General features: G+C 46.4%; 4 protein-coding genes across 6 annotated transcripts; 2 read left to right on the top strand and 2 right to left on the bottom strand.

Annotated features, from left to right (window-relative positions):
• The first annotated feature begins 104,540 nt into the window (after window positions 1-104,540).
• Window positions 104,541-110,086, top strand: PIM1 (Pim-1 proto-oncogene, serine/threonine kinase). The gene is made up of 6 exons (XM_080665042.1): window positions 104,541-105,174; window positions 105,279-105,385; window positions 105,498-105,548; window positions 105,640-106,006; window positions 107,776-107,952; window positions 108,667-110,086. The coding sequence occupies exons 1-6, from the start codon at window positions 105,093-105,095 to the stop codon at window positions 108,822-108,824; spliced, it is 942 nt and encodes a 313-aa protein (XP_080521168.1). The 5' UTR covers window positions 104,541-105,092; the 3' UTR covers window positions 108,825-110,086.
• Window positions 110,087-135,430: 25,344 nt separating this feature from the next.
• Window positions 135,431-200,817, bottom strand: TMEM217B (transmembrane protein 217B). 2 transcript variants are annotated; one of them, XM_080666481.1, is made up of 3 exons: window positions 200,743-200,817; window positions 136,927-136,984; window positions 135,431-136,227 (listed from the first exon to the last, which is right to left on the bottom strand). In XM_080666481.1, the coding sequence occupies exon 3, from the start codon at window positions 136,198-136,200 to the stop codon at window positions 135,649-135,651; it is 552 nt and encodes a 183-aa protein (XP_080522607.1). In that variant the 5' UTR covers window positions 136,201-136,227; window positions 136,927-136,984; window positions 200,743-200,817; the 3' UTR covers window positions 135,431-135,648. The 2 variants fall into 2 exon arrangements, with proteins under 2 accessions (XP_080522607.1, XP_080522608.1); XM_080666482.1 differs by lacking the exon at window positions 200,743-200,817 and having other exon boundaries at window positions 135,458-136,227; window positions 136,927-137,106.
• On the bottom strand, window positions 167,976-168,545 carry TMEM217 (transmembrane protein 217; the record flags this gene model as incomplete). The annotated part of the gene is made up of 1 exon (XM_080666480.1): window positions 167,976-168,545. One exon carries the CDS (start codon window positions 168,543-168,545, stop codon window positions 167,976-167,978), a length of 570 nt encoding a protein of 189 aa, XP_080522606.1.
• Window positions 200,818-200,945: 128 nt separating the features above from the next.
• On the top strand, window positions 200,946-277,522 carry TBC1D22B (TBC1 domain family member 22B). 2 transcript variants are annotated; one of them, XM_080666479.1, is made up of 14 exons: window positions 200,946-201,149; window positions 222,787-222,843; window positions 234,118-234,422; window positions 236,834-237,013; window positions 237,531-237,601; window positions 238,970-239,098; window positions 240,433-240,498; window positions 244,540-244,654; window positions 260,283-260,389; window positions 260,808-260,883; window positions 263,886-264,013; window positions 264,297-264,392; window positions 275,413-275,479; window positions 275,604-277,517. In XM_080666479.1, the coding sequence occupies exons 1-14, from the start codon at window positions 201,094-201,096 to the stop codon at window positions 275,783-275,785; spliced, it is 1,635 nt and encodes a 544-aa protein (XP_080522605.1). In that variant the 5' UTR covers window positions 200,946-201,093; the 3' UTR covers window positions 275,786-277,517. The 2 variants fall into 2 exon arrangements, with proteins under 2 accessions (XP_080522605.1, XP_080522604.1); XM_080666478.1 differs by lacking the exon at window positions 275,413-275,479 and having other exon boundaries at window positions 275,604-277,522.
• The last annotated feature ends 10,091 nt before the right edge of the window (window positions 277,523-287,613 follow it).

Raw genomic sequence — 287,613 nt, 5'->3', positions numbered from 1 at the left:
ATTATTACTGGTTTCTTATAGATACTTATATGCAAAGGAGATAGTACACACACTCACACACACACACACACACACACACACACACACACACACCATGTGTTATGTTATAGTCTATACGTTTCTCCCCCTTTTACACAAAAGATACTTAACTATGCAGTTGTTGTACACCTTGGTTTTTTTTTTTCACATAATACACCTTACAACACTAGAATAATTTAAATAATTAGCAAATTAATATCTTTACCAAAAAGCTGTTCCTTACAAAAAACTTGGTTTATAAAAAAAAATACAAATTTTATTACCAAATAATTCTGTGTTCGGCCTTGCAGATCTCTTAGGCAGCGAGTTCTACTACTATAGCAAAACACACAATTCAATTAGGAAAATGTGATTCATGAAATAGTTTGACAGCCCACCCAATAAAGCATTTGTTGAGATTCCGTCTTATTGGTATTATCTTTTTCTTTGTAGCTCTTTTTAAAATTTATTTTTAGAGAGAGAAAAACATCAATTTGTTGTTCCACTTATTTATGCATTCATTGGTTGCTTCTTGTATGTGCCCTGACCGGGATCGAGCCCACAACCAGGGCATATTGGGACGATGTTCTAATCAACTGAGCCACCCGGCCAGGGCCTTCCTTTTATAGCTCTTATCAATAACAACATCCTGGGTGTATATCCTCAACAACCCATGAGCTCTAAATGACAGGTGTGAGAGACCCCAAAAAAAGTGACTAAAATTTGGAGCATAAACTGTAGAATTTCTCAAAGGCCTAAAATACTGAGCCTATTAGGTTGCGGTAAGTAAAAGGGAAGAGAAATATTTTGTACTTTCGGGCAGATTATGCAGTTTTTCTGGGAAATTGGTCAAGAGAAGGAACTTCCCCAAAAGGATGGCAGGCCCTGCCAGAGGGCAATTAAGAGGGCTGGGCTGGGTCGCGAGTTCCAGGAAGCAGGGGAGCGGCTGGCCAGGAGCAGGACAGCTGGAAGGTAATCCAAATCAAAGTCCTCAGATGCGTCAGCAAGGCCAAAGGGCATACACAGGGCCCCAAACCAGACACAGCCAGTGACTGGCATTCTGGGCCAGGCTGGATGAGAATGGAGTGAGGGACAAGCTGGGAGGCACCAGGCCAAGAGTAAAGCCAAAGTTCATTGGTCTCTGGGTGCATGAGTGGGGTGTGCTGACCCAGCACCTGGACTCCGTACACCATCCTTATGGAGACTGTAACAGCCAGGGCCCCCAACAGAATTACCCCCACCCTTGGTCCTTGGCAGTGGACTCTGCTGTTTCTACTACCACTAGGTGGCATCTATGCCACCTCCCCTGGAGTCTGGGTTGGCTTTGTGACTTGCTTTGACCAATAGGATGTGGTAGGAGGGGTGTTGTCCACCTTCTGAGGCTGGGCTCCCTTTTAGAATGTTTCTAGCATCAAGTAAAGAAGCCCAGCATGGAAGCCCAGAGGAGAGAAAGGCCAGGCTGTCAGCGGACTGCAGCTGCATGAATAAGACAAGCAGAGGACCTGCCCAGCCAACTCACAGAACTGTAAGAAGTAATAGATTGCTTTAAGTCATTGAATTTGGGGATGGTTTGTTATACAGCAACAGATAACTGACATATCCCTCCACCCTATACATTTACAAAGGGTCTTTCATGTTAGGCAACCTCAGAATTAAGAGACCCAAAGTTACAAATGTCTTATGTGTTAATTTATTACATTCTCAGAACCCCTTCACATTTACTAAGTTCATCATCATGACAATACAGTGAGGAAGAGGGAATGTGGCATATCTCCCTTACACAGATGAGAAAACTGAGGCACAGGAAGATATGTGACTGCCCCCAAACTGATCAGCAAGTCAGTAGGGATGCTATTATGGACTGAAATGTGTACCCCAAAATTCATATATTGAAGCCCTACCACCCTGTGTTACTATATTTGGAGACAGGGCCCTTAAATAGCTAATAGTTAAATAAGGTCATAAGAGTAGGCCTTAACCTAAGAAGACATGCACAGATAAAAGGCCAGGTAAGGACACAGCAAGAAGGCAGCTGTCTGCAAGCCAAGGAGAGAGGCCTCAGGAGAAACCACACCTGTTTACACCTGGCTCCAGAACTATGAGAAAACACATTTCTGTTGTTAAAGCCACCCAATGTGTGGTCTTGCCTTATGGCAGCCCTGGCAAACAAATACAGATGCTGATAGTCAAATTTAGGTCTTCTACTCTCTTAGAATGAATTTTCTTAAGACAATGGGATACCATTTCTTGCATAACAAATTGGCAAAGATTTTTGAAAGATAAACTTAGTAGCAGCAAGGATGTGGAGAAATGGACTTGCTCAATCACCACAGGTGGGAGTCTAAATTGGTACAACTTTCTAGAGGGAATTTGGTAATCATATCAAAGGTCTTAACAGTGTGCTGTTAACATCATTTTCCCATAATGGCAAAATACTGTATATGACCGATGGCGGTTGTATTTTCTAAAGATGGAAGCACCAATAGATCCCATTTCCAATGCTCTTCTTGCAACGTGATATTGGCACTCCTCCACTGAGAGGAGGGATCTATTCCTTTGCCTTCAACCTGGACAGACCCCTGTAGTGGCCACAACCAATAGAATACAGTGGAAGCCAAGGCGCATGACTTCCAAGGCTAGCTTCCACCTCGGCCCCTGGACAGCCCACACTGTGGGATCCAGCCTCCTGCTGTGAGGACGCTAAGCAGCTCTGCCAGGTCCGTGTGGAGTGAACCGAGGCTCCAGCCCACGGCCGGCATCACATGCCAAGTCCACGAGTGAGTGATTAGAAACCATCCTCCAGGCCCAGGTGACCACAGGCCCACAGAGGCCCCAAGTGAGAACTGCCCAGCTGACTCCTACTCAAATTTCCGACCAACAGAAACCATAGAGAAAAATAAATTTCTATTGTTCTGTCAACTGCATTTCAGGGCAATTCGTTATACAGCCATATCTAACACACAACCTATATGTCCATCAATAGGGAACTATCCTATCTAATAAAAGAGCAATATGCAAATTAACCATCACTCTGCTACACCCACAAGCCACGCCCACCAGCCAATCAGGAGCGAATATGCAAATAAACCCAACCAAGATGGCTACCACCACAGAGAGCAGGAGGGAGGCTTGGGTTTCCCTGGCGGTGGAGGAAGCCAAGCTTTCCGCCTGCTCTTGCCAGCCTAGGCCTCCACTCAAGGCTACAAAGTTTCAATGATAGAAGATACATAAACCCAAACAGAAATGGCGGCAGCCATGGAGCTGGAAAGAGCAGGAGGCTAGGGTTGCCCCCGGCGATGGAGGAAGCCAAGCTTTCCGCACACCTTGGCCAGCCCAGGCCTCATTTAAGGCTACAAAGTTTCAATTATAGAAGATACATAAATCCCCCAAAAAATGGCTGCCGCCACGGAGCAAGCAGAAGGCTTGGCTCCGCTCCAGGCTACAAAGTTCCAATTGTAGAAGATAAATAAACCCCAGATACCAGGGCCTCCGCTTGGGTAGCCAGGGGGCGTGGCCAGCCTGCAAACCACCACAGGCCCCTCGCCCAGGCCGCCCCACGCCCCAAGGGAACCCCCACCCTGATCCGGGACACCCTTCAACACAAACCAGCTGGCCCCCACCAGTGCACCAGGCCCCTATCCTAGCTAATAAAAGAGTAATATGCAGATTGACCATCACTCCAACACACAAGATGGCTGCCCCCATGTAGTCAAAGATCCTGCCCTCATGTGGACACAAAATGGCTGCCACAAGATGGCCAACAAGGGAGGGCAGTTAGGAGGGACCAGGCCTGCAAGGGAGGGCAGTTGTGGGCAATCAGGCCAGCAGGGGAGGTTAGTTGGGAGGGACCAGGCCTGCAAGGGAGGGCAGTTGTGGGCGATCAGGCCAGCAGGGGAGGGCAGTTAAGGGTGACCAGGCCTGCAGGGGAGGGAAGTTGGGAGGGACCTAGGCCTGCAGGGGAGAGCAGTTAGGGATGACCAGGCCTGCAGGGGAGGGCAGTTTGGGGAAAACAGGCTGGCAGGGGAGCAGTTAGGCATCAATCAGGCTGGCAGGGGAGTGGTTAGGGGGTGATCAGGCTGGCAGGCAGAAGTGGTTAGGGGCAATCAGGAAGGCAGGCAGGCGAGCAGTTGGGAGCCAGCAGTCCTGGATTGTGAGAGGGATCCCAGATTGGAGAGGGTGCAGGCTGGGCTGAGGGACACACACCCCCGTGCATGAATTTCATGCACCGGACCTCTAGTTTAAATATATTATAGTATGTGCATATAATGAAACACTGTGCAGCTGTTTTTAAAAATACTTTTTTAAAATCACACATTTTTATTATTTATTGATTTGAGAAAGGGGGGGGGGGGGGGAGAGAATGCATCCATGCATTCATTGGTTGATTCTTATATGTACCCTGACCAGGGACTGAACCTGCAACCTTGCATATCAGAGACGATTCTCCAACCCACTGAGCTACCTGGCCAGGGTGAAGAAGTTTTTTATGTACTGACATGGAAAGTTTTCCAACTTTTTAAAGTGAAAACTGCAAAGTGCAGAATAGAATATAGAAGATACTAACTACCATTTATGAAAAAAAATTGTGTGTGTACATATAGACATATCTATATACTAGAGGCCCGGTGCATGAAATTTGTGCACGGGTAGGGTCCCTAGGCCTGGCCGGCGATCAGGGCTGATCTGTGGGGTGACCAGCAGGGTGATTGGGGGGCACCCACTGGCACCCACCTTGGCTGGCCTGGCACTGCCTGCTTGCCAGCCCCGCCCCCCCCACTGCTGCCACCGGTTGCCTCCCTCTGCGGGGTGATGGGGGGCGGGCACTGGCATTTGCCTTGGCTGGCCTGGGGCCTGCGGGCTGGGGCAGCTCCTGTGTTGAGCGTCTGCCCCTTAGTGGTCAGTGCGCATCATAGCGACCAGTCTTTCTACCAGTCAGTCGATTTGCATATTAGGCTTTTATTATATAGGACTAGAGGCCCGGTGCATGAAATTCATGCACTGGGGGGGGGGGGGTTGGTCCCTTAGCCCAGCCTGCCCCCTCTCACAGACTGGGAGCCCTCAGGGGATGTCCTCTGTGGGAAGCTACCGGGCTGATCAGGGGAAGGCGCCAGACCCACCACCCGGCTGTTGCTGCCACTGCTGGCCGCTGCAGCCACCAAGGTGTTTTCATCAACATGGACTCTAGTCCCTTCACCACAAAAAAATGACAACTTTCTTTGGGCATTTTCAAGATGTGTCTTTCATAGGATATGACATTTCTTTGTTTTTTTGTTTTTTTTTAATCCTTACTTGAGGATATGTTTCCATTGATTTTTAGAGGGCTTGGAAGAGAGAGGGAAAGACAGAGAGAAACATCAATGTGAGAGGGACACTTCGATTGGTTGCCTCCTGCAAGCCCTGACCTGGGCCCCGGCCAGGGAGGAGCCTGCAACATAGGTACATGCTCTTGATCAGAATCGAACCCAGACCCTCCGGTCGGCAGGCCAAGGCTCTATCCACTGAGCCAAACTGGCTAGGGCAGGCTATGACATTTCTTAGCCTCTCCAGCAGCAGATCTTAGTTTTTTCCTCCAGGACTGAGGTGGAAAACCCTAGATCACCTTCTTGGATTCTTATTATCCAAGTTACCAAGAACATTGTGAGTGGCGGCGACAGGGAGCTTAGCCAATGAGTGGTCAGAAAACATGTTTCCTCTGCAGCTCATGCTCAGAGGCCCCCTGTGTTGTGTTTGCTGTGGTGGGGGCATGCTCTGAGCCACGTGGCGGCCACCTGGAGCACATCCCCAGCCCTGCATTGTGTCCACTTGGCTGGGGGCGTGCTCTGAGCCATGCGGCAATGCCAGCATCCCGCCCTAGCTGCTATGGGCGCCACCATCTCTGTGATGGAGTGATGGTTAATTTGCATATTATCCTTTTCTTAGATTAGATATGTACATATGTATAGTTATAGAGAATGCACACTGGACAGCTCACACTATATATATATATATACATATATGTATTATATATATATATATTATATATGTATATATATAATATATATATGTATATATATAATATATATAATATATAATAATATATATATATTACCAGCATTTTATATATATAAAATGCTGGTAATAGTGACTGCCTAGGTGAAGATCAGATATGGGTAGATGCCTTTCAAATTTTGAACCTTGGGAATATATTATCTACCCAGAAATAAAGTTCAAAACTTTTAAATAGTGCTTCCTCTTCAACTCAGATATTTTACTTGTAGGAATGTATACTTAGTAAATAATCATGACAAAGATTTAGCTATGAGAAGTTATGAAGTGGTATGGTATAATCTTTAAAGTAAAATTTACCATATAAATGTAGACGGACATGGAGATTAAGACACATGGAGAAATACAGAGAGATATAGAGACCAAAATGCTAATTAACAGTGGTTATCTCTATGAGGCCTGGTTATCATTCATTTTGTTTTCTTCTGTTCTGTGTTTTCAACAACAAACACGTTACTTTTGTAAAAACATGAATGTTAAATTTGTCTCTTTTAAAAAATATTCATGGATGATTCTATAAATAGCAGCCCCAGGTGAAGAACTTGAAACTTTGTTGTTAGAGACACAGTTTTTCAAGGACAAAGGTTACCAGACTTTCATCGCTGGGTAGAGAGAGCTGCCCACGCAGCATTTTGGTCACAACGCTGATGCCCTCCCAGCCCGCTGGCCAGGGGGCATGCCCAGAGGCTGCAACCCAAACCTTCCCTGGTCAAAACTGGTAGGTCAGGAGGCTCCCGAACTTCTAGAGGAAATGTAGCTCTAAGGAGTGGTCTTGGACCGGTCTCCAGCCTGATTTCCAGAGCAGACTCGCTGTTTTCCCTTCTACTGTAGGTGAAAATCAACTGTTATGGGCTGAATTGCGTCCCCCAAAAATTCAGAATGTGCTGTATTTGGAGATTTTACCTTAAAGAGGGAATTAAGTAGAATGAAGCCACTAAAGTGGGCCCTAATCCAATATGTCCTTATAAGGAGAGGAGATTAAAACACAGACAGGCAGCCCAGCTGGTGTGGTTCAATGGTTGAGTATCGGCCTATGAACCAGGAGGTCACAGTCTAATTCCTGGTCAGGGCACATGCCAGAGTTGTGGGCTCGATACCCAGTAGAGAGCATGCAGATCAGTGATTCTTTCTCATCACTGATGTTTCTATCTCTCCCTCTCCCTTCCTCTCTGAAATCAATAAAAATATACCAAACAAACAAAAAACACAGACAGGCACAAGGAGGAGAGAAGCCGCAGGAAAAAGCAACCCTGCCAACACCTTCATCTCAGACTTCCAGCCTCCAGGACTGTGAGAAAACACATTTCTGGTGTGTAAGCCACCCAGACCATGACCCTCTTTATGGCAGCCCGAGCAGACTAATACACAAGTTTCCCAGAATACACTTCTACATAAAATTGAGAAGATGCCCATTGTCCACAGCAAAGACTATTCTCTTCTGAGACATGGAGCTGATGATGACTCTGGGCTCCTTAGGTACCCTTTCCCAGGTGCCACCACTGTAGGCTGTGGGCATCATCCCCTGGCCCTGCCCAGAGGTCGGGAAGGAATCCCATTGCCCATCCAGGACTCCACAGCTGATGTGGTCCAGCTTTCAGCCTGGACGGCTTCCTGGCCCTGAGGCCCCTGCCCAGTCTCTCCAGTCCCCTCTCCAGGGACCATCTGGGGCTCGGGCCCTCTTCTCAGAGGTGGCCTTGCCTGCCCCCAGACCACCCCCATCTCTATTCCCAGAGATTCTGGCTGCTAAACTTCACACCACTCTGCCTTCAGACTCGAATATGGTTGCTGGTCTAGAGGGCATCCACTGTGTCAACCCTCAGGACTGCCCTTTGTGGGGCTGAAGGCTGGGACATTCTTACTCTCAGAGACCACACCCCTCAAATACCTTCCAATGAACCCACATACCACATCACATCATTTACATAAGCTATAGGAGTTGAGTTGCAATTGTCTAGTCAACATTTTGTAGACTTGTAATCGCTTCATCTTGACAATAGCATACTTTTTAAATTTGGGCGCTAATAGTGATCCCCACCGTGCTGGCTGACTCCAGGCCCCGCAGCCATGGACCCCGCTGTGGCTCATCCCCAGGGCCCCAAGGAGGCTCAGTGCGCACTGGGTGTGCCTGACCCCAGAAGAGCCCGCCAGCACCCAGAGCCAGTTGTGTAGCGCAGTCCCCTTTCGGTCCGTAGGAGGGGACGGGCGGCACTTTCCCCAGCACAGCTGCCCCTCCTCCCCCTCTAAACTTGCCCCTGGCCAGCTCACACCTTCTCCTGCTTCTAGCAGATTTCCCAATAGGCCAGAGAAGCCAAGGGCTAGGAGGGCCTTCCCCACCATAGAATCCAAGCCTCCTCCCCATTATAGAGATGAGAAAACTGAGGCCCAGAGAAAGGAGAATCTCCTGCATTTCTGTGGAATCTGAATGCAGAACTCTGTCCTGGGCTGAAACTGAGACTTTGAGATTGCTTAGGAGGTGCCCTAGGGCCGAGTGTTTCTACCCTACGCTGAGCATTGGCACCCCAGATGTGCTGCCCCCGGGCCAGTGGTCGCCCCCTCACTGTCTCTGTGCCACCCACTGGGACCCTAAGAAGCTGGAGCTTTGCCTGTACCGAGTGTGCAGGGCCAGACACAAACAGGATGTCCAGCTAAATTTGAATTTCACACAAACAACAATTGTTTTAGTATAAGGATATCCTACATGTTGCTTGTCTGTGATTCAAATGTAACTGTGTGTCCAGCGTGGCCACGCTACGAGTGTCCCCTGTTCCGGGTCTTTTGGGTCCAGCCCCACCCCCACCCCCGCAGCTCTGAGTCACACAGTTGGGGACCTCTAGGCAAATGTTTCCGAACGGAACAGCATCACGGTTTAGGGAAATCCCCCCACTGTCCCCATAACGCATGTGTTGGCAAAGCAGAAACCCTAAAACAATGCCTGTGAGAGGAAAATAGAAGAGGGAGGGGGTTCCTAGCATCCTGAGGTGGCTTCAGCCTGCTTGCTCCTGCCTCCCAGGTGGCGCCGCTGCTCTGAGATCCCGCACTCGGGGACCAGACCTTCCCAACCCACCCACCCACCCCACCCCCTCGCCCCAGGGGCAGATACTCTTCCTTCCAGGTGTTTCTGAGAAAAAGTCTGCCTGGAAGAAGGGGCCCGTGGGCTGTGTGAGCTGGGCAGGTGCTTGACACGGGATAAGGAGTGTGTCCCCTCCGGGCATCCCTGTGGGGGTTACGGGAGGAAACGCCTGGCAGGGAGGGGCGCATGCCCATGCTGTTACAGGTGAGGACTTTTCTTCCCCCCCAGTGAGAAGGCAGGTCCTCAGTCCTCTGGGATCCCAGAGCCTGGCCTCAGGAAGCCCCCCAAAGGGGCCCGGCCACTGGACAGGACTGGGCAGTGAGCCCGTGTCACCTATCATTTGGCCAGCAGGCCCGAGAGGCAGGACTCAGAAGACTTTGGCTTTGTCCCCCGACTCTCCCACCCCGGGCGTCCCGAGGGCGTGTGTCCCGGCGTGGGGAAGGGCCCTGCCTCTTCTGGTGGAAGCTGGCTGGGACCAGGGTCGGGGAGCCCTTGAAGGCCCGGCCCTGCCGGACACCCTGCTTCTTGGAAAGAAACTGAAAGCCGAGGAGAAAGCCCACTTCCCTCCTCGGTAAGAGGAACTCGGAGGTGCCCTGGCAGGAAAGCCTCGGTGGGGCTTCTCGGAAACCGCGGCCGCTGCTCTACGGAGGAAAACCGCAGCCCCGGCTGCTGGAGCCCCATGGGCAGCTGTGGGAGGCCAGCCCCTGCTCTCAGCACCCCCACCTCCTCAGTCTTCACGCCCCCGCTGCCCCGGTGCCCTCCCTTCCCCCAGCCAGGACCGTCCTATGTCAGGGTCTAGACCCCTCCTCTATCCACCGCCCACCACTCACCAAGGGCTCCCACCCTCAGGGCGGTGCTGCCCCTCCAGCAGGCCAGCTGGGGCACCCGGGGCACGGGGAGCTGTGTTTGGAACAGGTCCCATCCCCGGAGCTCCTAGTGGGTTGAGAGAGGGCATTTTCTGGGCACCCAGGGTGCTTAACTGTGACTGCCATGTGCTTCATTCATTCTAGACTGGACCCGGGCTTCTTTCTCTCTGGGAGCGGGGTGCCTCTCCCATCCCGGACACATGGGCAGCGGCCGCAGCTGCACAGGGACCGTCCCAGCAGGTCAGCCCCGGGATGCCTGAGACACAAATGTGTCAGTGGGCGTGGCACTCGGATCTGGCCTTGGCACTCCTCGCTGAAAACCTTCCAGGGCTCCCACTGCTTCCACGGGCTCCGGTCTGTGTGAGACCTTGGATCTGGGTCGCAGCCTCCTCTCCCGCTCCTGTGGGCTTTGCTCTGATGAGCCTCTGCCTCCTTCACTCAGCCACCCCCTGCTCGCGTGATAAGACCCTGTAAAAAGTCTGGCGTGGATCTGGGGGGAGTCTTTCCTGCTCCCAGTCACAGTCCTGAAGGGTTAGGAGCTGCCTCCGTGACCTCACCGGGTGCATCTCTCCCCAGGTGCATCCTCACCAACATCACCTGGTGGTTGCCTAGTCCCTTGACCATTGCTTACCCAAAGGGCAGCAACTGTGGGCTTGGCGTATCTCAATGAACATTTGATGAGTGAACTTAGTTCTATCTACCAAGCTGTGTGGCTGAGAGCCCCGCGTGCCCACAGGCCCACACATCCACGTGTGGATGTGTATCCCCTGTGCGGTGGGAGGAGACACGCGCCAGGCTGTCCTGGTGTTCCTGAGGTGTGTCTGGGTCCCTGCATTTACCCACCAGCATCACTGACAATTTTGGACAGCAGGTGGCGCTGCACTCCTCCTCTGTGTTCATCCATCCTGATGGACCCTGTCATTACCCGAGGGGCCTAAGCAGGCACACAGGGGAACTGGGGCTGCCTGGGTCTCCTGGGGAATCAGTCTGGTCTTCCCATTGAGCATCCAGGGCTCTGACCCCACAGGACCCAAACCCCAGTTCAACCCATGCCCATGCCACTCTGTATGCCAGCACCCAACTGCACCCCACAGGAGAGCCTGAAGTCCAGGCAGCTGCAGAGCACAGAGGTTAAAATAAAAGCATGTGCTCAGAGTTCCAGCTCTGCCTCTGGCTGGCTGTGTGACCTTGGGCAAGTCTCTTAACCTCTCTGAGCTCATTTTTTATGTCTGTTAAATGGGAATCATGGCAATCTGTGAAAAGAAATAACCCGTGTGAAACATGGATCACAGCGGGGCTGCACTATAAGGCAGTGGTTCTCAAACTGTAGCCCTGGAGGGTTCATTAAAATACAGGTGTTGGCATCATCTCCACATTGTCAGACGCAGTAGCTCTTCAGTGCATTTGCATTTCTATTGAGTTCCTGGGTGGTGCTGATGCTGCTGGTCTGGGGATTGCGCTTTGAGAACCACTGGTTATAGGATGCTCATACTCATCAGGGAGACACACAAGGTTAGACACACAACACAAAAGCAGCAGGCTTCCTGTGGTGTGTAATGGGAGGAGAGGACATGGAGGGCAAACTCTGAGGGCTGCAGGGGCGCAAGGAGGGGAAACACAGCCCTGCGGCCTGGGGAGAAAGAGGGGCCTCCGCTCTCTCCCGCCACAACATCAGCCCCGCCCCCTGGGCAGCCGGGTGGGGTGGCGGGAGGAGGTGAGCCCAGCACTGGCGCTGGCAGGGAACCAGGCCTGCCTCGCTCCACGTGGCTGCCGCCTTTCCCTGGAAGGGATGGGTCGCTGCTTTTCCTCTCTGGCTTGGCCTCTGCTGTGCTTCCTCAGTTCTGGGAACTCACATTTCCTTTGTCTTCCTTTTTTTAATGCTGATTTTTAATCAGATTATCGTAAGGGTGATGCACGTTCATCTTAGAGCATTAATACAAGGCAGCAAAGGATAGAGAAGAGAATGAAAATAGCAATCCAAAAGTCTGTCACGCAGCGGTAACCACTGTTTCTTCCCTTATATATGCGTCTCCTGTGCACTGTTGCAGCCACTTGACATTGTCGCATGCGCTGTCCTTTGACATTAAAACTCTCAGGACAGACATGTAAGGGCAGCGCAGCGATCTGAGTGCCTGTCTCGCCGCATCAAGCACGGTCTGTTCCAGGTGACTCCCGGGCAGACTTCCTAGAAAGGGACTCACTGGGTCAAAGGGCATGAAAGGTAAACACTTAGGGAAATATTAACAAAACAAGTGTAATATCCATACATGGAGAACTTCAAAACAATGTTTTTAAAAGATCTGAATAAATGAAGAAACATACCTGAAAGAATGAGAGAGAGGCTGAAAAACCAGGACTACAGGCTTTATTAGAGGAGAAGGACCCTGCCGGGCTGTCTGTCAAGGGGAGAAAGCAACACGTGCAGAGGTGAACATGCCTTTTGAGGGGAGGAATGGGAAGGGATGGCGCTTAGGGTACTCGGCACGTGCTGATTGGTGGTTTCATATAAGGCACATGATTAGGCACTTAGGTACTTAGGAATCAAGAGCTCAGGGTATTTGACAAGTGCTGATTGGTGGTTCAATGTATAGTCCATATAAGGTGCCTGGTTAGGTGCTCAGGAATGTCCAGGCCGCAGGTGCAGGTTACGTCATACTCCATCCACCAGTTGAGGGAAGGGAGGATCTATCATTCCAGGCTTTTGGTAATATTAAAAAAATTGATAGTCCGGGCAAGGTCAGGGGGTGAAGGTCCGCCTTCCATAGCTACTTCCTGCTGAGAGGGGGCGTTCTCAGGGGCGTCTACCCAGGGTCTCAAAGATTCTGGTGACATAGGTGTCTCCAGGTTCTAAAAATTCAAGGCCAGATAGATCTCTCCCACCTTCTGGTTGGTGAACGCCTGCATTCTGTTCTAAAAAAAACTAGTGAAACAGCACATGAGACAGGGGCCAAAGAGCAAAATTAAAAGAATAAATACCAGTGGGCCTAATAGTGGGAGGAGCCATGGGGTAAGTGAGCAAAAAACAGGTAGTGTTTTCCGTGCTGGACGAGGGGTGCAGCAGCATGATTTCCCCAAGAGACTGGTTGGTGAAGTCTCGAGAGCGATCCTGTTGAGTCACTTGGGAGGTAAAGGCTGGTCCTGAGGCTGCCACAGGGTCACTTTTCTGGAGCTGAAATACAACCGAGTCCTAGATGTTATTTTTAGGGGGGAAAAGAGTAGGGGTCTCAGTTGCCCCACTAGTGATATGAAAGGGGAGAGTAGGTTACCCTGGGGGTAAGGTTCTTGTTTTCCCAGTTTTGCCCCTTGCTGGGCATCCACATGTTTCTTGTAGGTCCTGAGACGGGGTTTCAAAATAGGATGAGCAGTGGTTAAGCTCCCTGTGGCAGTTCCAACCCCTGCTGTGATGCCGAGGGTTAGGAGGAGAGGGATTATCTGGACTCTTTTGTGTCAGATATGATGGGTTACGGGGACAGGTAAAGGTTGATTATTGGGGGCTGCATCTACATTGGGTGAGAGATGGATGAGAGTACAGGTTCCTGTTCAGCTGATGGGGAGACATGTATGTGTTTCCCCCACAGAGGAAGAAAAATCCCTGATCACGGAGACAAGCTGAAAGGTGTAAGGAGAAGAGGTGGACTAAAGGGTATGAGATTCCTTTTTCTAGTTCTGCACTCCAAGCTGAGAGGGTAGTCGCCATGGCGCTACCAATAAGGGGTGACAGATGAGTGATTGAGATTGTGTTGCAGTGAAAGTGGGAAGGAATATTAGAATGGACTGTTATCCAAGGGTAAAGAGAATGGGAAGGAAAGGAGCAGTGGAAGATGAGGCTGAAGAAAAGGCAGGGAGAGAGGGAGTAGGCCCCACAGCCTGTTTCCAGGCCTCTAGCTGCTTGAATTTTAAAACTGCCACATTTTTCCTAGAGATAAAGATCTTAGTTTCTGATAAGCCTGTGCAGTCAAGAAAGTTGTTCTTTGGGAAGGGTGGAGTGGGGGAGGGGGCAGGGTGAGAAGGCGCTGAGGTCAGAGCAGTTTTCAGAGCATTAAAGGGGTGAGAATGTTGGTCTTGGGATCTAAAGGCTCAGTGAGGGGGGTCCCTTCGCCATGTCATGTCATAGAGGAGCTTTGCAAGAAGACTAAAGTTATGAACCCGGAGGCGAGAGTACCCGGTGAGCCTGAGAAAGGGGAAAATTTCTTGTTCAGAGGAGGGGACAGTCTTAGAGGAGATAAGGAGATAAAGCATTTACAGTCCCAGGAATGGCTCGGCCTTGTGGGTCGAGAGAGTGAAACTGAGGTAGGTGACTGGTTTGGGACAACTGGGTTTTATGAGGGGATGCATCCCTGGCCGGGCACCGAGGCAGAAGGAGAAAGGAGTGAATGGGGGAATTTAGTAAGATGCAGTGTAGACGTGAGGTGGCTAATGGCTGTGAGACTAATCCGTCAACCCCCATAATAGAGACTGAGGAGTGGACAAGGGTCCCAGCGAATTCGGAGGGCAGAATAAGTGGCCCTAGTGTCAATTAAAAGGAGATCGGCTTACCTGCCACCACAGTCGTTACCTGAGGCTCTGTCCTGGTGATGTAAGTCTGTGGGGCCCTGTCAGGGCCTGGGCAGCTTCTTCAGTGGCCAGTCCCAGGAGGTCTGGGAGCTCCAAACCAGGTCCAGAGGGCGGCCATGCTGGACTGGCTGAGGCCAGACCTGGAGGAGACAGACTACAGTCTGATTTCCAGTGGCCTTCCCTTCCGCACCTTGGGCAGGGCCCAGGCGGGGGTCTCGGGTTTGAGCAGGACTTGGCTCAGTGTCCTTCCTTTCTGCATTTGAAGCCTGGGCCCGGAGGAGGCTTAGCCCCTGACTTACCCGCGGTTGGAGGACTGGCAGTTCGTTTGGGGTTTGAAAGCGGTGGCTAGGAGCTGGAAGGCCTCCTACTGGGCCTCGGCCTTGGCCTGATCTCGCCTTTGATTTTGGATTTGGGTCTCCTTGTCTCTATTATCAAAGACCTTAAAGGTCAGGTTAACGAGGTCTTTTTGTGGGATTTGTGGACCTGTATCTATTTTTTGAAGTTTGTGACATATGTCGGGGAGTAAAGGTGGTCAGGTCAGTGGAAAAAGAAACCTGAGATGCCTCTCAATCTGTGAGGCTGGACATAGAGAATGGGACGTGGACTCAGACTATGCCCTCAGTTCCTGCTGCTTCCCTCAGGGTAGAATGGACGCGGGAATAGAAAAGGCTGTTGTGGAAGGCAGCCTTTGGGTGGCCTGAGAATGAGTGTTAGATGGGAAAGGCTGTTTTGGAGCTCACATTCTCAGGATTTGGGCTCTCAGGGACTGGGGAGAAGGCAGCTGCTGGTTAAGAGGGTCTGAAGAGAAAGAGCCAAGGCGTTTTTCAATTTGAGAAAGATCAGAGAGTGAGAAGGGAATGGCCAGCCACCTGTGAATTTGGTTGCTGGAGGTAACGGGGCCAGAGATTCGGCGGAGAGCACAGGGGAAGGCGGGCGGTTAGGGTTCTCAGAGGTAGAGTGTGGGGTGCGGATTCTGCGGCAGGGTTGTAAGGGGGCGGCGGGAGTGAGACAGGTGGAGAGGAATGATCCGCTGGGTCGAAAGAGTCAGAAGACAGAGAAAGGGGCTGAGGACCGATCTGAGAGGGCAAAGAGGACTTTGTGAGGAGGATCTGATGGGTGGAACATGAGGAGTAAAACGAGGGGCGAGAGCGGGGGTGGGGGGGTTAGGGGGGAAAGCCTGTTCGTAGGGATCTCTGAGGCATCCCTGTCCGGTGGCAAAAATTATCTAGGTCTCAGAGGATATTGGAATTGAAAGTGCCGTTTTCGTGCCACAGAGAGACATTGTCGAGTTTATATTGTGGCCAGCTAGAGCTTCTTTGGTTTGATGTAGCCAGAAAGACCAAGGGTCGAGGGATTGGCGAGGAGACACCTAAGGGTGTGTAGAGGGGGTTTGGACTGAGAGGATCTCATGACCGGAGGGAGGGGCCACCGGGAAGTTGGGGAGGAAAGAAGGAGCGTCCTCCTTTTCCCTCAGCCAACCTGTAGAGAGAGAGAGACGAGAGAAGGTTCCAAGGTCATCTCCCCGAGACCTTTCCCGTGGAGTAGAGCAGTTTCCCGGCCAGGCACCTGGGCTTTCGTAGAACGTAGAACGTGTAGCAGAGTAGATGGGAAACTCTGAGGCCCTTCCAGGTCAAGGCAATGATGTGTGTGTGTGTGTGGGGGGGGGGGGGGGGGTCGGGAAAGTCCCTGAAGCCTACCGGTGAGAAAGCGATGAGATCCCCACGTGTCCTGGTACGGCAGGGTTCGAGAGGTGTCCGGAGCCGGCCAATCAACTCAGAACCATGCCACCGAGCAGAGCCAGAGCAGGAGTCAGAAGCTCGGGGCTAGGTTCGAGGATCGTCCACGCTCCCTGCACCTCTCCCAGACTTCGGCACCAAATGAAAGATGAGACAGAGGGCAGAAAACCAGGACTACAGGCTTTATTAGAGGAGAAGGACCCTGCCGGGCTGTCTGTCAAGGGGAGAACAGCAACATGTGCAGAGGTGAACATGCCTTTTGAGGGGAGGAATGGGAAGGGATGGCGCTTAGGGTACTCGGCACGCGCTGATTGGTGGTTTCATATAAGGCACATGGTTAGGCACTTAGGTACATAAGAATCAAGAGCTCAGGGTATTTGACAAGTGCTGATTGGTGGTTCAATGTATAGTCCATATAAAGTGCCTGGTTAGGTGCTCAGGAATGTCCAGGCCGCAGGTGCAGGTTATGTCATACTCTGTCCACCAGTTGGGGGAAGGAGGATCTATCAATACCATGTACTAATTTGGAAAACTCAATATTCTTAAGATGGCAATTCTACTCACATTGATCTATAGATTCAAATGCAATCCTTGTCAAAATTCAAGCAGGGTTGTTTTAAAATTAGCAAATTAATAGTATGGTGTCAGATGGGTGTTAGACTTACCGGGGTGATCACTTCATAGGTTATATAATGTTTATTTACTATGTTGTGTATCTGAGACTAACACAATGTTGTATATCAACTGTAATTGAAAATAAATTTAATTGTGTGTGTTTTTAAAAAGAAATTAGCAAATTAATCATAAAATGCACTGTATATAAAAATGGAAAAGACCCAAAATAGCCAATATAAGTTTTGGGGAAAAATTGAAGGATCCACATTACTTTATTTCAAAATTTACATATACATAACAGTAATGAAGAAAGTGTGATATTGGTATAAGGACAGACATATTGATCAATGGAACAGAATAAAGACTACAGAAATATATATTTTTTAATAAAAGGACTCAGTGCATATGGACAGACTGCTTTCCAAAAAGGTTGTTCAGTTGAAGGTCCCGCCAAGGGTGGCAGGGTCATGGCAGCTGTAGGACCCATCACAACACTTGAGATGGACCAAGGAGGCTCAGGCAGCTGCAGGGAGCGACGGGGGGTCCAGCACCCTCCAACCACCTGTCCTCCTGGTAGTCAGGCCCCTGCCATGCTCCACGTGAAGGATGTGAAACTCAGGCCAGATGTGCTCTGGGCAAGGCTGCCCTCCTGTTCTTGGAGCCAGGGTTGTCTTGACCCCTCACTGTCCCTCATACCTCATGCCCAGTCTGTCCGCAAATGCTGTTAGGCTACCTTCCAAATATCTCAAATGTGACCACTCCCCCACCGCCATCTCTGCCTGGGTGACTCAGCAGCCCCTCATTGTCTGCCCCCAGCCTTTCCCCCATGAGAGTCTGTCCTCCACAGTAGCCGGAAAAATCTTATTAGAACACAGGTCAAATCAGGTAGTCCCCAGCTCAAAGCCCTCCAATGGCTCCCATCTCACTCAGAGTAAAAGCAAAGACTTAGTATGTATGACTTACAAGGCTGTTAGGATATGGGCCTCCCCTATTACCTCCCCGACCTCACTTTCTACCACTCCCTGCCTTACCTAATCGGCTCTCTGGGGCTCCTCAGAGCATCAAGCACATGCCTGCCTCAATGCCTTTGCACTTGCTGTCCTCTCTGCCTGGCATATTTCCTCAGACACCCACAGCCTCGTCTATTCAAATGTCATCTCAAAAACAACCCCAAGCAAATAGGACCCTTTTTTTTAATTTTTTTTTACTTTTGCAATGATGTATCTCAGTCACTGTCTCAACTGCCCACCTCCCTCAGCCCTCAGGCCTTGAAATCCAGGTGGCATGTAACTTTGCCTCAGGTCTGTAGCCCCAGGTCCAAGCTCAGCGCCTGAAACAGAGCAGACACTCCAGACGAGGTTTGTGGACTGAATGAATGAACAATGATGAGATTAAATAGGACCTATTTTTGAAGGGTACTCCTGACCACTCTGTCTAAGATAGCACCCTGGCCACTCTTCATTCCCTTACCCTGAGTCACATATGTGATCACTGTCTGCTTTCCCACTGGAAGAAAGCCTCCATGAGAGCCATACTCTGCCTACTGTGTTCATTGCTGTATCCGCAGCACCTGGCGCACAGTAGGTGCTCAGTGAACCTGTTGAATGGATAATTGAACGAAAGGTGTCACCATTTGGGAATGTATGGTTTCTCCTCTAGACTGTACCTGTCGCCAGCTTGTGGGCAGCACCCAGCACATAGCCAGTACCCGTCTAGTGTATGAATACGTGACGGGGTGGGCGGGTGGGTGGGAGGAACTTGAGGCAGGGCACAAGAGACCGCTGGTCCCGAGACTGGAGTTCAAGATGAGCCCTGGGCCATTCTCAGTCATCGAGGCCTGGGGCAAGTCACTTCACCTCTTTGAACCTTGGTTTTTGTCATCCATAAAATGGGCATGATGATACCTGTGCCGCCTGCATTACAGGGCTGTTGTGAGGATTAAATGACAGATATAGGTCAGCAAAGCACAGAGGCAGCCCTGCTCAAGCTGCAGCTTCACTCTGAGGCTCCTACCCCACTCGCTCCTCTGAGCACCTCCAGACTGTACGAGTATGAGGCCAGGCCTCTTCATCTCTGCATCCACCCGCCGGGCACAGTGCCTAGAAGCTGGGCAGTGCCCCTTGGACCTCTGATGACTGATCAACATATATTTGTTGACAGCTATAGCCAGTTACCCTGACACGAATAAACCAGGGTGGGAAGCTCAGAGCCTGACTGAGGGCTGGGGTGAGGCAACCCAGCTGGGGCTCTGAGTTCTGGGGCAGAGGACCTGCTGGGGCCACCTGAGAGGCAGGGAAGGAGGAATGAGGGACCAACCTGCTCACCCTGGGATGGGACCTGGCAGCCTCCTCCCCAACATCTGCCACATTGACCACATCTCTGGGCTGCAGGGTGGAGGCCTGGCTACCCACCTGCATTCCTCGCTGGGTCTGCCCATGACCTCATCCCAGCCGGCAGCTGCCCACGGGGAGAGGCTTTGCCCCACTCTGCAGATGAGGACGTGGAGGCTGGAGGAAATGATGCCCTGTCCCAGGGCGCTCTGAGGGGCCCGAGGCCCCGGTGGGGAGGTGGAATGTGTTCATGGAGGCCACTTCATGCTGTCCAGTCGGGCTTAAACACCCCATTGATCCTCTCCCCTCCCTTCATAAACTCTGGTCGGCTGGCCAGCTGACTCCCTAGGGCTGCACAGAGGTGCTCTGGGTTTGCCAGGCTCGGCTGCCTTTCCTCCGCAGGCTCAGTGACCCAGCAGGGCTAGCTGACAGACAGGCCCTGCTGGGCGGGGCGTGGGATGAAGTGAGCGAAACTCCTTTTAGGAAGGAACTCTTGTCAGAGCCAAGGCTGAGAAACCAGCATCTTGCCAACACCTGGGGTGGGGAGCCCAGGTGAGGCGACTCAGCTCTCAGGAATGGGTGGGGCCTTGAGGGGAGGCTTGCACTTCCTCCAGCCCCAGCCCAGGGTCCTGTTCAATCCTTATTGAGGAGTTTCCTGGCGACAGGCAGTGACCTGTCGGCCGCCCGTGTGGGAAGCAACTTGGCGTGGCCCTCACCATCTCATTAGCGGTGATTCACCCCGGACTCACCTGGCAGTCAGGGACCTGTCCCACTCCCCGCCAGAACCAGCTCTGCCGGCACCCGGAGGGCAGGGGCCTCTGCTCTCCAGCTCTCCATCCTCCCTGGCACCCAGGGCAGAGCCTGCCTGGCACACAGAACTCAGAGTTCACTCATACATATTTGTTCGTTCATAGTTATTGAGCACCTACGGTATGTCAGGCACTGTGCTAGATGCTAGCAGGAGTCCTCAAACTTTTTAAACAGGGGGCCAGGTCACTGTTCCTCAGACCGTTGGAGGGCCGGACTATAGTTTTAAAAAAAAAAACTATGAACAAATTCCTATGCGCACTGCGGGCCCGGGACGAGTTGGCTGCTAAGCAGGACAGGCAGCAGCACCCGGCGGGCCGGATAAATGTCCTCGGCAGGCCGCATGTGGCCCGCGGGCCGTAGTTTGAGGACCCCTGTGCTAGGGACACAAGGTGAGCCAGGCAAACCCAAATCCCTGACCTCCTGGAATGCATGCACATCCTCACAGGGAAAGACAGACAGTAAACAAATAAGGGAATCATACAAGCTCTTGAAGAGAAAAATAGAGCAAGAAAGCGTGAGATAAAGGTTGCAATTTTTGATAGGGTTTGTGTGGCCCTCTCGGAGGTGATATTTGAGCAAAGTCTGAGGAAGATGAAGATGAAGATGAAGATGAAGAAGGGAGCTGTACAGAGAAGGGAGGGCAAAGGCGTACCAGGAGCAGCAAGTGCAAAGGCCCTGGTGTAGGAATGCTGTAGGTGTAGGGTGTAGGGTGTTTCAGGACCAGCGGGGAGGCCCGCAGAGCAGCAGAGCGACAAAGGGGAGAGCAGTGGGTGATGGGAAGATAGGGCAGAAGAGGTGGGGGGTCTAGAGTCTGGGCAGGCTCTTAAAGGCCTTTGTAAGAACTTTGGCTTTTACTCAGCTGAATTTTGTCAAAATGCACCCAAATCCCCCTGTTGAACCCGAGACCAGTTCCCCAGACTTCTGCCTGGCTCGGAACTCAGAGAGATAAGTCAAGGGTCAGGGGTGTTTTCCCTGGGAAGGGTCTGGAAGGATGAATTTGCTGAGCGCAGGACTGCCACCTGTGGAGGATACATGAAGAGGAAGGTGCCTGTTTGGGAAACAAGTACCCACCCTCCCGGGATGAGTGGAGAGAGGAAAAGCAGGAGCAGAGGCTGAAAAAGGAAGGTGAGCCCAGTAAGAGAGAGTCTTGCCCAGCTCTCTCCCATCCCCAAGCCTGTCTTTCCAGACTCGTCTGGGACACATTCCTCCTGACACTCTGCTCCAGCCTCGCTCAACTCTGGGCCTTTGCACATGCTCTCCCCTCTGCCGGGGAGTCTCTGCCTGTAACCTCGCACTCATCCTCACCAAGTGGCCTCTGAGTCTGCAGAGCAGGTGCTCCTGCCACGGGCCCGGCACGCCCCACTGGAGCATTTCCCCACTGGATCATGCATGCCCCACTGAGGGGTCTCCTCCTCCATGAGACTATGGCTGTGGACCACGTTGGGCTTTGCTCACCTCACGTCCTCAGAACCTGACATGGAGCAGGTGCTGATGCAGGCGAGTGAGGGAACAAATGCTCGCTAGGACTGGGACGCCTCAGAGGGTTTGGAACAGAGTAACAAGATCAGACTCACATTTGGGGAAGGTGACTGTCACTCAGTGTATGTTGGGGTGGGGAAGGTTGGAGGAGGGTAACTGATAAGAGGCTACTGCAATAGTCCAGGCAGGGGCAAGAGAGAAGTGAGGGAGGGCAGATCCAGGTGCCAGCTGCTGGGAGTGAGAGGAGGAGCAAGAGCGAAACATCAACAGGACATCAGCACTGGGCCTGGGCGTGGTGAGGAAGCAGGAGTGGAGGGTGAGGTCCAACTTTCCCTCTTTTATTTTGTGTCCTTCCTTCTGTTCTGACCCTGGATAGATATCACTTACTTAGACAAGATCGCGCAGTGCTTACAAGCATAAGCATTTGGAGCCTGACTCTGGGTTCAAATCCCATCTCCGCCACACTTGCTGTGTGACATCAGGACAGTTTACTCAGCCTCTGTTCCTCAGTTTACCCACCTGTAAGGCAAGGATGACAAGTGAGAATTAATTACTGCATTTTATGATTCAAAGATTCCCATTTTAACAGTTCTGCAATCCGGGTGAATCTTAAAATCAATGGCATGGCACGCATTCTTCAGTGGCACATAAATCACAGTGAATCTGAAGACCGGGGGAGCCTTAGATTTGATGAGACACAAAATACGTGGAGAAAGCAGTACCTGGCACATCATGAGGGCTGAATAAATGTTAGCTACTGCAATGCTGTCATAATTTGCTCTCTGGAGCACATAGGTAACCAATGCCCCATCAGAATAAAGAGATAACTATACTTTGGAGCTAAAACAGAAAAGGAGCTAACTCATAAATAGACATAAAGGTGAAAACATTTTAGTAATTTCCCACCCAAAACACCCAAAGCCAAATGCTTCCTCTGAAAGGAAGCATTCGGAATTCTACCGAAGTCCCAGGGAAAACTTTAGGAATTCCTCCTTCCCGGTGGGGGCCAGGGCTCCTGGCTCCCTGGCCAGCAGGGGGAACCAGGGCATGTCCCCATGACTCAGGGCGTTCCCTGCGTCCTTGCAAATTTCCCTGAGTCACCGTTACTCACTGCCCACAATCAGGGCTCTGCTGCCTTCTGACCAGGAGACCGATGCCCTGGGATCAAGGGCCGTCCTCAAACAAAAGTGCCATTATAGCAAGTTCAGCGCCCTGTGGGCGTCCCTGCTCAGCAGAGGAGGGTGACCCTCACCGCGTCTTATTTTTGGCCTCCTTCCTGGGTTGCGTTCCTGCCTACTGATCTGGCAAATCCTGGGCCACTCGCCTTGTTTTCTCTCCTCACTTAAATACATGTCTGGGAAAAGCCACCACCCCCACAGACCCTGCTGTGTGTGGAAATGGTGACAGGCTTGGAGGAGGAGAAGCTGGTGGCTGGTTCGCCGAGCCTCCCTCTGGACGAGGGCGGGAGAGCGGGCCCAGGCAGGCGCTCTGAGGTGCAGCTGCTGGGGGCAGCGGCACCCCCAGGGCCAGTCCTGTGTCCTTTGGGCTCAGCCAGGGCGCCCACCCAGCCCTTCTCCTCTCCCGGTCCGACTGCATTGCCCTGTTCGGCTCCCACATGTCTCTGGGGACAGGAGCAGGTTCCCTCCTGGATTGGAGGCTGTGAGCCTGGGCGCATAGGCATCTGACCGCACACAGGCAGCGGGCACGTGCTGGACTGACTGTGGGGAGGTGGGGGTGAAAGTAGCCCCCGCCAGTGGGCCTGCTCCCTTGAGCTCTCAGCTGGATAGGAGGCGGGAAAAGTGTGTCCCGGGGCACTCTTTTCTCTCTCTCTCTCTCTCTCTCTCCAGGGAAACTGAGGGCCTGAGGGTCAGCAGTGGGTCTCTCGGAGGCCTTTGGGGCAAGACAACTGCCCTCTCTCCTGGGCCCAGACATCAGGCCAGTGTTCTTCCAGAGCCACAGCCCAGCCCGCGGCCCTCAGCCTCCTGGCAGAGTCACTCCAGACCAGGCCACTCGCGAGCTGCCTGGAGCCTCTCCTTGGGTTGGGCTGGCGTAGACACCAGGATGGGCTCAAAGCTTCAGGACGCCGCCTCCCACCCCCATCTGCTCTGGGAAGATGGCACTGACAGAAGGCAGGCTCCTCTCAAGCCCAAGAGCCACAGGAGTCCAGAAAATAGGGGTGACAGCAAGGGGGGCTGGGAACAGCACCCACTAGCCATTAGCTCCGCCACGCCTTCATTTTATGTAAAGCACTTTGCAAATGCAGCTCCAAGCCTCCTAGCTCTGTGCTCCCCAACCTTCCCCACCTCGATATTGAAGTTCCTTGTCCATTACAGATGACTTCCTGTAATGGAAGTCAATTGGTCTAATTCACCCTTGATCTCCTGCCCCCGGCACAGTTCTGGCACATAGTAGGCATGTTATGAACATTTGTTGCATTAAAGCACTGTGTGAGACCTCACCATGCCTGTGTCAGCCTGGGGAGACAGGCATTATCATCCCCATTTTAAATATGAGCAGATTGCCCAGCTGGCATGGCTCAGTGGTTGAGCATCAACCTATGAACCAAGAGGTCACAGTTTGATGCCCCAGTTGTGGGCTTGATCCCCAGTGTGTGGCATATAGGCGGCAGCCGATCAATGATTCTCTCTCATCACTGACGTTTCTCTCTCTCTCTCTCTCTCTCTCTCTCTCTCGCTCTCTCTCTCTCTCTCTCTCTCTCTCTCTCCCCACACACTCCTTCCTCTCTGAAATCAATAAAAATATTTTAAATAAATAAATATATATATATATATATATATATATATATATATATGAGCAGACTGAAGCCCAGGGAGGTTAGCAGCCTTTTCTGAGGTTCCACAGTTAACAAGTAGCAGATCTGGGATCTGGGTTTTTCAGCAAGGTCTGTCAAACCCGAGAGCCTTCACTCTTGACCACTGTGTCATACTGCGTGCCCGCAAGGGGTGCTTAGTGAACAACAGCTGTTTGATAAACAGTACTGATTCACGACAATTCATTGAGGTTGTGTTTTTGTTCCCATTTTACAGATAAGGAAACTGAGGTTTGGAGAGTTTCCATAGCTTGCTCAAGACCACACAGTGGTGGAGCCTGGTTGGGTTTTAATCTGATTCTTCTGACTTTACAAGCTGTGATGTAACCACAATACCCACTGTCTCTTTTTGAGAAACACTGTGAGCGCTGGTCAACTGCACCTCTAACAGCCTACTGGTGTTCTCTTTCTGTGGAGCCTCCTGTCTGGAATTTTCTCTTGCCCATCTCTTTTCTCCTGGGCAGCACCCGAGCTTTCAACCCAGCCTCGCAAGTGCAGGGACCTCCTGTGTCTGTGCAGCGCCCCGGGCAGGCCACCTCTTTGCAGGGCCGTCAATCACGTCTTGAGGCCTTGCCCCAAAGTCCATTCAACAGAGCCCAACAACCTGGCTTTAAGCTCCTCAACAAAGACTTCACCAAAGGTAACCTTGGGAGAGATGTCAGGAGTAAGATAACAGCGGTGAGAGGCCACCGAGAAGGGTGACAGGGGATCTGCCACCCTGGCGGGTGCCTTGTTTCCTTGGTGGCAGCTTTTCAGCCAAAGCAAATATAGTGGCAGACGTGGCCTGCCTCAGCAGCGCCCGTGTGCCCTTCTCCAGCCATGGGCCCTGGGGGGGGGGGGGGGCAGCTCTCAACTGGTCGAAAGCACTGGCATCTTGCCCAACTTTGCTTGGCTCTCAAGATCGCAGAGAACACAGTCCTTTGACCAATGCTGGGTCAATCCCGCAATCAGACTCATTAGAAGCATTGCTGGCGTGGTGAGAAGAAATTTCAATAGTGTTGCAAAAAGAGACCTGTTTACCTCATCCCATGAGGATGGCTATTCTTTTTTTTTTTTTAATATATATTTTCATTGATTTCAGAGAGGGAGGGAGAGATAGAAACATCAATGATGAGAGAGAATCATTAATCGGCTGCCTCTTGCGTACCCCCTACTGGAGATCGAGCCTGCAACCCAGGTATGTGCCCTTGACCGAATAGAACCTGGGACCTTTCAGTCTGCAGGCTGAAGCTCTATCCACTGAGCCAAACCAGCTAGGGTGGATGGCTACTCTTAAAAAAAAGGAATATAATAAGTATTGACAAGGATGTAAAGAAATTGGAACTATTGTGTGCCATTGGTGGGATTGTAAAGTGATACAACTGGAGAACAATATGGAAGGTCCTAAAAAAAAAATAGAACTCCCATATGATCCAGCATACATTCCATTTCTAGGTACACATCCAAAATAATTAAAGCAAGGTCTCAAAGAGATATTTGCACATTCATGTTCATTGCAGCATTACCTCCAATTCCACCAAGACGGGGAAGCCATCTAAATGTCCATTGAAGATGAATAAACAAAATGTGATCTATCCATGCAATGGGATATTACTCAGTCTTAAAAAGGAATGGAGTTCTGACACATGCTCCTGGACGAGCCTGGAGAGCACTAGCTGAGGGAAATAAGCCAGATGCAAAAGGACAAACACTGCATGATTCCACTTATGGGAGGAAACTGAAGTGGTCAAGTCATAGAAACAGAAAGTAGAATGGCGGTGACTGAGAACCTGGGGGAGGGGAAACGGGAAATTGTTATTAATGGGTATTGAGTTTCATTTTTGCAAGATAAAGAACGTTCTGGAGATTGACTGCACAGCAATGTGAATATACTTACCACTGCTGAGCTGCACACACTTAAAAATGGTTAAGAGGGTAAATTTGTATTTTACCATAATTAAAAAATAACTTTTCAAAAAAGGGGTGGGGGGCTTGTTGATATCCTCATTGTAGAGGTGTTTATGATATTGCCCAAGGCAGTCACTGTATGCATTGCTTTCCTTCATTTTCACCACGATGTCATGTGCCAGGCATCCCTGTTTCTTTTCCACAGCCCCGGGGAAAAGGAAGCTCAGTGAGAGAACCTACTGAGGGGAAGAGCTCCCATTGGTACTCAGGTTTGTCCACCTGCAACCCCCGCCCCGCCCCACCGGCTGAGTGTCTCCTGAATGAAGCCCCCATCACTCACAGAAAGAAGATGAACGTTTAATGCGAGTGCTCCATTTCTCCAGTTGAGCATAGGTTCCTTGGTGACGACCATAAGCATCTTCTATTTCTTGACTTGCTAGGTGAATTGAGCTGAGCACTGAGCAGGCGTAGTGAGTGGGTAACAAGCACTTGAGAACTCAAAGCACCAGGAAGGGTTTTCACAGAAAATACCATTTAAGCAGGTGCAGCTCACAGAGTGTTTCCACATACATTAACCTATTTGCTCCTGACGGAGCCCTGGATGAAAGGCCTCATTATCATCTCCATTCTACAAAGGAAGGGGCTGGGATGACACTTTCAGGAGGTGTGATTGACAGGTGTCTCAGCCCCTCCCTCCCCGAAGTCTGTGGTGTTCTGGCAGGCGGCCTCAAAAAGTTAGGGCCGGGCACCCTCTGGCTCAGGGCTCTCTGTGTACCTCGTGCGGTGCTCACCTGCTGACTGAGAGGGCGAGCCTTGGTCTGTCTCCAAGGTCAAGTACTAGTAAACTCCTGACAGCCGCGTGAAGGCTGGAGACACTCCCCTGAGATTGCAGTTGCAGCCCTGAATACTCAGCCAAGTGAGTGAAATGCCTGGGCAGTCCCAGCCCCAGAAGAGGGCTGGTCAGAGGCGTCAGGCTGGAGTCCAGGTAAGCCGGGAGGCCTGGCAGCTGGCAGAGGGCAGGGAGGCACAGATGGGGTCAAGCTCAGAGAGACAGCTAAGACCCTGACTTTGAAATGAGCCGGCTGCCCAGGTCTGCTGCCCAGGGCTCAGAGATTTGCCCCAAGGGGCCAAAGCAGCAGAGTGGAGGACCAAGGCTGCTTGCTCTCAGCCTATTTCCCATCCCTACCAGCGTGGGCAGCTCCGAGCCCAAGGATCGTGGCCCCAGAGTGAGGGTGGTTGGCGGCCTGCAAGTGGGGACAGCAGGATGGCCACCCAGGGGACAACCACATGTTTGGTCCTTTCATTATGACATTTCCCCCCTGATTACAAAGGTATCTTGTGTTCACAATAAAAAAAAAATTGAAGACTACCAAAACCCACACACCAGCGATGCTCTCTTCAACTGGATAAGAGACAAAGTTAAAAGGCAAATGCCCTCGTCTCCCCTCCCCAACACACCCAGAAGTGTCTACGGTGACAGTCTGATAGTGTTTGTTAAGGCTCCTCTCTCTCCTTCTCTTCCCTGTGGAGGGAAAGTGCAGTGATTTTTCCCGTAAGGGAAACAAAAACTCGTCACTGTTGTCACTGACAACATAAATGTCCATAATTCCATTTGAATATGTTGGTGACAAGGTCATCTGTCTGGGAAGTGTCCTGGCTCTGTCCACTCTGGCTCCTCTACCTCCCCCACCTCCAGCACCTTTACAGCCTCCCCACGAGGAAGACCAGGGGCCGCTGTCCACTGTCTGTCTGCCACACCGCCCGATTAGGTGGCTGGACTCCACATTCCACCAGTAGAACGTCAGACCTTTAATGGAAAACTTCATTTTCCCGGAAAACACAACTCTCCCTCCTGGGAACTGTGAATCCTTCAAGTGTGTGGAAGAGAAAGGAGTTGGAAATTTCTGAGGACAGGATTTGGTTGGTTGTTTGTTTTTTAATGATATTTATGGGTGTGTTTTTTTCTGATTATGAAAATAACACATTTGTTGTAGAAAATGTAGAAAAAGAGCTTAAATAAGAACACAAAATTTGCTCATAAGATATCACTCAGAGATAACCTCTCCTAACATTTTTACATGAACATCTCCTAGTCTGTTTCCTATGTAAATGATATATGTGTAGATGAATGCACACAAGCATATCCACATACACACACAGATAATACCAAATTGGCATTTTTCTTTACTATTATACCATGTCACTAAATATTCTTTGGTCACATAACTCTTAATGCATACGTGCATACTATCATAGAAATAGAGCAAATATAGGTAACTGACATGTTACCCACAGCTGACATGTAGCTGGTTCTCTCCTATGGCCAATGCTGCAGTGACCAACTTGTGCAGAAATGCTGCATGCAGTCTCAGGGGTTTTTAAAAGATTTTAAAATTAAATTTTAGAGAGAGAGGAAGGGAGAGGGAGAGAGAAACATAAATGTGATAGTGGAACATTGGTCGGCTGCCTCCTGCATGCCTCCTACTGGGGATCTTACCTGCAACCCAAGCATGTGCCCTGACCAGGAATCAAACCAGCAACCTTTCAGCGCTGGGACCACGCCCCACCCAGGCACACGGGCCAGGGCGCATGCAGGTTTGAATCACGGGGTTGGGGAGCACACACAGAGATGCCAGAGCCTGGAGGCAGGGGTCATTGAGAAGAGGGTGTCTCCACTAGTGAAACCTGCAGAACATGGGGACTGGGGACACCACAACCTTCCCAGATTGCACAACGTGGCCTGTGGCTGGCCCCACCGAGTGGCACATGAGACGTGACAGGCAGGTGCTGTTTGCTGGCCAGATGACTGCTCTAGTGTTGTCCTCCCTCTATAAAAATAGCTCACATTCTGCAATAGACTGCACTGCTCTCTCCCAGGGCGAGCCTCACCCACAGCCCCTGGAGGCACAACTGGCACTGCTGGGCATGGGAGCCCACACCCTGGCAGCAACTGCCCAGAGCCAAGGGTTGGCCTGACACTTACCAGTTAGATATGCAGAAGGGGCCTGGAGGAGGGATGGCCCAGCCCTGGAACTCTGCCCTGTGGGGGCCTTCGTGTTGAACAGTGGATCGTGCAGCCAGCTCTCTCTCCCTGGGGTGCGTGAGGAGCAGAGGACCGCTCATGGGCAGCGGGCGAGGGTTGCATGAGGAGACGACAGCGGGCAGGAGCTAGGAGGCAGCAGAAGACATGAGGCAGAGTCACAGCGGGTTGGTTTGAGGGTCCAGGCCTCCAGCAGGAGGGTCCAGCATGCGGGGGCTGCTCCCTGTCTGATGAGGCCCTGCCAGGCTCCCCACCTCCCCTCTACAGCCTCACAGTGAAGCCTCGTCGCTGGACGTGACCCAGCGGGCCGGTGTTCCCCGAGGCCTGCAGCGCCTCACTGCACAGTGTGGACCGCACTTGACAGTCACACAGTGCTCTCCCAGGCGCTCTCACATGCAGCCCCGGGGCGGAGAGCGGCTCATTCCCAGTGTACAGAGGAGACACTGATGTTTAGAGAGGATATGAGTGCGCTGGCAGGTCAGGTCAATGGGCAGAAACTCAGAGCCAAGTTTGCTGACCCCACACGCAAGCTGTTCTCACCACCCCCGGGGGCCTCCCTCCCTCTGTGCTGCAGCACGGGTCACTAGCCCGCCCTGTCTGAAGGGGAGGTAGGCCCCCTGTGTTGCAACCCGTCTACTCCATTTGATGTTATAACGCATGAGGATGGGGCTTGCAGGGTTTCTTGTCCATCGTGCCCAGCAGGTGTGAGCAGACAGTAGGTGCTCAGTAAATACTGATGGTTCCAAATGCAGTTTTTCAAAATTCAGAGGCCCAGGTCCCACGGAAGAGGACAGAATAGGGCTCCAGGCAACTCTGAAAACTTCCTCTGGGAGGCCGGTCACATTCCAGTTTGTAAATCAGATATAAAGGGTGCCGATTCAGCTGCTTCCACTCTTAAAAACCCAGCCATGAACCAGGAAATAAGCAAAAACATGCAAATGAGCAACCCAACTGAATCTCATGCCTGCCATGTGCAAGAGCTAAAGCCTGTTTGTCAAAGACAGGCCTCGCTCTGCACCTAGAAACCCTGCTTCGCACAGAATGCTAACGAGGCTGGTCATTGGTTTCTCAGCCCGAAGGGTGTTGGAAGAGGCATGGGAACAGCTGTGAGAAGCTGCAAGCTGAAGGCCTGAGGATGAACATTTTAGAATACAGTAAGTCCTCAACGTCGGCAAGCAGTTTTGTGACTGTGGATGAAACAACATCTAACAAAACCAGTTTTACCACGGGCCAATTGATAGACACAAGAGTTAAGTTCCTACGGCATCTCATTATAACAAAACGGCATTGAATGAGAAATGACGTGCTATGGTTACACACATCAGTAATCATAACAGCAGCCTGACTTATCAAGGAAAGGCTAAATTATGTACACCAGGAAGATGTACAATCCACTTTGGAAAGAGCTTCTGAAGAAAACGGTCTGGTTGTTTAAGAGGAAAGCTCTGCTACCCTGAAAACTCCCCAGGCACTAAAAGGAGCCCAGTGCCCACCGATCCCCCCGCCCCGCCCCTCCTGCTCCTCCCCGCCCCGTAGTGCTCTGCTCTTGCCTGAGGATGTTGTGTAGTAGTTAACAGCATGAACTCCTGGACCCAGGCTCATCCATTTCAAATCCTGGCTCTGTCTCTTCTGAGCTGTGTGACCTTGGGCAAGTTACTTAACCTCTCTGTACATGTTTCTTCATCTGTCAAATGAGGATAATAGTCGCACCCACCCCCGGATGAGGTACATAGAACGCTCTTGTACATGAGAGTGGTGATAGAAGGGATTGGGTCTTATTCAGCTCTGTCTCCAGCTGTCCCCTAGTCCCTTACTCCTAAAAGTGGGGTCCAACAGCAACTGGGAGATTGTCAGGAAAGCAGAGTATCACCCCAGGGCTTTTAACGCCAAACCAGCATCTAAAGAGTTTGTGTGCGCATTAGAGTGTGAGAAGCCATCCATGAGTACTGCCGGCATTGTGCACACAGGTCCCAGGGCGTCAGGACAGAGGACCTGTGTGGGGTGGGGGCAGCTCCCCAGGAAGGGAGAGGAACTTGGTACAGAGGAGAGATGAAGTGCGGGAGGCTGGGCACTCAGAGGACTTGGTTTGGGCACTTTCCCAGTCTCATTTGTGACTGGAGGGGCTAATGCCCACCTTCCAGGGTTGTGACCAGGGTGAGCGATAGGACCTAAAGCGCCCACACAGGGCGAGCCACAGGCCGTCATCCCTGCGGGCTCCCAGCCCTCCAGCCCTTGCCCGTAGCCCTGGGTCAGACGCACGGTTTCAGGCGCACGTGGGTTCAGAGCTTTCTGTTCCATCAGAACAGCCAAAGGCTGCACGTGCTGACGGAACAGAACACCCGGCAGGGGCCAGGCAACCCCCTAATTAAACGCAGCAAAGTTTCTGTGGCGAAACACATGAGCAGCATGAGACATAATAAAGACTTGAAATAACCTTACGTCAGGGCAGTCGAGATTTGTGGCCAAATCAGTTTATATCAAGCTTATTTTTAAAAGTCTGGTTTTCAGAGCATTTGGAGTTCAGAATTACAGACAAGGGAATGTGAACCCGGATGACAGAGGAGGAGTGGCTGCCCTGTGGGGACAGTGCCAGCTGGGAGGGGTGCCGGGAGAGCTGAGTGGCTGTTTGTCTGCAGGGGCATGTCCACACGGGGCTGGAGAGGGCAGAAAGCGAGCCATCAGAGGCCTTGAAGACCGAGGGACCCTGACACACAGACAGCAGGAAGTTGCCAAGGTTACGGCCTGAGCAGGAGTGTGACCTAATCAAAGACAGAGTGACAGCGGGGTCAGGCTTGCAAACAGGAAGAGGGAATCCTGGAGTTACTCTTGGCCCCACTCCAATTCCCAGCCTGAAGGGAGAGTGGACTCGCCCCACTCCCAGCCACCACCCTCCGCCCCCACCAAAAACACACAGGAAAAGGCCTTATTCTATCGGATTGTCAGTGACAGCCACAGTCTTATCAATGACAGGCACATGGAAAATTATCCTAACATAAACAAAAATAAACATGATAGTTTTCCTGTCTAGCGGGGGCCATGAACATGTCTGTAGCTCTTACAGCAGCCTATAGGGTATGAGTTATTGTTCCATTTTATAGAGGAGGACACTGAGGTCTCCTAAGAAAGTCCAGGGTCACGTGGTTGAGTCATCTAATGCTGGTGTCAGAGTACCTTCCATTAAATCACACACTTGGCAAGAGCTCACTCAGGGACAACCGAGGCCGAGGTGAGAAAGGGCCAAGTGGAGGGCTGAGACCCGAGAGAGGTGCCTGCAGACACCCCTGGTTCAGACTTGGGCTCTGCCCTCAACCTTTCTTTTTTTAATATGTTTTTATTGATTTCAGAGAGGAAGGGAGAGGGAGAGAGAGATAGAAACATCAATGAGAGAGAATCATGGATCGGCTGCCTCCTGCCTGCCCCCCACTGGGGACTGAGCCCACAACCCTGGCATGTGCCCTTGACTGGAATCGAACCTGGGAACTCTCAGTCCGCAGGCCGACGTTCTATCCACTGAGCAAAACCGGCTAGGTCATGCCCTCAACCTTTCTGAGTCATTATGTTTTGGATGTATTGCTTATTAACCCCAGAGAGTTGGGATTTGTCCTCTATCCATTCTAACAATTTTTATCTGTTCACAAGAGCATTTAGTCCATTTATATTTAATGTAATTATGAGTATATTTGGGGTAAATTCTTTCTGTTCTATGTTCCTTTTTCTCTCCTATTTTCCTCCTTCTTTTGGGTTTATTATTATTATTACTAGAGGCCTGATGCACAAAATTCATGCAAGGGCCTTGGTCCCTGCTGCCACCTCAGCCCCGCCTGCTGTAGCTTTGTCTGGAAGGACATCCGGTCTAATTAGCATATTACACTTTTATTATTATAGATTATTGTTGCTTTATTATGTTTTTACCATTTCATTTTTCTCTTAGTTCTGAGGTTATTCATCTTTCTCCATTTGGACATGCCCTCAATATTTTGAGAGTTAAATATATATATATATAGAGAGAGAGTGTTTTGTACCACTAGTCCAATAGCTTGAGATGATCTTATAAAAACAAGAGCTTTGGAGTTAGCCTGGGTGGGAACCCTGGCTCTAGTGCTTCCTAGCTGTGTGCTCCTTCCTAACTACTTTCCCTGAGTCTCAGTTTCCCAGTCTGTAAAGTGTGGGTGATGGGATGCCAAGTGCCCTGGCCAGGGCTTGGCACAGAAAAGGGGCTCAATGAAGCTTTGTTCCCCTCGCCTCTCTGCCTTTGCCTCTCTGCTTCCCAGAAGAATCGGCCTGGATGGAGGCTGCTCAAGAGCCCAGCTGCACAGCTGTGCTTGACCGTGTGAACCTTCCCAGAAGGAATCCCTCTGGAATGAGATGTTCCCAGGGAACGGCAAGTCGGTAGGATCTTTGTGGACAGTGCGCCCTCAGTCTGGGAAGTGGGAGGCTGTTGGGAAGTAATGCTAAAATGGGTGAGGGGAATGGTTTGCATTGATCAGTGTCCCAGAGGAGCCCAGGGCAGGGGGAGGGTTCCCCACAGTGTGTGTGTCCTAGCCCTGCAAGGGAAGGGGGCCTGCCCAGAGAGCAACAGCCCCCATTCCTGGGAGGCAGGTGTGTCCTTTGGAGAGCAGAGCAGTGACTCACCAGGCTGCCACCGCTCATTATATACATCCCGAGACACCTAACTCCCTCGGCCCTGATTCTATATTAGCACATGCGGCACCCATAATTCCATAATTAATTGGGTTTCCTAGGCACCTTGACACTGGGAGAGGGTGTCCCAACCTGTGGACACAAATATTACCAACTACATGGCAGGGCTTCCCTGCCCCCACTGTGAATCCTAAAATAAGTTCTCTTTCTCTTACCTATTTATTTGTTTACAAATCAGAATTAGGTGAATTTTGAGAAGTGAGGGCTAGGCAATGTCCCCTATTGGAAAATTCTAAATTGTCCTAGGTGGAGCCAGTAACTCAAACCAACTTCCATCTCCTTTTCCTAACCCCTGTGGGAAACAGCCCAGAGAGGAGAGAAAAGCACCCAGACTTCAGAATGAGACAAGGTGGCTGGGTAGGAACGCAGGGCTCAGGCCTCTCTCTTGCTCCAACTCTCAGAGTCTTGGTTTCCTCACCTGTGAACAGAGGTGTAGTACCTGCTGTGAGGACCCGCAAACGCAGGAATGCAAGACAGCAGGGCAGGGGCAGGGGCTGGTGTAGTGGGAGCCCAGCACATGGCGGGCTAAGAAGGATGGGTCCCTCCATTTGTTTTCTCTCCCCAGACCAATACCTTTCTCTGCTTCCTTCCATTACCCCTGGCAGTAAATGGGTGCAAGTCTTGATAATGTGATTAGAAATTAATTTTACCAACGGCAACTCTAGGCTTTACTGACAACATTAGACAACATTTATTGAACACCTACTATGTGCCAAGCACTATTTGTCATGTGTGACCTCTTTTAATCCTTCAAATCTGAACTGTCCAATAGTGTAGCCACTAGCCATATGCTGCTATTGAGCATTTGAAAGTGGCCAGTGCCACTGAGGACCTGAATTTTTAATTTAATTTAATATAAAAATTTAAAACTTAAACTCAATTCCATTATTAGAAAACTTTTAAATATGTTTAAAACATCTTGGGTATATGAATCTATTGTTTCAACTGTAAGTTTTGTGGAAGTCTAACTTCAGATCAAGAATTTCTAATGGGGGGAAATTTTTCCAATGATTAAAAAATAATGTCCAATAAAAATTTAGTGTTCAAATTGAGATGTGCTATCAGTAAAATCCACACTGATTTCAAAGACTTAGTATAAAAAAGTAAATTCCTTGGCCATGTGGCTCAGTTGGTTGGAGTGTCATTTATACACCAAAAGGTTTTCCATTCCCGACCGAGTATGGAGGCAGCTGATCAATGTTTCTCTCTCTCTCTCTCTCTCTCTCTCTCTCTCTCTCTCTCTCTCTCTCTCTCTGCCCTCCCCTTACTTGCTCTTTAAAATCAATGGAAAGATATCCTTGAGTGAGGGTTAAAACATTTTTTAAAATTTTTTTAGAAAGCAAAAATCTCATTCTTGTGTGTTTTATATTGTTTAATACTGACATGACAATTTTTTTGAAATATTGAGTTAAATAAAATATATTATTCAAATTAATTTTATTTGTTTATTTTTTCCTTTTTTAATGTAGCTAGTAGAAAAATTGTAATTAGATATGTTTTGGAAAAACTGGCGAAATGTAAATAAAGTTCATAGTTGATAGTATTGTGCCAATGTTAACCTTTTAGTTTTGGCAAATGGACCTGTTTATACAAGATGTTAGCCTCAGGAGAAGCCAGGGGAAGCGATTACTGGGACACTACGTACAATTTTGCAACTTTTCTATAAATCTACAATGATTCCAACATGAAAAATGTAAAAACACCTGCATTAATTTATAATCACATTATGTTTCTATTGGGGAAATATATAATCCTATCCTATATCATAAAAGCCTAATATGCAAATTGACCGAATAGCAGAACAACCAGTTGCTATGTCGCACACTGACCACCAGGGGGCAGACGTTCAACACAGGAGCTGCTCCCAAACTGCAGGCCCCAGGCCATCCAAGGCGGGTGCCAGTGGTGGGGGGGGCCCTGATTGCTCTGCCGGTCGCCCCACAGATCAGCCCTGATTGCCAGCCAGGCGTAAGCACCCTACCACTGAGCCTCTAGTTGTGCATTTCTATCAGAGAGCTTAAAACAGTTCTCTAAGGGATAGTACCCTCCTCTAGTAGATGAGGAAACTGGTGCTCAGAGGAGCTATGCAGCAGGATTTTGGACCATCTGTTGGGTTCCAAGCCCTAGAGCTTCCTGCCCTCCTCCTTGGCTTCTACTTTTACAACTGACCCCACTAGGTCTTTCTGAGAATTCTTCCAAGGGCACTTGTGTGGGTGTGGACCCACAGGTGAGCCACTCGCTTGGGGGTGGGGCTGGTGTGTGTGGGGGGGGACTGGGAGGTGGAGAGCAGAAGCAGGCAACCTGGGGGCTCCTGTGATAACCAGGACCATCCCAGTGACAGCCTGGCAAGGTCTAAGGCCCAGGGCAAAGGGGGGAGGAGGGCCGAGCTGATAGCTGCGCTTTCTCTTGGCTGGCTGTTTTCTTTTATGTCTGTCTTCAGAAAGGATCTCAGGAGCATCTGCTGATGCCTCAGGAAAGAATGGGCAGGGCTGCTAAAGCCATAGAGGAACCTGCCCCAAAGGGGACGAATAGAATGGCACCACGGGGGTGGTGGTGGGGGCCCATGGGTTTAAGGACAAGGCCTTGGGGACGCTCTGTTTCTAACCCGCCTGGTTGCCCCTCTCTTGTTATTCCAAACAGGAGTGTTCTCCATCCTGATGCGGAAGACCCTGCCTCCTGCCCTGCGCCCAAGGCCGCCCACCATAGCCTACCACTCCCTTCCTGCCCATTTCTTCCCTGCGGCCGCTCCGCTCCCGGGATGCTTTCTGCTCCCCATCGCCGTGCCCCAGGACCAGCGCCAGGCCTCCCTGAGGGCGAGAGCGCCGCGCCCTGAGTCCAGAACCCCTGCCTCCCTGCAGGCCTGAACCCCTCATCCTGGGAGGCCTCTGGGCCTCTGGCTCCCCTGCCGCGAGGATACTACCCTGCTGGGCTCCCCGCCAGCCTGCCGGCAGTGCCGTCTGCGCCACCCGCCCTCCACCTCCCCACTGCCAGACGCCTGGGAGCAGCGCAGCCGGCGCTGTCCTGACGTGCCCCTTCCCCTCCGCTGCCCTGAGCGCTCCGCCTCGCGGCGACCAGATGTGCCGGCTTTGGTGCAGGCGGCCCCTAACGAGCTCCAGATGTGCGACAGGCCTGGGCTGACAGCGGCGGCTACCAAAGGAGAGGGAGGCCGCGGGAGGGTGCAGCTGGCCGCGGGGCGCGGGAGGAATGCGCTGGGAAGGGTTCCCACTGGAATGAGCTCGGGACGGACGGCTCTGCCTAAATAAGGGCCTGCCTCTCCGCGCCCGCGGCCGGCGCCTCTAGGTGCGGCGCTGAGGCCCGGCCTTCTGCGTCCCTCTCTCGGCAATGTTTTATTTGACTCATTAGAAAAGTTATGCACAGTGACGAAAGGCAGTTTAGAAAACTCAAGTGAGTGAAAACAAAGAAATGAAATAAAAATCACCTCTGTTCCCACCACCACAACCGCAATGGAAGTTCAGAGATTCATCCTGCTAGGACTTTTCAAACACAAACATATAGGAAGGTGTGTTCGTTTCAATTGTGCTGCAGAGTCCTGGCCGGGTAGCTCAGTTGGTTAGAGTGTCGTCCTGATAAGTCAAGGTTGTGGGTTCGATCCCAGGTCAGGGCACATGCAAGAATCAACCAATGAATGCATAAATAAATGGAGCAACAAATTGATGTTTCTCTCTCTCTCTCTCTCAATCTATAAATTTTTAAAAATATTTATTAAATTGTGCAGCAGACTCTCAGAACTTGCGATTTTAACTCAGCTCCTTCCATGTATGTCTGCCAGGCTGTGATCCCCCACACTGGTCCCCCGAGTGCCAGGGCCATTTTGCTATTAACAGGGGCGTCCTTCCCCACCTGTTGTGATGCCCTGGCCTACGCCAGCTTAATGGGCTTCTTTCCGGGAGGACGTCTCAGAGTCTTTAATTTTGTAATACACATCTGAATCATCAGGAGGGGACTGGTGTTTCCTAAACAGATTTCACTGTGAAATTCCTGGAGGGATCCTCTTGAGAGTAAGGTCTGTGGAACACCGGGTGGGAAAGGCTGTTCGACCACATTCTTCATACGGCTGCATGGAAACCATTCGTTTGCACCATAGTTTATTTCACCATCCCTCGATGGGTGGGCTTTGTGGCTGCTTTCTACATATTACTATTTCAATGACCATCCTAATACTTCCCCTCTGTTGTACCATTACCCATGTGAAAGACCATTTTTAAATATGTTTTATTGATTTTAGAGAGAAAGGAAGGGAGAGGGAGAGAGAGAAACACCCATGTGATGTGAGAGAGAAACATTGATCAGTTGTCTCCTGTGCTCACCCAGACCAAGGATCGAATCTGCAACCTGAGCGGGAATCAAACCCAGGACCCTTCAGCGCATGGGATGACGCCCCAAATAAATGAGCCCCACCGGCCAGGGCAATGAAAGACCGTGTTTAACTCCCAGGTTCTGGGGGCCCGATGGCTCTTGCCCCCACTCCTTATCCAACCTCTTTATGGGAGGTGAAGGGTTTACCTCATTACCACAAAAGGGAGCGCTAGAGAGCAGGAGGGGTGGGGTCTGCAAGCCTTTAATAAGCATTTCTTGAGCCGCTGGTACTCATTGGGGCTGGGGGTTGCAGTGAACAATAACTTTCCTTGGACTCCTGTAAGTAACACTGTAATGAACATCTATGAACAACGATTATTTTCCTAAGAACTGTTGCACGCAGGGTGTAAAACCACATTTGAGGTACAGATAACACCTTACTGGGTCACCCCAGAGACCATACAGTCCCATAGCACCCCAGGGTGCCCAACAGGTAGAATGAGTCTGTACAATCGCTATCGTGCTGCTGCTCAAGGCGCTGGGTGAAGCTCCGTTTGGGAACACAACAAGCTGTCATGCACAGTCCAGCCCTTTGCCGCTTACGTCTTCTGCCATGTTATTTCCTCTGTCCTCAAAGCACCCTGTGAGGTAGGGAATCATAGGCTTCATAGGTCCATTCCACAGATGAGGAAACTGAGACAGGGAAGAAGACTTGTCCAGGTCACTCCACTGAGCGGTGGAGAGGAACTGGACCCCAGTGACACCAGTCCATGCCTCTGATCAACTCATCACTTTGCTAGCTGACCACCTTCCTTCCTTTATGGACATGGGACATAGGACCCCAGGCATGTGATGGGAGGTGGGGGAAAGAGCCCCGAAGGTCTGGAGCCTGAGGCTGCACGGAGGCCACTCCTGGTGTGTGTGTGTGTGTGTGTGTGTGTGTGTGTGTGTGTGTGTGTGAGTGTTCTTTGGTGGGAGGAGGAAGAGGAAGATGAAAGGGAGCTCACTGGTGGCAGGGGGTGGAGCAATGTGGGGAGCCTCAGGTGGGGAGCAGGTCTTATTCATTTTGGTACCACCAGTGCCAGGCACAAAGGAGTTGCTTCACACCGGCTCCTAAACTGAAGACATATACCCCTCCCCGCCCCCGAGAGAATTGCTCCTGGGCTCAGCCCCATGTGGAGGGTCTGTGTGTATTGTCTTCTTGGCTCCCCTCATGCTCAACCTGATCCTAACTCTCCTGCCCCTCCTCCCGCCTACACCTGTGTGCTTGCCCCTTCCTCCCCCTGACCCCTCCCAGTCACTGAGGTCTGCTAGCAGAATCCCTTAGGCACCCAGGGCACAGCGAGGGGCTCTGCCTGAGCACAGCTTTGATCTTCAAGGGCACCTCCTAACCAGGCCCTTAGCCTTATTGGTGTAGCAGATTCTTCCGAAAATCTAAGCAAAAATAGGGACCCCAGAAAAATGCCCAAGCACACATGTACACAGCAAAGATGCATCTTCAGGGTCAGGAGTCCGCGGTGGCCTTCCAATAGCCCGGCAAGAGAGCCCCGCTCCGGGCGGCCCGGCTCAGCACCGCTCCGGCCGGCTCCGGTGCCGGCAGCTGCGCTCTGTCTGTGCCTTTCCCTCAGCGCTGGGACCTCAGGCTACCCACACCCAGGAGTCTGCCTCCCACAGAGCCCATGGCTGGTGGGGAGCTAACAGGCCCACTCTTCCTTATTCTCAGCTACAAAATCCCCAAACCTCTGGAAACTGCAGGATAAAAGCGTTTTCCTGGCCAGGCATTGGGCTGCAAAGCCTGACCCGATGTGAACTCATTTGACAGCAACACTGACCTCCACTGAGGCGATGCTATTTGCAGCCTCTCTTTACAACCACAGCACGTGAATATTCATAGACTCTGCTCAGAACTGTTTATGTTTACCAGGTGCTGCCCAGGCCCTGGGGGGCGGGGTAGGAGCAGTTTACAAGATTCCTTCCGTGCGAGTGAACACATCAGGGCACCTTTGGAAACTAGAAGCCTTCTGAATGCTGAAACCAGTTAGCGCAAGGATTGAGGGGGTGTATTTATACAATTTCTCCTTAAAAAGCTCACGGGCTTTCAAGTGAAAGGCGTCAGACCCAGCATGTACACGGTATGGTCCCATTTATGCGAAGTTTAAGGAAAGGCGACACTAATTGACAGCTGTAGAAATCAGGGAGGGAAACTGGCCAGGAGAGAGCGTGAGGGAACGCTCTGGGCAGAGGTTACATAGGTACTTACATATGCAAACACTCGCCAAGCTGCACACGGAGATTAGTGCACTGCCCTGTAAGTCTGTTACATCTCAGAGTAAAAATAAAATGTATAGATGATCACAAATTAAGTAATAAGAAGCCACTCCTCTTGACCCCCACCTCATCCTGTGATGTCCTTGAACTTCCTAACAAAGGTTAAATTAAAGTCATCTTAATATGTGTTGGGCTTGTCTTTAATCCCATGAAAGGAGTTTAACATAAAAGTCAAACTGAGTGAACATTTTTAAGACTCTGATTTGCCCTCCAAAAGAACCATCCCTAAAGCGCATCATTGCTTGGAAAGCACTTGGCCCGGCTCCCTTGGGCCACAACCTTTCGGCTCACATCACCCACCAGGAAGGATGCTGCCTGGCCCCGCTGCCTTCCGCCTCCCGCCCGGCTGCTCAGAGCATACCAGCGGGCGTGAGCACAGATCCAGGGCTGGCGTCCTTCCGTGGTGATGCAAGTCAGAACTTGCACCAGCCAACAACATCCTTTCATTGCATCTGATTAGCTGGAATTTGGAATTTGTACCTCAAAACGGAAGGGCACAGGGGACTCCTTGATTGAACAGGTCAGATAACCATTTATTGCTAAGAGAAACAGAGAGCCTTTCCCGTAACTCTCATTGCTCAACATCTGCCTGTCCACAGCCTTGGCCTTTGACAATCACTCCCACAGCATCCACTTCCCCTCCCACTTCCTATCTGGGCTCTGGAGCTCAACCCACTGGGCCTTGCTTCTCTGCTACTCCACTCGTGACCGGTTCAGCCCACACACCCAACCTTCACATGTCCGGCTAGAAGGCACTGTCCTCGGCTGCCTCAGGTCCTTTTAGGAACAAGCCAGGTATAAACAAACCCGACCTACTCGGGCCTTTCCCTCCTCTTTCTAGAGCAATACAAGTGTCTGTGCTGATGGAATGTTGTCCAATGTGGTAGCCACTATTACATGTGGTGATTGAACACCTGATCTGTGGCTAAATGTGACTTAGGAACTAAATTTTTAATTAAAGAAAAAAGTTAACTTAAATTTGCATATTGAGTCCTAGCCAGTTTGGCTCAGTGAATAGGGCATCGGCCTGTGGACTGAAGGGTCCCGAGTTTGATTCCGGTCAAGCACACGTATCTGTATCTTGGTTGCAGGGCCCCCCCCCCCCCCCGCTCCACCCCCTCTCCACGGCCTGAGCCTTGGTCGGGGAGCGTGCAAGAGGCAACCAGTCGAAGTGTTTCTCTCACATCGATATTTCTCTCTGTCTTTTCCTCTCTCTTCCACTCTCTAAAAGTCAATGGAAAAAATATCCTCAGGTGAGGAATTTAAAAAAAATTGCATATTGTATGTGGCTGGTGCCCACCATATGGGACAGTGCAGATCTAGAGGGAGGGAGGGCTGGGGATCTGAAACTCCTGTAGCCTAGCCCAGTGGCCTGGGATCTCAGGAGAGTGTTTTGTCTGCTCTTTGAAGATACTCAGGCTGAGTCTCTCCAGTTTCCAGGCCTGTCGTCTTCCAGAATAACAACTAGGAGCATTTGTTCGGCCCTACAGTGCATAAGGCATTTTGCAATTGCGACCCAGATATGTTGTATTGGGTCACCTCAAGGCCTGTGACAGCATTCAAAAGAAGGTCAGGGTTCCAGCGCAGTTTAGAAAATAACACAGGTCTTTTCTAAAAACCTTCTGAGGACGCATAAGAGGGGAACTATGTCGACACAACAGAGGGACTTCTTATCTGCCCAAGTCCCACTGCTCAGCCCAGCGGCTCTGCCTCTCTCATCTCTTCATCCTCACTCCACACACACACTCAGGAGTGGTTCTGCTGGCCTCCCCCCTCTTTCACCTTTCTTATTTAAAGAAACAGGGCCCACTCGCCCTGACCGGTTTGGCTCAGTGGATAGAGCGTCAGCCTGCGGACTGAAGGGTCCCAGGTTCGATTCTGGTCGGGGGCGTGTACCTTGGTTGCGGGCACATCCCCAGTGGGGGGTGTGCAGGAGGCAGCTGATCGATGTTTCTCTCTCATCGATGTTTCTAACTCTCTATCCCTCTCCCTTCCTCTCTGTAAAAAATCAATAAAATATATTAAAAAAAAAGAAACAGGGCCCACTCTGGGCTTTGCCTGCCTACCTCACCTGAAGAGCATCCCAACAGGCCAGCCTTCCTCTTCAGCATGGAGATTCAGAAAAGCTAAGTAACGTATCCACCTGAGCTTCTAGTCATACCACACTGCCATCTCCTACTCCGTTACCCCAAGAACATGAACATTGAAGGGGCAATGACCTTGACAGAGATGGCAAATACCTATCAGATACTTTTTTCTTTTATCCCTGTTACACAGTGTCACATCATCCCCAGTTTACAGATGAGAAAACTGAGGCACAGCACAGTCAAGGGCACACTGACAGTGAATGGAGAAATCATGATACCAGCCCGGAGTTGTGAGAGTCCTAGGACAATGCGGGGTCTTTCCAATCTTTTCCTCAGGACTCACCCATCCAGTGGGCTGTGCCACAGTGCCCACAGGTATCCACTCCAACCACAAGCCCAGAACTAATGGCTGACAAGCAAACCCGTCCACACTGACTTACTATGCTATAGCAATGGAGTCCCTGGGTTATCGCACCCTCAGGAAACTGTTCATTGTAACCAGGAGACAAAGGCTTGATCCCAAGGAGTGACTCAGTGAGAGTCTCAAATCCCACCTCCCAGCCTGACTTCAGGCTCTCCAGGGCACGCCCTCCTCTCCAGTCCCACCAGGCCGCCTGCCCTCCAGCTCACCCTGACTCAGCTGTCCACTGCCCAGGCCAGGCTTCCCCACCACTGAACAACAGCCTGCTGCTCCACGTACGTTAATTGTGGTACAAAAAAAACCACCACAAAATGTGCCATTTTAATCACTTCAGTTCTGTGGGATCGAGTACAGTCACATTGTCGTGCAGCCATCACCACCATTCGTCCCCTTGACTGTTCTACATACCAAATGCAAACGGAAGCATAGACTGTTTGTCTTGCCATGTCTGGCTTATGTCACTGAGCATACTGTGTTCAAGGTTCATCCATGTTGTAGTATGTGTCAGAACATCATTCCTTTTTAAGGCTGAATAATATTCCATCCCATGCACATACCACATTTTCTTTACCCATTCACCCATCAGTAGGTGCTTGGGCTGCTCCCACCTCTTGGCTATTATGAATAATGTTGCTATGAACATGGGTGCAAGAATATCTGTTTGACTCTCTGCTTTCAATTCTTTCGAGTATATACCCAGAAGTGGGATTATGGGGCCATTTGATAAGTTTATGTCTGACTTTTTAAAACCATTCTATTTTTCACAGCTGCTGCTCTATTTCCTCGCATCCCACGCTCCTCTGACAGCTTCTACATTAACTAGCCTATCGGCCATCACACTTAAAAATGTAGGGCTGGCCCTAGCTGGTTTGGCTCAGTGGATAGAGCATCAGCCTGTGGACTGAAGGGTCCCGGGTTCGATTCCGGTCAAGGGCGCATGCCCGGGTTATGGGCTCAATCCCCGGTGGGGGACATGCAGGAGGCAGCCGATCGATGATTCACTCTCATCATTGCTGTTTCTATCTCTTCCCCTCTCCCTTTCTCTCTGAAATCAATAAAAAATATTTTTTTAAAAATAAATAAATTAATTAAAAATGTAGGGTTGCCCTAGCCGGTTTTGCTCAGTTGGCCCATGGATTGAAGGGTTGAGGGTTCAATTTTGGTCAGGGGCACATGCCTGGGTTGCAGGCTTCATCCCCAGCCCCAGTTGGGGTGCCTGCAGGAGATGACTGATTGATGTGTCTCTCTCACATCGATGTTTCTCTCTCTCTGTCTCTCCCCCTCCCTTCCACTTTCTCTAAAAAAATAAATGGAAGAAATATCCTTGGTGAGGATTAAGAAAACAAAACAAAAAAAAAAATGTAAGGCTAACCTCATTGCTTCCACCCAAGGAGTGCAGATCAATCCGGAGGAAACGTAATGGTCGTGGCGCTGGTTTGACCTGGCCCGTTTCAATGTTTATAATAGAAATTCCAGTACAGGCGTATAGGTCTGCTAATCAAATATAGAGATGTTAAGAGAGGTCTGGCATACACAGACAAATATTTCAAAATATTGTGCCAGGCAGGAGTGGTGAAGATATGAAATTGGCTTTTTTTCATTGAATACCTTGATGGACTGAGTGCTGTGCCAAGTTCATTTCCTTTATGTATCATTTAATTGTCACACCTCTGTGAGGTCAGTTGGCCCACTTTACAGATAGGGAAATGGAGACTCAGAAAAGCTAAGTAAAGTATCCACCTGAGCGTCTAGTCATACCACACCATGCCATCTCCTACTCCATTACCCCAAGAACATGAACACGGAAGGGGCAATGACCTTCGTAAAATTCACATTAAAGTTGGAGGAGACCTGGTTTGCCAGCGCTCATGACATCAAGATCTTAGAAGTTTCATTGAACTTTAAGGACAGCGATGTAGCTCCTTTAAAAGCTCACGAAACTTTGGGTTCCAGCAATAGGAGCACAGTGACCAAGAAGCCAGCTGTCCTACTGTGCACAACCGTGACACCAAGAGGATGTGGCCAGCTCCAGATACCAGGTTTGATAAAATAACCTTTTAAGGTATCACTGACATAAAGTGTGCACATGTTTAAAGTATACAATTTGGTAAGTTTTGACATACATATAAACCTGTGACGCTGTCACCAGAAACAGGTGACCATAACCATCACCCACAGTTTCTTGGCGCCCTTTGTAATCTTTCCTCCTGCTCCTACTCTGTATCCCCAAGCGACCACCACCGTGTTTTCTGACTCTGTGAGTTAGTTTGCATTTTTAAGAATTGTATGCAAATGAAATCATCCAGCACAGACTCTTGCTCTTTTTCAGCTGGCTTCTTTTACTCGCTGTAATTGTTTTGAAACTCGTCAATGTTGTTAGTACATCAGTAGGTTTTGTTTGGGTTTTTGTTTGGTTCCGCTGAGTAGTATTCTATTGTAGTATTCATGTTTATAATAGAAATTATAACATGCCACGGTTTGTTTAGCCATTCACTGTGATGGACATTGGATTGTTTTCAGATCTTATGACAAATAAAGCTTCTATGAACATGGTCTTTAAACGGACATATGCTTTCGTTTACCTTGGGTAAATGTCTTGGAGTTGAATGGCTAGGTCATACGAAAGATGGATGTCTAAGGTTTAAGAAACGCTCAGCTCCTTCCCAGGGCGCCTTTACCAATTTTACATTCCCGCCAGCAGTTGGAGAGTCCAGTCGTTTTACACCCTTGCCGGGATTTGGTATGGTCAGTGCTTTTAATACTGGCCATTCTAATAAGTGTGCAGGGGCCAGACGTCACCTTTAAAAGGGTCATATTACAAACCAAAAAGTGTATGGAAGAGAATGCTAGGAGAGGACGTGGAACCTGGACTCACGGGATGGTTTGGGGAAAGATGGTGATTTTAAATATCTGGAAGGGGGGTGAATGTCTGCATTGAATTAGAAGATATACTAGAGCCGAAGGGACAAGCCGCTGGGAAGCAGACGTTGCTTTATCCCAGGGCCTCCCGACGCGGCCTCTTGAAGGCAGGGCTGCGTTTGAGGAACTATCTGACATCGGAAGTGCTCGGGCAGCAGAGGACTCCCCTCTCAGGGATGGGCCATTCCATTCCCCTCCCGTGGGCGCAGCACCCGCCATGCACCACGATGGGACAGGGGCAAGAGGATACAGTGTCAGCATGCCTTTGCCTAAAGCGTAGCATGCGATTAGGGCTCTGCTGAAGGTACAGCCAGGGTGATGGGGGGCGAGAGAGGTGCCGCTTTCCGGAGGAGGCAGCGGGCCTGGCCTCAGGGTACAGCGGGAGCTGTGAGGCAATTCCTACACAGGATGGGGCTTTGGACTAGATGACCTTCCAGTTTCTAAGGCTCTAAGATTCAGCTGCATTTTACAAAACCAAGCAAACCCTGCAGGGCCAGCAGCAGAGGCCTGGCAATATGAAGGAGGGCTCATTCTTAGAGTGGAATAATATTCAGCTGAGGTACAATTAATAGCTTCACATATTGATATAGAAGATTTCCAAGACACAGTAAGTGAAAAAGCGAGGTCTAGACACTGTATGGTGGGCCACCACTTGAGTTTTTCAAGAGGTCTGTGCAAGCACACACACGCACACGAACACTTCTATTTGCATATCTCCCATCTCAGCCTAGGAACTTGGGCTGCCTCTGAGGGGAAGTGGCTGGGAGGCAGGTGATGGGAAAGAAGCTGTCTGACACACCCTTCTGAACCCTTAGAATTTTAACTATGTACGTGAATTGCCTATTAAAAATGAAATGAAAATAAAACGAAAAACATCCCAGGCACCTGCCTATTTCCACATATTTCCTGGAGTGTGCCTTCCTCAGCCTTGTCCGGCGTCCACCTCCCTCCTGGGAGCCGGGCTTGTGGGTAAGTCTTCCTTTCAGGGAACCCCCGCCACCGCCCCCCCCCCCCCCCCCCCCCGTCCCCGCCGGAGCTTCTGTTTCCTGCCGGCCTCCGACCCCAAGCACCCAGCGCAGCATCGAGATGAGACCAGTGTTTCCCAAACATTTGTGTCACTGTGATTAGCTTGGTCTCTTGTAAAAACCCAGATTCTGACTCAGTAGCCGAGGGTGGGTCTTGAGAGTCTGCATTTCTAACCAGCGCCCAGCTGAGGCCAGTGCTGCTGGCCCGCGCACTCTGAGGACAGAGCTGTGAGCTGCTCAGGCTCCTGGGTGCAGCATCAGCGGGTCTGAGCAGCTGCCCTGCTCCAGAGGAGAGGGCATGTGGTGTGGAGATCCTGACACAGAGGAGGCACGCCCATCCCCGTCTGGTCTGAGCCTCCCAGCACCACAACAGTGTGGGGACCACTGACCACTGTGCTGGTTTTCATTCGCATGAACCGCTGTTCTGTGGGAGCACAGAGTGGCCGCCCCCCTCCCCGCCATCCCCAGCAGCCTATATGTGTGGCAGGGGCGTGGAGAGGAGGTGCACTGGGTAACAGCACTGAGCACTGTCCAGACAGTCTGCCTAGACTTCACCAGAGAAGTACGTTTCTTTTCTTTATTTAAAAATATTTTTAATTGATTTCAGAGAGGAAAAGGGAGAGGGATAGAAACATCAGTGATGAGAGAGAATCATTGATCGGCCACCTCCTGCACGCCCCCTACTAGGGGTCGAGTCTGCAACCGGGGCATGTGCCCTGACCAGGAATCGAACCGTGACCTCCTGATTCAACCACTGAGCCATACCAACGGGGTAAGAGAAGTGCCTTTCTTACCTCTGAGGGGCTAACGGTGGCTGAGGGCCACTCCCTTGCAAGCCCTCCCTGAAAATTCAGAAACCAAACCAAGCCTCCCACAGAAAATGAAGCCAGACAGCGCTGGGCACAGCCCTCCTCCCTGGGTGAAGACACCTTGGACCTGGTGTGGCCGGATACCTGCTCTGGCAGGAAGCTGATGGCCCTGCAGTGAGCGGGGTCTCCTCACTCACCAGGACGAGAACTGACCTGCCCACCTGGAAGTCAAGCTACTGAACACCCCACCACACCCCTGCCCCAGGGGACAAGGTTGTTTTCCAGATCACACACGTGGGTCTCCCAGACCCTGCTCCTGGCCACAGGCAAGAGAATTGAGTGTAATGTGAGCTCTGGAGGGAAACCAATAGGCACATCTCCTCAGAGCTGACACCAGCCCTGCCTGGAGCAGCCCTCAACCCAGTGACCACTGGTGGAATGCCAGGCAAGGCACCCCCTCCCGCACATCTCCCCAACCCACCTGGGACCGTGCCTGAAATTGCACCACACATATTCATTCTTATGGGATGAGAAAAGGAATCCCTCCAAATGCCCCACCCACAGGAGCGGTACCACATTAAGCTGCTGTCAGTCATCAACACCTTCAGGTGAATTAGGTGATCAGTTCTGGAATGCTACACCTAGCCCAACACCTCTTTTCACAAGTGAGGGAAACCGGAGCCCAGAGCAGAGGGGACTGACTCACCATCAGGCAGCAAAGTGGTGGCCAAGTCAAAAGCAGGAAGAGGTGTAAGGGCAGGAATGTGCACAGGTGCATGTGGTGAGGAGGAAAGCCCCAGAGACTCAGAGGAGCAGGGCATCCTCACGCTGGCACTGGGTAGGCTGGCTCAGAGCGGTACCAGCTCTCCCCCCAGAGCGGGTGGGAGACAGCCCAAAGCACCTGCCCACCCTGCTCCACCCTTCAGCAGCTAAGGCCTTTGGAGTTTCTGGTTTTATATTAAAGTTCATTCAAATGCGACATTTTACTCCAGAATATATTCTGGTTTGTTTTTGTTTTTATTTTTTGAGAGTGAGAATGGAAGAGACAGAGAGAAAGAGAGAGAGACATATATCGATTGGTTGCCTACCGCATGTGCACTTGACTGGAATCAAACCTGGGACCCTTTTGTCTGTAGCCAATGCTCTATCTACTGAGCCAAACCGGCTTGGGCTCTGGTTCCTTTTCACATAAAAATAATAGTGAGATTTAGTCAGATACCATTTCCCACTTATCAGATATGCTGAGATCAAAGTGTGTGTTTCTGGGGAGGGGACTTGGATGGCTGGGACGGGGGTGAGGAGACTTCTCACTGTAGGCCTCTTTGTATCTTTTTAAATTTGGAGTCCTCTGTAAATATTGCCTTGTCAAAAAAGTTAATAAAATTTCAACTTAAAATGTGGGTGGGTCGAGGTATGGGGAAACATCCTCTTGTGCTGATTGGAGAGAATGCAAACAGACACAGCTACATGCTGGAAAACTGTAATATTTATCTAAATGTTAAATATGCACACCTTTAGCCTAACAATGTCTGGTCCACACGGGGGATGGGGGGAAATAATACCCAACAATAGTCACAGCTATATTATTTGTGCTGACCCTGAGAGGTAGACCCGAGCATCTAACCACCGTCTTTTTTTTTTTAATGTTTATATTGACTTTAGAGAGAGAGGAAGGGAGAGGGAGACAGACAGAAACACCAGTCGGTTGCTTCCCATATACACCCTGAATGGGGATTGAATCCAAACCTGGGTATGTGCCCTGACTGGGAATTGAACCAGCAACTTTTTGGTGCATGGGACAATGCTCAACCAACTGAGCCACACCGGCCAGGGCTAACCACCATCTTTAAAGTCCCTACTGACTCTGAACAAAGACCAGGACCTACATTTCCTACTTTCCAGTCTGGTGATCCTCTCACACCACCTTGAAGAATCCTCAATGGATAGTAGTGCGATATTAGCAACAGCTGATGCTGATGGAACGCTGGATGTGCCTGGTTCTGTTCTGTAGACCAACCCCCTTCAGTTCTCACATCCGCCGAATGAACTAGCTACTATTCTTTTTTTTTCTTAATTGTACACCTGAAACCCATCCAATCCCACCAACCAATGTCACCCCAATTAAAAAAAGGACAAAGGAACCCTAGCCGGTTTGGCTCAGTGGATAGAGTGTTGGCCTTCGAGCTGAAGGGTCCTGGGTTCAGTTCCGGTCAAGGGCATATGCCTGGGTTGCAGGCTCGATCCCCAGTAGGGGATGTGCAGGAAGCAGCTGATCATGATTCTCTCTCATCATTGATGTTTCTATCTCTCTCCCCCTCTCCCTTCCTCACTGAAATCAATTTTTAAAATACATATTTAAAAATAAATAAAAAGGCAAAGGACAGAAGCAAGGCTAGATGCAGCCACTTTGACAATTTAGACTTTATCCTGAAATGACAGTGAGTCATTAAAGGACTTTCAGAAAGAGTGATTAGACTAGCTACTATTCTCATCAGCCATGAGTGACAGGGCGGGACATAGAGTACATTAGTGCTGACCTTGCCCAAGGTCACACTCACTACCCTAGCAAGTGGCAGAGAAGATCTGAACCAGGGGCCATACAATAGCACGTGTATATGTATTAGCTACCATTTTTTAAGCAACATCTATGTGCTAAGCCACTGCGGGCTTTTAAGGAGGTCATCTCCATAGTGCCGCTGTGTTGAGTGCAGGAGGCGGTAGGGGTGGGAGGTGTCACCAAGGGAACTGAAGAAGTAAACAGAAGACACATCCCTGCCCTTAAGAAGCTGACAATATGTGTAAGAAGATGACAACAATCCTGACGTTTGTGCAACACTACAGTTTTCAAAGCCCTTTCATTATCTCATTTAATCTTCCTGACCGTCCTGCCAAAGAATTGTCATGATCTCTGCTCCAGGATGAGGAAACCAACGCTCTCTAGGTCGCACGGGGCTGCCTCGAGATCATCCAACCAGCCCCGGGAGGGCTGGAACCTGACCTCAGGTCTCATGACTCCCTGTCTGCTAAAGGGGAGTGACATGTGGCTTGACAGCCTGGCTCCCTGGCTTCCAACCTGCTCCAGCATGAGGACTCCTTTTTCCCTGTGGAAACTGTTGCAATCCTGCAGATTAGAGGAGTTATTTTGGGCTTTGGTCCACTGGGGAAACTCATAGTGGAACAACAACCCGGCCTCAGCGCAGTTGCAAAAGAGACAGTTTTGCCCCAGACATTACCTACACAGTTGGCAGACGATATTGGGAGTACAAATAGACATGGAGACTTTTTTAAAATTGATTTGAGAGAGAGGAAGGGAGAGAGAGAAACACCCACAGCTGCTTCCCATACGTGGCCCAGCCAGGGATCGAACCCGAAACCTGTGTATGTGCCCTTACGGAGAACTGAACCGCCACCTTCTGGTGTGTGGGACGACGCTCCAACCAACTGAGCCACACCGGCCAGGGCCAAAGCGATTCTTACAATAACCCTGAAGCCCAGGGGCAGGTCACAGCGTGCTGGGACCATACTGCCGGGGCAGTTCAGAGAACACACCTCCAAAGGCCATCTTCTCGACAAGGGCACAGGGGGAAGGAGCACCCACATTCGAATGATGGGAGCAAAGGAGCTTGGCCAAGGGACACAGGTTTGTGGGGAGGCCCAAGGGTATGCGGGTGTATGTGTATTTGGGAGAGAAAGGTTGATTTTAGGTGCCCAATAGCCATTTAAGCAATTGGGGTAAGAAGCAGCCAGAAGTGGAGAAAGTGGTCCAGAGGGGAGACAATGCAAGTTTAAACCCCTTCCGACACCACTGGAGTCAGACCTGCTTTGTGATTCAGAGTTTGTACATTTGAGCAAAGCAGCACAGTGCCTGCACCACCTGTTCTGGAATGCCCCCAGCAGAACTCGGGCAGTATCCTAGACCCATGCACATTAGTATTTCTGCAATGAAGTATATTGATCATCACAATAGGTGGGGCTATGGAAAGACTGCAAATGACCTTGCATTTGTTCAGGACAAGTTTTCTTGCCAAAAGTGTTGAGTTTTCAGAGTTTTTAGGCTTTTGGAGTTGTGGATGAGAAGCTGAGACTTAGACTAGGAGCCATGTGAGGCCAGCTCTCTATGCCGGGCACAATCTAAACTGATCTCCATGCATTACCGCATTTAATCTATGTCAGCACTAGGCGGTTATTGCCCTCCATTAACAGTTAAGACAACTAAGCCTCAGAGATATTGAGTGACTTGTCCAAGGTCACTCAGCTGGCCAGCGGCAGGGCTGGGACCGAATCCCAGGTGCCCAGGACTCCAAAGCCCCGCCCCTGGGGAGCAGCCCATTCCGCCAGCCTCACAATTTTGTTGAGGTCACTGCTCTTCAGCACTGAAATTACCCTGCGAGAAACAAAGAGAGCAGCTGAAGTCCAAGGCTGGGGTAGTGGGTTCTCACCAGTTACTGAGTGTACCCGGCCTTCCCCGCCCTGCCCTGCCGCACCATACCATTCCCTGTGCACCCACGTCGAGCTGACAGAGCAGGCAGCCACTCGGTGCCTGGCCCGCGGAGAAGGCCTCCATGCCTGGTGCCCACTCACTCACCTTCCCGGATCCGCCAAGGCAGTATGGGGCAGCGGTTAGGCTCACTGCGGTCAGAGCCCGGGGGCTGGGTGCACACCCCAGCTCCGGAGTGACCCTATGCGACAGGAAAGCTCTCAGGGCCTTGCTTCCTCACTTGTAGAATGGGAGTCATAATTGAACGCCTTGCCGTGTTGCTGTTGAGAGGATTCAGTGAATGAGCATGCTAAGAACTGAGACCAGAACCATGGTAAAATAAGCACTTGATGTTATTCCTGTGAAAAAGCCTTTCTCCCCCAGCCAGGCATTGTCTTCTCTCCCCTGCACACTTGGCTATCGGAGCTTTTCTATTGTTTTTTCCTACTTATTTGCCTATATAGCTATTTTTCAATATTAAACTGTGACACCCGGCATTGAGTGCCGAGTGAATAAATGCAGGAAGAAGTGAAGGAAGGAATGGGGGCTCTGCCTTCAAAACCTAAATTTTTACTATGGAGAAAGTCATCAAGGTAAAAAGAAACATATGATCATCATCTTCTATAATAAAATCCTACTTCCCAGAAAGCTGTGGGGAACGGGGTTTGCAAAATGCATGAAGGTAGCCTTCCCAGCCCCTGGGGAGCGGACGGTCTCTGCAGGCGATGGCACGTGCCACACGAAGCAGAACTGCAGAGCAAGGCTGCGGCACTGGCCGGCCAAGGGGACAGTCAGTGCCGCTGGAAGGCAGGGCTGGGAGGGGGCAGAACAATATGGGATGAGTCACAGACGTGTGTGTCATCCTTGCTCAAGGTAAACAGGATTGTTGGGTAAGGACAGGAACAATGTCACAACGCAGGATGAGCCAAGCGCATGCTTTCTGAGTGGTGGGCACAGCCGTGGGTGTGGGGCTCAGGGGAGGGAGCAAAAGAGAAGGAAGGCTTCTTGCTGGTGGCCAGGCAGGCGTGGTGAGACTGTGGCTCTGAGTCCAGGGCCAGGTCCCCTCACTCATACTGAGAACCCTCAGTGCTCAGAGGTGGCCTCTATCTTCCCTGTTCTGATTGCCCACTGGGCTGTGAGCTCTTCTAGGTCTGGGTGTCCATACTTTATAATTTACAAGTAACTTGCTTTCACTATAATAATAATAAAAAAGACAAATTAGAAGGAGGAGGAGGGCCGAAACCGGTTTGGCTCAGTGGATAGAGCGTTGGCCTGCGGACTGAAAGGTCCCAGGTTTGATTCCGGTCAAGGGCATGTACCTTGGTTGCGGGCATGTCCCCAGTAGGGCGTGTGCAGGAGGCAGCTGATCGGTGTTTCTCTCTCATCGATGTTTCTGACTCTCTATCCCTCTCCCTTCCTCTCTTTAAAAAATCAATAAAATATATTTAAAAAAAAAAAAAGGAGGAGGAGGGGAGAAGAAAATGCAAAGAGGAGAAAAATAACCCATAATCCCATCTCCCCAAAAATATTACTCAATATTATAGTGCCTACCCACCCACCCACCCTTCATCCACCCTTCTACCCACCCACTCACCCATCCTTTATGTACCCACCCACCTTTCAACTTATCTGTCCATCCATCCATCCATCCATCCATCCATCCATCTGTATCAGAGTTCTTAGTTGCAAACAACAGAATCCACTCTGACAGAAAAGGAACTTATTTTAAAAATATTAAGAGGGGGGTAAAAAAGACAAAAGAAAAAATAAAAATATTAAGAGGCTCACAGAATCCCGAAGGGAAGATAGGTACAGAGGCTCAGTATTCAGGGATGACACCCAGACCACAAGCTACTTTGCCAGACAAGCCACCGTGGCAGCTATCTATCAGCAATTTGCTTCACCCACCCCCTTCAACAATGGTGGATTTGGATCCCAGAATATCCCTCTCATTGCCTTAAAGGCCAGATGCCTGTCTCCAGCCCCCTTCCCCAGAATTCCTTAGTTGCTCTCTTCTAAATCAAAACCTCAAGTGGGTGCATCTGACTGGTGGAACCTAGGTCATATGCTTAGACCGTAGTTGCAAGGGAGTCTGAAAAAGAAACCAAATTTCTGGCCTTTACTTTGGAGAAGTGGAATTTAGGATGTGGGGAAAACATACAAAATCAAAGGTGACCCTAAGGCTGGCAAGTGTCCCCTACACTATGCATGGTGTTTCTCCATACCAATTAAATCATCCTCTGAATCTCCAGTGCCTGGCACACAGTGGGCCTCCATTCATACAGAAGGAAAGGGAGGAAGAGAAGAAGGAAGGGATTACACACTCACATGCTGCCTTACTAAGCCAGGCTGGATGAAGACTTTACATGTGAGTCTGTAAGACTCGCAAGGACTCTGTGGATTGTGAAGGAAGGGGACTCCCCTGCCCAGCACGGAGCACAAAGCTGGCCTCCCACCCCCATCAGGGACACGTGCTCACATCACACCCCTTCCCAGGTGTGATGCATCGGACCACATGGAGCTGGTCCTGAGAACTCACTCATTCTTGCAGTAGCTCACCTGGATGTCACTTGCTGTCCCTGCATCTCCTCCCCTCTCACCCCAGAGTTCTGTGGGGTTTAGTAGTTTCTGAACAGTTGCTGCTAAGGCAACACTCGAGGCCTCCCAGGATGATAAGGATCACTGGCTCTAAACCCTGGATGTTAAATCTGTCCTGTTATTCATGGTCAAGGTGTGCCATCACAAGATTATGAACTGCCTTATAGAAGTAGTTTAATTGGCAAGAGGCAAGATATGGACACTTAAATGACAAGGAGTTAGCTCTCTTGCTGCCAAATGAGGTAGAAAAATGCCCCTGCTCCCAGGGTTTGGGGATGGCAAGTCAGTGTAGGCTGGGCGAGACGAGGGATGCTGCTGAGAAGAGGGGATTGTTGAGGGATGAAGTATGGTGCTGGCTTGGGGGCTGCAGCAAACCTGCATTCTTCCCTAGCCCTTCTAAAGTAGGTCAGATCCCGTATCTTAAGTTCCTATCACATAATCATGTACCCTTCCTTACCATGGCTGAATTTCATTTGGGTAATTATCTGATCAATGTCTGCCTCCTCCACGCCACCGTGAGCCTGCCCCATTGTGCCCTAGGAAGGCACTGGGTGGAGTGGAGGCTGGTGAGGACCAGGTCAGGGCGAGGCTGCTGGGAGGGTGAGGCGGAGACTCAGCACAAAGAGTCTGCAGCCCCCTCCCCCCTCCCCCCCACACATATACCCCTTTCCCCCAGGGAGGAGCAGCTGATGTGTTTCTGGAGTGTTCCAATCCAATTAGCAGCCTCCCGACACTCCCTTCCCTGAGGTGGTGGTGGCTGGATGGGGAGGGGGTGCTGAGAGGTCTGAACACCCTGACCCAGCTCCTCCTGGCAGCCCGGCTGACTTCCCGCATCAAAGAGGCTGCTATGACAGCGCCCCGTTTCTAGGCGACTGTTCTGGGGAATGGTCTGTTTTGGCAACCAGAGGGCCCCAGGGTAAGGGGGGCTGCAGGCTGCCCATCATTTGCATAGCACCCCCCTCCCCCAGCTGCCCGGTGCTCTGGCCTTGGGAGGGCAGCCTGGCCCCAGGCTCCAGCCCCAACCCCAGGCCCCCACTGTGAGTCCCACCTCCCTAGGAGGAGAAGGCTGCTCTGAGCGAGAGCATTTCCAGAAAGGCCGGTGCCCTAGGGAGTGGGGAAATGATGCTCGGGGACAAAACAGAAGTGGGGGAGGGGCGATGAAATAGAATCTTTTCCAAACCAGAGGAAAGTCACACAGCTCGGTAGCATCAAATGCATTCTGGTTGATTTAGGTGACCCCTCAGCTAAGCCCTAGGAGGTACTCAGAAAACGTCTTTGGATCATTGAATTACAAGTATTTTTTTGAATTCGGAAATGAGTAGAGCTGGAAAAAATACTTATAACCTAGAAAAATTAAGCAGCAATATTCTTAGGAAATATTTTCCAAATACTTGCAGGAGGGACTTGGTGACATAGTATTATCTGATTATCAGAAGAAACCAAAAGAGAAAATAGATGGATAACTCCTGGAGGCCCCTCTGTCCTGCACACACCAACCCCACCCCACCCCAACCACACCTGCCAGCTTCAGTCCATGATGCCAACTGAGATACCAGGCTCAGAACATGACATTAACTGCCCAAGGACACATGCCCGGGGCTGGAACCCGAGAAGGGGGTTGGGCAGGGGCAGGTCACCCAGCTGAGCGATCACATTCCCTGGCAGCTGTCCAAGGGGCAGCTCCGGCTGCACCTGTTTGTGGGGCGATTTGCTTTTATCAGTATTGACACAGCAGAGGGCCAGGGACTAGCACAGTAATAAATAAGCGAGAGAGAAGGGGCGGGGGTGGGGGGGGAATTGGGGGTGAGGCCGGAGCCACCAAGGCGAGACAAAAATGCTGAGGTCTTTTTTTGCTTGTTGTATGTCAGCGCATTCAATCCAGTTTCCCCACCCCTGAAATCTCTGAGGATCTCGGAGCAGGCTTGGCATGGGAGCGCTGGGTCTTAAAGAGATAGAATTGCAGAGTCGGAAGCACCTTCAGATCCTTTTGTGCCAGACTTCCCTACCCAGTGATCTCAGTGCTGCTTGGTATCTCCACCTGCCACTTTCGGTTTGTCAGGAATCTCAGCAGGAAGGGAGTTCCTTCCTCTCTCTGCCAAGTTTCAGCATCAGCGAGGCAGTATAATTAAAGTGCACGTTTAGAGTCAAACCTAGGATCAAATCCTGGCTCTGTCTAGCTGTGTGATTTTGGATATGTTAATGAACCATTCTGAGCCCTCCAGAAATGGAGAAAATAATGTTATTCATTTTTGCCAGGATGGAAGAGATGGTGTATGTGCGCACTTGGTTGCTATTACCTATCATCATCCCATCCCGTGGGTCTCTTCTGAGGCTTTAGAGAAAATGCCACAAACAAACCAAAACCTGGAGCACCTCATTTGTTCTGGAAGTGGGAGGGGAGAAGCAAGAGCCCACGCACTCTGTCCCCTGCTCTGGGCCACACGGGGCCTTGGTTCCTCGGCCTTGCCTCCAGTCCCGTGGGCCTGTAAGCAGACTCACCTGTGCTCTAGTCCGGTGCGGTGTGGAAGCCACCTGACCAAGCCCAGAGATAAACTGCTCTTGTAAAAACGGCTTGCAGTGAGTCACTGCCATGTTCCGGGCAGTGCAGCAGCTAAAAAGGCAGGCTGCACTGCCGGACTCTCACCCCAGCCTCGACATCTACTAGTCCTGCGCCTGCGACAGGTTACTTAACCTCTGCGAGCCTCGCTTTCCTTACGTGTAAAATGCCCCAATCGTGCCCCATACGCTTGTTGTGAGGATCTAATGCATGAGAGGCGTGTTGTGAGTGCCTGACAGAGGAAGTGCTCCATCAGCTTAGTACTGTGGTCACTGCTGTTAAATGAATGAGGCCCGGGACTGTGTCATATTCATTCCTGTATCTCCAGATCCTCAAACAAAGCCTTTGATAGAGTACAGTTGTGTTTGATGAATGAATGAATGGCAAGGCCCCTGCCCTCAGAGTTAGGTCTACCCAGGAAATACAAGACATAAGCTGCCTGTGCACTCACATGTAGGAGTCAGCAGAGGGTTAAAAGCCATTCTGCCAGTCCCCAAGCCCCAGAGGCACACAGTCCCTTTGATCCCTGTTTCATCTATCCAGGATGCTTTCAAGAGAGGAAAACAGGAAGTATCCCTGATAGCCCAGCTTGCTCTGCTTTTCTTTCTTTTTTTTAATGATGGGGGTGGAAAGGGGAATGGTCCTTTGGGTCACATTTTGCCAGGAAATCAGTCTCCCTCCTTTCAAATGCCGGGGCTTCCAAAGGGACAGATAAATAGCTTCTTGCTCAAGGCAGGAGAAAGATGTGGTCCGGAAATGGCGAGGCTGACAGGTTGGGTCCCTTAGTGGACAGCAATACAGTTACTAGACTGCAGGTATTTGCAGAGCCGGCCCCTTTGCATTCACTCACTTGCTCACTCACTTGCTCACTCACTCACTATTGACTACCTGCTTGCCCTTGGGCTGGACCCGGGGTTATGACGCAGTGTCTAGTGTCCAGGATCTGAACAGTCCAAAGACAAAGGACAGCGCTCAGAGAAGATGGGCCGAACACAGGAAAGTGAGAACACTCTAAAGGAGAGAAACAGTAGTAGTTATGAGAAAGCAGTTGTAGGAGAAAAAAAACGGAAGAGAACAAAAGAAAACACCTGGAGAAGCATTAAGGGCAGGAGGAAGAAAAGAGTTTCTGAGAATGTGCAGCCAGCACAGCAAAGGCCTCCTAGGGCAGTGGTCGACAAACCACAGCTCGCGAGCCACATGCGGCTCTTTGGCCCCTTGAGTGTACCTCAATCAGATTGAGGACGTTTTTAGCAAAGGCCAGCTTAGGAGTACCCTAATTAAGTTAATAACAATGTACCTACCTATATAGTTTAAGTTTAAAAAATTTGGCTCTCAAAAGAAATTTCAATCGTTGTACTGTTGATATTTGGCTCTGTTGACTAATGAGTTTGCCGACCACTGTCCTAGGGGATAACTGGGCACAGAGCACATGCAGAAGGTCATGCCCTCCAGGGACGCACAGGATGGCAGGAGTGGGCTGAAGCAGGAAGCAGAACAGCTTAGGACTCCAGATCTGACTCTGCCCCAGCCAGGCCCGAAGAGAGCGTTTGCTAACCCCCAGGTGCTAAACTGACATTTGTTTAATTTTATTGTTTCATAAGGCCAGTTACATATTTGCCCATGATGGACATGAGAGAAGGTTCTAGGAAAGTGGAAATACTCTCTATCCTGATAGATGTATAGTCTGCATGGGCAATTCCATTTATCAATATCACACAGTTAAGATTTCTGCATGTGAATGCTTGTAAATTTCACTTAAAAGGAACTCCACAACTTACCATCCAGTGGGAGGGGTGGAGGTAGGGATGAAACAAGATGAGATGTGGGGGTTCATTATATTGTTTTGCTGAGTTTGAATTTGTTTGAAATTTTTCGTAATAAAAAAAGTTTTTAGAAACTGCCCATCACATGTCACTGTTGTCCTCCAGCAAGTCCCTTTGGGGTTATGAGGAAGGCAGCTGAGACACTATCTAATCACCCTTCCTGTCATAGATGAGGAAACAGAGGTGCGCTTGACTTGTCCGAGGTGTTCTCCGATATCAGCGACAGAGCTGACACTGGCATCTCAGGCAGGAGTGGCGCCCTTTCGACCTTTCCACTCTCACCCACTTGTGGGGGCTCTGCTGGAATTCGCCCCTTCCCCGGGGCTGCCCTCCAGGCCCGGGCCGGTTCTGAGTGCAGGCAGGCTGTGTGGGCTGGAGGGGCTCCAGGCTGCAGACCACTTGGCTCAACACTGTTTTCATTCTGAAAGGTGTGGGGACACGCAAAGGAACCTGTTCTTCCACCTCTGAGTTGCGGCTGGGCTAATGACCAAATTAACAGGAGACAGATTAACAGGAGGAAATGTCCAAAATTTATTATGGATGCCCATGTCGGGGTGCCACAGATATGACACCCAAAGACACATGGGGCAGTTGAGGCTGATATGCCATTTGGGGCAAAGGGTTCTGAGAATTCAACAGAAAGCAGGTAACTCACTGAAAGAGCAAAGGTGGTAAACAAATTCTTGCTTATCCCCCTCACCCTGCCCCCTCCAACAATGAGAGACAGAGGGAGTCTAATAGACCTGCCTGGATTTCCCCCTCCCCACATCTGCCAGACTTGCTTCTTATATGCTGAGGTGAATATGCTAAGGCCCAGAAGCAGTTCTTCTCCCTGAATTCCTTTAGGCAGGAAAGTGGGGGAGGTCAAAGGTTCTTTCTGAGTCTTTTGTTTCTTAATAACAAGCTTAAATCAACGATCCCAACAGGCATATTTTGGAGGAGCAAAACTTTGGTCCCCCTTCAAGGGTAATCCTGAGTTTGCAGAGATTCCATCAGGTCCCCTGGCTGCCACTTCCAAAGGCAGAACAGGAAACCCACACAATGCAAGATTTCCAGTAACCAAGAGCTATGGGGACTTGGGTACTATCAGTTTGCTCATTTTATTTTTTTATTTTTATTTATTATTGATTTCATAGAGAGGAAGGGGGGTCGAGAGGAGAGAGAGAAACATCAATCAGCTGCCTCCTGCACGAACACCGACCAGGGATTGAACCCGAAACTCAGGTATGTGCCTTGACTGGGAATTGAACCCGCCTCCTTTTGGTGCACAGGATACCACAACCTACCGAGCCACACCGGCCAGGGCTAGTTTGCTCATTTTACAAATGGGGGAAAGAGGCACAGAGACCCTTAAACAACCTGCCGAAGGTCACGCAGCTGGTGAGATCGGAGCTGGGACTCAAAGCCCAGCTGTCCTGGGAGGGATGGCCACACCTTCATCCTAGGGCTGAGGGGCATCCGACTCACCGTCAGGAGACCTGGACTCAACTTGCAGCTCATCTGCTGCTGAGCCATGTGACCGGGTTGAGTCATGTCACCTCTTGGAGCCTCAGTCTCTCCAGCTGCACAACGGTGATAATAAACCCTGCTCTACCTACCGCACGGGGAAGAGGGGGGAGGCCATGAACGCGCTGATATTGAAGGGCTTTAAAACATCTGCGAGAGCAACACAAACACAGGGGCCATGACTACTTCTTGGGCAGAGATGCTGACCTGGCTAACATGGTACCCCCAGCACCCCGAGTGGTAGAAGTCAGAGCCAGGGCCTGTGCGTCTCTCAGGTATTGTTTTGGTGGAAAGGGGAAAGAGGCGTCACAGGCTGCACCCACTTAAGTTGTCCCCCAAAGAAACACCTTAGAGCATTGGCTTCGCATGCTGTCCTCGGCCAGAGTTCAGCGGGGCCCTTCTCCTGTTTGTCGTGAAACAAACAGGCTTTCAGCGATTGGACAGGAGTTAACCAGCGATCAGACAGAGATAAGTGGACCAAGCTCAACAAGCAAGTGCACCTGGGAGCATCTGTACCCAAGGGCAATTTATAATTTGGTTCCGAATCCACAGCCAGGGTGCTGTCTTTGCAGTGACCGGAGTCTTCTAATACTGTTCCCGCCTCTGTCCAGAAACGAGGGAACAAGCTGAAGACAGCAGTGCGAATAACTCAAAATGTGTGAAGAGCTCGTTCATGTTGTAAGACCATAACAATTTGAGAGCAGGACCTCTTTCTGTTTATCTGTTCATATGCCCCCCACCCCCATGCCCTTTACCTGCATATCTGTAACTCGGAGCACAAAAGCCTGGAGAATGCTTGTGAAATGAATGGAATTAGGGGAAAGAATGCTGTGGTTTTGCAAGTTTCCTAGAGGACAAGGTGAAGCCATGTGCGGCTCTTCCCTGGGGCCAGCAGGTTGTGCCTCTCTGTTAGGCGTCCCCTCCTGGAGCCGCAATGCCCACTCCTGGCGCTGCAGTCAACTCTATCTAAGCTGAGTGGGAGCCTATTTCCAAACCCACCCTGGGAAACAAGGCTTGACAAAATATTTGAAACCAGAAATCCACATTCCAAAGGGATCTGTGCTCTTCTGCTTGCGCTTGCATTTATAATAACCCCCTTTTGCATTTTGGCAGGTCTTTCTCAGCCCACTTTGCAGGTTTGCAGCTTCCCTTACAGTGATTAGGCTGACGCCTCAGTACATCTAGGGAGCTCCCTTGAACTCATCAGCAGACCTGCAAATGAACTCACCTGGTGGCTTGCTGGTCCTCTTCTGAAGCTTGCCCATGTCTCCATTTCCCTCTCTAACATCCTTCCTGGAGTCCACTAGGCTACCTATTCACTACCCAGAGCACAGGTGTGGGGAGCGGCAGAGTATGGTCAGGACTCTGCCCCAGGGCACAGCCCGAAGGCGCTGGGCAAGGCAGGGGAGCCCTGGTTCTAATTCCAATTCTGCATCTGATCCATGGCGTGTCCTGGGGTGGCTCACTACTCCCTGGGTCTCAGCTGTAAAACGGGGGGGGGGAGGGGGGCCTGGTGGGAAGCCCAGACTCAAAGTCCAATGACCTCATGCAGTTCAAGCACCCGTCAGTCATGGTATGTGAGAATGGGAATCTGCTTTCCCGCCTCCCCTCCTGCAGTTGGGGATAAACTGTCGGTGCTCCTATCTAAGGCAAACACCTTCATGGCCACTGCATCCCCTCCCTTCCTCCCCCAGCGATGCTCCCGCCTCTCTCCCGCATCATCAGTTTGCCCCCTTTTGCTGAATCATTCACATCAGCATGTAAATGTATATAAATATGCTGTAATTTCACCCATCTTTTTAAAAGGTCTCTCTTGACCCTGTTTCCTCTCCAGCTTCTCTCTCAAACCCATTTCAGTGGCTCCAGAGCCCCACACAGACTGCTCTTTGTTAAGGTCACCAGTTCCCTTCATCTTACTTGACTGACGAGCAAGAATCAGCTGACCTGCCCTGGCTGGTTTGGCTCAGTGGATGGAGCGTCAGCCTGCAGACTGAAAGGTCCCAGGTTCAATTCCGGTCAAGGGCATGTACCTTGGTTGCGAGCACATCCCCAGTGGAGGGTGTGCAGGAGGCAGCTGATCGATGTTTCTCTCTCATCGATGTTTCTAGCTCTCTATCCCTCTCCCTTCCTCTCTGTAAAAAAATCAATAAAATATATTTAAAAAAGAATCAGCTGACCATCCCCTCTTCCTTGAAACACCTTTCTTTTCTTGGCTTCCACGACACTGCGTACTCTGTTATTCTTCAGGGTCTTCTTTGGTAGGTTCTCAACTCCTTCACCTATACATGTAGGAGGGGTCCAGGGCCAGTCCTCGGGTCTGTTCCCAATCTTTCATGAAGCCTTTGGTGATCTCATTCAGTCTCCTGGAGTTAAATGTCACCTGTCTTAGCCTAGGTTCCCCTAGAAGCAGAACTTTAACAAAAGGTGTGCATGCAGATCGTTTATACGGGATGAAATTCTAGAGAGCAGAAATGAGGGACAGGGCAAGAAAAACAGAGAGGGAAACCAATTTGAGGACACATTAATGAGCGGACCACCACAATGGGAAATGGATGTTTCACAGAACTTTCCAGGGAGATTCAGAGCTGTCTATCAAAGGAAGAATAGGGATCATAATTACCCATCAGCTTCCCTTCGCCATAGTTAAAGGTGACCCTATGAGTATTAACCCCCATATAATTCTGGACTGTACATTGGGCAGTGCTGAGTGAGGTCTCACCCTTGACCTACAGCCACCTTGGGCCGGAAGCAAGAAGTTCACGGAGCAGGCAGAAGTGAGCCACTTGCAGCTTGTACCAATTGCGGATCTAGCCAACATCAGCTGCATTGCATCAGCTGGAGAAAGAAGTGGGGCCACGGGGATTGAAAGCAGTGCTCTCGACTTGAGTCTACTCTAGAGTGTCTATCAGCTATACCTTGATGGCTCTGACACTTTCCTCTCCAGACTGGACCTTCCCCTTTAACTCTAGGCTCACACACCCACCTGATTACTTCCTATTTCCACTTGATTTTCTCCTCAAAACCTGCTGTTCCCATCTTAGTTAATAGCAACTCCATCTTTCCAGATGTTCCTTCCTTCCAAGCCAAAAATCTTGAATCTGCTCCATGTAAAACCCCTCAGCAAATTAGGCTGGCTTTACCTTCAAAATGTATCTAAAATCTGATCACCTCTAACATCTTCTACTCCTTACTACCAGCACACATCTTGATTACCTGCTAAATGGTCTTCCTGCTCACTCCCTCATTCTCTAAGTCTTTTCTCCACCAGCAGCTATTGAGCCTTTTATAACATAAGTCAGATAATGTCACTCCTTGGGGTTTCCTTTCCCCCTTCCCTGCTTTGTATTTCTCCTTAGCACTTATTACCATCTAACCTCATAATACTTTATCTTTTTACTTCATCTATTGTCTCTTTTTTAAAAAACATATTTTAAAATTTATTTTAGAGAGAGAAGGAGAGAGAGAAAAAGACCGATGTGATCAATCCATTGCCTCCTGCATGCACCCCAACCAGGGACTGAACCCAAAACCGGGGTATGTGCCCTGGAATCGAACCTGCCACCTTTTGGTATATGAGACAACGCTCCAACCACCTGAGCCACACTGGTCAAGGCTATTGTCTCTTTCTACTAGAATGAGGGCAAGGATTTTTGTCTATTTCATCCCCGTACTAATTATACTGCGAGGCCTTCTTGATATGCCTCGACCAATGTTCTGATGACTGGTCTCCATTCTCAGCAACATTAATTGTTAGTTGTTATTATGGATGTTGGCCGTCTAGCCAGTCTGAATGGTAAGTTTGTAGCCAGGCTCAAATATACTCCATGAAAAATCATTAAAGAACAATTCGAAGGCCATGGATCACATGATAGAAAGGAAGCAAGCAACAATGGAGGGGATTCAAGGTGAGGGAAAGTCTTTGGGGTGTATTGAGAGAAGGGCAACATTGAGATCCTTGAAGGCAAAAGTGAGTATTTCAGGTGTAGGAGCATCAAGAGTGAGGAGAGAGTTACTAATCCCTAATGTATGCCATTATCTGCTGCTCATTTCAGTGGAGTGGAATGGCAAGAGTGGGATGACTTGGGGTTTGATCTGGGGGGCTGAGTTCCACTCAGCCTAAGACAGGCAAGTTACTTAACACCTCTGACCCTTGATTTCCTCATCTCCAGCATGAGGACGATGACATACATCTACCATAAGGAGTTGTAAGGATTGCATGAAATAATGTGACAAATTGCTTAGTAAAGCGACACGGACAAGCAATAAGTAGTACTAGGGTTATTCCTATGACTCTTTGGCCAGATCATAGGAATGTGCAGCAACAAGTGCCTGAGCCTATCAGGAGAGAGTTATGAATGGCCAGAGGGCTGTACCGAGGAATGGTAAAATGCAGTGGCCAGATAGTGGTGGGCACTGAATGCCAAGCTGAAGTGTCAGCACTGAAAGACCAAGTTACAGGAGGACCTTGACCAGGGAACACAGAACACTCAGTGTTCTGTGATGGTCAAAGAGAACCCAAAGACCATCAGACCAGCGGAAAGGAACAGCCTGCCATTACCCAGCCCCTCTTCAGGTCCCTGCACATATTCCAATCATTGCTCTTTCCTTGTTCCATTGCAGTGACATGTCTCAAGTCCCTGTATCCCCTGGAAGATCCTTGAGGGCGGGACCAGGACACAGTCATCCCATCAGAGCTTAGCACAAGGCCTGGCACATAGTAGGGCTCCATGAGTGTTTGTTTTAATCTTAATGATCTAGTAATAACCTAGAGTGTCTGCTATGGCAATAATTCAAGTGTGTGATGGTGAAAGCCTGGGTGGGGATAGCAGGGTCAAATCATAGAAAACCTGCCCTGCCCGCTTAGGCTGTGGTTGAGCGTCATTCCATGCATCAAAAGGTCACCAGTTCGATTCCCAGTCAGTGCACATGCCCGGGTTGCGGGTTCAATCCCTAGTAGGACTGTGCAGGAGGCAGCCGATCAATATTTCTCTCTCTCAGATCAATTTAAAATTTTAAAAAAATCATAGAAAACCTGGAGGGAAAGGCAGCAATGATTCTTTTTACGTAGAAAACAAGAAGACGTGCAACTCAGGCTAAGAGGGAGAATCTGAGTCCCAAGTCTGCTCCCAGATCTGTGTCCTTGGGTAATTTTTAACCATTTGGTGGGAAAAGTGTTGTGCATATCAGGAATGGGGGCAGATAGTACACGAGGTCACAGATGGGAACGCATGCTGAGCACTGTAAAGCTTCGAACCCAAGCTCCACCCCGCAGTAGGAGATTGAGCATGGACATACCATTTGCCCTCTCTGAGGCTCAGTTTAATCTGGAAAATGAAGATGATAATGTCTGCTCTACCTTCCAGGGTTGTTGAAGGAATCTGTGGGGGCTAAAAAATATATTAATACTTTTCCTTCTGTCCTCTAAGTTCTTCAACAGATTAACAGGAGAAAAATCAAAGTTTAATACAGGTGCATGGGGAATTCACATAGGCATAAAAATTCCCAAGCCAGTGAGGCAGCATTGGGTAGAGAAGACATTTTGGACGAAGAAGAAAGGGTATTAGATTTCAGAAGTAAGAATGGGTGATTTACAGGTAATTGAGGAAGAGTAGAATACACATGGCAGGAAAATCCTTGCTAGGCCACTCAAACAAGGGACACAGAGGGTCTCTAACTGACAGGCCCTGCCTAAAGTCCTCCTGTCTGCCACACTTAATTCTAATTAGGCTAAGGCAGCATCCTAAGATGGCCTTTTTGGAGCAGGTTTCTCTGTCTGAATCTTTTGGGCAGGAAAGGGTGAGGGTCAAGGGTTCTGAGTCTTTTGTTTCTTAATAAACAGCTTAAAATCAATATTCCAAAAGCAGCTTCAGATCAAATAGAGTGTGAATATTCGAATGCTTTGCCAACTGCGGAGTGTTTTGAACATGAAAGCAGTGTTACTAACATGACTGTGATTATTTTCCCCATTCTATTCAATTCTTTATTTAAAATTATGAAGGGACTGGCTTTGAAGGCTCAAACTCACTCCCTTCACAAACATTTATATAGGATTTTTTTTCTTCCTCTGTTAAAAGGAGAAACAATGATCTCAGTGGCTAGGTAAAAGTGAAGGGTGAGTGGGGGGCACACACACCAGTATGCAACATTATAGGTATACCTTAGAGATGTTAAAATACATACACATTTGGGGAAAAAGATCGATGGGAAAGCCACCCAAAGGCAGTTATTGTCTTACTGCCTGAAGGTGCTGGGAGTAGGTTGGGGGTTTTGATGAGAAGCAGAGCTGCTGCCTTTCAATGATTGAGAAGGTGGCTATGTTGCTTTCCTAACAAAACACAATCAATGCAGCAGGCTGAGGAAGTACACAGGGGAGGAGTCGGAGAGCACGAAGCTCCCCTCCCCTTACTCCAAGGCAGCCCCCTGAGGCGCCTTCTGGTATCCTTCCAATGGCTTCATTGTACGAAAGGGGAAATGACTTGTTCAAAGTCATAAAGCAGGTTAGTGGCAAGCTGGAAGGAAATGTGGACGCACGCACGCACGCAGGTTTCCAAACTGCCCTGACCTCTCCATTCATTCCATACCACCCTGCCTCCTTTCCCCCTCTACTCACCCCTTCGCTTTTCCTCTTCTGCTGCAAAAGCTAGAGCTACCCTGGTCTGAAGCCTCTAAACAGCCTCGCACCCTTCCTCTCCCTGTCTGAGTGATAAATCCTGCAGGACAGCTCATTCCATTCAAGCCCTTCACACTCTCCTTTGAGTTGGCTGGGTGGTCGCTTCGTCAAAGCAGAGGCTGCTGGCCCTTCCTTCCACTTAGCATTCCCCCAGGAGTCCAGGACTTCCCGGGAGCCAGGCATTCACCTCCAAAACAATATCAAGACATGACACGGCCCTCCCAACCCCCTTCCAGGGCCAGACCACAAAATAAAGCCGCGTGGGCCTTGCACCCCTGGACAGAGTCCTTTGTCTGGATTGGAAACAGCCTGAAAAGATGAAAGGGCCTCCCGCGCTGACCTCTTCACCTCTTGTTATCTTGTGCCCACTCCCCTCAGCCTCTCCGAGGCAGGCAGCAGCTTTTTCCCATGGTCACTGGGGTTAACAAGCCTTAGCAGCTCTCGGAAGAAGGAATGTGAGGAATGCACCTGCCTAAGGGGCGATTATTTTCCTCAAGGACAGGCCAAAATGGATAATGAGGTCAAACACAACCGCCATCCCTTTCTCAAAGGACTCTAAAGAGAGGCTATTAGATATAGTTCATTAGTTGTGGGGGAGGGGGAGAGGAGAGAGCTACTTTTTAGACTGCTGTCTGAAGAGAGATGAAGGTATTCTGCCAATTTGAGATTTTCCTCCAAGTCAGCAGGGGGCTAAGTTTAGACTCGGATTCAAGTTTTTACATATCCGGGTTTCATTAAGGTATGGGCAACAGGTGACATCCTGCACGCAAGGCAAAGATTAGCAAGAGAATGTAAGGTAATGATACAAGTGGAGTCCACAGTCAAAAACCTAATAACAGGACATTGAATTTGGAAAACGGTAAAAAACAGAGTTTACATGTAAAATATATTCATCATGTGTCAGTGTCTTTATAAAATGTACCCTTTTCGTTATCATCATCACCCTAATTCAGGGACGTTCTCCCCACCCCTCACCCCCAAACTTTATCATAACTTGCAAACTGGAATCTCTGCTTCCAAACCTTCTCCCTTCCAATTCCTCCTACAGCCAGCACAGGCTCATCTTAAACTGAACGCACCCATGCCCTGTTCAAAACTGGCACAGCTCGAAGAGACGGAAGGTGAAAAGGTGCGTGCTAGCATAGTGCCCAGGCTGAGTCGACACTCCTTTCCTATCACTTTTTCTTAAAATTTTGTAAAATTGGTTTTTAGAGAGAGGAAGAGAGAGAGAGAGAAACAGCGACGTGAGAAACTTGGATTGGTTGCCTCCCACACAGGACTTGACCAGGAATGGAACCCACCACCTTTTGGTGCATGGAGTGAAGCTACAACTGATCCACCTGGCCAGGGCCCCTCCCTTTTTCTACATATCACCATAAAATGAAGTTCAGACTCTCTACATGGCATTTGAGGCTCTCCAAAATCTGAACCTAAATAACTTCCAATCTGTAACATCCCCATTGCACCCCCCGCCACACACACACATATTTAAAACACCACCTTCCAGTAATAACCCCAATTTGGCTAACTTGGTCTCAAGGCAAATGCTTTTGGCAGGAGCCGTGCACAATAAACTCTTCTGAGTATGTTTCGTTTCTTCTTTGAGTTTAATTTTCTCATGAAAAAGGAACTTTAAAAAGGAACTCCAGGCTGGCTCAGGTTATGCAGAATTACTTGCTGACCTCCCAGAGCGCCCAGGGGACGGGAGGGGGCCTAGATGTGCACACACAGACGCAGCTGAGAAAGCACACCCTTAAAAAAATCTACAGAGAAAAGGGAAACCAATGGGGACGTAGCGTGCAGTGATTTGAGAGCTTAAGTGCTTCCTAACCTGGGCCAGTATCTTAACATCTTTCTAAGCCTCAGTTTCCCCACCTGTACAATGGTGTTGAGAATACCCACCTCTTCAGGTTGCTGTGTTAAAAAATATGTGTAAAAAAAAAAATGAGCCCTAGCCGGTTTGACTCAGTGGATAGAGCATCGGCCTGCAGACTGAAGGGTCCTGGGTTCAATTCCAGTGAAGGGCATGTCCCTGGGTAGCAGGCTTGATCCCCAGCCCTGGTTGGAGTGCCTGTGGGAGGCAACCAATTGATGTGTCACTCTCACATCGATGTTTCTCTCTCTGTCTCTCCCCCTCCCTTCCACTCTCTAAGTATCAATGGGGCGGGGTGGGGGGGAATAAATAGTAAATACCAATGGAAAAAATATCCTTAGGTGAGGATTAACAAAAAACAAAAGGAGATGTGAGGAAACACTTAGCAGACTGCCTGACACATAGTAAGTTCTATAAATGTTAGCTTTGATGATGACGATGATCTAGAGTCCTGCAAAAGTTCTTTGCCGGCTCTCTGTTGCACAAGCTAGACTCCAATTCCCTGAGCAGCGGTGCTCACTGAGGCCTTTGTACCTTTGTGCCAGCTCCTCTCTGGGTTTGAAATGTTACTCTTCTCTCCTCTTATCTCAAGACTCCGCTCAAAGGACACCTTCCCAACCAGCCCCCCCAGGCCCCAGCCCAGCAGAATTAATTCCTCATTCCATTAAGGAACCATAGTTCTGGGATAGCATTTTTCATATCGTATATTAATGGCTTGCTTATGTGTTGGTCTCTGGAGTTAGAATAACTTTCTTGAATATTCATTTTGGAATCCCCAGCATCCAACACAGTCCCAAATCTGACCCGAAAGGAATGGCTGGCCCCTGAGGGTATCTGTATGGCCTCACATCAAGTCCCACCCACCTGACCCCCCAGCCCTCAGACCCCTATCCACACTTGTTTGAGAAGAATCACCGCTCCCGGTGGATTCCTGCAATCTAACAGGGTAGGAAAAAACGATAACTGATTATTTTGACTTTTTATCCAGTAGCCATTAAAAACACAAATAACCCTGGTTCTTCTGCTGAGCCCCAATTCCGAGTGTTCATTGTAAGAGAAGGAGTCAAATTCAAGGGTACCGTCTGTGGTCTAAGAATGGGACAAAGATATTGGGTCCTCACAGAAATAAAGCCAATGACCACAGTCTCGGCGATCGCGCCTTACATGGCCATCCCCGGGATTACGCAGACGTTGGAGGACTGGGAGCACGTTACATCCAGGGCCCCGGCAGAGCTCCAGGCTGCCAGAGACTTAAGGCAGGGTAACTTGAGAGAGGTAATGTAAGGAATGAAGCCTGGTCTCCAGTCAGATTTGGGTCACTAGGAACTCACCACTCATTAGCTACAGATGACAAATTTGTCAGCCTCGGAGCCTTGTTCCTTCATCTACACTCTGGGGATGATACCCTAAGCCAGAGCATGAAGTCAGGAAGATTAAATATGACAATGTAAAGTATTGTGGACCAAAAAGAGGGGGTTCTACGGAAAGTCACCTTACAGGGTGATGTGATCGTGAATTCCTAACTGGGCAGGTCATGGTGGGTAGTCATGCCCCGGGCCTATAACTTCCTTAGTGAAAGGTTTTAAACTAGCCCTGTGCATCTAGGTTTTCCTCACCTCTATGTAATCTTTACATCTCCTTAATTTCAAATGCATAAGAGAAACTGCAAAACTGCTATTCTCCACAGCATGTGAGATCGTGCTCCCCCGGTATACGCTGTCAATTTGGCTCAAATAAACTCTTATAAAAATTCTTCTGAGGACCTGAATAGGCATTTCTCCAAAGAAGACATACAAATGGCCAAGAGACATGAAAAAATGCTCAAAGTCACTAATCATCAGGGAAGTGCAAATTAAAATCACAATGAAATATCACCTCATACCTGTCAGAATGGCCACCATTAATAAATCAACAAACAAGTGCTGGCGAGGATGTGGAGAAAAGTGAACCCTCGTGCACTGCTGGTGGGAATGCAGACCTGTGCAGCCACTGTGGAAAACAGTATGGAGTTTCCTCAAAAAATTAAAAATGGAATTTCCGTTTGACCCAGCGATCCCACTTCTGGGAATATATCGTAAAAAACAATCAGAAAGAATATATGCACTCCTATGTTCATAGCAGTGTTATTTACAATAGCTAAGATTTGGAAACAGCCCAAGTGTCCATCAGTAGGTGAGTGGATAAAAAAACTGTGGGACATCTACACAATGGAATACTATGCAGCTGTAAAAGAGGGATCTCTTACCTTTTGGGACAACATGGATGGACCTGGAAAATATTATGCCAAGTGAAGTAAGCCAATCTGAGAAAGACAAACATCACATGATCTCACTTATTTGTGGAATCGAATGAATTGACCAACAAAATAAGACCCGAAGCATGGAGGCAGGAACAGACTGACATACCTCAATGTGGGGGTGGGGGGACGAGAAGAGATAAACCAAAGAACTTATATACTTATATGCATAGCCCATGAACACAGGCAATAGGGTAGTGAAGACCTGGGGGGTTGGGTAGGGGCTGGGAAGAGGGGAGTAAAGGGGGGAATGGGAGATATCTGTAATACTAGCAACAGTACAAAATATATTTTAAAAATTCTTTACAGATTTGGGCATTTCTTATGTGGACAGTATACAGTGCCCTGCACATAATGATTCCTCAACAAAGGTAGTGGGGCCCGGCCGGTGTGGCTCCATGGTTGAGCATCAACCTATGAACCAGGAAGTCCCAGGTTTGATTCCCGGTCAGGGCACATGCTCGGGTTGCAGGCTCAATCCCCAGTAGGGGGCGTGCAGGAGGCAACCAATCCATGATTCTCTCTCATCATGGATGTTTCTCTCTCTCCCTCTCCCTTCCTCTCTGAAATCAATAAAAAATTTTTAAAAAAAAAAGGTAGTGGGAAGTGGCCCTGGCCGGTGTGGCTCAGTTGGTTGAGCATTGCCCCATGCACCAAAAGGTCACTGGTTCGATTCCTGGTCAGGGCTTATGCCCAGGTTGCTGGCCCAGGTTCGGGGCATGGAGAAGGCAGCCAATTGATGTTTCTTTCTCTCGCTTTCTCTCTCTCCCTTCCTCTCTTTCCAAGATCAATAAAAGCATTTTAAAAAAAAAAAAAAGGTATGGGAAGCTACAGATATATAAGCAGGATTAATAGTAAATGAACAGAAATTTGGGGACATGTGTCCGTGGGTTGGGAAGGGAGGATGGCTGCTCTAAGATGAATGTTGGCTTCCAAAGACAAGGTCAGGGGGACTGAAGTGAAGCTGTGGGGACCCAGGGCGATGAAGTCATCTTTCCAAAGTCTGGGAGTCATCTGTTCATCTGAGGACCCAGCTTTGCAGCCTTAAGTCCTGCCTTGTGCAGGGCCCAGCTCCACTAGGTCCACTAGGATCCCCCAGATTGCCCAGGACAGTCACTCAATTACAGCTTTAAATTTAAGATCTGGAAATCTTGGATAGCATTAAATCCCACTGTGTCATTGTATCAGTGACAGCACTGAGGCCTGGAGTGAAACTGGCCCGGGGTCATCGTCCTAGTCCTGCCTCTGCCACTAAAACACTGTGTGGCCTTGGGCAAGTCACCTCCCCTCTCTGAACCTGCAGTTTCCTACCTGTAGAATGAAGGGCTTGCAGTATTTAGAGATCTAAGTTCCCTTCAACTCTGACCTTTGCCCTATTAAAAATAATGACTCCTTCTACCACTCAGGTTTTGGGTAACTTTCGAGCTCGTTTAATTTTAACCGAGTGCAAGCTTTCACCAGGGATGAGGGCAGGCAGAGCAGGGGCAGGCAGAAGCCGTGGCTGGTGGCGCCTGCCCGGTGTACCACTGTGATCATCGCTGCAGGGCTCCTGAGAGCTGGCAGCGCTGCGGGGATAAGTGAGGCCAGCGATCGCACCTTACATGGCCATCCCGGGATTACGCAGACGCTGGAGGACTTGGAGCAAGTGCCCGTCACCTGCTGCCGCCACAAGTGTGCTTGGGCTTGGGCAGCCTGATCTTGTGACTGAGGAATTTTTAAATGGAAGCTCTGAACTCACAAAGATGAAAATGTCTCTCTGATGTCACACAGTTGCTGCCAATTCATCAGTTCCAGCTAAAGGTCAGAGAGGGGGAAGCCACCGCTCCAGGGTCCTGCTGCCCCCTCCGCTGGGGCTTCCCTTCCAGCAGGCTGCGCGACAGCCCTGGAGCCGGAGGAGCCGGGGTGGAGCCAGGCCGAGGCTGAGAGATTTCCAGGGCTTGCACCGCACCCAGGCTCCTGACACCGCGAGCTGCCTCTGCCGTCTCAGCACATGAACGGGTCCATCCTCCCGGCCCCTCCCGACTCGGCTCTTCCGTGGACAGCCAGGGCCTCCCTGAAACCTGGATATAAGGGTCCTTCCCTAGCATCACTTCAGGGATAAAACGAAATTGAATAGATTTCCTTTTGGTGTTTTAATAATGAAATGCAATGGTCAGAGAGCAAAGGCTAGAAGTGCACTGCCGAGAGTGAGCCTGCTTTCTAGTCGTGTGTGCTGCACAGTATTGACCTCCGGAGCCTGCCTCCTGCCCCGGAAGGTGAGGATGGCGAGAGTGCTTACCTCACTGTGTTTTCCTGAGGGTTCAGTGGGAAGCACAGAGAGCCCGGCATGTCCGATCCCCAGCCCTGGTCAGGGCCCAAGGGGGAGGCAACCAACCGATGTGTCTCTCTCTCTCTTTCTCTCTCTCTCTCTGTCTCTCCCCCTCCCTTCCACTCTGTCTAAAAATCAGTAGAAAAATATCCTTGGATGAGGATTAACAACAACAACAAAAAATAACAAAAAAACAACTTATAAATCTACATTGACAGTTGTTATTTTTCTGAGAATAATTTTTAAAATATATACTACAAGGAAAAGTTTGAAAAATTACTTCAGGTATCTCCCTAATAAATGAATGATTAATACATTCCTTAATGAAATCCCACCCCAGCTAATTTTGATAGCTGAGAAATAACTTTAAGAAACATTGTTAACTATGAGTTTATCTTTTCATAAATTGCTCCAATTCAGTTTGGAACCATCCCTCACAACTATCACTGGACAAATTATTTAATCCTCGAGTCTCAGTTCCTCACCCGTGCAAAGGAAGTAGACACTTGTACCTGACAGGGTCGCTGTGAGGATTCAGTGAGAAGAAATAGGAATTCATTAACGCAGCACCTAGCACTGGAAAAATAAATGCTGGCTGCCAGGACAGTCCTCTCCTCAGTCAATTGTGGCCTGGAGGGAAGGCCGATGCATTCACTATAAAGCCCCTACTCCAGGCAGACAGAGTCCTCGGTCCTCTGCACCTCATAGTCAGCGTCAAAGAGGAGACATAAGGAAGGATGTGTGTGGTCAACACGGACACAGAAAGAACATTTTAAAAATTAGTTTTAGAGTTTTTTCCTTCTTGGGGACTGTTTTCAATTCTGGCCCACGTTTCTAGGGAGGAGAGAGAGAGAAAAGAAAGTTACATGGGCAAGAGAGAAAGGACTAATTGTGGTGACTGCAAGGAGACATACAGTAGATGAACGTGAAGTGACGTCAAGGAGGAGGAGGAGGAAGCTGAAATTCCTGAGGAACGAGAGAGCAGGGAGCCTCTCCAAACTTGGAAAGGACCACAGACTAGTCCTCTACCTGCCCCATGCTGCCTGTGGGCCTCCCTCTTGGGCACCCTCGGTGCCCCCCAAACACCCATTCATGCAGCTGGTGATTGAATGCCACCCCTCCCACCAGTCTGCTCTCAGCCTTGCCTCTTCTTCCTCCCTGGCCCCCTCTCTGCACTTCTGCACAGGGGAGTTCTACAGAAGCTGGGAGAAGGCGAAAGGTGAGGCTTTTCTTCTGAGCTCCTCTCCTTCCCTCCTCTCCCCCAAACAGGTGAGCCCTGGTGTGAAACACCTCATCCCCTGGGTTCACCCTCCTCGGCCTCTCCTCCTGCCCTCAAGACAGAGGTATACGAGGATCCTTGTTTTATCTTTCCAGGGGGCGTTAATATTTTAATGACAAGATCTAGAGATTCCACATAAATATATCATATTCTGTGAACATTTGTTTCTTTCTTTGTTTTTTTAATCCTCACCCGAGGATATTTTCCCATTGATTTTTAGACAGAATGTAGGGAGGGGGAGAGATTGAGAAACATCGATGTGAGAGAGACACATTGATTGGTTGCCTCCCCCACGCACCCCTAGCAGGGCCAGAATCAAGCTGGCAACCAAGGTACATGCCCTTGACCGGAATCCAACCCTGGTCATGGGCCGACACTCCAACCCCTGAGCAAACCGGCCAGGGCATGTGAACATTTCTTGAGCAAACCAGCCAGGGCACGTGAACATTTCTTGAGTCTTGCCTACTTGCCAGGCACTGCGCTAGGCCCTTCTCCTTTGTCCTGTGGGCTGAGAGCAGGCACAGCTTCCAAGATGCTTCAGGTGGTGGTCTTGGGGAATCACAGTGCCTGCCTCTCCAATACCCCCTGCCCTCACATCCAGGCAACAAACAACCAGGCGGAGGGAGATTTTTCTTCTGTCTCCCAAGCATGCTTCTCCCTTTCCGTTCCCACCTCTGCCCTTGCTTGACACTTGTGCCTTCATCCCAAAATCCCGTGCCTCCAACCTCAGCTTCCTCCAACCCATCCTGCACAACCGCCTCATCTTAAAGCGCTCTTCCTCACATCATTGCCCCCAGCTGCAGACCCTTCATTGGTTCCCGCCATATTTCATTTGAGGTCTTCCATACCCTGCCTTCACTCTCCAGAAAGGGATAGATTCATAGAGCCTGCTTTACCCGTGGAGTTTCAAAGAGGGAAGGAGGGGGCCCAGGGTACCCATGTAACCAGAGGGCTGTGTACACAGAACGCTCTGGTGCAATGTGGCTGGGGCAAAAATGTGAATTGTAGTCAATGAGGGCAGCCAATTCCTATCTGGGAAATCAGGGCAGTCTGAGGGTGAGGCCAAGTTGTAAACAGAATGAGTAATGAGGTCAGAAGCTGGTGGGGACCAGAATCATGTCTAGATGCAGTTCAAGAAAACGGAAATGGTACAGGACTGAGGCTGTGAATTGAATTACAAGAAGGTATTGGAGACCTGCTCTGCAGCTCCACATGGGGCTGGGGGAGGAAGGCGCAGCCTGTGAAAGCTTCCTTTCTTCTGGCTTTGCTCTGCTTTTCACGTCTGTGAATGTTGTCTTCCCTGCTGCCCGCAGTTTCACAGCCTCCACATGGCCAGCTCTGCTGAGTGGCTGGTCCAAGGGTGCAAGGTGGTGGACATGGAAATATCCCCCCAATAGGGAGGCAAGACAAAGTCATGGTCATAGATTGGCAATGAGTTCACAGCTCCAGGTCTCAGAGTCCTCACCTGTAAAGGGAGGATAATAACCACCCTATTTCATGAAAGCGTTATGTAATAACACTACGATGAGGAGTCGCCACGCAAATATTTGTAAAATGCTTAGAACAGTGCTTGGCACCTAGTAAATGCTGTATAAGTGTTACTTAAATAAAAATAAGATGCCCAGCTGGTAAATAGGGCCAGTACTCAGGGTCGGCTCTAATTTTAACGTTTGCATCCTCAGAACCTCCACCACGGAGGTCAACAGCAGGTTACGGTGGACTAAGCTAACTATAGGACTTCAAAAAATGTTCATTTCAACTAAGAATAGAAGAACATGCTGCTGGCTTATTTGACTTGGGCACACAGGAAGTATCACTGGAGCTACTACCCTCACCTGCACTTAGGCCACCACGGAGACTCCAGAAGCACCAGTTCAAATAATAGCACCTCTCCCAAGTTTATGCAACTTTTCCCAAAAACCTCACACTTAGAAAATAACCGAGGGCGTCCAGAAAGAACAGCATAGGCTGGGGAAGTTCACTTGAGCCTGGCAAGGTTCAGGGCTACAGCTTTCCTTGGAAAGGTAGCTGAGAGCAAATAATTCAAAGAGGAGGAAATATTACAGTTTTTCTTTTTTTTTCTTCTCAAACTGCTGGGGGGAGGGTATTTGGAAAGGAGAGAAATGAGAGGGAGAATATGAGTGTATGGTTTGTAAAATGATAAAAAAAAAAAAAAAAGGTGGACACGGTGTATTTCAGCTCAGTAGCAATTCAAAGATATCATGCAAAAGTCTGTTGGCTCCAGCAATATACCACCCAGAAATCTTCTTTAGCTGCCCCTCTCACCAGGCGACAATATGCACTCAGGTGTTTGAAAACGGTGACCCTGGTAGGTAAAAGTGCCTCTCCCAACTTAGGATTTTTTGCAGAATCCTAAAACAGCTTTTTGAAACGGGAGAAAAAGGATTAATGAAGCTTGGTATGGTTTGTAACACGTGTATTTTACTGTATTCTAATTTTCCGAAATAAAAATATTCCTTTTCTCTAAACATGCTTTCCCATCCCCTCTCTGTTCGAGAGAAGGATTTTGTTTGTGGTTCAGCTTTTACCCCCACCTTTTTTATTCTTCCCTAAAAAAGGGTGTCCCTGGCCTTGGGACCGCTCACCCCTCCTCACACAAGTAGTGAGGGGTTGTGCGGTGGGTGTCCTCTTCCTCTTCACAGCCAACAAAGAAGGACACTTGCTGGGGAGGATTTTTTAAATAAATGCATCTCCTGGGAGGAGAGGTCCTGAGCGAGCAGGGTCGGCGACAATGTGTGGCGTGGAGCACGTGGCTTCCCCAGAACAGAAAGAGCCCGCCAGGACCCGGGACGCCCGGCACAAAGAGACACAAAGCAGCATTCGGCTCCCGCCGCGGGGTCCCGGGATCCCTCGCCCACAGCGCGCTTCTCCCGCCTTTCCAATTACCTTCCCATTCCTCTCATTCCCCTCCGCGGCCGCACTTGAGGCTGCGCATACCACGGAGGGCAGACGCCAATAAAACCCATACATGGACTCTCTCGGGTCACAGCACCGGGTACCGACGCCGACTGCACAGCGCCCGCGCTCACCTCCCTTCCCGCCACCAAATCTCTGCTGGTAAACACCAGTCACTTAGGAACCCTCCATCAGCAGCCTTTGGGCTGTTATTCATCACCGGCTAACCTTAAACCAACTTCATCTTCTCCGGCCTCCGCCCCCACCCCCTAGAGGAAATTCCACAGCCCTGACGCGATGGGAAACGTGATCTGCCCGCCCCAGCACTCTTTCTCTCTCGCTCCAGCCCGTCCCCAAACTGGGTTTCCCTGGCCCCCGGCGGAGGCCTGCCCCCGCCCCCTCCCACTCCCTCCCCACCCCCCACTCTTGCCCTCTCCACTACACCCGCTGTAACCCGATAGGCTGGAAGTGCAGCCTTTCATCTTCCATTTCCCACATCCTGAAAATCCCGGGGAAAGAGCCCACCCAGATCAAGGAATTCCAAGTATGTGCGTCCCCCTCCCCCTTTAGCTCCATTCACAAAGCAGATTACTAAGGGCCCGGGTTCCTGGGAGGCCCCACTCCCCACGCTCCCGCCTCGGAGCTCATTCCTTCTCCTTGCTCCTCACCCGCACAAAAGCCGACGTCCACAGCCCAGAACCAACAATGAACGTTTCCCTGGGCTCTGACCCCAAGGAATGCTTTCAAACGTCACTCTGGTTGGAACTGCGTCGGGCAGAAGATCCTGCCCAGCGTTCATCTGGGCCCTCCTTGGCGTTTCTGGATGAGAGGCCTGGGGGAATGTGTGGCGGGCTCAGGGGGAGAGATAGAAAGGTAACATGTGATGTTTCAAAGGCCAGATCGCCGGCCCTTCCCCCCAGAGACATTCTTCTCCAACAAATGTTTTGAGGCCAGAGGAAAAGACGCTAAATATTGGAGGGTACAGGCAGAAAATGTGGGTGCAGTTCAAAATGTATGTGCGCTGTCTGTGGAGAGAGGTTCTGGTAACAAACTAACTCTGTTGGTAAATTTCTTGAGTTGAAATATCCTATTATAGTTTTCACTACCTGGACATTCGTGATTATGAAATATACCCAGGTCAGTTCTTCAGTCGCCCTGTCCTGAATTCTGTCAGTGCCCGGAATCCAAAGCAGGGACAGCTTCTCTGACCCCCAAGCTCAAAGGTTAGGGAACCACCAAGCAACCCTATCCATCCTCCTGGAGGGTGTGAAAGCTGTTGAATCTGTACCACCTCTGGGATAACCAGTCCCTGAGTTTTCTAGTCACTGTGTGAAACTGGATTTCCTGTATCAAGGAGTGCTCCCTGGTCCTGATAGGAGGGAGTATATGTAATAGATTATTAACCCATATTGTTTTTGCAACTCAGGATAGTTAGCTAACTTGCTTAACTAGCATTGGGCCCAAATATGCTAAAGTCTGGGCACATGTTAGTGCCCTGGGTCAACAAGTCTCATGGGATTAATCCCAAGAGAATGTAAAAGGCCTGAGCTGGAGGACGCAGTTATGGAGATAAGAAATGACAGTCTGGCAAACTAGCCTCAGATCATCCCCATAGTGCTGAGGAGAAACCTGTGCTGCAGCTCAGCTCCGGACTGAGCCACGTGTGCAGTCCTCACGGACGTGCAGCCTGCTCCCCATATCCACCTGGTAACAGGTCCTCCACGGGCTCAGCATCCTTAGAAGCACCCCACAGAGTGTTGCGCGTAATGCCTGCAACTTGGAGCAAATATTATTCTTCCTGGGCCTCAGATGCCTCAGATGTCTTATCTGTAAAATACCAACGACTGCTGTTCAAAGTGTGATCTGAAGACTGGCGGGAGGCTTCACCTGGGAGCTCGCTGGAAATGCAGACTTTCAGGCCCCACCCAGCCTGCTGTGTCGGAACAGGATCCCAGGTGACCCCGTGAACATTCCAACTTGAGATCTCCGGCCAGACCCAGGTCTCTGAGGTCCTCGTTGCAGTTCTGAAATAGGCTGATCTCATTAAGTGGTTCCAAGGAAGTTTTTCTTCTCTGAAAAATCGTTTTCCTTCTTTCTTCCACCTTCAGTCTGGGCACATCCTGTCTCCCTTGCCAAGGGATTCAAGTTTCAATAGCCATTGGATTTGCATGAGGACTTTGTTTAAAATACAGATTCTGGCCCTAGCCAGTTTGGATCAGTGGCTAGAGCATTGGCCTGCAGATGGAAGGGTCCCGGGTTCGACTCCAGTCAAAGGCACGGGCCCTGATCAGGGTGCGTACAGGAGACAACCAATCGATGTGTTTCTCTCACATGGCTGTTTCTCTCTGTCTTTCCCTCTCTCTACCACTCTCTCTAAAAATCAGTGGAAAAATATCCTTAGGTGAGGATTAACAAAAAATACATCAATAAGATACAGATTCTGGAACCCAATAAAAAAATGCACTGGGCAGGCTGGGGGTGGGGCCAGGACATCTTCATTTCAGCCAGCGGCCTCCCACCCTGCTTCAGATTATGGCCTCCAGATTGCATTTTCTTTCCTTTAACTTTTTATTATGGAAAATTTCAAACCTATAAAAAATAAACAAAATAGTAATAATGAGCAATCATGTTTCCATACCCAGCTTCATCAAATCAAGGCCCATTTTGTTTCACTTAGATTATATTTTTATAAAACCTTCACATCTAGACCCTTCCAACCTTCCTGGTTCCCTCCATCTAACAGCGTCTAATCCTTTAAGCCTCAGCTTGTTCTTGAGGGCAAGAGTTGTGTCCTGTTGTCTTGGAATCCCCACTGTGCCTGGCACTATTGGATGCAATGGTACATGTAAAAGAACTTTACTTAGGTCCTGGCCAGGTGGCTCAATTGGTTAGAGCATCGTCCCATACACCAAAAGGTTTCGGGGTTCAATTCCTGGACAGGGCACATACCTAGGTTTAGGGTTCTGTCCCTGGTTAAGGCACTTCCTCACATCCATATTTGTTTTTGTTTTTTTCTCTCTCTCTCCCTTTCTCTCTCGGGTGAGGATTTAAAAAAAAAAGAACTTCAGTAGTAAAACATAAATTATCATCTCCTTGCATGGTTTGAACTGGAGGTAAACAAGATGATCTGATCTCTCATGTTTTCCATTCTTTGCCTGTGACACCTTTTTCAGTTAAAGAAATTAAGGCATCAAATGCATCTCACCGAGTGAAAGAATTGGGGAAAAGTTTCCAAAAGGCCAAGTTGACTAGTACATTCCTTTCCTTCTGGTCTTAACATTGACAACAGGTTTGTGTCTGTGGGTGTGTGGAGAGAGAAGGTAGGGAAGTACCTCGGGGGGAGGATATCATCCCAGGGCCTTTGTGTTAGTCTAACCTAGTAATCTCTTAAAGCTCCCGTGGTATTCAGAATGTCCTGTCCGCGGCCAGGTCTTCCCACACTTGTGAGAGGAATTCAGGTTTACTCAGCGGGCACGGCGCTGCTATCCCAAAGGCACAGTCCTGCCTTTTCACCCTTTTGCTAATTATAAAGGAGAATTTGGATGAGTGTGCTAAATAACAGGAGGGAGGGCGAGGAAGGCAGGACCAAACTGGGGAAAGAGCTCAGCGGTTCCAAAACTCAGCACCACCATCAGGGGAGAAAGCGGTCATTAGGCCTGCTTATCATGCAAGGCAGCCCGGGTGAAACTGGCCTGGAGCCGGGAGACGAGGCTGGAGGAGAGTGTGCGGCGCTGGAGACGGGCTTTGATGTCTGCAGGGAAGGTTGGGTTTCATTCAGCCATCCAACCAACCAAAAAAAATGTTGCAGGAGCAATATGAAACCCTCTAAAATGCAGCAGACGGCAGGCTGCAGGGAGCGAGTGGCGGGGTCCGAGGTCTCCTGGTGAGCGTGAGCGTGTGTGCTGGTGCTTGTAGACTGATATGCCCCTTTTCTCAGACTCGCCGCTCCAACCTCTGGCATCTGTCAGAAGGCAGGAAAAGAGAGAGGAGCCTACGCTCACTGTAACTCACTGCCATTGGCTTAGCAGATGCTTGTGATGAGGGAGAAAGTGTCCAAGTCCAGGCAGCTCTTTACCAGCCGTGGGGAGAAAGCAAAGGAAATGGAGGTAAATTTCTTTGTCCCTGCGAGGCCGGAACTGACCACATGCAGACGCGGTGTCTGAGGCTGCCAGCTACCACAGCTTTATACCAGCCCATGTAGGAAGAAGAAAGTGAGCCAAGAAAGTAGGTTAATCTCTCAGAAACACAAAACAGGGAGCAAGGAGCATTTTCACACCTTCCCCTCTTTAATTGCTTCAAGCACAGAGCTGTGAAGCACAAGGAATTCCTGGCCTCTCTCAACCTCTTCGGGGTATCCCAGCTCTAATACATTGATTTCTTATCTGAGCTCATTGCTCAGGGAGGTGCACCCCCAAAACCTAGCCACAACTTTCATTTCCATGCAAGGGACTTTCAGTGCCAGTTGGTTTGGGGAGACAACCAACTTTTTATTTATTTTATTTTATTTTTTCGATGATCAACTTGTTACTAAATCACTAACAGGAAAACAATACTCAGGTTTGTAGTAAGATGTCATCATGTTGTTATTTTACTTATTCACAGGGTGCTCACCACAGGAAGTAGGATGTGTAATCTCGATTTTGCAATAAGAAAGTCCATGAAATTAAAAAAATCTCACATGGGAGACTAAATGCCATTTCTATTCCTTAGGGATTGCCCAAATAAGACCCAGTCACCACTGTGTATACCACCCAGACTCAGGGTCCAACGTTTCTCTTTAAAAGGGATGAAGTAATCTGTTAATCAAATTATCTTGAAGGAAATAAGAGAGCATTTATTACATATCCAACACATCACTTCTTGGGTTTATCTCAGCCTTCTCTTCTGCATTTGCAATGAACCATCCACTGAATCAGCCACTGTTTGCTGTGATTTCTCCTGTGCCGCTGTTTACTCTTAACACCTGCATAAAATCATAATGGCATCTATTTACCATAAAGCCAAGAGCCCGCGGAAGAACAACAGGTACAAATCTCCTATTGTATCTGTCACTATTGATATTGCTTCTATACTTCACAAATTGTGTGATTGAAGAATGAAACTTTGATATAATATCTGTCCTTTTCCCCCCAATGTCACTTGATTTAGGAGAAACTGTACTTAATCACTTCTAAAAAATTCCCAGAAGTTACTCTTGTAGGGTGCAGCATGAATTTAGGATAAATAAATTGCACAACATTGAAAGTACCCTTTTAGCTGTCTTATTTTGTATAATATTTGAAAATGAATTGTGGAATTTTGTTTTTATTCAATATAAAAAAGGGGGGGAAGAGTCTTAACAGCTGTGTGTGTTTTTTAATAATAAGAAAATAGCACTCCCCAGAATTTCCAGTAAAACCCGTAAGACTTAGGCAGTTCATCCCTAAAATATGTGTGGGATGCTGGGAGCTCCCTGGCTTTTCCAGACAACCCTACTCCCACCCCCACCCCCCAAAAACACTCCCCATAAAAACACAAAAGCAGATGGGCTGCATCTGAACGAATCAAACTCCCCGGGGGCCAGAGCTCTCTGCTCTAAATGCTAATAGAGTGAGTAATCAGAAACCTACATTTGGTAAATTATTTATCTTATCTCTGGAACTCAGCAAAGCATCGAAGATAGCAACTTCTGTAGAAAGATGTTGGTCAAGAACTCCAGCTGGAATTTGTACTTTTACTAGAAAAGGGAAAAGTTCAGAGACCAGTGTGGCTCATGAAAGCAATCATTTAAAAAAAAATGACCAAAGGCAAAGCCAAGGAAAACTGACTCCCCAGTTCTGTGGAACAGGTCTGGATCGTGTTTGTCTAATGGGCCTTATGTTCCAGCCATATTAGGGTAATGGCAAAGCAAACCAATATAATAGGGATCCCTGAAGAGTTGGGAGGAGGCTCCCTCCGGCACTCCCCATCTCTGCCGTTCCCTTGCAAAGGGCCGCCAGCCAAAGCCAAAGTAACCAGAAGCAGTGGTTCATCAGTATCACCCCGAGGGCTTGTTAAAAATCGAATGGCTGGGCCTCATCCCCAGCATCTCTGACTATAGGCTTTCAGGGGTGGGGCCTAATAATTTGTATCTCTTCATTTCAAACAAGTTCTCAGGTGCTGCTATTGCTACTTCAGGGACCACACTTTGAGAACCACTGGCCTGGACCATGGGGTCTTTCTATAATTTGGTTTGGTTTCTGTAGAATCTAAGTCCCCTCCCTCAGGTTGAAGTATGGAAATTTGCAGGTTTAAGGGCTTTGACTGAGTTTTGGACAGGGAATTTAGGCCTAGAAATGAATCTTAACACTTTCATCAGTTTTAAAAAAAGTATTAACCATCCACGGGTTAATGTTATAGCACATTCACATGCTTTGTGTCCCCCATAGTCCCATGCACTGTTGAGTACAATAGAAAAAACAAACAAAAAGGTAAAGTTTTCATTTAAATATTTTGTACAAATCACATTTATAAACACATTAAACTTTTTGTTTTGCCTCTACAACTTCATTAGTGCATCCACATTGTGAACTCAACTTTGATGGATTGAATTGTGAAGTAAGAGGGACCCAAATGATTTCTTTCCTTTTGTTTCTGTGGGGGCTAAAAAAATAATAATACCATTTCTCCCACCTGGGCTAATAATCAAATTAACAGGAGAACATCAAATTTTAATACGTGGGGATGGGGAATTCACATAAGCATGAAAATTCCAAAGACGGGCAAAAACGGGTATGTATGTCCTTTTGGGCAAAGGAGAAAAGGTGGGAACAGGGTCTGAGAGTTTAGATGTGGAAATGGGCTATTTGAAGGTAACTGAGGAAAGGCAGAAAACACATGGTAGGGACAGTTTTGCTAGTCAACCCAGAAAACAATGGACACAGAGGGAATTTAGTCCACAGGCTCCTGCTTGGAGTCTTCCAGTCTAAAGCTGAGGTGACTGTGTTGTTGCCCTTCCTGAAACAGGCTTTTCCATCTGAATCTCTTAGGCAGGAAAAGGGGGAATGTCAAAGGTTCTTTCTGAGCCTTTTGTTTCCTTTCCTTTTTTTAAAATATATTTTTATTGATTCCAGAGAGGAAGGGAGAAGGAAAAAGAGACAGGAACATCAATGAAGAGAGAGAATCATTGATTGGCTGCTTCCTGCATGCCCCCCAATGGGGATCAAGCCCGCAACCCGGGCATGTGCCCTGACTGGGAATCAAACCCGGGACCCTTCAGTCCGCAGGCTGATGCTCTGTCCACTGAGTCAAACCAGCTAGGGCTGAGTCTTTTGTTTCTTAATCACCAGCTTAAAATCAATATCCCAAAAGGCAGCTTTAGGGTTGCAAAACTTTGATCCTCTTCCCGTCTTTCCTTCAAACCACAAATATATTTAGAGTGTACCACAGGGTATTGAATCTAAGGGGAGATGAGACCAAATAATAACAACCACATGAGTTAGAGAAACTCCAGCAGGTGTGGTGGCCAGGGGATACTTTTACAGAAGGTGGCACTTGACTTGGGTCTGTGGTTTCCTGTCACCTTCAGATAAAATTCATAGTCGTCAGCCTAGCACACACACAGGTCTTTGTGATCACCTATGGTCACCTGTTCAATTGGATTTCTCTGCACTCCTTTTCACCCCAGGGCCATACTCATCACAAAATAAAAGGCTATGGTTATGTGAATTTCAGATGTGGTTCCATTGACAGTCCTCTACCAAGCTATCCTGCTCCCTTTCTCAAATAAGGGCAGAGTAAAGATCTCTCTGGAGGGGGTTGGTGGGGGTGTGGCTGGGAAATGACTGCCCTGTGATCTTTTGAACTTCATTCAGGAGCAGTCAGTTGTGTACATAACGAGTTTAACTGTCCTTTTTGTGTGTGCTTTTGTGACAGCACGGATCCAAGGGAAAAAGAACCATTTTTCTTTAATGTCACAGTGATGTGATCTTTCCCTCAATTTTTTGCTTACAAGATTTTAGGGCCTTACTACCATATGATGGGTTTTTCTGTCCATGCAAATTCAACCTCTGGTGTTTACACACTCCTGTTCCTCCTTGCTAAAATTTGAATTTCCCCATCCTGTCCTCTCTGGTTGATTCCTCTCTTCCTATTTATGTTCAAGACCCACATCAGGTGTTATCTCCTCGCCTAAACCTTCCTTGACCTGGAGGTCAGGTTTAGAGGGTTTCGTAGCTTGCTTTGCATTCTTAGTCCTGATTCTAATCACGGTAGAGTAAGTGTTTAACTGTGCGAGAGGTGCCTATTAAACGTTTGTGAAGAAAGGAGCCAAAATGGAGAGGCAATGTATAAGCAAAGAGAGATGGGAAATTGCAAGTCTCACCCTGCCCTTGCCCTCTCCTCACACTCATAGAGAAAGAAAGACATGCACGTGTGAGCAGAAGACCTCAGAATAGCTGGGTCTTAGTTTCCTTATCTGTAACACTGGGATGATGACAGTACCTGCCTCATAGAGTGGTGGTGGAGGAGGGAGTGTTGTTATAAGGCACTTATACTTGTCTTGGCACACAGAAAGGGCTCAGTAATGTTAGCCATTATTTGCTATATTAGACTGTTTCCATGCTTTTATGCAGGAGTCACGCCACTTACTAAGGCGATGTTTCCCAGGTACCTGAGTAAGTAATTGGGATCAAACCTATTGCCCAAATTTAGACCCAAGATATCCGAAAGACATAGGTGGCCCTTTGGGCTTTTGTGTGTTGCTGGCGAGTCTAACAGTTGAACAGCTGAGCAGTGCTAAGATCTCCTGGGACCCAGACTAGTGCAACAGTGCGGGGAGGGGAGTGCATAATCTTTGTCTCCAAACCAAGACGGCCTCATGGAGAGAAATGGCTTTGTTTTGAGTTCTCCAGAGGGCACGATTAAGACCAAATGAAGGGAAGTTACAGAGAAATAGATTTTAATTTATCATTTAAAAGCTTCCAGACAAGTATAGCTGAATGGAACAGGCTGCCTCATTAGGCAGTAGACTCCTTTTTAGTAGTGGTAACCAGGGTCTGGATAATTAAAATGGATATTCTAGGACCCTCAGCTTTGATTCTTGATTCTGGCCCTGTTCAGGTGGCTCAGTTGGTTGAGTGTTGTCCCATGCACCAAAAGGCTGCTGATTCAATTCCCAGTCAGGGCACATGCCCAGCTTGCGGGCTCAATCCCTGGTAGGGAGCATACAGGAGGCATGATCAATGTTCCTCTCTCATATTGATTTTTCTCTTTCTCCCTCTCCCTTCCTCTCTCTCTGAAAAAAAAAGAAAAAGAAAAAAAATCTCTTGATTCTGAAATAGGAAATGCTGTCAGTTTCTGTTACAGCCATGGACTTGGGAATTCAAAGACTTGGCTTCAGATCCCAGAATTGCCTTTGATTGTGGGATACTCATTAACCTATCTTTGCCTCAGTTTCCTCATCTGAAATAGGAATAACAACCCCTATTTCCCTCAGTATCAGAGGATTAGATCTTTTAAAATACGTAAATACTTTAGCACAGTTTATATACTTAACACCCAATAAAGGACAACTTTTTAAAAAAATCCTCACTGAAGGTATGTTTTGTTTTGTTTTGTTTTTTATTAATTTTGGAGAGAGAAAAGGAGGGAGAGAGGAATCAAACACTTTGATGTGAGAGAGAAGCATCAATCAGTTTTTCCTGCCCCCACCCTGACCAGGGATCAAACCCACACCCTAGGTATGTGCCTTGACCAGGAATTGAACCTGCAACCTTTCGGTGTACGGACGACACTCCAGCCAACTGAGCCACACTGGCCAGGGCAAGGGCAGCTATTTTATCGTGTTCAATGCTCTCTCATATTTGCTCATATAAATTCATATCGACGTCTGGGATCTTTTTATCTGTAAAACTCAACTCCCTTCCACCAGTCCTTTCTCAGTGTTTGCATGTCCCAGCTCACTCATTTTGGTTAATCTGGGCACTAGTCACTCATCCAAACCCAGAGATCAAGTGAGAATATTTTACCTCGAAGCCCAGGGAGTATGTGCCTTCTGGGTGGGTTCCAGAGTAAATGCCCTTTTCCTCTAAGTGACATAAATAGTCCTGTCACTGCTTCCAAGCTCTGTTAAGAAGAGGAACAGACCTGTTTCCTCTGGTGTCCCCTGAGCGCTGATAACTGGATGCCAAGGAGTTGGCCTGATCATGTGGGGTAGGCAGCTGTCTACATGGTGTAATCTGAGGGGTTTGAGGAAATCCCCCTGCTTAAAATATCTTCTTCCAATGTCCAGCACAGATGCCTGAAATTACTATTCTTCACAGTAAGATGCTGCTGAAATGCAGTTGTTATCCAGAAGTGGACTCACATTCAGCCATTAGCATTTGTTAGCACCTCGGTTTAAATGATCAGATAAGTTGATTGAGTAGAGTCCCAAACATAAGCAGGCACAAAGAAGTTTCAACAAGAGGAGCTGATTCTAGAGGGTTAGGAGTGGGGGGCACTGGGCCACTCTGGTGGGGTCTGTGTGGATGGTCAGGACAGTTTGGGGCAGCAGGGAGAGCTCAGTCACAGGTAGGAGGGGGGCAGGTTGGAGAGGCTCTGAACACTGTTCCAGGATTTCTCTATTTTGAATGCTACTATAATTGAAGATATTTTTAAAATAACACTTAACGAAGTGAAATTTCCAGGTTAAATTTAAAGTTTTGATCGCATGATGCCAAAATGCTATACTTGGGTTGAAATCCAATCCAGTCTTTGTGTAATTTGTATAATCATCCTTGCATTAGGCCATTCATTCATTCTTTTATTATTATTATTATTATTTCAGAGAGGAAGGAAGAGGGAGAGAGAGATAGAAACATCAATAATGAAAGAGAATCAATGATTGGTTGCCTCCTGCACGCCCCCCACTGGGGATCGAGCCTGCAACCCAGGCATTTGCCCTCACCAGGAATCAAACTGTGACCTGGTTCACAGGTCCGTGCTCATCCACTGAGCCACGCCGGCTGGGCTTGCCATTCATGCTTTCATTCAATCAAAAGTTGTTGAACTTAGAGAAGTGCCAGGTGCTATATTAAGCTCTGGGGACACAGGCTAAATCAATAATCTCTGCCTTCATACAGGCTAACTGTTCACCAATCTGAGATCATTTAACTCTTCTTGGGTGTTGCATCTTGTAGAGTAGAGTCAGTCTACATTCCTGACATTCGGATTCTTTTGAAAAAGTCATTATCCTATCTAATAAAAGAGTAATATGCAAAATAACCGTCACTCCGCTACAAAAATGGCGGCACCCATAGCCACAAGATGGTGGCGCCCAGTCCTCTTAGCCCCTCCGGAGTCCCCCAGTCCGCCCAGCAGCGGCAGTCCGGGGTGTCGGCTGGGAGGCACCAGCGCCCAGCACAATCCCCGGCCACAGCCTGGGCTGGGGTCTCAGGCCGGCAGGGGTGCTCCCCCTGTGGTGTGATCCCTGGCCATGGCAGCAGCCTGGGCTGGGGTCTCAGGCTGGCCGGGGTGCTCCCCCTGCGGCACGATCCCTGGCCAGCAGCAGCAGTCCAGGGTGTCCGGCTGCAAGGCGCCCGCCCCCGACGCAGCGATCCCCGTCCAGCGGTGGCAGCCCGGGTGTCCAGCTGGGAGGCGCCAGCGCCCGGTGCGATCCCCGGCCATAGCCTGGGCTGGGGTCTCAGCCTGGCCTGGGCGTGCACCCCCTCCAATGCCATCCCTGGCCAGGCTGAGACGGCAGCCTGGGCTGGGGTCTCAGCCTGGCCGGTCTGAGGAGGCAGCCTGGGCTGGGGTCTCAGCCTGGCCGGCACGCACCCCCAATGGCGCCATTCCTGGCCAGGCTCATATGGCAGCCTGGGCTGGGGTCTCAGCTTGGCTGGGCTGAGGCAGCAGCCTAGGCTGAGGTCTCAGCCTGGTCAGGGCGCCATCCCCGGCCAGGCGTGGCAGCCTGGGGTCTCAACCACTGAGTCACACCAGCCAGGCAGATATGGAGGAATCTTAAATGTTTCTTTTTAAAAAATATATATTTTATTGATTTTTTACAGAGAGGAAGGGAAAGGGATAGAGAGCTAGAAACATCTATGAGAGAGAAACATCGATCAGCTGCCTCCTGCACACTCCCCACTGGGTATGTGCCCCCAACCAAGGTACATGCCCTTGACCGGAATCGAACCTGGGACCCTTGAGTCTGCAGGCCGATGCTCCATCCACTGAGCCAAACCAGTTAGGGCTGTCCAATATGCTAAAGAAAAAACCCTATCTAATAAAGAGGGAATATGCAGGGGAGGGCATTTGGGGGTGACCGGGTTGTCAGGGGAGGGCAGTTGGGGATGATCAGGCTGGCAGGGGAGCAGTTAGGCATTGATCAGGCTGGCAGGGGAGTGGTTAGGGCAGCTGTGGGCAAACTACGGCCCGCAGGCCGGATCCGGCCCATTCGGCTGTTCTATCCAGCCCGCGGAGCCGAAAGAGCAGAGGGTTCTCTTGCTCTCCCCTCTGCTCCTTTACTTTGAATTTATATTAGTTCACACAAACACTCCATCCATGCTTTTGTTCTGGCCTTGCGGTCCAGTTTAAGAACCCATTGTGGCCCTCGAGTCAAAAAGTTTGCCCACCCCTGGGTTAGGGGGTGATCAGGCTGGTAGGCAGAAGTGGTTAGGGACAATCAGGCAGGCAGTTGGGAGCCAGCAGTCCTAGATTGTGAAAGGGATGTCCGACTGCCTGGATTAGGCCTAAACAGGCAGTCAGACATCTCCCGAGGGGTCCCAGATTGGAGAGGGTGCAGGTTGGGCTGAGGGACACCCGCCCCCCCTCAGTGCACGAATTTCATGCACCGGGCCTCTAGTAGTAGTATATTTGTTGAACTGTTACAAAATTTAGTAAAATTTTGCAGTAATTCTATCTTCCAGAGAAGGCCAATCTGAATGATTTGGTTAATTATCATTTTAAGGCACCAGATACTGAGTGCCTCTGGTATACTTGCCAATTATTGAGTTATGTCTCAGAGAGAGCTATTATTAGCCCCAAATTACCAACAAGGAAACTGAGTCTTTTGAGGTTAAGATTACATAACTTCTAAGTGCCTGAGTCAGGATTCAAAACCAACTCTGTCTGACTCCAAACTCTGTGCTCCTATTGAACATGAAAGAGTAATTTCTTATAAACATTTTAATGGTTAACATCTATAGATGCTTGTAGAGTCATCTAAAAATAGCATTATCTTGTCATAGGCTTGGATGGGAGCTCCTGGATTTCAAAGCCAGTATTTCTGTAAAATGTCGAACAAAGCAAATTAGCTTACTAGGGCTGTCATAACAAAGTACCACAGTCTGGTGGCTTAAGCAATGGAATTCATTTTCTCACAGTTCTGGGGACTAGAAGTTTGAGATCAAGATATTGACAGAGTTGGTTTCTTCAGAAGCCGCTCCTCTTGGCTTGTACTAGTAGATGGCCACCTTTTCTCAATCTTCACTTGGTCTTCCTTCTGGGCCTATGTCCTTTCTCCTTTTCTTACAAGGACCAGTCAGATTGGAGTAGGGCCCACCCATATTACCTCATCTTACTTTACATAAAATAATAAATGTGTACTATTTCCAAGTACACATTCTGAGGTATGTGGGGGGTTAGGACCGAAACACGTGTGGGGTAGGGAGACACTATTCAGCCTCTAACATGAAGCGAACCTCACGGTGCTGATCATTACCTGAAGAGAGTGGATAATGGATGCTTTGCTTTACCATGGTCACTTCGATAGTTGTTTCAGAAATATCGATAAACATCCACTGTTCAAGGCTTGGTGCTGAGCTAAAGAAAAACTATGGCAGACACGGTCCCTGTCTTCAAGAGCTCACACTCTGGAGGCCATTTATTTTATTTTTTATATTTTCCAAACTATAAGAGAAAGTTTCTTTTAAAAGTCACAGAGGTAGGAAAAGTGAGTTGTAGAAGAAATGGCCTCAGGAAACAAGTTACAGAGGCTAAAGGAAGGCTCTGGAAGCCCTAGCGGGTTTGGCTCAGTGGATAGAGCATTTGATTCCGGTCAAGGACACATGTCTGGCTTGTGGGCTTGATCCCCAGTGAGGGGTGTGCAGGAGGCAGCCGATCAGTGCTTCTCTCTCATCATTGATGTTTTTATCTCTCCTTTCCTCTCTGAAATCAATAAAAAGGCTCTTGGAGCTTAGAGGAAAGAGAGAGGCAAGGAAAACGTGCCTGAGGGAAGGAGAAAGGCGATGTGTGCTCCATAGAGAGAACTGCTGGAGGGCCATTTAGAGAGACCAGAGGTTCGCAAGCTCAGAAGCACATCCATGTCACCTGAAGGGCTTGTTTAAACACGTAGCACTGGGCCCCATCCCCAGAATTTCTGATTCAGGGGGTCTGGAGTGGGCCCAAGAATTTGCATTTTAACAAGTTTCCAGGTGCTGCCAGTCTGGAGACCACACACTTTCAGAACTACTGAGCTGCACCTACCAAGATCACATGTGACATGTATGATTGAGGTGACAGGTGGTCCGAGAGCACAGAGGAGGGGGCTGTTTTCTGTTTTTCATGTTAAAGCAGCTGAAGAGACAACCGGGAAAGTCCCTTTGTACCTGAAATTCCCCCCAAAATTTTAGCATTTAGACCTTGATTTTGTAAACATATTATGATAAGAAACAATGTATTGCCTGTACCATTAACTTGCTACTTGGCAAATACTCCCTTTATTACTAATTATCTATACTAATAAAAGAGTAACATGCTAATTAGACCGGGAGACCTTCTGGAGACCTTCCGGACATCCTTCCGGACAAAGCCAGGGGCTTGGTCGGCCGGCAAACCACCCCCAAACAGCCCTCAGCCCCTTGCCCAGGCCAGCCACGCCCCCCAGACCACCCCAGGCCCCTCCCCAGGCTGGCTCCACCTCCCAAGGGGACCCCCACCCTGATCTGGGACCCCCTTAAGGGAAGACCAGCCCGTCCCCACCCGTACACCAGGCCTTTATCTATATTAATAAAAGGGTAATGTGCTAATTAGACTGGGAGACCTTCTGGATGTCCTTCTGGACAAAGCCATGGTGGCAGGTGGAGGCAGAGGCGGTTAGGGGTGATCAGGCAAGGAGGGGAGGGCAGTTGGGGGTGATCAGGCCGGCAGGGGAGGGGGCAGTTGGGGGCGAGCAGGCTGTTGGGGGGGCAGTTGGGGGCGAGAAGGCTGGCAGGCAGAGTGGTTAGGAGCCAGTGGTCCTGGATTGCAAGAGGGATGTCCGACTGCTGGTTTAGGCCTGATCCCATCGGGCCTTAACTGGCAGTCAGACATCCCCCAAGGGGTCCCAGATTGGAGAGGGTGCAGTCCGGGCTGAGGGACCCTTCCCCACCCCCCACCCCCCCCCCCCCGTCCCGTGCACAAAATTCATGCACCAGGTCACAAGTATCTATATAAGAGAGCCTGGGGTACAATAAATTCTGGGTTCTATCCTTGATCTGAAAATGCTATGGGAACTTTGTCAAATCTCTTCCTGGCCTGAGATTTGGTTTTGGTCATCTATAAAACTAGAGATTAGATGAAAAGATCTTTAAGTTTCCTCTCAGCTCACTCTTTATGGTCCTATATGTCTTGTCTTACCAGGATAAAAGATCCTTAAGCAGAAACTAGAACCATGTCTTTTGATTCTATGGGTCTCCAGAGTTCCTAACACAGAACCGTAAACATAGTAGCTGTTCAGCAAATGTTTATTGATTAATTGACTGAATTAGTCAAAGCAATGTAAGGCACAAGGGATTCTTGGCTCAGCGCTATAGCTTCCGCTCACCCTAAGGCTAATCCTTCCCCACCTGTGTAGCTGCCAGAAGCTCTCATTTTCAGCAGCCTTCCTCTTTGTCACCTCTCACTCACATCGTTAACTTTTTTATTTTATTAATTTTAGAGAGCGAGAGGGGAAGACAGAGAGAGAAACATCAACTTGTTCCACTTATTTATGTATTCATTGGTTGCTTCTTGTAGGTGCCCTGACCAGGGATCGAACCCAAAACCTTGGCATATCGGGATGGCACTCTAACCAACTGACCTACCTGGCCAGGTCACACCATTAACTTTTAATATTGTTCCAATCCCCATTCATTTCTCTTGGGCACAATGCTGAAGGAAATTATCCACAAACTCTATTGTCTTTCCATTCATTACCTTATTTCCTGATTTTATTTAATCTGGCTCGTGGCCCTCTGCGCTCTAAGTGTGACCTCTCACACACAAAGAAATACTCCATACATTGTCTGGCTCTTAATCAGGGTCTGTTTCATAAATTAGGGCTCTTGCCTCTCTCACCTGTGGACCTTGGGCAAGTTAGTTACCTTCCTGGGTAGAATAATAATTAAGAGGATTAAAGACAAAATGTATGTGCTACATGAATATCTACCATATATAATATGTGCTGCCATATTATATGGCACATAATAGTGCTTTGTACATAGTAAACATTCAAATAATATTAGCTATATGTACATATATTTTAAATATGGAACACTTTACAAATTTGTGTGTCACCCTTGTGCAGGGACTATGCTAATCTTCTCTGTATTGCTCCAATTTTAGTATATGTGCTGCCGAAGTGAGCACAGATATTTCTATAAAGTAGACTGTACCTACTTCTCTAAGCCTTTGGCTTAGGAACCTGGCAATCTTAATTTATAAAAGTGCTTTTCTGAGGAAGGCAAAATTTCGCTCTGAAATCTGTATTTTTAGTAGAGCAAACAGCCGCCTGCTTTTTTCATCATAATGGCAGGGGCAAAGATTAATGCAGGAGACAGTCACAGGATCTTTTTCTTTTCTTTCTTTTTTTTTTTTTTAAATATATTTTATTGATATTTTACAGAGAGGAAGGGAGAGGGATAGAAAGTCAGAAACATCGATGAGAGAGAAACATCGATCAGCTGCCTCCTGCACACCCCCCACTGGGGATGAAGTCACAGGATCTTTGATGTCTTCTTTCTTGGGTTAAATTAAATTCAGTTTTTTAAAAAAATTATCTCTTTGCCAGGCTAGCATGGGTCAGGGGTTGAGCACCGACCTATGAACCAGGAGGTCGTGGTTCGATTCCTGGTCAGGGCACATGCCCGAGTTGCAGGCTTGATCCCCAGTGTGGGGCGTGCAAAAGGCAGCCAATCAATGATTCTCTCTCATCATTGATGTTTCTATCTCTCTCTCCCTCTCCTTCCCTCTCTGAAATCAATAAAATACATTAAAATAATTTATCTGTTTAGTACTTCCCAAAGGAAGCAATATAGTCTTTCAAATTTTACTATAGAGTCTCTGCACTTGTGAAGAGCTTAGGGTCTCATTCATGGCAAACACTCAATTAATGTTTGCTGCTCTTAAAGTTGATGCCATGATGGCACTGAACACTTAGATAACAAAAGAATATTATTGTGTCAGATTACTAGCACATATACTGTAGTTGCCATGAGTTTAAAAACTGTTGTCTGGAGTGATCAGGGAAAGCTGCAAGAAGTCCAAATGGCCTTGAGTTGGTGTGAAAGGATAGACTGAACTTGGGGATATGCATGTAATTTGGGCTCAAATATGTAATCTATGTTGTCTTTACAGCCCTGAACAAGAAGACTGGCTATTTGCCAACATAACTTACATTCATAAGAGCTAACTCTGATGACTGCCAATGATACATTTGATTCTCATCTAGTGAGTGGGTATATCCTTAATGAAGTGGCATCACTGAACACAGGAGCAAGCTTAACCTACCCAGGGAAAAGTCACACTTTCTATAAAGAGGGTAACCCAGCTCTTAGTTTTCCAGAGTGAGCAAGATTGTACGTAGAAATTCTAAGAATCTTTGACAAAGTTATACATGAAAGGCCATAAAAAGTGGTTCCGTATTTGTGTATGGTTGTTTTAGTTCTGGCCGTGGTGAGCTGTCAATGTTTGTTTTAGCAGCAGCAGCACCCAACCTAAAAAGAGAACTAAAACACAGTTGGAAAGAGGAAGTATATGTTGAAAATATAACATTTTCCAAATTACTGAGTGGATTTCATCCAATCATGTTAAAGCATGTCCTTGTCACTTAGATCTTTAAAAAAAATATATATATATACATATGTATATACATATACATATACATATACATATACATATACATATACATATACATATACATATACATATATATATTAATTGATTTTAGAGAGAGGGAGAGAGAGGGGGGGAAACATCGATGTGAGAGAGAAACATCAATCAGTTGCCTCCCATACACACCCCAACTAAGGATCAAGCCCGCAAGCTGGGTATGTGCCCTAAAAGGAGATCCAACTGGTGACCTTTGGGTGCACGAGATGACGCTCAACCAGCTGAGCCACTCAGCTAGGACTGTCTTTTGGATCTTGAACACTTTATGTGTTAAGCTACTACTGTATTTCCAAACCATAAGCTTTAGAGATGACTTAAATAGAGAACCTGCCTAGTTTCTTCTTCAATGAAGACAAATAAAATCTATCATCTTTTTCATCTCTTTTCTTCACCTTTTGCATTATGACATCAGGAGGTCCTATTGATTTCTCTTTCTGGCTTTCTGTTTTTGATTTAAAGAAACATTCCCCCCCCCCCTTGTTTTATTGAGATGATTGACATATAACATAGATTAAGTTTAAGGTTTATATCATAATGATTTGACTTACATGTATTGTGAAATGATTACCATAATAAGTTTAATTAACATAGATCAACTCATATAGATACAAAAAAAAAATGTTTTGTAATGAGACCTCTTAGGATCTACATTCTTAACAACCTTCAAATATACCACACAGCAGTGTTAACTATAGTCATCATGTTGTACATTACATCCCCAGTACTTACTTATCTTATAATTGGAAGTTTGCACTTCTTGACTACTTTTATCCAATTCCCCCTCCCCCTGCCTCTGGTAATCACAATTCTGATCTCTTTTCCTGAGTTTGTTTTGTGGTTTTTTTAGATTCCACATATAAGTGAGATCATACAGTATTTGTCTTTCTCTGATCTATTTCACTTAGCATAATGCTCTCAAGGTCCATCCATGTTGCTGCAAATGGTAAGAGTTCCTTCTGTTTTATGGCTGCATAATATTCCAATTTTTTATACATACCACAATTCTTTATCCATACATTCATCAATGGACATTTAGGTTGTTTCCATGTCTTGGTGTAGCTAAAGAAACTTTTATTCATTCATTTCCCATGTATTGGGGAATACAAAGAACATAATACAAAGCATCCTTTGCCTGAATTCCTGACGTTACTTACCCCACTCCCTCTCTCCTTTTACCTACTCATCTCTGACCCATCCTTTAAGATCCATGTTAAGTTCTACATCCTCCCTGGAGCCTTTCATGACCTCTTCAGGCTCCTCTGAACCCTGTCCCTGTGGATGACACCCTCAGTTAGAACCTAATCATAGAGTACCTTGTTAAACCCCTTAAACTCATCTTGTGTTCCTTGGAAAAGCAGAATGGCATGGTGGGTAGGAGACAGCTCTGTCACTTAGCCATGTAGCCTTAGGCAAATTACTTGTTTATTTATCTGTAAACCAGCAGAGATAGTAAAACTGCCCATGTCATAGGATTTTTTTTTAAAAATATATTTTATTGATTTTTTACAGAGAGGAAGGGAGAGAGATAGAGAGTTAGAAACATCGATGAGAGAGAAACATCGATCAGCTGCCTCCTGCACACACCCCACTGGGTATGTGCCCGCAACCAAGGTACATGCCCTTGACCGGAATCGAACCTGGGACCCTTCAGTCCGCAGGCCGACGCTCTATCCACTGAGCCAGACCGGTTTCGGCCCATGTCATAGGATTTAGATGAGGATCCATAAAAAAGTGCTTAGAAAAATGCCTTGCACATTTTTATTTATTTATTTATTTTTAATAAATCTTTATTGTTCAGATTATTACAGGTGTTCCTCTTTCCCCCACCCCCCATAGCTCCCCTCCACCTGATTCCCCACCCCACCTCATGCCCTTACCCCCTGCCACTGTCTTCATCCATAGGTGTAAGATTTTTGTCCAATCTCTTCCCGCACCCCTCACACCCCCTTCCCCCTGAGAATTGTCAGTCAACTCCCTTTCTATGTCCCTGATTCTATTATATTCACCAGTCCATTCTGTTCTTCAGATTTTTTATTCACTTGATTTTTAGATTCACTTGTTGGTAGGTATGTATTGATATCATTTTGTTGTTCATAATTTTTATCTTTACCTTTTTCTTCTTCTTCTTCTTAAAGAATACCCTTCAGCATTTCATGTAATCCTGGTTTGGTGGTGATGAACTCCTTTAGCTTTTTCTTGTCTGTGAAGCTCTTTATCTGACCTTAAACTCTGAATGATAGCTTTGCTGGGTAGAGTAATCTTGGTTGTAGGTTCTTGCTGTTCATGCCTCGCACATTTTTGATGCTCAATGTTGGCTACTATCAGTGTCTCTTTTGCCAATCCATTTTTAACACTTAGCCTGTATGTTCAATGACAGGATGGTTTCTGCCCTCACTACATTTATAATTTAGTTGTAGAGACTAAACAAATGCAGAAAAGAAAGGATGTGTGCTATTAAATGACAAATAAGATACACAATAAACAAATGTTTTCATTAGTATCTTTTAGTGTCTAGAAAGATGTTCCACAAAATCTTTTTGAGCAATTTCCCCCCCCCCCCTTTTACCTAGATGCATTCTGTGGCTTTTCAAATATACATTAGCAATTGTATTTTATGTTTTAAAAGATGGCAGACAACCCCCTCACCAACTCCCAGACATATGACATCCTTTCTATTCTCTCTCTCAGGGCTTTTGTTCACATGCCTGGTTTGTTTTCTTTTTGTTTGTTTTCTTTATCTGTAGCATAGATTTTCCTAGTCTCCCAATCTTCTACTAAGGTATTTTATAACAGTCTCCAGACTTCCTGTAGCCCTTTTACATTTTAAGCTACTCCTTTTTGTTTCTTATCTATCCACTAATACTCAGGAACTATAAAATCTTTGTGTACAGTGCCTTCAATAAATATTAATTCAAATAGTACTGAATGTGTAAAATTATTATTTTTAAATGAATTGGTAATAAATTTGATTATACTTTACTGGATAATATACTTTCTTCTCCAACCTTGCTGTGGAAACTGAAAGTTGACTAAAAGAGATTTATAAACTTGAAACAAATGTCACATGCTATCCAGGACAAGAATCAGTTCTGGCTTGACTATATGGACTCCCTGGCCATTCTAAAGCTGACACTCTGGACTTCCTAGGTGTTCACCAGTGCAGAATTATTACAATTTAAAATGGAGGCTTTAGTCTTTTTAAAGTTGGACTGTTTCATGTATTACTGTTTGTAGTGGATTTTCTTTTTTTATTTTTATTTTTTATTTTATTAAGGTATTATATGTGTACATATCTTACCATTGCCCCCCCCCACCCCACTCCCATACATGCCCTCACCCCCCAATGTTTTGCATCCGTTGGTTACTCTTATATGCATGCATATAAGTCCTTCAGTTGATCTCTTATCTCCCCCACCTCTCCCTAACCTTCCCGCAGTAATTTGACAGTCTGTTTGATGCTTTATGTAGTGGATTTTCACATATATTTCATACATATGAAATTTAAACTCTTCTTAATAATCTTAAACTCTTGAGGCAATATTTTAAGGTATAGAAGTATATTGCAGTTGGATTGTTCAAAATTTCCCCTTTTGATTTCACCAGAGAGAGTAAAATAAAAAATAATAAATTTTTCAAAATTAAACTTCAAACTTGAAAAATGCAGTAATTGTATTTTTAAGGAGAAATAAGAGATACAGACCCAAATGATTTTCTCCTCATTGCAAATAGCTTATAGAGAAAGTTATACAGCAGATCCTCCAATAAGGAAACTTTCAACGTTGTTTTGTTATAAAGTTGATGAGTTGCCCTAGAAACTTAACTCTTTTAGCCTATGGTAAAATTGGTTTTGCTGCAGTTCCAGGACAATTGAGGACTTAAAGTACAGACCCCCTTGCCGAAACCGGTTTGGCTCGGTAGATAGAGCGTCCGGAATCGAAGGGTCCTGGGTTCGATTCCGGTCAAGGGCACGTACCTTGGTTGCGGGCACATCCCCAGTGGGAGGTGTGCAAGAGGCAGCTGATCGATGTTTCTCTCTCATCGATGTTTCTAACTCTCTATCCCTCTCCCTTCCTCTCTGTAAAAAATCAATAAAATATATTTTTTAAAAAATAAATAAAGTACAGACCCCTACTTATAAAAATGCATCAACTTGCCCTAGCCAGTTGGGCTTAAGATCACATACCTTGGTTGCAGACTCCTTCCCCGCCCGGGCCCTGGTCGAATCTCGTGCAGGAGGCAACCAATTGATATTTCTCTCTGTCTTTCCCTCTCTCTTCCACTCTACCTAAAAATCAATGGAAAAATATCCTCAGGTAACGATTAAAAAAAAAAAAAAAGCATCAACTAGACTCAGAGGTACTTTAAAAAATAGTATACAGGCATCCCTTTCAAACTCAATTCTTCTAAACTGTGATTACAGAAATTGCTGAAGTCATTCCTTTGACAATGGCTTGATTAAATCCATAGCAGGTAGAAGGATTCATTTGGGTATTGTTCAAATTAACATTCTCCCTTTTCCAGAGAATTGTTAGCATTATTATGGCCTTTATCTTCCTAAAAGCTCTTGTCCTTTAATAATTAGCATGCTTTTTCTGATTCCTTGTTAGATTCTTTGAGACAAGCACAAGTAGTGCTTGCTTTTTATTATTTAAACTACATTTTGATGAATCAAAACATCAAGTTCCCTACACTTGAGAAAAGTAACTTTTAACATGAAACATACTTGAATGTTTAATAATTACATTTAAAAGCAGTTTTAAGTAAATAAAAGCTCTTGCCAAGTGTGGTCCATGTTTTGTAACTTCCAGCTTTGAAGTATCACCATATAAAGCAAACATATTAAATGTTCATCACTTTAGCTCTAATTAAATATTTAAGCCTATAAAGATCTAGAGAAAGTGAAAAAAAGGTTAAACTTGATTTAATGTATACAACTATTTTGAATCATATTCTCCCCCAAGATGATTAAATCAAACTATCCTGAATTTCCCCTTTGGAATCTTCAAAGGGCAAGACCATTCTAAAATTCTTTTTCATCATCATTGCCATAATCACCTAAGCATTATTGCCATATAGCTAATATTTATAAGTTTACTCTGTGCTAAGCTATGCACACAATTCTGCTTTATATGCAGAATTTTATCTGCTTCTTACCACAGCCCTATGAGGTAGGTGCTATTATTATCTCCATTCAGAGACTGAAGCTTTAGGAAGGTTAAGTAACCTGACGAATATCACATAACTAGTTTAGGTGCCAGATCACAGATTTAAAAGCAGGCTAACTTAGTTTAAAGCCCTTGCTTTTCACCTTAATTTTGCCTAAGCCCAATTAATTAACTTAAATTTGGTATAAATAGACTTTAATCATGATCTTTTTTGGGGGGGACCCATTTTGGTCTTCCCCTTCATCATCAAATGTTAGATAAAGTATACTTTCAAGGAATAGGAAGATAAGATACAAATAATTGAAAACTTAATTAACACTGAGATTAAAAACAACAACAACCCAAATAGATTATTGTGACTGAGTGGACAGTGGATGAATGCTTGGAGTTTATTTAGCAATCTGGGTGGAACCACAATTGTTTCCTGATGGCTATAAAGGCTTTAATAAAAGTGAAGAGGAGAGGACATTCTGAGAACAGGTTGGCTGCTTCTGTAAAGGCAGGAATTCTGGATAGTGCTAGGTGAGTGTGAGCATGTGAGATCATAGTAGGGCTTGAGAAAAGGAAGGGAGGGTAGAGGGGATGGATGTGTGTGTGTGGGGGGCCAAGTACATTTACACTTGATGCTTTAGTACCATGGGCAGTTTTAGACCCTGATAGGAGGAAGTCTTTAAATCCTCAGGAGTTGAATTTGGGTCATTTCATCTCTTCCTCCTTTGGTGTCACCCTACTTATGTTTCATTTTTCTAAATGTAAAAAGGGAATGACTCTTGTTCCCTTGGGTTTTCTCCTAGTCATCAAAAAGGAACGGGCTATCCCTGCCCGGGTAGCTCAGTTGATTGGAGCATCTTCCTTCCCAATAATGCCAAAGTTCGGGTTTGATCCCTGGTCAGGGCACATTCAAGAATCAACCAATGGGCAGGCTCCTGTGGCTCTGTTGTTGAGCATCCACCCATGAACCAAGAGGTTGCTGGTTCGATTTCCAGTCAGGGCATATGCCTGGTTGAAGGCTTGATCCCCAGTAGTGGGTGTGCAGAGGCAGCCAATCTATGATGTTTCTCTCTCATCAATGTTTTGATCTCTCCCTTCCTCGCTCTCTAAAAATCAATCAAAACATTAAAAAAAAAAAAATCAGCCCTAGCCGGTTTGGCTCAGTGGATAGAGCATCGGCCTAGGGGCTAAACTTGTAGCAGTTGCCATCAGTGGCCCATGAGTTCCAAAAGGTTGGTGACCACTGGTTTAAGGAAACCTTGTCCCAGGTTCGATTCCAGTCAAGGGCACATGCCTGGGTTGCAGGCTTGATCCCCAGTGGGGGGCGGGGTGTGTGTGCAGGAGGCAGCTGATCAATAATTATCTCATCATTGATGTTTCTCTCCCTCTCTGAAATCAATAAAAATATATATTAAAAATAAAAAAATCAACCAATGAATGCATACGTGGAACAACAAATCGATGTTTCTCTCTCCCTCTCTCTCTAAAGCCAATCAATAAATAAAAACTTTAAAGAATGTATGAGTTAGCCCGACCAGTGTGGCTCAGTGGTTGAGCTGTGACCTATGAGCCAGAAGGTCAAGGTTTGATTCCTGGTCAGGTCACATGTCAGGTGGCAGCTCAATCCCCAGTGTGGGGCGTGTAGGAAGCAGCCAATCTATTTTATTTCATCATTGATGTTTCTGTCTCTCTCCCTCTCCCTTCCTTTCTGAAATCAATAAAAATATATTTAAAAAATGAGTTAAGCCACAGTACACAAAGGAAAATATATACTATTTTATAACAAATTCAAAAACGTTGTAAAGTATCTGGGCATCTTTATAAAATAAGCACTGTAGAAAACTTTTAATTGAACATTTAAACTCATTAATGACTTGCAGGTGTACAGATCCTCAAATATCCTTTTTTTCTTTTAAGTGGCAGAATCTTGAAAAAAATTAAAATAGGATAGAGTTAGCTTTTACGCCATTGACAATTCAATTTATGCATTACATAGAATTTTATTGTACTAATTTCAACGTCATTATCAACTCTACGTGAAGTTTAAAAGAACAAAGGAGGAAAGTCGAATTGGTCAGTTTTCCGTGTTATTTCCTCGGGAGAGAGGGGGTTTCCTTGGAGACACGCCTGGGCAGCCAGCAATTGCAGGTATGCCCGACTGGTAATCACAGGCTGACGGAAAGGTGACTACAACGTGGAAACGGATGAAATCGGGCGCAGCTCCCACGCGCGCTTCAGACGAGGCGTTTCCCTCCCCCGCCCTCACACGCGGGCCGGGCGGCGGCGGCGGCACCGTGCTAGCACTGGCGTCGTGATTTCCTCTGCGGGGGCTCACACATCACTTCGGAGGACGATTCCTTTCTGCTCTTTTAAAATAAAAATCGTGTGTGGGGGGGGGGCAGGGTGACGTTTCGCACGGGCTGACAGTCGCGATCTGAACCCCTGCGCCCAATACGCGGAGTTCTCCCCCTTTTATTCCAGGCCTGGGCCCCCTCCACTCCCTCCGCGAAAACGCCGTGACTCACATCTTTCAGATGCTTCCCCCCAACGCGCCCCAACACACCACCCCGCGAGGACCCGGCCCGAGCCCACAGCGTGTCGTCACCCCGCCCAGGCCGACTAGGAGGTCTCGGGTCTGAGTCACACGGAAAGACCACCCTCGTTGGCATCCCCACACACGTTGTGCCTCACACCCGACGCCGGCCGCCGGGCCTCCCCGGCCGCCGGGCCTGCTCGCCCGACGCACCAACGCCCGGCGTTTCTGCGCAACTTGTTATGCTCCAGCTCGAGCCCTTGACCCAAAAACCTCCGGGGAAGAGCTGCAGAGCCGGCCTCGCGCGGCCTTTGAAGGCTTTGTTATTGTTTGGGTTTGAATCGATACGCCCCTCCCCATCCTTCCTCCCGGCGGCTCTACACCCAGCTCCCGCCTCCCGCACGCCCCGCGCCCCTCCCCCTCCATTTTGGCGCCTTTTCCTTCCCGCCACGTCGTGGCGGCGTAGAGACCATTCTGACCGCGAGAGCAGGGCGGGGCGGGGGCGGGGCGCTCCGTGTTATGCAGATCAGTCGGCCTCTGGTTGGCTGGGGATGCGCCGGCGTGGGCGGGGCCTGGGCGCGGCGCTCGAGCGCGCGGGGCGGGGACCAAGGGAGTCGCCCTGGCCCGCGGCTTCCTTACCCCCTCTCCTTCCTCGGTCGGCTCGGCAGCCGGATCCCCGCCTAGGCCCCCGGGAGAGGCCCCGCCCCCTCCCCGCCCGCCCGCGCCCCCCGCAGGCGCGCTCCGCCCCTTTACTCCTGGCGGCGTTGCGAGCCCGGCGTCTGCTACAGCGGCCGCGGCGGCGAAGGCCCGAGAGGACTTGGCGGCAGCGACGGCGGCGGCGGGACGAGCAGCAGCAGCAGCAGCAGCAGCAGCTACCAGCCCCCGGTGCCGCGGCCCTGCCACACGAGTCCCACGAGCCGACAACCCCGTCGCCCTCGGCACTGCCTGACCCCGCCGTTGGGTCCACCAGCCGACAGCCCCGGCAGAGCCCCCAGTTGTCCTCCGACTCGCCCTCGGCCTTCCGCGCCAGCCGCAGCCTCGCCGCATCGCCACCCGCAGCCTTAGCCCAGCCATAGGCGCAGCCCGGTCCCCAGCTCCTGCGGCAGCGGCTCCAGGCAGTCCCTGCGCCGACACCCTGGAGGGTGGGATGCTCTTGTCCAAAATCAACTCGCTTGCCCACCTGCGCGCCGCGCCCTGCAACGACCTGCACGCCACCAAGCTGGCGCCCGGTAAGCGCCCCCCTCACCCGGGATGGGGAGGAGGCTGGACCCTCCGTGTGGGAACTGGGGGCTTGCGGGCCGGCACTGAGTCCCCTGCTCTCCCCCTTTGCTAGGCAAGGAGAAGGAGCCCCTGGAGTCGCAGTACCAGGTGGGCCCGCTACTGGGCAGCGGCGGCTTTGGTTCCGTCTACTCAGGCGTCCGTGTGGCCGACAACTTGCCGGTGAGTGGGCGCCACGCCGTGGGGAGGGCGCGCGGTGCGGGGAGGGGGCACAGGGCTGTGTGTTGGCCCCAGCGAGGGGATCTAATGTCGGCTCTCCTGGGGTGATTTCCAGGTGGCCATCAAGCACGTGGAGAAGGACCGGATTTCCGACTGGGGAGAGTTGGTGAGTGCCCAGGAGGGAGCGACCCCCAGGATGGGTGGGGTGAGGGGCGCCCTCCGCCTCGCGCGCTAACGCAGCCTCCTGGTGCCCGCAGCCCAATGGAACCCGAGTGCCCATGGAAGTGGTGCTGCTGAAGAAGGTGAGCTCGGGCTTCTCGGGCGTCATTCGGCTCCTGGACTGGTTCGAGAGGCCCGACAGTTTCGTTCTGATCCTGGAGAGGCCCGAGCCGGTGCAGGACCTCTTCGACTTCATCACGGAAAGGGGGGCCCTGCAGGAGGAGCTGGCCCGCAGCTTCTTCTGGCAGGTGCTGGAGGCCGTGCGGCACTGCCACAACTGCGGGGTGCTCCACCGCGACATCAAGGACGAGAACATCCTCATCGACCTCAATCGCGGCGAGCTGAAGCTCATCGACTTCGGGTCGGGGGCGCTGCTCAAGGACACCGTTTACACGGACTTTGACGGTGAGCCAGGCTGGGGCGGGAGCTGCCGGGAGGGAACTGCCCAGGTGACTCGGCCTGGCCTGGAGGCCTCGGCCAGCTTCCCTCTCTGGCCCTTTGTAAAGGTCATCGGGCAGCCTGGCTCCATGATAGCAGGGGTGGGGCGAAGAGAGCTTCCCAGCGTAGTAAAGCCGGGGATTTCTAGCCAGCGGAACCTGTACTGTTTCTGGCACGATTTTATTTTTTTAAGTAGAATTCAGTGGGTTCCAAGCTTTTCGGATGAATAAGAGGTTGTGGGCAACCGGCCGTAGCCCAGATTTCTGAAGTCTGACCCAGTTTGCCCGCCAGTAATAGGATGGGAAATGGAAGAGGGAGGAGAGAGAGGGAGAGATGAAAATTGATGCCGGTTTTTGTAGTTTTTGCTTTGTTTTATAAGAGTTTAGCTTTCGGTAAGGTAATTTTTAGACTGCATTTTCCCCTCCCCTTTGATCTAGGGACAGATAAGGAATAGAAACAGAAATAGTTTCACTAAATAATTCATTTTGTTGATTTTCTTTCCGGTGTTGTTCAGTGAGGGAGTCGGGAATGAATGTTGTGAAATAAGATCTCTTGCTAGTTTGAAAATTAGTTGGGTGTCTCGGAAGAGGAGGAAAACCTATCCTAGGGAAGGGCTTGGAGCAGGTTCTTTCAAAAAAGGTGGACCGGAGAGCCGGCGATCAAAGCCGAGTAGGGTGGGTCACCGGAGCCGCTCAGCGTAACCAACGACAGCCTTCAAAACTTGTGACTGGGGCTTGTGGTTTGTGTTTATTTGCCCTTGGAGGACGCTGGGCTGGGCTGCATTTTTTTGTATTTAACAGTTAATGGCTGGTCGGATCCTCCCATGTTTTTTCTTTTTTTTCTTTCGAGTCTTTGCTGCCCCCTGGTGAGCACCAAAAGAATGGCCCCTACTTTTTTTTTTTTTTACAACCCAAAGTTTGTAAACAGGAATCACGTGGTCTGAAACCAGCTCTGCAGATCTGTCTACCTTTCAAGTGAGGGGAGGAAAGGGTGTGGGTGTCTGCCCCTGCACTCAGAGGCGGGAGGAAGGCCTCCCAAAGGGCACCCTGACTTAGGATATTGTGCAAGTGCCCTCACCCACATCATATCTGAGATGGGAATCTCATCCTGGCTCCTGGGCAACCTTTAGTGCAGTCTAAGGTTTGTCTGTGGGATACCTCCCCTGATTATGCAGACATTCATCCCTTTATCCCCTTGTGGGTGGTCCTGCCACATACAAGCCTCAGGCCCTGGGTCTTCTGCCAGACCCCTTGGTTTCTTGGAGCAGCTTGTGAAGACTTTCAGTTTATGGTCTAGGCCAGTGGTCGGCAAACTCATTAGTCAACAGAGCCAAATATCAACAGTACAACAATAGAAATTTCTTTTGAGAGCCAAATTTTTTAAACTTAAACTTCTTCTAACACCACTTCTTCAAAATAGACTCGCCCAGGCCGTGGTATTTTGTGGAAGAGCCACACTCAAGGGGCCAAAGAGCCGCATGTGGCTCGCGAGCCGCAGTTTGCCGACCACGGGTCTAGGCTGGTAGAGAGGTGGGTAATGCTTTGGGTTGGAGAGATGCCATAAACTGCTTATCCATAAACTCCTTTAAGCTTAGGGAGGTAAATTGAGTTCACCAGCTCCTGAGGGAAGGGCGGGGGTGCCTTTTGTTTTAAAGAGTTACTCAGCATAGCACTCAGTTACTTTGTGTTTTATTTTTGCTAAAAGCGTGTTTTCCTTCCTATTCCCCTGGCTCACAGGGACCCGAGTGTATAGTCCTCCAGAGTGGATCCGCTACCATCGCTACCACGGCAGGTCGGCAGCGGTCTGGTCCCTGGGGATCCTGCTGTATGATATGGTCTGTGGAGATATTCCTTTTGAGCACGATGAGGAGATCATCAGGGGCCAAGTTTTCTTCAGGCAGAGGGTCTCTTCAGGTAACTTTTGGGAAACCGCTTGTTGAAGAGAAACAAGAACAGAGTCTTTGAATTCTGGGGAGCTTCACTCCAGGAGGTGGCCAGCCTCTGACTTCGAGTCCTAGGCCAGCAGTTCACCCTTGAGAGCTGACCCCCAGGAAGCCAAGGGCTTGCAGTTGAGCATTCTTTGGGAGGTCAGAGGAAGGGCAGGTGTGAGACTAGTAAGAAAAGACATCTAGTTTCACTGAAAGGTTGTTTAAAGTACCAACAGAATCATCCTGGTCCCTCAATGCCTGGCTGGTTTGCCAGGGAGGAAAACGTTGAGTGCTTGGTGAGCCTTCTCCCTTAAATTAAGGCAGGCTCTAAACATTGTGGTCCCAGTTACCTCACCGTGGGTGGTATTCATATTTGTAAGTTGGTAGGTGAATTGAATCACCTCCTGCTCACTGATGTCTCATCAAAATCCCTAGTCCTCCTCCTTGTATTTCTGATGAGTGGGTGTCGTGGGAAAGGCTCTAGCTATTGAAATTTGAAACCACAGATTTAAGAGGGGCGCTGTTTTTTTTTTAGCTGAAAGCAGTCAGTTGGATCCAGATGTTAATATATTCTCACTAAAGAATATGAGTTCTAGAAAGTATGTGGTCTCTGTTGGACCTCAGACTTGTGGGTCCTTGGGAAGGCCCTTGCATCACAAAAACAAATTGAGTCATTCATAACCTTTCTTGTTTCCTGCAGAGTGTCAGCATCTCATTAGATGGTGCTTAGCCCTGAAACCATCAGATCGGCCATCCTTTGAAGAAATCCAGAATCATCCGTGGATGCAAGATGTGCTCCTGCCCCAGGAAACTGCTGAGATCCATCTCCACAGCCTGTTGCCAGGGCCCAGCAAATAGCTTTTCCAGCAGGTCCTCCCCTCCTGGCAGATGCTCCAGGGAGGGGAATCTTTTGTACCAGTGACACTTCTCACCAAGCAGCACAGTGCTTGATACAGGAACAACATTTACAACTCATTCCAGACCCCAGGCCCCTGGAGGAGGCCTCGGACAGGGGAAAAGAGATTCCTCTGGGTGTCCTAGGCCTCAATTCCTCGTAGATGCTCTCTCCTTCTCATAGGTGTGCAACCAGCATTGCTGGACTCTGCAAAATCCCGGGGGTAGGGGTGGGGGAGGGGGTGTGGGTCAGAACCCTGTCATGGAACTGTTCCCTTCACTGAATGCCATGATGGTCAGGTTAGGGGAAAACGGGTTGGGGTGGGATAGGACTAGCACCATTTTTTAAGTCCCTGTCACCTCTTCCTTGACTCTTCTGAGTGCCTTCTGTGGGGACTCCGGCTGTGCTGGGAGAAATACTTGAACTTGCCTCTTTTACCTGCTGCTTCTCAAAAAATCTGCCTGGGTTTGGTTTTCCCTGTTTTTCTCTCCCATCCCCTTCTCCCCATCCTTCATATGAAAGGTGCCATGGAAGAGGCTACAGGGCCAAACGCTGAGCCACCTGCCCTTTTTCTGGTCTTCCTTTTTGGTTTTTACTTAACTGTTTCAAAGCCAAGACCTCACACACACAAAATGCACAAACAATGCAAATCAACAGAAAAACTGTAAATGTGTGTACAGCTGGCATGATAGTGTACAAAAGGATTGTAGTTGATCTAATTTAAAAAAATTTTTTGCCTTTAAGTTATTTTACCTGTTGTTTCCTTTTCTTTTTTTTTTTTGAAAGATGCGCATTCTAACCTGGAGGTCAACGTTATGTATTTATTTATTTATTTATTTGGTTCCCTTCAGCTCCAAGCTTCCACAGCTGCTGCCATAGTTTTCTTTTCCTCCTCTGACTTGGGGACCTTTTGGGGGAGGGCTGCGACACTTGCTCTGTTCTTAGGGTGATGGGGCTCAGGCAGGACTGCTGCAGGCCCCTCTCACCTGCTTACCTAGTGGGTGGGTGCTGTGGGTGACGGGAGGGGAGTTGCTGATTGTGTATATAGGGTAGATGCCTGAAAACCAGTTCTGGACAGCGTGCCTTCCGGATCCTCTGGGGCTGTGTTTGAAGCAGCGCGTAGCCTGCTGGTTTTATCTGAGTGAAATACTGTACAGGGGAATAAAAGATACCTTATTTTTTTTTTTTTATACCTGGCATTTTTTGAATAAAAACCTTTTATCTTAACTTGTGGCTTCTAAGTGTTATCTATGCAGACATGCTAATGTGCCTTTATTAACCACTTGGTAAGTGTCAAAATTTAACCTAGGAGGGAAAAAGGAACTTCAGCCTAAATCAGGTTCCTTCAACAGGACTTCTGGGGATAACCGCTTTTCTGAAACAATGTATGGCCAAAGGCGGGGGAGGCAGTCTTATGTGGACACGATTTGGCTTGAGGGGCCCCATGTAAAGTCCCAGTCTCTGTTCTTAATGCAAATTCTAGAGTTTCTCTTAATACAGCAAGGGGCGGGGGGGGGGGGGGGGGGGGGGCTATCTCCCAGTTGCACTAGTCACATTTCATGAAATAGCTGCTTGTGACTAGGGGCCCAGGAAATAGGACATTTCCATCATCGCAGAAGGTTCTAGTGAGCAGGGCTGAACTGTCAAACAGCCCTACTGTCCCCTACTAGTAAAACAGCATGAACCCTTGCTACATATTACAGTGATTGGAAAAACTAATTACTCTTAGTTTACTGACTCAAGTTTCCTTCATATGCAGTGTGGGGTTTGGTCATGAATAATGGTGGATGAGGGGAAATGTGCTTTTTGACAAGCAGGATTTTCCCCTCCAATGTGCTTGACAACAGGTTTATAAACAATAGGTGAGATGTTCTTCAATTTTCTTCCATTATCCCTGGTTGAGATAATTGGTGTTTGCAGTATGTTGTTTCTTTGCAGGAATCTTTAAGCCCCTTATTCATTTATATATACATTTTATTTTTTTTTTAATCCTTACCCAAGGATATGCTTATTGATTTTATACAGAGTGGGAGAGAAATATCAATTGGCTGCCCTCCCCTACCCCCATACATGTCCAGACCTGGGACAAATGCGAAACCAGGTATGTGCCCTGACCAGGAATCAAATCCCGTGACCTTTTGCTGTACACCTTTTGGCTTACGGGATGATGCTCCAACCAGCCGAGCCACCCGGCCAGGGCCCTTGTTCATTTCTTGAGTTTCGTTTAAACTGGATGGTAGATAAGACCATCTAGTGCAGGCAGGCCTGCTGAAAGCACACTCAATTTGCATAAGTATTAGTAAAGGTGGGCTTCTTGCTTATGAGCATCGGCAGCAGTTCTAATATTCTCCCGTGTGGGTCATCTTGTCCTCTCCCCTTGATGCATACACACATCCTTTGGACACTGGCCAGGATGCTGTCTTATCAAGATGCTTGAGCGTCCAGGCTGTAATACCCATCACTTCTCATTGACTACCCTTCAGCTTGGATTAGATCCCAAACCCTAGCTCTACCCCTGTGGCTGCAGGAGAGGAAGGAAGGATTTCTTGGTTCTGAAAGCTGATTTTCCAGGTTCCCCTTTTCCTCCCTCCCCACAACTCACAACCTCTTGGAGCATGAGGGTTGCATTCCTCATCCTTTCCAGTAAAGTTGACATGTGAACAATTAAAAATTGCTTCAAACTTGTAACGAAATCTAGTAAAGCCCCACCCTTGTTCCCCTTGAGTTTCTGGCAGTTCCCCATCCTCTACTGAGACTACTAAGGGTCTCTGAAGAAATACATACCATGCTTCTATTGGGTACAAAATACTAAGGGTTGTATAGGAAGGGTGACAGATCATATGTAGTCTCCTTTTTCAAGTCTAGTGTGGAACAGAAGTCAGATAACTAATAGGACTGTGTGGCCACAAGGATATAGAGGGAGCAATCTTTAGGAGCATCACCTTGGGAATCCTCCTCGGCCTTTGAAGCCTACCACTACTTACCTGGATGCCTTGGGCAAGGCATGCCCTCTGAGGCTAATCTCTTAAGTAGAGCTACTCCTAGATTGGAAGATTCTTTTTATTTATTTTTTTAAAATATATTTTATTGATTTTTTACAGAGAGGAAGGGAAAGGGATAGAGAGTTGGAAATATCGATGAGAGAGAAACATCGATCAGCTGCCTCCTGCACACCTCCTACTGGGGATGTGCCTGCAACCAAGGTACATGCCCTTGACTGGAATCGAACCTGGGACCCTTCAGTCCACAGGCCGACGCTGTATCCACTGAGCCAAACCGGTTAGGGTGGAAGATTCTTTTTAAATAATGGGAAGATTGAGTTAAATATGAGAGTACTTATGCAAACAAATACTAGTTCCTGCTTATGGATGCAGATATATATGCAGTAAAAGTACTAAGAAGTACAGGGCAATAAAGTCCCAAAGTCAGGATAGTGGTTATTACTTCTGGGGAGGAGATAGGGAGGTTGGGATTTTGAGAGGGATATCTGTACAGGGCCTTTCGACTGTTTGGGCAAGGCTTCATTTCATAAGCCAGATGGTAAAGACTAAGGTGTTTGCATTATTCTTTTTATTTTTATTGAGTTTATTGGGGTGACATTGGTTAATAAAATTATATAGATTTCAAGTGTACAATTCTATAATACATCATCTGTATATTGTACTGTGTGTTCTCCATCTAAAGTCAAGTCTCCTTCCATCACTATTTATTCCTCCTTTACCCTCTTCTACCATTCTTTATTATTATTATTATTACTATTATTATTATTGATTTTTAGAGAGAGAGGAAGGGAGGAAAGGAGAGGGAGAGAGAAACATTGATATGAGAGAGAACCATCAATCGGCTGTCTCCTGCACACCCCCTACTAAGGACTGAACCATCAACCCCTCCATGTGCCCTGACGGGAAATTGGCTGCCCTCCCTACCCCATACATGCCTGGACCTGGGACAAATACGAAACCCTGACTGGCAACATTTTGATGCACAGGATTATGCCCAACCGACTGAGCCACAGTGGCCAGGGTCACTCTGCATTATTCTGTATAGATTTTTTAATCTTAAATATTTCATGATAAAATTTTATTTTATTATATTTATTGATTTTTAGAGATGGTAAGAGAAAGAGAGAGAAAAACATTGACTTGTTCCACTCATTTATGCATTCATTAGTTGATTCTTATAAGTGCCCTGACTGGGGATCGAACCAGCAACCTTGGCATATCCAGGACAATGCTCCAATCAAGCTATCTGTCCAGAGCTTTATGATAAAATGTAAAAAGTAATGAACAAATTAGTGCTTATCACATAGGACAGTGGTCGGCAAACTGCGGCTCGCGAGCCACATGCGGCTCTTTGGCCCCTTGAGTGTGGCTCTTCCACAAAATACCACGGCCTGGGCGAGTTTATTTTGAAGAAGTGGCTTTAGAAGAAGTTTAAGTTTAAAAAATTTGGCTCTCAAAAGAAATTCCAATCGTTTTACTGTTGATATTTGGCTCTGTTGACTAATGAGTTTGCAGACCACTGACATAGGAGATAGTGCCTCCTTGGCTGAGGTGATCTGGGAAGGCTTCATCGAGGAGGCAACATTTCAACTGGACTAGAAGGATGAGCCTCGGTTTGTTCACCTGTAAATTGAACATGCAGATAGTGCAGAGAAATCCGGGAGGGCTAATGTTTTCCCCCATTCTATCAGGGATCAGCACAGTACAGCCTACTGACCAAGTCTGGCAGACCACCTGGTTTTGTATGGCCTGCACACTAAGACTGGGTTTTACATTTTGAAATGGAAGAAAAAGTTCAAATGAAATTTTTTTTTGTTAATCCTCACCTGAGGATATTTTTTCCATTGATTTTTAGAGAAAGGAGGGGAGGGGTGGGGGAGAGAGCCAGAGCGAGAGTGAGAGCGAGAGCGAGAGCGAGAGCGAGAGAGAGAGAGAGAGAGAGAGAGAGAGGGAGGAAAGAGAGAGAGAGAGAGAAAGGGAGATAAACATCGATGTGAGAGATATTGATTGGTTGCCTCCTACATGTGCCCCAACCAGGGTGGGGATGGAACCTGCAACCCAGGCACATGCCCTTGACCGGGAATAGAACCCATGACCCTTCTGTGTGAAGGCCGACACTCCAACCACTGAGCAACACCGCCCAGGGCAGAATATTATTTTGTAACACATAAAGATTATATAAAATTAAACTGTCAATGTGCATAAATAAAGCTCATCCAATTGTGAATTGTTTGTGGCTGCTTTAGTGCTGTAGAGGCAAAGTTGAGTAGTTGTGACCTTATAACTGGCAAAGCCAAAATATTTGCCATGTGGCCCTTTATAAACTTGCTAACTCCTGCACTAGACCACAGTCTCTCTGATTCATTTGCATCCTTTTTTTAACACTTAGCCATAACAGCTAACACCAGCTTTGCACATATTAATTTAATCTTACAACAAATCTCCATGAGGTAAATGCTATCATTTATCCCCATTTTACAGATGAGGAAGACTGAGGTGCAGAGCAGTTAATTCTCATGTCAAAAGTCACATACCTAAGAAGTGGCCAGGTCAGAATTTGGACCCAGGCAATTCATGCTCATTATCACTCTGATAATCTGCCTCTTAATAAATATTTGTGAAGGTTCCTTCAGGGCCCAGAATCTGGAGGTCACGGCAGGTCTTCCCCAAACTCCAGAGAGCCAGGTAAGCAGTTCTGTTCTGCGCCGATATTCACTATTGGCTCTTGTGGGCTACCCTTCACTTGGGCCTGGGCAGGGAGGAAGAGTTGGAGGCGGCAAAGGGAGGAGAGAGGGGACCAGGGGGAGGGGAAGGGGAGGGGCAAGCGCACATTTCTTGTAAATGTTGCTCAGCTCCTTCAACTGCTCTGCTGGTTCTTGGAAACCCTTACCACAAAGAGCCTATCGAGAACAGTGTTGTAGCAGATATTGCCTCATCCCCCAGTTCACTTCCTGCCCAGCCTTGTGCTAGTAACCCCGATTGCAAAGAGCAAGGTTACAGTGACCCCCAGCATCGCTGTGGGAGGAAGTGCAAAAATAAGCAGAACGGGTCAAGCTGAGAGGACAGACTTTATTTTTACTTATTGTAACAGGACATATGATACCCAGAATTGGACTAATCATAATCCTTGGTTCCTAATATATTCTCACCCCTGGTCCAAGCATGGCCTGCTGTTATCATTATATTATGTTGGGTAGTGAGCCTACCACTCAGCTTAAGAAGCAGACATTGACAGTGATATCCATCCACCTTTACGATCCTCTCTTACTTCATCCCTTGCCTCGATCCAATATAACCTACTGTCCTAAATATTGTTTAGCATTCATATATATATATATATATATATATATATATATATATATATATTATTGATTTCAGAGAGGAAGGGAGAGGGAGAGAGAGATAGAAACATCAATGATGAGAGAGAATCATTGATGGACTTGTCTCCTGCATGTCCCCTACTAGGGATTGAGCCCACAACCTGGGCATGTGCCCTTGACCAGAATAGAATCTGGGACCCTTCAGTCCACAGGCCGATGCTCTATCCACTGAGCAAAACCGGCTAGGGTTACTCTTAGATTTCTTAAAAAAGTTTTTACTTTATAGGCATGTGCTCCTAAATTATATAGTGTTTAATTAGTTGTATTAGTTGTTCTCGAACTTTATAAAAAGGAGTATCATGCATGAATGTAGTGATCTGGAACTTGCTCTTTCCACTCAGCATTATGTTGTGAAAATTCATGCACTTTGTAGCACTTGGTCCATTTTCACTAGAATATTCCGTGGTATGGACAGGCATTTGGGCTGTGGCCAGTCTTGAGGGGCCCCCTGGGTTAAGCTGCTTAGGAGGTCAGCATGTCCAGCAAGGTGTAGCTCTTGCCCAGTATCCCAGGGTGAGAGCCAGTGACCATGTAGCCATTCCAGATTTCTCTCAGAGCACCTACTATGCATAGGAGGCACCATGCCAAATACACAGAATTCCTTTTCCACGTGTGAGTAGACAGAACCAGGCTTTTCTCATCTGCACCCTTTAGGGTTCAATGTGGCGACAGCAAACAGGCAAGTGTCACAGCAAAGCAAAGATCCGACTGCATGGGCGCCCCGTGAGATGCATGGCTCAGCCGTGACTGTTGTGTGTGAGGTGTGTGTCTGATATGGTGTAGGGTGATGATATGGTGTGATGATGTGTGATGGTGTGTGATGGTGTGTGATGGTATGTGATGGTGTGCGTGTGTGCGCACATGTTGTATCTTTGGTGTGTGTGGTGAAGCAGGTTGGTGTATATGCACTTATGTGTGTGTTGGTGTGCACACATAGTACAGGGGGTGTGGGTGTCGTCTACGTGTATGATGTGTATGTGCTGGTATGGATACACACTCATTCTCGGGGCTACTACCTGCTTACCCCACCTGACTAAAGGCTCCTATGTCTTCACTTTGTGGCTTGGCTGCCTCCTTTTCCTACCTTTGCCCTGATTCCTCTACCCCACTCCCTCCTCTCAACTCTCACATCTTATCTTCTTTCTGATCTCCAACTCAGATCCCTCCTGGGATAACCGCCCACCCAATTCCCTTCGTTCCCTTCACAGTTCCTCCTTGGGGGAGGGGGGTGGGTGTTGCCCATGCCAATTGACCTTTGAGACCTCATCCTCAATTTGACCTTACAAGCAAGCTTCATAAAACTGTTGGCCCCGCCCACCTTGAAACACCTCCCCTGGCTTCATGACCCTAGGTTTGTCTTCAACTTCTCTGCCTCTAGCAGGAAACAGATGGCACTCTCAGACTGGGTGAGTGACGAGAGTGTGAAAAAGAACTCCTTCCAAGGGTGTGGGGCAGGTGTTGGGAAACCACGAGGGGCCACCACCTGAGGGGCCGAGCAGGGAGCAGCAGCTGGAACGCAGGTGTGGGGAAGCCTGCCTGATGAGATCTGTGACCTTCATCCCAGAGGCAGTCAGCCTGTGGTAACCCCAGGGAGCGAGCCAGAGAAATAAATACCCTGGCCTCCCCCACCCCCTGATCTCCTCCCACGGCCTCCCAACTGGCATGAGGCTATCCCCCAGGTGATGATATGGTGTGATTGTGTGTGTGTGTGGGGGGGGGGGGGGGGCACAGACCAGACCCAAGTGGAAGTGACTGCAGAGGACAGGGAAGCCCAGCACAGTGGCCGCAGGTGCCCTCTCCCAGCTCCACCGCACATCTTCTGCATGGTGGTTCCTGGAACTCCAGCACAGACCTCTCTCCTGAGCTCCAGGCCTGGTGACCAGTAGCCTAGGTCCCCCTGCTCAGGGTCTCCCAGGAACTGAATTTCACTGGTGCCTGCAGGGCAATGTGAGGCCTCCAACCCGAGTTCCCACCCGCCACTGCTCACCTCTCAGTTCCACTCATGAAGTTCCCAAGAGACACAGATGCCCAAAAATTTTCCAAGTGCAAGTAGTATTTTTAAAAACCACAAATGCTTTTTAGTAAAAGTAATGGTATAAAGTGAAATAAGTGATGTGATATAATACTACCACAACAGAGAGAAATACTCTTAGGAGATTATATATATCCTATATTCCTATATAATAAAAGGCTAATATGCAAATTGACTGAATGGCGGAACGACTGGTCACTATGACGCTCACTGACCACCAGGGGGCAGATGCTCAACGCAGGAGCTGCCCCCTGGTGGTCAGTGCACTCCCACAGGGGGAGCTCCACTCAGCCAGAAGCCGGGCTACAGCTGGCAAGTCCGGTGGTGGTGGTGGGAGCCTCTCCTGCCTCCATGGCAGTTGGACATCCCCCAAGGGCTCCCGGACTACAAGAGGGCGCAGGCCAGGCTGAGGGACCCCCGCCCCCTGCCGAGTGCATGAATTTTGTGCACTAGGCCTCTAGTATATATATAATATTTTTATACATGTATATTTTCTTTATGTAATTTTACAGAGCAGAGCTCACATGTTTGTAACCTGTTTCCCCCCACATTTAGCAATGTGCTATTGAAGTGTTTCCATTTCAAGAACTATAGATTTTATATGGCCATAATACAGATGTACATTATTCATTTGTGTAATTTCCAATTTTCTACCATCATATATGAACTACTAGAGGCCCAGCGCACAAAATTCATGCATGGGTAGGGTCCCTAGGCCTGGCCTGCGATCAGGGCGATCTTCCCCAGCTGCTGGCAGCCAGGCCCGTCCCCCACTGCCAACACGGGTTGCCCTCTGTGTGTGGGGCAGCCAGCGGGGCAATCGGGACCCTGCTCGTTCGCACCCACCTTGACCTGGTACTGCCTGTGTCTGCCGCCACCCACCCTGGTTCCCCATTCCCCATTGGGCGATTGGAGCCTGCCGGCCGGGGACAGGGACCAAGAGTTTGGCCATTCCTTCCCACTCACCGGCACCGCCCCCCACTGCCTGTCTCCCTCTGTGTGTGGGGCAACACACAGTTCCCCATTCCCCATTGGGCGATAAGAGTCTGTGGGCCAAGGGGAGGGACCGAGAGGTTGGCTGGCAGGCCCTGTTTGGGTGATTGGGGCCTGCATGCTGGGGGCAGCTCCTACATTGAGAATCTGCCCCCTGGTGGTCAGTGTGCATCATAGTGACCAGTCCTTCTGCCGTCCAGTCTATTTGCATATTATGCTTTTATATATATAGACTAGAGGCCCGGTGCACGAAATTCATGCACAGGGCGGGAGGGGGGTGTCCCTCAGCCCAGCCTGCACCCTCTCCAATCTAGGACCCCTCGAGGGATGTCCGACTGCCCGTTCAGGCCCAATCCCAGTAGGATTGGGCCTGAACGGGCAGTCGGACATCCCTCTCACAATCCAGGACTGCTGGCTCCCAACTGCTCACCTGCCTGCCTTCCTGATTGCCCCTAACCGTTTCTGCCTGCTAGCCTGATCACCCCCTAACCACTCCCCTGCCAGCCCAATTGCCCCTAACTGCCCTCCCCTGCCAGCCTGGTCACCCCTAACTGCCCTCCCCTGCCAGCCTGGTCCCCCCCAACTGCCCTCCCCTACAGGCCTGGTCCCCCCAACTGCCCTCCCCTGCCAACCTGGTCACCCCTAACGGCCCTCCCCTGCCAGCCTCATTGCCCCTAACTGCTCTCCCCTGCTGGTCTGGTCCCCCCCTCCCCCCAACTGCCCTCCCCTGCAGGCCTGGTCACCCCTAACTGCCCTCCCCTGCCAGCCTCATTGCCCCTAACTGCTCTCCCCTGCTGGTCTGGTGTCCCCCCTGCCCCACAACTGCCCTCCCCTGCAGGCCTGGTCCCCCCCAACTGTCCTCCTCTGCTGGCCTGGTCACCCCCAACTGTCCTCCCCTGCAGGCCCGGTCGCCCCCAACTGCCCTCCCCTGCAGGCCTGGTCCCCCTCAACTGCTCTCCCCTGCAGGCCTGGGTCCCCCCCACTGCCCTTCCCTGCAGGACTGGTCGCCCCCAACTTTCCTCCTCTGCCGGCCTGGTCACCCCTAACTGCCCTCCCCTGCAGGCTTGATTGCCCCCAACTGCCCTTCCTTGTAGGCCTGGTCCCTCCCAACTGCCCTCCCCTGCTGGCCATCTTGTGGCAGCCATCTTATGTCCACATGGGGGCAGCCATCTGTGTGTTGGAGTGACAGTCAATTTGCATAGTCCTCTTTTATTAGATAGGATTCTGTTACCAGATAGGGCTTTGAGCAGAGATTAATTGTTGCCAATATCCATTCTCCTTTTCTTCCTTAGTAATAGAACCTCTCATTTTTCGCTGATCATATGACTTTCCTTAAGAACAAAGACTAAATTCCCTTGCAGCTAGCTGTGGACACAAGACAAAGTTATGCCCAATGAAATGTAAGTAAAAGTGTTGCTGGAGCAGATTCCAGGAAAACTCCTTAGCACACCGGTAGGCGCCCTTGACCCTGAGAGGAAAGGTGGAGCTCTAGGGGGAGAGGGCCATCGGGTGGTAAGGAAACAGGAGCTGACAAACGTGAAAAGCTCCCCAGGCCACTCCATTGCTCTCGCCTTGTTTTGTGACAAGCTTTTAATATTTCACTAGGGAAACGTTTCCCCTCTTTAACTTAGTGATTTTTGGATTTTTTTCATTCTGACCCAAGGATTTGTTCTCTTATTGATTTTTAAAATTTGATTTTAGAGAGGAGGAGAGAGAGGGAGCGAGGGAGAGAGAGAGAGAGAGAGAGAGAGAGAGAGAGAGAGAGAGAGAGAGAGAAACATTGATGTGAGACAGAAACATCAGTTGGTTGCCTCTCATACTTACCCCAACTGGGGATCAACCCACAACCTGGGTGTGTGCCCTGACTGGGAATCAAACCTGCCACCTTTCAGTGTATGGGAGGATGCTCCAACCAACTGAGCGGCACAGGCCAGGGTTTTTATTGAATTTTTTAGAGAGAGAGGAAGGGAGAGAGAGGGAGAGAACCATCGATGTGAGAGAAAAAATTGATTAGTTGCCTCCCGGGGATTGAACCTGAAACCTAGGTATATCCCCTGACTGGGAATTGAACCCAAGACCTTTTGGTGCACAGGATGATGCTCCAACCAACTGAGCCACCTGGCCAGGGCTGTGTACTACCTATAAGGGTGCTTTCATTGTATCTTGATCCCTGTGTCCTGCATGACACATCTCTCTAATTTTATAATACAAGTCAGTTAAAAAGAGAGATTTGCCCGGCCAGTGTGGCTCAGGAGGCCAGGGCACATGCCCGGGTTGTGGGCTCAATCTCCAGTGTGGGGCATGCAGGAGGCAGCCAATTGATGATTTTCTCTCATCATTGATGTTTCTGTCTCTCTCTCCCTCTCTCTTTCTCTCTGAAATCAATAAAAAATACACTTTTTAAAAAGTGAGATTTGATATTAAGGCAATTCTCATTTACTTACATCAATTCATGGGAGAATTTATATGGTGATATGAATAATGTAAAATGAAAAAACTGGCCCTGGCCGGTGTGGCTCAGTTGATTGCAGCGTCATCCTGTACACCAAGCATGTCGAACTCGAAGGCTAACACAGTCCAAATAAACAAGATTAAGTTTATGTGGCCGCAAAAAAACAAAAGCTTTAATTTTCATAGAAACGTGGGTTTATTTCGATAGAGACATGCTGAATACAAAGGGCTGAAATAAATGAGTAATTGTTAACATAAAATAATAGAACATTTTAAATTAATATTTTTTCTTAAACATTAACTTACCAGACACTGAATAACTACAGAAATTAACAAGCATGACACAAATAAACCTATTTTTCTTGTTCTCCAAAAGCAAGGTATTTCCTGTTGCGCACACCAAACAAGTCAGTCCAAGACTAATGACGTGGCAATCGGCTGCTAAAATATTCGCTGCTAGTATTAGTGGAGAGAAATGGTGCGCCTGCGCGTAAGGCGCGTAAGGGAAATGAATGTAACACGATTATAGTAATCAGCCATTAGCGAATGTTGTAGTTCGTTATTAATAATTATGTATAATAGGATATTGTAAAAATTAAGTTACAAAATTTTTATTAAAACATTTCTTACATGCCATTATATTGGCTGGGCTGCAAAAATATTCGTTGTGGGCCACATGCAGCCCGCAGGCCACGAGTTTGACATGCTTGCCATACACCAAAAGGTCATGGGTTCGATTCAGTAAAGGCACATACCTAGGTTTCAGGTCAATCTCTGGTTGGACTGGGTATGGGAAGCGGCTGGTCAATGTATCTCTCTCACATCAATGTTTCTCTCTCTCTTTATCTCTCTCTCTCTCTCTCTCCCTTCCTTCCTCTAAAATCAGTTAAAAATAAAATAAACAATAAAATGAAAAAGAACTTAAAATGTATATTTGACTCTGAAATGAGTTCCTTAATCCAACATATTTTCATTGGTAGAGAAAGGAAGGGAATGGACTTTTTTTAGACTAACTTCGTTGAGAGATAATTTGCATTCACTAACTAACACCCATGTTAAGTGCATGATCTGATGTGTTTTGACAATTGTACACACCTGTGTAACCACTAGCACTATCAAGATATGGATTTCCAGCTCCTCCGAAGGTTCCGCCCCCACTGGCCCCATGCAACCACTGATCCACTTTCTGTCACTCCTGATTACTTGTACCTGTTCTAGAATTTCACGGAAATAGTGTCAGACAGTGTGTGCTCATTTGTGGGAATGAGCATTTATTGGGTGCCTACCATGTGACAGACATTTTACCAGGGTATAACCATTTTTCGCTTAAAAATGAGAAAACCAGACTCAGAAACTCAATAATTTACCAAAGTCACACGGCTAGTGAGTGGCAGAGAAGAATTCTGACTAAGTTATCTCCAAGTTTCGGGTCTTTCTTTACACACCACACTGTCACTGCCCTTGGCTTTGTGCAAGCCCTAAAAGATGAATATTTGAGGTGTGAGGTCAAGGTTTATAATCTCATGAAAAGGGGAGATTAAGGCATGTGGAACACCTAGAGAACAGACGAGAGGATACATAATAAAATGTTAAGGGTAACCAACCACCAATAATAATAAGTTGCCTGCTTTGTACTAACAAATAGCGACTGGAGGCCTAAGAGACTGTTGGCTGAAGGTGTCACGCGGGTTGTTAGTGGGCAGGGTTTCTATCTACCACCCTCGGCATTTCCTTCAGACAAAATCATGAAGCTGGGCTGGGAGCATCTGATGTGGAGGGGGCCGGATCTCAGGTCTTCTTCCTTCCTGTCCAGTCAAACCTCTGTGGGAACCTGAAGTTTAGAAAGTCGTTCCTTAATAAGGGAAACGCAGACTCAGTCCCCAACTCCCAGAACAGTAGCACCAGGAGGACAGCGGGGATGCCTCAAGGAGTTTAAGAACAAGTACAATGAAGAAGAGACAATTCTCCAGCCTCTAAGCCTTAGAGTCTAAGGGGTCATATTTCAAAAGTTTGTTTATCATGTGTTTGAAATTCAACACCTCTTCCCAGAGAACCTCGTTGCCAGTGGAGGTTGGGCTCTCAGATCCACACGCAAAGGCTGGGGTAACACGGAGTGGCTGAAATACTATGCAGCCGCGTGAGACCTCAGCCAAGGCAGTGGGCTGTGGCTCACAGACAACCTGAGTTGTTGTCTAGATCTCCCTCCTACCTGCCACAGGGTTCGGCTCTGCCACATCCTGGCTCCAAGCTGAAGTTAGTTTTCTGCTCGTCCCTCGCTTGGTCCTAGCTCCAACTCTCTACCTCAACATGAATCTGATCGCTCTCCCGGGACAAGTCTTCAAGAGTTGATGGGTATTCATTTTACTATTTTTTTTCAACTTTTCTATATGTTTGAAAATTTTCATTTTTATTTATTAATCTGAGAGAGAGAGAGAGAGAGAGAGAGATATTTGTTGTCCCACTTTTTTATTAATTCATTGATTGCTTCTTGTATGTGCCCTGACCAGGGACTGAACCCCCAACCTTGGCATATTGGGACAACACTCTAACCAACTGAACTACCTGGCCAGGACTTATGTTTGAAATTTTTTATAATAAAAAGTTTCAGGACATTTGTGGAAAAAAAAAATTCAAATGTCTGACACCTCAGCCTTTCTCTCTGAAACTGACAAGGATGAGTATAGTAATCAGGAAAAATGATTGTCCTCCTTGAAAATAATGTGACTACAAAGTGCCCAGTGAGTCTGACACCTGTCAGAGCAAGAACATAGCAGACGTGCCAGCGGCTTCTTCTCCACTGAGTGACGGGTAGGAGCCTAAGACAAAACCTGTTCTCTAGGATACTGTAAGTCCCATCTGAGACTATCTCAAAGAAATAATAGGGTGGGCCATGCACATGCAAAGTGCTACTACATATAGTCAATGCTCGTTACAGTAATTTCTATAAAGTTGCTGTGAGCACTGAATTAGTGAATACCGAGTCACTGCTATGGGGGAGAGACAGGGTCCGGTCTGTGCAAGCCTCTGGTCACAAACCGTTTATGTGTGTTTCTCTTTAAACACATCTTATGTCATATACACTGAGTGGCCAGATTATTATGATCTCTGAATGCATAATAATCTGGCCACTCCGTGTATATATATAAGATGTGTTTAAAGAAAAAAAATATATATATATATACACACACACACATATATACATATACATACATATATATATATATATATATATATATATATATATATATATATATGTTAGAGGTCTGGTGCATGAATTCGTGCATGGGTGGGGTCCGGCCAGCCTGGCCAGGGGGAGGGGACATGGGCAGTTGGCCGGCCTGCCTGCTGGTCGAACTCCTGGTCGAGGGGCAATTTGCATATTAGCCTTTTATTATATAGGATATACACTGAGTGGCCAGATTATTATGCATTCAGAGATCATAATAATCTGGCCACTCAGTGTATATGCAGTAAGTCTTCACTTAATGTGGTTGATAGATTCTGTGATTTTAAGTGAAATGATATAAAGAAACCAATTTTACCACAGGCTGATGGATATAAACAAGGATTAAGTTCCTATGGCCTCTCACTTACAGTATAAGGAAATATACTGTACAAAACTAGGAGGTTATTGTATTGTTGACCTACTCATATGGAACTCCTGGCCAATAGCCTTACACCTCGGGCCCCAGGGAAGCTGACCTATCAGGTGTGTTGTCTCTGAAGGGCATGTCACTGCCTCCCTGGCTAGGAGCACTAGGCAGCACTTCAGCGCTTCATTTGGGGGCAGTTTTATGTATTTATTTATTTAGTTAGTTATTTTATTTTTCATTTTTTTATTTTTATTGATTTCAGAGAGGAAGGGAAAGGGAGAGAGAGAGAGAGAGAAACATCAATGATGAGAGAGAATCATTGATCGGCTGCTTCCTGCACACCCCCCACCGGGGATCGAGTCTGAACCAGGGGCATGTGCCCTGATCAGGAATCGAACTGTGACCTCCTGGTTCACAGGTTGACGCTCAACCACTGAGCCATGCTGACTGGGCTGGGAGCAGTTTTAAACAGCAACGTCACCAACAAAAAGCACAAACATGGAAAAAACGACACAGAAAGGACACTTGTTTAGTGTATGAAAGCTGCAACCAGAAGGCAGCGGAAGCGTCGCTCCGTCCCACCATGTTCCACCTGCACATGGGCAAGTTGTGCGCTTCAGGTGACTCACACTTTTGGTGCTTTGCCCATGTCTGCAATGACCAGGAAAGCACTGTGAGTATTGACTTTGGGGTCACAAATAAACTTCAGTGAGAAGGCAAATTCACAAATACAGAGTTCATAAACAATGAAGATAATTGTCCGTAGTGATTGAGGTTTTTTTTTTTGTTTGTTTGTTTGATGGTTTTTGTAATGTTTCTCTCATATACTTTTATTTCTTTGGAGAATCCTGAGCTAGGCGAGGCAGATGATCTTATCCCCCACTTTATAGATGTAGAGGGTGACAAGACTGCCAGTGGGCTTTGTTCCAGTCACCACAAAGTGTGATTATCCAGGCCCTGGTGGTGTGGCTCAGTTGGTTGAGTGTCGTCTGGTGCACCGAAGTCACTGGTTCTACTCCAGGTTGCAGGCTCAATCCCTAGCCGGGGTGCGTGGGTGGGCAGCCCATGGATGTTTCTCACGTCGATGTTTCTCTCTCAAAAAAAAAAATTTTTTTAAAAAAGATAGTGTGATTATTCAAGCCTACCCAGCTGCTACTCAATGTATTTTTTTTAAAGAGTGGGCTCTATCTCGTTTTCCCCCCTTTTAATCCTCACCCAAGGACACGCGCTTAATGACATTAGAGACAGAGGAAGAGGGAAATGTGAGAGAGAAACATAGATCAGCTGCCTCCTGCACACGCCAAGACGGGGGATCAAACCCACAACCTGACGGAGAATTGAACTGGTGACTTTTTGGTGCACAGGACGATGCTCCACCAACTGAGCCACACCGGCCAGGACCCTGGTACTCAATTTTGAAATCTTCATGTTTCTAGTCATCTAGACAGTTAAGGAAGTAACTTTTTATGCAATTATTTATTTATATCAGAATGGACTCAAGGATATTAATTTTATTCTATGGGTTATAAAATCCAGTACTATTGTTGCCTATGCCGTTTCAGCTTTGGCCATTGGGAGCGCCTTCAGGTTGGTTCCTGTGTCTTTAAGGAGCTCCCATCTTTTCCTGAGTATCTTCCTACTTGCTGCCATGGCAAGATGGGCCAGACTCATCCTGTCTTTCCCCTCCAGCCAGGATTCAACCACTTCTCCAAAGCACCGGGGCCTTTGATTGAGGGATGGTGCTTAAAAAGCAAACCAGGCCCCGGGTGTGCTCATTGCTCCGGGAAGTCACTGCCTCCGCAGCCTCTCAGGCCGGAGCTTGGACATACGTGTCTGCGGACCCAGGCATGAGCACAGCTCTATGCTTACTTCAGTGTCCTTCGTGATATCAGGTAAGGAGCTTTTTATGAAGGTCGCTCTTATGTCTTTACAGCCTAGTATGTAGTAGGTTACAAAGTATATTTGCTGAATTTAATTGAACTAATTAAAAATGTAGGGAACAATGTGGTGCTGAAAAGTGTTGGGGCAGTGGTCGGCAAACTCATTAGTCAACAGAGTGGCAAACCGCGGCTCACGAGCCTCAGTTTGCCGACCACTGTGTTGGGGGATTGAAAGAGAGAACAAGATAAATGAATCTTTGTCAACTGGTGGCACTGAACAGCCTGGGCTTGGGCTCAGAGATCAAGGACCAGCTCTGGCCACTGAGCCTCAGGACCTTGAATCAGTTACCTAACCTCTATGAGTCTGTTTCCCATCCATAAGAAGACTCATTGGGCTAAGACTAAGTGATCCTTACATTCCTTTCGGCTTGGGAGTACAAATCTCATACTATCACTCACTTGCTTTAAATATCTTTGAAGGGCAGGCAGTTTCTATATTTTTTTTTAACCACAATCTACAGTAATAAATATAATTTACAGAATAAACTGGTATGGTTGTGTGTATAAACATATATATGAACACATACACATATATACATATACACATACATTGTGTGTAGTAGGGATAGGTCTGAGATAATGTAATAAAAATGTAAGTGTGTCTTAAATAAAACAGAAATTAACTTCTCTTTCACATAACTTGCCTTCTCTTTTGGAGTCTGAGCGAGTGCTTTTCAAAGCTCGAACACCATCGATAACAGCTTCCCTGTCCGAGCCCAAGGTGACTGCTCCAACTCCTGCCATCATGTCTGTATCCAGCCAGGGGAAGGGGGAGGGGAAGACACAAAGGAGAGCATGCCATTCCTCTCAGGAGCACACCCAGCAGTGGCACACACCACGTCTGCTCAGACTCCGTTGGCCAGAGCTCAGCCACGTAGCCACACCCGCCTGCAGAGAGGCAGGAGAACGTAGTCTCCAGCTGAGCAGCCAGGTGCCAGCACTTGGGGGCCTCACTATTAAAGTGAACGGAGGAGAATGGGTTGATGGAAAACTTGCAGCATCTGCCACAATATATAAAACTGAAACATTTGCACAAAATTGTACTTACTCTTTACACAAAAGCATTGGCTTTCTCTCTTTTAGTCTATTCCATTCAATTTCTTGTTCATTTTTTAAGTATTGGTCTTGACCTACTAAACTGACTTCATCATACTCGGATGGATGACAAACCTCCTGTTGAAAACACTTTCCCTGAGCAAAGGGCAAACTCGTCCTCCGCACAGCCGGGTGGAGTCAGCCTCCTGGTGGCTGTTGCCCCTGCACTGCAGGACCCCTCTGAGCTCCCCCTTCCTGGACACACCATGGCGTTGCCCCCCGCAACTTGCTGTTCTCTCCGCCTGGAATGCCTTCTGCACAACACCCTCCCCGCCCCCATACCCAAACTATTGGTCTGGCAAATCATTTTCATTGTTCAAAGCCCAACTTGTGTGTTCCCTCATCTAATAGGCCTTCCCTTTGTCTAAGTCACCTGTAGAGTTGATCCACTCCTTATTACCTCAGGCCCCAATTAATGTTCTTAGCGATCAGCTTCCCCACCTACTCTGTGAGCCCCTCAGGGGCAGGACAGCAGGTCTCACTCATCTTAGATCACCAGGCCCTTTGTCAAGGCCCAGCACAAAGTCCAGGTCCAATGCTCATTTTCTGAGTTGACCATATAGACAACTTCTTTCGGAGGAGGGGAAGCTGACCCGATCCCCTTAGCCGGAGTCACTTCTACCTCTGCTTTACTCTCCTAATGCTTTCCTTGTGCCTCACACACTGCCTGGTTGTGATTAACCGATTAGCTGAGGGGCCCTGGAGCCAGGCTGCCTGGGTTCAAATACCGGCACTGCCACTTCATGTATGACTAGAAAAGTGATTCAACTTTCCCTGGCCTCACCTTCCTCATCTGTAAAGTAGGGAAAACAATACACTTTATTTCATAGAGAATTAGTTCATTCATTTGGAGCAATACCTAGTAAACACTCCATCAGCATTAGTTATTAGGGTCTATCTATATATCTCCACTAGACTGTTAGCACTGGAGGGAAGTTTTACATCTCCCTCAGTGCGTTTTGTACAGGCCTTGCTCATTGTAGTGCTCCATATGTGTTGACTTAATTGGCAAGTCACTCTAGTATCGTTTCCATATCTGGCTAGCCTGTGGGAATTGTAATAAAGAGCAGGTCAATGAACGCCTAGCCAAGTGTAACCAGACGCAGGGAAAGACAGCCAGAAGGAACCACACCTGCCATATCGACTCAAATTCTCTGAGTAATTCACCAGCATGGCAGACAAAGAAACATGTAGACTTGCTTATCAAGGCTGTCAACACATCCTTCATCACGTTAGAACTACCTGAGGTAGCAAGGGGAGATGTTTGTTGTTGTTGTTTTTAAATATTTTTATTGATTTCAGAGAGGAAGGGAGAGATAGAAACATCAATGATGAGAGAGAATCATTGACCGGTTGCCTCCTGCACGCCCCCTCTTGGGGATCGAGCCCACAACCTGGGCATGTGCCCTAGACTGGAATCGAACCCAGGACCCTTCAGTCCACAGGCTGACGCTCAATCCACTGAGCCAAACCAGCTAGGGTGGGAGGGGAGATGTTTTGTTATGAATAGGAAGTTGACTCAGCCCTGGGAAAGAGAGGTAGGATTAGATGGCTGCCTCTCTGTTTAACGGTGGGGTCTCCAAAACATGAGAGCTGGGTGTCCCAAACCCCATATCTTTGAAGACCAGCTACAGGAAACCAGAGGCCACCCCTGGTATTTGAGGCAGAACAGGACTGAATCTAAGGGATTGGTGCGGGTCTCTAAGAATGACTCCTGCATAATGCCATTGACCTTGCCTGCCAGGAGAGCTGCTGCCACTGCCCCCTCAGGAAGCTGGGGACCAGGGGCTCACCTTTGGAATTGTTGATTCCCAGAAAACACCACACAGCCACCCAGGGATTGGGAAACCATGACCTTGTTGGCCAGCTGCAGCCAGTGCAGGAAGATGGCCTCTGCCTCACTTCTGCTGTCCCAGATTCACACCTACACCCAGCCTCTCAGGACCACAGCTGGCACATTTGGTTTTAGCTTTCCACTCTGACACAGAGGTAGATACATAGGGGGGTTGTAAGAGATGCTAGACCCACCCCATGCCCTCACTCACCCCGTGCTCCAGTCACTGGCTTTCTGACTGCTCTTTGAACACAACAAACTTGTTCCCACTGCTTGGAATGCCCTTCCCTCAGATCTCCCCGTTCTGTTAAGCATCACCTCCCCGGAGAGATATTCCTCATCTCAAGGCCTCCTAGAGGCCTGGGTCTTGGGCCTGCTCCTGAAACAGTCCATCACAAGAAGCCGGAATGATTAGGAGTGGCTAAGTCTCACTATCTGAGCTAAAACTATATTGTACCACCTTGTTTCCTTTTCTTTTTGCACCTCTCAGTAGCTGAAGTTATGATATATACTTAGATGTTCACCTGCTTATTACTTGTCTGCCCTGTGTAGAATATAAGTTTCATGAGAGCAGGAACTATATCTGTTTTCTTCACCCCTGTAGCTCCAACATCTAGAACAGGGCCTGATGTATAGCATGTGCTCAGTAAACATTTGTTGAACGAACCAGTGAGAAATAGAGATAACACCACACTTGGGACTTACTTCTGTTACTTCATTTATTATATAACATTGCAATTACTCCCTCACAAACCCCCTTCTTGATTCAAGGCCAAGACCACATCCTTTTTTTAATTTTTAATTTTTTAAATATATTTTTATTGATTTCAGAAAGAAAGGGAGAGAGAGAGATAGAAACCTCAATGATGAGAGAGAATCATTGATTGGCTGCCTTCTACATGGCCCCTACTGGGGATCGAGCCCGCAACCCAGGCACATGCCCTGACCAGGAATCGAACCGTGACCTCCTGGTTCATAGGTCAATGCTCAACCACTGACCCCCTCCAGCCAGACCACATCCTGGTTTTTATTTTTGCCTCACTTATTAGCATACTAACCAGCAAATAGTTGACAAGCCATGCATTTTGATAAATAAATATAGGAAAGAAGGCATGAATGCACATGTTTAGGAAGCGTAGGCGTGTTTCAGGATGTCAGAGGAGGGAAAGGAAGATGATTATTGTATAAACATAATCACATGCTAAATAAAATCATCTCAATACGGCCAGAAAACACGAGATCCTTGGATTGGAGGTGGGCCGGTGGGTGGGCTGAGGTCAGGGTGCTGGCAGAGGCTCAGCCTGGCAGAGGAAGATGCAGGAGCTGAGAAACTTTCAGAAGGAGCTGCCAAGTGTCTGTCTGCAGAATTGATAGGATCTCTAGTTGACTGGGCACTTTTTTTCCCCTCTAATTGATTTCAGAGTGGAAGGGAATGAGAGAGAGAGAGATAGAAACATCAATGATGAGAGAGAATCATCGATCAGCTGCCTCCTGCAAACTCCCCATTGGGAACCAAGCCCACAACCTGGGCATGTGCCCTTGACCAGAATCAAACCCAGGACCTTTTGATCTGCAGGCCGATGCTCTAGCCACTGAGCCAAACCAGCTAGGGCGCCTGGGCACTTCTTACAAGTACTTCCTCCCAATCCCTCTGAAAGGCATCCTCTATCCCCCTAATTCTCTGTCTGAAAAGGAAGAGGGCCTCAAGTCCCATTCTCCAGTTCATTCATAAAATACATCTTGTCAGTGTCACGCTGCTGGGGCGAGAGAAGCACCAAACATCCCCTTTTATAAGACGCACTCCTGTGTTGCCCCTCAGGGAATCTATTTCGGAAAGGAAAAGGCAGCCTTGGTAGGAAGCAAAAGGAGATTTGGAAAAAAAAAATGTTGACCTTTTTATATCTTTAATGTATAAGTTATTTCTGATAATCATCAAATAATTGTTTAACTCAGCCTTTTACATGTACACAAACATGCAAGCACACACATACACAAAAACACACAAACACAATGTACACAAAAAGAAATATCAATATACACAAACACAGATAAACACCCACAGTCAAGTGCACACACACTCACACATCAAGCCCTTGTTTAAGAAACAAAATGAATAGTCAGATGGCATTTGCAAAGCCTCTTTCCCAGGGAAGACAATCATAACCTACTTATGGAAAAGACATTTAAGCATTTCAACAAGTTTCTGTTTACTGGCAGCTGGTGAGGAGACAGAAGAGGCAAGGGGAAGGAAGCCGAGGAGGTTTCACAAGCAGCTGCCACGTGAAGGCTGTCTGGCCGATCGGGAGTCGGCCTGTTGCCGCCACCGCAGCCTGGCCCAGCCACAGGCTCTCTGGCAACCTCTTTTTGGGTGGGCAAATCGGGAAAAAAGAGCAAGGCCTCAGCCCATATGTACAGACCAATCGTCAGACCAGACCAAAGCAAGAAAAAAAGAGGGCTTCAGAGGCTGGAATAGTAGCAATCGACGGATGGGGGAGTTCTGGGGAAGGAAGCAGGAAAAATGAAATAAAACAGACAAACATTTGTTTTGAAACCAATGGGAGAGGTCCACACAGAATGAAGTGTCCTCCGCGGGACATGCTGCCAGGAGGCCCGGAGTTCCGGGTGGTAGCAGTGAGGTGCATCCTGACAAAGCCGTGGGAAAAGGGGACCCTCTTCTCTCTGGGAAAGTTCGTGCCTGCTTGCTTTCTCTTGACAGCATTGTCCCCTGAACTGAACCCCTTCCTTCACCCTGAGGTGGAAATGACAGCTGAGAGCTTGCAGCATGGCTATCCCAGGGGAATGGGCACCTTCTCAAGCTCCCACCTTTCCATCCTCCCTCCCTTATCAGGGCTAAATCCCATTCTCTCCTAGGACCCATCCTTCAGTGTCCTCCTCCAGGAGACTTCCCTGACTCCACCTCCAAGAGTGGAGACTTGTTCTGCGGCCCCAGCACCCAGCACGCTGGGTAAAAACGGCCTGAGTGACCCAGCGCCTCAGTAGGCTGGGCACCCTGGGAATGTGGCTGTGTCTTGCTCTCCACGGTATTCCACACTTCCTAGCTCAGGGCCTGCAAACCTAGCGAGGCGAGGGAGGCTGAGAGCTGGGGCTCCACAGCGCTGTGGCTGCCCTCAGAGATGCCCTTCCCAGCGTACCTGCGCTCTCCTAAAGGCTTGTTTTAGGCTTGGGTAGGTGGGGCTGGGAGGTGAGGTGTTCTGAGTGTCAGCAGCTGATGCCAGGGAGAAGGACTGGGAAGGAATGGAATGTAGGGACAAGAAAGCTGAAATCAGGCCCCCGGGGTGTTTCCCCCCCACCCCCCCCGGGAGGCTCCAGAAATGAGGGAGAGGAGAAGGGAGCAGGAAGGGAAGGCTAAAGAGCAGCAGGAATTTGCCTCCCACTGTAACCACTATTTGTTCAATTCTGCTAAGGGTCTGTGTTCATTCATTCCACAAATATTTGTGAGCACCTGCTATGTGCTGGGTGTTGTTCCAGGTGCTGGGGAAGCAGCAATGAAGAAATATGGTGCTCCCTGGCCGGGAGCTCAGTTGGTTAGAGCGTTGTCCCCATACACCAAGGTTGTGGGTTCCATCCCTGGCCAGGGCACATACAAGAAGCAACCAGTGAATGCATCAATACGTGGAACAACAAAGCGATGTTTGTCTCTCCCTTCCCCTCTCTCTCTAAAATCAATATATAAAAACTAAAAAGAGAAATATGGTGCTTATATTTCTGGGGGTAATGGGGAATAAGCCAGGTGATAGTCCCTGTTATGAAAAAGTAAAGCAGGGTAAGTGGCCTAGAGAAGAATGAGGTGGCAAGGGCTGCATAGGTTGGTGGGAAGGCCTCTCTGATGACTTTTGAGCAGGCCTCTGAAAGTGGCAACAGAGGAAGCCAGTGGTCACCCAGAGTAAGTACATGCCAGGCTAAATGAACAGCATGTGCAAAGGCCCTGAGGCTGGAGTGTGCTGGGTGTGTAAGAGGAACTGCAAGGAGGTCAGTGTGGCTGGAGCAGAGGGAGAGAGGACAGAATAGCTAGAAAGTAGATTGGAGGGATGACAGGGAACTGGATCACTTAGCACGCCATGGTAAATACTCAGGGCTATTACTCCGAGTGCGGTGGAGAGCCCTGGCAGGACATGGTAACACAGTAGAGGAGACATGATCTGACTGAGGGTTTTCAGCAGGGTCCCTGCGGCTGTTGGTGGAGAACTGTTGTAGAGAGAACAAGGGTGGCCTGGGGAGACCAGCTAGCACACTGCTGCTGCAGTAGCCTCGGTGGAAGATGGTGATGGCCTGGGCTTGGGTGGTGGCAGCGGAGGTAGTGGGAGGTGGTGGATCTGAATCTTCAGTGAAGATGAAGCTGGTAGGTTTTTTGGGGTCCAGCCACATTCCAGGGGAGGTGATGAGTGTGCAGGGATCGTTGGAAATCGTGTTAGAGGTGCCGCTTCAGCAAGGAAACAATTGGATCAAGTGCACAGTTCAGGGGAGAGGTCCAGGCTGCAGATGCCACCTGGGGCTTCTCACAGTGGGCCTGGGCAAGAGCTGGAAGTGACGGAGACAGAGGAGAGAAGGGGACCAGGGACTGAACTTGGAGCACTACCATGTTTGGAGGTCAGGGAGATGAGGAGGAGCCCGCGAAGGGGAGGGAGCACGAAGGCAGCCCTGGTCTCCATAGGTCAAGAGAGGAAAGTGTTTGCAAAACAGGGAAGGATCCGCGGACAACAGCCACCGAGAGGTCCCGCAAGAGAAGGCCGAGAACTGAACCTGGGATTGGGCAGGTGGAGGTCACCTTACAAGAGCAGTGTGAGTGGAGGGAAGGGGTTCTAGACAGAATGGGAGGCCAGGAAGTGGAGGCAGATGCAAACAACTTTGGAGAAGTGTTGGTGTGAAGGGGCACCTGCCTTGTTTCTGAGTCTTCAGTTTTTCTGCATCAGGCAACTCGTAGTTCTGCTCTCCCTCTGCCTCGTCTCTACACAGGTCTCCTGTTTCCCAATCTCCCACCACCTCCCCGGCTGGGACCAGCAAGTTACAATCAGTCAAGGCACAGCTTGTGAAACTAGTGTGGAACCCATACTATTAGTCTTCAGTCCTCAGCTTGAGGCTCCCTAAATCCCAAATCAGCCATCCCCTGGCTGGAGGATCTGGCCACCCCACAAACAGCACCAAGCAAAAGCTTACTGCTGACTGCCATCTGGTGGTCATTTGGGGAACTGGCCTGACTCCAACTCTCACAGGCGATGGGAGGAATTGAGTGAAGTGTTAGAACAGCACCCAGCACTCAGTGAAAGTGGGCTACTATCCTTTGGCTCATGGTTCAGGGGCGTGTGGTTAAATCAGTGTCCCTTGACTCCACTCCCAATATTTTTTGAAGGAAAAGGAAATATCCTAAAGGGAGGTAGCCCCTTTTAAATCTTGGTAAAAGTAAGAATGCTTAAGGGAACCAAGTAGGACATTCGTGTATGAAGTCAGAGGATCTAGATTCAAATCTTGATTTTGCTTCTATGTAACCTTGATCACATCATTTAAGCGTCTTGGTTCTCAGTTTCATCAACCATAACCTGGAAACATTAGGGTTAAAACTACACAAGGTGGTGAATGTAAGGAGAGCTCTCAGTAAAGGATGCTTTTTGTTAGTTAACAGAAGTGACACCCCAGCTTCCAATGCTTTAAAATAACAGTTCTCAACTAGGGGGCATCTGGCAGTGAGGTATTTTTGGTTGTCACAAAGGTGGGGGGATCTAGTGGCATCTCATGGGCAGAACATCCTACAATGCATAGGACAGCCCTTTAGGAGACAGAATGTCAGTGGTGCTTAACGTGAGGAATTCTGGAGCTTTCTGAAAAGGGGGCTTCCTGCTATGCTGTGAGCCACCATGAGGAACTGTTTTCTGAAAAGTTGGAGGGAAGCGGATGCTGGCGCTGGAAAGGGGTTTTTCCATGGCTACAGGAAGGAGCAACGCGAAGCTCCGTGTTACTATGCTCTCCAAGGCGGTAGCTGCGAGCCAGCAAATGTGGCCACTGAAATCGAAATGAAACAAAATGTTCAAAATCCTAGGCTGTAACGCCACAATCCAAGTGCTCAGCAGCCACATGCAGCTAGCCGACAGCACGGAGGCGGAACATTTCTATCGGCGCGGCAAGTTCCGGCGGACAGCGCTGCTCTCAGAGGACTCGGCGGAACCAGGCCTCGGTGGGCAATCCACAGAGAGACACTGGAAAGCGAGGACACGCAGAGAGGAGCGGACCATGAGAGGCGGCGGCATGCACTAAGCAGGCACAAAGGCAGGATGTAATTTAATGCTAAAACAAGTAGCAAACACATGCACAGTCATTGGTCTGTACCACCCTCCCTCCCCCAAGAATCAATCTTAAATGCGTAAAACTCAAGAACCCGAAAAAGACAAACAGGATGCAGGCAGGGACGGGGACTCCGTTGTTGGGGAGCACTGGCCCTCTCTCCCTGGCACCGTTCAGTTTAACTTGCGGTACATCATTCCCGGCGCGACGTGTGACCACGAGTCGAGTGTAGTGATGGAGGAGAGCCTGCGGCGGCTTATCTTGCTGAAAGTCTTGGGGTCCCTATAAAGGATGTAGGTATGCTTGATAATAAAGGGCAGGCAGAAGAAGTGCAGGAGCATGCGGGAGATTTGGAAGACCAAGTGCACGTAACCCAGCTCCTTGAACTGCTCTTTGATGATTCCGTTGAGGAGAAGGACCATGGAGAAGCTGGTGAGCTCATAGGAGACGATCCATAAGGCATAGCACAGCAGCCCCTGGTAGAAGTTCAGGTGGATGGAGTAGAGGAGGAAGGCGCTGACTAAGATGGTGATGGTGGAGAGGCTGATGCTGATGTTCTTTTTGTTGGTCAAGACCCAAGTGGCTATCACAGACCCGTTCGTGTAGACGCTAAACCTGTCCTCGTAGCCAATGAACGTGAGCTCGTTCAAGTCAAAGATGAGGAACTGAATGGTGCTGAGGATGGAGAAGATGCCCACCAAAAGAGAGAACGTCTTGTCATTCATTTTGTACTTGTTTTACCAGAGCCTCTCCTGCAGGGAAAAGAAATCATGGAGATACGTGACAATATGGCAGAGCCAGCCCTAAATAAGCTCCCTGAACCGCTGGGGAAATGTGGTGCTCAGGGTAGTGATGGGATGTAGCCGGGCCATGGCGGGAGGGGCCGGGGTGTGGTCCTTGCTCTGACCTACCAGCTGTAGGTGACCATCAGCGGGAAAGCGGGCATCGCTGGCCTGGCATACTCCCCAGGGAGCTCCCAGCCCTGCTCGCCAGCTCCTGTATCTGCCATAATGATCAAGTCCCTTCTGGCTCCTCTCTGGGATATTTGCTTCTCTGAGGTCAGAGACGCATGGCTCCTTGAGGGCCCAAAATCATTCTCGACCCTCCCCCAGATGCCTCCCTCTCCTACCGGCCCTCGGAATGGAATTCCCTTGCTGTGCTCTCTGCATCTGACCTAGATTTGTTCCAAGGCAGGGTTGAGCCAGCAGTGAGTGGAATGGGGGAAGGTTTAAGGGTCTGGCTTACTATTTTCTCAGCCCAGGGTCATAGAGGTGAAGGCCCAGCAGGAAGACCTCCAGCTGCAACCTAGGCTGAACCTGAACTCTAGAGGCCGCTCCAGCCTTTGGGAGAGGCCCAGAGCCCCAGCAGACCAGCTGAGGGCACATTGATTAGGGAGGACCCAAAGCTGGGGTAGGCTGGCCCAGTGCAACGTCCCTCCCAGCCCAGATCACCTTCAGAGAATTCCAGAGCAAAGCTCCCTCCTCTTCACTCCCAACTGGTGAGCCGCCACTGTGAGGGGAGAGGGAAGGGGAACGGTTACACGTGAGGGGGCTGCGTGCAGTCCCTGGGCTGAGCGTGTCTGATGGTTTGGCCTCTTTCTGAGGCGACCGGAACGGGCCTCCTGCTCAGTCCTGTCGAGCAAAGACAGGCCACCATAAACTTCCCTCCAGCCTTCTCACTCACTCCATCAATTTCAAATTTTCTTTTTTTGGTTAGCAGCAATTTTTTTAGTGTGCTGAAATATACATAACAAATTTTACCATCTCACCCTTTCTGTGTGTGCAATTCAATGGCATTCAGTACATTCACACTGTTGTGCAACCATTGCCACCACCCTTTCATGTTTCCCAAGAAAAACTTGGTCCTCATCAAACATGGACTCCCACTGCCGCTCCCTCCACCCATTAACCATCTTTTCATTTTCTGTTTCCATGAATTTACTATGCCAAGTACCTCATAGTGGACTCACACGGTCTTTGTCCTTTTGTATTTGGCTTATTTCACTTTGCATAATATTTTCAAGGTTCATCCCAAATATGCTCACACTGTGTCCCCATTATCCTTCTACCCTGTGTGACTCCAAAGTGTAGTCCAGGATGCACGAACCGCTTGCTGCACCGCAGGCCCTGAAGGGTCCCCGTGGGGTGGGAGAGACCATGTGCCCCCCAGCCCATAGCTGCACTGATTCTTCCCTGTCCCCAACAGCCAAACCGCACCCCATCCCTGCCCACAGAGCAGCTTCCAGAGCAGCCACTACCCTCGGGGTGCTCTCCTGCACCAGCCCAGATAGGGCCCCAAACCACACAGGCACATTACTGTGGTTTAAGCCTGGGTTGCAGATTTCAAGGCAATGTCTTTATCAACCCCATTGTTTTCTCATCCCTGCTGCTCTAGCCTTGGTTTTGACCCTGTTGCCTCCCTCCTGAGTCACCACTTTAATAACCACCTCACTTCTCTTCTGTCCTGTTGGGCTCCTCTACATCCACTCAACATTCACTCATCAAGCATCTGCTCTGTGCCAGGCTCTGTGCTTGGTACTGGAGATACACAGGTGAACATTCTAGCGAGGAAGCTAGACAGAGAAATAAAATGTTAAAAAGCAAACTTACAATGCAACCTGGGAAATGCTGTGGAGGAGGCGGCCCATGTCCTGAGATGTAACAAGATCTAATTCCGAGTGAGAGCCAGGAAGGCTTTTCTGGAGGAGGCAACCAGTGAGCTTAAAGAATGTGGGTAAGAACTGGGCAGAAAGGCAGGAACGGCACCCCAGCAAAGTGGACTACATCCAGGTAGGCCCAGAAACAGGAAAAAGCCATTTTGGAAACAGCAAGTTTGGTGTGGCTTGAGCAGAGGGGTAGGCTGCTTGCATGGACAGAGGACAGAGAAAGGAAGGGGTCTTTCCTGCCACCTGCTCTGTGGAGGTTTCTCTGGAAGGCACTGGGGAGACCTGGAAGGGTCTTGAGAGTGTGTGTATATGAGAGATAGGATCTGATTTGCACTTTAGAAAAGTATTTCTTGCTAAGACCATGGGTCAGAAAAGGGGCAAGAGTGGAGGCAGGCAGAACAGTTGAGAAGCAAGTTAATAGAGGGATGTTGTGGGGAGTGACTTTGCATTTGGGAACCGGAGCTGTGGGAAAGGGAGTCTGGAATGAACACCTGGGTGGAGGGTGGCCCCTTCACTGAGGTAGGGAGCCGGGTGGCAGGAGCACTTAGGATGCAGGTGGGGGAGAGGAGGAGGAGGACAGCTTTGGAAATGCTAGGTCTGAGCTCCTCAGGGACATCTAAATAGGCACGTCTACTATGAAGTCACCTCTGCCAACTCAGACAGAATCTGAGCATTTGGTGGATATAGGACTCTTGGTTAACAATGTGGTTGTTTCATTTTGTCAATCCTCACTGGAGGATATTTGTTTCCATTGATTTTTAGGAAGGAAGAGATGAGATAGAGATAGAGATAGAGATAGAGATAGAGATAGAGATAGAGATAGAGATAGAGATAGAGATAGAGATAGAGATAGAGATAGAGATAGAGATAGAGATAGAGATAGATAGAGATAGAGATAGATATAGAGATAGAGATAGAGATAGATTGGTTGCTTCCCATAGGTGCCCTGACCAGGGCTGGAGATCAAACCTGCAATCCAGGTACATGCCCTTGACAGGGAATCAAACTTGTGACTGTTTGGTGCACGGGCTGATACTCTAACTATTGAGCAACACCAGCCAGGGCAATAATGAGTTTTTGAAAGAACTTTATTTTTTTAAAATATATTTTTTGAATTTTATTTACTGATTTTAGAGAGAGAGAGAGACAGGGGAGGGGGGAGAGAGGGGGGGAAGAGAGAGAGAGAGAGAGAAAGAGAGAGAGAGAGAGAGAGAGAGAGAGAGAGACATCAATTTGTTGTTCCACGTATTTGTGCATTCATTGGTTGATTCTTGTATGTGCTCTGACTGGGTATCAAAGCTACAACCTTGGCTATCAGAATGGCGTTCAGCATTCTAGCCAAATGAGCCACCCGACCAGAGCTGAAACACTTTAAATAGGTTATCCTGCCATCTGGCTTCCATTGTTTTTGCTGAGAAATCAGTTGTTAATCTTATTGGGATTCCCTCATAAGTGATGAGTCCTTTTTCTCTTGCTGCTTTCAACATTCATTTTTCTTCCACTTTGACCTGAGCGCCTTTACTATGCAGGGTTGTTTGTGGAGCCTTTGCATTTATCCCAGTGGAGTTTGTTGAGCTTACTGGGTGTAGGTTAAAGTTTTTCAATAAATTTGGGAAGTTTTAAGCCATTATTTCTTCAAATATTTTTTTCTGTTCCTTTCTTTCTTCTCCTTCCAATACTAACATTATACATATTTTGGTTGGTTTGCTTAATAATGTCCCACATTTCTCTGAGGCTCTGCTTATTTTGCTTCATCTTTATTCTCTGTTCTTTAGATTGCATAATCTCTGTCATCTACCTTCAAGTTTACTAATTCTTTCTTCTGCCAGTTTAAATATACTGTTGAGCTTCTCTAGTACATTCTGCATTTCAGTTATTCTACTTTTCAACTAAAGAATTTCCACTTGGTTCTTTTTATAGAACTTGTACCCCTTGATATTCTCTACTTGATGTGGCATTGCCATTACGTTTTTTCTTGACTTTTTAAAAAATCATAGTTTCCTTTAATTCCTTACTTTTATATTTTTTAAAATATTTTTTAATTGATTTCAGAGAGAAAGAGAGAGATAGAAACATCAATGATGAGAGAGGATCATTAATTGGCTGCCTCCTGCATGCCCCTCACTGGGGGCTGAGCCCACAACCCAGACATGTGCCCTGACCGGGAATCGAACTGTAACCTCCTGGTTTCATAAGTTGACACTCAACCAATGGCTGGGCTCCTTTAGTTCTTTAAACATATTTGTAATGGCTATTTTATTTTATTATTATTATTTTTTAATCCTCACCTGAGGATATTTTTCCATTGCTTTCCAGAGAGAGTGGAAGGGAAGAGAGAGAGAGAAAAAAAAAATCAATGTGAGAGAGACATATCGATTGGTTGTGTCCCAACTGGGGTTAGGGAACCTGCAACCGAGATACATGCCCTTAACCAAGAATCCAATCCACCACCCTTTGTCCATGGGCTGACATTCTAAGCAGTGAGCCAAACTGTTCAGGGCTGTAATGGCTATTTTATTTTTAATTTTTTACATTTTAGTTATGCAATTATTTTTAAATCTTTATTGTTGAGAATATTACAGATGTCCCCCTTCTCCGCCCACCCCTCCCGCCCCCCGGCCCAGTTCCTGCTCCACTCCAAGCATTCACCACCTTATTGTCTGTGTCCATAGGTAATGCATATAAGTTCTTTGGTTAATCTTCCCCCCTCCCCCCGCCCCTCCCGCTTCCCTCTGAGATTTGTCAGTCTGTTCCATGTTTCCATGCCTCTGGTTCTATTTTATTCATCAGTTTATTTTGTTTATTAGATTGCTTATTTGTTTAAGTTTTAGATTCAATTGTTAATAGATATGTATTTATTGCCATTTTATTGTTCTTTTTTTTATTTCTTCCTCCTCCTCCTCCTCCTCCTCCTCCTCTTCTTCTTCTTCTCCCTAACTGATTTTAAGATTCTCTCTTTGTCTTTAGCCCTTGGCATTTTAATTATGATGTGTCTGGTGTGGGCCTCTTTGGGTTCCTCTTGTTTGGGACTCTTTGTGCTTCCTGGGCTTTTAAGTCTATTTCTTTCATTAGGTAACAGAAGTTTTCTGTCATTATTTCTTCCAATAGATTTTCAATATTTTGCCCTCTCTCTTATCCTTCTGGCATCACCATCATGCAAATGTTGGTACATTTGAAGTTGTCCCAGAGGCTCCATACACTATCTTCATATTTTTGGATTCTTTTTCCTTTTTGCTCTTCTGATTGGGTATTTTTTGCTTCCTCATATTCCAAATTGTTGATTGGATTCTCGGAACCCTCTACTCTACTGTTGAGTCCCTGTAAATTATTCTTTATTTCAGTTAGTGCATACTTAATCTCTGATTGGTCCTTTTTCTTATCTTTGAAATTCTCACTAAGATCCTTGAAAGTCTCACTAAGTCCCTTGATGCTCTCATTAAGATCCTTGATCAACCTTATAACCATTGTTTTGAACTCTGTATCTAGTAGTTTGCTCACTTCTATTTCAGTTCTTTTTTTTTTTTGAGATCTCTTCTGTTCTTTCATTTGTGACATGTTTCTTTGTCTCTGCATTTTGGTTGCTTCCCTGTGTTTATGTCTATGTGTTAGGTAGAGTTGCTATGTCTCCTGGAATTGGTAGAGTGGCCTTGAGCAGTAGGTGTCCTGTGGGGCCCTATGGGGTCTCCCCAGTCACCTGGGCTGGGCCCTGTAGGTGTGCCCTTGTGTGGGCTGTGTGCACAGTCTTGTTGTAGTTGTAGTGTCACTGGGAAGAATATACCTCTAGGCCAGGGGTGGGCAAACTTTTTGACTCGAGGGCCACAATGGGTTCTTAAACTGGACCGGAGGGCCGGAACAAAAGCATGGATGGAGTGTTTGTGTGAACTAATATAAATTCAAAGTAAAGGAGCGGAGGGGAGAGCAAGAGAACCCTCCGCTCTTTCGGCTCCGCGGGCCAGATAGAACAGCTGAACGGGCCGGATCCGGCCCGCGGGCCATAGTTTGCCCACAGCTGCTCTAGGGCAATTGACTGTTAGGACCAGCTGCAACTACAGTGGAAGAGCTGCTGTGCAGGAGACACCCTATGGAGCATGACTTGCTTCAGTGGAGCTTTAGTGCTTACTGAGTTTGCCCCTTGGGTGTGTTGCTTATAGATATGTAGATTGTAATCTGGTATGGTCTAAAGCTGCCACCAGGTGCACTGGCTCTGGGGCCTCCTGGGGGGTGCAAAGTCAGCCACTTCCTGGGGCCACCCAGAAGGAGCTACAGAATGATCTGCAGGTAGTTGCTACTGTGTTGGGCTTGGAAGTTCCCTGGGCAAGGCCAAGCTATCTTGGGCCTCTTTTTTATAGATATGGGGCATGCTGACACCAGCTGCTGCTTGTTTGAGAGATTTTATGAAAGTCTGAAACCTGAGCTAGGATAGGACATTCATATGGAAAAGCTGTTGCAAACAGCTTGGGTGGTGCTGCAAATTGGATTGAATGGGGTCTCAGGGAATCACCAGGGTGGAATAAACAGTGTGAGCCAGGCTGATGGAAGCTCAGATATGGCTGCCAGTCAGCTCTGCAACAGGGAAGGTCTCAGCATAGAAATAATGAACCTGTGAGCATCCCTGTCTGGGAGAAAGCCAGCCCCGAGTTCTTGCTCCAGTGCCAGATAATCCAGTCTTCCCCCCTCCCCCTCGCCCCATATATACCTGGATCCCCCTGAGCCATTGCCCCAGTGCTGGAGCTCAGAGGAAGCGAGTCCGTGTAAGTTCCTGAAGGGGCTCTTTAAGCGGGACACCTGGGATTCCAGCAGTCTTCATATCACTCAGCCACATCCCACTGGTTTTTAAAGCCCGAAGTTATGGGGACTTCTATTCCGAGTTCTGGAACCCTGGGCTGGGAGTCTGGTGTGGGGCTGGGACTCCTTGCTCCTCACAGGAGGCCTCCACAACCAAGATATCCCTCCTGCTTAAAAGTGCCACACGTGGGTGTTGGACCAGCCCATTCTGCACCTTCGCCCCTCCTCCCGGTCTCAATGCATTTTCTTCTTTACTTCTCTCATTGAGGACTTCTATTCAGCTAGCTTTCAGGGGGTTCTGAATGATGGTTGTTCTGTATTTTAGTTGTAATTTTGATGTGGTTGTGGGAAACGGCGAGTACTGGTGTTTACCTACGCTGCCATCTTGGTTCTCCTCCTGTAATGGCTACTTTAAGACTTTTTCTGTCAAAGCTGCTATCTTGTCACTCCCACAGGCAGTTTCTGTGACCTGCTTTTTTCCTGGTGTATGGGTCATACTTACTTTGCTGTTTCTTTGCATGTCTTGTAATATTTTATTGTTGTTGGGAACTGGGCATTTTAGAGAATATACTGTAGCAGCTCTGGGTACTGAGACATCCCAACCATCCACCAGGTTTATTATTGCTATTTGCTTATTTACTTTTTTAGTAAATGGCTGTATTCTTTTAGTAAATTAAACCTCTCCATGCCTGGCTGGTGTGGCTCAGTGGTTGAGCATTGACCTATGAATCAGAAGGTAATGGTTCGATTCCCGGTCAGGGCACATTCTTGGGTTGTGGGCTTGGTTCCCAGTAGGGGGCATGCAAGAAGCAGCTGATCAATGATTCTCATCATTGATGTTTCTATCTCTCTCCCTCTCCCTTCCTCTCTGAAATCAATAAAAATATATTTAAATCTCTCCCCTCTCCGACCTCACACCACAGGGTATGAAATCTCTGATATTGCTTCTCAGGAAGGTGCAGTTTGGGTATGCCCACACCCTAGACAGCCGTGGGCAAACTACGGCCCGCGGGCCGGATCCGGCTGTTCTATCCGGTTCTCTTGCTCTCCCCTCCGCTCCTTTACTTTGAATTTATATTAGTTCACACAAACACTCCATCCATGCTTTTGTTCCGGCCCTCTGGTCCAGTTTAAGAACCCATTGTGGCCCTGGAGTCAAAAAGTTTGCCCACCCCTGCCCTAGGATGACAGTGGTTTTGGGCAGAACCTCAGCTGTTAAGGCCTATAATTGTTGGCTGATTGCTCTATTGTTTTTAATAATGTCCTTGGGCACACATTGCTCCACAAACTAATCCAATAAATTTTGAGCTCCTTTGAAGGAATAGTTTCAAAATTCAGTGTTTGGTCCTGGTCAGATGGCTTAGTTGGTTGGAGCGTCCCCCCATACACCAGAAGGTTGTGAGTTTGATTCCTGGTCAGGAAATCAAACCTAGGTTGCTGGTTCAATCCCCATTGGGGCGCATGTGGGAGGCAACTGATCAATTATTCTCTCCCTCTCCCTTCCTTTCTCTCTAAAATCAATAATAATTATATATATATATCCTCCTCCGGTGAGGACTATAAGAAAATAAAGTCAGTGTTTGATATTTGTTCTGCTCCCAGGAGATCTTCTACCAGTGGTTTTCTTTCCCGTACTCTCCTAAAAATGAGCTGGCCTACAGTTTAGCCTGTATTTTCATTGGATTACAAATCTCCTCCCAATTGCCTTCTGTCACAACCTTCACTATTTTTTTAGAGTGCCCTTAGGCTTGATCTTCTCCATGCTCTGTTGTAAATGAAGCCAGTTCCTTTGGGAAGAGAAATCCAACTATCTGTTTTATGGCCTACTTCTCCCATGCCCCAGCCAAATCTCTGGGCCAGGGCTCCGGAACTGTGGGTAGGGACAATTGTCTGCTTCTGCCTTAGTGACACTCCTGCTTTAGAATGTGAATGCTCGTGAGGGAGAAAAGACAGTGGCTAGGGTCTTCTTGGATTGCCTCCCCTGACATTGGAACCACCACCTTACAAACTGGGACAAGGGCTATTAGGGCCCCAGTACTCCTAGCAGTGCCACATCCAACATAGTGCCTTTCTCCCTCGAGTGGGGGCTAGACAACAAGGGGAGCCCCACCTTTTAGCTTCAGCAACAGGCGCGTGAAGCTAGAGTCAGAAATGCCAGTGTCCTGCTCCTCCTGGGAAGAAAACCCTGACTGGGGATCAGGAAAGAGAGCCTGTGTTCTTGGCTGCACCAGTTGGGAGTAGAGTTTCTGCCGGTTGAGCAGGAAGAAGGAAGGGAGAAAGTGGTCTTGGTTCAAATGCCAAAGAATCTCACTTTTCTTACCAAATCTTCATTGATTTTCTTGAATAGATGTTTCTTCAGTTACTGTGTGATCTTGGGACCATTTCCAGAGGATTTGTGTGTGCATGTTTTGATAATTTTCACCAGTTTCACTGGGAAGCAGATCCAGGGAGCTCCTCAGGCTGTCATACCATGCGGGAAGCCACCCCTTGCCAATACTGTTAGTGCACCAAAAGGAACTCGGAAGGCCAGTGAACCTTGGGCATTAGCAGGGCTGACACTAAACACCAAGTGTTGAGATAGTGGTGGCTCAAGGCAATTCCCTAAACTGATAATCCTTTTACTGTTTACCAAACTTTAACTTTGATATGCCTGTATGCATTGCTAAAGGGCAAATGTGTATTCAAGTAAATAAAAGCAGACCAGCCAGAGGTCAGTGTGCTCTTCACGAAAGAGATACCCCCTGGCCCCCAATGCCTTCTAAATTCCTATTTCTTGTATAGCATTTTCATTTGTGCATCAGCCCCTCCTTCAGATCCTGAACCCCACCATGCAGGTTGCAACAATACCAGAAGTTGATTTCCCCACAATGTTTGTTGACATACACTTGGCTTTTTAAAAATGCATATATATCCATTTGAATGCAACTTAAAACATAAATATGGAGGAAGGACAAAATGAGGGAAAATGGAAGAGAAGTTTTATCATTTATCTGGGTACGACTATTAGTATCTCATTTCTTTCATTAAAAAGAAAGCAATGCCTCCTACAATTTTGTCAATTATACCTCAATACAGCCATTTAAAAAAATAGCAGCCTAGTGAACCCTAGTAGCTATGATGTTTTGATATGTCATGAATACTTTGTAGAATATTGTCTTGTCTCTTAGTCACATATTAAGTCAGACTCATCTTTCAGGACATATCAAGCCTCATCTCCATATTAAAGTCATTTGTGACTACTGCAATCCTGACTTCTGCAGACTTCCTCTCACGATCCCTTTATAGTGTCTTTTATTCACCTTAGCTCTCAAAAACAGAATATCATAATTCTCCCCTCTTTGAGAAGGAAATATCTGAAGTTAAGAAAACAAATCCCCCTGTAAAAAGAAAATCAGGGTTGATTAAGGAAATACTGTGAATCAACATCTTGTACTTTTTATTTATCTTGTGCTTTTTATTGATTTACTGCACTGCAGTAAAGGTTGTCTACTCCAGAATATTTATAATACCTTCTGAGATACAAAGCCCCTAACTTCCCTAATTGGGCTAAAATCAAGCATCCTCATTCATATTTCAATGTGCTGTACTTTCTTTTTTTTTTTTTTGAGTTTTCAGTCACCTGAAGGCTTCTAACATATATGGTCCAAAAAAAATAAAAAGACCTGCCAAAAGTATACTGAACTGTGTTTATCTCATTTAGGATGTAATCCCCAAACCCTGGTTTGCATGATATCAGTATTTGTGAAACATATTTTAAGTAATTTCAGGAAGGTATAAAACATGGCTAGTGTAGAACATAGTTATAGTCTATAAAGTGTTCCTGCTGTCAATCACTTATACCTTAAGATATAAATTAATTTATTATAAACTTGTTAGTTTATATTTTTCCTTTTTTCTGTTCCCACCTTGAACTGGGTTCTTTGTTTTGCTACCAATAAAAATTCAATATACACTTCTTTTTTAAAAATATTTTTAATTGATTTTTTACAGAGAGGAAGGGAGAGAGATAGTTAGAAACATCGAAGTGAAAGAAACATCGATCAGCTGCCTCCTGCACACTCCCTACTAGGGATGTGCCTGCAACCAAGGTACATGCCCTTGACCAGAATCGAACCTGGGACCCGTCAGTCCACAGGCTGACGCTCTATCCACTGACCCAAACCAGTCAGGGCTAATATACACTTCCGAGTCCATCCAAGATGGAGTCACAGGAACCAGATTTACTTTCCTACCTGAGAAAAAATAAAATGCACAAAATATTTGAAAATTACTAGAAACCAGTCAATGATGGACTGGTACAGAAAACAAAGGAAGTGAAATCTATGATTACTCCAGATTACTGCCTTCTAAGAATTTTCAGGCTGCAGTGCAGGGAGGAGGAATCCAGGAAGAGTCCTGAGTTCAAAAGAGGAGCTGAGAGTCAGGGGAGACCAAAGGTTCTAGAGTTCACAGGGCAGAGCATCATAGAGGAGAGAGATGCACAGAGAACTCTGGTGATCTGCAAAGGGACCCCTGTGAGTATTAACTAACACATATTAAAAGTAAGACCTAGAGGGAATGGAGGGTGGGTGGGTGGGAAGGGATCAACCAAGAACTTGTATGCATATGTGCATAATCCTCGGACACAGACAATAGGGTGGTGGAGGCCTGGGGCAGGAGTGGGGAGCGGGCTATAAGCTGTCCATGGGAGAAAAAAGGGGACATATGTAATACTTTCAACAATAAAGACTTTTTTTTAAAAAAAAAAAAGCAAGATCTGAAAAGATAAAGCTGTCTCTGGCTAACTTAACTGTATCCCAGAATAAAGCTCAAGAATATATATAGGAATTCAAAAACATCCAGTGCACAAGCAGGCAGAAATATCAATGTCTAGCATCCAATAAAAAAAAAAAAAAACAGCAGACATGCCAAGAAGCAAAAACTATGACTCATAAAGAGGAGTAAAATCAATTAAAAGCAATCCAGAATTGACACAGATGTTAGAATTAACAAAGATACTAAAATAGTAATGACCATATGTTCAAAAAATTAAGTAGACATGGACAATATAAAAAAATTCGAGGATTATATACCATGACCAAGTGGGATTTATTCTTGGAATGCAAAGATGATTCAGTATATGGAAATCAATTAATATAATACACAACATTAACAGATGAAGGGGGAAAAGCATGAGCATTACAGTTGATGCAGAAAAAGCATTTGATCAAATTGAACACCATTTTATGATAAAAACACTCAACAAACTAGGAATAGAAAAAAACTACCTCAATATAATGAAGGACATTATATCACAGTTAACATCATACTCAATGGAGAAATACTTTTTTTCCCCCTAAGCTTTTCACCCTAAGATCAGGAACAAGACAAGGATGCCCTCTTTTCCCACATCTATTTAATACAGTACTGGAAGTCCTAGCCAGAGCCATTAGGCAAGAAAAAGAAACAAAAGATCAAAATTGGAAAGGATGAAGTAAAATGATCTCTGTTCACAGATGACACAATCTTATATGCAGAAAACCCTAAAAATTCCATCCAAAAAATGTTAGATCTAATACGTGAATTCAGTAAAGTTTGCAGGATTCAAAATCAACACACAGAATTCAGTTGTATTTCTATACACTAACAATGAACAATCCCAAAAGGAAATTAACAAGTCTTTACAATAGCATCAAAAAGAATACCAGGTAGCATTTGAGATCAGTTTGTTGTCAGTTTGGTTCAAAGAAAAAACTCCTTTTTAAAAAATATACTGTCTTTTTATTGATTTCAGAGAGAAAGGGAGAGGGAGAGAAAGATAGAAACAATAATGAGAATCACTGATCAGCTGCCTCCAGCAAGCCTCCTACTGGGAATCAAGCCCCACCAGGAATTGAACCGTGAACTCCTGGTTCATAGGTCGATGCTCAACCAGTGAACCACACTGGCCAGGCTCAAATAAACTCTTATAAAAGTTCTCTACCGTCTGCAACAACATGGATGGATCTAGTGGGTATTGTGTGCTGAATGAAATAAGTCAAACAGAGAAAGACAAATGCCATATGATTTCACTTATATGTAGAATCTAAAAAAAACCATAATAAACAAACAAGTAGAATAAAGCAATTCTCTATAGGTTTGGATGTTTCATACATTGGCATTTACTTGGTACAGTCAGAAGGAGTTTGAAGAAGCCTACCCAGGACCATCCTGTGGATCCCCTGGTGTAAGGTACACACAAGGGCCCACTGTGTCCCACCAGCCCCCCACTTCATAACAGGTAAACTTGGGTGAGGTCCTCTGGTAATTCTGGCCCTCCTTGCTTTAAGTAGCAGGCCATGACTTTTTTGAGCTATTCTTAGAAAATCCTGAGGTGGATCAGTGTTGAGAAAACCCAGGGGTGACTCGGGGGAACAGGTTGCTGTTTAATTTGGGCTTTTTAATTGGATTGCTTACTGAGAGACGAAATACAATCTTTGCTGATTAAATGAGACTGAAAGAAAAAGGACACTTGCTTCCCCAACTGGATAGTCAATGGGGTGCTGATATTTGTTCAAATCCCCAAATTCAGAGTGGTAAAGATGGGTGCCAAGAGTAAAACAGTGTGGTAGTGCAGCTGATCCCAGAGAAGCTGGTGGGAGCCATAGGGAGAAGGGCAGGACACCCTGCAATGGGTTCACCTCAAGAGAGCAGCTGTGCCTTGGAAGGTGTCGTGGTTCTAGTGGCGTCCAGTAAGCTCTCACTAGCCCTTGCTTGGGTGTTCTTAGGTGACTAAGAATCTTTGTGGGGTTGCCTGAGGGAAAATTCCTCCAGGGAGTGCAGCAGTTCTAAATGGATAGCCACCGAATTTGTTTTGTCTGGAGACATGCACGTGAGGAGTGGTTTTCCCTAGATACTAGTATGTGTTCAGACTCCACAGATCTCAGAATTAACATGGGAAATTGTGCTTCTCAGGCCAACAAGGCCCGCCACAGTCAACCTTCCATTTATAGCTAAGATGACCGAGATGAGGATTGAAAAAAATTTTGATTGATTGATTGGAGAGAGAGGGGAAGGATGGGAAAAAGAGGGGGGAGAGAGAGAGAGAGGTTGATTTGCTATTCTACTTATTTATGCATTCATTGGTTGCTTCTTATATGTGCCCTGACCAGGGATCAAACCTACAACCTTGGCATATAGGGACAACACTCTAACCAATTGAGCTACCTGGCCAGGGCAATGAGGATCTTTTGATACTTCTAAACTTTTGTGTGCACAAGTAGAAGAAGCCAGCTGTAAAATTAGGCAGATTTCATGAAAAACATATTTGTCTTTTGAAGATTCAAAAAGAGGATTTAGATAGATGGATCAACCTATAATGTCATTTAGGTGTCAACTCAATTCTTTTTTTAAAAATGTATTTTTATTGATTTTTAGAGAGAGGAAGGGAGAAGGATAGAGAGATAGAAACATCAATGATAAGAGAGGAAATCATCAATCAGCTGCCTCCTGCGCGGCCCCCACTGGGGATAGAGCCTGCCACCGGGACATGTGCCTGATCGGGAATCAAACCATGACCTCCTGGTTTATAGGTCAATGTTTAACCACTGAGCAATACTGGCTGGACTACTTCTTAGTTTTCATTAGACGTTGTGGGGTTGTTTTTGTTTGTTTGTTTTAATATATTTTTATTGATTTCAGAGAGGAAGGAAAAGGGAGAGAGAGAGAGAAAAAGAGCGAGAGAGAGAAAGAGAACAACAACAACACACATCAATGATGAGAGAGAATCACTGATGAGCTGCCTCCTGCACGCCCCCACCAGGGATTGAGCCCACAATCTGGGCATGTGCCCCTGACCAGAATTGAACCCAGGACCCTTCAGCCCACAGGCTGACACTCTATCCACTGAGCCAAACCAGCTAGGGCTAGACATTGTGGTTTTAAGCCTTAAGACTCAGATTACATGTAGAAAAACTTCTAGTGTACACTGAATGGGTAAACAATGGTCGTAAATTAAAATAGGGCTGTGGGAAACCTAAGGTGGCCGCTTGGTTCTTCTTTTGGTTTTTCCTTTTTCTTTTGTTTATGCATCACAGTGCATTTAAGTTGGACTTAGGTGAAGGAACTTATGAGCTGACAATATTGAAAGAAGACATCTTATACCGTTGCCAAGGTTTAATGGAATCACTTCAAGACAATGCCAAGTTGGTAACCATTTTCTTTAACAGAGAGCTCCCAGAAGACAAAGACTTTAAAGATCATTCACTGCCACCTGGAGATTATGTTTATTGGAAAGAACATAAATAAAAGATATTCTCCACCCTCATTGGAAGGACCTTCTTGGATGCCTAACAGTGAGTGGACATCTACCCTTGTCTATAGAGATCAAAAACTTAAGGATGAAACACCAGAGGTAGACAGCTATCCTAAGCCATCAACAAGGTCCACATACCTATGCACTCATATTGAACTCAGAATCCATTTTGTTTGTCTTTACCTTTCTGCTAATGATATTAGTCATAATAATAGTTATACTTGTTCTTTGAACTTTTCTATGTGGTCCAACTGTTTATGATTTCTAAACGTTTCTAAGATAACTGTTAATGCTCTTTTCATGGTTTATGTAAATGTAATACTAAATGCCAAATACAGAAAATTGAGACAGAAGGCAAACACTCAAATCATGATAATTCACAGGATAGAAATAATCAAGAGTATTTTTTCACAATGAAGATCCTAAGACCTGACTGCCTTCCATTTACCTGCCCTTCCCTTTTTGAGGAAAAAAATCCGGCCTCAACTCCGATCCCATGGTTACAGTATTGTCCCATCCCTAGTGGTCAAGAAGACAATGTTGATATTGAGACTTCCTAGGAATGAGCCTTCCTAGCACTGTGAGACAACACTATCTGACCAAAAGGTTAGTCATCAATGCATCCTTCAGATTGGTATATGGCAAGGGAGAACTGTGGAACTGTGTACATAAAAAGAGATTCTATAAAAAGTAACCTCACAGTGTAATTTGATTATAAATTCCTAACTGGGCAGGTCATGGGTGGTAGTCCCGCCCCAGGCATATAACTTTTTAGTAAAACGTTTATCTTTGCTCTAAGCAAGCCCTGTCCATTGTTTTGCTACTAGGTTAACAAACCTTTGAAACAAGCACCCACAAGAGAGTACATAATCTTGTTAAATACACTGTAATCCAATCCCCACCTTGCTTTCTCTCACCCCCATGTAACGTTCTTTTTTTAATCCTCACCTGAATGTTTTATTGATTTTTAAAGAAAGGAAGAAAGGTGGAGGGGGGGAGAGAGAGAGAGAGAGAGAAAGGAAGGAAGGAAGGAAGGAAGGAAGGAAGGAAGGAAGGAAGGAAGGAAGGAAGGAAGGAAGGAAGAAAAGAAGGAAGGAAGGAAGGAAGGAAGGAAGGAAGGAAGGAAGGAAGGAAGGAAGGAAGGAAGGAAGGAAAAGAGAGAGAAACATCAGTTGGCTGCCTCCCTTACTCGTCCCGACTGGGGATTGAACCAGAAAACTAGGCATGTGCCCTGACTGAGAATCAAACCCTCAACCTTTTGGTGTACGGGATGATACTCAACCAAATGAACCACACGGCCAGGGCTCCATGTAATCTTCTTTATGATACCTTCTTAATTTCATATACATACAAGAGCTGTAAAACTGTTATTCTTGGGAATATTTGAGACCTTACTCCTCAGCATATGTTATCAGCTTGGCTCAAATAAACTCATAAAATTTTATTTATTTATTTTTTATGTTTCTGTTAATCCTCACCTGAGGATATTTTTCCATTGACTTTTAGAGAGAGTGGAAGGGAGGGGGAGAGATAGAGAGAGAAACATTGATGTGATAGAGACACATTGATTGGTTGCCACCCCCATGTTCCCCGACCAGGGCCAGGGATGGAGCCTGCAACTGAGTTACATGCCCTTGACTGGAATCAAACCTGGGACCCATCAGTCCATGGGCTGAGGCTCTATCCACTGAGCCAAACCAGCTAGGGCCATAAAATTTTTTTAAAAAAGAATAAAATACTTAGGAATAAACTTAACCCAAGGAGTTGAAAGACTTGTATACGGGAAAATAGACAATATCGTTGAAAGCAATTTTAAGAGACACAAATAAATCTGTACATGGACTGGAAGACATATTGTTAAGATGGCAATACTACCTAAAGTGACCTTTAAAATCAATGTAATCCCTATAAAAACCCAATCGCATTTTTTTTAAGAAATAGAAAAATTAATCCTAAAATTTACATAGGATCTCAAGAGACCTCAAATAACCAAAACAATCTCAAAAAAGGATGAACAAAGTTGAAAGCCTCAGATTTCTTGGTTTCAAAAGTATAACAAAACTATAGTAATCAAACAGTATGAATGTCTGGCATAAAGACAGGCTTATAGAAGAACCATGGAATAGAACAGAGAGCTCAATATAAATTCTTGCATATATGGTATTATGGACAGATATAAATTTTTGCATATGTGGTATTATGGACAAAACTGTATCCCAAAAATGCATATGTTGATGTCTTAATCCCCAATGTGACTATTTGAAGATAGGGCCTGCAGAGAGGCCATAAAATTTAAATGAGGTTATAAGGATGAGAGTCTAATCCAATGGAATTTATGTCCTTATAAGAAGAGGAAGAGACACCAGAAAGCTCTTTCTCTCTCCACATGCACACAGAAGAAGAGCCATGTGAGGACACAGAGAAGGTGGCCATTTGCAAGCTGGACGAGAGCTCTCAACAGAAACGGAATTTTTCTGGCACCTTGATCCTGGTTCCAGCCTTCAGAACTGTGAGAAAATAAATGTCTCTTAACCACCCAGCCTGGTATTTTGTTATGGTAACTTGCGTAGACTAAGACATATGATCAAACAATTTTCAACAGGGGTGATAAGACCATTCAATGGGGGAAAAGGACAGACAGTCTTTTCAACAAACAGTGCCAGGAAAACTGGATATCCACATGCAAAAGAATGAAGTTAGACACTTACTTTACACCACATACAAAAATAAACTCAAAATGAGTCAAAGACCTATAGTAAGAGTTAAAACTACAAAACTCTTAGAAGAAAAAATAGAGGAAAAGCTTCATGGCATTGAGTTTAGAAATGATATTCTTGGATATGACACCCAAAACAACAACAACAAATATGTAAATTGGACTACATCAAAATTAAAAATTTCTGTGCATCAAAGAGCACAATCAATAGAGTGAAAAGGCAACCCATAGAACATGAGAAAATATTTGCAAATCAAATATATGATAAGGGTTAATATTCAGAATATATGAAGAACTCCTACAATGCAGCAACAACAAAGCAACCTGATTTTAAAATGGGCAAAGGACTTGAATAGACATTTCTCCAAAGAAGATATACAAATGACCAATAAACACATAAAAAGATGCTCAACATCACTAAGCATTAGTGAAATCAAATAAAAAACACAATCAGATACCACCTCATACCTATTAGGATGACTACTATAAAAAATAATAATAAATGCTAGGGAGGATGTGGAGAAATTGGAAATTTTGAGAATGTAAAATAGTACTGCTGTAGTTGAAAACAGTATGACAGTTCCTCAAAAACTTAAAAAGAGATTTATCATATGATTCAGCAGTTCCACTTTTGGCTATATACCCAAAAGAATTGAAAGCAGGTTCTCCAAGAGACATTTGTACAACCACATTAATAGCCAAAAGGTGAAAGCAACCCAAGTGTTCATCAACAGATAAATAGATAAACAAAATGGGTTATATACATATAATGGAATATTACTTAGCCTTAAAAAGGAAAGAGACTCTGAGCCATGCTACAACATGGATGAACCTTTAGGACATTATGCTAAGTGAGAGAAACCAGTAAAAAAGACAAATGCAGTTTGCTTCCACATAAATGAGGCTCCTAGAGTAGTCAATTCATAGACACAGAAAGTAGAACGCTGGTTGCCAAGGGCCAGGGAGAGAAGAATATGGGGAGCTGCTGTTTAATGGGTATAGAGCAGTGGTCCCCAACGTGGGGCACATGCCCCACAGGGGGGCAATTTGATTTTTATGGGGGGCAATTCGAGAATAAGTTATTAACAGTGAATTTTTTGCATTTCTTATGGTTCTTAGGGCCTCATATATAACATATAAATATATATTGTGACATATTTATGCATTTCAGTTCTCTATTATATGTTTTGAAACTTTATTTGCTATTTTTTCATATCACTTCATATTATTATTTTTTAAACAATTTCTTGGTGATTTCTTCCTCAGTACTTCAACTGTCCTTGTGTTCTTTTATTTTTCTCTTTCATGGATGCCATTTTCTTTGGAAGCTTGTTTAGACCAAGTTAATGGCCTTTTAGGCTTCCTCCATGTGAATAGGACTTCACTTTTTGAATAATTATATGTCAAAGAGGGGGCATCAGGATCTTAGAGAAGCTTAGGTGGGGCATGGCCAAAAAATATTTGGGAACCGCTGGTATAGAGTTTCAGTTTCAGTTTTGTCAGATGAAAAGAGTTCTGGAGAGCTACTGTATAACACTACTGAACTCCACACTTAAAAATGGTTATGATGGTAAGTTTTGTTATGTTATGTATACTTTACCACAATTAAAAAGTTTAAAACATTATAATTTTATAAATTAAAATGAAATAATCTTTTCATACATAGGAAATCCAAAAGAATTCATCATTAGTAGACGCACACTATAAGAAATGTTAAAGGAAGTCCTTCAGGCAAAAGAAAAATGATATCAGTTAGAAATCTGCATTTATACAAAGGACTGTACAGCATGGAAATGGTAAAATATGGGCAAATATTTGATATTTTTCTTGTCATTTAAAGCTCTTTAAAAGATAATTTAAGCATAAACAGTAATGTAGGTTAAGGTTTATAACCTATAAAAGCAAAATATGATAACAATAGCACAAATAGGTGAGGAATATTAGAAGTTTTCTATTGTAAGGTTCTTATACTATATACTAGAGGCCCAGTGCATGAAATTCGTGCACGGGGGAGAGGGGTGTCCCTCTCAAAATCCAGGACTGCTGGCTCCCAACTGTTCGCCTGCCCGCCTTCCTGATTGCCCCTAACTGCTTCTGCCTGCCAGCCTGATCACCCCTAACCACTCCCCTGCCAGCCTGATTGATGCCTAACTGTTCCCCTGCCAGCCTGTTTTCCCCTAACTGCCCTCCCCTGCAGGCCTGGTCACCCTTAACTGCCCTCCCCTGCAGGCCTGGTCCCTCCCAACTGCTCTCCCTGAAGGCCTGGGTCCCTCCCAACTGCCTCTCCCTGCAGGCCTGGTCGCCCCCAACTTCCCTCTTCTTCCGGCTTGGTCACCCCTAACTGCCCTCCCCTGCAGGCTTGATTGCCCCCAACTGCCCTCCCTGCAGGCCTGGTCCCTCCCAACTGCCCTGCCCTGCTAGCCTGATCGCCCACAACTGCCCTCCCTTGCAGGCCTGGTCCCTCCCAATAGCCCTCCCTTGCTGGCCATCTTGTGGTGGCCATCTTGTGTCCACATGGGGGCAGGATCTTTGACCACATGGGGGCAGCCGTCTTGTGTGTTGGAGTGATGGTCAATCTGCATATTACTCTTTTATTAAATAGGATAGAGGACTGGTGCACGGGTGGAGGCCAGCTGGTTTGTCCTGAAGGGTGTCCCAGATCAGGGTGGGGGTTCCCTTGGGGCGTGAGGCGGCCTGGGCGAGGGACCTGTGGTGGTTTGCAGGCTGGCCACGCCCCCTGGCGACCCAAGCGGAGGCCCTGGTATCTGGGGTTTATTTATCTTCTACAATTGAAACTTTGTAGCCTGGAGCGGAGCCAAGCCTTCTGCTTGCTCCATGGCGGCAGCCATTTCTATTGGGATTTATGTATCTTCTATAATTGAAACTTTGTAGTCTTAAGCGAGGCCTGGGCCAGCCAGGGTGTGTGGAAAGCTTGGCTTCCTCCATTGCCGGGGGCAACCCTAGCCTCCTGCTCTTTCCAGCTCTGTGGCTGCCGCCATTTCTGTTTGGGTTTATGTATCTTCTATCATTGAAACTTTGTAGCCTTGAGTGGAGGCCTAGGCCGGCAAGGGCAGGCGGAAAGCTTGGCTTCCTCCATTGCCGGGGAAACCCAAGCCTCCCTCCTGCTCTCTGTGGCCATAGCCATCTTGGTTGGGTTTATTTGCATATTCGCTCCTGATTGGCTGGTGGGCGTGGCTGGTGGGCGTGGCTGGTGGGTGTAGCGGAGTGATGGTTAATTTGCATATTACTCTTTTATTATATAGGATGAAGTGGCATATCATCATCTGAAGGTAGACTCTGATAAGTTAAAGATGCATACTATCAACTCTAAAACAATCACTAAGAATTATCCTAATATATAAAAATTTAGGGTCTGTAACATCCAAAACGACCAAAGGCTCGACTGACTGAAAGTCAGTTCTGGGTTGCCATGGTGACTCAGCACTGACTGCCTGCTGCTGTGGGCACTGCGACCCAGCACTGACTGCTGAGGGGGCTGCAGATCAGGCCCGGAGAGACGCCTGGACAGAGAAGCAAGGTCTGATCCGTAGCCTCTGTGGCAGCTGTTGATCAGCCCTTGCCTCTCTCTTTCTCTTGGGGCCTGGCCAGCAGCCACACCTGTCTTTCTCTCACGTCTCCACTGGGGCTGCTGATCAGCCCTGCATCTCTAATCAGGCCCATTGATAGGCCCAAAGACATTACTGGCATAGAAACCAACCAATCAGAACCAAATCTGGGTGAAGTGCGAGGAGCCAATGGCTGCCTAGGAGGCAGAGCTTTTGACACTGACTGAAATAGAAACTGACCAATCAGAACCAAATCTGGGTAAAGTGTGAGGAGCCAATGGCTGCCTAGGAGGCGGAGTTTTTGACACTGACTGGCATAGAAACCAACCAATCAGAACCTAATCTGGGTGAACTGCAAAGGCAGAATCTAAGGTGGGGGCTGAGGAGGGGTTTTAAGGGCAACAGCTGTTTGGTGTAAGGTGTAAGAAAGTGGTTCAATTTTTTAATGACTGGTTTGGCAGTATAGTGCATATGGCTAGCTATCAATCCAGATATAGGGATTATATATTTTTGTCTGCCAAAAGCATCTCCTTCTGCTGAAAAAGGCTCCCTCCACCCCCATTTAAGCAATCCTATCCTATATAATCTATCTATGCTACTAAAAGGGTAACATGCTAAGTAGACCAGGTTGACTGGCCATCTTCCAGATGTCCGACTTCCTTCTGGACAAAGCCATGGTGGTGGGGGCCAAGGCAGAGGCCATTAGGGATGATCAGGCCAGCAGGGGAGGGAAGTTGGGGGCAAGATCAGGCCAGCAGGAGAGGGAAGTTGGGGGCAAGATCAGGCCGGCAGGGGAGGGCAGTTGGTGGTGACCAGGCTGGCAGGGGAGGGCCATTAGGGGCAATCAGGTCAGCAGGGGAGAGCAGTTAGGGGCAATCAGGCCAGCAGGGGAGCAGTTAGGGGTGATCAGGCAGGCAGGCAGAAGTGGTTAGGGGCAATCAGGCAGGCAGGCAGAGGCAATTAGGGACAATCAGCCAGGCAGGCAGGTGAGCGGTTAGGAGCCAGTGGTCCCAGATTGTGAGAGGGATGTTCCTGATTGGAGAGGGTGCAGGCTGGGCTAAGGGAACCCCTTCCATGCATGAATTTCATGCACTGAGCCTCTAGTATATAGTAAGGTCACAAAGGAGGTAAAATGAAACCATAAGAAATATTAAATTAATCCAAAAGAAAGCAGAAAAAGAGAGGGGGGAAAAACAAAGAAGAGATGGAACAAATAGAAAACAAATAACAAAAGGACCACTAGCCCTAGTCGGTTTGGTTCAGTGGATAGAGCATCAACCTGGGAAGTGTAGGGTCTAGGGTTCAATTCTGGTTAAGGGCACATGCCTGGGTTTCAGGCTCAATCCCCAGTAGGGAGCATGCAGGAGGCAGCCAATCTATGATTCTCATCATTGATGTTTCTATCTCTCCCTTTCTCTTCCTCTTTTAAATCAATAAAAATATATCCTATATAATAAAAGCCTAATATGCTAAGTGTCTGGTCGTCAACCAATCAAAGCGTAATATGCTAATGATATGCTGAGACCACTCAACTAACTGCTCACTATGACATGCACTGACCACCAGGGGGCAGACGCTCCGACTGGTAGGTTAGCTTGCTGCTGGGGTCTGGCTGATCGGGACTGAGCAAGATGGACCAGACATCCCTGGAGCCCTCCCACGGTCCCTCCTCAGCTGGCCAACCTCCTGCATCTCTCCCTGGTTCTGATTGTGCACCGGTGGGGTCCCTAGGCCTGGCCTGTGCCCTCTCACAATCTGGGACCCCTCAGGGGATGTTGGAGATCTGGTTTTGGCCCAATCCTGCAGGCCAGGCTGAGGGACCCCACTGGTGCACGAATTCGTCCACTGGGCCTCTAGTATATATATAAAGGACCACTAAATGTAAATTATCAAAATACTCCAATTAAGAGATTGTTAGGTTGAATAAAAAAAGCAAGCCCCAACTTTATACTGCCTATAATAAACATACTTTAAATATCAAAATATAAATTGGCTAAAGATAAAAAGATGGGAAAACATATATCATGTCAAAACAAATCAAAAGAATTATGGAGTGGCTGCATTGATATAAGACAAAGAAAATTTCAGAGCAAAGAATAATCCCAGAAGGTCATTTCATCAGAAATGGGTTAATTCATCAGAAAGATGTAACAATCTGAAACATTTATGCACCCATTATAAAGTTTCAAAATACATGAAGCAAAAAGGGATATAATTACAGAGAGATCAGAAAAATCTACAATTATAGTCAGAGATTTCAATGCCTCTCTTTCAGTGGTTAATAGAATAAGTAGACAGAAAACTAGAAAAGATATTAGATTTGAAGGATCTATCAATTAACTTAATCTAGTTGACATTTATAGAACACTGCACCCAACAATAGTGGAATAAATATTCTTTCTAGAATGCATGTGGAAGATTTATCAAGATAGAACATATTCTGAACCATAAAACTATTTTTTAAAATATATTTTTTATTGATTTCAGAGAGAAAGGGAGAGGGAGAGAGAGAAACATCAATGATGAAGGAGAATCATTGATCGGCTGCCTCCTGCACGCCCCCTACTGGGGATCAAGCCCACAACCTGGGCATGTTCCCTTGACCAGAATTGAACTCGGGTCCCTTCAGTCCGCAGGGCTCCAGTCTACCCACTGAGCCAAACCAGCTAGGGCCATAAAACTATTTTTAATAAATTTTAAATGATTTAAATCATGGAAAGTCTGATCATACTAAAATTAAGTTAGAAACTAATAACAGAAAGATTTCAGGAAAATCTTCAATATTGGAACAAAGTAGCACATTCACAAACGACTCATAGATCAAAGAAAAATTCAAAGGGAAATTAGAAAGTACTTTTAATTGCCTAAGAAATTAAAAAACAATATATCAAAATGTGTGTGATGGCATTAAAACAGAACTTAGAGGAAATTTTATAGCACTAAATACCCATATATTAGAAATAAGAGGTGATTGCTGTGGGGAGGGGGGTGAGTGGAGGTCTAAGAGGGTATAGGGGGAATAAATGGTGATGGGAAAAAATAAAATTATAAAAAAGATCTTAAATTAATGACCTTAGCTTCTACCATAAGAAAGTATAATAAGAAGAGCAAATTTAACTCAAAGTAAGTAGAAGAAAATAATAAAGATCAGAGCAGAAATCAATGGAGACATAAGATAGAAAAAGAAAAGATAAAATCAATGAGACAAAAATATTGGTTTCATTAAAGCATCATAAATCTCTAGTCAGGCTGATCAGAAAAAAAAGAGAGAAACACAAATGAATATCAGGAATGAGAGCAGTGATTTCACTACACATTCTATAGATATTAAAAATATAAGAGAATAGAGGAGATCCAAGATGGCGGCATAGGTAAACACCTAAACTGCTGCCTCGCACAACAATTTCAAAACTACAACTAAAAGACAAAACGTCTATCACCCAGAACCACGGTAAAGCTGGCTGAGTGGAAGTTCTACAACTAGAAGGAAAGAGAAAACAGCATTGAGGGGTGCACAAGCACTGAAAAGCTGAGGTATGGAGACACGCGAATCGGGCTGGCGACGGGCGACTGGGAGCGCTGCTGTTTTCAACCCGAAGGGAGATAAGCTCCCGATTACTCTGAACTCCAGTTTCTGGGGAGACGCGGGGGAACCAAACTTCTACGGGGAGAAGCTGGACTGTCTGCCGTGGGGTCGGAAAGTGAGGGAGGCTTGCTTGCAGGGCTGCGTACAGGAACAATTATTTATTGTGCTGGGGTGCAGGACGCGGGGACACGTTCGGAGACGCAGAGCCGGCTTACTGGCAGCCATCGCTGTTTGCCATGCCCTAGCCTAGTCACGCCCTGAGACCCCGCCCTGCACAATCTACGAACCCACACAAGCTCCAAGCAGCGGCTTTAGCTTATGAATGGCCTGCCCTATCGCAGCTTAACCTAGCAAACTTGCAGCCAGGGTCAGACAGCTCCAAAACCTCCAAACCCCAAGCAAAGAAGAGAAAACTGTAGTTCTTGCTGTAGCTCCTGCTGGGTGGCCTCAGACAGTAGCTGACCTGCACCCCATTGGAGATCCAGAAGCCAGTGTACCTAGTGGTCAGTGTGAGACACCAGATTTCAACTCCTCACATCCATAAGTGACACATTCAAGAGGCAGACTCAGTGAGCACCAAAGCCCCACTGAAACAAGTCCTGCACCATAAGCATGTCTCCAGCGCAGCAGTTCTTCCATTATAGACACAACGGGTCCTCACAGCCAATTGGCCTGGAGGTCAATTCCTCCCAGTGTACCAACAGCAATCAAGGCTTAACTACACCAAGACTTTGCACTCAGCCCACAAAGGGGTGTACCAAAGGCGTCCACCTCAGGTGATTGGGGAGGCTGAGCTACTGGCCCCTATAGAGGTCACCTACCACACAAAGCCACTCCATCAACACAAGGAAGCAACAAAATGCAGAGACGAAGAAACATGTCACGAATGAGAGAAATGGAGGAAAGCAAACTACTGGATGACATAGAGTTCAGAACCACATTTATAAGGTTACTCAAGAATCTTCTAAAAACCGCCGAGAAACTTGATGAGACCTCCGAGGAGCTTAGTGAGACCTTCAAGGACCTTAATGAGAATGCCAAAAAAATGGAAAAGGACCAGTCAGAAATTAAGCATACACTGTCTGAAATAAAGAATATACAGAAACTCAACTGTAGATCAACGTACCCCAAGAATCAAACCAAAGATCTGAAATATGAGGAAACAAAAAACACCCAACCAGAAAAACAAAAAGAAAAAATCCAAAAATATGAAGATAGTGTAAGGAGCCTCTGGGACAACTTTAAGTGTACCAACATCCGAATTTTTGGGGTGCCAGAAGAAGAGAAAGAGCAAAATATTGAAAACCTATTAGAAGAAATAATGACAGAAAACTTTCCTTACCTGGTGAAAGAAATAGACTTACAAGTTCAGGAAGCACACAGAACCCCATACAAGAGGGATCCAAAGAGGACCACACAAAGACACATCATAATTAAAATGCCAAGGGCAAAAGACAGAGAGAGAATCTTGAAAGCAGCAAGAGAAAAACGGTTAGTTACCTACAAGGGAGCACCCATACGACTGTCAGCTGATTTCTCGGCAGAAACTATGCAGGCCAGAAGGGAGTGGCAAGCAATATTCAAAGTGATGAACAGCAAGAACCTACAACCAAGATTACTCTACCCAGCAAAGCTATCATTCAGAGTTGAAGGTCAGATAAAGAGCTTCACAGATAAGAAAAAGCTAAAGGAGTTCATCACCACCAAACCAGGATTACATGAAATGCTGAAGGGTGCTCTTTAAGAAGAGGAAGAAGAAGAAAAAGGTAAAGATAAAAATTATGAACAACAAAATGACATCAAATACATACCTACCAACAAGTGAATCTAAAAATCAAGTGAATAAAAAATCTGAAGAACAGAATGGACTGGTGAATATAATAGAATCAGGGACATAGAAAGGGAGTGGACTGACAATTCTCAGCGGGGAGGGGGTGTGAGGGGTGCGGGAAGAGACTGGACAAAAAGCTTACACCTATGGATGAAGACAGTGGCGGGGGGTAAGGGCATGGGGTGGAGTGGGGAATCAGGTGGAGGGGAGCTATGGGGGAAAAAAAGAGGAACACCTGTAATAATCTGAACAATAAAGATTTATTTAAAAAAATAAAAATAATAATAATAAAATATATAAGAGAATATTATGAACAGCTTAATGGCAATAAACTCAACAACTTAGATAAAATGTATGACACAAACTATTAAAGCTTACCAAGAAGAAATAGTTAATTTCAATAATCCCATATCTTTATAAATTTTTAATTTGTAGCCCTGGCTGGTGTGTACAGTGGTTAGAGCACTCACCTATGCACCAAAGGGTCCCGGGTTTGATCCCCGGCCCCAGTCGGGGGTGCGTTTGGGAGCTAACCTGTCAATGTCTCTCTCTCACATTGATGTTTGTCTGTTTCCCTTCCTCCCTCCCTTCTACTCTCTAAAATTCAATGGAAAAAATATCCTCAGGTGACAATTAACAAAACAAAAAAAGAATTTGTAGTTAAAAACTTCCCACAAAGAAATTCCAGGTCCAGATGGGCTTCAGTGCTGAAAATCCTACCAAACATTTATGGAAGAAATAAATACCAATTATACATAAACTTTTACAAAAATTAAAAAGGAAGAAATACTCCTTTCTATGAAGTAAGCATTACTGTGATACCAAAAACGAATGAAGACATTACAAGGAAAGAAAACTACTATGAACATAAATGCAACATTTTTAGCCCTAGCCGGTTTGGCTCAGTGGATAGGGCGTCGGCCTGGGGACTGAAAGGTCCTGGGTTCGATTCCGGTCAAGGGCACATGCTCGGGTGCGGGCTCAATCCCCAGTAGGGGGTGTGCAAGAGGCAGCCATCAATGATTCTCTCACATCATTGATGTTTCTATCTCTCTCCCTCCCTCTCCCTTCCTCTCTAAAATCAATAAAAAATATATTTTAAAAAGGATAATCTTTTAAGAATTAGTGTTGGAACAACTAAATATCCAGGAGCAAAAAAAACCCAATCTCTGATCTACATCTCTCACTATATATAAAAAAACTTAAAAGGGATTATATATCTAAGTTTAAAACTTAAAGCTATGACTTCTAAAGGAAACATAGGAGAAAACCTTCTTGACCTTGGGTTAGGCAAAGATTTCCTAAATATGATAACCAAAGGTGTGACTCATAAAAGAACAAATTGATAAATTGGACTTCATTGAAATTAAAACTCTCACCGAAACCGGTTTGGCTCAGTGGATAAAGCGTCAGCCTGCGGACTGAAAGGTCCCAGGTTCGATTCCGGTCAAGGGCATGTACCTTGGTTGCGGGCACGTCCCCAGTAGGGGGTGTGCAGGAGGCAGCTGATAGATGTTTACTCTCTCATCGATGTTTCTAATTCTCTATCCCTCTCCCTTCCTCTCTGTAAAAAAATCAATAAAATATATTTAAAAAAAAAAAAGAAATTAAAACTCTCTGTTCTTCAAAAGTTACCGTTACATGAATAAAGAGACAAGGCACAACATGAAAAAAAATTTACAAATCATATATCTGGTAAAGGACTTGTATTCAGAAAATATAAAAAACTCCCCAGTGGGGTATGGGCTAAAGGGAGGGAAAATGGAGGACATGTGAAACACTATCAATAATAAAAAATATACTGTATATATTTTAAAACCACTCCCCAAACTTAAGAAAAACAACCTAATTTTTTAAAAATGGGCATAAGAAAAAATAAAAATAAAAAATGGGCAAAAAATTTGAATGCTTTACTAAAAAAGATATAAGAATGCTAAATAAGTACATGAAAAGATGCTCAACATAATTTATCATTAGAGAAATGCAAGTTAAAGCCACAATGAAATACCACCATAATATTAGAATGGCTAAAATAAAAACTTATTGTGCAAGGATGTGGAGGAACTGGAATTCTCATATACTGCCATCTGTGTGTGTGTGTGTATATATATATATATATATATATATATATATATATATATATATATATATATATATATATAAGCCTAAGCAACTGTTATGACAAAACGACTGGTCGCTATGATGCGCATTGACCACCAGAGGGCAGACGCTCAACGCAGGAGCTTCCCCCAGCCAGCAGGCCCTGATCACTGATGAGGTTTGCCGGCCAACATCCCAGTCCCTCCCCCAGCTGGCAGGCACAGATCACCCAATTGGGGCTGGGCCCCGGGGCTGGGATGGGAAACCAGGGGTGGGTGGTGGCAGACATGGCCCCTTTCCCAGGGGGACCGAGAGTCGGCTCCCTCCTCAGGGCTGGTGGCCAACCTCACGGGTCCCTCCCCGGGTCCTCTCCTTTTGCCAGAAGGCCCCGATTGGCCCACCTCCTGCCCGCTGCAGTGGTGGTTGGCCCCTCCCCCTGGCTGGGCCCCAGGCTGGGACAGGGAACTGGGGGTCAGTGGTGGCGGACGTGGGTGGTGAGGGAAGGAGGAAGTGGGGAGGCAGGGAGGTGAGTCACCTGATTGGCCCTGATCACCAGCTAGGCCTAGGGACCCCACCTGTGCACGAATTTCGTGCACCGGGCCTCTAGTTGGGAATATAAAAATGATACAGCTGCTCTACAAAAAAATTCCAGTTTTGAGAGAAATGAAATCATAAGTCCATACAAAGGCTTGCGCACAAATGTTTATAGTGTTTTTATTCACAACTGCCCCAAACTTCAAACCAATAGATGTCCTTCGATGGGCAAATGGGTACACAGTGATACATCCATGCCATGGCATCTTACTCAGCAATAAAGAATGAACTATTAATACACGTGATATAGATGAATCTTAAAGGCATTAGGCTGAGTGAAGGAAGCCAGATTAAAAAAAAAAAGAGCCATACTCTATGAATCTGCTTATGTAAAATTCTAGAAAATGCAAACTAATGTATAGCAAATCAGTGCCTTGTGGTGGGAATGGGGAGTAAAGATGGGGGAGGCAGGGATTATGAGGAAACTTCTGGAGGTGATACGTATGTTCATGAACTCAATTGTGGCAACAGTTTCACTGGGATATACTTATGTCAATTATATACTTTAAACATTGTGTTATTATATGTCAACCAGAGTCCCAGTACACGATATTCATGCATGGTAGGGTCCCTAGCGGCTGTGCCGGCAGCTGGCTGAGACATCCCTTACCCTGGCTGCCTGCTGCCACTGCCATCTGGGGCCTCCCTTCCCCCGGCTGCCTGCAGCTGCTGGTCGGGACCTCCCTTCCTGAGGTTGGCCAGCTGGCCCTGCCCCCTGGTCGAACACCTGGTTGAACTCCCAGTCAAATTCCCGGTTGAGGGGATGATTTGCATATTAGGCTTTTATTATACAGGACTATAGACCCAGTGCATGAAAATTCATGCACTGGAGGGGGTCCATCAGCCCAGCCTGCCCCCTCTCACAGTCCAGGAGCCCTAAGAGGATGTACTACTACAGCTTAGAACCACTCCCGGTGGGAGTGGGCCTAAGCCACAATCTGGCCTCCCTCTGCGGGAGGCAACCTGGCTGATCAGGGGAAGGCGCCTCTCCCATCACCCCACCACTGCTGCCGCTGCCGGCCACCGCGGCTACCTGCCCTCAACCCTTGCAGCTGCCATGGCTTTGTCCAGAAGGACTTCTGGAAGGACATTTGGGTGTCCGGTTTAATTAGCATATTACGCTTTTATTATTATGGATTAGCGGCCCAGTGCACGAAATTCATGCACTTGGTGGCAGGGGGTGGGGGGGTCCCTCAGCCCAGCCTGCAACCTCTTGCAGTCTGGGAGCCCTCAGGGGATGTCTGACTGATGGCTTAGGCTTGCTCCGTCGGGGACATCCTTAGCGCTGCCATGGAGGCGAGAAGGCTCCTACCACCGCTGCTGCGCTCACCAGCTGTGAGCCCTGCTTCTGGCTAAGCAGCGCTCCCTCTGTAGGAGTGCACTGACCACCAGGGGGCTTCTCCTGCGTTGAGCGTCTGCCCCCTGGTGGTCAGTGTGCATCATAGCAACCAGTCATTCCACTGTTCGGTTGATTTGCATATTAGCCTTTTATTATATAGGATTATGCTTCAAGAAAGCTATTAAGTAAAACAAACACAACATAATGTCTAATGTTTGAAGTAGAAGTTTGCTCAATTTTTTTTCTATCCTGGCTTAAGCTGCTTCTGACAGTTTTTGAACCTAAATACAAAGTGAAGTTTGTTCATCCATGATAATGTGTAATCTTGTACTGTCTTATACTGTTGACTAATTCCTTCATAAACAGTAATTTAGTTTCTCTCACTAACCTGAAAAATCCTCAAAGTTAGGCCTCATATCTTATTTTGCATCCTCCTACAGTATCCAGACACAGTGGGAGACACAGAAAAGTTTAACAAATACCTTTTAATTAATTGTCTTTTGTGTTATTTGACAAATTTGGAAAAAAGGGGACTCAGAAAAGGAAAAGCGATTTTCTATTTTTATTCTTTTACTTATCTGGATGACATAGGGAGAAAAACCATGGCACAAAGCCACCCCAAGACAACAACAGTATCCTTTGTGCTTCAACAATCTAAGGTATAAATACAGATTTGCCTGTCCCAGAGTTAAATTAGAGAGCTATGGGTTGAAGGTTGATGAACGGTTTGCCAGAATGCAATTCAACTTTGTTTCATTCCCTTGCCCTCTTCATATTGCCCAATAAGATGGTAATGACCAGAAATAGAAGGAGCCACTCAAGGAGTGCTTGATAAATAACAATGACCTTTAACTAAACATCCTCAATGAACAGGATGTTCCAGGTGTGATCCTAATCATATTTCTCTGCACATTCCCCAGAAAGAGTGGCAGTAGGGTCTCTACTTTCTGAATAGACGGAAAAGGAAGAGATGAAAAGAGAACTACCTTGAGAATCTGGGAGACCCGCCTCTCAAGAGAGAAAAGGGCCAAGGTTATCCATTCATTCTAATGGCGGATATGGCTGATTATCTTTGATTTCCGCCGTGGGAAGTCTCGGTTGCTTGTAGAAATCCGCCTGCTGTAGGAAATGATAGTGCCCTGGCTATTACTTTTGTAGATTATCTGGGCATAAGTCATGACAAAGAAAATCCAGAAACAGTGCATGAGTATACGGGACACCAAGCCAAACCAGCGCATGACTCTAACCTCTACAATGCCCGTGTTATTGGTGGTGAGGATTTGTATTACAATGTTCACGGCTTCATAGAAAAAGATCCAGATGATGTAGATCACCATGCCCTTGTACTTCTGGGCATATACTGAGTATATGAGCAAGCAGCTGATGATGATGGTAATGCAAGACAAGAAGATAATGATATTGAAACCCCAACAGGCAACGAAGTGACTTATTAGGGTATGTATCCTCTTGTCCCCTGGGTTAATCTCAGTGCAATTGCTGCTCCTTATGTACTTCTGTTCGAAGATGAGGTACATGTTGGTGGCTATGATGGTAAAGACCCCTGATAACACGGTGCCCATTTTGGCGGTCATCCCACACCAGTGTTTCGGTTTCATGTTGAGATTTCCTGTGAAGACAAACAATATAAGGAAGAATTCTGGTTCCTGCCAATGTGGCAAATTATCAGAGTTTCTGCCTCCTTTCCCAAAGGAAAAACAACAAAGAGAAGTATGGAAACCAGGAAGTAACAACTCTGGGAATATAGGAGATGGTTTAAAATTGATTGGAGTATGAAAGGGGAAGAGGGAGGATGCAGTCTGGCGGCAATGAGCAGGTAAATTAGAGAAGTGCTTCTCAACCTTAGAATCACCAAAAGTACCCAGGACCAGGTGCTACCCCAGACCAATTAGAACATTCTCTGGTGAGACCCAAATACCAGCATTTTCCAAAACCTCCTAGTGATTTTCATATGTAGCCAGCATTGGAAAACACAGAGCCAAAAAAGATAGCTTTGCCTTGGGCAAACATTGTTGTTCCCTGATGGGGAAAATTGGCTACACTTGTATCCCCTCAGGAGAAAAATCAGAATAGCACAGTATCCTTGCTGGGGTGAGACATTGATGAAAACAGGTCGCTTTGAGCAATTACTCCTCCACTACATAGCAAAACTTAAGGAATACAGTGTAAGGTGTACTTTAAGGGAAATTCAGAGCCTTAGGATAGAATAGCCCTAGAAAAGAAAGAGCAATAATTAGCTAAGTGTCTAACTCAAGAAGTTAGGGAGAAAACCAACAATAAGAACAACAAAAAACAGGATGAAGAAAATAAATAGAACAGAAATCAATGAAAAATTAGAGGGATTTCTGATTGTGTTAGAGAGTGGGGATTTTTGAGCATGCTTACTACTCCCATTCCAGAGAGGCCGTGGACTATGCCCCAGATAGAGTTGTCAGTGCTGACATCAGGCCAGGCCTTAAGATATGGTCTCATGGCCCCTCCCCAGCATGTAGGCCTTCTTTCATAGAACACTGTCAGCTTTCTGAAGAACAGGATGACCCTGTGAATAACATGGTCGTCAATGGCATGATCCTGACGTTGCTTAGGAAAAACTGTTTTGTCTTGGGTTACTTGCTCTGCAAAAACAGGATGTGGTTAATGTGCTTAAAAGTGGTCCTGCACAAAGGGTCGGGGCTGCTCTCTAGACTCCCTGTGTGGAGAATGGCAGAGCAATAGCCAGCCGGCTAATAAAGGCTCCCTAAATTTTAATTTGGTCTGGACTCCAGTGATCGTTCACTCACGTCTGCTCCACAACATTTGGAGGCCCCAGCGAGATAACCAGCCTTTGATTGGTCCTGTGAGTGGAGCCCACCGGGGTCCCCGGACTTTCCAACCCAGGGGGAGATCTCTGAGAGATGTTCCTCAGCCCCGGGACTGGTAGAGGTCGGAGACCCCACTTGCTAAATTTCCTGATTCACTCTGATTGGAGCCACCTGGATCTGATTCTTACCAGTAAGAAACTTATTTCTGATTCTGTGGGCGCCCATCTAGGGTCTCTGGAAGGCTGGATGCAGAGCTATTTCTGAGACCAGATCCCGGCACACAACGGTGCCCAGCGATCCTCGGTTGTCATTGTCTTTGTTATTCTGTGTTATTGTGGTCTAATTGTCTCTATCATTAGAATGGGTCAGTCTGTTTCATGTTCTGTCTGTACTCCCCTGCAATGTTTTTTGAAAATTTTTCAGGAATTCAAGCGGTGAGCGGATGACTACGGAGCCTACGTTAACGCTTTTGATTTACAGAAATTTTGTGAGCGGGAAGGAGCAAGCGAGGGGGCAGAGGCGTGGGACGGGAACGGGGAAGTGCTGGCGCAGGAGCGCCGCCATGTAAGTCAAAAACTCAGACTATCTGGTGTATAAATGTAAGTGTGAGAGTCTGTGTGAAGTGAAAGCTACTTTGTACTGTCTGGCTGTACACATGAGAGTATTTGTTATCTCTTTCTGTTGTTTAATTTGTTTAAAGACAGTGCACCTCCCTGCTTTAGAGGGAAGACAATAGAGAACTTTTAATTGCTTTTCCTTAATTTATAATTTGCTGTGTTAGTTTAAAATTTTGGAATTCTAGGGTTAATTTAAAGGTTGCCAATCCAGAGAAGTTTAAACAAAGGCTTGTTGGGTTAAGATTAGTCATAATTAACTGCTTTGTAGGCTGCCTTTTTCAGCCCTGCTAGCAAACAGAGAATCATGTGGTCCCAAGAACTGCGACCTGCCTGCCCTTCCTGATAGATTTAGAGTGGGTCTCTCTCTGGGTGAGGAAAAGAGCCGAAAACTGCTCCAGAGAAGGTGTGAGAAAGGGTAGAGGCGGTAGAATTCACTCTCAGTCTGCTGAGATAGAGAAGCCCTAGGCTGGGAGACAGGGGGGTGGCTGGAGATATCAGAAGTGGTGAAAGTTGAGATCTTTTGGGGCCTTGGAGTAAAGAAGGAAAATCTGGGAGGGAGAGCAGCTGTTCCTTAAGTGTAAAAAGCCTGGTTATACAGGATCTCAGACCACTTGCCTAATTTCCCCTGCTAAGGACAGAGTAAATGGTTAATGCAGAAAAGGGGGGGCATCGGCAGAGAGAGCAGGGAGAGACAACCCACTTTGCTGGCGTCCTTGGTTTCTTACTTATCTGAACTATGCTGGCAAAACACAGTGGATCTTCCTCTGCCCTGTTTTCTTCTTTTTAACCCTTCCAATACACATAAAGAAAATCTCATTGTCCGAGCCTGGCAGGGTAGGGTTACTGGGTACTTCTTGGGCGGTGGTGGAATATTCAGCAAAGGAACTTTAAGATATACTCAAGTTCTTACAGGCTTTACAGTCCACCCAGAAAGCAGTCCAGAAGCATGTCTGATCCGGTCCATCCTTCCACCCTGGTGACTCTGTTTGGGTAAAGAAATTTGCCACACAAGGACTGACTCCTACCTGGAAAGGACCACCTCCATGGCAGTCAAGGTCAACGGGACCCCGATGTGGCTTCATCACAACTGGCTTAAGACAGCCCAGGCAAAATAGAGAGTCCAGGACTCTTGGGACCCTCTAAAGATTAGTCCTGGCCCTCATTCCAGGCCCTTATCTTATAAATAGGCCCACTGACTTTATTCAGCAGAGAATTAATTCTATCAAGCTTATAGTCCTCATGGGTCAATATAACTCCCTCACCAACAATGACCCAAAAGAGTCAATGATTTGACTCATGTACATAAAACCAGTGGGGAATGTTAGAGTGGGGATTTTTGAGCATGCTTACTACCATTCCAGAGAGGCTGTGGACTATGCCCCAGATAGAGTTGTCAGTGCTGACATCAGGCCAGGCCTTGAGATACGGTCTCATGGCCCCTTCCCAGCACGTAGGCCTTCTTTCATAGAACACTGTCAGTTTTCTGAAGAACAGGATGACCCTGTAAATAACATGGTCGTCAATGGCATGATCCTGACATTGCCTAGGAAAAACTGTTTTGTCTTGGGTTACTTGTTCTGCAAAAACAGGATGTGGTAAATGTGCTTAAAAGTGGTCCTGCACAAAGGGCCGGGGCTGCTCTCTGGATTCCCTGCATGGAGAAAGACAGAGCAATAGCCGGCCAGCTAATAAAGGCTCCCTAAATTTTAATTTGGTCTGGACTCCAGCGGTCGTTCACTCGTGTCCGCTCCACAACAATTCGTTAGGTCAGTGGTCGGCAAACTCATTAGTCAACAGAGAGGCAAACCGCGGCTCGCGAGCCACAAGCCGCGGTTTGCCAGCCACTGGGTTACGTTATTGGGGCCAATTTACTGCTAAAAAACAACTAAAAATATTGAATAAAATAGATTTAAAATAGTCTGAGAAGCACAGAAATGCTGTCAGGGCAGGAGGTAAGAGGTCAGAGGCCAAGGTCTATAGGAGTTTAAGAGCTGGGCCTGGCCGGTATGGCTCAATGGTTGATCATTGACCTATGAACCAGGAGGTTACAATTCGATTCCTGGTCAGGGTACATGCCCAGATTGTGGGCTCGATCCCCAGTATGGGGCGTGCAGGAAGCAACCAATCAATGATGCTCTCTCATCATTGATTTTCTATCTCTCTCTCTCCCTTTCTCTCTGAAACCAATAAAAATATAAACAACAACAACAACAACAGAACTGGGATAGGTAAACAAGCATGAAAGTTAATTTTGCTCTGAGGATATTTGCCAATCTGGCAAAAGTTGAATTTCATTTATGAGAAAGCTTTGTGGAGTAAGAAGAAATGAAATCAAAGCTCAGGGTCCACACCAAGAAGGGGAGTCTATTAGAAGACCTTCCCTTTTTATTTTATTTTATTTATTTATTTTTTAAATATATTTTATTGATTTTTTACAGAGAGGAAGGGAGAGGGATAGAGAGTTAGAAACATCGATGAGAGAGAAACATCGATCAGCTGCCTCCTGCACACCCCCTACTGGGGACATGCCCGCAACCAATGTACATGCCCTTGACCGGAATCGAACCTGGGACCTTTCAGTCCGCAGGCTGATGCTCTATCCACTGAGCCAAACCGGTTTCGGCAAGACCTTCCCTTTTTAGTCAAAGGGCTATGACTAAAGATGAATCAGAAGTAAACTTGCTTCCACAACTTTCTCTCAAGAGATTTTATGGAAAGTTAACTTAGTATACTTAGTACATGGGGGAAAACTCTTCTCAATGCATTGTTACCATAGCTAGTCTTTTGGCAGATCTGTAGCCCAAATTACATTAAAAAAAACCACACACATTTTTAAGTCATAAATTTAAAGTAGTCCTGAACTACGGTAAGAAGTATCTCTAAGAACCCGGCAGAAGCAAACTCAAATCCTTTGTGTTGGTCCTCAAAGAAACTCCATCAGTCATTTTTCAGAGACAATGACTAATATACAGTAAAAAATAACCAAGCACCCAAGGAACAAGGTGCTGTGAGAACCAGAAGAAATAACAAACAGTAGAAACAGAACTGCAAGAATACCAGATTATGAAACAACTGGCCCGATGCATGAAATTCGTGCAAGAGCAGGCCTTCCTTCCTCCAGCTGCCGACACCGGCTTCCCTCTGGCACCCAGGACCTGGGCTTCCCTCACAGCCCCAGCTTCGTCTAGAAGGTTGTCCGGAAGGACATCTGGTCTAATTAGCATATTACACTTTTATTATTATAGATTATGATTACTACATTTTTTGCATTATTTAAATTTTTATTTTATTTTTAAGTGTGGTAAAATACACATAATTTTACCATCTTAACTATTTTTTATTTAAAAATATGTTTTTAGCCAAAACCGGTTTGGCTCAGTGGAAGAGCGTCAGCCTGCAGACTGAAAGGTCCCAGGTTCGATTCCGGTCAAGGGCATGTAACTTGGTTGCGGGCACATCCCCAGTAGGAGGTGTGCAAGAGGCAGCTGATCGATGTTTCTCTCTCATTGATGTTTCTGACTATCTATCACTCTTCCTTCCTCTCTGTAAAAAAATCAATAAAATATATTTAAAAAAAAATATGTTTTTATTGATTTTAAAGAAAGAGAAAGGGAGAGGGAAACATTGATGAGAGGAAAATATCAACATTAACTGGCTGCCTCATGCATGCCCCCTGCTGGGGATTGAGCCTGAAACCCAGGGATGTGCCCTGATCAGGAATCGAACCGGTTACCTCTTGATGCATAGGTCAACAACCACTAAGCCACACTGGCCAGGCTACCATATTTTAAGTGTACAGTTTAATAATGTTAATTATATTGATACTAGAGGCCCGGGGCACAAAATTCATGCACTGGGCAGGGGGATCCCTCAGCCTGGCCTGCGCCCTCTCTCAGTCCAGGAGCCCTCAGGGGATGTCTGACTGATGGCTTAGGCCCACGCCCCGTGGGGGGAGTGGGCCTAAGCCATCAGTCAGACATCCTTAGCACTGCCGCGTAGGCAGGAGAGGCTCCCACCACAGCCACTGTGCTCGCCAGCCATGAGCCTGGCTCAGGGCTTCTGGCTGAGCAGCACTCCCCCCTGTGGGAGCACACTGACCAACAGGGGGCAGCTCCTGCATTGAGCGTCTGCTCCCTAATGGTCAGTGCACGTCGTAGCGACTGGTCAACTGGTCTTCTGTCTGCCCCCTGGTGGTCAGTGCACATCATAGTGAGCAGTTGAGTGGCCTTAGCATATCATTAGCATATTACTCCTTGATTGGTTGAACGACTGACTGGATGACTGGACACTTAGCATATTAGGCTTTTATTATATAGAATTGTTGTGCAGCCAATCTCTGGAACTTTTTTTTCTTGCAAAACTGAAATTCTATATTCATTAAACAACAATTCCCTATTTTCCTTTCTCCAAGCAACCTTCTGGCAACCACCAGTCTACTTTCTGATTCTATTAATTTTTCTACTCTGATATACAGAGTAGTAAAATGGAATAAAACAGTATTTGTCTTTTTGTCACTGGCTTATTTCACTTAGTATAATGTCCTCAGGTTCATTTATATTGTAGCATGTGTTAGAATTTCTTTTCTTATTACATTTAAACAAATAAAAGACAATATTGAAAATATATATAGGAACAGGAAACCATAGAAAATAACCTAGCATATTTAAAAGAGAACCAAATAGAATTTCTAGAGATAGAAAACTCAATATCTGAAGTTAAAAATCCAGTGGGCAAAGTATTTGGTAGATTGGACACAGATAAAGTGATATTTACTTAATCAAAGGATAAGTCAGGAGAAATCCAGAATGTAGCACAGAGAAACAAAAAGATGGAAACTATTGATGAGAACTTTAGAGACATAAAGGATATAAGATGTTCTGACCATTGGCCCTGGCTGTTTAGCTCAATTGGTTAGAGCAGTGGTCGGCAAACTGCGGCTCGCGAGCCACATGTGGTTTGCCGCTCTGTTGACTAATGACTTTGCTGACTACTGGGATAGGGGCTTAATCACAAGGAACAACAACAGTCTGTAATTATTGGAATCGAGAGTCTAGGTCAGTGGTCGGCAAACTCATTAGTCAACAGAGCGGCAAACCGCGGCTCACGAGCCGCAGTTTGCTGACCACTGGGTTAGAGTGTTGTCCTGATATGTCAAGTTTGCAGGTTCGATCCCCTGTCAGGGCACATAACAAGAAACAACCAATGAATGCATAAATAAGTGGAACAACAAAGCAATATTTTGCTCTCCCTCTTTCTCTAAAATCAATAAATAAATTTAAACACACACAGGTCAGAGAAAGGGTGGGGGAGAGAGAGAGAAAGAAAGAGGGAGAGAAGGAAGGAGGTAGGAAAGAGAATAGGGTAGCATATTTAAAAAGAGCTGAGGATCTGCACAACTGAAGAAAACTACCAATCCACAGATTCAAGAATCCTAACTGATTGCTAATAGGATAAATAAAAGGAAATCTACACCTATAGTACTCATTCTGTTGAAACAGACAGCAGACTTCCTTTTTCTATTCCTTAAAAAAAATCTCATAAAAATTTTGATTCCCATTGGTTTGTCTTCAGCAAAGACCATTAATTGTTTCCCAACATCCATTTCCCTCTTCTTACTTTTTCTTATAGCTAGGCACATGACCACTGGGCTAATGACTGCATTTCCCAGGCTCTCTTGCAGCTGTATGTAGCCATGTAATCAAAGAGATGTGAGTGGAAGTAATGTGTGCCACTTTATAGTGCTATTCATAAAAGGATTAGGAGTGCTCTCACCGTCTCCTTTTCCTCCTTCCTGATTCTTGGCCATTTTCAGAACTGATCTTTGACCCAGATTCTGGAAGCCCTTGTTGAATATAGTAAACACCCGATAAGCCGTGGATCACTGTTACATGGTAGAGAAATAAACTCCTATCATAACTAAGCCACTGTCTTGTGGGGTTTCTCTGTTACAATAACTTAGCCTGCACCATAATATGTCTAAACTTCACTTTATTGAAGCTAAATCCAATGAGGACTAGCGATCCATTGGGATCTAGCAACTCGCTTGACTTTTCCCTTTTGAAGAAACCAGAAGGTTCTCCCTGTCTGTATGTCTATCTCACTAAGTTTATGGTTCTACTCACTATCCTATATAAAAGCCTAATATGCAAATTGTCTGACCGGGACTGACCAGGAGTTCAACCGCTCGCTATGATGTGCGCTGACCACCAGGGGGCGGCACTGAACATGGCAGGCATCAGTGATGCGGCACTGGCAGCAGGTGGCAGTGGAGGCACTGCCAGCCCCGATGGGCCCCAACAAGAGCGGGACAGCAGCGGGATGGTGGAGCAAGTGAGCGGGTGGCGCTAGGCCAAGGAGGATGCAAGCGGGAGCCCGATTGCCCAGCCGATCGCCCCGCAGACAGAGACCAGTGGCAGCAGCAGGGAGTGGGGCTGCCACCTGGCTCCCAGACACTGAGGGAGCCGGGCGGGGCGGGGGGAAGGAGGGCGGGCCCCCATTGACCACCCTGCGGGAGAGATGGTGGAGCAGGTGAGGGGGTGGCACCAGGCCAAGGCAGGGTGCCAGGTGGTTCTGTGGGGCTGCAAGGCTGGGGGCGCAAGCTGGGGCCCGATTCCCACAGGCCACCCCGAGGGACTCCACCTGTGCACAAATTCGTGCACCAGGCCTCTAATTTCCTTTTAAGAGTCTCAGGGTCACTATTGTCTTTACAATTAAATTGATAATAAATCATGTATTGTCTTAAATAGCTATTTAAATATTTTATACTTATAATAATCATCCTAATGGCTACCAATGGGGACATTAGAGTTAGAGAAGTTAATTAATTTGACTAAAACTGTAATCTGGTCAGTAGCAAAATCAGGATTTTAACTCACATCTGTTGGATCCAAACCCAATCTCAACATTCAACCCACTTGTGTCTTATCTGCCCCAGAGATCTGTGAGTTCAGTAAGCCCAGATCCTCCATCCATCCCAAAGTTTCTAACAAAGGGCCTTAATTAGAGCAGGCTCTTGATAAATATTGGTAATTCTTCCCCTGCCATCTCTTATCTGACTTACCTGTTATCAGTAACTCTGAGGACCTTAATGTTCTTCTTTCCTTTTTCTCCTTCTCTCCCATAGCTTCTCTCTTTTCTTCCCTTCCCTAGGTAACGTCACTCTTTCCCATGATTCAGTTGCCATCTCTACTGATGACTCCAAAATGCAGACCAGTTTTCTATTTAGAGGTCCAAACATGCATATTCAACAATTTTGCCTCCATTTGGGACCTCTGGACTGCTCAAACTCAACATGTCCCGAACTGAGCTTACAATTTCTCCCATCCCCACTTCAACCTGCTGCTATTCCAGTGTTTCTTATTTCAGTAAATGATATCAGTATTCATCTACCCATTTCCCCATGTACCTTCCTCTCTCTCATCCCCTACATCCAAAACACTCATTAGTTTCATCTATTCTTCTCCCATATGAATCAGTCATTGTTTTTTCCCATCTTCACTGCCACTGCCATCATTCAATTACCATTATGTCTCTTCTGGGTTACTGCAACTAACACTTCTTGTAAATTATAGTCTTCATACATCCATGAATGATAATATAGCCATGTTGGGAGTTTGGGAAAGCAGAGGGTATGTGTACAGAAGATAAGAAGGGTATGTGTCTAGAGCAGCCTTGGGCAAACTACGGCCCGCGGGCTGGATCTGGCTGTTCTATCCGGTTCTCTTGCTCTCCCCTCCGCTCCTTTACTTTGAATTTATATTAGTTCACACAAACACTCCATCCATGCTTTTGTTCCGGCCCTCTGGTCCAGTTTAAGAACCCATTGTGGCCCTCGAGTCAAAAAGTTTGCCCACCCCTGGTCTAGAGGATAAGAAGTTCTCATCCATCATGATGGGAAGTCAGTCAGTAGATAATGTCTAAAAATGATTAATTAAGAAATATAAAAAGTATATAATGTAGAGATAAAAAGGTAACTCAGAAGGGTAATAGAAGAACTGAAAATGGTTGCCTGTGGAAAGTATGACTAGGGGTAGAGAGAAGGAGCCAAGGGCTACTGTTTTTATCATAAGCCTTTACATATTATTATTATACATACACACAGTTTTAACAAAAATAAATTTATGAAAGTATATTATTTCATGAGTTCCTAATAAATGCAGATCATTGAATTAATCCCATTGGCTGCCTTTGCGCTGGTATAGCTTTTAAAAAAAAATAAATCTTTATTGTTCAGATTATTACAGTTGTTCCTCTTTTTTCCCCCTATAGCTCCCCTCCACCCAGTTCCCACCCCACCCTCTGCCTTTACCCCCCCCCCACCCCACTGTCCTCATCCATAGGTGTAAGATTTTTGTCCAGTCTCTTCCCACAACCCCACTCCCCCTTCCACCCGAGAATTATCAGTCCACTCCCTTTCTATGCCCCTGATTCTATAATATTCACCAGTTTATTCTGTTCATCAGATTTTATATTCGCTTGATTTTTAGATTCAATTGTTGATAGATATGTATTTGTTGTTCATAATTTTTTATCTTTACCTTTTTCTTCTTCCTCTTCTTAAAGAATACCCTTCAGCATTTCATATCATACTGGTTTGGTGGTGATGAACTCCTTTAGCTTTTTCTTATCTGTGAAGCACTTTATCTGACCTTCAATTCCAAATGATAGCTTTGCTGCGTAGAGTAATCTTGATTGTAGGTTCTTGCTATTCATCACTTTTAATATTTCTTGCCACTCCTGTCTGGCCTGCATAGTTTCTGTTGAGAAATCAGCAGACAATCGTATGGGTACTCCCTTGTAGGTAACTAATTGTTTTTCTCTTGCTGCTTTTAATACTCTCTCTTTGTCTTTTGCTCTTGGCATTTTAATTATGATGTGTCTTGGTGTGGTCCTCTTTGGATTCCTTTTGTTTGGGGTTCTGTGGGCTTCCTGGACTTGTAAGTCTATTTCTTTCACCAGGTAGGGGGAGTTTTCTGTCATTATTTCTTCAAATAGGTTTTCAGTATCTTGCTCTCTCTCTCTTCTTCTGGCACCCTCATAATTCTGATGTTGGTACGCTTGAAGTTGTCCCAGAGGCTCCTTACACTATCTTCATATTTTTGAATTCTTTTTTCTTTTTGCTTTTCTGGTTGAGTGTTTTTTGCTTCTTTGTATTTCAAATCTTTGACTTGATTCTTGCGATCCTCTAGTCTGCTGTTGGATCTCTGTATATTATTCTTTATTTCAGTCAGTGTATGCTTGATTTCTAGTTGGTCCTTTTTCAAATCGCGAGGGTTTCACTAAATTTATTGGTTGTTTCTAGAAAATTCTTGAAAAACCTTATAACCGTGGTTTTGAACTCTATATCCAGTAGTTTGCTTTCCTCCATTTCTGTCATTTGTGACCTGTTTCTTTATCTCTGCATTTTGGTTGCTTCCCTGTGTTGATAGAGTGGCTTTGTGTGCTAAGTGTCCTACAGGGCCCAGTGGCTCCGACTTCCCAATTACCTGAGGTGGACACTCTTGGTGCAACCCTTTGTGGGCTGTGTGTGCATTCTTGTTGTAGTTAAGCCTTGATTGTTGTTGGTATCACTGGGAGGAATTGCCCTCCGGCCAATTGGCTGTGAGGATCAGCTGTGTCTACGATGGGAGAACTTCTGTGCTAGAGACACCCTTATGGGGCAAGACTTGCTTCAGTGGGGCTTTGGTGCTCACTGAGTCTGCCCCTTGATTGTGTCCCTTATTGATCTGAGGAGTTGTAATCTGGATGGTCCCACTCTGACCACTGGGAGATCCAAGGAGGTGCAAAGTTAGCCTCTGCCTAAGGCCACCCAGCAGGAGCTACGGAGAGATATGTAGATTCCTCTTCTTTGTTTGGGGTTTGGAAGTTCCCAGATGAGGTCCAGCTGTGAAGCAATGCAAGCTGCTGTGGGGCCTTGGGCCTTCTTTTGGCGGCTCTGGGGCTCTCTGACCCAGCTGCAGTTTGTTAGGTAATTTTAGATTGCAAAGGGTCAGGCTATTCATATGCAAAAGCCTCTGTGTGCAGCTTTCGTGAGGCGGGGTCTCAGGGAATCTACAGGGCGTAGCAAACAGCTATGCTGATCCTCAGCCCTGCCCTAAGAGGCCCCTGGGTCTCAGTGTCCCTTGGTAGTCGCTGCAAGCACCTCTGAGAGAAAGCCAACCTTGAATTCCGCCTGATGCCAGACAGTCCAGTTTCTCCTCATGTGAGTCTGGGTCCCCAGAGTCTCTCCCGGAACTGGAGTTCAGAGCAGTTAGGAGCTTGTGTTTCCCTCCCAATTGAAAAAGACAGCCACGTACTCAGTTGCCAGCCATTTCTGCGTGCGCGCACCTCCGTACCTCTGCACTTTACTTCCACACCTCCTCTGAGTCTCAGTGTGCTTTTTTCTTTCCTTCCAGTTGTAAAATTTCCACTCAGCCAGCCTTCCTGTGGTTCTGGATGATGTCCGTTTTGTCTTTTAGTTGTAGTTTTGAAGTGGTTGTGCGAGGCAGCAACTTAAGGTGTTTACCTATGCCGCCATCTTGGTTTTCAAGTCTGGTGTAGCTTTCTTTTACACAATATCTCCTTAGCCTCAGAAATGGTTAAAGCTGGCAACCTGGAAAGATAGCTGGATAACTTTGCCCTGTGTTAAACCAAGAGCTAAGAGTGTTATCATAACTAGTAGTTGGTGATAGTGTAGTCTTTTTTATTTGTGAAATTTCCTAAAAATGATACATTATTTCAAACATTTCATAACTAGAAGTGATTCTGATTCCATCTTTGAATATTTACATTTTGGCTTCTTCACAGCCTACTGACTGACTTTCCCAGAGTGAATGTCCCCAAAGGAGTGAGTCAGTGGAAGCTATATGGCCTTTCCTTAACTTAGCCTGAGAAGTCCCACTGCATCGCTTCTATTGCATTTGATTCTTCAGTCACCAAGGGCAGCCCATATTCAAGGGAAAGACAATTAGATTCTACCTTTTGTAGGAGGAGTGTTAAAGAATTTGCTGAGGTGCCTAGGATTCTGGTTATCCCAGTGGTCATGACCCATGTTCCCACATTTGCCAAGTTGCCCAGGAAAGCAAAAGTGATCTGTTAACCTAAAAATAAAAAGTCTTTCAAAGTGAGAGGCAACAAGCATCTACTGAGATCAATAAGAATAGCTACTTGGGACACACTAATTCAGGCAGAAGCCTCCATTTTAACATTCCAAAGATTTGAGGTGTAAGAAGTGCATAGCAGCTCCAGCTCCATTTTATTTTATTTTATTTTATTTTATTTTTAAATATATTTTATTGATTTTTTTACAGAGAGGAAGGAAGAGTGATAGAGAGTCAGAAACATCAATGAGAGAGAAACATCGATCAGCTGCCTCTTGCACACCTCCCACTGGGGATGTGCCCGCAACCAAGTCACATGCCCTTGACCGGAATCGAACCTGGGACCCTTCAGTCCACAGGCCGACGCTCTATTCACTGAGCCAAACCGGTTTTGGCTCCAGCTCCATTTTAAAGTGGCTCATTAATGAACTGGCATTCCCCACCTCCCCTCCAATATTCCCCTTGGCTAAAACCACCGGTGCTCTATGTGCCCTAAATCCATCATTGATTATTTGATGGTCAGCTCTCTGGTATTCAAGTGTAAATAACTTTCAATGCTAGGTAAATCATTTGCAAAGCATGATTACAAGTCAGAAGAGGCAGAATCTCATGCAGCCATTAGCAAATGTGGATGTGACAGAGTTGGAACAGTTAATAACCAGAAAAGGAAAAATCCTAAGTATGTAATAGGTACCTCAATAAAGAATGGTTTGAGGATGAATAAACTGCTATGTTTATTCCCACAATGGGATTTTAAATGGTTGTTAAAATAACTGTAGCAACACACAACAATATGGATGAATCTTAGCAATGTACTAATAAGTGAAAAAAGTACCAAGAGAAGATAACACAGTTAAAAACAACCTTAGATACATATTAAACACACATACATACTTTTTAGGACTAAATATAGATGTAATAAAACTATAAAATCTATATATATATAAGCCCAGGGATCAAATGGCGGAACAACCAGAATGACCGGTCGACCAGTTGCTGTGATGTGCACTGACCACTGAGGGCAGACGCTCAATGCAGGAGCTGCCCCCTGGTGGTCAGTGGGCTCCCACAATGGGAGCACCACTCAGCTGACCGGGATGAGCAGTGCTCCCACAGTGGGCTGATCCCTGCAGACCACATCTCCCACCAGTACACAAATCCATGCAATGGGCCTCTAGTTGTTTTATAAGAAAACTAAATAAGGAAAGTAAAGAAATGATGAAGTTGGAATTCTGGGTGATGATCACCTTGGGCCAGGGGAGGAAGTGAGATAGGTTGGGCAGACAGTCTGAACCGAATTACTGACAATATCTTCATTTTATTTTGGGTAAAGAATTTAAGAGTAACTATTACATTATTAAAAATAACTGATACTGGAGAGAAACCAAGATGGCGGCATAGGTAAACACCTAAACTGCTGCCTCGCACAACAATATCAAAACTACAACTAAAAGACAAAACAGACACCATCCAGAACCACAGGAAAGCTGGCTGAGTGGAAATTCTACAACTAGAAGAAAAGAGGAAAGCACATTGAGACTCAGAGGAGCTGCAAAAGGCTGAGGTACGGAGACTCGCACACGGAGAAGATGGGTGGCTGTGTGCACGGGCGGCTGAGTGCGCGGCTGGCTTTCTAAAGTGGGAGGGAGATGTAAACTCCTGACTACGCTGAACTCCAGTTCTGGGCAAGTTTCTGGGAACCCCGACTCTTTAAGGGAGAAACTGAACTGTCTGGCAGTGGGCGGAACTTGAGGGCGGCTTTCTCTCAGAGGTGCCTGTAGCGATTACCGAGGGACACTGAGACCCAGGGGCCTCATAGGGCAGGGCTGACGGGAAACCAAGGCTGTCTGCTCCAACCTGAAACTCCGCCCCTTCTAAGCTGAGCACAGAGGCTTTTGCAATTTTGCAAGTCTTGTCTCATAAGAGTGTCTCCAGCACAGAAGTTCTCCCAGCGTAGAAACAGCTGATCCTCACAGCCAATTGGCCTGGAGGTCAATTCCCTCCAGTGATACTAACAACAATCAAGACTTAACTACAACAAGGCTGTGCACACAAGCCCACAAAGGGGTGCACCAAGAGTATCCACCTCAGGTAACTGGGGAGGCTGAGCCACTATGCCCTAGAGGACACCTAGCACACAAAGCTACTCTACCAACTCAGGGAAGCAGCGAAAATGTGGAGACAAAGAAACAGATCACAAATGAAAGCAATGGAGGAAAACAAACGATTGAATATAGAGTTTCAAAACCAGTTATAAGGTTTTTCAAGAATTTCCTAGAAAAAGCCGATAAATTTAGCGAGACCCTTGAGGATATTGAAAAGGACCAACTAGAAATTAAACATACACTGACTGAAATAAAAAATATTATACAGAGACCTAACAGCAGACTAGAGGAATGCAAGAATCAAGTCAAAGATTTGAAATACAAAGAAGCAAAAAACACTCAACCAGAAAAGCAAAAGGAAAAAAGAATCCAAAAATTTGAAGATAGTCTAAGGAGCCTCTGGGACAACCTCAAGCGTACCAACATCCAAATTATGAGGGTGCCAGAAGAAGAGAGAGAGCAAGATACTGAAAACCTATTTGAAGAAATAATGACCAAAAACTTCCCCCACCTGGTGAAAGAAATAGACTTACAAGTCCAGGAAGCACACAGAACCCTAAACAAGAGGAATCCAAAGAGGACCACACCAAGACACATCATAATTAAAATGCCAAGAGCAAAAGATAAAGAGAGAATATTAAAAGCAGCAAGAGAAAAACAGTTAATTACCTACAAGGGAGCATCCATATGACTTGTGAGCTGATTTCTCAACAGAAACTATGCAGGTCAGATGGGAGTGGCAAGAAATATCCAAAGTGATGAACAGCAAAACCTACAACCAAGATTACCCAGCAAAGCTATCATTCAGAATTGAAGGTCAGATAAAGAGCTTCACAGATAAGAAAAAGCTAAAGGAGTTCATCACCACCAAACCAGTATTATATGAAATGCTGAAAGGTATTCTTTAAGAAGAGGAAGAAGAAGAAAAAGGTAAAGATAAAAATTATGAACAAATACATATCTATCAACAAGTGAATCTAAAAATCAAGTGAATAAAAAATCTGATGAACAGAATAAACTGGTGAATATAACAGAATCAGGGGCATAGAAAGGGAGTGGACTGTCAATTCTCAGGGGGAAAGGAGTATGGGAGATGCGGGAAGAGACTGGACAAAAAGCGTACACCTATGGATGAGGACAGTGGTGGGGAGGTAAGGGCAGAGGGTGGGGTGGGAACCGGGTGGAGGGGAGCTATAGGGGGAAAAAAGAGGAACAATTGTAATAATCTGAACAATAAAGATTTATTAAATTAAAAATAAAAATAACTGATATTGCCCTCACTGGTGTGGCTTAGTTGGTTGAGCATCATCCTGTGCACCAAAAGGTCATGTCTGTCAGCACCCCCATGATGGCCACAGGAGAGGGGCTGGTCCTGTTCCTGACACTAGGTTCTATATCTGGATTCTGAGGCACCCCTGAGAGCCAGAGAGCCCCAGGAAAAACAGAGGTTGGATCTCCTTCTAACCTGGCAGTATCAGGCCAATTTAATTAGTTGTGTTTTTTTTTTTTTTTTTTTAATGAAAATGGTTACAAGCTTGAGTTCTTAGAGACATAACTTCTACATTTTCTTATAAAACATCCATCCACTTAAAAGAAAGCTACTAGGATAATTCATGATGTCTACTCACACCCTTTTCCTTGACATGTTTATTAAAAAAAAAAAAAAAAAAAAAAAGTAAGATCTGACTCAGTCCTCTTCCTTAAGGAGTTAGAGAGAAATTCTATCCCTTGCTGGAGTCACATAGAACTCCCAAGTTCAGCAAATCTTGGAATCCTAGGGAAGGGTTTAAACTTCGCGTTGGTATTATCACTGTGAGAAGCTTCACGTCCAAGCCTCAGTTGTCCTACAGCTTAGCCCCAAAGGCAATGGGGGCTCAGTTAACCCATGCATCTAACCCATTACACATCCTGTCCCTCCAGGGTCTGGGAGGGAGTCATAGACAGGTCCCAATGTGGGCAGAACCAGACACCTCTCCATTCCCTCAAGGGCATGAAAATCCCACTTGCTGTAGGAGTTGGGATCCATTTCCTTCTCCCTCAACGTTTCAAGTCAGCACCCCCCACTCACCCACATAATCTAGACCTCTGTCTTTAAGAGCCTAGATTGTCCAAAACTCAAAATGGATAAATGACTTAAATGTAATCGGAAAGCCATAAAGGGGAAGAGATGGGCAATCCTTTTAAATCTACAAAGAGAAAATGCCTGTCATGCTTTGGTAGTGAATCAACAAGCAGGGAAACCAGCCCCAATTCTGAATGAGGTCATCGTGACAGTAAATTGCATTGCTGCATACAAAGTCCTCATGATCAGACTCCGATCTAGCTTTCCTGGGGTGTCTCTCAGCATTGCTTTTCATGTCTACAATGTTCTCACTTGCTCAAACTTTTTTTCTCCCCTTCTCCAGCTGGCTCACCCCTACTCATCCCTCAATGTCATTTGAATCCTCAAAAAGGTGTCAGGGCTCTAGGTTGGCATCTGTAATTCTCTTGGCCTCACACCAGTATTCCAAGTGGGAGTGTGCCAGGAAGCTTTCCTCCATGTTTGTCTCTTTCACAGGAAGGAAACCATTTTTCCAGAACCCCCAGCAGTCTTCCCCTCAGGACCCATTGGTTAGAACTGGGCCATGTGGCTACCCAGAGCTGCAGGGGAGGCTGGGGAAGCAAGTTCCCAGCAAAGCAGAATAGGATTCCCATATGATTTAGACCAGCGGTTCTCAACCTGTAGTTCGCGACCCCTTTGGGGGTCGAACGACCCTTTCACAGGGGTCGCCTAAGACATCCTGCATATCAGATATTTACATTACGATTCATAACAGTAGTAAAATTACAGTTATGAAGCAGCAATGAAAATAATTTTATGGTTGGGGGTCACCACAACATGAGGAACTGTATTAAGGGGTCGCGGCATTAGGAAGGTTGAGAACCACTGGTTTAGACAAATCAAGATTTATGCCCATATTGGGAACACTGTTGTCTCACCTCTCTAAAAAATGAGTCCCCTTAAGAAGGAAGGAGGGAGGAAATGGCTACTGAAGTCTACCGTAGAGATCTTGTTCCATTAACTGTCCCTTCTGCTTCATTAACATGGCAGGAACTCCTATTATCTGTTTGCCCCTTCTTCCACAGATGCACAACTGTGAGATATACATGTGGTTGGCCATATGTTTGCCTTTCCCAGATTCCCTTGAAGCTGAGTGTGGCCATATGACCAATTTTTAAGGACGAGTTGAAAGGGGAAGAAATAAATATAACCACCAAGGATTATGTAGAAAGTCATACCTTCCCTTGCCCTCATCCCGATGGCTAAAATGTGGATGTGGTGGTGCCGGGAACCAATTCCAGCATGTAATAATTACAAGAGTTCCATCAAAAGGTTGATGGGACTTGGGGGGCTCAACAAGGGTGAGCCACATATGTAGTTTACCTGTTGGAACGGCTAAATGGCACTGCCCCCAAACCTGATTATTATTTTCTGCTGCCAGACAGCTCAGGGCATTTTATTGCCTCCTGTTGGCCAAACACCTGAACAGCTGTAGGCTATTCACCAAGCTGACAATGCTTCTGAACCCTACCCTTTGATACCTTAACCTTTGAAGTATATTATCTCCACCTTGCCTTAGGACAAATTGTGTTAATAAAAGCAGGGTCCTGAGTCAAGGGAGTAGTCTTCAATTCCTTTAGCTGAAGATCCTCTGACCCCCAATGCCTTTCAAAATCATCTTTAGTCCTTGGACTCCTTGAATCTACGCATCAGCCCCTTTCTCCAGATTGCAGAACCCTTTGTAAGGCTGGGACAAAATCCCCGGCATGGTGGGGGGCCATGTTGGACCAACTGGGTGAGGACGCGATGGGGCATAGAGACAAGGAGCCTAGGCCCCTGAAAATTTCACAGAGCAGAGCTGCTACTCCAGCTTCAGCTTCTACATGAGAAAAACTGTAAACTTCTATTATGTTTAAAATACTGTTATTTTACAGCCACACTTATATCCTAACAAAAAGTACTCCCTCCAATGCTCTGACTATATGCCTGCTAAAGTCACTCCCACCTCAAACAATCTCTCCCTTGACGCTATTTTCTTCCAATTTCCAGTCCATCTTTCTCTGTTCGAGCAAGCAACAGATACCAACTCCTGGCTGATTTAAGCAGAAAAGGCTTGTGGAAAGGGCTAGAGACATATTAGTTATTTATTGCCACAATAATGCCACATAAACAACCACAAAAAACCTCAGTGGCATCTAACATGAACAGTATTTAGTTCACAAGTCTGGGGGTTCAGCTTATGTGGGGCTGTGTCGAGCTGGGCCGATCTCAGCTGGACTTACTCAAGTGTCTGGGGTCAACTCCTGGTTGGCTAGAGAGCTCTGTTGATTTTGGCTGAGCTCATCCATATATCTGAAGCTCATCTGGCTGTTGGCTGACTAGGATGGCCTCTGCTGGGATAACTCTGCCACATGACTCTCATCATTCAACAGGCTAGCCAAGACATGTTCTAAAGGCAATGGCAGAGGATAGCAGTGAGAGTGCTACAGATTAAATGTGTGTTTCCCCAAAATTCAGATGTTGAAAACTTAATACCGAAGGTGATGGTATTAGAAGGTAGGGCCTTTGGGAAGTGATTAGGTCATGAGGGTGGAGCCCACCTGAGTGAAATTAGTGTCTTTATGAAAGAGGTCCCAGAGAAATCTCCTGCTCCCTCCACTATGTGAGAATACAGTGAGAAGTCAGCAGTCTGCAACATGGAAGAGAGCCTTTATCTTATTTTTTTAAATATATTTTTATTGATTTCAGAGAGCAAGGGAGAGGGAGAGATAGAAACATCAATGATGAGAGAAAATCATTGATAAGCTGCCCCCTGCACGCCCCCTACTGGGGATTGAGCCTGAAACCTGGGCATGTGCCCTTGACCAGAATTGAACCCAGGATCTTTCAGTCCGCAGGCTGGTGCTCTATCCACTGAGCCAAACCAGCTAGGGCTGGAAGAGAGCCTTAATGAGAACCCTACCATACTGGCATCCTGATCTTGGACTTCCAGCCTCCAGAACTATGAGAAATAAATTTCTGTGGTTTATAAGCCACTCAGTCAGTGGTATTTTGCTGTAACAGCCCAAAGGGACTAAGACAAAGAGCAAGTCCAATCACACAGGTGCTTTTCATACCTTTGCTTGTGTAAATAAATGGATATTTGCTAACATCCATTGACCAAAACAAGTCACAAGGGTGAATTCAGAGTCAATATGGGAAGGTCTGACAAGATAACGGATGTAGGGAGAGGTGAAGAATTGAGGCCATTAATGCACTCAATCTACCACACTACATTCAGAGGTTTTGCTTATCGGATAGTAGCCAACATCACACCACAGAGCTGGGCCACTGAAGACATTGTTACTGCCACTGATGAGCATTTGATGCCATGGTTACAGAGAGACCTTTTAGTACCAGACCCTGGGTGTTGCTGCCACGACTGACACTGTCCACCAAAAGAATGGATTTTTTTTCTGCTTCTGCTGCTTTGTATTACAAGCTCCTCCTGATTCAAAGTCTAGGTTGGGCAGATTTTATTAGCAGAGCCTATGACACATGCACATAACTTAGTTCACAAGGGAGGGTGGGAAAGTGGGAAAGGAGCTGGTATATTTAGCTAGAATACTGGGAGGTGGGCTCTGCTCCCCACAAGGTTTCATACAGTGGAAAATTGTCCACACATGAGAATGGGACTTATGTCATGAGCTGCTAAAAAAAAAAAAAAAAAAAACAAAAAACAAAAAACAAAAACAAAAACAAAACAAAACAGAACAAGGAGGAAGAGGAAGAGGGGAAGAGGGAGAGGAATCTGCTACTCTCATTCTCTTCACAGCTAAGCTTCTTAATACTCCTAGCTCATTTTTCTCCTCTATTTCACTTCCGTAATAATTAATGCCACACTAATAATGTAGAATTCAGTGGTTTACAGCCACAAGCATCTGTTTTTCTTGCTTGTGCTTCAGGATGGCTGGGCTTGTTTCTAGGCTTCTATTGGGCATTTGTCTGCTCCCCTCTTCTCTTGTCCTCCTTGGACCAGCAGAGCCCGCCCAGGGTATGTTCTTCTCATGGTGAACAATAGGAGTACAAGAGATGAGTGGAACATCACTTTTGCTCACATTCCATTGTCCAGAATTCTAACAGGGAAATATAATCCATCCACCTTCATGTACTGCAAGGTCAAGTGGCGAGAAGGAGTGAAAATGTGAGAAGAATAATCCAGTCTACCACAACTCTTCATCGGCTTCTGACTTCACTGAGCCATTTGGGTCAACAATAACCCAATTGCCAAATCAAACAGACAGTTTTCTGTTTGGCGTGTCCGTTAAAGCTGAAATTCTGTTATATAGTAAAGTAGGTGTTAAAAGTTTAACAAATTAGTTTACCTGTTTTTACTTATGTAGACACATTTGTGTAATTCAAATTTTGTATGAAAAGTTTAATTTCACAGAAAAGTTTTCCATAGTATTTACTGTAATTTTGAATTTTTGCTGATTAGGTCTAGTAAATGGATGCATTCACCAGTCACTGAGAGTAAACAAATGCACACAGCTGGGTGGCTTAGCACATGTGGCAACATCGGGGGCACATGTTAAAACTGCTGCAGAAAGTCACTCCACCAGAAAACAGAGCCAATTACTGTGTGATTCGGTGTCATCACGTGCTAATCATTCACTGAACACTGTTTACAAGCAGTGACTCCTCAATTTAAATATGTATACTATAGTTGTAGATATGTAATATTTATGTATGTTGGTGAAATTACTACACGGCTTTTTCCAACATATGGCCTATTCACTAAAGTTTGTTAAAAATAACAGTGAAAGAATAACAAAAATACCATTAATTTAATTATAAGCAAATCTTGTTAAAAGCATTTAAAAATTAACAGGGTATTAATTTTCACATATGAAATATGGATCAGAAATTTTGTCCATTAAATCCAAAGTTTGTTAAATTAAGGTCTGCAAAATCAAGGGTGTGTACCTGGAATATAAAGATCCTCAATAAAAGCTGGCTGGATGGAAGCATTCATTTCTACTGATAGTCTATCAATGACCTGGTGAAGTGCTTTACTGAACTGAGGCCAACCTTAAGTGAAATCATAACAGTTTTCATAGCCCTTTATCATTGCCAGGTGTTCCCCTTCTTTCATTTACCCAGTACCCTCCACTTCTCTCTCCCTATCCTAATATCAAAATCTGCTCCTAGAGACTTCTTTTATATCAAAGGAGCACAAAACCAAGAGATGGGAAACCTGGGTTCCTGGTCATCTTTATTATTGACTAGCCTGATGGTCCTTGGGCAATTTCTTCCTCTCTGAGCTTTAGACTCCTCATTTGTAAAACCACTTTGAATGTCCTTGCCAATTATTAAGGGGCTCTGTAAGAATCTCTCTAGAAGGATGACACACAAGGAATCGCAACAGAGAAGGAAAAATGGGTGGCTATGGGCCAGGGATGGAGGGAGACCAACTCTCCTAGAACTGCTACAACAAATTGCCACAAATTTGGTGGCATAAAACAACAGCAATTTGATCTCTCACAGTTCCGGAAGCAGGAATACCAAAATGAAAGTGTTGGCAGGGTCACACTCCCTCTGAAGGCTTTCGAGGAGAATCTTTCCTTGCCTCTTCTGGGTCCTGGTGGCTTCAGGCATTCCTTGGCTTGTGGCTTCATCACTCTCTGTCCTCATGGTCACATTGCCTCCTCCTTTTCTGTCTGTGTCTGCTCTCTTATAAGGACACTTATCATTGGATTTATGGTCCACTGAGTAAACCAGGATGATCTCTTCTCAAAATTCTTAACTTAATTATATCCACAAAACCCTTTTTCCAAATAAGGCAATATTCACATGTTTCAGGGATTTCAATGTGGACATATCTTATTTTGGGTGATCACCATTCAACCTACTATATACTTATTTGTACATTTTGAATTAGTATCATGTACAGTTATGCAAGAAAGGAAGGAAAGTAGGAAGGAAAAAAGAAAGACTTATAAGTGACTGACCAGGTACTAAAGGTTCTACTTTCCTGCCTCATGTTCAACCCAATTTTGTTCTTAAAGAACCTGGCTTTGAAACAACTCCCCACCTCCTGCCCCAATTTTTATTTACTGTTGAAACCATGTTCTAGGAAATGAAAATGGAACTCTCATCCCAAGCAGGTGGAATAAGGAAGTAATACAACCATTTTGAAAAACTACTGGGTTCTATTTTGCAAAGTTTAATATATGTATACATTCCAGACCAGCAAGTCCACTCCTAACAACACATCAATATCCTAGAGCCATGGTCGGCAAACTGCGGCTCGTGAGCCACATGTGGCTCTTTGGCCCCTTGAGTGTGGTTCTTCCACAAAATACCACGGCCTGGGCAAATCTATTTTGAAGAAGTGGCGTTAGAAAAAGTTTAAGTTTAAAAAATTTGGCTCTCAAAAGAAATTTCAATCGTTGTACTGTTGATATTTGGCTCTGTTGACTAATGAGTTTGCTGACCACTGTCCTAGAGAAACCTTTCTACTTGTCCACTTAACCAGGAGACATGGATACAAATGTTCATAGCAGCAGAGTCCATAGTAGCACAAAACATGAAACAACTAAATGCCAATCAATAATAACATGGATAAACTGTGCTATTTAGAAAATGGAGTATTATACAGCAGTGAAATGACTGAACTATAGCTACACTCAATGACATGGGTAAATCTCAACACCATAATGTTGGTTAAAAGAAACAAGCAACAGAAGAATAGATACAATATAATATCATTAATATAAACAATATATTATTTATGGTTACAAACATAGCTGAAAAAACATAAAGAAAAACAAGAGGATGAGGACATCCAAGATATTGGCAAAGTAGGTGGAAGATACACTCACCTCCTCCCAGGACAAAACTGCAATTACAACTAAATTATAGAACAACCATTCTGAATAACCAACTGAAGATTAACTCAGGAGAAGTCTTATAACCAAGGATTTACAGAAGAAGCCACACTGGTAAGAAGGGCAAAAAGGGCTGGCCCTGCTCCCACAGGCAGTGGCTGAGGTTCCAAAGTGACTGTATAGCCTGAGAAGCTGCAGGGGGTTCCCCCTGAGAAGTATGGGAGTCTCAGGGGAGGCTCCCCAGCCCAGAGCACTGGAGTTAAGAAGCACCCACATAACATCTGGCTGTGAAAATCAGCAAGGATTCTGTCAGGGAGAGACAGAGGTTTGCTAGAGAAATAGGCACCTTTTTAAGGAGCCAACACACAAAATTTAGTTCAAAGCCTCTGGCAGATTGATTAGGGTTAAAACTTGGGGGATTGAGCCTGCAACTGAGGCATGTGCCCTTGACCGGAATCAAACCCAGGGTCCTTCAGTCTGCAGGCTGATGCTCTATCCACTGAAACAAACCAACCAGGGCATCTAGGTGCCTTAAAGCAGTGGTTTTTAAACTTTCCAACAAAACCTCTTATTAAGAAATATACTTTAATTACAACCAAGTACACACAGAAACACATACACACAAATGTATGTCTATATAAAGTTGAAACAAAAATTTTACAAAACTATTCCTATCCACATGCATGCAACAACACTCTGATCTTTTCTATTCCTGTCTACTCTAATTCATTGAAGGTACCAGCCTTTAAATTTCAGACAATTCTCCAATAGTTGACAAATTGTATTTTGAAAAAGGCTGCATTAGAGAAGATTTTGTGCATGGTAATTGGAAAAGAATGTTAACTGGGCACTGTTTGAAATAAAAATAACTGGGCACAACAATTGAAGAATATTCACATACTGGAAAACTATATTGCATTTAAGTAAACTACAGCGTCATGCATCAACAGAATGCTGAGTGAAGAAAGCCAGTTGCTGAAGCATATGTACAGTGTGATGCTATTTTAAAGTTTCAAAACATGAAAAACATGTTGTTTATGGATATGCACATATGTCGTGAAAGTCTACAACATGCATGAGAATGCTAAGCACACAACTCAGGATTGTGGCTTCCACTGAAGAGAGGAGGGGAAGGGGATCAAGGAGAGGCAAAAGGGGACTTTAATTGTACCATAAGATTTTTTTTTTGCTTCTTAACCTTGTTTTATATGTTATTTATTCTTTATTCGTTAGGGGTTGGCAAACTGCCACCTATGAGCCAAATCTGTTTTTGTATGGCCTGTTAGCTAAGAATGGTTTTTACATTTTAAAAAAATTTATTGATTTTAAAGAGAGAGGAAGGGCGGGGTCGGGGGAGGGAGAGAGAGAGAGAGAGAGAGAGAGAGAGATTGACTGATTTGTTGTTCCACTTATTTATGCATTCACTAGAGGCCTGGTGCATGAATTTGTGCATGGGTGGGGTCTGGCTGGCCCACTGCAATCAGGACCTATCGGGCCGGGCCAGCTGTGGGGAGGGGATGCAGGAGGTTGGCCGGCCAGCCCTGCCCCCAATCAGGGTGGGGGGGCAATCAAGGGTGGGGTAGGATGGGGGGAGGGGCCATGGGCATTGGCCGGCCAGTCCTGCCCCCAATCAGGGTGGGGGCCATCAAGGGTGAGGTAGGATGGGGGGAAGGGCCATGGGCATTGGCCAGTCAGCCCTGCCCCCTGGCTGAACTCCCAGTCGAGGGGACAATTTGCATATTAGCCATTTATTATATAGGACTAATGGCCCGGTGCACGAAATTCATGCTCAGGGGGGCGGGTGTCCCTCAGCCCGGCCTGCACCCTCTCCAATCTGGGACCCCTCAAAGGATGTCCTACTGCCGGTTTACAGGGATTGGGCCGAAACCGGCAGTCGGACATCCCTCTCACAATCCGGGACTGCTGGCTCCTAACTGCTCACCTGCCTGCCTGCCTGCCTGATTGCCCCTAACCACTCTGCCTGCCAGCCTGCTTGCCCCCAACTGACCCTGCCACTGGCCTGCTCGCCCCCAAATGCCCCCCCACCAGCCTGATCACCCCCAACTGCCCCCTGTGCCAGCGTGCTCACCCCAAATGCCCCCCTGCTGGCCTGCTCACCCCAAACTCCCCCCCCACTGTCCTGATAACCCCCAACTGTCCCCCACCCCCACTGGCCTGATTACCCCCAATGGCCCCCCCTCACTGGCCTGATCACCCACAACTGCCCTCCCCTCTTGGCCTCTAACTGCCTCTACCTCAGCCTTGCCACCATGGCTTTGTCCAAAAGAATGTCCGGAAGGTCTCCTGGAAGGTCTCCCAGACTAATTAGCATATTACCCTTTTATTAGTATAGATAGAGGCCTGGTGCACAGGTGGGGGCCAGCTGGTTTGTCCTGAAGGGTGTCCTGGATCAGGGTGGGGGTTCCCTTGGGGCATGGGACAGTCTGGCAAGGGGCCTGTGGTGGTTTGCAGGCCGGCCACAACCCCATGGGGTGAGGGTCCCTGCTGGGGGGGCATGGCCAGCCTGGGTGAGGGGCTGAGGGCTGTTTTCAGGCTGGCCACACCCCCTTCAGGGTGGGGGTCTCCACTGGGGTGCCTGGCCAGCCTGGGTGAGGGGCCGATGGCTGTTTGCAGGCTGGCCAAGCCCCCCCAGAGGGGACCCTTACCTAATGGGGGTGTGGCCAGCCTGGGTAAGGGGCTGAGGGCTGTTTTCAGGCTGGCCACACCTCCCGGTGACCCAGGCTCCCAGCCCCTCCTTCAGTGGCGGCCAGGGCGGGCGGGAAGCTTGGCTTCCTCCGTCACCCGGGGCAACTCAAGCCTCCTGCTCGCTCCAGGTCCATGGCCACCTCCATCTTTGTTGGGTTAATTTGCATACTCAATCCTGATTGGCTGGTGGGCATAGCGGAGTGACAGTCAATTTGCGTGTTTCTCTTTTATTAGTATAGATTGGTTGCTTCTTGTATGTGCCCTGACCAGGGATCAAAACCCACAACTTTGGCATACTGGGAGAACCCTCTAACCAACTGAGTTACCTGACCAGGGCTACATTTTTATTTTTTATTGTTGAAAAAATTAAAAGAAGATTTCATGAGATGTGAAAATTACATAAAATTTTCATGCCCACCAATAAAGTTTTATTGGAACACAGCCACACTAGTTTATTTTCATATTGCTATGGTTGCTTTCATGCTTCAACAGCAGAGTTGAGTAGTTGTATCAGAGATTGTAGAGCCTGCAAAGCTGATAATATTTACTGTCTGACCCTCTAGTTTACCAGTCCCTGGTTTATTGTGTAACATATAGTTCATAATAATTTAAGAAGTAGTAGCATTAAAGAAAAATTCCAGAAAAGATGTATAATTCTACCATCTAACAAAATTTGCTTTTTTTAAATGTTTTCTTCTAGTGTTTGACAAAACCCATATATTTTTATTGAAATCAGGCAAAGACATTGTGCATTCTGCACCCCTCCATGCATCATCTCATAAACATTTTTGATGTGCTATGTAGCATTCAAATTTACATATTTTAATGGCATAGCATGGTTCAAGATTACAAACTACACAGCATAATTTGTAAAACTACTGCCTCATGTTTAAACTTTTATATTCCTTTCAGTTTCCTCCTGTTTATTATTGGTTACAAGGCAAGGAACATCTTTATACACAGAGCTTCACCCCGTCTCCTTTTGATTTATTTTCTTAGAATAAATTCATAAGAAAGAAAATTAAAAATATATACATATATATTTTTATTGATCTCAGAGAGGAAAGAGAGGGAGAGAGAGAGATAGAAACATCAATGATGAGAGAGAACCACTGATTGGCTGCCTCCTGCATATCCCCTACTGGGGATTGAGCCCGCAACCCAGGCATGTGTCCCTGACCGGAACTGAACCCATGATCCTTCAGTCCACAGACCGATACTCTAGCCCCTGAGCCAAACTGGCTAGGGCAAGAAAAAAAATTATTAATCTTCCCTCCATCCACCCTCACCCCCAAGTCTAACCACTCTCTACTTCCTCTCTTTACTCCAATAACTTCTTGCTTCTTCAGTCTTTTTTTTTTTTCTTATCTCTTTGCCTTCTATCATATAAGCGATCTCTCTCATTTGGCTCTTCCTAGTGTTTGCTTAGCTATCAAAAAAGCTCCCTTCTCTTAGATCCCAGCTTGACTCATCCCTTGGGCTGTCCAACATTCTGCAGTGCTTTGTGAGAGCTGCGTCTTGCTCTACTGTCTTAATCCTTCCTCTCATCACAAGGTCCACTCCAATCCTTTGCTGAGGTTAGAGTCTGCCAGTAGCTAAGTAATAGTTGGTAACAAGTCCAAAGGCTTTTTTCTCGATTCTATCTTCCCCATGGAGCTCAAGCTCTGAAATTTTCTCTCTACTGTTCTTCAGGCCTTTCTTTCTTTTCCTGAAGGCCTTAGAACTTATCTCTTCTCTAAGAATTGGAATATACCCACTTCTTTTGAGTTCAATTTAACCCATACATAGCTCATCCCTTTTACTCTGCTTTGCCCTAACCTAAGTTGTTTTACTCTCCTTTGAGTGAATATGAAATTAAGGAAGGAAAAGTAAAAATTTGCAGGCAGGACCACATTGAGAGTCTGCGATTTAAAGTTTCAAAATAATGACACCCTTGAGATAAATTCAAGGATTACAGGCCACACTGTTCTAGTAACAAAAGATCTACAAAGTGAGGTCCACAGAGCAGCAGCGTCATTGTCACCTGGGAGCTTGTTAGAAATGCAAAATTTTAGGCTCCACCCAAAACTTACTGAATCAGAATCTAGGCTTTTAACATGATCTCCAGGTGACTGACATATATATTAAAGTCTGAGAATCACTTGTCTAGTGGTCCAGAAAATACCTGCCACTAGAGCCTCCATCAAAAATGTTCCAAGCACCACCCGGGAAACTCAAACGGATGAAGTTTACCTCTAGTGGGGCAGAGTTTGGTGTGAGGGTGATCTGGTTGCCACACCTAACACCCTTTGATGAATAGGGTTGACTCCATTGATCTCCTGGCTAGGTGGTGGCTTCTTTCCCTCATCATTCCAGGTACAGGTTCATTCTTCTAAAGCAGTGGTTCTCAACCTTCCTAATGCCGCGACCCTTTAATACAGTTCCTCATGTTGTGGTGACCCCCAACCATAAAATTATTTTTGTTGCTACTTCATAACTGTAATTTTGCTACTGTTAATGAATCTTAGGCTCTACAGCAGCTGTTCTCAACCTGTGGGTCGAGACCCACAGGTTGAGAACCACTAGCAGGGTCACCTAAGACCATTGGAAAACACAGATATTTACATTACAATTCATAACAGTAGCAAAATTACAGTTATGAAGTAGCAACAAAAATAATTTTATGGTTGGGGGTCACCACAACATGAGGAACTGTATTAAAGGGTTGCGGCATTAGGAAGGTTGAGAACCACTGCTCTAAAGCTACAAAGGAGTTTGAAGAGGACAATCTTTCCCAAAAGAGGAAGACTATTCTTCAACCAAGAGTATAGGCAAGCTTATAGAATCTTTGGTCAAGTGGACACATCCTACTGGAGGGTTAGAAAACATTTTCTGTAATCCTTTCCAACAAAAAAACGGGCATGAACAACATAAAACCAAAAGATAACAATAATTTATACTCTCCATTATCTCACTCAATAAATATTAAGCACCTACCATATGCCAAGCACTATTCTAGGTACTAGGGTTATAGCAGAGAACAAAACAGACACAATCCCTGCCTTAGTGAGTTTACATTCTAGGGGATGGAGATGGACAACACACAAGTACGTAATATAGCAGGCGGTGACAGTGCTTTAAGGAAAAATAGGGTGGTGGAGCCCGCTATTTAAGATGGGTGGTCACAGAGGGCCTCCACAAGGTGAAGATATTTGGGAATATACCTGCATGAAATGAAATCACCCAGATACTTAGGAGAAGAGGAGGACATGGCTAATGCAAAGGCCTTGAGGTAGGAACACGCTTGGAGTGTTTGAGGAACAGCAAAAAGACCAATAAGTGCGGTTGGAGCAGACAGATTAAACAAGGAAGAGAGTGGAACCAAATCACATAGTGTCTTTAAGGAGCTTGGATTTTTTTTTTTAATATATTTTATTGATTTTTTTTTTTTTTTTTTTTTTACGGAGAGGAAGGGAGAGGGATAGAGAGTTAGAAACATTGATGAGAGAGAAACATCGGTCAGCTGCCTCCTGCACACTCCCTACTGGGTATGTGCCTGCAACCAAGGTACATGCCCTTGACCGGAATCAAACCTGGGACCCTTGAGTCCGCAGGCCAACGCTCTATCCACTGAGCCAAACCGGTTAGGGCAGGAGCTTGGATTTTATGCTAAGTGTGATTTTATGTCATTTCAAGGTATTGCGCCTAGAGGAGTGATGTGCTCTGAGAATTTAAAAGGCTCTCTCTGGCTGCTGTGTGGGGAATAGACTAAGGGGGCAGGAGTGGAAGCAGGGAGTCCTATAGGAGGCTGCTGTCAGGTTGTTGGTTGGTTTAGATTTGGGTGGTCATAGTGGTGGTGAGAGAAGTCACAACAATCTCAACTTCCCTGATAAAGTCTATTTACTAAGTTATTGCTAGATGACTTGAGTGATTTTTTAAAATCTTGGATGGGAAACTGGCTTAGATGTCGAAAACAGAGAAGAGGAATAATAGGGCTTCTTTGGGTTGAACACTGTTAACAGTATCCCCAGGGAATCTGCGTTATTTAATATATCATAAAACATTAAGAAAAGGGAATACTGTGAGACATTTTTTGGTACACAAATTATACTCTGCTTTCCACATGTGAAATAGCAAATCAATGGGGAGCTCTGCTGGAACATTTGTAAAGCTGTGTGAGGAGGCTAGGAAGTGACAGGTGACTTGCCACACGGACAAGTGTGAGACAGCTCACATGGTGGGAGACAGTTCTGATGACACCTCTAAGCTAATGAACTCTGAACTGCCAGTTACAACTGAGGAAAGGAATCTAGAAGTCTCTATAGATTATTCCGTCAAGATATCATCAGATCTTGTAAAGTCCAAAATGCCAGTAATAAAGACAAAACATCTGCTTCAACAAAACCTCAGAAAACCCTTCTTGGAGTTCAGTGTGTGGTGCTGGTCACTGTATTGCAAGAAAAAGAACAGCTAAAGAAAGACAGATAAATGATGAAACGATAAGATTGAAAGGATAAGAGTTTTTAAAAAAGGATTAAATGCCCATAAAAGGTAACTATCTGAGATGAGATAAAAGTCTATAAAAACATGTAAGGTCCAGGAAAAGTAAAAAAAGCCCTTTTCATACAATCCCATGATGGTGAAATTAGGGGGCAAAAGAAGCTGGAAAAGGGGGGTAATGCCTATGTAGAAAGAGGTTATTGGAGGGCATGTAAAAGAAGGTCCTTTTTAGACAGGGGGTCCTTAGGTGTCCTCCAATATAGAAAGGACACGTGGTAGCTGTCAGCAGCGTGGAGGACAAGCCCCCTCCGCAGTCCTTTGTTGGAACAGAAACTACGCTGGACTGGTGTGTGCTTCCTGCCCACCCCCTAAACCCTGGAATATAACCACAGCAACTGGAAAAGAGCAAAAAACACAGTCACGACATTCAAAGGATTCAAAATGCTTATATTAAATCTCATTCTGAGTCAAAACTGGACTTAAATTCAAGAGTGAAAGATTTATAATAGGTTAATAAGAGAAATTAAGTCTGTTAGGGGACATAGCCTTAATCTTTGTGATTCATGACATGGAGATATACGATGTCCTCACAAGAAACATTACTTGGTAGTCTGAATCGGATGAATAAAATAAGAACATTTCCTGAATACTGTTTGTCAGCATCTGGTTCTCATAGTCAGAAAGCGACAGTTACTGGTTGAAACAGGCAGTAGATCATTCGAATTTCACTCACAGCACAAGGCCTTCAATAGCGTTCAATTAACAGAGAGACTTGCGATCCAACCGTTACTCACGTGAACCGTTACCAACCTCGGCCTATCGATCCTATGGGTCTTCCGTCACAGATTTAAAACAAACAAACAAACATACAAACAAGCAAAACCCCAGCCAACCAACCAACCAACCAACCAAACAAACAAAAAATCCCGGGTACAAAGGAAAAGGAAAAGCGGAGGCTAATAACCAGAGGTGTCGTTAAGTTTTAGGTCAAGACTTATGTATATAATACATGTGCTCTCTTTTTCCAAACATATTAGATGCAAGGATCTCATTCCCCTCAAAAGAAAACAGTACCCCATCCTCCCCATAGGTCCTTTACCTGCTTCTTTCCCTCTCTAGGGGTGAGGAACTTTCAGCCCCGCCTCCTTGCTGTCCAAGCACCGCCTTCCCGTCCACCTGTGTGCCCAGCCCTTGACGTCACTGTTCGGCTTCAGCGGCCTACAGGATTCTGGCTCCTGATTGGTTCGTCCAACCACGGCCGGGCAGCCCGCCAATGGCAGCGGCGCTGGATGGGGGGATGCCCACATCCAAAATGGCGCTCCCAGGAGCTGGGAGCCGTTGACCGGCGGCGGGGAAGCGGCCTGGGTTGGCCCTCCGATTGCGGGATCCTGGGGGCATCTCGCCGGGTACCCCCCTGGCCCGCCTAGAAGGCCTTCCCTGGGCCCGAGCAATGGCTGCCGAGAATAGCAAGCAGTTTTGGAAGAGGAGCGCCAAGCTGCCGGGGAGGTGAGCCCAGGACGCTGAGTGGAAGAGGGGATCGGACAAACCCTTCCAGATCCCAAGCCCTAAATCCCGCGGGCCTGGAGCGCCACCGACCCCGGGAGGCTATTTTGGCAACCTGGGCTGGGTGAGCTGGAACTGCTTGGCGGTGGCAGGGCAGCTGTCAGGCAGAAGAGCAGGCAGTGGACTTTGCGGGTGGCTGGGAGTGGGAGCAGACCGGATCTGGGGGCGGAGGGATCGGGAGGGGCTGCCCTCAGCCTGGAGGTGGCTGAGTCCGGACGTGAAGGACTGTGGAGTTGGGTGAGTAGCCAGTGCCCGTCCTGGGTTAGGAGGGCCATCCCCAGAGCTGCTTCTTACTTTAAACACAACTCCCTCTTGGGGGTCTCCACACGTACAGGTGGTTGTTTACAGGAGGATGGCCCCTTCCCTACTCCTCCAATTCAGCACGTACGAGTATTTTTCCTGGACTCCCACAAGGTTCTGCTGGGAGCTTGGGACCGGCGGGAGGTGTGGGGGAGGTAGAGAAGTGAGGAAAATTCTCAAGCTTGACCTTATTTCATCTTGAGTTGGCCCTTTCCCATTAGGAAGTATTGCAGGGTGACCCAACAATCGAGGTTATTTCTTTGGCATTTTCTAAGGATTTGTTCAACCCCATGTGACTCCTTACCCCCATGCATTGTGATGTTCTTTTTGTGCAAAAATTTTTTTCATGCACTAAGTTTTCTCATTCTTCAGTTGTTTAGCTACTTCCTCCCCACCCCACTTTTGGTGTATGTTGAAATGCTTAGCAATTGTACATCCATCAATCTGCTGTTGGTTTACAGTTTCAATTTGCTTTGGGCAGAGTCCTGAGAAGTATAAGGACAAAGTGTATGTTTCAATTGTGAATTCAAGATTTCTGCCAGCTACAGTCTACTTGATGATGAAATTCATGTTGTGCCCCACATGCTACCTTTCCTAATTGATTCTGGGATAATCCTTTGAACTGTGGCTTTTTTTTTTTTTTTTTTTTTTTTTTTAATACTGCAAAAGAGTAAAGAAGGTCAGTGGTGTCTATATAACAGTCTTATTTTATTTAGGATCCTATTAGACATATAGAGAATAGAGTGGGAATCAGCTTTTAGTAATAAAATATTAAAATAATACAAAGGAATGCAGAGATAGCTTCAACTTAAAGTGCTGTGGAATTACAGTGTTAATATTAATGCTAAAGACTTTCATGTTTTTAGATAAACACTACTTCCTGCCAACTGATTCCTTTTCCTTCCTGATCTAGTGAGCTCTCCAACCTCACTAACTGTTGTTCTCTGGGGTTTTCCATAGTGAGTTATTAAATTTTGACATCCTAAGGCTATAAGCAGAATCAATGGGGAAACTGTTAAATGTGGGACATGGCATGGTATTTTGTGCCTATTGACTGCTAGTTGTTATTAACAGTCTTTTGTTTTCTATATTTCCTCTTTTGGACTACAGGAATAGTCACCTTTTTCAAAGCACTACTTGTGTAAGATAGAAAGGGGGGTGTCTCTTTAGTTTCTACAAGTTTCTGGCTTTTTCATTTTGAAGAGGAATGTAGAGAGGGACAGGAGAAACCATTTGAGTTCAGAAAGACTTGGGGTACTATTTGGACTCTTACCTGTACAATGAGGGACAGATGATTTGCTCAATCTCTCTAGGCCTCAGTTTCCTTGTCTATGAAAAGAGGATAACAATACTTTCCTCAGGGTTACTGTGAGGACCAAATTAAACACCCTGTTTGTAAAGAGCCAGGGACAGTGTTTATTTAGCACATTATAGTTGCTCAGTAAATACTGGTTTTCACTATTACTGTTATTGTCAGAGCCAATAAAACATTTAAAAGAATGTTTCCCAGATCCTTACCCCAGCACAAGGTATTTATATTCATTGTTTATCTTAAGGCATTAAAGTGTTGCCACAATTCATAATAGTTTTTAGTACTTGCTTGTTGAAGGGGAATTTTATTTAGTTGTGTGCTTTTAGCAAGGAAGCCCCTTGAGCCCCTGGTTGTGGGAGAAAACTACTTTGAGACAGTAAGTGCTTTGATTTAAGGAAAATATGAGGGCATTTTCTCAAGCATAGAATTTTTGCATTTGTACTCTTTCGGTCTGAGTGAAGAAAAACTTTCTCCTTGGTGGTAAAATGACATAGGTCGAGGTCCATTAATACCTAGAAGTGAAACTAGTTTACCCCTCTCTGCAAATTGAAAGGTAAAACTTCAGTGATGGCAGGTTACTTTCAGTTTCTTTGATTAAGATCTGGCAACGTTCACGATAACAAATAGGAATTTTATTTAGTAAAACAGCCTAAGTTCACAATGAATTAAGCATCCTTTTCAAAACAGATTTACTGAGATACAATTCACATACCATAAAAATTCTTGGATGGTTTTGTAAAACCATCATCACTAACTTCAGAACATTTTTACCACCCAAAAAGAAACCCCATATCTATTAGTAGTCACTCTCCATACGCCTTCCCACACCCCAAACCCCCAAACCCCTGCCCCTGGCAACCACTAATCTTTCTGTTTGATTTATCTATTTCATTTAAATGGAATAATATAATATGAGACCTTTCTTGATTTATTAAGCATGTTTATTAAGCATGTTTTCAAGGCTCATCCTTTTTATGGCTAAATAATATTCCATTGTATGGATATATCTCATTTTGTTTATCCATTCATCAGTTAATGGACATTTGGGTTGTTTCCACTTTTTGGCTATTATGAATAATGCTGTGAAATTCATGAGCAGGTTTTTGTGTGGATGTATGTTTCTCTTTTAACACATTGCGGACCAGTAGTTTTATTGCTAGCTTTACCCAGTGGCCAAATAAGTTTCTACTGAATGAGTACAAAACGTTTTACATAAATGTTAAAGGCACGCTTTAAAATTAAATACCCATTGCATTTTGAAGTTATTTATTACATGTTCTTACAAGCTAATATCTTTTTAAAGTATGATTGGCCACAAGCCTTAGAATAGAAAACACGAGAATTCTCGTGATCCGTCCACAATGTATTAAGTATATGTAGGCGTGGAATTGCTGTGTCTTATGGTAACTTGATAGAATTAATCTTCTCTTTATTATATTTTATTTAAAAATATATATGTATAGTTTCAGAAAGGAAGGGAGTGGGAGAGAGAGAGAGAAACATCAATGATGAGAGAGAATCATTGATCAGCTGCTTCCTGCACTGCACACCCCCTACTGGGGATCAAGCTTGCAACCCGGTCATGTGCCCTTGACCGGAATTGAACTCGGGACCCTTCAGTCCGCAGGCCAGCGTTCTATCCACTGAGCAAAACCAGCTAGGCCTTGTTTTATTTTTTTATTTTTTTAATTCTCATCCGAGAATATGCCTTTATTGATATGCCTTTATATGCCCTGACCAGGTATTGAACCTGCAACCTGGGTATGTGCCTTAACCCGGAAACAATCCCGTAACCTTTTGGTGCCGGGGACAAAGCTCCAACTAACTGAGTTAACTGAATCACCTGGCCAGGGCAAATTAAACACCTTTTTAAGTTCTCTGAGTTATTCATAAGAGCCCAGTGTACTTTTTTTTTTTTAATTCTTGATAGTTTTACAGATGTCTCCCATTTTCCCCTCCTTTATCCCCCTCCTCCCAACCCCTTACCCTCCCCCCTCCCAGGTCTTTACCACCATATTGTCGTGTCCTTGGAGCCCAGTGTACTAAATATATCAAGTAGTCCTGGGAAGATAGGAGGCAGCATTCACTATGTGGAAGCTTGCAGCTAGTAGATAAATAAATCCTGGAGATCTAACGCACAGCATAGTGATTATAGTCAACAAAACTTTGAAGTTGCTAAGAGACTAGATCTTATTGTTCTCAGCACAAAAAAGAAATGATAATTATGTGACATGGTAGAGGTGTTAGCTAACATTTTAGTGGTAATCAATTACAATATATAAATGTAGCAAGCCAATGCATTGTACATCTTAAACTCCCACAATGTTTATGTCAAAAAAGAAAAAGAAAGAAAGAACTTACTGCCCAAGTTCAAATCCAAGCTCTGCTACTTTCTACTTGTGCGACTTTGGGTAAGTTACTTAATCTCTGTGCCTAGTCTGCTCATCTGTAAAATGGGGATAGAGTATTTAACCCATAAGGCTATTATGAGGGTTAAATGAGGTAATGCATAGAAAGAGGTACTCAATAATACTAGCTGTTATGAAAATAACTAGAGGCTCAGTGCACGAAATTCATGCATGGGGTGGGGGGTGTCACTCAGCCCAGCCTGTGCCCTCTCACAATCCAGGACCCCTTGGGTAGGGTCCCTAGGCCTGGCCAGCAATCAGGGCCTATTGGGGCTTTCCTTCCCCCGGCTGCCGGCAACTGGCCCTGCCCCTGCCGCTGCCACTGCTTGCCATCTGTGTGGTGCTGCCCTGCCCACCCCCCCACCACCGGTTGCCTCCCTCTGCAGGCGACAGGTATGTGGTGTGATTGCTTGGCTGGCCTGGGCCTCCCTCTGTGGGGCGATTGCTGGCTGGCCTGCACACTGCCACAGCGTTGCTGGCCAGTGGCCTGGGCCTCCCTCTGTGGGGCAATTGATTGCGGGGCTCTGCAATTGATTGCCCAGCAGCGGGAGGCCCCACCCACCTGGCCAGGGCTCTGTGATTGATTGCCATGCAGAGGGTGGCCTGGGCCTCCCACTTTGGGGTGATCACGGAGCCCCCACCCCCATCCCCTGATCGATCGCCTCACCGGCCGGTAGCCTGGACCTCCCTCTGTGGGGCGATTATGGAGCGATGGCAGGGCCCCCTGACAATCACATTGCACCTGCCTTGGCTGGCCTGGCGCCATTGTGTGTCATAGTGTGGTCATCCAGAAGGTTGTCCAGATGGTTGTTCTGCTGTTCAGTCATTCGGTCGACTTACATATTACACTTTTATTATTATATACTAGAGGCCAGGTGCATGAAATTTGTGCATGGGAGGGGGGTCCCCTCAGCCCAGCCTGCACCCTCTCCAATCTGGGACATCCCTCTCACAATCCTGGACTGCTGGCTCCTAATCGCTCACCTGCCTGCCTGCCTGGTCGCCCCTAACTGCCCTCCTCCTGCCGGACTAATCGCCCCTCACTGCCTCTGCATGCTGGCCTGATTGCCCCTAACTGCACCCTGCTGCCAGCCAGGTCGCCCCCCTGCCAGCTTGGTCGCCCCCAACTGCACCCCCCCACCATCCTGGTCGCTCCTAACTGCCCCCCCCCCCCGCCGGCCTGGTCGCCTCTTACTGGCCCCACCCCCTGCCTGCTTGGTCACCCCCAACTGTCCCCCTCTGCCAGCCTGGTTGCTCCTAACTGCCCCCCCACTGGTCTGGTCGCTCCCAACTGTCCCCCTGCCAGCCTGGTCACCCCATGCAGCCTGCTGTTCAGTTGTTTGGTCGTCCCTCACTAACCCCCCCTGTTGGCCTGGTCGCCCCATGCAGCCTACTATTCAGTCATTTGGTCGTCCCTCACTAACCCCCTGCCAGCCTGGTTGCCCCATGTAGCCTGCTTGTTCAGTCGTTTAGTCGTCACTCACTAACCCCCCTGCCAGCCTGGTCGTAGGCAGCCATCTTGTGAGGGCATGAGGGTTAATTTGCATATTACCTCTTTATTATATAGGCTAGGATAGTTGTAATCACAGTATGTCCTGTTTTTATTTATTTTCCCCCTTGCTCTAGTTTCTGAAACTAGAATTGAAAAACTATGATCAGTAGTGTATCTGGAGCCCCCAATGAATCTCAGGTGGAAAAAGAAACCCAACCTATTTTTAATTAGGTAGAGGGTTTATAGAGGCACCAAGAAGCCTAATGTGGGACAGTTGTGGTGTCAGGTGTTCTTTAGCCATGAGGAGTATACTTTTGAGCAGAGATTCTCAAACCCTAGTGAGTCCCCAGGAGAGCTTGTTAAAACATAGATTGCCAAGCCCCACTTCCAGAGTTTCAGATTCAGAGGTTGTAAGGGAGGACCTGAAAAGTTGAGTTTCCCAAGTGGGACTGCTGCTGCTGATCTGGGAGCTGCACTTTAAGAACCCCTGAGAAAAGAGTCCTGAATTGAGTGAAAGAAACCTGCGTTCTGAGAGAGAAACCAAGATGGCGGCATAGATGAACACCTAAACTGCTGCCTCGCACAACAATTTCAAAACTACAGCTAAAAGACAGAACGGACATCATCCAGAACCACAGGAAAGCTGGCTGAGTAGAAATTCTACAACTAGAAGGAAAGAGAAAAGCACACTGAGACTCAGAGGAGCAGCAAAAGACTGAGGTACGGAGACACGTGCGTGGAGAAGATGGACGGTTCAGTGCCTGGCTAGCTTTCTCTAGCGGGAGAGAGACGAAAGCTCCCAACTGCACTGAACCCCAGTTCCAGGCAAGACCCTGGGGTCCCAGACTCATACAGGGGGAGTCTGGACTGTTGGGAAAAGAGAAGAGTGCACGGAAACTCAGGGGAGCCACAAAAGGCAGTGGTCTAGAGGCGCGCACGTAAGTGTGCACAGAGAGGACTGACTACTGAGTGTGCCACTGGCTTTCTCTAGCGGGAGGAAGGCGGAAGCTCCCGACTGCGCTGAACTCCAGTTCTGACTGCACTGAACCCCAGTTTCGGGCGAGACCCTGGGGACCCAGACTCATACGGGGGGAGTCTGGAAAAGAGAGGAGTGCACGGAAACTCAGGGGAGCCACGAAAGGCAGAGGTCCGGAGGTGCGCGTGCAAGTGCACGCAGAGAGGACTGACTGCTGAGTGTGCCACTGGCTTTCTCCAGCGGGAGGAAGATGGAAGCTCCCGACTGTGCTGAACTCCAGTTCCGGGTGAGAATCTGGGAATCCAGATTCATTGGGGAAGAAACTGGACTGTCTGGAAGCAGGCAAAACTAAAGGACAGCTTTCTCTCAGAGGTGCTTGCAGCGATTACCGAGGGACACTGAGACCCAGGGGCCTCATAGGGCAGGGCTGACAGGAAGCCAAGGCTGTCTGCTCAGCCCTGAGACTCTGCCCCATCCAAGTTGAGCACAGAGGCTTTTGCAATTTTGCAAGTCTTGTCTCATAAGGCTGTCTCCAGCACAGAAGTTCTCCCAGCATAGACACAGCTGATCCTCACAGCCAATTGGCCTAGAGGTCAATCCTCCCAGTGATACCAACAACAATCAAGACTTAACTACAACAAGGCTGTACACACAGCCCACAAAGAGGTGCACCAAGAGTGTCCACCTCAGGTAACTGGGGAGGCTGAGCCACTGGGCCATATAGGACACCTAGCACACAAAGCTACTCTGCCAACTCAGGGAAGCAGCGAAAATGCGGAGACAAAGAAACAGATCACAAACGAAAGAAATTGAGGAAAACAAATGACTGGATATAGAGTTCAAAACCACGGTTATAAGGTTTTTCAAGAATTTCCTAGAAAAGGCCGATAAATTTAGCGAGACCCTCGAGGATATGAAAAAGGACCAACTAGAAATTAAACATACACTGACTGAAATAAAAAATATTATACAGAGACCTAACAGCAGACTAGAGGAATGCAAGAATCAAGTCAAAGATTTGAAATACAAAGAAGCAAAAAACACCCAACCGGAAAAGCAAAAAGAAAAAAGAATTCAAAAATATGAAGATAGTGTAAGGAGCCTCTGGGACAACTTCAAGCGTACCAACATCAGAATTATGGGGGTGCCAGAAGAAGAGAGAGAGCAAGATACTGAAAACCTATTTGAAGAAATAATGACTGAAAACTTCCCCCACCTGGTGAAAAAAATAGACTTACAAGTCCAGGAAGCGCAGAGAACCCCAAACAAAAGGAATCCAAAGAAGACCACATCAAGACACATCATAATTAAAATGCCAAGAGCAAAAGACAAAGAATCTTAAAGCAGCAAGAGAAAAACAGTTAATTACCTACAAGGGAGCATCCATACGACTTGTGAGCTGATTTCTCAACAGAAACTATGCAGGGAGTGAAGGCAAGAAATATTCAAAGTGATGAACAGCAAGAACCTACAACCAAGATTACTCTACCCAGCAAAGCTATCATTCAGAATTGAAGGTCAGATAAAGAGCTTCACAGATAAGGAAAAGCTAAAGGAGTTCATCACCACCAAACCAGTATTATATGAAATGCTGAAAGGTACTCTTTAAGAAGAGGAAGGAGAAGAAAAAGGTAAAGATAAAAATTATGAACAACAAATACATATCTATCAACAAGTGAATCTAAAAATCAGATGGACAGAATAAACTGGTGAATATAATAGAATCAGGGGCATAGAAAGGGAGTGGACTGACAATTCTCAGGGGGAAAGGGGTGTGGGGGGTGCGGGAAGAGTCTGGACAAAGGTCGTATACCTGTGGATGAGGACAGTGGCGGGGAGGTAAGGGCAGAGGGTGGGGTGGGAACCGGGTGGAGGGGAGCTATGGGGGGAAAAAAGAGGAACAATTGTAATAATCTGAACAATAAAGATTTATTAAATTAAAAAAAAAAGAAAGAAACCTGAGTTCTAGTGCTGAAAGCTTTCGCCATATGGATCTTGAACAATTAACACATCTCACACTTAACATGTCCAAACAGAACTCAATTTCCACATGTGCCCACAAAGCTATTCTCCCCCCGCTCCTCCCCACAAAGCTATTCTTTCCATCTCACTTAATGGTCCCAACATTCACCAAGTTCCTCAGACCAAAAATCCTAATGTCTTTATTCCTCTCTTTCCCTTCCTGCCACATCCAACTAATCGGCAAATCCTGTTGGCTCTTCAGATATATTTCGAATCTGAGTAGTTCTCACCACTTCTACCCCTACTATCATGGATCAATCTGAGTCCTCTCTTGTCTGAACTACTACTGTAGCTTCCTAATTGGTTTTCCTGATTCTCTTATGGCTCTCTACACACCTCTCTTTTATAGTTAGAATAAAATCCAAATTCTCTGAGTCTTCCAGGAACTTCATGGTTGGAAAAATAGGCCAAGTTATGGACTTTGATCTTTATCCCAAGAGCAGTGGGATGCCATTAGATGGTTGATGGTGGCTGAGACATGATCAGATTGCATTTATAAAAATACTAGAGGCCCGTTGCACAAAGAGATTCATGCAATAGACCTTCCTTCCCTTGGCTTCCAGCACAGGTTTTCCTCCGGCACCTGGGACCCAGATCTTCGCTCTGGCCAAAGTCTGCCATCTTCGTCTTCGCTGTAGATTTTGGCCGGTTCGTTTTTGCTGCTTCGCTGCAGACTCTGGCTGGAGTCTGCCGTCTTCGTCTTTGCTGCAGACTCTGGCCAGAGTCTGCCATCTTCGTCTTCACTCAGACTCCAGAGTCATCAGTCTTGTCTTTGCTGCAGCACTGTGCTCCTATAGATCCCTTTGCCCCCTGCCCTCCCTCTCATAGCAGGCGTCCTGCCCCACCTGGCCACTCACGCCTGGAGCAGCTGGGCAGCTGCCATCTTTGGCCTTCTAATTTGCATACTCACTCTGATTGGCTGTGGGCGTAGCGGAGGTACGGTCAATTTACATGTTTGTCTATTATTAGGTAAGATCATTCTGGGTGCCTTGAGAAAAATGGCTTGGACCAGTGTTTTCAACAGTTAGGGGTGGGGACACACGGTTGCTGTTTTGGGTAGGTTAATTCTGTGTTGTATTGAAATATAGGATGCTTAGCATCTCTGGCCCTTGTCCACTAAATGTCAGGAAGGCCCACCAGTTATTAGGACAATTACCCTTCTCACATGCACTTACACATTTCCAAACACTTGATTCCCTCCACCCCCCTGACTCTTCCACCCACTACTGCACCTCTGCTGGGAATCAGAGTGAATATATTTAGGGGGCTACTGCCGTTAGTAAAGGGAGAGGCTTAGACTAGGCAGTGGTCAGCAAACTGCGGCTCACGAGCCACATGCGGCTCGCGAACCGCGATTTGCCGCTCTGTTGACTAATGAGTTTGCCGACCACTGGGATAGGGGCTTAATCACAAGGAACAACAACAGCCTGTAATTATTGGAATCGAGAGTCTAGGTCAGTGGTCGGCAAACTCATTAGTCAACAGAGCAGCAAACCGCGGCTCGCAAGCCCCATGTGGCTCGTGAGCCACAGTTTGCCGACCACTGGACTAGGGCAATGGTGAGTAGAGGTCAAGATTGAAAATACCTAATGTAGCCTTGGTAAATCGCTGGATTTGGGGAGTGAGGGAGAAGGAGGGACTAAGGAGGTGTCACTTCCAGGTTTCTGGCTTAGGTAATCTGTAAGACTTGGCTTAGAGAAAAAGCCAAATTTTAGGGCAAATTTAAATTTAAAACTCCATGCTTGATTTTCTACTTTATGAAATGAGAGGTTTGGATTAAGTGAGCTCTAAGGCCCTTACCAGTTCTGAAGTTGAGTGGTAAGTTTTAACTTACCATTTCCAACTCATGTCACTCCACTAACACCCAGCAAGATTCCTAGGTAAGAGTGGGTGAAATGGGGGGTGCTTTACTGTCTGGTGGGGGGGGGGGTGTGCCGGTGGTGGGCTTTTGTTTTTGAAAGTAGTGAGTGAACACTTTCAGCGCTGCTGAACATCTGAGTGTCATGAAATTTTAGAATTGACTCGGAAGACCACAGCCGGTGAGGAAACTGAGGCCAGAGAGGGGTGGTGGCTTGCCACAAATCACACTGCAGATTTATTGACACCTGGTTCATGCTCTCTCTACTACTGTTTCCCCTTCCCCCGCCCTCAATCTCTGCTAAGATTAAGACACCCTCTGTCAAAGCACCTCAACCAATCCAAGGGTGTGGACTTCCAGTGAAAAGATGCGGATGAGACTTGGAAGAGGAGCGACGAGTGTGAGCCAGAGCCTGGCTCATTTCCCATATCCAATCTTTCTGGGAAGGGCTTTTCCCTCTCTTTAAGCAAAATTGTTTGTTGTGGAGCATTGTCCCATACACCAAAAGGTGGCAAGTTCAATTCTTGGTCAGGGCACATACCTAGGTTTCGGGTTTGATCCCTGGTTGGGGTGTGCCCTCTCTAGCGCCCCCTTCCTCTCTGTTGGTTTTTAATCAATTAAAAAACTACAACATATCCTTAGGTGAGGATTTTTAAAAATGTGTTTGGCCCTGGCCAGTGTTTCTCAGTGAATAGAGCACCAAAGGGTTGCAGGTTCAATTCCTGGTCAAGGGCATGTACCTGGATTACAGGTTCAGTCCCAGACCTCACATCAATGTCTGTGTCTTTCCCTCTCCCTCGCCCCCCACACCGCCCTCCCTCCTTTTCACTCTCCCTAAAAAAAAAAGGAAAAAAAAAGTGTTTGTTAAAGTCAAAGAACTCTTCTTAGCATTAAATGAAGTTGAGAAAAGTGTCTAGTCACTTGAATTATGTAGATGCCTTCTCTATCATTTGGTCATTTTTTCATAATATTAATGAATCTGATAGTACCTCGGTGTAATGGTCCAAGCCTGTTTGGGCAGGTACATTACAACCTGTCCTTAGCCTGGATATGTTTTACTAATAAAGTAAGTGAAGATACTAAATTATCACTGAAACTGTAGATCCCCCTTTCTGGAAGACTTGGATCAAGTGGGTGTGTGAACCTGAATTAGGTGCCAACACTTGGTTTCAAATTGGATAGTTATATTCCCGTATTTGCTTTAGCTCATTTGTTAGTGCTAAGCAAACACCTGTTGATTTTTCCTACCAAGGTTTTTGCACTGTTCCAACTACGTAAACCAGGTAGGCCAGTACATTCTGTGGTGTTGGTTTTATTAAAGGGATTGATGGAGTTTTGACAGAGATTTTTGCTCTTTTGTCTCCGTTGCAGCATACCCTGTGGCATTCTTTGCTCTGCCTAGCCAATGAGGTTTCTCTGAGATGTGGTGTGTTTGCCTCTAGTTTTTAGGTCTAGCTTAAAACAGAGGTCTGGGTTTTGTCGAGTTCCAATCTTCACTCATTAAGTTTTGTTAAGTGCCTGCTGGTGTGTTGCCCTCTGCCCAGTGGTGAGGAGGGAGTACAGACAAAGACATGCACCACGACTGCTCTTTAGAAGCTGAAAATCGGCTTGGCACCCTTCCCCTGTGAGGATGCTGTATATTAGTGACTTTCCGGTTTTTCCACTGTGTTACTTTTGCGAAAAACTTAAAAGTGGGAAAAGTGGGGCTGGGTTAAAACACATTGCTGAGTGAGAAAAGCAAGCTATAGAACAATACATACAGTGTGCAATCTTCTCTGTGAAGTTTTAAAGCATAAGAAGTGTTGTATGTTGTTTATGGACACATGAATATATGTCAGAGTATAACAACAGATGGGAAGGATTTCATACCCACTTTAAGATAGTGGTTATCTCATGGGGAGAGAGGGAAACGGGACTGGGGACTGCCATTGGGACTTAAGTAGTATCTCTCTAATGCTTTAATTTCTTGAAAGAAAGAAAGAAAGAAAGAAAGAAAGAAAGAAAGAAAGAAAGAAAGAAAGAAAGAAAGAAGGAAGGAAGGAAGGAAGGAAGGAAGGAAGGAAGGAAGGAAGGAAGGAAGGAAGGAAGGAAAGAGGAAGGAAGGAAGGAAGGAAGGAAGGAAGGAAGGAAGGAAGGAGGAAGGAAGGAAGGAAGGAAGGAAGGAGAAAGGAAGGAAGGAAGGAAGGAAGGAAGGAAGGAAGGAAGGAAGGAAGGAAGGAAGGAAGAAATGTGGCTCTGGCTGGTGTTGCTCAGTTGGTTGAGCATTGTCCCATGCACTGAGAAGTGTAGGTTTGATTCCTGTCAGGGCACATGCCTATGTTGCAGGCTCGATTCCTAGTAGGGGGCGTGCAGGAGGCAGCTAGTTGATGTTTCTCTCTCTCCCTCTCCCTTCTTATCTCTCTAAAATCAATAAAAACATATTTTTAAAATTTTTTTTTTATTGATTTATAGAGAGAGACAAAGGAAGAGGGAAAGAGAGAAACATGAGAAAAATATCACATCATCTCACTTATATGTGATGAGAGTGAAACATCCATCAGCCACCTCCTGCACACCCCTTACTGGGGATCGAGCCCACAACCCAGCCATGTGCCTTGACTGGGAGTCAAACCAGAACAATGCACAGGCCAACACCCAACCAACTGAGCCACATCGACCAGTGCTAAAAACATATTTTAAAAAAATAATAAAAATAAATAAATAAATGTGTATTTCTTCTCCTGAAAGATGAGATGAACACTAAAAAGAAATGTGGCAAATGTTAACCTTTGTTAAATCAGAGTAATAGGTTCATAGATGTGTGTTATAGTTTTCTCTGTATTTTTATTTGTGTTTGAAAGTGTGAATTATATGGTTTTTATACTTTTTTGGAGCATTTTTTTTTTAAGTTTGTGTCAGGGAGGTCAGACAGCTAGCTATGAAATTAAGTAATATTTAAAGTAGGATTTATGATTGAGAGTCAAAATAAGTCATATATACAGTGTGCTGCCATTTATATAGTTTTTTCTTTTTAAAATATATTTTTACTGATTTCAGAGAGGAAGGGAGAAGGAGAGATAGAAACATCAATGATGAACTATCAACAATTATGTATATATATACTAGTGGCCTGGTGCATGAAATTCATGCACAGGGTGTGTCCCTCAGCCCGGCCTACACCCTCCAATCTGGGACCCCTTGAGGGATATCCAACTGCCGGTTTAGGCCCGATCCACAGGGATCGGGCCTAAACCGGCGGTCAGACATCCCTCTCGCAATCCGGGACTGCTAGCTCCTAACCGCTCACCTGCCTGATTGCCCCTAACCACTCTGCCTAATGGCCTGCTCTCCCCCAACTACCCCCCCACACACTGGCCTGTTTGCCCCCAACTGCCCCCCTCCGCCAGCCTGATCACCCCCAACTGCTCCCCTTGCCAGCCCCCAACTGTCCCCCTGCTGGCCTGCTCACCCCCAACTGCCCCCCCCCACTGGCCTGATTGCCCCCAACTGACCCCCACTGATGGCCTGCTCGCCCCCAACTGGCCCCCCCTGCTGGCCTACTCACCCCCAACTGCCCCCCCCCCCGCCACTGGCCTGATCACCCACAACTGCCCTCCCCTCTTGGCCCCTAACCGCCTCTACCTCATCCCTGCCACCATGGCTTTGTCCAGAAGAACGTCCAGAAGGTCTTCTGGAAAGTCTCCCAGTCTAATTAGCATATTACCCTTTTATTAGTATAGATAGAGGCCTGGTGCACGGGGGTGGGGGGGGGCCCTAGCTGGTTTGCCCTGAAGGGTGTCCCAGATCAGGGTGGGGGTTCCTTGGGGTGTGGGGTGGCCTGGGCGAGGGGCCTGTGGTGTTTTGAAGGCTGGCCATGCCCCTATTGGGGTGGGGGTGCCCACTGTGGATGGTGCCGGCCTGGGCGAGGGGCTGGGACAGTTTGCAGGCCAGTCACACCCCCATGGGGTTAGGGTCCCCGCTGGGGTGCCTGGCCAGCCTGGGTAAGGGGCTGAGGGCTGTTTTCAGGCTGGCCATGCCCCCCAGCGGGGACTCTCACCCCAATGGTGGTGTGGCCAGCCTGGGTGAGGAGCTGAGGGCCATTTGCAGGCCCCCCCTCGGCAGCTGGCCCGGGTGACCCAAGCCTCCCGTGCACTCAGGCCAGCTCCAGGCTGGCTCCATGGCCGCCACCCACAGGCCCCTCCTTCAGCGGCCGGCCTGGGCAACCCAAGCCTCCCACTCGCTCCAGCCTGCTCTGTGGCCGCCACCCATAGGCCCCTCCTTCGGTGCCCAAGCTTCCTCCGTTGCCAGGGGTGACCCAAGCCTCCTGCTTGCTCCGGCCTGCTCCGTGGCTGCCGCCCACAGGCCCCTGCCCACAGGCCCCTCCTTCGGCAGCCGGCCCAGGCGGGCAGGAAGCTTGGCTTCCTCTGTTGCTGGGGGTGGCCCAAGCCTCCCGCCCACTCCAGTCCGTGGCTGCTGCCATCTTTGTCCCACTAATTTGCATATTCCCTCCTGATTGGCTGTGGGTGTTGTGGAGTGACAGTCGATTACCATATTTCTCTTGTGTGTGTGTGTGTGTGTGTGTGTGTGTGTGTGTGTGTGTGTGTACACACTAGAGGCCCGGTGCACAAAATTCGTGCACTTGGGGAGGGTGTCCCTCAGCCCAGCCTGCACCCTCTCCAATCTGGGACCTCTCGGGGGATGTCCGACTGCCAGTTTAGGCCCGATCCCTATGGGACATCCCTCTCAAAATCTGGGACTGCTGGCTTCCAACCGCTCGCCTGCCTGCCTGCCTGATTGCCCCTAACTGCTTCTGCCTGCCAGCCTGATCACCCCCTAACCACTCCCCTGCCAGCCTGATAGACGCCTAACTGCCCTCCCCTGCCAGCCTGGTCATCCCTAACTGCCCTCCCCTGCAGGCCTGGCTGCCCCCAACTGCCCTCCCCTGCAGGCTTGGTTGCCCCCAACTGCCCTCCCCTGCGAGCCTGGTTGTCCCCAACTGCCCTCCCCTGCCGGCCATCTTGTGGTGGCCATCTTGTGTGAGGGTGTTACGGTCAATTTGCATATTACCTCTTTATTATATAGGATATATATATATATATATATATATATATATATATGTATATGTTTTGCCCTGGCTGGTTTGGCTCAGTGGATAGAGCATCAGCCCATGGACTGAAGGGTCCTGGGTTCGATTCTGGTCAAGGGCAAGTACCTCACAGTCAGGATGTGTGCAGGAGGCAATCAATCCATGTGTCTCTCCCACATTGATGCTTCTCTCTCTCTCCCTCCCTTTCACGCTCTAAAAATCAATGGAAAAATATCCTCAGGTGAGGATTAACCAAAAAAAAAAAAAAAAAAAAAGAAAGAAACGAATGATGAGAGAGAGTCATCTATTGGTTGCCTCCTGCATGGCCCCTACTGGGGATCAAGCCCACAACCTGGGCATATGCCCTGACTGGGAATCGAACAGTGACCTCCTGGTTCATAGGTTGACACTCAACCACTGAGCCATGCCAGCTGGGCTCATTTATCTAGTTTTTAAAACATGCAAAAAATACTATACATAGAAAATAAAAGTGTAAAAACAAAAATTGAGGCTGAAAAAAAGCCAGATTCAATAAAATGGCTTCCTAGGAAGGAAGGGAAAGGATTACTGGTGCTTCAAGTCTATAATGCCTTATTTCTTATGTAGGTGTTGAACATAAAGAGCCTTGTATTATGATCTAAACCTAGTTTCTTTTTTAAATAGTCTATTTTTTCCATTGATCTATATATACCTGCTCTTGTGCATTTACCATAGCTAAGATCTGGAAACAGCCCAAGTATAGATGAATGGATAAAAAAACTGTATACATTTACATAGTGGAATACTATGCAGCTCTAAAAAAGAAGCATCTATTACCCTTTGAGACAGTATGGAGAGACCTGGAGAGTATTACGCTAAGTAAAAAAAAGCCAGTCAGAGAAAGACAAATATCACATGATCTCACTTATATGTGGAATCTAATGAACACAGTAAACTGATGAATAAAATAGAACCAGAGGCATGGAAACATGGAACAGACTGATGAATCTTAGAGGGAAGAGGGGTGGGGGGACAGGAGGAGATTAACCATAGAACTTATGTGCATATATGCATTGCCCATGAACACAGACAATAGGGTGGTAAAGGCCCGGTGTGGGGCAGGAACCAGGTGGTGGGAGATAAGGGGGAGAAAAAAAAGGGGGGGACATCTGTAATACTCTCAACAATAAAATTTTTATTTTTATTTTTAAAAAGCAGTATAAGCCCTGATTTATGTATTTAGGGAACCAGAGAAGGCATGGGTTATTGGATGCTGGTGTAGGGTCAGAGAACGTCTCCTGGTCAGGGGAGTTGGAGGGGGTGTGGAATTTGAAGGGAATGTTTCAGTATGGATACAATTTTGAAAAGGGAGTAGGGAGAAGAGCCTGATTTAGTAACTTAGGTATGTTTGGAAGACAGAGTGGAGACTAGCCTGCTCTAGAGTTGAGTTTGGATTTGGGAGAAGGGATGGTACAGGTGAATTATAAATGCCAGGAAATTGAGCACCTTAATCACCAGGCTTTCAGTCTGTCTTAATTTAATCTCTGTGATCACATCATTTTCTCTTTCTTTTCTAACTTCTTGCCTGTCCTTTTTGAGATTCAGTAAACTAATTAATTATACAAAATGTTTGAGGTATAACACTGTTTGGTTCAAGAATATGTTAACAGATTTCGTTTGGGCTCTGATACCTTTGCTGATGAAGTCTGTCATCAATCATGGCCTTTCTGGCTGTGCCAGCACATTGGGCTGACATCTTTAAAAAACAGCCCACTATGATTTTAAATTCCTTTTCAGCATAGTAATTGATGGTCTTTGGCCCGTAGGCCTGCACAATTGGGATTGCTTTTTTCTGCATAGATTACTGGCAAGTGATAATACTCTTTTTAGGAGAGGATCTAAGGATCTGAAAATAAGGAGTCTTCTTTTTCTACCCAGTCACCTAACCTAACTGGCCTGTTGACATCTTGAAATTTATTCTCTGATCTTTATATTGTACTCCAAAGAGGCTTGTGAACTTGGAGAGTTCAAGTGTACTCCTCTTAGAGTATTTGCAAATGTTAAAATACAAATCAGTGGCTCTTTTAGTGTTTTTGTTTGTTTTAATTTTTGTTTTGTCTAAGCCTTTTCTCTGTAAGCCAAACTTTCACATTATTCTTTTTTAAAAAAATATATCTTATTGATTTTTTACAGAGAGGAAGGGAGAGGGATAGAGAGTTAGAAACATTGATGAGAGAGAAACATCGATCAGCTGCCTCCTGCATGCACACTCCCTACTGGGTATGTGCTGGCAACCAAGGTACATGCCTTTGACCGGAATCGAATCTGGGACCCTTGAGTCCGTAGGCTGACGCTCTATCCACTGAGCCAAACCGGCTAGGGCTCACATTATTCTTTGATTCCTCTTATTTTCTCTCTCCTTTGCTCTGCCTAGGAAACTGTAAACACATTAAAGTTGAATTGTTTATATTTCTGTAGTAGTATATGAAATGGTTGTTTATAGACTACTTAATAACTGTCCAGAAAAGTTTAGGAGTAGAGATTTTTATAGCTAAAAAGGTAGGAAATCCTGTATAATAAAAGCCTAATATGCTAAGTGTCTGGTCATCCAATTGGCCATTCAACCAATCAAAGCGTAATATGCTAATAATATGCTAAGGCTGCTCAACTATGACGTGCACTGACCATCAGGGAGCAGACAGTTGACTGGTCGACCAGTTGCTATGACCTGCACTGACCACCAGAGGGCAGACGCTCTGACTGGTAGGTTAGCTTGCTGCTGTAGTCTGGCCTATCGGGACTGAGTAAGATGAGTGGACACGCCCTGGATCCCTCCTGCGGTCCTCCCCTGCTGGCCAACCTCCCGCGTCTCTCCCCAGCCCTGATCATGCACCTGTGGGGTCCCTTGGCCTGGTCTTCACCCTCTCACCATCTGGGCTGAGGGACTCCCCTCCCCCACCCCACACCCCCAGTGAATGAATTTTGTGCACCGGGCCTCTAGTGTATTCATAACTAAAGATCTGTACACAAGAACATTCCCTCTGGAATCTTAGTAGAAATCAATATGAATATGATTGAGTTGACTACATTTTTATTTAAAAGCAACTTTAGGATACATCAGTGATGTCAAATAAGGTACCTGGTAAACTTGTTCTATTTTCTAAATATTGGGTAAGGAATAAATTACAAAAATGGGAGGTAGATAGAAAATCATTTCTTGGGCACTGAGTGTATCCTGGGTAGCATTTTAACATTTGCAAATCAACCTCACTACCTGCTAGTATTATCACCCGCCAGGAATTGTGTTAAAAGGGCTTTTTGCACATTGTCTCATTTAAACCTCCCAATCCTCTTAAGATTGCTTAATTTATTTCTTAAAAAGGTGATGCATGTACATGATACTAATTCAGAAAGGTACAAAAAGGTTTGCAGTAAAAACTAAATCTCTGTGCCGCTGGGTCCTCCAGTCATCCAGTTCCTTTCCAAACCACTTACTACTGCTATCTTGTGTATTCTTTCAGAGATAGGTTATAAGTACATAGACCTAATTCTATGTGAATATGTGTATATGCTTTATGTTAAAGTTTTTTTTTTTAAAAAAAAAAATGGCCCGGCAATGTGGCTCAGTGGTTGAACGTTGACCTATGAACCAGAAGGCCATGGTTTGATTCCCAGTCAGGGCACATGCCCAGGTTGTGGGCTCGATCCAGAGGAGGGGATATGCAAGAAGCAGTTGATTAATGATTCTCTCCCTCTCCCTTTCTCTCTAAAAATCAATTAAAAAAAAATTAAAACAGACAAAAATGGTGGCATGTCCTGGCCAGGTGGTTCAGTAGTCCTGTACACCAAAAGGCTGCAGGTTTGATTCCAGGTCAGGGTGAGTATGGGAGGCAACCAACCAATGTTTCTCGCTCATATCAATGTTTCCTTCTCTCTCTCTCTCTCTCTCCACCCTCTAAAAGTCAATAAAATCATATTCTCGGGTGAGGATTTAAAAAACAAACAGTGGCATATTATGCATACAGTTCTGCATATTTTTTCAATGAATGTTTTAGAGTTTTTCATGTCGGTGGATATAGAACTACCTCATTCTTTTTAACAGGTATACTGTAATTTATTTAACCAGTCCTCTGTTAATATTAATTCTCTTTCTTTTAATAGGTAATTTCAGTCCATTTACATTTATTGTAATGATTAATGTACTTTGTCTTAGTTCTATTTTTAATATTTTCTTTAAAAATTTTTTCACTCTAAGGACTGTACATGCTTTGAAAGGTGGGTGTGCATGTGTATATTCTGTTAATTTGGAAAGCTTATCCTTTTATCTTAGTGTTTGTGTTTATATATACAACTTTATATCATATTTCTTCAGACAATATCTATTGACTCCTCTCCACCAGGAGCAGTGATAAAATTAGTAGTTGTATTTCTTATCCCCTCCCCACCTGTTTTTATTTGGCTATGTTATTTTTCTTAGGTTTATTTTATATCTTAGAATATACTTATGCCTCTATTACTTGAGCTATTAGCCTTCAATATCTTTTGAGCCTTTTCAGTAAAAGATGAGGAAATCAGTGTACATACTTATTCTTCTACTTTTACTTCTGTTCCATTTTAACATTTGCCAATTACTATTATTTTTATATTCTCTTTTTTTGGTATATAATTGCATATATATTTTTTTAATTTTATTTTTCAATTGCACTTGACATTCAATATTATTTTGTATTAGTTTCAGGTGTACAGCATAGTGGTTAGACAATCATATAATTCACAAAATGATCCCCTTAATATTTCAGATACCCACCTGGCATCCTACATAATTATTACAGTATTATTGACTATATTCCCTGTGCTGTATTTTATATCCCATGACTGTTTTGTAACTACCCATTTGTACTTCTTTTTTTTTTATTGTTGAAAGCATTACAGATATCGCCTTTTTCCCCCCGTTGACCCCCTCCAGCCCACCTCCACCCCTACCCCCAATTTGTACTTCTTAAACCCTTCACCTTTTTCACCCAGTCCTCTGGCAGCCATCATTTTGTTCTCTGTGTCTGTGTGTCTGTTTCTGTTTTGCTAGTTTATTAATTTTGTTCTTTAGATTTTGCATATGAGTGAAATCATATGGTATTTGTCTTTCTCTGTCTGACTTATTTCATTTAGTATAATACCCTCTAGGTCCATCCATACTGTTGCAAATGGTAAGATTACATTTGTTTTTATGGCAGAGTAATATTCCATTGCATATATGTACCATAACTTTTTTATCCACTCATCTATTGATGGGCACTTGGGTTGCTTTCATATCTTGTCTATTGTAAATAATGCTGCAATGCATATATCTTTTGTATATATTTTTTTCTATTGATTTTTAGAGAGAGTAGAAGGGAGGGGGGGAGAGAGAGAGAGAGAGAGAGAGAGAGAGAGAGAGAGAGAGAGAGAGAGAGAGAAACATTGATGTGAAAGAGACACATCAATTGGTTGCCTCCTGCACATTCCCCAACCAGGGCCAGGGATTGAACCTGCAACCCAGGTACATGCCCTTGACCGGGAATCGAACCCAAGACCCTTTGGTGCGTGGGCCAACACTCTACCACTGAGCCACACTAGTATATCTTTTTGAATTAGTGTTTTGGGTTTCTTCAAATACATACCCGTAAGTGGAATCACTGGGTCATAAGGCAGTTCCATTTTTAATTTATTGAGGAAACTCCATACTGTTTCCCATACTGCATTCCCGCCAGCAGTGTACTAGGGTTCCCTTTTCTCCACATTTTCGCCAGCACTTGTCATTTGTTGATTTGTTGATGGTAGCCATTCTGACAGGTGTGAGGTGATACCTCATTATTGTTTTAATTTGCATTTCTCTGATAATTAGTAACATTGAGCATTTTTTTTATGTCTCTTGGTCATCTGTATGTCCTCTTTGGAGAAGTGTTTATTTAGATCCTTTGCCCATTTTTTAATTGGATTGTTTGTCTTCCTTTTGTTAAGTTGTAAGGACTTTTTTTCCCCAAGAGTAGGTTACTATATCTTTTGGGGCTGGATTGGATATAGTTATTGGAGGTGACCTGTTTCTCAAAGTCCCTTACAATTTTGTGATGCAGATGATACTCACCCAACATTTTTAGTATCCTGACAGCCTCTTCTTTTTTTTGCTTTTAGCATCCAGCCTGTGTATGGAGCACAGCACCCTCCTCTGGACCCTCGGCTCACCAAAAAGTAAGTTGAGTTGTTTTTCCTTTCATTTGAGTACTTCTTTCATCACCCCCTAGCACTCTCCTACTTTGCTGAAATGACAGTTTTCACTTTGACCTTTTCTAGCTTCTTCTCTGCTCTCTTTTGGATCAGAAAATGAATAATTTTACCTCTAAACAGTCTGTTATTAAATGGGAAATTAAATCACTTAAACCATTTCTTGTCTACATTAGTAGTAGACATTTAGGATGTCCCAAAAAATATATACACACAATTTGAATAATGATAAAGGCAGTGTTTATTAAAATACATTTATGAGCATAACCATTGGACACAGATGGGGGTGGGGTGGGATGCGGGCATATGCTGAGTGTTGGGGGCAGCCGGGGAGAGGTCAATGGGGGAAAAAGGAGACTTATGTAATACATTGAACAATAAAGAATTTAAATTTAAAAAATAAATAAATAAAATACATTTCATTTTCAAAATTGAGCTATCAGCTATTAAAGTGTGTATACATTTCTTTGAGACACCCTATGTAGGATTTGATATTGGATTCTCTATTCTGGTGAAAAAGTCTTTATTGATTAAATATTGTCCTGAAATTGGATGATTGAGGACCTCCTTCAAGCAAGAGATCTGGTTTCTGGGGCTCCTGGCTTCTGAACATAGATAGGTCAGCATTTTGTGCACTTGTACCCTGAGAATTAGGGCACAAAGAATATAACTCTAGGGGTGGCTTTCTTCTCAACCTCTTTCTGTTTGACACATTCAAGGAAACCCAGCCATACAATAGAACTAAAAGCTCCCTAGAGACTATTTCTGTAATAAAATTCTAATAAAGTATTTTCAAACACAATAGAGACCTAGCTAAATCCAAGATGTATGGATGTGTATCCATACCCCTAAATATCACTTTATCACAACTTTCTCTAATGGGCCAACTCAGCCACAATGAGGAGATGGGTCATCTTCTCAGATTTTCTAAGAACTTTGGCCTCTATCTTTGAGTATAAATGAGGTACCTTTATACTTAAATATTAGTTTAAATATTATTTCCATTAAGTATAAATATTAGTTTGTAGTAAAGGCTGAGAGCTGCAGGAGACCTAGGTTCTCATCCTCCTAGGGCCTGTGAAATAATATCCACCCTTTCTTCCTTCACAGTCATTGGGGAAATAAAGATAATGTACATTAAAGTATTTTGAATACCTAAAAAAGTGCTATATCAACTATACATTACTAATATTTTATTTTTTTATTGATTTTCTAGAGAGAGGAAGGGGGAGAGAGAGAGAGAGAGACAGAGAGAGAGAGAGAAAGAGAGAGAGAGAAACATCAATGTGAGAGAAAAACATCATAGGTTCCGCCACCTGGCTGTGTGCTCTTATTGGGAATCAAACCCGTCACCTTTTGGTGTATGGGATGATGCTCCAACCAACCGAACCACAATGGCCAGGGCTACATTACCAATATTTTAATATTTTAAAAATAACTTAGTGTAATGTATGGTGAACTTTCTGTAATTCAACCTAGTCATGGTGTTTTGTTTTGTTTTGTTTTGTTGCAATTTGGCCGGTATGTAGAAGTACAGTCTTACTTTGGAAGTATGACTGCTGTTATTTTCTGTAAGACAAACAACTTTATATCAGAAACCACTAGACTGTAAGCTCTTTGAGGGCAGGGGCTTTGTTTTGTTCACCACTTTACTCTTTGGACCAGGAGCAGCATGTGGCACATAGTAGGCACTGAGTAAACATTCATGGAATGAAAGAATGTAATCCTTCACTTAGACAGTGGACTTTTCTTTCATGTTTCTTAGTGTGTACCTTGTATTAGCTCTTAAGGAGAGCATGTTTTCTGTGATATTTCCATTAAGTAGAATGAATTCTATTTCCTTGTTTTACCAACAACAGACTACCTGGTCTTTGGCTGGTAAAGTAGGCACTGTGGAATACCTACCCAACAGTCTCTCCTGGCCCTGCTTTTTTAAGAACCATAATTTTATTCAGCTATTAATAAGGTGACAGTATACTTAGAGCAGGTATCTGGATTAGTTTACGTCTTTTACAGTAATTTCTGGTAATCCCAATAACTGGTCTATGGTGAACTCATCTCATGGACTCTGGCCAATGAGACATAAGAAAGTCTTCTGAGGGAGAGTTCTTGGAAAGATTTCTTTTGGTCAGAGAGAGATTATTTTGTGAAGAAAGCCTCTTTTTGCCTCTGCTCACATTTCCTGCTTTTGAATGTGGTAGTGTGAAACTAAGATGCAGAAATTATTTGTAACTGGAGGGAAAGAGCAAGAGAATTGTGGAGACACCAACCAGCCCTGACATTGTGGTCTTTATCACTTAAGCATCATAGTTGAGAATTTAGTTCCTTGCAGCTAGTTTTGTTCACAGCCAGGTTTGTTGATTAGTAATAGATCCATTCCAGTATATTTTATTATATTATTTAAAAAATATTTTCATTGATTTCAGAGAAGAAGGGAGAGGGAGACAGAGAGAAACATCAATGATGACAGAGAATCATTGATTGGTTGCCTCCTGCATGCCTCACACTGGGGATCAAGCCCACAACCCCAGGCATGTGCCCTGACTGGGAATCAAACCATGATCTCCTGGTTCATAGTTCGACACTCAACCACTGAGCCACACTGGCCAGGCCCAGCATACTATCTAATAAAAGAGTAATATGCAAATTAACCATCACTCCACCACACCCACAAGCCATGCCCACAAGCCACGCCCACCAGCCAATCAGGAGCGAATATGCAAATAAACCCAACCAAGATGGCTACGGCCACAGAGAGCAGGAGAGCGGCTTGGGTTTCCCCGGCAATGGAGGAAGCCAAGCTTTCTGCCTGCCCTTGACGGCCTAGGCCTCCACTCAAGGCTACAAAGTTTCAGTGATAGAAGATACATAAATCCAAACGGAAATGGCAGCAGCCACGGAGCTGGAAAGAGCAGAGGCTAGGGTTGCCCTGGCGATGGAAGAAGCCAAGCTTTCCACACACCCTGGCCAGCCCAGGCCTCTGCTTACGGCTACAAAGTTTCAATTATAGAAGATACATAAATCCCAACAGAAATGGCTGCTGCCATGGAGCAAGCAGAAGGCTTGGCTCCGCTCCAGGCTACAAAGTTTCAATTGTAGAAGATAAATAAACCAAAGATACCAGGGCCTCCGCTTGGTTCGCCAGGGGGCGTGGCCAGCCTGCAAACCACCACAGGCCCCTCGCCCAGGCCGCCCCACTCCCCAAGGGAACCCCCACCCTGATCCGGGACACCCTTCAGGGCAAACCAGCTGGTCCCCACCCATGCACCAGGCCTCTATCCTATCTAATAAAAGAGTAATATGCAGATTGACCATCACTCCAACACACAAGATGGCTGCCCCCATGTGGTCAAAGATCCTGCCCCCATGTGGACACAAGATGGCCACCACAAGATGGCCAGCAAGGGAGGGCTATTGGGAGGGACCAGGCCTGCAAGGGAGGGCAGTTGTGGGCGATCAGGCCAGCAGGGCAGGGCAGTTGGGAGGGACCAGGCCTGCAAGGGAGGGCAGTTGGGGGCAATCAAGCCTGCAGGGGAGGGCAGTTAGGGGTGACCAAGCCGGAAGAGGAGGGAAGTTGGGGGCGACCAGGCCTGCAGGGAAAGGCAGTTGGGAGGGACCCAGGCCTGCAGGGGAGAGCAGTTGGGGGGGACCAGGCCTGCAGGGGAGGGCAGTTAAGGGTGACCAGGCCTGCAGGGGAGAGTAGTTGGGCGGTGGTGACCAGGCCTGCAGGGGAGGGCAGTTAGGGGGGACCAGGCCTGCAGGGGAGGGCAGTTAGGGGGGACCAGGCCTGCAGTGGAGGGCAGTTAGGGGTGACCAGGCCTGCAGGGGAGGGCAGTTAGGGGAAAATAGGCTGGCAGGGGAACAGTTAGGCATCAATCAGGCTGGCAGGGGAGTGGTTAGGGGGTGATCAGGCTGTCAGGCAGAAGCAGTTAGGGGCAATCAGGAAGGCAGGCAGGCGAGCAGTTGGGAGCCAGCAGTCCTGGATTGTGAGAGGGATATCCGACTGCCCATTTAGGCCTGATGCCACCGGGATCGGGCTTAAACGGGCAGTCGGACATCCCTCAAGGGCTCCCAGATTGGAGAGGGTGCAGGCTGGGCTGAGGGACAACCCCCCCCCCCAGTGCACGAATTTCGTGCACCGGGCCTCTAGTCTACCTAATAAGAGAGTAACATGCTAATTGACCATACCTTTGCAACGCCCACCAGCCAATCAGGAGTGAGTATGCAAATTAACCCAACAAAGATGGTGGGTTAATTTGCATACACGGGCACTGAGCAGCCAGGGGCGGGGCGCTTGTGTCGTCACCATGATGACAACGCAGGCGTTCCGCACCACCCTAGCCACTCTGGGCCTCAGGGCAGCATGGGAAGGTGGAAAGGCGGCTCCAGGCTGGAGGGAAAAGGCGGCTCCGGGCCGGAGCAGAAAGGCAGCTCCGGCCAGAGTGAAGGCGGTGCCAGCTGCCAGGGGAAGGAAGACCCATTCTTGTATGAATCTTCGTGCATCAGGCCTCTAGTATTTTATAATGAGAGCACATGGTCCACATGTAAATCTGTCTGTCTACCCATACATAAGGCAGTGGAGTGTTCTATCCCACTTTATGCTTGGGTTAAAGTCACCATACCTTGTCTGCACCAGTCATCAACTGTGTTTTCTCTGATTCTGTACTTAAGACAGGTCTTGAATAGTATCACCATATCCCAAACTGCCAAGACCAGCTTTATATACTCTTGTCTTCCACCAGTTAGTGATATAAAACCATGAGTGTTTTAGCTGATCAGCAGAGTTGCATTCATACTTTCAATAGAGGTAATCACCTAGCTCTGCGATTTGGAAGGAATATAATTGTCACTGAATAAATCGTGTCCCCTTTTCATGCACATGGTGGTTTGGTATTAATAGTCTACAACCTGGGACAACATCTAGGTTTGGATCATTTTACAATTCCAGATTATTATAAAACATTTATTGCCCTTATTTTAGTACCTTTGTTGGGACATTTTTATTAACTTTTCCCACTATATGACTATCATTCCACTTCAGACTGCCGTTAATTGCTGGGTGGTTAATCGCCATCACAGCAGAAACCTTTACATTGGGTCTTCAATCATCCAAACTGCACGAGCAAGTAACATTCCCGTCTGTGTGTAATGACTTCAATTTGCCAAATTATTACCAATAGTGATAATATTGCCTGCAATAATTTTTTAAATATATTTTATTGATTTTTTACATAGAGGAAGGTAGAGAGATAGAGAGCTAGAAACATCGATGAGAGAGAAACATTGATCAGCTGCCTCCTGCACACCCCCTACTGGGGATGTGCCGGCAACCAAGGTACATGCCCTTGACTGGAATCGAACCTGGGACCCTTTAGTCTGCAGGCCGATGCTCCATCCACTGAGCCAAACCGGTCAGGGCGCCTGCAATAATTTTTATAGCTCATATAAAACTACTGTTATTGCAGAATGGTCCCATTGGCCACTTGATGGCATGACAAGCTTCTAAATTTATTGTTTTCTGACTTGATATCATTGTTCCAAGTATAAGGCTGGTTCACACGGAGCCACACTAGCTATTGTGATGGCTGGATTCATTTGATTGTTAGTAAATCCCCCACTTGCTTCACATCCCTTACCAATATCAAACATTATTTTTCTAAACAAATGTGTATCATATTTCTATTACGTGAACAGCCATATCAGTAAAACAGTGTAGTATTAGTCAAATTACAGAATGATTGAAGTTTTGTTTCCTAACCAGTATAACCTGTAGCTACTCCTTTTCCAAATATCTCTAGGTGTTTGTGTTAACATTGAAGAAGTTATTCTTCACCAGATGACTACATTTCTCTCAAATGTGCCATTTATTATGTTTTTATGTGTTTTAGTTTTACCCACACTTCTTGAATTGCTTTTTCTTTACCACTTACTAGCTCCATGATCTTGGGCAAATAACTTGGAGCCTTAGTTTCCTCATCCATAAAACAGAAATAATAAGACTCAGCTCACAGAGTTGTGAGGATTAAATGAGTATCTGTGAAAATGCTTTTTAAACTGTAGTTTGGCACAGTTGTGAGGAGGTATGATGAAGATGTCTATCTGAGGCCAGTTCTGTTGTAAATTTGATGTACTTCTGTTTAAATAATCTTGGTTAAACTTCAAGACACACTGTGGCATTATTATACCTTGGGCAAGGTATAACTTAGTTGGGATCATGTTAAAATGAGACCCCCAAGCTAGAATTATTGATTTTTTACTGGGACTGCTGGAGTTCAAGGGAAGAGAAACATTTCTCCTCCAATGACCACACCCCTAGAAGTGACTTCTCTCCATTCTGGCTACTGACATGCACAGTCTGTTTAGTTACTCCTACCAGACGAAAGTTAGGGCTATGAGCCGTGTACACTCAGAGCTATAGCTATGCTGTTACATGCTCAGTTTGTGTGGCAACTCCTCTTCCCAGGCTGCAGATCCCACTAGGCATCAACTCTCCCCTCCCGTTTTTCTAGGTGGAGTAGTTCAAGAGCATACAGGCTCTGCAGTGAGGTGGGCCTGGATTTGAGCCCAAACTTTGCTGCCTGCTCAGGACCTCAGTCAGCCTCAGTTTCCTTATCTGTAAACTAGAAGCCCAGTGCATGACAATTGTGCACTTGGGGGAGGGGGTCCCTTAGTCCAGCCTGCGCCCTCTAAGCCGGCAGGCGGACATCCCCCGAGGGGTCCTTAGCGCTGCTGCAGAGAGGCTCCCGCCACTGCCGCTGCACTCACCAGCCATGAGCCCAGCTTCTGGCTGAGTGGCGCTCTCCCTGTGGGAGCGCACTGACCACCAGAGGGCAGCTCCTGAGTTGAGCAACTGCCCCCTGGTGGTCAGTGCGCGTCACAGCAACCAATCGTTCTGCCTTTTGGTCGATTTGCATATTAGCTTTTTATTATATAGGATGGAAATAATAATAATAGTGCTTATAGACTTATGGATGAGACTTAATAAGGAAATAGGTACGTGTAAATATTAGCCCAGAGCCCAGCACCTAATAAATAGCCCATAAATGTTAACCATTATGTATGCATGAATTTATATTATCCCCTCTGGAGAGAACAAAATTAATGAACATTGGAAATCTTCAAAACCTTAAATGTTCCCATCATTATTGCTGGTCTGCAGAGTTTTCTGCTGTCTCTCAGTGGTACACCTGACACCTTCATTCTCGCTCTCCTCTTTCATTCTGTCCTCAGACTCCCACCGCTCTAGCTGATACCAACTGCTTCCTCCACAAAGGCTTCTGTTCTCAGGACAGAGCTGACTGTTTTAACTGGTTAGTTGAGTTTCGGGTTTTGTGGGTTAGGTATACCTAAAATAATTTCTAGCAGCCTCAAAATGGTCTGCTTTGAATCTCTCATGTCTTTCTCACAGGGAATGGCAGTCCTTCCTCTTTGTTGTGTGTGAATAGGTCCTTCCTGTTTCGATTTGCAAAGCCTTTACTAGTATTTGCGTAAATTCCAATTTTTAATCTAGTTCACTTGTATTGAATCTTCACCTGCTTCAAAAAATATAATGAAATACTTTAAATGTATAAAAAGGTATAAAGGAAAATATAGCAAAATATATGCATGTTCCCAGCACTCAGCTAATTTACCTCCTTCGTTTGTAGAGGAAGCTCAGTGTCTGTTAGAACCTGACCCTCAGCACGGCCCACCCATCTCTGGGTGTAGATTGTAATCTAGTCCAAGTGTGCATCTGCTTCACCCAAGGTTAGACTTTAGCATCCAGTCAGTTGTTTGACCTGAGTTAAAATTCAGCTTCTTAAATCAATGGTTTATTTAAAGAATTCTCAAAATATCAAGAGGTATTTAGGAAACATCAAACAGAAAGAAAAACAGTAGTTAGTTAACCTTGTGATCCAGAGTGCTCCATATCATGCTGTTGGATTTGTTAGGTGCAATCCTGAGGTACACTTAGCCACCAAGGAGGAAAGCAGCAATAATAACCATGTACTCCTATACAGCATTTTATTGATGACAGAACTTTCTTATACATCTGCCCATCTGTTCCTGACAGTGGAGCCTCTGCGGTGTGTACTGCAGGTTGTGGCTCCTGGACCCTTTTACAGAGGAGAAGCAGCCATAATGATGAGGCTGGAGCAGGCAGCCTCAGAAGGTCTGCAGAGGAGTCATTTGCCTTCTGGGTCAAGTGGATTTAAAAAAAAAAAAATTGTTTTTTGTAGTCCTCCCTCGAGGATCTGTTTTCATTGATTTGAGAGAGACTCATCAATGTGAGAGGAAAACATGAATATGAGAGAGAAATATCGATCGGTTGCCTCCCTTACAACCCCAACCAGAGATTGAATCTGAAACTTAGGTACGTGCCCTGACTGGGAATAGAACCTGCAACCTTTTAGTATATGGAACAAAGCTCCAACCAACTGAGCCACCCAGCCAGGGCTCCCATGGATTTTTGACATGCAGGTATTTGCACTGCATTGCCTCAGTTTTATTATCTTTGATTTGGACTCTCATTCATTTCCACTTATTCATTTAGTAGGTTTATAAGTATTATTACTTTGGGGATTGATGAAAGCCAACAAAACATTTATTTCCCACTGAATAATAAAAATTATATGCTCAGTTTAGAAAACATGAATAATTCAGAGGAGTATAAAAATGAAATTAAATATCACCTATAATTCCATAACCCAAGAGATAAGCACTCACTGTTAGCATTTTGATATGTTTTCTTCCTGGTCTTTTTTTTTTTTTTTTTAAATAGACCATTAAAATATATAATTTTGGTTCCAATTTTTACTTTCTTTAGATTATTTTCAAGATATGATTTTCACTGGCAGTATACATTCCATCTGGTGGCTGAACCATATTTATTTCATCATTTCCAATTTCTAGATATTTATGTTATTTGCAGTTTTTAACCAAAATAAATAATACCACCCTGGCCAGGTGGCTCAGTTGGTTGGATAGTAGTCCCATACACCAAAAAGGTTGTGGTTTCGATCCCCTATTTGAGGCAACCGATCGATGTTACTCTATCACATCAATGTTTCTCACTCTCTCTCTCTCTCTCTCTCTCTCTCTCCCCCTTTCCCCCCTTCCTCTCTCTCTCTCTCTCTCCCCCTTTCCCCCCTTCCTCTCTCTCTCAAATCAATAAACATATCCTTAGGTAAGGATTAAATCAATAACACCATTATAAACTGTTTTAGGTCATGTTTGTTTGACTTCTGATTATATTCTTATGGTTAGAGATGAACCATTTTTAAGGCTCATGGTCTATATGTTCCCAGATTGTTTTCCAGAAGGTTGTACAACATATACCTCCACCTGCAATGTTAGAGAGCTGGTCTCACTACATTCTGGTCAGCTGAAGATAATACATTTTTAAATGTTTGCTAAGTTAGTGGGTAGAAAATGGTATCTTGTTTTTATCACATTTGAGCTGTTACATCTTATAATGTTGTGTTCTCTTTTGTATTCATGTGATGTATTTTCCTTTACTCCGTGTGAGACTAATATTTGCAGATAATGCCTCGGTGATATCTTACTCCTTCCTTGGTGTTAGTAACAGGGACATTCCTATGAACCGTATGAGTTACCAGTCTTATTTATCAATGTTAATAACAATTATCTTTCAGAATAAATATTGGACTCATCTAGGGAGATGGGGTGGGTTATTAGAGCATCCACCTTTACCCAAAGGAAGAAACATCTCCTAGAAATGGGGGACCTTCTGCTCCTCTGGCCCAGCATTTCACTCTAGAGTTTCCCTGCCTTCCTGGGGAAAGCAGGAAGACCTTTTAATGTTTTTACCCATTGCATTCCAGTTCCCCGGTGTAAACTTACAGAAGGCCATGCTCTGTTTCCCTATTTGGGGTATGAGGGATGCTAGGTAAGACTGAGTTAGAAATGTCCCAATCACAGTCCCCTGGAACTGGAATAAGGGCACCCAGACCTTAAGCAGGAGACAGAGGAAAAGTTCAGGGAAGTAGGGAGATTCTACATGACTCTTAGGGCTAGGCTCTCTTTTCTCAATGAGTTAATCTAGTGTTCCCCAAATCATGATTTTTTTTTTTACAGTTTTCTATATTACTATTTACATTAAAAAACTCATTTTATTTACATAACTAGATTTATTTTTTTTAAATCTTATTTCTATAAATGGAAAACCAATGCCGTTTTCCAAAAAAAGAAAGTAATCTTAAAAATAAGCAGTGAAAAATTAGCCCAACCACGTGTGACTTAGTGGTTGAGTGTCAACCTATGAACCAGGAGGTCACGGCTCGATTCCTGTCGGAGCACATGCCTGGGTTGCAGGCTCGATCCCCAGTGGGGGGCATGCAGGAGGCAGACAATCAATGATTCTCTCTCATCATTGATGTTTCTGTTTCTTTCTCCCTCTCCCTTCTTCTCTGAAATCAATAAAAATATATTTGTTAAAAAAACTAAAACAATCTTAATTAAATTATAAGCCAGGTCCTATTGCTTTACAAATATGTCAGTTCTGACACTGCCTTCACTTTGTTAAAAGAAAAAAAAGTCTTTTAGACAGACTAGCACCAAACTGAGACCATCTCCTCCCGGCTAGCAGACGGACTTCAACAGAATAAAAAAGGACAACGTGTTCATTTTGGAACTCAATGTTTAATGCTATTTATGGTCTACCTAAAGTTACCTCTCTTATTCTAGCAGTAGTTTATGTCCTACTCTAAGGAGTAGTTTAGATTATGTTGCCATAACAGATTAAGTCTAAAATTTCGGTGGATTGACACACAAAGTTTAGTGAATTAGGGTGGGAGTGGAGGGCAGGCTGTGCTGTAGTACTCACGCTGTTGTCCAGGCTGAGGGAGGCGCCACCATCTGGAGCCTCCTAAGTTACTATGGAAAAAGAAAGTTTATAGAGAACTCACACTTGTTCTTTTATGCTTGAGCTTAGAAATGATCTGCTCCCTTCTCTCCTCAGCCCATTGGCCAGAGCCAGTCATGTGGCCTCACCTAAGTGCCATGGGACTGGAAAGTATAGAGGAGCACATGGAATAGCTGGTGAGCGTTGCTGTCTTGCTACATCTGATGAAGCATTGGGCTGGTCTAGATGCATCTAGATGAGGAATGGATATGGGTGTTTTTTGTTTGAAGAAGGTAACGATTGTGTATGCTATCGCTTGTAAAACTGTTAGTAGTACATTAAGCAAGTGGTAAGATGTGCCAGACCTTTCCTTGGTAATAGTGTCTCCTTTCTTAAAGCTTCATTAAAGAACGGTCAAAAGTCAACGCAGTTCCTCTGAAGAATAAGAAGGCCTCCAGTTTCCATGAGTTTGCCCGGAACACCAGTGATGCTTGGGACATTGGCGATGATGAGGAAGAGGACTTTTCCCCCCCTTCTTTCCAAACTCTAAACTCAAAAGTTGCTTTGGCAACTGCAGCTCAAGTCCTGGAAAACCACAGCAAGCTGAGGGTGAAACCAGAACGGTCCCAGTCAACAACATCCGACATTCCTGCCAACTACGTCATAAAGTCCAGCAGTGATGCCCAACTGTCCAGAAACTCCAGTAAGTCCATCCTGCTCACCTCCATAGCCTCGACTTTTTTAGCAGAGTGCATTTAAAATAAAAACATTTTTTCTTTAGGGCATCACTCCGATTTTCCATTCGATGGTAAATAAGCAAGCTCAAGCTTAAGGTATGACATCAGTGAGCCTAACTGGTCATAAGCTGTACTTGCTCCTCCCACCTGGGTGGCTACCTGGCCCTGTAACCAGAGGCTTCACTTCCTGACACTTAGGTGTTGCCTGCCAATCTCTTCTTTCTTTCCTGTGCTGGGGTCCAAAACTTTGATTGCTTCACATTGCTTTAGGCCTGGTTAGGTTGAAGAATACTGACTAATGTATTTAAGGTTTGGTGCTATTGGTTGGCCTCCTCAGGGTAGGGAGCAGCCACTAGCATACGTTTTCTCTCCTGTTCCTGAAGGCCCTGTGTCCCAGCTGCCTGCCCATCAGGGTTGGGAGCAGGAGGAAATGCCCCTCTGTGTCTCTTCTGGAGGCTTCAGTAGCTGGTTGAGGTGATGTGGCTTTATCAGATATTGGGAGACTCTCAGTGTGCACTTTTTTACTGTTAATCATCACCCTAGGCTATTTTCCCATTGATTTTTAGAGAATGGAAGGGCGGGAAAGAGACAGAGAGAAACATTGATGTGAGAGAGACACATCAATTGGTTGCCTCCCACACTCTCCCCAACCGGGGATTGAGCCTGCAACCGAGGTTCATGCCCTTGACTGGAATCCAACCTGAGACCCTTCAGTCCTCTGGCCGACACTCTATCCACTGAGCCGAACCAGCTAGGGCTCGGCGTACACTTTTAAATGTGCATTGCTGTATTTAATGTATCCCTAATGGGCTTTATGGGCACCAGTTATTCTGAGCTAGAGAGGGAAGTGCTGTCATTTTAGTGAAAGTTAAAACAACTGACTGGTAAAGGGTGAAAAGGAAGTAGAAGAATGCAGAGCCCTGGGCATGTCCTGGCTCAGGTCCTAAGAGAACTTCTTTCACAGTTTCAGATTAAGCATGTGGTCATGAAATTAGCGTCGAAGGCCTTTAAAATCATTCCCCAGACACTTTCTGTAGCTGTTCCGGGCCCTAGCTTGAACCTTCGGTACCAGGTGCAGGCGGGCATTTAGTGTTGGTTGACCAGGGGCCACAGCTACAGACAGTGTCTGTGCACCGTGGTTGAAGTGTTCTAGTGTAAGGAAGATCCCTAATGAGCTACCTTTGTGCAGCCAGGACACCCTAGGGCCTTCCCTTTATGAATCTAGCATCTGTCTGTCAGTCGCTGCTGCCAGACGTGCACACAGGCTTCAGCGCTGCGATATGAGTCAAGTACCTGCGGCCCTTGTTTCTGTAAACCTGATGGTTGTGCTGGTTGTCACTCTTCACTGGTAATTCTTATTGTGACTTAGGCTTATAAGGCCCTGATATAGAAAGAATGTGAAACGTCATGAAAGCTCAGTCAGAGTTTAAAACTGAGTTTTGTTTGGAGTAGTAAAATAAATAAGGGTTTTGGAGTCAGAAAGATGGAGGTGGCCTCTCAGCTCTCCCTTGTAAATTACTTAACCTCTCTGAGCTGCAGTTTCCTCATCTGAGGATTAGTAATAAATTAATGAATTGCCACTGTATGTTGTAAGGATCAAAGGAGAGATATGTAAATGTGACCAGCATGAAGCCTTATGCATAGTAAGCACTCAATAATGTTAGTCCTATACTGCTTGTTTCTCCCACCTTACTGTCTGGTGTAGAAATGTCTAGAACCAGACAAAGAGTTCAGCTAGAGTCTGTGCTCTTGCCATTTTAGTCATATCACAGCAGAATTAAACGCTGGGAGACATGTGCAGCACGGAGGAACTGCAGCTACCAAAAGTGGGATTGCTTTAGGCCAGAGTGTCTCACCCCATGCAGGGCACATTGTGCGCCAAGAAAGGGTTAGAGTTGGGCCAGGGACACTGGGGCAGCGGCGTGGGGCAGGGCTTCAGGAGAGCCACCTCCTTGCATTGCAGTGTGCTTTATGGTGTGGTCGTTTCTTGTGTGCTCTGTGATGTGGAAAGGGAAGGTGAACACGTGTTGCCCCAAAACTCATTATTAGGCACTAAGAAGAGTTCCAGGTTGGGGAAGAAAGAAAACATTAGTTTGACGTCAGGGTCGCCAAAAAAGTTCTCGAACTTGCTGCAGCATCCGAGTCTCCATTAGCACATAAGATGCCTTGTAAGTATGCAGGATAAAAAACCCAGCCCATCCTCTGGGCAGAAGAGTTGAGCACAGCTGGGTTTCCATCCCCCGTGCCCCTCAGCTGGGCACCCCGGGCGCACAAACTGTGCTGCTGAGGCTCGTGGAGGAGACCATACTGAGCAGTTAGGTTACTCAGAGTCATGCTCTTCACACAGCCTGTCTCTTTCTCTTTCGAATTATCTCAGGTGATTCATGCCTAAGGAATGCACTCCACAAACAGCAGTCACTCCCTCTCCGACCCATCATCCCCCTTGTTGCCCGGATCTCAGACCAGAATGCTTCTGGGGCACCCCCAATGACTGTCCGGGAGAAAACCCGCCTAGAAAAATTCCGTCAGCTTCTCTCCAGCCACAACACTGACTTAGGTGAGTCCCTGTGAGCCCTGGGCAAGACAGGGCCTCTTGGTGACTGGAATTCTTAGAGCCCTGGAAGCTATTGCTCTTTATTCTTCCTTCTTTTACCTTTCCAGCATCTCCTGATCTGGTGCCCATTGCAGTGACATGCAGGTATTAAGTCAGAAGTATGTTACTAGAAATTAGGGACCAAATTAGGTGGGACTGGATTCTGTGGCCTGTAGACAATAGTGCAATTATTCTGTCTCTCCCACCTCAAGGCGATTCTATTGAAATCCACACTGGTCTTTCTCTTCCCCTCTAACCTCTGAGCCCCGACTAGATCCCTGCCTGCTGTAGAGCGTGTCCTTGGCACTTTGGTGCCCGGGGCTGTTGTTTTGGGCTTTCCCCTGGTGCTTGTCAGTAGCTGGTGGTGATGGTGATGATCATCTTACTGGAATGGTGGGAGGCATCAGGCCGTACTGGCTGAGGTTTGCTTTAGGGCATTTGTGGGAAGAGCTCAATCCAAGGAGCTGTTATCTGTTTGCAGATGAACTGAGGAAGTGTAGCTGGCCAGGTGTTCCCAGGGAGGTTCGACCTGTAACATGGAGACTCTTGTCGGTGAGTTCTACCCCCTGTGTAGAGAAGTGTGAGCCTCACATGGCCCTTCTTACCCGATGAGGTTAGTGTGGGCACATTAGTCTTACTCCCTAGACTTCTCTAGTCCTACTGGAGATGTCAGAACTGTGGGGCTGCAGTCCTGTGTCTGTGCATGCAGACACACATTCTGGAGAGTTTATTTTAAACATAGAAGAGCACACATTGGTTACCACAGGCGCAATCTCATGTTCTCAGCACAAGGGAGGAAGAATAGACTGAGGCCTGGTTGTCCCAGCGCTTGCCCCTGTGCTTCGCTCCTTTTCCGGAGGAATAACCACAGTGGTTGACACCCACTGTGCGAATGAGAAGAGCTGATGAAAGGGCCTCCCTGCCAAGTCTGCATAGTCCCACTTTCACTGAGGGCAGAACACTGGCCAGCACTGTAACAGGAGCACTTGGCTTTCCTGAGCCCGTAAAATTCCCTCATTCTTCTAGCAAGGATTTATTGAGGGCCTGCTGTTCACCAGGCACGGTGCCAGGTGCCGGGAGGGTATACAAAAATGAATCGGCCACAGTCCCTGCCTGCTAGGCATTAGCTGTGGAATGTATTGCATGAGTGTCTGGGAGAGGAAGGGTCTCCCTCCTGGCTGCTCCCCACCCCCAGTCCTGCAACCATGAATCATTGCCTCTGCCATTTCTAATTAAGTTCAAGAGCTGTGAAGAATAGATTGGTGAGAACGGAAGGAGAGCAGGAGGTGTAAGAATTGGGAGTGGGATCTAGACCAGAGACGAGAATGGAAGTTGGCCTGGAACTTGGGCTAGGAGGGAGCTGCTGCCAGAAGTTCTGTGTCTGGACATTGCAGCTGCTATTTCACCGATTCCATTCAGCTTCCCAAGCTGGTAATTCCGAATGCTAACATGGAAAAGAATGGGTAACAGGCACATACTTACATGGCACATCGCTGAGATTTGCTGTAGACACGACCGTCTCCCTGTGATTCTCAGAAGTGTTGCCTTGTGCATACATAGCCCTCAGAGGTCCTGACTTGGGTCCAGTTCCCCCCGACTGACATACATGCACTGCTCTCTGTGCTAGCTCTGTGAGTCCTGGGATTCTCACCAGCAGTGCAAGCTCCAAGTCCAGCACAGGCTACAAGAGGAAATAATCCTGGGAATGCTGGCCTTGGCTCATCTGCCCATATATGGGTCTCACTGAATGAGGGAAGGCAGACACGGTGGCCGAAACCAAAATGGGATCCACCCTTGTTTTCGTGGCAGTTTTCCTTCCATTTCTCTGATAGTTTCCAAGTCACTGCTCAGACTAAAATAAAAATTAAGGATTCCTCCAACCAGCCTCTGTCCCCATCTGACTAGCCGTCTTGTCCACAGGGCTATCTCCCAGCCAACACCGAGAGGAGGAAGCTGACCCTGCAGAGGAAGCGGGAGGAATATTTTGGCTTCATTGAGCAGTATTATGACTCTCGAAATGAGGAACATCACCAGGACACCTACAGACAGGTACAGTTATCACCTGCTGCCCTTTGCTTGCTAGTTATACACTTAAGGTGTGTCTTCTGGGAGTGCTATAAGGGAACAGATTTCCCAAGTCTTCAGGCTATGGTGTGCTGCTTAGGAATGACATTTATTCCTGGGAGTATGCAGAGTAGGTATGGGGGGTCTGGGAAAAATTATTCCCAGAACTGCTTTCCCTTTTTCTAATTCAGTAGCTCTGGTTTTAATCATTTTAAATAGATCCCCTCACCTCCACTCCCTCACCCCACCCCAGGCCAATGGCAGTGCTTCTCAAACTTCAATGTGCATACAAATAACCTAGGATTTTGGTGAAATCATACTTAGGGATTATGATAAAATGCACATTCTAATTCAGTAGGTCTGGGGTGAGACCTTCACTTCTAATCAGCTCCCTGGTGAGGCCAGCGCTGCTGTTCCACAGACCTCATGCAAGTAGTAAGGATTATGGGGCACAAGATGAAAGATGCGTTCACTCAGGAGTGGTCCAGTCCCCCTGGACAGTGACATCAGTGCCTGGTTAGCACCCATGCCTCTCTGTTTGTCTGTAGGAGTTGTCGCCCTCAGCAGCCTTGGCAGGGAGCGTTCCATCATTGCTCATAGTGGTCCCCATGCCTGTGGGAAGGTGGAGGGGGAGAAGAGCAGTCTGGTGGTTGCAGAAGAGGGAAAAAGACTGGGGAGGCAGCTGTCTACAACAAGCCCTAAGAACTGCAGTACCCTCTGCCACTGCCAACACAGTCCTTACAATTGTTAGACTGGGCACTGGGGAATCCGAGGCCCAAACCCACTGTAGGGCCCTCTTTGGAAACAGAAGTCAGAACTCATGGTGCCAGTTACTGAAGGTCAGCTCCCCCAGTTTCCCCCTCTTCTTCTGCATCATGACTTCAGGAGCAGGTCCTTCTTGGTTCCCTGTCCTGGCACATTTTTGCAGCTGTCAGAGCTCTTACCGGTAGTTCCTGGAAACTGTTGATGACTAAGATTTGGAAAGAAGGGTCCACATTTTGATCATAACTATTAAAGAAGTGAAACAGACTTCAGAGCAATAGGAAAAAGCAGGGGGTTCTCTCAGGTGTGAAGCCTGTTGCTATTTGTGTTAAGTGGTTTTGGGGGGAGTTTTCCTCACTGTTAAGTAAACTGTTGCTCTCATGGAAATGTATTTGAGATGGACAGGTTGGTTTAACTAGACTTTTTTTATATGTCAGTTATTTCTAAAGATAAATTGTGCTCTCACTCTTATTCCCTTGATACTAGTTCTTATAAGAAAATAACATCTCAGAAAAATAAGGTGGCATTTGTGTTTGGCCATGGCTTCTCTTTTTCAGATCCACATTGACATTCCAAGGACGAATCCTCTCATTCCATTGTTCCAGCAACCACTTGTACAGGAGGTGAGGGAAGTACTTAACATTCTCAGCCCTTCTCCCCTCATATTTCTGCGGCCCCTGTTCTGTGTGGATGGGTGCTGGAGCCTTCTCCCTAACCATGGCAGGTTTACAGCTAACGTGGTGTACCTGTGTGCAGATGTGGAGCTGTGGCCCCTTCAGAGCATTTTCTTATGTATTCTCATGTTCTCTTCCTAATAGACCCTTGGGCCAAGTAGTACTGAGAGTTTAAGGGGCTTGCCCCCAGTCCTGAGGCTACCTGGTGACAGAATGAACTCTAGAGCCCACATCTTAGAATTCCTAGTCCGATGTTTGTTCTGCTTTATCAAGCTGAGATAATGATTTTGATTTTTCTTACTGTTGTAAATATACGTAACAAAACAACCATCACCACCATCCATCTCTAGAACTTTTTGTTTTCCCAAACTGAAACTGTCCCCATCTATCCTATATAATAAAAGGCTAATATGCAAATCGACCAAACGGTGAAAGGACCAGTCACTGTGTGCGCACTGACCACCAGGGGGCAGACAGTCAATGCAGGAGCTGTCCCCTCGTTGTCAGTGTGCTCCCACAGGGGGAGCGCTGCTCAGCCAGAAGCCCTGAGCCGGCCTCACAGCTGGAGAGCATAGCGGCGGTGGTGGGAGCCTCTCCCGCCTCCGTGGCAGCGCTAAGGGTGTCCAACTGCCCGCTTAGGCCCACTCCCCGTGGGCCTGGCCTGCAGATATCGGGTCGAAACCGGCAGTTCGACATCCCCTGAAGGGTCCCAGATTGCGAGAGGATGCAGGCCAGGCTGAGGGACCCCACTGGTGCACGAATCCGTGCACTGGGCCTCTAGTTAAACAATAACTAACTCTATTCCCCAGCAGCCACCATTCTACTTTCTTTCTCCATGAATTTGACTCTCAGTACCTGTAATAAGTGAGATTGTACAATATTTGTTCTTTGGTGTCTAGCTTATTTCACTTCACATAATAACTTCAAGGTTCATCCATGTTATAGCATGTGCCAGAACTTCCTTCCTTTTTAAGGATGAATATTTCATTATATGTCTATAACATATATTATTGATCCACTCATCTACAGTGGACAGTTCATAATGCTGCTATGAACATGGGCAGGCAAATATCTGTTTGAGTCCCTGTTTTAAGTTGTTTTTTTAATCCTCACCCCAGGATATTTTCCCATTAGTTTTTTTATTTATTTTTTTTATTTTAAAATATATTTTATTGATTTTTCACAGAGAGGAAGGAAGAGTGATAGATAGTCAGAAACATCGATGAGAGAGAAACATCGATCAGCTGCCTCTTGCACACCTCCTACTGGGGATGTGCCCGCAACCAAGTTACATGCCCTTGACTGGAATCGAACCTGGGACCTTTCAGTCCGCAGGCCGACGCTCTATCCACTGAGCCAAACCGGTTTTGGCTCCCATTAGTTTTTTTAGAGAGTTGAGGAAAGGGGGAAAGAAACAGAGAAATATTGATGTGAGAGAGACACATCAATTGGTTGTCTCCCACACGCACCCCAACCAGGGCCAAGGATTGAACCTGCAACTCAGGTAAATGCCCTTTTTGGTCTGTGCGTCAACACTCTAAACCAGCCAGGACCTGTTTTATACTCTTTTGGATATGTATCCAGAAGTCTCTACTGGGGGAACCCTCATGACTTACCAATAGCATCAAGAAGATTTCGAGGTTGATACCATTATTTTACCTATAAGAGCTAAGAGGAAGCTAAAAACCCATTCAGGATCCTTCTGTGTCTCCCTTACAGTTTCTTACAAATCAGCTCTGCTTATTCTCCATTTTAACTTGGGGACGTTCAGATACTTCTACCTGTTCATGTTTACTCTAAACTTGGAGACAGGGAAAGTAGCTTGTAAAAAAGGCTTCTCCTAATAGTAGAACCTGAATACAAAGAAGGAAAAATCAAACTGTAGTCTTTTCAACTTTTCTCAAATCATCTTTTTGTCTAGCAGGCTTTAGTTCTCTTTTTTCTTTTCTTTTTAATATGTTTTTATTGATTTCAGGGAGAGGGAGAGAGGGAAACATTAATGATGAGAGAGAATCATTTATTGACTGCCTCCCACACACCTCCTACTGGGGATGGAGCCTGCAACCCAGGCATGTGCCCTAACTAGGAATCAAACTGTGACCTCCTGGTTTATGGGTTGACCCTCAACCACTGAACCACACCAGCTGACAAGTCCTCTTAAATAGAGTAAACTGCTAACTGGGGAACAGAGAACTGAGTAACCCTGAATACTGAAAGACTTGCTTTGCAAACCTGAAAGGCACGTTGACATTAATTAAAATAAGTCAGAATTACCCACATGGGTAGAAGAGATGTAGAAAAACCTTCAGGGATTATCCTCTCCTCTCCTCTCTGCAAGACCAGATCATCCCAGATTTGTTCCATAGTGAAAATGCCATGGTCTCCTGTGGTAACCAGAATACTGTTCAATTTCCACCTCTTTGACATCTTCACTGGTTCAGGGTGAGTGTGTCTGCATTGTCCCATCCTTACTGTAGAGGACTGGCCAGTGTTAAAGCCAGTCCCCAGGATTTGTGTATTCACAAGGGGCTGGAAGTGTGGAGTACAGGCCTGGTTAGCCCTTCAGAAGGACTGACCTGGAGGAGCTTTTAACAGAGATATCCAGACAGACAGAGGCCACAGGAGCTGTGAGGAGACAGAGTGGGGTAGGTAATCCTTGGCATCTTCCTGAACATGGCTGGTCTAGCTTGGCCTACAGTTTCTAGGGTCATTTAGCAGCAGAGAGGTAAGAATGTAGGTTGGCCCCCATTAGAGTGTTGGGTCTAACACAAATGAGGACACTTTGCCTTCCCTCAGCCCCAGAGAGCAAGTGGGCAAGTGTAGAGCAGAGGCAGAGAGGCCATGCCTTCCATCCAGGGCTCTGTTCTCATTCCTGGAAGTGCAAGAGTGTTGACAGTGGGGAGTATCTCAGCTCGGCCAGCTGGGAGGCAGGCTCAACACGTGTCTATAGATTCCTGGTAGAAGAGATTCCTCCACTAGCTACCCCACTACAAACCATACAACCATTTCCTTTTTACCATTCTCCCTGGGAGCTTTTTTGTCCCTCTGCCTGACCTCTGAGAGGGCCTCTTCAATTTGCCCCCAGAGCCGACTGTTTGGAGCTCTGCAAGCCCATGTGCTATGGAGGCCCTGTAGTCTCCTGTTCCTCTGTACGTCACCAACACCTCTGTTACCTTCCATGTGATTCATGGAGACATGGACAGTCCATGTCGAGCCCAGGAGTTGTGGTCAGTGGGATGAAGCCAGGGAGTATTAGCAGGCTGAGAGAAGATGGGGAAAGCTCAGGGGACCTAATGGAAGCAGAGGGGAGTATAGCTGAGTGGGACAGGGCCAGACTCTGTGACGGGACCATAAAGATCTCTTCTTTCTCCCCATCCTAAGCCTCTGGCCTCTTGTGGCTAATATGCTTAACCCCAGAGGCTTTTCCATGGAGGCTGTGGCTGATTTCTCTGTTCTCAGCTGTAGGAATCCATAGAATTTGATTTATTTAACTCCCTATCCCTAGCAAATGTCTGGGTTGCATCCTGATATATGAAGTGACTTCCTGCATTTATCGTCTATCACTAGATCTTTTTCTGTCTCAGCGGGGAGAAAGGAGAGGGCGGTAGAGAAGGTATTTCCTATCTACATCCTGTAATGACAAAAAGGATTTACCAGAAGCATCAGAACTTAGACGTTCTGAATAACGACATCCTGAATCAATGACATCATTGCGAACCTTTTTCTAAGCCGTTGGGTCACCATCCTTCCCCCACCCCCCAATTTAATATCATAGTGACTAGATACTGAAAAGACAAAGGGCAAGAAGTATCTACCTCTACTTAAAAACAACTAGTGTCTTAGAAACTTTAATTCCTATACTTTATCTTGTAGTATTTAAAATATTTTCCTAAAAATTCTGCAGCAACTTCAATATGAATTGTGAGGTAGGTAAATGGAGGGAGGGAGTATATCCCCATGATTTAACAGTCATGTCTCTTTCTTTCCTAGATCTTCGAAAGAATTCTATTTATTTGGGCCATCCGACACCCTGCCAGTGGGTATGTCCAGGGAATTAATGACCTGGTCACTCCGTTCTTTGTCGTCTTCCTCTCAGAACATGTGGGTAAGAAGCATGAGTACCAAGTTGAACAAGCTATTGTTCTCATCTTTGGTTTGTTTGTTCTCCCCGAGTGCAGCCAGTAGGCATGTCTTGCTGAGAAAGGACAGTGACTTTAGGGTACACAGCTAAGCCTATTTTTTGTTGTTGTTAATCCTCACCCAAGTATATTTTTTTCCATTGATTTTCAGAGAGAGTGGAAGGGAGGGGGAGAGAGAGAGAATCATCGATGTGAGAGAGACACATCGATTGGTTACCTCCCACACACACCCCAACCGAGGCCAGAGATAGAGCCTGCAACCGAGGTATGTGCCCTTGACAGGAATTGAACCCGGGGCCCTTCAGTTCGTGGGCTGATGCTCTAACCACTGAGAAAACTGGCTAGGGTCACAGCTAAACCTATTTTAATAGCAATAGCAGCCTGAAATTTCTCTCTTGAAATGGTCACAAATCTCACCTAAAAAGACCTGCTTTGTCACAAGAATGACCAAATTGTTATGTTCTGTCATAAACAGATGGTTTGATGGTTTATTTGAAGTCGTTTTAGGATTATTTTGAAGTTGTTTGAAACATGCCCTCATCCATGAAAGCTGGAATTTTAGATTGTATATAGGACTTCCCACTTTAGTTCACATGCTTTTTTTTTTTTTCCATCCTCACCTGAGGATATTTTTCCCATTGATTTTTAGAGAGAGTGGAAGAGAGAGGGAGAGACAGAGAGAAACACCTGTGTGAGAGGAACACATCAATTGATTGCTTCCAGCATGCCCCAGACCAGGGCCAGGAGCCTGCAACTGAGGCACATGCCCTTGACCAGAATCGAACCCAGGATCCTTCAGTCCTCAGGCTGACGCTCTATCCACTGAGCCAAACCAGCTAGGGCCACATGCTATTTTTCAGTGGCAGGATGTGGACATGTAGAGGGGAAAGGTTGTGGCACCAGAATCCAGCTCACATTGGAAGTAATGGAATGGACTGAGGCGAGCACCACATCTTGATTTCTTCCCTTTCTCCTCCACCTCTTACCCCACTAGATTCCTGTCACTTTGGGTAGAGTGATTAGATGTCACGGTGGCAGTGCAGCCCAAGCCTCCTCCCCTGGCCAGGCCTAAATCAGGCACAAGTCTTGAAAGGATTTGAGGATGCTCCTCTTTTTTTGGTTTCCTTAATCACTTGTGCTTAGAGGTTCAAAGGAAAACCCATCTGTCATGGCCTGATGCTTTGTTCTTTTAGTTAAAGAGAAGCTCATAGGAAATCAGAACATTGAAAAGGTTCTTAGCCCTAGCTGGTTTGGCTCAGTGGATAGAGCGTTGGCCTGCGGACTGAAGGGTCCCGGGTTCGATTCCTGTCAAGGGCATGTACCTTGGTTGCGGGCACATCCCCAGTGGGAGGTGTGCAGGAGGCAGCTGATCGATGTTTCTCTCCCATCGATGTTTCTAACTCTCTATCCCTCTCCCTTCCTCTCTGTAAAAAAATCAATAAAATATATTTAAAAAAAAAAAAAAAGAAAAGGTTCTTAGAAAACCATCCATTCAATCTGCTCACCTCACAGATGGGTTGTAAGATTCTCTGCCTTCTTATTAGTGGTAGAGCTAGGACTAGAACTTTTTTTTTTTTTAGACTTGGAATAAGGGAAAAGGGAATGGGTAATTGTGGTTTTTGGAGGAGACCATTGTAGGGGCCAGGAGGGTAATGAGAAATGGACTAGAGTGGAGACCCTTGACATGGGAGGGGCTAAGAAATGTCTCACTTGATTTGTCCTATTCAGGTTCTCTGAAGGGACTTAGAGGGATGGTGTTTTAGTTTCCATGAGGCAGTCTCAAAAAGTAAGACAACATGAGTGAAATAAGTCAGACAGAAAAAGCTAAGAACCATATGATTTCACTCATGTGGAATATAAAGCTGAAACTTCAGGGGAAAAAACAAACAAAACTGAAACTTATGAACACAAACAGCAGAATGGTGGTTGCCAGAAGGAAGGGGGTATGGGGTAAAGGGAGTCCTAATATGAGGTGACAGGAGAAGATTTGACTTTGGGTGGTGGCACATGGTACAATATACAGATCTTGTAACATAGAAGTCAACACATGAAACCTATATGTTCATGTTGACCATTGTCACCCCAATCAATTTAATAAATAAAAAAATTTTTTAAAAGTAAGGCAACAGAATGACATCATCCTGGTTCCCCTTAATTAGCAGCAACCAGGGCAGAACTGGAGTCAGGGTGGAAGGTCACTCTTGCCCACTCTGTCAGGTGATCCTAAGCAGAAGCGTGACTAGTAAAATTTAGCCACCAGAAGTGTATAAATAAAGCTTTTGCTAGAGGACTTCTCATTTTTTCCCCTCACATTAATAGGTCAACTATTGGAAGTAGCTTAATTCTGGGTGTTTAATTTTTTAAGAGCAATGCAACTTAAAAAATTAAGGGATTTTTTTGGTTGCTTCTTGTAATTCTTTGATAGATAGGACTGCATTCTAATCTTGGTATTTGGCTTGTCAGCGCCCCCTGCTGACCCACCGTGTTTATGCAGTTCAGTGTGGGCTTCTGTGGCAAGCCTTCCATAGCTGTTTCGCCTCTGCAGCACACTTCAGTTCCCTTCTCCTAGACCTAGGAAGGTGGGGCCCATTCATTTTTTACAAACATTTTAACTATGTTATGTTTTAAGCATATGTAAAAGTAGGTAAAATAATAGTACAAATCCCCATATAATTATTACCCAACTTCAACAGCCAGTCTTGTGTCATCTGTACCTCTGTTCATTCTCCATCCCCTCAGCTTTGGGAGCTGATCTCAATATCGAGCATCATATTTCACCCATAAATATTTTCATATGTATCTCTAGAACATAATAATGAAAGAAACCCACAGCCATAATGCAATTATTACATCTAAAAAGTAATAAAAACTACTTAATATAATCTCATAGACAATAGTATTTAAATTTTCCTGATTCTCATAAATATATTTAACAGTTTGAATTAGAGTCCAAATCATGTCCATGCATTCTTGTTGGTTGATACATCTCACCTGTTCCCATCCGTCTCTCTTTCCCTTAGGATTTTGTAGGGTTAGCCCTTGTTTTTCCAGTTTCCAAACCTAGGGAGGGGCTTTGCCATTACCAACCAGGAATGTCACCCTGATTTTTAAAGCACTTTATCATTTGCAAAGTACTTTGACATACCTGATTTCATCTAGTAGGCCCCAGGCTCTCTCTTTTTAAAAATCAATTATCTTCCTTTTGTTGTTGTTGTTATTTCTTCGTGATTTTTAGAAAGAAAGGAAGAGGGGGGGAGAGTAGAACATTGATGTAAAAGGGAAACATTGATCAGTTGCCTCCCGTATGTGCCCCAAGAGGTATCAAACCCACAATATTTTGGTGTACAGGACAACATTCCAACCAACTGAGCCACCCAGCCAGGGTCCAGTATATCTTTAAGGTAGGTGTATCAGCCCATGTTACAGGTGGGAAATCCAAGGTTCAGAGATTTAATGAGCTTTTAGAACTCAAACCTAGGTCTTTTGACCTTAATACTTGTGCTCTTTATATAACTCGGTGGTACCTCACTTCAGATATACTTGTCCTTGGACCTCTAATGGCTCCCTCTACTCCATTCTCTGCTTCCAAGCAGGTAGCAAGCACATTTCTTATTGCTCTCTGCCTTCAAAAAAAATTGCAGTAGAAGTACATGCTCATTAAACGATCAAAACAATTTAGAAGTGTTATTACCCTCCCTCCATCAGAGATAACTACTATTATTGATCTTTGGTGTATATTCTTCCAGAACTTTTCCTGCATGTGGATAGAACTGCTTGTACTATTTTTCTTTGTTGCGGTTGGAAAAATGGGATCAAACTACCCATATTTTTCTATATCTTGCTTATTTTCATTCACAAACATCATGGCTTCCTTTCCAAGTCTGTACATATACATCTACCCCACCTCATCATTTTCATAGTATTCATGAATATTTATTTTCATAATAAGGCTTTACTGTAGTTTATTTAACAGTTCTTCTATAGAAGGACATTTAAATTATCTACACTTTTTAGCTGTTAAAAATGACATTGCAATGAATATCCTGTACTTATTTCCTTGTGTTTTTGCATTCACGGATTCATGCACATTGAAAGGAAAGTAATTAGAAGGTGGCCGGACACGCCCTGGAGCCAACCTCCCGTGGCCCTCGCTGGTGTCTGGTGTCTGCGGAGTGAGCGGGGTCCCTCCGGCAAGTGGGGTCCCTCGGCCTGGCCTGCGGGGATCGGGCTGAAACCAGCTCTCTGACATCCCCCGGGGGGTCCTGGAGTGCAAGAGGGCATTCTGCAAAGTTGCTGTCGTACAGGGTATGGAACACAAACACAAGTGTGCAGTAAACCAGATTCGGGGCCCACATTCCCCAGCAGCAACATAACCCAATTCACTGAAGGTGAATTGCTCAGCCCCGTGAGGAATCGAGCTCCCTCCTCTCCGGTTTTGGGGTGTGTCACCTGAGAACTACCGCTACCAAGTCACTGCAGCTTGGTAGCTCCTGCATTGAGCATCTGCCCCCTGGTGGTCAGTGCACGTCATAGCGATCAGTCAGATGGTCAAACACTTAACATATTAGCTTTTTATATATATAGATTTACTCCTTGAGCTCTGATTCTTTGCATCTAGTGAGACACTGCTGAGCAGCAGGCCACCTCTTATACACACAGAGTCTTCCAGAGCACATGGGGCGGATCAAACATCAGGAAGGGACACTTAGAAGTCTTAGCAAGGCTGGCGCAGCCATCTCCAGATGTCTAAGCTCCAAGTGTCAGAGTACAGTTAGTACATGGAGAGCACCCCTGAGCCTTTTCCATGGTTACCCATCTTTACTTGGAGGGTGAACAACAAAATTATAATAGCTGCCATTTATTTACATGTGAATGCTTACCATGTGTGGGCTAAAGCCTTGTTAATCATTTTATTTAATCCTCACAATAATCCTGTGAAATAGGTACTATTATCCCCATTTTATAGATAAGCCAGCTAAGGATTAGAGAGGTTAAATAACTTGCCCAAAGTCAGATGGCCAGAAGGTTTGGGAGCCTTTATTTAAATACAGTTCACTTAGCATATTTTGTTTTATCCATATTGTAGCATTGTCAGTACTTCATTCCTTTTTAGTATTCAATAATATTTCATTGTGTGGCTATACCACACTTTATCTGCTGATCAGTTGATGGATATAAATTACGTTTCAAAGAAACAAAGCATATAGATTTCTCGGCAGCCTCAAGGCCTTTCTTGGACATAGATACAACATTGTGGCCTTTAAGAATAGTTCTCTTCTCTGAGTAATAATCCTTCTCTTATCCCCTTTGCTAATGGTGCCATATCCTAATAAGGCAGCTGCTAGGAAGGTTTGTGCTATGACCACTCTGATATGATGCTCCCTAGTTCAGGAGGCCTGAGTATCCTATGCTCAGGGATCAGGCCAGGTAGCTGCCCTTGGCCTCCTATGCACATGTCACCAGGCAGCCTCAGCCTACTGTCCATCTCACTGAGCTGTAGCATGGAGGATCTGCCCTGGTAGGGCTGTGGGACCCACTTGCCTCCCGGACATTATTTGGCCTCTCTCCTAAGTCCTTCCCCATCTGTTCTCTGTCACTTTCATAAATTAGTACCTGAGCTTGCTTCATGCTTTGTGTCATGTTTTCTGTATAATAGTTGAAAACAGATCCAGACACCCTCTGAGTTGATAGAGAAGTTGTCCATACTAGCCTCGCCCTCAGGCAGCTTCTTTCTCAGACAGAAGCAGGGCCTCTGCAGATAAGCCCGTGTCTGGGTCCAGGGTGACTATGATCCCTAAGACTGCAGAATACCTCTAGTCTGTAATCTCTAAACCTTTGGACTTAGACGATATTATTGATCTAGCTCTGAACATATTAAGTTAACATGTAATTGAGAGTGAGGTCATCACCAAAATAAGCTGCTTAACAGCAACTACTTAAGTGACACATATGAGGAAATCACACAGGGGCTCAGGGCATGTCCTGTTTTCAAAGGAAGAGACAAGCCTGGTGATTTCTTTCACTGCAAATGGACCAGCGTGGAGCAGCTCCTTCTTCTCTGCATGACGCAGCACAGGAGCATTTGCATTTCAGGTTGTTGAGAAGCACAACGACACCGGAACTCGCTGAGGGCAGACTTTCCCCTACTTCTCACATGCACCTGGTTCCCTGCGTGACATTCCCACTTGTCATGGATGCCCATCTAGGAAGGGCTACATGTGACAGGGAACAAACACCTTAAGTACCTTACCCAGGAGAGAAAAGCTGCTTTTTCTCACATTAAAAGTCAAGAGGTTAGTAGTACAGGGCTTATACGCTGCTCACAGCCATCAGGGGTCCAGGCTCCCTTCTCTTGTTCTACATTCTCAGCGCGTGGCTTCCTTCTCATGACCCAGCGTAGCTGTGAGTTCTAGCCGGGGTGGAGGACGAAAGGGAGAAAGGCTTGCTCCTTTGCTTTAAGGATACTTCTGAAGTATGTGATGCTTGGGCTCAAGTCTCTTTTGTCTGAACTTAGTCTTATGTCTGTAACTATCTGCAAGTGCGGCTGGAAAACAGTCTGTATCCCACGTGGCCAGTACCCTTAGGGGTCCTGTCACCAAGGAGGAAGGGGAACAGTTGTTTGTGGACAGCTGGCAGTCCTTGCTTCCCCTTGGCCCCTGAGATGCAGTGTTTGACTGACACCTCTCCTCTGTATACCCAGCCACCCCTTCCCCTCAGCAGGATTTCTGTCTCTTAAGTCAGAAATGCTAAGAAGTGTTGATAATTCTTTTTTCTCATTCTTCATATCCAGTAAGTTACAAAGCTTTGATAATTTTATGTGCTAAATATTTCTGGAAGCTGTTTCCCTCTCCATTTATCCTATGACTGGTCTAGTTCAGGCCTGGACTGCTGAAATGGCCAAGTATGTTTCCTCATCTCCAATTACATCCCCTTCAAACTCATCTTCCACACCATTTAAGCACACACTTGCCCATGTAGTTCCTCCGCTTAAAGTCCTTCAGTAGCATCCTATCACCTACGGGTGAAAATGTCCAGGTTCTCTAGCTGTTGTCGTGCTAGGCCCTGGGTGAGCTACGCCCTGCATCACCCCTTAAGCTCAGCAATCCTGCATTGACATTTTAAATCATTCCTTGTTCTGCGCCATCCTTTTATCCCTTAGGCCAATGGTTGGCAAACTCATTAGTCAACAGAGCCAAATATCAACAGTACAACGATTGAAATTTCTTTTGAGAGCCGAAAACCGACTTCGGCGCATGGGCCACAAAGTTTCAATTGCACTGTACGTGCGAGCCCACACATGGTATTTTGTGGAAGAGCCACACTCAAGGGGCCAAAGAGCCGCATGTGGCTCGCGAGCCGCAGTTTGCCGACCACTGCCCTAGGCTAATCCTTGTGCTCCTTTAAGACTCCCCTTCCCCCTGGAAGTCTGTGCTGAGACTTCCCGCGGGCCCCCACCCCACAGTGCCACTCTTTGTGTAATAACCCTTACATTGCAGTTGTAGCGCTTTCCACAATGCAAGTTACTGTTTGTGCTTCCCTCCTGCTCTCTGCCACCAGACTATGATCCTTTGAGGCCAGAGACTATTTATAAACATCTTTATATTCCCAGTGCCTTCATTTTGTCTCCCAAATATGCATTCCACATATATAGAGCAATGAGAGAATGAAAAGATTTGTGAGAACTTTGCAAGATATCCAGGAATTAGTATGGCTTTGCTGCACTTGGCCACTAGAGGGCAGTGAATCATATACGATGCTCTGGTACTGTGCTGGGTTAGCCAAAAGTTCTCCCTGCTGAGGGATGGAGATGGAGAACCATCACTCCTCAGCAAGTTTTTACTGAGCACCTATCCTGGGCTAGGCACTGGGGGTGTGCCCATAAACAAAGTAGGCAAAAATCTGCTGTTTACTTCTAGTTATTTATTCAAGGAAAAGGAAAGCTTATCATCCTAAAAGGCTGTACAATACTCACAGCAACTTTATTCATATAGACAAAAATTGTAAACAACCTAAATATCTGTTAACAGGAAAATGGATAATCATACATTGGAAAAGTACTCAGCAATAAGAAAGGACAAAGTACTGATTAAAGGCAACAACATGGAAGAAACCACGTCAAAACCATTATGTTGCACAAAGAAAGTACACATTGTGTGGTTTCATTTACATAGAGTTTAAATGACCTGTGGCCATGGAAACCAGAACAGTGCTTGACGGGTGGAGGCTGCCTGGGAAGAGGTCTGGGAAACCTTCTTTGGTGATGGCAACGCTCTCTATTTGGATGGGGGCATTTTTGCACAGAAGCCTACATGTGTCAAAACAGAACTGTGCACTTATATGTAGTCAGCTGTATGTAAATTACATGTAAAAAGAAATCCCTTTCCTACAGAAACACAACAAATAGAAAAGTAGGTGTTTGTTGGATTGTGATGGTGCTACAGAGAAAACGAAGCAGGAGAGGATGGAGGTGTGCCATTGGCAAGAGTGGGAACGGGAGCAGGCTTTAAACAGAGGAGTGAGCCAGGTCACATTGCGAAGAGGACGTTTGAGCAAAGAGCCCTGAAGGAGGCAAGGGGGCAAGCCAGTTAATTTTTGATAGTTACCTCAAAATTTCAGAGAAAATAAGTTAATATTAAACGCCCCACATACTGCCATGTCTTGCTTTTGGGCTGTGGATTATACTGCAGCGCCCAGCTCTCAGTCACTGGGAGGCCTCATTCTCCACTCACACCCGACTCTGCATGTGGTACCCACCCTGCCAGTCCTGTTCTTCCCTGTCTGATGGGGTGTGGATGCCAAAGATAAAACTGGAAAAACTAATGGTGGGGTTTCATTATTGCCTTACGAGGACATTCCCTTTTCCTTTTTTAAATGTGAACTTTAGCCCTGGCCAGTGATGCTCAGTTGCTTGGAGTGTCATCCTGTGCTCTTGAGGGGTCGTGGGTTTGATTCCCGGTCTGGGTGCATACCCGGGTTGTGGGGTGGAGGGGGGAGGCATCCGATCAATATTTCTCTCTTGCATCGATGTTTCTCTCCCTCTTCCTCTTTCCTTGTCTCCTTCTCCCTTCCTCTCTCTCTAAAATCAATTTTAAAAGGCCTGTCCAGGGTTGAGGATTAAAAAAGTTTTTAAATGTAAACTTTACATTGCAATTTAACATACGTATTTTAAAGTACATGTATTATACATGCACATCTTGATAAATTTCCGATAACCAGCACCCATATCAGGACATGGAACATTTCCAGCACTGCAGAAGTCACCTCGGGTTCCCGCCAAGCTCCTCCCCCACCCCCCCCCAGCCCCGGCAAGGAAAGCTTCTTTAATCAGTTTTGCCTGTCTCTACACCTGATCAATTGAATCATGCAGTAAGGATATTTCATTCTGTATTTAATGCTATTGGTCTGGAGGGAATTAGGGGTGGAGCTGATGCTGAATTTGTTAGTGCTCACCCTATTGGGACTCTGACCCTTTCATCAAGATGCCTCCTGGCCCCTCTTCACAGCAAGGCAGCCTCCCCTGTGACAGGCAGCTGAGGGCTGTTAGAGGCTCTTCCCAGCAGTGGACGTGGATCTGGAGACAGCCAGTCAGAGTGCGGTGCAAGCTGCTTTCCACTGGCATTTGAGAGCAGTGTGTGCCTTTGGTGGGATGCCCAGTGCTGAATTTACTATCATGGAGGAGGGAAGACTCCAAGGTCAGTTGTGGCTTGTCGTCTCTGGGCTGAGACCTAGCCTGCTCTCCCTGGCATGTGGCACGAGGAACGTGTGCATGCTTGCTCACTTGCTCGTTCACTCTCATCCAAACCCAAGAATAAGTGAGAAATTGTCAGAGGAGAAATCCAGGTAGCCAACACATTCAAGATGTTGGAGCCTAATGAGGAGCCTCTGAGCAGCTGACCTTGGCCCGGGGGGACCAGGACTTCCCAGAGCTCGTTCACATACACTGTGACACGCCGCCCATCTCTTGGGTGATCTTTGGGCAGGTCCTCGAAAGTTAGGTGTGTGCTGGACCTGCTCTCCTTGCCCCCATAATCTGAATACTCAAGAGTTTGGGCTCATATAATTTCATATAGACAAAAATTGTAAACAACCTAAGTATCTGTTGTAGGACTGGATCCTACAGTCAGTACCAAGAGGCCCAGTTAACCAGCAGCCTCCCACGTTTGCTAAATAAGAGTGAAAGTAATACAGAAATAGAGAAAATTTTGTGGTATTTTTTTTTAATTCATTTTACCCAGGGTGTCATGACACTGGGTAGTGTATAGCTAGAGCCCATCTGTTAGTCTGAGTTAATGTCCAGCTTTTAGTCACTACCCTGATTGACAGGCACAGAGTCAGGAGGGGCTCCAGGGTCAGTTGCTTCTCTGTGTCTTTAAGACAGCACATCTCTCACACAGTTTGGTACATGATTTTAGTGAAACAGAGCCACCTCCCTCTAGACCAGGGGTCCTCAAACTTTTTAAACAGGGGGCCAGTTCACTGTCCCTCAGACCGTTGGAGGGCCGGACTGTAGTTTAAAAAAAAACTATGAACAAATTCCTATGTGCACTGCGGGCCCGGGACGAGTCGGCTGCTAAGCAAGACAGGCAGCGGCACCCGGCGGGCTGGATAAATGTCCTCGGCGGGCCGCATGTGGCCCGCAGGCCGCAGTTTGAGGACGCCTGCCTAGACTCTGCTCTGTAGGAACCTCAGAAGTCTTTCCTCTGACCCCCTCCCTGGGAGAGACCAGCTCTGCTCACTCTTCTTCCTCTGCGGTGGCTTGACTTTCCTGTCATTAGCCAAGGGCCCTCACCCTCTCCATACTGAGGCTTGTGATGGCATCCTTGTCGCGGTCGCTGCCATCACATACCTGCCTGAAAGTACTAAACAAATAATATCCAGCCGTACATTTTTATGGCAGTTGAACCACTTAAAAATTATTGCATACAGGAACTGCATGAATTCCTTGACATTTTTCTTAAAACTTTTTGGATGAAAAATGTCAGTTTCTGTTTTATAAAATTCTTTAGATGTATGGCCGAAAAGATTTACATTTTCCTTTTCTCAGTTAGTTTACTTTTGTCATCAGAAACGATGTAAGATATCCTTATGAGTTTACTTTAGAAAAAACAAAGACAGGACTCAGGTAGGCCAGAGGCTGGGAAAGAGACCCCGTCTGCAGCCGGCTGCCAGAATCCAGCCTGCGTCAGGCTTATCTTCTGACGTGGCAGCCACAGTGTGGGGGTTGCCCAGTCCCGATGGCTCCTGGGAAATGCCTAGAGCAGTGAGTGCACAGGTTCCTCTTGTCAGTTTAAGCAAAACCAGCTTTTCCCCAAAGCTGTTGAGGAGCTTTTGAGGTGTGTGTGAAGCTGATTTTAGGCCAAGACTTGGAGTTCTCAGAAAAATAAACATTTGATAGGAGCCAGAACTCAAGTACATTTTATCAGCTAATAAGTGGGTATGTTCTTGGCAAGCCCACAGTGGGCAATTTGATTTTTATAAGGAGCTTTGGATTTCCTCTTTTTGGATGCTTTGCCTCCTAAAATAGCCATAAAATATTCCTTAAAATCTCATTCCCACCAGTTTGAGTCCTGACTGCTATATGTCTCTAACAACCGAAGACACTCCTCATTCGAGACTGCATTGCTGGCCTGGTTTCCCGTTCCAGCTCAATTAGATGCTGAATTTCCTCAAGTGGGACGTTTAATGATCCTTCTGAACAGACTGTTTATGCTGAATGAGGCCCTTCAGAGAGCTGGGCCTCCCTGCCTCTGCTGCTTTTTGCTGGTGAGCTCAGCTCACAGTTTTTGACTGAATGTGTGAATTTTATCCTCCCAGCAGGCAGAACACTACAACTAAACTCTTCCTGCTCTCGAAGTGCTGGTGAACTTTCCCTCTGCCTGCAAAAGCAAAGGGCTAAAGGGAAGGCCTAGCACAAGGGCAGAACATGGGGAAACAACAGCCCCGAATCAATGCCCCCTAAGAGGGCTCAGCATCTATCTGTTGGTCCCTTTGCTCCCTGGACAGACAGCTAAACGTTTGGAATTGGCAGTTACAAAGAGTGGCATCTTGCCAATGTAAGACCCCATGTTGTTAGAACTTCTCCTTAAGACCAAGTGGTGGAAATGGAAACTTTGAAAATTGACTTATTTTTAAGGTACATTTTGGAATTAGGTTAAGTTTGGACGTGACTAACAGGGATCCAAAATAACTGAGGCTCTGAAAGCAACAAATGAACAAACAAAAACTCATAGACATAGACAGCAGTATGGTGGCTACCAGAAGGAAGGGGATGGAGGCCAGGGAAGGGGGTTAAATGTATGGTGACGGAAGATTTGACTTCAGCTGGTGGGCACACAGTGTAATATACAGATAATGTATCAGGATTGTACACTTGAAACCTATATAATTTTATTAACCAGTATCACCCCAATAAATTTAATTTAAAAAAACTGAGGCTGAAACCAGATAGGAATTTATTTATTCCTCATTTAATAGCAATAATACAAGCTAACATTTACATAATGTTTATTTTGTGCCAGGCACTATTAGCATTTTTATATATTAACTTACTTAATCCTTATAATATCCTATGACACTGGTAGGAAAGACCAACTTAACAGATAATGAACTAAGGCTCAGAAAGTAAAGTCGTTTGCCCAGAGCCACATAGACAGTGAGTGTGGGAGTCCAGGTTTGAGCTGTATAGTCTGGCTCCAGAGTTCATGCTCTGAATCAGCGTGCTATTCTGTCTGACAAAAAGCCACAGGTCACCAGGGCTGATATGGTATTGTGTCCCCATCGTTGTCAGGGGCCCAGGCCTTTCTTCCTTGTCACTCTGCTACGTGTGACATGTCCGGCGCAGTGCTCTGCAAGTGTAGAACGCCCACCCGTGGCGGGAAAGACCTTCACATGCCTGGGCAGCACCGGATCCTCCTTTGGGCACGTGTGTGAGCAGTGGCAGTGGTTTTTCCCTGAGCCCTCCTGTGGCTTTCACTTTTGTCTGACAACGCTCTCATACAGAGGGAGGTCTGGGATGGTTAGCGTGAGCACTGCGCCCTCTTCGGCGCTGCTGTGAGCCTCGTCCTGGACGGAGGTCTGGCAGTACCGGGGCCCAGCACAGCTCTCACCTGGTGGAAGGGAACAGCTTCCGGGGAGAGTTTGTGGTAGTGGGAGTTGGAGGCACCTGGATACCTGTCCCAGGGGAATGGACACGTAAAGTGGGGAGGCACGCGTGGGGCAGTGAAGTAGAGTGCGTGCAGCCACACGCCAGGCCTTAGAGATGAAACACAGAACAAAGAGGGCAGGAGATTCTGAGCTGGATCTCAGAGCCCAGGACCATTTAACTGGGCCACCCCCCAAAATACAACATAGTAAGTATTAAGTTAGGGGAAATCCTTTCTTGGAAGGATTTTTTTTCTTAATATGATTTCTCAAATGGACCTTTATATATTATCTGAAGTCTTCCTTTCTGCAAGCTTTCTTTATTCCTTTTTTTTTAAAAAAATATATTTTATTGATATTTTACAGAGAGAGGAAGGGAGAGGGAGAGAGAGCTAGAAACATCGATGAGAGAGAAACATCAATCAGCTGCCTCCTGCACACCTCCCACTGGGGATGTGCCCGCAACCAAGGTACATGCCGTTGACCGGAATCGAACCCGGGACCCTTCAGTCCGCAGGCCGACGCTCTGTCCACTGAGCCAAACCGGTTTCGGCTGTTCCTTATTTTTTTGATGATAAAAGGCAGGTGTAGTCAATTGTTAGGTCTTTTTTTCTAAAATAGTATCTATAATAATAAAAGCGTAATATGTTAATTAGACTGGACATCCTTCTGGATGAAGCTGGTGCTGAGAGGGAAGCCCAGGTCCTGGGTGCCTGCTGGCAGCCAGAGGGAAGCCCGGGTCCTGGGTGCCAGAGGGAAGCTGGTGCCGACAGCCAGGGGAAGGAAGGCCTACTCTTGCACGAATTTCGTGCATCAGGCCTCTAGTATATTATTCTTCTGACTATAAAAATTATGCTTATTATAGAAATCTTGAAAAGTCTAATACAGCTCAACGAAACTAAAAATCCTTTATCACTCATGGGGAACATATCCTGTAAACCTTGTGATGTATTTTGTCTTTCCACTGTGCTGTGTCAGCACATGTAAATATTATATGTACAGTAAGTGGTTGAGAGTATTCTATACATAATTCTGTACCTTGCTTTTTTCCCTAACACAGTGACATACTTTCCCAAGTTATTACCAATTCATATTAAGCTACATCTAAAACTATATCATGCCTACGGTGTGCCAGGCCCTGTTGTTAGCTTTTTATATGTATGAACATATATTTACATGTGTCTGCACTTCAAGTTGGACTTCTAGGTTGTTTCCAGGGTCATAGCTTTTCTGATAAAACACTTCCCCTCCCCAAAGGGTTTCTACAGTCTTTAAAGTCCATTTAAAAATGCTGTTTATAGTCCAACTGGTTGACTCAGTGGTTGAGAGTTCACCCATGAACCAGGAGGTCACAGTTCAAATCCCTGTTACAGCACATGCCTGGGTTGCAGGCTTCATCCCCAGTAGGAGGCGTGCAGGAGGCAGCTGAAAAATGATTCTCTCTCATCATTGATGTTTCTGTCTCTCCCTCTCCCTTTCTGAAATCAATAAAAGCATATATATTTTTTAAATGCTATTTATACAGGAGCAGAATCTGAGAGTTGTTACATGTTGTCTCAAGGAGATTCAGTCGTAGGTCTGGGTAGTAATTCTCGTAAGTGAAAGGTCTGGGCTCTGAATAGTTTTGTCAGATGCCTGTGTCTCTGCAGTTCCAGGGCTGCAGTGAATGTCCTACTTTCAGACAAGGCTTGTGGGTCTGAGGAGAGAAGCCATCTTTGGCGTAGAACTCAGGGCCTCTTTCCCTTCCTTTCTCTCTAAAAACAATAAAAAGGTATTTTAAAACAAAAACAAAAACACATAAAAACTAAAGCTCAGCTGGCATGGCTCAGTGGTTGAGCATCAGCCTATGAACCAGAAGCTCATGGTTTGATTCCCGGTCAGGGCACATGCCCAGGTTGTGGGATCCGTCCCCAGTAGGGGGCGTGCAGGAGGCACCCGATCAATGATTATCTCTCATCATTGATGTTTCTATCTCTCTCTCTCTTTCTCTCCTCCTTTCTCTCGGAAATAAAAAAAATATTTTCTTAATTTCTTTTTAGAAAAACTAAAAATAAAACTGAACTATGGGGTTATCTGATCCCAGCTGCTCTCACTACATATGAGTGAACCAGACAGCTCACTGGATTCTGAAATCAAGTAATTTTTCTAGATCATGTCCAGGGGGCTGGGTCCATAGCTCATTGAACATGAGGAGTAAAGTATCTTTTTCTAAAACTGAATGAACAAGTGCAGGGGAAGAGAAAGATACTGTAGACCAGTGGACTTGTAATGAGGTCCTCGGGAACTCTCTTGGGCCTCGCCCACCTGACCGGAGGGGGGCAGGCCTCGCCCCTTGGCATCAGGTTCTCCTGGCTCTCCCTGGCCCCAGGGTCCTGTTGAAGATACTAGACTCTATCTTTCTCTCTCCATTTTTTAGAGAAGACCTCTGGACTCTCTCCACCTTTTGTTTTACAGAAGAGGATGTGGAGAACTTCGATGTGACCAATTTGTCTCAGGACGTGCTGCGTAGCATTGAAGCCGACAGCTTCTGGTGCATGAGCAAGCTGCTGGATGGCATCCAGGTGGGTTGGGTCTGCCCTTGGACGCCCCGTCCAGGGGTCCTGCGGGCCTTTGGGTTCCTTGCTGCTCATCTGCATCAGACAGCCCCCCACCCAGCATGGCGCCTCCTCTTTTGGTCCATCCATCTCTGCCTCTTTCATTAGCTTTATAGCTTTCAAAAGGCAATAGTCTGGCATCCCCTGGAGTCTCAGGAAGTCTCTCTGTTGCCCTGGCTTTGTCATCAGAGCACGCCCCTGCCTCCTGGGCCATGGTTCGCCTCCGCAGAGCAGGCTCTGTTAGGCTCCCCAAACTGCTGCTCTGTAGATCCCTCCGTTCTCCCAAACACCAGCACTGGCTTTGGAAAACTGCTTGTGCCTTTACGTGTGTTTCTGTGAACAGCTGTGTGAGTCGTGCTTATCCTGGACTCTGTGTCATTGGCAGGATAACTACACCTTCGCACAACCAGGGATCCAGAAGAAGGTCAAGGCGCTGGAAGAGCTGGTCAGCCGGATTGATGGTAGGTTCAGAGGAGTCCTCTCGCAATAGCACAGCTCGCGGCTGACACAGCGCATTATGCACGCGTCCCTCCTCCGCCCCTTCCCAGTGTGACCCTTTCCCGTATGCTCTGTGCTGCTGGCGCCCCAGCATCCTTCCGCATCTCAACAGCAAGGCGAACCCTGCTGTTTCCTCAAATTATTTTTTCTCCTTAGTTCTCTGTCACCAAGTTCTATCAGTTCTCCTTCAGCATCTCTCCTCAAGTCACCATTTCTTCTCCATTGTCCTAGCTCTGGGCCAGCCATGCCTCCTCCAAACCTCTCCTCTTACACACCTGTCACACAGCTGCATCTTGCATAAGCGTTCTGGTCGCATCCCTCTTCTGCTCTGGAACCACCAGGGCTCTCCCTCGCTTTCAGCAGCAGCTCTGTAGGCTGACCTGCCCTCCAAGTGGTGATGGGCGGGACTTGAGGCCCTGACACAGGGCCCTCAGGCCTGGCTGCCCCCCAGCAGGACCTCCCACAGCTCCCAAGACCTGTTTGGGTGGCTCTTCCTGAAGAAAAATGTCCTTGACTCTGGCTTGGAATCATGGAATGTGAAGATTAGAAGGCAATTCAGGGAGCCCTGCTCTGACTGATGAAGAAATTGCGGCCGGGGAGAGGTCAGAGTTAGGGTTCAGAAGCACACATAGAGCCTCACAGCGAGGCCTGTAGGTGGGACCTGCGGCACCAGTCAAGCTGCAGAGCTTCTTAAGATGTCACCAGTTACGCACCAGCTAACAGAGCGCGTTTCCTGGTTTTCCCAGCCATGGTTTTCTGCTTCAGCTAAGCATTGCCCTTCCCCCGACAAAGAAACTGGGTATCTTTCACTCTTCTTCCCAGGTTCCCAATTTGTTCCACTCCACCTTCTTTTTTGTTTTGTTTTTTAATAAATGTTATTGATTTTTTATTTATTTGTTTACTTATTATTTTTTATATATCTTTATTGATCTCAGGAAGGGAGAGGGAGAGAGAGATAGAAATATCAATGATGAGAGAGAATCACTGATCAGCTGCCTCCTGCATACCCCCTATTGGGGATCGAGCCTGCAACCTGGGCATGTGCCCTTGACTGGAATTAAACCTGGGACCTTTTAGTTCACAGGTCGATGCTCTATCCACTGAGCCAAACTGGCTAGGGCTATTTATTTTTTTTAAAGAGAGAGTGGAAGAGAGAGAGAGAGAGACAGAAACATTGATGAGAGAGAAACATCATCGACTGGCTGCCTCCTGTACTCCCCCTGCTGGGGACCAAGCCTGAAATCTGGGCATGTGCCCTGACCAGGAATTAAACCAGTGAGCTCTTGGTACATGGGTTGATGCTCAGCCACTGAGCCACACTGGCCAGGCCTCAGCTTCCTTTTATAACAGCACTAGAGGCCCGTTGCACAATATTCATGCAAGAAAAGACCCCTGGCTTCACTCCCAGCCGTCCAGGACCCAGCAAGTCCCCGCTCCCCACCCCAGCCGCCCGGAGCTGGCAAGTCCCCGCTCTCGCCAGGAGCCAGCAAGTCCCCACTCCCCAGCTGCTGGGAGCTGGCACATCCCCGCTCCTGGGCCGCCCGGAGCTGGCAAGTCCTCGCTTCTGTCTGGAGCACCACTCCAGTAGCTCCCTCTGCCGCCCCGCTTCCCCTCCTGGCAGGCCTCACACTGCTCTGCGCCTGCATATGCAAATTAACCTCCATCTTTGTTGGGTTAATTTGCATATTCACTCTGGTTGGCTGTGGGCGTAGCAGAGTGATGGTTAATTTGCATGTTTCTCTTTTATTAGGTAAGATTTCGATTTTCCCCACACACGTGTTTATTTACAGTGGTTTCCTGTACGTCATGTGTGGATGCTTTTCCTCTTATCGCCCAGACCCAGCTGTTAGCCCCATGGTGGGACCCACATGAGGGTCTCTTGCATCCCTCACCTGGATTCTGGTGCAGGATGCGTGCGCAGGGATAGGGCACTGAGCCGGCTGACATGACAGAGGCCGTGGTTTCTGCCACTGTCTGCCCAGCCTGTTTTTTTCTCCTCACACATACATGATAAATAAAGCTACAGTATATTAGGATAGTGAATATTTAAGTGCATATATCTTTATTCTTTCAATTATAGAAGTAATATTACAAAAATTTAAATAATTAAGAAAAACACAAAATAAAAAGTAAAAACCTTCCCCCTTCCTTAAATTCTACCCACCAGAAATAACCATTGTTAATAGTTATTCCTTCAGAAATTAAGTATCACATGCCAGGTGCTACTGTAGTCACTTTTATTTTCTCATTTTATCATCTCGCAAACTTTCTGAGATGTGGGTGATTATCCCCATTTTATAGGTTAGGAAACTGAGGAGGATAGTGGTATAAAAAAATTCTATGACGTATTATTTGAAGGGCTGTCATGGAAAACAGGGATCAGGATTGTTTTGGGGTTGTTCCAGAACACCACATGGATGCCAAGGGTGGGAGTTGGGGGTGCTGGCTTCTGTGGAGTGTGTTGAAACACTTTCTGGTGAATCACTTAACTCCAGTGGAGGGGCTGCCTTTAGTGGAGTCAGCGAGACTCTCTCACTGGCAGGGCCAAGTCCCTGCTGCCTGCCATCTGTCAGGGAGACTGAGGAGGAAATCCTCGCTGGCGGGAGGGGGCCAAGGTGACCCCCGTTCCTTTCCATTCTGCCTCCTCCTCTGCTGAGTGATAAGGTCAACAGCCAAGTGAACCGTGCGTCTCCTGTTTTGTGGCTCAAGCAGCCCTGGGAGGGAAGAAGGGCGCCTCAGCTGTCACTGTGGGATGTAACAGTGGTGCTGAGTTACCTGTCAGTGCTGCTGTGTGTGAGACGGTGGAACCAAACATAAAGGACAGTTGGCCGCCAGTGTGACGCTCTGCCTGGCTTCCCCAGGGGAGGGGTGAAAAGAAATGGAAATTGCCTTCTTGGCTCCTGGACTTTTCTAGGATCTGACCCCCCAGGTTGTGCCCCGTGTCCAATGACACTTCCTGTTTCAGAGCAGGTACATAATCACTTCAGGCGGTACGAGGTGGAATACCTACAGTTTGCCTTTCGTTGGATGAACAACCTGCTTATGCGGGAGCTTCCCCTTCGCTGCACCATCCGCCTGTGGGACACATACCAGGTATGAAGAGATCCCCTCCCTCTCCACGCCAGACTGTCCCCGAGGCGCCTCTCCCGGCCTGGGGTGGAGTGTAGCTGCTCAGGAGTCCCCACCTCCTTTCTGCTTCTGGGTCTGCCTAAGCCTCACAGGCAGGGCCTCTGCTCAGTCTTTTCAGGCCTCCGTTTGCCCAGCCATGAAAGAGGGCCGTGCTGCGTTCCCACCTTACGGGCGGGCTGGACCCGAGAGGACTAGCGCCAGCTCCTGTCAGGGCTTGGAGACCTAACTCTGTTCTTTGCCTTCCCAGTCTGAACCAGAGGGGTTCTCCCACTTCCATCTCTACGTGTGTGCAGCTTTCTTGATCAAGTGGAGGAAAGAGATCTTGGATGAGGAGGACTTCCAGGTGAGTGGACAGGCGCTCGGCCTGGGCTGGGGCTGGGCGTCAGGAGGGAGCTTCCCATCAGTGGGGCTGGACAGGCAGAAGGTGCCCCAGCAGGTGCCTGGCTGGGAAGGGGAAATGGGAAGAGGTGCTCAGAAGAGATTGCCTCTCCCAGTTGGCAGCAGTCATAGGGGCCCAGCACCCTTCAGTATGAAAGGGTCTTAGTGCCAGAAAGGCTGCTGCAGACCTGCTGGGCAGGCCTAGGAGACCTCATTCAGTCCCTGACAGGCATTTGTTCACTGCCTGCCACGTGCTAGGCACTGCTGAAGGCATAGGATACATTGGAAAGTAAAACAGACATCTCTGTTCTCATGGAGCTTACATACTAGTTGGGAGAGACAATAAACACAAGCAGAGTAAGTTAAAAAGAATGTTAGAGGGTGAAAAGATAAATTTTTCTAATGTAGAGCAGGATGCAGGGGTTATTGGGTAGTGGGGAAGGGGTAGGTTGCACTTTCAAGTTAAGTTGTCAGGATAGGGTCACATTTGAGCAAAGGCTTGGGAAGGGGAGGGAGCCAGCCATATGATCATCTGGGGAGGAGTATCCAGGCAGAGGGAACAGCCATTGCAAAGGCCTTCAAGCAGTGCATGCCTGCAGTTGAAGGAATTAGGGTGGTGGCGGGGGGTTGGGGAGGCCTGGAGCACAGTGATCCAGGGGAAGAGTCGGCAGAGGTGAGGCCAAGGAACTCACAAGGGATAGATCACAGAGGACTTTGTAGACACTGTAGGACTATGGCTTTTTCTCTGAGTGGAAGGGGAGCCGTAAGAAGGTCTTGAGCAGACAAGGGACATGATCACTCAAGGGATCGCTCTGGCTTCTCTGTGACTGTGGGCGTGGGCGAGGGTGGGGGCAGGAGACCACCCAGGAGGCCATGGTGGTCCTCCAGGTGAGACATGAGGGTGGTATGGACCTGGATGGTGGCAGTGAAGGTGTGACAAGTGGCTAGAACTTGGATATATTTCGCAAGTAGAGCCAACAGGGATTCCTGATGAATCAGGTGTAAAGTATAACAGAAAGGATGAGTCAGTTTAACTGCACACTTTATGAGAAGGCGGCAGGGAGCAGGTTTTCGGAGGAAGATCTGGAGTCCAGTTTTGGACATGTTAAATTTTAACTACTGTTAGACATCCAGATGGAGATGTAGGATAGACAGATCAATCCATGAGTCTGTACTAGACATGTATGTTTAGCAGCCTTCGGCTAGAAGGCCTGAAAGCCAGGATGGTGGGTGCGAGCCTAAGGAAGTGAATGTGGACAGAGGAGAGATGAGGACCAGGTCTTTTGCACACTCTCCTACACCAGGAGGCCAGGGAGAAAGGGTGGGCGGAGCAAAGGAGGGAGAGTGGATGACCAGTGAGGGCAGCGGCCTGGAAGCCTTGGGTACAGGGCAGATGTGAGGTGGTGGGATGCTGGCAGCTGCTCCAAGAGGCTTGGGGACTGACAAGAGATTGACAGGCTCTGAGGTCCGCAGAGGAAAGGCCTGGAGGTTTTCATGGTCGTTATCTCTGGGGACAGTAGTGGGCTTTTGTTTTTCTGCTTTGTACATCTCTGAACAGAAGGTTATTTTTTTCCAAATGGGCATCTATTTCTTCCAAAAGCAGGGGAAGAAAGCCAGAGAGGGCTGAGTGCTTTTCTAAGGTCTAATTACTAACTGAGGTGTTGAGTTCTCAAGAGCAGAGCGTTGCCATGTGCTCCCAAGCAGGCCCGCTCTAATTGGTATTAGGTGGCCAAAGAGCAGGAACCTGCCCAGCAGATAGATGGAAAGACAGGACCCGACTTGCCCAAAAGGACTTTGGAAGAAAAAGGAAAGAGCAGCTTCTGTGAGTAGATGCCAGCTGTGGTGCCAAGGCTACAGGCAGCTGATAAAGAGCCACAGCTCCTGCCAGCAGGCAGCATATGTGGCGTCCGGGATAAATGAGCACCAGGGGCTGCAGTGGCCGTGCGCTGGGTGAGCTCTCAATTTTGATAATGTGGTTGAAGTGGAGCAGGATATCGGGAGCATGGGATCTAATTTAGTTATCCTGAGCCAGGCTCAGAGGCCTTGTCACATGTGATAAAAGCGCTTCCCAGATTAGCCCGGGGGCTGGAGAGGATTCCTGGAACGGCTGTTAGTGATTCACAGTATCGAGAGAGCACAGGGTAATAGTCTATGACTTTGAAACTGTGTTAGACACAGAGATGTTCTTTCCTGGGTAGCCTATTCGATTATCTGATGGATTTGAGGTCTTTCTGCAACAACCCTCAGAATAACAATGGAGCTTTTGTCTGCTGCTGTGTTAACACTCAATTCTACTCGGAGAGGAGTCCCACCTCTTTCTTTTAGACCAAATAGAACAGGTGATGGAACTAGATAGTCTGCACAGTTCCTCCCAGCCCCACAATTCTATAATTCTGTGAATAATAAAAGAAAATGTGGGTCTGACTGCGTTAGGATAGACAGGAGGTATCCTTAGGAGACAAGCATGGTGCAGAGCACAAGAGCATTGTGTCAAATAGTGAGACCCTGGCCCATGACCTCTGTAGAGAATAGGGCTGCCTGTAGTTAAATCACTGCAGGGGATGCTCTGTCGATGAACACAGGCATCCCAGAGAGCCAATGGGCCTAACCTGGGAGGGAAGTTTTAGGGCAACAGCTGCAGTGACTCGAAAGGAAACCAGATGAGGTCACTGCGGAGGTAAAAGTTCAAGTTGTGGCGGTTTCAGCAGACCAGCCCTTTGTCACCCTTAGAGAGCAGGGAGGGAGCCGGCGGGAGGAGTGCCAGTGCAGGGCGTCTAGAACAGCACTAAGCCACAGTCTCTGGAGCTGGTCTACTTAGGTCAAGTCTTAGCTCTGCCCTTTTTCTAGGTATGCAACCTTAAGAAGTTAATTGGTGTTCGATACCTCAGTTTTCTTACCTGTAAAACGGGGATAAGAGTACCTGCCTCCTAGGGCTATTATGAGGATTATACAAAGTAATGCACATGACGTGGGTAGAATGGTGTGCTGCGCATATAGCCCTCCAAACAGTGAGCTTACTGTCATTATCACTGGTCCCTGCAGTGTTCTCCTGAGTCTGGGAGCAGTGAGGCAAGACAGAGTTTAGCACCCAAGTCTGAGTGCTTTTTAACTTACCTGAGTAAACAGGCTCTGCTAATCCTGGGTGAACAAATGGGGCTGGAGAGGAGGTGCCAGAGGGTGCAGGGGGAGTGGCTATGACCATGGGAAAGAGAATGAGCAGGTCCCCGACAGCATTGGCATATGTGCGAGATCCTCTATTTGACTTGCTCCATCGATGACGGGCCCACTGACACTGGGAGGACTGAATGTAGTAGAGCAAGTCCATGTTCAAGCGAGCAAGGCAAGATCACAGTGGCCGAAGCCTTCACGCCCACCATCCTCACTGCAACATGGCCACCGTTATTGGCCTGTCCATCAGGGTCATCCAGGCCCATCAAGGTCAAAATCCTGGATCTCTTCCCCGGTGTTTCAAGATGCACATTACCCAGGGACCCATGCCTCTGAGCATGCAGTGAATAAGAAGTGTACGGATAAGGGGCAGGTGGAGCTGCCATCGAGAATGGCCACTTGTTGGAGGTCATAAGTTAGTGTCTATTGGTCTGCTCCAGAGCTGGCTTTTAGTCCCCAGCCCCACCCAGGACTCATCACCTTGTTTTCTTGAATCAGTGATGAAGAGAAACTAACACTTTGTATTTTGTAATAAATCCCTTATATATATATATATATATATATATATATATATATATATATATATATACACACACACATATACAGATATATATATATATTTTAAAAGATTTGTACAGAATAGAGTAACCTCCAGGTGCCTGGAAACGATTTGGCTATAACACTGTATCCACTGGTCACCCTACAGTCTAAAAGTCATCTCGGGACAGTATGTGGGAGAGACCGAAGAGCAGGATACCCCACAGAGATGTCAGGGCAGGTGTCTCAGAACTGACTTCAAGGGGACTCCAAGGACCAATAATCAAAATCCCTCCAACGCTGTAAAACAGGAACTGGCAAGGAAGTGACCTTGGCCTAGCTGATGACTCTAAACCAAAGTAGCAACTGGCCTCAGAATCCTTTCCTTTCATCTTACGGAAAACCTTGGAGAGATTCCCATTCTGAAAATGTCTTTTGTAGGACACAGGTCAGAGTTATTAAATGAAACAGTGCTAAGCCCATGGGATGTTTCAGGCCTAAATGACAACTAAATGTAAATAAAACCCTTGAACCAGATGGCATCCACCCACTACTTCTGCAGGAACTTCTGTTTGGGATCGTGGAATGTTGCCCAAACAGATATCCAGTAAACTACCCGATTGAATCCAGCCCAGAAGAAGGTTGAGAAAGAGCCCTGGGGCTAGTGTGAGAAAGGATGTAAACAGAATAAGCCCTTGAGGGGGACTCCATGGCTTTCTCTGAGGGGAAACTTGCCAAATGCACTGCTAGATACTCTGATGTTGGGGAAACCAGTGGATAAGTTTGGCTCTCACAAAGTTTACATAAAGGACACGTTTTGAACATTGAAACCAGGGGAATTGTTTTGCTACCTCACTGGTTTTCAAAACAGGAAGGATTTGTTTTTAAGTACTTATTTGACTAAGAAAGTATATTTACATGCCTGAATACATTTACAGTTACAAAGTATGTTCCAGTATTGCTAAGTGATTCTTAACACAGTATCTTATTTAATAGTATATATTTTATATGGCCTTAAGGTCTTTTGCTATCAATTATTATACATCCTATCTTTGGTGGTGCTTGGCTTTTACACTGAGTAAAATTAATCAATTATTCAGATTTCTTTCAAGCAGTCTCTGCTATGACTTCTTTTCTTTTTGTTCCTTCTACATTAGGCCCCAGTTCCCTCTCACTCCAAAGCAAGTAGTATGTAGAATAGTGGTTATGAGCACAAGTTCTCACTCATAGATTACCTGGGTTCAGATCCCAGCCCAGGATTACTCTGTCCCTGGGCAAGTTCCTTAACCTCTGTGCATCAATTTCCTCATCTGTAAGATGGGCCTAATATGTATCTCAGAGTGTATGTGACGCTGAAATAAGTTAATACAGAGTACATGTGAAGCATCCACGGCTCTGCCTGGTATGTAGTAAGTGCCTGGCATGTAGTACGTGCTACCATTATAACAATTATTATCCTAGATTTCTCCCTTTTCATCTGCAATTCTTCCATCTATTGAGCATTCTCTAATGGGTTTTCCTTACCAAAGTGCCTTTTCCTTACCAAAGTCTCTTTGCTTATTACCTACTATCCCTTCTCCCTTGGCCCCTTCCTTACCTAATTGTCACCCCCTCTGCCCATCACGGCCCTGATACAGCTCAAATTACTCCTGTGCTGTATTTCTTTTCCTTTGTGATCTGTGGGTTTTCAGCAGGTACCTGAGCCAGAACCTCTTCTACTCTTTCAACCATGTTCAGTTTTTCTCCCGTGAAAGCCGTTGTCCCTTTCCATTAATTTGGAACCGTCTCTGCTGCTTGCCCCACAAGCTGCCTTCTTGTGCAAACAAGTGCAGTGTTTCATCTAAGCATGTCATACTTAGTGCTCCCATGAGCCGGCTTTGTAACAAATCTTCAGTGGTTCCCAGCCCAGGCAGTGTCTCTTCTCTACCTCTAGCTAAAAGCACCTGATTTGTGATTAACACCTTCCCACTGTTACAGCACTACGATGTGAGTGCATGCCTAGGCATGGCCACCAGGTGGCAGAGTGGTTCCTCACACCTAAGCCTCACTGTCCTTGGGGGAGGTGGGGAGTGTTAAACTAGACTCTGGAGGGAGGAATACTGGTAAGGAGTGGAATTATTTCCAGGTTTCTGGAAGGTTTCTAGCAAGGCTAGAAGAATTGGAAATTACTGGTAGCTTTTATCCCAGCGAAGAATAGTGTTCTCTAGAAAGATCATCCCTTTATTGGTTGCTTTTGTTTTATCAATTGTATGTGCATGTAACCACTATAGGAAAATTTAAAATACCAGTATGTAAAAAGAAAAAAATTAGGTACCTGAAATCTTACCACACAAAGGTGATATATTTCCTTCCAGACATTTCATTATGCAAATCTATATGAACAAATACATATTGTATGTATGTAACTGTTAATTAAATCATTTTGTATACTTTGTTCTGTAACCTCTATTTACCACTTTACAAAATATAGTGGTATTCTATAATGTCAAAAAGTATAGATATACATCATTTCCCCAAATTTGTATTTTTTTACACATTACATGAGTACATGCTTGTGCAAAAATTTTGAAAACATGAATAATTTGGCTGCAGGATATTTTGTTTTATGGATTTACCTTCATTTATTTAATGAAAGGTCACTCTCTGTGACATCTAGGGGTTGCCTTCCTTGGGATCTCAAGTGTGCTTTTATTCCATCAAGAGCTTTTTAGTACCTCTAGTGGAACCCTAGACCTGGTTGTCTGTTGGAATCATTGGAGACGTTTGTGAAAAGTGTGGGTTGCCGGATCCCATCCTAAGTCTTTAGAATTCAAAACTCCAGGAATGTGGCTTGGACCCATGTGTTTCTAAGAGTACCTGCATTTGCTTAAGCTCTTACACTGGTTGGATGGCAAGTGGGATGATCACTTGAAGCCCTAAGGGTCTCATTGAGTCTCCAGGCCTCCTGGTGCCTATGTTCTGGGTGAGGATAAGCAAATATCATTCCTTCAGCTCAGGGCTGGTTCGGAGTCAGTGAGGTATGTCCTCAAGAAATAGGATAGTGCCCTAGCCAGTTTGGCTCAGTGGATAGAGCGTCGGCCTGCAGACTGAAGGGTCCCAGTTTCGATTCTGGCCAAGGGCACATGCCTGGGTTGCGGGCTCGATCCTCAGTAGGGGGCGTGCAGGAGGCAGCTGATCAATGATTCTCTCATCATTGATGTTTCTATCTCTCTGTCCCTCTCCCTTTCTCTCTGAAATCAATAAAAATATATTTTTTTTAAAAAAAGAAATAGGATAGCGACTTGGCCTCACCCAGCGAGTTGATTGAAAGTGGGAATGAGATTCTATGCCAACAAAAAGCAATAAAAAAGTTTTCCGATGAATTAATTAAGTTAAAAATTAATATTAGTGCCCTAGCTGGTTTGGCTCAATGGATAGAGCTTCGGCCTGTGGACTGAAGGATCCCAGGTTCAATTCCAGTCAAGGGCACATGCCCAGGTTGCGGACTTGATCCCCAGTGTGGGGCGTGCAGGAGGCAGCCTATCAGGGATTCCCTCTCATCATTGATGTTTTTATCTCTCTCTCCCCTCTCCCTTCCTCTCTGAAATCAATTTTTAAAATATATATTTAAAAAAATAAGTTGGTGGGGAAGAGTATGGGCAGATAGAGAAGCAGGTAGACTGATTGCTTTCTCTTGTTCCTCCTGTGGGTTCACCACCATTTTGACTTAAGGCTTCAAGTTTTCTTCTCAGGTTTGGAGATCTCAGGGACAGAGTTACAATTAACAAAGTTTGTTTAATGATAGTATTCAGTGCTGGTGGAGATCTGGGAAATGAGCATTTTCTGGAATGCGTTTTCTGGATGAGTGTTAAGTACTTTTAAAATATTCATGCCCTCTGACATAGTAATTTCATTCCTAGGACTTTAGCCCAAGAAAATAGTCTAAAATATGGCTTTATGCATAAGGCTGTTCATTATAATTTCATTATAGTGAAAAAAACAGAAATAATCAAGTGCTCAAAACAGGAAGATGTAGAATAAATGATGGTACATCTGCATCATGGAAAATTGTTTGGCCATTGAGAATGTCTACAAGGAGTTCTTAATATTAGAGGAAATGCTTATGATAAATGCTAAATAGATTCAACATTGCATAGAGAAACTATTTCAACTGTGTAAAATGTGCAGAAAAAGGACTGGAAGGAAATATGCCAAAACGTTTCAAAATAGCTTCCTCTTGATTATAAAGTTACAGGTATTTTATTTTCTGCCTTTTTACTTTTTACTAAACAAAACTTCCACAGAATGTATATTAAGACTTTATTGTAAAAATTGAAAACAAAGGGCTTGAAAGATAGAGAAGTATAATGAGAAAGTGGAAGTCTCACTTCCCCAAAAGTAACTACCTAGCCCTCTAAAGTTTATATACACCAATATAGGTTTTCTGAAGTTTTTATACACATATATACATATATAAATTATAAATATATTCTGTTTTCCCAATTACCTAAGTGATACTATATTATACATATTTTCCTACAACTTACTCTTTCTTCCTCCTAAAAATGTCTTAGCTATTTTGCACCTTGGTGCATGGAGTCCTCCTTCATTTGTTATAGGTTCTGCCTTGTATTTCATGATATGGATAGCCACGGTTTATCTAATTATTCCCATACGGAAGGAGACTTCTCTGGTGTCATTCCCGCTATTGGGAGCTGTGATGCAGTGAAGACCTTTATACAGGAGTGTGAATATTTCTTGAAGAAAGGGAACCAGACATAGAGTCCCAGATCAAACACCATGTGTGTTTCTGACTTTGTTATACACAGCCTTTATTTGTTAAGATGATATAAACTGTCCTGTAACCAAAACCTTAGAATAACAGTGGCTTAAAACAAGATAGTTGTTTACTTTTCTTTGACTCACAGTCTAAGTGTAAGCAGCCCAAAGCTAACACGAGGGCTCCAGGCCTCCTCTGGCTTGTTGCTCAACCATCTTCAACACGTGGCTCTAAAACCTTAGGATCTGAGATGACTACTTCCACTCCTGCGTTTATACCCATTTTCTAGGAAGGGGAGAAAGAAGGAAAGTTTAGGGCAGAACCCAGAATTAGTCAGAACTTCATCATATTGGCCATACGTTGCAGTGATGCATGGACAGTATGATAAAGGCAGCTAAGGTTCTATTGCTGAAAGAAGAAATCTCATAAAGACAGGCAAGACCTTTACACTACAAAACATTGCTAAGTCATTGCCTGTGGGTGGGCCATCAGCATTCTGTGCGTTGCCGGGTCGCAGAGCCCAGCCATTTATCTATTTTCTTACTGATATGTAGGCACTCTTTGATTATGGATATTAACCTTCCGTCTTTTACAGGTGTTATGCATATTTCCTTATAGTTAGTTTCTTATACTTTACTAGAGGCCCGGTGCACAAAATTCATGCACGGGGGATGTGTCCCTCGGCCCAGCCTGCACCCTCTCCAATCTGGGACATCCCTCTCACAATTCAGGACTGCTGGCTCCCAACCACTCGCCTGCCTGCCTGCCTGATTGACCCTAACCACTTCTGCCTGCCAGCCTGATCACCCCCTAACCACTCCCCTGCCAGTCTGATTGATGCCTAACTGCTCCCCTGCTGGCCCGATTGCCCCTAACTGCCCTCCCCTGCAGGCCTGGTTGCTCCCAATTGCCCTCCCCTGCTGGCCTGATTGCCCCCACTGCCCTCTTCTGCAGGCCTGGTCCCCCCAACTGCCCTCCCCTGCAGGCCTTGTCCCTCCTAACTGCCCTCCCCTGCAAGCCTGTTCCCCCCCAACTGCCCTCCCCTGCAGGCCTGGTCGCCCCTAACTGCTCTCCCCTCCAGGCCTGGTACCCCCCAACTGCCCTCCCTTGCAGGCCTGGTCGCCCACAACTGCCCTCCCCTGCAGGCCTGGTTCCCCCCAACAACTGCCTTTCCCTGCAGGCCTGATCCCCCACAACTGTCTTCCCCTCCAGGCCTGGTCACCCCCAACTGTCCTCCCCTGCAGGCCTGATCACCCCCAACTCCCCTCCCTTGCAGGCCTGGTCCCTCCCAACTGCCCTCCCCTGCTGGCCTGATCACCCACAACTGCCCTCCCCTGCTGGCCATCTTGTGGCAGCCATCTTGTGTGTTGGAGTGATGGTCAATTTGCATATTACCTCTTTATTATATAGGATTTTTGGTGCCTCTTGACACATTAAGGTTTTTATAATTATACTAGAGGCCCGGTGCACGAAATTCGTGCACTAGGGGTGGGGGGGGTTCCCTCAGCCTGGCCTGTGCCCTTTCACAGTCCAGGACCCCTCGCTCCTTCCTGCCTGCCTGCTTGCTGCTCCCTACCGCTTGGCTCGCTGCTCCTTAGTGCTGCCACGGAGGTTCCTGCCACCTCCGCTGTACTCACCAGCCGTGAGCCCGGCTTCTGGCTGAACGTCGCTCCCCCTGTGGGAGCGCACTGACCACCAGGGGGCAGCTCCTACGTTGAGCATCTGCCCCCTGGTGGTCAGTTCATAGTGACCAGTCATTCCACCGTTCAGTCAATTTGCATATTAAGGTTTTATTATAATAATTATATGTAATCAAATCTCAGTATGTTTATGGCTCTGGGGTTTGTGTCTTGTTACAATTACTTTCATTATCAGAAAAATAACAAGAATATCCAGTTCAGAAAGAGAGACAGAGAAAGAACTTGAAGCAGCAGCAAGAGCATGGGTAACTACCGAGAGAACCTAAAATCTCACATTCATTTTTATTCCAATGTCCTCTTTAATAGCAGTCTCCCTGGAGTTGTTTGAGGGACCTGTGCTTTGAAAACTAATAGAGTTTAGATAGGTGGAGTTTTAAAAGAAGATGGGTGAGGACGGTCTTGGAGAACAGGGCAGAGGAATAGGGTGATTGCAAGTAACATTGTATTGTGAGTAAAATGTCCATGCAGAAGGATATGTAGCAGTCGCCTATACTAACTAGTAAATGTTTTTGGTTTTCTTTTAAAGGAAGCAAATTAAGTTACTAACAAAAGGAAAATGGTTGAGTAAATTAGTATAGCCACATGACAATACTAATATTGAATGTAATCATTTCTGAAGGCTGCATGGAAAAACATGATAATTATAGGTAAAAAAAAAATATATCAAATCCTAATTATGATTACAACTATTTAAAGAAATATGCATGTGAAAAGACTAGTAAGGAATACTTCAAAAATTAGGGAGATGTTTGGATGATTATTTTTCTTTTTTAAATATCCTTATTTACTGTTGTCATTCTCTATTTATAATATTTTTAAAGAGGCAGGTGTTAGTAGATTGGAAAATCAGCAGAGGCTTTTCAATGCTTCCTAGGGCGGGAGGGCCGTGTGCTGCTTGGGAGGAGGGAGGCCCCGCCGGTTAGGATGTGGGACAGAGAAAGAAACCCGTCAGTGCCTGCTGGACCATTGCTCTGTAGTCCCGGGATGAGAAAAGTCCTTTCTTGCATTTCAGGGTCTCCTCATGCTGCTACAAAACCTACCTACGATACACTGGGGCAACGAAGAGATCGGGCTGCTTCTCGCCGAGGCGTACAGGCTCAAGTACATGTTCGCCGATGCCCCCAATCACTACCGTCGATAGGTGCTATCTCCCCATGGGGACCCAGACTGCCCCCATCTCTGATGGCAATCTGATCACTGTGGCCTCTGTGCAAGCCGTGGACTGGACCAGGAACCACTCCTGCTGTAAAAAGCTCACATCCGCCGCCCAGGTCTTAACTTTCTGGCGTGCCTATCCACCACTCCATGTCTCTGGATGGGTCTCCTGGACCACTGTCAGTATTCCATGCCACGTGCATGGGCCAGCTCTGGGAGAGGACTGAAAAAGAGGTACAGGGTTGTCTGCCCCTTTAAAAGAAACTGGAGAAACGAAGGGGAAGGCTCAGGGTCTTAACTTACGTTGGACTTGCTGTCTCTTGCCTCCCAGCCCCAACTGATATTGTTGCTTTTTGTGACATAGTTTGATTTGATCACAGGTCAGAAACGCCTTATGTTTTCAAAATACTCCTAGCCCCTCTCCCCTGTCCACAGTTCCTAGCCCTTTACCTGCTGCCCTGGTCTGAGCCAGTGAGGGGCAGCTTTTTAAGACCATTGTTCTCAGATGGAGGAGACACTGATGCTTATAACTCTGGGAAGAGCCTGTACCCAAGGGCTAGGGATTTTTTTCCTTTTCTCACTACTATGTGAGCGTGCGTTTGTGTTCATGGGTGGGTATGCCCACTCAACATTTAGTTACCTATCTGAATTTCTTTGTCCAGACTAGCCCATCACACCAGCTGGGAAAGGCCCCAGCAACCACGTGTTAAGCGTCCCTTGAGAACGACAGGGCAGGGGAGGAAGAAGGGTCTTTTTACCTCTCCAAATCCTTTTCCTTGATGACCCACTCCAAGATATTATGTGTAAATTGTGTTATTATGTATATGGGTAAAGATGTACAAATATATGTCCTCTTTGTAGCAGATATGATTTTATATTTATAATGCGCATCAACTTGTGAAAGCAATCTGGGTCACTAGCGCAGGTGAAGTTGCCAGCAGGTTGGTTTCTGGATGCCCTCCTGTGCGGGAGGGAGTGAGTGGGATCTGCTAGAGTGGGCTGTGCTGAGCAGATGGAGCTGCTTTGAAACCAGAGGCAGCCATGCCGAGCATCAGTGTCTCAGTTGTTTCCCCTCCCTCTGCCCCACCTCCCCGGCCCTGGGGGAGCCTCTGCCTTGCTCCTTCCTGCCTTCAGTCAGAGCTCCCCCTCTTCACCCCTAGCCTCCCAGAGAGGACCACAGAGGCAGAAGCCCTTCTGCATGTTTTTAGCCCCTGCCTTTCCCCCAGAATGGGGGAGGGCTTTTGTTTTTACATTTGTAAGTCAGCATTGTATTCAGGACAGAAGCTGTGACTGACTGTCAGTGCCAAGGAAAGGGGTTTCCTGTGTCCCTGGGGTTTTGGGCTCTTCTCAGAGAGAGGCATTTGGTGTCCCCACCATTGCAATCACATCCCACCCAGCTCATGAGATGTGTGACCCCAGTTCCATGTTTGGTGTTTGGTAGTGGAGAAGTGGGGGGGGGGGGTGGCACGCAGCTGTCATCTTGGGAAGCCAAGCAGTGTCCCAGTGGGTGACACCCTGGTGTCTGCCAGCAGAGCCACCCACAGGCACCTTGTTTCTCATCTGGAGCTGTTTCTCAGGCATTCTTCCTAACCCTGCGCCCTCCCCGCAGTGTGCCTCAGTCCCCTCCGCAGAGCGGGCCCGGGGCCCAGCCTCAGCTGGACTGAAGAAAGACACTTATGTTCCCAAGTGGTGGTTTTATTTTTTTAGTTTTTATGTTTGTATGGGAAATCGTGGGTAAAGTGAAAGAATTGTAAATAAAGAGTGGATTTCCTCCTCCGCTGCTGATTTTTCTTCCGTGGATTTGTGTAACCTGGAACCTAAGGAGTCCCCTTTTCTAGGTTTTTTTCCTGTTGATACTAGTAAGTGGGGGGATGAGCCTTCTGTAAGGCAGGCAGGGGACATTAGCAGGCCCACTGTGCCCCGCCTCAGGGAAGGACGCTGGAAACAGACTGAGTGGTAACGTGGCTCCTAACGGCTGATAGAGCACCTCGCCATGTGCCAAACACGGGGACAAGCACTTTACGTGGACTAACTTGCCCGAAAGGAGTTAACTTGTCCATCAAACAGTGTTTTCCCACCAAACCATTCAGAACTAAAATGTGTTCAAAGACTGGCCCTCCACTTAGGGTCTTCATTAAGGTTTCTTCTTTTTTGGTTGTTGGTTGGTTTTTCTCTTAGTAACCTGATTCCAGAAAGTCAGCTGACTGCGTCCTAACATACAGTATAGATTGGAATAGTTTCTTCACCTGGAACTTCTTCCTAGGGCTCGTTTGAGAGTGTTTCTTGGTTTCAGTCATTAGGACTAAATTCAGCTATATGTAACAAAAGCCAAAAATAACTGGTTTAGCCCAGCCAGTGTTGCTCAGTGGTTGAGCATCAACCTATGAACCAGGAGGTCACGGTTCGATTCCCTGTCGGGGCACATGCCCAGGTTGCAGGCTTGATCCCCAGTAGGTGCTATGTAGGAGGCAGCCAATCAGTGATTCTCTCTTATCTTTGATGTTTCTATCTCTCCCTGTCCCTTCCTCTCTGAAATCAATAAACATATATTTTAAAAAATAAATAACTGGCTTGCACAACATGGGAATTCTCCCTCGCGTAAAAGTCCAAAAGTAGGCAACCCAGGGTCATGTGATGAATCTGTTTCACAAAGCCTTTAGGAACCTGGACTTCTCTCAGTCTTCATAGTCAAGATGACAAACTAACACTCTAGCTACTGCATCCACTTTCCAAGAGACAGGATGGATTAAAGAAGGGACAAAGAAAGAAACATAAGAAATGTGCCAGTAGTGTTTTAAGGAAGGTTCCAGAAAGGTACCCCATAATAACTCCTCTTAAGACTCACAGGTCAAAACTCAATCCCATGATAGGTCACCCCTAGTTGCAAGGGAGGTTGGGGGATTAGTCAATTCAAGCAGTCATGTACCTGGCTCAAAATCAGGATTCTATTACTATGGAGGAAGGGAAGAGCAGATACCAGGATCCAGGTAGCAATCTATAATAAGAACTTACGGAGAGTTGAAAATAGAGACCAGACTTTCCCATAAGCATATAGAGGGTATCTGACTTTGAAATTCAAGTGACTGTTTACAGTTAACCTTGGAATTTAACCATTATCATAAAACATGGACAGTATTTCTACTTGATATTATTTGGACTTGGGGCCATTAAATGTTCCAGAAAAAATAACTATTCTGAATTAGTCTTCATTCAAAATTCTGATTTTCATTTATGTAGAAAGTCGAGCATTTTTCTGAAATATGTTTGGTCATGATTAGAAAGTTGATGAAAATTTGAAAAGTAACTCTTGCATACTCTGACCTACAGTGGACCTAATGTTTCTGTAATCTAAATCTCTACAGTTCTACTTAAGTAGACCTCGGCTTGTATTCATCTGGGAAGGAATGGTGACAGATTATTCAAATAGTGAACTTATTTGCTCCTGAGGCAAGAGCCTCTTGCTGACAGCATTCGGCTTGTCTTGAGTTGGACTTCACATGTCCAGCATCTTTGTAAAGCTTTAAGGATTGGAGTCAGAAACTAAGCTAAACCCCAGTAACTGAGCCCTTGATATCTCTTCTTAGGACTTCCAACACTCAGTTCCCAGCTGGAGACTGTCCGAAGGGACGGAGGTACAGTGATCACCAGACCGAGAAGGTATCTTGAGACCAGAAAACGAGGCCGGCAAGTCCATTGATTATAACAGAACTTGTTGTAGAGTAAGTTACAGGAAGAGTGGGTCAGAGTGGAGGGTGGCCCCACAGTCTGTGCAGATAATCACCACTGCTAGACAGTTGTTACAGTAAATGTTTATGGTATAGCCAAACTACTAATGAGCCACAAGACAAAGGGAGCATACCTCCTGGAGGTCTTGTGATGGAAAACTGCTTACAATTGACACCAGCACATACTTTGATATTTATCTCAGTTGCTATGCCATTCTGGCCTTTTACTGACAGGAATCTCTATGGTTATAGTGTATAAGCTTATAGGACACAACTAATCATTAACCATAAGGCTTTGGTCCTGGCTGAGACTATCGAGATCAGGTTCAGAACATGGAAATTCGAAAGAAAGGGGCACACAAAGATGGAGTCAGCGTTGGTTACATCTACATCTATACAGAGATAGTTTTGGAAGCTGCCCTAGGTACCAAATAGAGGCTTTTAGACTCATGATGAGAAAGATGAAATTAACACAGAATCAGAAGAGTTTATAGTATATGTGCAGTTAATCATTTTAAAAAATATATTTTTATTGATTTCAGAGAGGAAGAGAAAGGGGGAGAGAGATAGAAAAATCAATGATGATAATCATTGATTGGCTGCCTCCTGTACAGCCCCTACTGGGGACTGAGCCTGCAACCCAGGCATGTGCCCTGACCAGGAATTGAACCTCATAGGTCAACAATCACTGAGCCACATCCACCAGGCTATCCTCCTATATAATAAAGAGGTAATATGCAAATTAACCCTCATGCCCTCACAAGATGGCTGCCTACGACCAGGCCGGCAGGGGGGTTAGTGAGGGATGACCAAACGACTGAACAAGCAGGCTGCATGGGGTGACCCAGGCCAGCAGGGGGGTTAGTGAGGGACAACCAAACGACTGAACAGCAGGCTGCATGGGGCAACCAGGCCGGCGGGGGGGCCGTGAGGAATGACCAGGCTGGTGGGAGTTGGGGGCGATTGGGCCAGCAGGGGGGGCAGTTAGGGATGGCCAGGCCAGAGGGTGGTGCAGTTGGGGATGACCAGGCTGGCAGGGGGAGCAGATGGGGACGATTAGGCTGGCAGGGGGGGGGCAGTGAGGGGTGACTAGGCTGGCGGGGGGGGGCAGTTGGGGGTGACCAAGCCAGCAGGAGGGGGCAGTTAGGGGTGACCAGGCTGGCAGGGGGGCAGTAAGGGGTGACCAGGCTGGCAGGGAGGGGGCAGTTGGGGGCAACCTGGCCGGCAGTAGGGGGCAGTTAGGGGCGGCCAGGCCAGCAGGGGAGGGCAGTTAGGGGCAATCAGGCCGGCACGCAGAGGATCGGGCCCAAACCGGCAGTCAGACATCCCTCGAGGGGTCCCAGATTGGAGAGGGTGCAGGCTCGGCTGAGGGGAACCCCCTGTGCATGAATTTCATGCACCAGGCCTCTAGTCCTATATAATAAAAACCTAATATGCAAATAGACCAAACAGCAGAATGACCAGTCGCTATGATGCACACTGACCACCAGGGGACAGATGCTCAATGCGGGAGCTGCCCGCAGGCCCCAGGCCAGCCAAGGTGGGTGCCAACAGGAACCCTCCCGATTGCCCCGCCAGTTGCCCTGCAGAGGGAGGCAACCAGCGGTGGCAGAGGGAGGTGACCAGCAGTGGGGAGAAGGGGGTAGGGCTGGCTGGCGAGCGGGCAGCACCTGGCCGGCCAAGGTGGGTGCCAGCAGGGGTCCACCAATCGCCCCACCTATCGCCCCACAGATTGGCCCTGATCACCGGCCAGGCCTAGGGACCCTACCCATTCATGAATTTCATGCACCGGGCCTCTAGTAGTTAATATTTTATCACTTCAAGTAAAATGTAGAAGACTTACAACCACATAGATCTTTTTACTGTCCCCTTTTATATTATAGTTACATGAATTATGTCAACATACATTGAAAACCTGACCAGATACCGTTATCATTTTTGCTCTCAATTGTTACATATTTAAAAGAACTAAGAGGATACAGTTACCATTCGTGTTTCTCTTTCATTCCTTAAGTTTTCCTCTGCTGTTATTACCCTTCAACCTAAAAAACTTTCTTGAGCATCTCTTATAAAGCAGGTGTGCTAACAATTCTCATTTTCCTTCATCTGAGAATTATCTTTACTTTGCCTTCACCCCTGTATATATTTTCTATGGGTATAGCTATTTTCTTTTGGCACTTTAAAGATGGTCCACTGTCTTCTTTCTGATGAGAATTGTAGAACAGTTGGTGCCTGGAGAGTTAGAGAATTGGTTAGTGTGGACGCACACATACACACATGCACGCACACGTGGTGTCAGAAGTGTGAGTAGAAGAAACAAGAGTTGTTTTTCTTTCAGGTTTTTCTCTCAGAGTTTTGCTGCTTCTGCTACTGGGAAGCTCCCCAACTGGGGCCTATTCTCAGCTCAAAGCTGTGAGAGAGAAAAAGAAGGAATTTGAGAAATTCACTCATACAGATAGCTTCTTCAAGTTTTAACTCCCCTGCCACCTTTGCTTGCTTGTTCACTTTTCAGAGTTCTCATCTAGTTGTATTTTGACCTGACTTTCTCGTTGTATTTAGTGGCACAGAGAGGTTGCAGGGAGCCCGCTCCATCCTGCCTAGCACCAGAAATCCTGCAAATGCTGTGACCACAACCTACAGTAGAAAAGACATTTTACACTGAGCCCGGTACACAGACACAAATATGAGCAACATTTCACAATACTTCCTTCACTATGTGCGGTGGCCTCTGACCTATCCTGTTGTATTCCTTGTTTCAAAAATGCTGTGTGTTAACCTGAGCTTGAAAAACACAGCTATAAACATTATTCTGAAATGGGAGAGAGAAGCCTGCTACCAGTGGAAATAAACTTAAGCACATTTCAACAAATGCTGAATCACAAATATAGAGCTGATAGTGCAGTAAATTTCTGAGTCTAAAAAGTGTGACGAGAATTACATTATAACCTTGGATTATGGAACTCAAGGTTCTCCATGTAAGAAACACTCCTACACACCCCCCTCCCCACTCCTTCCCCAGTCCTGGGCAAAGGAAATGGAGTGAGGGACCTTTTTGATTTTTATAGTCCAGAAATAGCCAACTCAGAGTGGTGTTGTTTAATTGTAAGTCACCCCAGGTCTAATTTTATATTAGGCACTGATACTTGTATTGCAAAAATAAACAGCCTGAGGCCAATTCTGCAGTGAGAGGAAAACAAGGTAGTACACTGATACCTAATTACCGCTGCCTTCTTCCTCTCCCTCTTGCCTTCCTCCTTCCCACCTTCCTCCTCTTCCTCCTCAATAAAATCAAATGGGTAGCCCGGCAGGTGTAGCTCCATGGTTGAGTGTCCACCTGTGAACCAAGAGATCATGGTTTAATTCCCAGTCAGGGCACATGTTCGGGTTATAGGCTCGATCCCCAGTGTGGTGTGTGCAGGAGGCAGCCAATCAATGATTCTCTTTAATCATGGATGTTTCTATCTCTCTCTCCCTCCCCTTTCCTCTGAAATAAATTTAAAAATATATATGTTTTAAATCAGATGAGTAATAAATATTTGAACTGGACACTGATATTTAGCAAGTTAAAGGATGTGAGTGCTTAAAGAAACAGGGCCCTGATTGCAAAGGAACGAGCTGGTTTCCTACAGGACTGATTTCAAGTACCTCTAAAATGTTCACCTAATTACTGATTACAGATACCTCCAGAATATAATAAACTTGATGACTCATTATAAGTACTTCCAAAATATCATAAACTTGATTAAAGGTGCCAGAAATATCTTCTGACTTTATACTTGAAATCCTATGTTTACATAAAATATCACTCAGCACACAATCTGTCCAAAGCAGACGGTCCCTGTTCCCCTCCTCACCTGCTTCTGTTTTTCTAAAACATTTCCTGTTAAATAAAAGACATCTTTTCCTGAATCCTTCAGCAGAAGTATTACATTTGGGGGAGGGTGGAGAAGAGACGGTGATAGAATAAATGAGTAAGAGGAAAGGTAGACTGAATGAGAATGTGGAGCCATCAGCCTCACCTTCCCCTCACCACACACACACACACACACACACACAGTAAGGCTGGGTCACCCCATCTGGGGTCTTACCTCTCCCCAGTCACCCTGAGTCTAGGGAATCCACCTGTGCCCTCACTGCCCACCCCTACCCACAAGATGAGACTAAATGCAGTGATATATTGAAACTTAGCCTGTGATCTCAAGAGAGTCCTTAAGGAGAAAGAACAGGGCTCTGCTTGAGGTGCTACATCAAGACCCCTTTCTTCTCTGCTCAATCTTTTGAAAAGATAATGAAAAAGTTCCTGAATTTGAAAAACACAGCTCATCTTTATTGAACGTCACATAGGAAATGACACTTCAAATCAGTTGGCAGAGCTGTGCCCCCAAAGTAGATTCATCCTTGTTCACCAAATGTGTTTGGTTTACACATTTTGAAAAACTCATCTTGCTTGGAGATAGGTAATAAAAGAATTTAAAGTTTATTGAAGGGATTTCTACTTTATAACTTCAGCAATTTAAAGAGGGGAAACATGCTGTATTCGTGTCTCTTAGATAAGAAAACATAGAAAAGGGTAGGAAGATAGAGTTTGTACCCCCAGGAGGAGGCTTCTACAGAAGCGGACACTCCATTCTTCTTCAACAGTAGCTAACAATAATTACTGGGTACTTACCATGTACCACTCATAACTATCTTACAGGAATTAACCAAATGAATCCTCAAAACAATCCTATAAGGTAAGTGCTATCCTTATCACCCTCATCTTACAAATGGGGAAACTGAGGCTTGGAGAGGTCAAGTAACTGGCTCAAGTTTCATATCTAGTAAGTAGCAGAGCTAGGATTTGAGCCCAGGCTCCAGACTCCATGCATCTCACTACCACACTCCAGTGGCCTCCAGTTTACTGCTGACTTGGGTAAGGGCTGGCCTCACGCAGAACCACACAGTGAGCAAAATGTGACCATTTGTACTCCATCTTTTTCCAAGGAGATAAAAAGAAAGGAAATGGGAGAGAGGGAGAGAAAGGGAACGCTTTGTCATGATCATCATTTTCATTCTTTAACTTGACTTCTACAGTCTTCCAGAGACAGCTAACTCACCGCCAAAATCCATGTGTCCTTTTCCATGATATAGAGTTGTTTCTGGGAACTAGCTGACCAGCCAGGGACTACATTTTCAGACCTTCCTTGGATCGAGGTGGGGTTGTGTGACCAGTTCTCTCCAATAAAATGTAAGCAGCAGGAATATATGTTGCTTCTGGGTCAAGACAGTTAAAAAGTAGGTGTGCCTTTTCCCGGTTTTGCTTTCTGGATGCAAAGGACTCCGAGCCCTGGACAACAGAGAAGCCACAGGATGACAGTAGTTGAGTTCCTGAATGACTTAATGGAAGGCTGTCCACCAATCAGGAACACTGCACTGAATAACTGCGTGAGTAAAAAATAAACTTCTACTGTGTTAAGTCACTGAAATTTGGGGTTTGTGTATCACAGCAGCTAGTATTACCATAGCATTAAGGCAGACAACCAGTGACTGTGCAAGGGTCCCCCACCCCACTTTTCCTGTTCCAGTTCTTTTTTGCTACATAACAAACTGTCCCAGACAATGACTGAACACAGCTATGTGGATCAGGAACTCAGGGCACAAGAGGGATAACTTGGATCTACTCTACAATGTCTGGGGCCTCAGCTGGAAAGATTCAAAGGCTGGGGTGATTCATGTTCAGGGTGTCATCCAGGGGCCCCTTCATTCCCATGTCTGGCAGTTGATGCTGGATGCAGTTGGGACCTCAGTTGGAGCTGTTGACCAGAACATCTACATGTGGCCTCTTCCATGTGGTTCTTTCTGCTTCCTCATGGTGACTGGGTTCCAAGAGCATCCCCAAAAGGCCCGGTGGGAGCTATCACCTTTGATGGCGTAGCATCCCTTCTCCTGAGTCACATACTCACTTAGATTCTTGCAACTTGAGGAGTGTCAAGTCACATTGTAAGAGCACGGGGATGGGTGATATTCTTGTAATCATCTTGGAAATTAATCTGCCACATTTTCTTTCCATATTTCTCTCCCGCTTTCCTTTTCTTCTTGCTCTGTGCTTCCTCCCCTTCTTGTCATTTTCCTTCCCCATCTCCCCATTCTTTATAACATTCCTTAGTTCTGTTCTGTTAGCATTGATTGAGTATGTGCAATGAGACATGTCAGATCCACAGGTACAGGTAACACCTACTTCCTTTTCTGCATCCTGCTCTCTTTCCCAGGTATGGCCATCCCAGCTTAGAGACCGCTGCTAGATTGTAATGAGTGCTGCCTCTGGGGCTAGGTAGATCCAGGCTCACAGCCCTGGCTTTAGTCCCCTGTACTGCCATTTACTAGTTGAGTTTCTTTCATTCATTCATTCATTCATTCATTCATTCATTCAATAAAAATGTCAGGAATACAACAGAAAACAAGACATAACCCTTAAGGAGCTCATGGTAAGGACATCTTAGGCAACCCAGGAGTCTCAGGTTCCTCCTAGGTAAATGGGGATATCTTGAGGATGGTAGTGAGTATTAAAGTAAAATACACTGAATGGCCAGATTATTATGATCTCTGAACGCATAATAATCTGGCTACTCAGTGTATATCCTATATAATAAAAGGCTAATATGCAAATTGTCCCCTCGACCAGGAGTTTGACCAGCAGGCAGGCTGGCCAACCGCCCATGTCCCCTCCTCCTGGCCAGGCTGGCCGGACCCCACCCATGCACAAATTCATGTACCAGGCGTTCAGAGATATAATAATCTGGCCACTCAGTGTATAAAAAGCATGTAATAGGTACTCAAAATGGTACCTACTAATTCACTGTAGAACTATTTGCCATAGCAAAAGGCTGGAAAGAACCAAACTGTTTATCAATAAGGGACTGGTTGAAGAAACAATGGTACATCCACACCATTGGGTAACGTACAACTGTAAAGAGGAAGCAGGAATATATGTATACACTGCTATGGAGTGCTCCAAGATACATTGTTAAATAAAACAAGCAAGATGTGGGAGTGGGGTGGGGGTGAGGTTGAATAGATGAAGCACAGGGATTTTTGTAGGGCCTAGAAACTATTCTCTATGATAGTATAATGTGTGACACTATGCATTTTGCCAAAACTTATAGAACTTTACATTAGAACTTTAATGGTACTTAAAATTTAAAAAATCATTTATGAGGTCAAGGGATCCCAGATAGAATGCAGACTTTGACAAAAGAATCTAACCATATGAAATAATCTCTCTGAAAGGGGTAGGGAAAGGTGCCAATCCTATTTAAGTAACTCTGGAATTGAGTGAACTCTGTAAGACTAAAGTCAAAAGACCTGCCATAAGCAGTCTACTCAGTTGTTAAAGATGTTTCCTGCAGGTGTATGAGTTAACAGTTATGAAGCCACTATACATGTATACTGGAAATGATAGTTAAGTAAATGAATGGCCGATAGTGAGAGCCAGATTTCTCACTCTTGGAGTGCAAGGTTACAGATAAGCAATGGGATGACTGGAATGATCCAGGTGGCAGCTGGTATTGCATTAGAGTTGTAATACGTCAGTATGCATACATTTAGCTTACACATTGAAATAGATAGATGTATACAGTATATATGTATGTACTAGTATGTATTTATATATATGTTATTACATACATACATATAAATACATACATACATAAATATTCATAGGTATGTAGATATAGAGGGGTTAGTATTCATTGACATATTTTTCCTTGCACTGTCAGTTGAGAGAGCCTATATACAACAACATTCCATTGCCAGCAAGCATACCTAGTGCCCAGATCTTGGTTTCTAATACCATCCTATCTAATAAAAGAGTAATATGCAAATTAACCATCACTCCGCTACACCCACAAGCCATGCCCACCAATCAGGAGCGAATATGCAAATAAACCCAACCAAGATGGCTACGGCCACAGAGAGCAGGAGGGAGGTTTGGGTTTCCCTGGCAATGGAGGAAGCCAAGCTTTCCACCTGCCCTTGCCAGCCTAGGCCTCCACTCAAGGCTACAAAGTTTCAATGATAGAAGATACATAAACCCAAACAGAAATGGCGGCAGCCACGGAGCTGGAAAGAGCAGGAGGCTAGCGTTGCCCCCGGTGATGGAGGAAG

This window comes from Plecotus auritus (genome assembly GCF_963455305.1).
Source record: "Plecotus auritus genome assembly, chromosome: 4".
NCBI classification, from domain to species: Eukaryota; Metazoa; Chordata; class Mammalia; order Chiroptera; family Vespertilionidae; genus Plecotus; species Plecotus auritus.
The sequence above is the reverse complement of the archived record's forward strand: the minus strand, read 5'-3'. Positions and strand labels throughout refer to the sequence as shown.

Excerpts from the sequence above, each read along its gene's own strand:
- TMEM217B (XM_080666481.1), bottom strand. The coding sequence starts at position 136,200 with ATGAATGACAAGACGTTCTCTCTTTTGGTGGGCATCTTCTCCATCCTC.
- TBC1D22B (XM_080666479.1), top strand. The coding sequence starts at position 201,094 with ATGGCTGCCGAGAATAGCAAGCAGTTTTGGAAGAGGAGCGCCAAGCTG. Across the intron at positions 234,423-236,833 it reads CCAACTGTCCAGAAACTCCA|GTGATTCATGCCTAAGGAAT; the intron begins GTAAGTCCATCC and ends GAATTATCTCAG. Across the intron at positions 239,099-240,432 it reads ACCAGGACACCTACAGACAG|ATCCACATTGACATTCCAAG; the intron begins GTACAGTTATCA and ends TCTCTTTTTCAG.
- PIM1 (XM_080665042.1), top strand. The coding sequence starts at position 105,093 with ATGCTCTTGTCCAAAATCAACTCGCTTGCCCACCTGCGCGCCGCGCCC. Across the intron at positions 105,386-105,497 it reads GTGTGGCCGACAACTTGCCG|GTGGCCATCAAGCACGTGGA; the intron begins GTGAGTGGGCGC and ends GGTGATTTCCAG. Across the intron at positions 105,549-105,639 it reads TTTCCGACTGGGGAGAGTTG|CCCAATGGAACCCGAGTGCC; the intron begins GTGAGTGCCCAG and ends TGGTGCCCGCAG.